This window comes from Rhinolophus hipposideros (assembly GCF_964194185.1).
Source record: "Rhinolophus hipposideros genome assembly, chromosome: 3".
In the NCBI taxonomy this organism is placed as follows: Eukaryota; Metazoa; Chordata; class Mammalia; order Chiroptera; family Rhinolophidae; genus Rhinolophus; species Rhinolophus hipposideros.
The window spans coordinates 44,480,262-44,768,619 of record NC_138049.1 but is presented as its reverse complement, the minus strand read 5'-3'; the positions used below and the strand labels follow the sequence as shown (position 1 = coordinate 44,768,619).

The 288,358-nt window shown below is 39.2% G+C and overlaps 4 protein-coding genes across 7 annotated transcripts; 2 read left to right on the top strand and 2 right to left on the bottom strand.

Annotated features, from left to right (window-relative positions):
• Positions 1–102,304: 102,304 nt before the first annotated feature.
• CCN6 (cellular communication network factor 6) lies at positions 102,305–121,786 on the top strand. The gene is made up of 6 exons (XM_081044885.1): positions 102,305–102,576; positions 108,225–108,519; positions 112,123–112,365; positions 115,465–115,658; positions 116,776–117,085; positions 120,014–121,786. Exons 1-5 carry the CDS (start codon positions 102,529–102,531, stop codon positions 117,055–117,057), a joined length of 1,062 nt encoding a protein of 353 aa, XP_080901011.1. The 5' UTR covers positions 102,305–102,528; the 3' UTR covers positions 117,058–117,085; positions 120,014–121,786.
• On the bottom strand, positions 119,616–137,290 carry TUBE1 (tubulin epsilon 1). The gene is made up of 12 exons (XM_081044884.1): positions 136,193–137,290; positions 136,019–136,092; positions 135,357–135,409; positions 132,770–132,827; positions 129,533–129,648; positions 127,914–128,035; positions 124,755–124,942; positions 124,366–124,541; positions 123,234–123,374; positions 121,541–121,681; positions 120,751–120,925; positions 119,616–120,401 (listed from the first exon to the last, which is right to left on the bottom strand). The coding sequence occupies exons 1-12, from the start codon at positions 136,488–136,490 to the stop codon at positions 120,243–120,245; spliced, it is 1,701 nt and encodes a 566-aa protein (XP_080901010.1). The 5' UTR covers positions 136,491–137,290; the 3' UTR covers positions 119,616–120,242.
• On the top strand, positions 136,405–150,284 carry FAM229B (family with sequence similarity 229 member B). The gene is made up of 4 exons (XM_081044886.1): positions 136,405–136,528; positions 146,756–146,854; positions 148,576–148,714; positions 150,068–150,284. The coding sequence occupies exons 3-4, from the start codon at positions 148,590–148,592 to the stop codon at positions 150,183–150,185; spliced, it is 243 nt and encodes an 80-aa protein (XP_080901012.1). The 5' UTR covers positions 136,405–136,528; positions 146,756–146,854; positions 148,576–148,589; the 3' UTR covers positions 150,186–150,284.
• Positions 150,285–152,714: 2,430 nt separating this feature from the next.
• LAMA4 (laminin subunit alpha 4) lies at positions 152,715–284,423 on the bottom strand. Of its 4 annotated transcripts, none has more exons than XM_081044882.1 (39): positions 284,369–284,423; positions 283,775–284,123; positions 248,753–248,854; positions 241,639–241,763; positions 235,719–235,799; positions 226,562–226,776; positions 223,717–223,791; positions 221,620–221,771; positions 219,660–219,770; positions 212,970–213,081; positions 210,094–210,261; positions 206,235–206,428; positions 201,554–201,670; positions 197,830–197,978; positions 194,125–194,266; positions 193,173–193,269; positions 191,017–191,133; positions 189,287–189,466; positions 186,513–186,652; positions 184,145–184,321; positions 183,342–183,487; positions 182,753–182,915; positions 181,742–181,875; positions 181,098–181,269; positions 178,524–178,655; positions 177,329–177,471; positions 175,647–175,785; positions 175,067–175,204; positions 173,267–173,400; positions 172,182–172,346; positions 171,236–171,389; positions 165,921–166,108; positions 164,453–164,642; positions 163,533–163,688; positions 162,147–162,306; positions 160,277–160,407; positions 158,780–158,873; positions 158,157–158,276; positions 152,715–154,100 (listed from the first exon to the last, which is right to left on the bottom strand). In XM_081044882.1, the coding sequence occupies exons 2-39, from the start codon at positions 283,967–283,969 to the stop codon at positions 153,955–153,957; spliced, it is 5,454 nt and encodes a 1,817-aa protein (XP_080901008.1). In that variant the 5' UTR covers positions 283,970–284,123; positions 284,369–284,423; the 3' UTR covers positions 152,715–153,954. The 4 variants fall into 4 exon arrangements, with proteins under 4 accessions (XP_080901008.1, XP_080901006.1, XP_080901007.1 ...); XM_081044880.1 differs by having other exon boundaries at positions 223,696–223,791; positions 284,298–284,421; XM_081044881.1 differs by having other exon boundaries at positions 284,298–284,421.
• Between the last annotated feature and the right edge of the window lie 3,935 nt (positions 284,424–288,358).

The following is a 288,358-nucleotide window of genomic DNA, read 5'->3' as shown; positions in this document are numbered from 1 at the left end:
TAATAAAAAAAAAAAAAGAGCTATTGGGTTCAGTGTGCTATGTGTGGGTTTCCCAATTGCTTGTTCAAATCTTATGTGTTTATTAAATTATTTGTTTGCTTGATCTATTGATTACTGAGAGAATTGTGTTAAAATCTACAATGACTGTAAATGTGTCCATTTTTCTATGTAATTCTGTCAATTTTTCTTTGTATACTTTAAGATAGTATTATTAGGTATACATTTAGAATTGTTATATTTCTAGGTGAACTTAACCTTTTTTACTATACAGTGCTTTTCTTCATATTTAATTATGCTTTTGCCTTAATGAATATTTTGGTGATGTGAACAGCACAGCTTTCTTTTGATTATAATTTGCCTGGCATACATTTTCATTCCTTTGCGTTCAACATTTTTGTATTCTTATATTTTAGAGGCATCTCTTCTTAGATTTTTAAAAATTGGGTCTGACTACTTTTGTCTTTTTATTGAAACATTTAATATAATTATTGATATACTTGGACTTATTAATCTTATATACTTTATAGTGTCTCATTTTTTTTCTATGTTCTTTTTCTCTTCTTTCTTGCCTTCTTTTAGATTGATTTTTTTTTTTCTCATCCATTCTCCCCCTATGAATTTGGAAGCTAAACACTGTATTTCTATTATTTTGGTACTTACCCTGGAAACTTTAACATATATATTTAACTAATCAAATTTGGTGGTCTGTAGTTTCAGTGTTTATTTCTAACTGCATGTTTCTTTTTTTTTTTATTCTGCCTAGGTTTTATTGGGGGTCTTGAATAAGTAGTGTATTTTATTAATTCTGAAAACCATCAGCTATTTTCTCTTTAAATATTACCTGTCCCACCATTGTCAATCAATCTCTTCTTCATTCTCCTTTTGATTAGATATATGTTAGACATCCTTACTGTATTTTCCATACTCAACCTTTTTTTTCTGTATTTTCCTTCTCTTTGTATCTCTGAGTTTCATTCTAGATAATTTCTTTTGCTTTCAGTTCTCTAATTCTCTCTTTAACTTTCTCTTTTCTGCTATTAATCCTATACATTGAATTTACAATATCAGTTATTATACTTTTATTTTGAGAAATTTTATTTATTTTTTAATTTTCTTGGTTATTTTAATAGCTTCTTGCTTCAGTTTCAGTTTAAGGATCATCGGACTACCTTGGTAATGTGAATTGGGGTTAAAAAATCTAGGTGAGAATCAGATTGTAACATGAATTCTCAGGGAGTAGTCCCTCATTTTAATCTGTGCGAAGTTTGAAACAGGTAATTTTCCTCTTAGTGTCCTGTATCAAGGGTGGGGGAATGAGTATATTTCTGGTTAAGCCTGACTGACACTGAAATTATTATCTATTTCCCAAAGACTTCCAGGCAACAAAAATTGAAGAAGAGGTTGATTGGTTTAACAGAAAAAGAGAGAGAGAGAGAGAGAGAGAGAGAGAGAGAGAGAGAGACAGAGAGAGAGAGGAGAGAAAAAAGGAACCTTCAAGACACTTTTTAAAAAAGAGCAATACACCAACTAGTTTAAGTGAATAACAGTGCATATATTTAAATGAAGTAAAGTAATGCAGGGCAAAACACCACAGAAAACAAAAATTGCAATGCAGAAATTTTAGATGGCCAAGAGTGATAATCAGGAAGTTTTTTTTTTTTTAAGGACAGCTGCCAGCATTTATTGCAGCAACCAAGTTTCTCTTAGAAAGAACAACGTGACAAGGCTAGTTTTAGATAAAGGGCTCAACAAATGAGAAATCATAAAGTAAATGATTCTGACCCCTCAAGCTTTTTATAATGTGACTGCTTCTATTAACAGAGACTATTTCTGTTTGATCAATTCTTCTTGGAATTGCAAACCTGAGCATGTCATGTGATTTGGGTGGGGCTAAACACTCATAGAGCACAGGGGCCATTATGTTGGCCTTCTGGAGACCTTCATAAAGAAACTTTCACTCAGCAGAGGCAGGGGTACCCAACCAAGCCCAGAGCTGCAGCACCCATGTGAGGGGCCCAGGTATGGTGGTGGGATCCAGGGATGTGCTAGCAAGCTCCTCACTAGCAAATCTTGCATGTGTATATGGTTATACCATGTTTCCCCCAAAATAAGACCTAGCCAACAAGCAGCTCTAATGCGTCTTTTAAAGTAAAAATTAATATAAGACCCAGTATTTATTATATTGTATTATATTATATTATATTATATTATATTATATTATATTACATTATATTATATTATAGTATATTATATTATGACTTGGTCTAATATTATAGTAAAATAAGATCGAGTCTTATATTAATTTTTGCTCCAAAAGATGCATTAGAGCTGATCATCTGGCTAGGTCTTATTTTCGGGGAAACACGGTAGCAGTCTTTGTTTTCTCAGCCCTGGAAGACCTGCCCACAGAGGTGATGTCTCCCATCAGTCCTTTCCTTTGTGAGCAAGGAATACGTGCCCTCCCACCATTTAACCCCGGAAGGGACATCGGAGATAATAATGAAAGATAGCTAACGCTTTTTCAGTGTACACCATGTCCCAAACACTGTTCTAAGTTCTCTGCTTGTGTTATCTCATCCGACCATCATAAAACTCTGAGATATCACCTCACATCTAAATGGTGAAACATATCCCAAAGTTAGGTTCATTTGAGGTCTCCTGAAAAAGGCCTAGAACCAAAACCCTAAGGTGTTTTCAGATTTTTTATTCCTTCCACGACAAATGAATGACACTCCACAGAGTAGATTATGCACTTGGAGAACTTTGGCCCATATGTGTGCATATCTATTTACATACATATATAAATGTATAACAATTGTAATAGATGAAAACCATAGGCAAAATACTTCTTAACATCTGTAAAAAAAAAATTTTTATAAAAGCAAATCCCCTTTCAAATTTACTTGGAAACTTGCTTAAACCCAACACAAATTACCTTTGTTTTTTCCTTTTTGTTTAGGCACCTGTGCCATCCACCAGAAGTTTAAGTTAGAGGGTTGCTGGATTTTATATTTTCCCCTCCCATTGACAGTTATTTAATTAGACACAAATAGCACTTCTTATATATTAGTTCTACCTTTATGAGCTTTATTAGCTCTCTATTGAATACTTTCATCCTCATAACAGTCCCATGAGAAGGCATCACCCTCATTTTATTGATGAGGAACTAAGCTGCAGGAAAGTTACTTGTAAGGTCTTGTAAAGTTACTTGTAAAGTAACTTGCTAAGGTCTCTCGACGTGAGGGACAGAACCAGGTACCCTGATTCCAGTGCTCAACGCTTGACCTCCTCACCATATCTCCTCTTCCATCTGTTCAGGCCAAGAAGTAAAAGCATGCAACCCTGCAAGTATCTTGGAATTCATGGATAAAATGAACCACGACGTCTTATAGGTTTGGATGGAGCAAACAACCCTGCTCACTCTTTACAGTGGTAAGTTCTAGTCCTCTTCTATTAATGTGCGTACCAATCCCAGTAAACACTCAGTATTGCTGAATGAACTGTGCTTTGTACTGGACAGTAGCAGACCATGAAAACAGCAGTTCCTTTACTCAGCCCTGTCTGCTTGTGGGCCAGACAGCTGGCATCTTACCTGTCTTCCCAGTAGTAATTACTACATAGCATCTTTAGAGGAGCTGGTGGAGGTCACTTTCAATAGTGATAGTGATAATCTCCCCTTCCCCTTTCATCTCCTTGATCTTCAATTATTATGTATTAAAATAACATTTACATTTAAAAGGGATATATGTCCCTCTGTGTCTACCTCTGATTACTGGCTGCTGCAGGCAGAGGCGGGCTGACTCCCCTGAGATGCTCAACAAGGTTAAGATTCCCAGAGCTTCAGTCCACAGGCATTTTGGTCATTTATCATAGACTCTTCCATGCACCAGTCAAGAGTGTTCCTATCCAGCAGGTTTAACACCAAATATGCCTCAGGTGGGGGAAAAGAATGCCTCTTCGTAGATGGTGGAAGGTAATCTCCCCTGATTCTTAATACAAGTCTAGTTCAGACCCATGACTCTTCTTTCTTCATACAGGTCTTCTGTGGAGTGTAAAGAAACTGATGTCAAAAGAGGCCAAAGGACTCGGTTAAGGACCACAAATTGGCAGCATAACCAGAAGTGTTGGATATCTATCTTCTTTCTGTTCACTGTTTAGATTCACTGACCACCCTCCTCCTCCCTACTCTCAGCCCAGGAAACTGACCCATCTAGATTGTATCAATAGACACCCTCCCTCCTTGGCATAACCAGTGGGCCATCTGGTAGCAGATCAGCGGAGATAGAGGGATAAGGTTAGGTTTTTATTTCCTTCTCTCTTCCTGTAAGTTTGCCTTGAAGTGGCTGTCCCTCCACTGAAGGCACTGCTCCTCTCAGGGTGGCCTGCAATATTCTCAGGTTCTTACCTCTCCCTATGAACTCTGCTTCCTCATTTTCTCATACTCAATGTGCAACTTTCACCCTCTCCCAAGAGATTCTTTGGACTACATGTATTTACACTATTTTTGTTCTCACTTCAGTATTTTCACGCACACTTCTAATTCCTCAAACATAACTTTCACTTCTATTTTTTAAGCCACATGCCTCACTTACAAATGTTCCCCTGGGTACCCTCTGACTGTAAACTCCCTAATTACAGACAAGACCTCTGCACTGTGGGGATTAGAACTGTGTCCATCTTGTTTGTGGTAACAGGCACAGCCTTGGTACCGAGTATGGATGGACATGAGTGAATCAGTCTTTGATTTTCTGCACCAACACCTAATGCAAAGTAGGACCACAAAATATGTCTATTAAATAATTGTTCTCTCAATGCCTTCAGCTCAATAAATGGAGAGATGTTCAGATACCACTGATGGCTGTACATTTTTGAGGTAATGACATTTCTGTAGCTTCCTCAACTCTACAAGAAGATGAGTAATATCCAATCTCATGTTTTCCACTTAGAAATGGTGAGAGAATTTAAATGGAGTGCTTGTTAAGAATAGAATGCCTTGAGGTTCTTGGAAGAGAAAGAATCTATTTTTCAGAAAAGACAGAATCTAGCAAGAATGCTACGTTGGAGAAGGGAAATGTTGCTTCATTAAACAGTATATATTACGTTAAAGTGACATAATGTAAAAGAAGGATTCAGTCTAGTATCTGACATACAGAAAGTACGTAGTAAATGCTTCCTATTGTCTTTAGTGATTATTTTGCAAAATTCTACTCTAACATTAAGTAATGAGTTCCAGAATTTCTTTGTTATTATATTGTTGAAATGGTGTTTTATGTGCCTATTTGTAGTGTTCTGTGTTCATTGTATCATTATGTTAATAAGCACATAAAAATAATTCATGTGGATAAGTAGGTACATGGATGGGTGTGGGGTTATCAGGAAGGGATTTGTTGTAGAAGATATGTAGCAAGGGGGTATAAAAGAAAACAGGTTGTGGAAGAGCCCATTCGGGAACTTGGCAAGTTGTTTGCATTCTGAGGTTTCCGAAATTACATTAAAATTTTTTTTTCTTTGTTCCAAAAGCAATATCTGTCTATGACAGAAGAATTAAAAAACTACAGATAAAGAAAATAAAAAGGGAAGTACTATACCTGAAATCCCATTATAGTGATTATCTGTTGATTTCACCTTTCCCCTGCTTCTTGCTCTGGGCACTGTGGCTCTCCCACAGCACTCAAAAACGGCTATAACTGCCAGGCATGATGCCCCATGGCCTCGTCTGGGCCAATCAGACTGTCTCTTCTAGAGATCTGGATCTGAGTGGGATGAAAACAGGAGAGAGAGAGAGAGAGAGAGAGAGAGAGAGAGAGAGAGAGAGAGAGAGAGAGAGAGACTGAGTTGATTTTTACTAATGGCATAGCTTAGCAGAGGCTGTCCTCTCTCATCTCTATTACCTGGATGCCAGATCCAGCAGGTTCCTGTCCTACCCGAAGCCTGGTTGTTAGCTTTTCCTTTCTTTCTCTGAGTTACTCCAGCTATTTCCAGTAAATTGTTTCCATCCCACCAAGTTTACCAGAGTTGGTTCCTATTGATTCCTAGCTGGGGTGTTCACCTAGAGACAATTACCATTACCACCTTGGTTTAAATCCTTCCATTCTTGCTTCCTATGGAGAAGGGTATCTGATTAGCAAAAGGTATTCACATCAGTGATACTAAATTTCATCTCATGTCAGCAAATAGAATTTCTATATCTTGATGGTTGCATGACATCCTATCACATATGCTGTATCATAATTTAAATTAAGTAATTTCCTGTAGGACACAGGTGTTCTCAACTTTTCGGTATACGAAATAACTAAAACCTTGCACACATTCATGGTTATTTCTTTAGGATAGATTCTCAGAGACATAATTGTTGAACTAAAGGGTAGAAGCATTTCAGAGTCTTTAGATTTTTTAAAAATGTCAAATTTAATCTTTCTGGAAGTCTATTTCCCATCCAGGTATGTTCCAATGACTAATATTATGAAGGCAATAACTGTGACTATTTTTATCATTGTATGCTCAGCATCTAGCACAAGACCTGACATACATTAAGCACTCATATTTGTGAATAATGAATCATAAACACCTACTGACTACTTACTATGTGCCAGAAACAGATACTCGTATTAATTAACCTCGGCAACTATTATTTACAGAGAAGTTAAATAACTCACCTAAAACCCTCCAGCTCTAAAACCAGTGTCAGAGCAGGATTTGAATGCTGCCTGACGGTCCAGCTCCAGAGTCTGTGCTCCTAACCATGAAGCTGTTCAATAACTGACTTGAATGACTGATCCTTTATGTATTTTATCGAAATGTCACTTCCTCAGGGATGGTTTCCCTGGTTCATCAACCAGGTGAGGCCTTTCTCTTTTATGCTACTTAACATATGTTTTGTAGGACTTACCTTACTTGCAATTATTTATTTAACATCTCCCTTCTGTACTGTAAGATCTATGAAAGAGAGAACTATGTATATCTTGTTCACAGCTGCATTTCTAGGACCTCGCACGAGGTCTGGTTATGCTCTCATAGTTATTGACTGGTTGATTGACAAGTGAAGGTGGGGAGTAAGAAAGGATACAGGTTACTTCTGGCTTCTACTTTGCAGAAATCTAAATAGCAGACTGGTGTGAGTTAGAGGCACTAATGGTTTAAGGGTGGTTAGCTTATTTTTCTGTCACAGGGTTCAAGTGGTGGGTACCAACCTTTTGAGAAGGGAGTGCTAGTTTTAATTTCTTTTTAAAAGAGGTAGAGAATGAAAGACAACAGGAGGAGCCCCAGCCCCAGGGATTACTCAGCGAAGTGAAACCCCCTCTTAATTGATTTAACAAGCAATTTGCCAAGCAATAAGACTTATTTGCCAGGCCAAAAGGCACAGAAAGCAATGAATATGTGATAGTTATTAACTTTTACACGCACAAACACATAGTGTATAAAGCACTTGTTTACTAGATTCAAGAATGAAACCACAGTTGTAATGGGAAGATTTAATAGACCTCTGAAAAGGTCTTTAACAGATTACTACAATAAGATACCACCTCAAATCCGTTAGGATGGCTACTATAAAAAAACCAAAAAACAAAATAAGTGATGTGAATGTGGAGCAACTGTAACCCTTGTGCCCTGTTTTGGGGAATATAAAATGGTACAGCTGCTGTGGAAAACAGTATGGTAGTTCCTCAAAAAATTAAACATAGAATTACCATATGATCCAGCAATTCCATTTCTGGGTATATATCCCAAAGAATTAAAAACAGGGACTCAAATAGAATTTGTACATCAATATTCAAATCAGCATTATTCCCATATCCAAGTGTTCATTGATGGATAGATGGATAAACAAAATGCGGTATTATTCCCTTGTAATACAATTCCATTATTATGGATGTACAATTAATATGTACATTAATTGTACATTGTAATTAATATGTAATTAAAATGTACATTAATAATACAATGTAATACAATGGAATTTGTATGTAATACAAATACAATGGAATATTATTCAGACTTAAAAAGGAAGGAAATTCTGACACAGGCCACATAATAATGAACCTTGAGGACATTATGCTAAATGAAATAAGCCAGTCACAAAAGGATAAATCTGTATGATTTCAACTATATGAGATACGCAAAGTAGTCAAACTCACAGAGACAGAAAGCAGAATGATGATTGACAGGAGCTTAGAGGAGGGGAGAATAGGGAATTATTGTTTAACGGGTACAAAGTTCAGTTTTTCAAGTTGAAGTGTTCTGTGGATGGATGGTGGTGATGTGAGCACAACAATGTGATAATGTACTTAATATCACTGAACTGTACACTTAAAAATGGTTAGATGGTAAGTTTTATGTGTATTTTACCACAATTAAAAATTTTTGAAAAGGTCTTTGGCAAATCCAGTTAGTTTTGTTAAAAAACGAATTTAGAGGATTTAAATAAAATAAGTTTGTTAACTAGCCACATTGAAAATTTTGTATAGAAAATGGTATACCCATACTTTTCCAATGTCCATGGAATACTTAATAAATCTGATCATATGGCAGACCACAAACTTCAATAAATTCCCCTAAATATTATTCAGGCTGCATTCCTTGACCACCACGTAAAATCACTAGGAGTTAATAATACAGAAGATGATTTTTTTTATCTCTCATGTTGGTAAAAACAAAACAAAAACAAAAGAGAATGCCCACCAGTATTGATGAAGGCATTTTCAATACCCCTCTGGTCATCTCTCAGGATCGGACCAAGCCCTGGGCAGGTGGAGTTGTTCTATGTGTGTCTTACCTAAGATAAGATGGTACATGGTTTTTCTTGCTGGGTGACAAGAGGTTGGTACTCAGTTACTGGGGAGGTGAGGATAATAAAGAATAAGTAGGCAGAGGGAAGGGTGGAAGGAATAAATCATTTCAGAAGAATTTGAAAGACAGGAAGGAACACAGTTTAAAAAGTGAGGGAATACCTTCTAGGCAGAAGGAATGGCTTATGTCAGGAATGGATTAGTGGTGAGAGCAGAGGTAAATGAAGTAGAGAAAGTCATTTCACAGGTGTTGGAGCTGTGATTCCATTTGCGCTCATCCTAATCACTATGTGTAGTATGACACATAAACTTTTAAAGTGAATGAAATATAATTTCATTTTGACTTTGTAATTTTACAGGGTTTGTATCACTTCTTCTGGAGTGGCTCTGTTTCATTTTAAGTAGAACAGTTTCAGGCATGATTTGCTTTGGTCCTGTTTCCTCCACTGTCTCCCAGTGTCTCTTTTGTTCTTCCCTCTCTCTCCAATTCTCCCAGTGAACTCTGCACAAAATGGGCACTTGGCAAATGCTGCCAACTGTACATTTTCCCCCCAAATAAGTCTAACAAGGCATATAATTCAGTGATGTCTTCTTACTATGAAAAGTATGAATGCTTCTATACAAAAGTGGGCCATTCATTGATCACCATCACCATAAGAAAAGCTACCAAATATTCCTGAGGGCTTTTCTCCAAGAGTCTTGTTGATCACCTCAAAGAGAACCATTACTTTTGGCAGGCGACTTCACTTTTGAAGTCTGCAAACTCAGAAGGACGATGCCTCCCAAATCCTGGTTTTCTTGGAGGTGGCAAAAAGGATGTGAAAATACCTTCATAAATCCAAAGAGTTTCTGCTTAGTTCTGGACTGCCGTCTACTGACTCTGCTGTGTTGGGGGGCCTGCTATAAACCCTATCCCTCGGAGGGACACATAGGGGAGCATACAAATCTCCAATTCTTCAGAGGAAAACCAGACAACTCTCAGAAATGTAAGTGTTAATTAAAACAAGTTATAGTTCTATTGTTTTGATAGTGTCAACACCAGAGATTTTTAACCCAGGTGGAAAATACAAGGACAAAATATGAACACATACACCAGGCTCATGCTCCTCTTAAGCTCTTTACCTAAATTTAGCTGACTTGTCTTCCAGCTGTGCTGCATGGGGTTCTCCTCTCTTCCCTCATTTCCCTCTTCAAGAAGGATTCCTCTTGTGATCTTTGTCCATCTCCCAACAGTCTTCCCCTCTCTCAGTGCAGCTGCTGATATCCAGGTGCTGGCCCCTCTTCTATATGAGCTTGTTCCCTCTTCACAGCTGATTGATGGGGGTAGACACCTGACCCAAACTGGCCAATCTGAATGTTTCTCCTGAGAACCTGCAGTGTGACAAGATAGATAGGACTAAAAGTTATGGAGCTGAGAACCAGTGTGGCAGGCAGAATTTCTAATCCACTTCTCTTAAACTGTAATATGATGAGATGATAAGACATCACTCCATGATTATTACGTTAAGTGGCAGAGCTGACCTTAAGCTAGATAGGGAGATTATCTGAGTGAGCCTCATCTAATCATCTGGTCTCTTAAAAGCAGCAGAAGCTGGAGAGATTTGAAGTGGGACAGAAGGGAATTTGACACCCCATTGCTGACTGGAAGCTGGAAGGGGTAACGCGTGAAGAAACCGCAGTAGTCCCCTCCAGCCAGGAAGTGGGGAACTCAGTCCTGTAATCACAAGGAAGTGGATTCATCCAACAACCTGAATTAGCTTAGAAATGGACTCTCTTTAGAGCTTCCAGATAGCTCAGCATAGCTGAGACTCTGATTTTGGCCTTGGGAGATCCTGAACAGAGAACCCAGCTGAGTCATGTCAGAGTTCTGACCTTAAGAGCTGTTAACTACAAAGTCCATGTTGCTTCCAGCCACTATACAGGCGATAATTTGCTATGGCAGCAATAGAAAACTAACGCACAGGGATATGGCAATGCATTTGGAGAGGGTGGTGACCTCCTGCAGCCCAGGACCTCATTCCTTCCTTCACTCACTTCACTTGATTCTATGAGCTATGCACGTATTTTCCAATAAAATTCCCTTTTTCTGCTTACGTCAGTAGATTTGGTTTTCTGTTGCTTGTAACCAAACAGGCTTAACATAAAGGGGTACAGATTTAGGCAGCCTGCTATGTGTACCACCGTGTAATGTGGCTCTGTGAAGACTTATGAGATATTAAATGAACGTTGGGAAGTCTCAGAACCTTAAGTGGATTGAAAAAAAATCTGCCATTTTTGTTGAGTATTTATAATTGCATCTTGAAGATATTATTTAGATGTGATAACAATATCGATTTTGGTCTACAGATAAGCCCACCCATATAAAGCCAAACTGCATTGTACATTGATAGAAATGCTTTGCAATAGGCCAGTTCATTTGGCTAGGGCACACACCGTGATGCTCCCTGGCAGCCTGAAGATTAGTTTACACTGGGTGAAAAGCTAGGTGAAGCCAAAGCGTGGCCTGCTGCTTTAGGCATGGTGGGGCCAGAGGCTCCTCGTGAGTTCTCTCCGCCCCCACCCAGCTCCAGCTGGCTGCATAGACCCCCGGCAGGACCATGCCAACCTGGCCTGTGACCAGGCACAATGAGGAAGCAGAATGACAGAGACATCCAGGTGCAGACAGCTGGCTTGGCAGAGACGAAGGGGCTGATTGACACAGAGGAAGAGGAGGGGCAGGCCATGGGCACCATCTACAGCCTGGGAATCTTCCTGTGCCTGGACTCCCAGTCTGTGGTAGAGCGGCACCTTCCATCCTTGAAGGTCAGTCAGAGGGGAGGAGGGAGTGGACAGTGGGTGGGGCTGGGAGTGAAACAGAAGTAAGGGAGAGAGAACAAGCAGAGGGAAGGTGCATCCCCTTAAAATTTACCCAAAGTGGAGGAAGTCCCTCGTGGCTTTACTTGCTTAGAGAGGAGAGCAAGAGTGAAGTCCACAAGCTTTCTTTTCAGCTGTTCCTGTAAATGCCACCAAGTATTATAATTATTTTTTTCCCTAAAATGTCCTGGGTGCATAAAGCATGACAGAGTTAGTTACAGACAATGAAATACAGTCCTTTCTGGGTGGGGTCAGTGGGAAAAGGAAAAGGATAAGGCCAAGGGCAGGGAGGAGGGAGTGATAAGCTGTGTGTAAGCAGGAACAAAGAGTAACTGGGTTTTGGACATTCTTCTGAAGGAGCAATTCTAGAAAGCAAAGTACACTTAGATTTTTGGAGGGGTTTGTTTTGGGCCCAGGGACAGAAAACCAGGGTTGCCTATACATGGTTGATCTGGTGCTCTGCTACTGGCCCTGTGCAGGCTCAGCCGGGGAGTCTGGGGACCACTAGCTGATGTCAAGCTGCCAACCAAGCCTCATGCGTAATTAGGTGGATTTGGATGGAAAACCCACAAACTGATCCTGATTGTCTGCTTTTCTACACTTGGGTTTTGATTTTTCTTTCCCCTCTAAACAGTTTCTTTAGGGCTTAGTGTATTCATTTTTAGTATTTCTTCACAATGGGAAAGAGGTAATAGATTGGCTGGGTTCCTAGCTGAAAGTCAATCTTGGTATTCCATTGATAGGAAAACCTCTTATCTCCCCTACTCTTTCCCCAAGAGAGCCAATAGATTAGGCATTTTGCCATTTTTCAGATCTTTCCTCAAGCTGAAAGTAACTAGATAACCATCATGTGAGATAAACGACACGCGGTCTCTGATGAACAGGCCAGGGGAATAAAACATTTGGGATTTTCTTTTTTCATTTTTGTTCATCTACTTAATAAATTTCAGCAATTTACTCCTGTAACATCAATTCTTTGGCTGTAAAATGGAGAGCCTAATTCCATTTCCCTCATATTTCCAGAGGAGATTTAATAAGTGTTTACAGACCATAGGATCTAGTTTATTACTACACCCCTCCCCCACTCCCACATCCACATATGCTTTTCAGACGATATTTGATGGACCCTAAATATACTCATTCGGGCTTTTAGCTGTAGTGCTTTGGTCTTTAAGGAAGACAAATTATTATTTATGGATGATTTGTGTAGTCTCTTGCTTTACGATGCCTTTGATCTTTCAGCAGCCCTTCATTCTGCTGATCACAGCCTTCCCTTAACCATTTAAAAGACTCAGTGGGTCTTCTGACACCTGGTTCAACTCAGATTTCTCAATGTGTTCTCAGATGGTGTCCCCGGGGACATGTTCCTCTGACCCACTGAGTCAGGCTTTCATCTGCCCCAGGGCTCTGCCAGGGAGCACACACGGTTTCTCTCGCCTACTCCAGCTCTTACTCATTTAATAGAGAACAATGACAGCATGCATTTAGGGAGAAGAGATCTCTCAGGATTTAAAGAATGGTGAATACAAAGTATTTTGGTATGCTGTATTACAGAAAGATTTTCAGTTGTAAGGGAAACTAGTTTTGAGATTGCTTTTCAGATGGGGAAGTAGAAAAGTTAGGAATAGATAGTCTCTGCTCTTTCTTGCTAAAGGAGGGGGCTAAGGCAGGGAAGTGTGAGAGCCTACATCCACTGCTCTACAAGGAAGGGGTCCCATCACTCCCTGCCTCCGTCCTCTGCCTGCAATATACGTCAGTCGGGGTGTGCTAACCCAGTACACGTGTGGGGAGCCCAGGAGAGTGGGGCATCGCAGCCCTCAGGGCAGCGAGGGGATAGTCACGCTAGCGCCTGTGCTGTGCCTGAGCCATTGCAGGCACTCAATACGTAGTTATTGAATTAATTTGATTTAAAGCCAGCAAAACTGTCCTGACTCTCGTTTACTGAGCCCAAGAGTCTTAATCTGTGTTACTTCATAAAGTGTTTGTGACGATAAATGTGAACGTGCCTGGACCATAAAATGAACCGCATATTTAAAGCGGTTCTCCCAAATATGGCTCTTGTTGGGAAGACAGTGAACATCATAATTAAAGGCAGTGTGTAAACCCCTCCTGAACTGCCTAATCACTTGGGTGTCTGTCGTGTGGGGCGGCCTGCGGGGTCACTGCTCCCGCTCCCCACATAAGAACGCAGGACGTGGTGAGGCCAAAAAGGAACACCCACGGAGCCATAGGTAGGGAAGTCATACCACTATGGTCTCACTGGAGGCTGGATTTACACGACGTGCGACCTGCTGTCCGCTTTGCTGCTAACCGACCGACTCTCCTCGACTCTCCTCGACTCTCCTCGACTCTCCTGGACTCTCCTCGACTCTCCTCGACTCTCCTCGACTCTCCTCGACTCTCCTCGACTCTCCTCGACTCTCCTCGACTCTCCTCGACTCTCCTCGACTCTCCTCGACTCTCCTCCTTCCCTCTCCTCGGCTCCCCTCCGTAGCCAAGGCACTTATATCAGTGGCCAATGGCTTAATGGCTACAGCTGGTGGCCAAACAGCCACAGCTGACGGCCATCCACTATCCGAGCCAGCACCTCTCCACATGAGGCCGAGAGCCTGGAAGCTGCTTTCTGGGGCTCTGTCCCCACAGTGTATATCTTGTGTCCACTTCATTACACATTCTTGAGATTGTCCTCACAACTGGTTTCCCTGTCAGAGGTGGTACCACAGCTAATGGGGCTGGGTGATTACCTGTTTCTAATGTTTTGCCCTTGTCACATTGTTTTTCTGCTCTAGACGTGTTTAGAGAGCTATAACATTATTTTTTAATTGAATTAAATCTGTCCTTATTTAGGACACTTTCTTGTGAACCTTAGTTCGTAAATGAATATACGCCATCTGATCAAAAGAGTGCCTGGCACATAGCAAATGCTATATAAGACTTAGCTTCTACTATTATTGGTTGTTAATCTGCTTAAATGTTGCCTCCTCAGAAAGGCCTTCTTTGATTACCTTATCTTAAAGGAGTATGGCCCATCACTCTCTGCTGTTTACCCTCTTTGTTTCTCTTAATAGCACTTATCATTACTGCATATACTTTGTTGCTTGTTATCTGACACCTCCATTGAGAATGTATGCTCCGTGAGTGCAGATTTTGGATCTGTTTCGGTCACCTGTATATTCCTAATGCCTAGTGGGCCCTCAAATATTTATTGTCTGGATAACCATGCAGCATTTTCTTTTCAGTTGATCAATGTTGTATCTGGACCAAATTGGAAAGGCTTGTAAGAGCCAATTGTGTGCATTTCTTCCCAGTGCTGTGTTTGGTGATGTCACTTTGGTAGCCTGAAATCAGCCATGATGGGAGTGTCTATACCATGGAAATTGGCAAACACTATAAATCAACACCCATTCCCACCTTTCCTCCAGTCAGTTTTTAAACATTTACTGATAAACTGCTGTTTCTAAAGAACAAAATCAGCTACAGTTCAGGCACAGAGTTCAAAGGTCCGGTGGGATCTATTTTCTATGCCCTAGAATTTTGATTGGCCCCATGACCACTTGACCAATAGAGCACAATAGAAGTGACCTGTACCAAATTCAAACTACCCTTTTAGAGGGCTGGCAACTTTTATTTCTTTCTTCTTGTATCTCACTCTGATGAGAAGAAATTCAAGAAGCTTCCGGGAGAAGCCCACTTAAAAGGGAGCTTCTCAGCTGAAGAGCCTGCATCAACCCACCAGGTCTGTGAGGGAAGCCATCATGGAAGCAGATCCTCCAGCCCCAGGCCAGCTCCCCAGCAGGTGCCTGTGGATGATGATCAGAGAGGAGTCATTCCCACCATGAGCTGCCCAAACTGCCAAATAGTGAGCAAATAAACCAGAGAGTGAGCAAGGAGGATGGTGGTGATGATTTGGGGAAAGGAGAAAGTGTGAAAAAGTTGTCTTAGAAAGTGAGAAAGTCAATTTCCTAGGGACATATTTTAGGACTGTATTATTAATTTGAATGAGCTGAATATCCACTTGAAACTTTTTATCATAAATTTAAATTAGACCAGTTTGCAAGATGGTGTGTTTTTCTCAGCTACATTTAGCAAGAAGTGAGGAGTTCAACTGGAATTGGAGCTTTGTCAGGCAATAAAATGAAGGGAGAAAGCAACAAAGGAGTTATGGATAGAGATGTAAATATAGATATAGATGTGTGTATGTGTATGTAAAATTGTGCACCATGGGATCAGAATGTGGTCAAGAGTAAGGGCCAAGGTAAAGATATGGAATTGGGCAGAAGTTCAGGCAGGGGGAGAGAGTGTGATGAGGATGGGAACAATGAATTGGAAGCCCTAATGGGGTCTAAGAGTTGTTGGAGGGAGGATACTGGAGTAAGTGAGCTGGAAGGACATGATGTGATAGTCAGAGAGTGGAGGCTTTAAACTGAGATGTCAGAGGTGGTACGATTACTGGTGGTACGATAATGGGTGGCTAAGGTGGGCTCGAAAAAGAGGTCTTGGAAGTGTGGAGATCAAGACACTGCAAAGCCAGAGTGATGGTAGATTGTTTCATAGATGTTGAAGTTTCCATTAATGATGACAGAAGTATCAGTAGAGGGAAGATGGCTGAGCCAGATGCTAAAAATCAGTAAATGAAGGGGAGTGACCTGGGAGTCAGTGGTGAGAGCACTGAAGAGGGGTCATGGGTGCTGTAGTCTAATGACCTGGACTTCAGAAAAAGCTGAGATTTTTAATAGAGGATATTGCAGACATGGTGTGGAGATAACAGGACCAGTTTGAGAGAGGGTGAGAGGAAAATCATTCTCCACTTGCAAGAGCTACATGGAAAGCTTGGTGATCATTTCTATTAGACCCAATGCTCTCCTTTTATAGCAAATCTTTTGTAACACCCTAGCTGGAATATAATGCGAAGGTAAAAGGAAAGTAACTTATAATAAAATAATTTCATTTTGACCTGGAAAAAATGTTTGGTCATGACTACACTAAAAGGCCAAATGAAGTTGTTCTATATTTGGACCCATTAAGGGAACACTGTGAATGCAGCAGTGACACAGGCAGACTGTCAGAGGTGTGTTGCCTTCCTGAATGTGAATTTCCAAAGTGTTGTACAACCCTTAGAAAATGCACAAAACAAAGTGTGATGTTACCCTCATTGATATGGAAGTTTTATTTCTGGAAAACTCAGTGTATTTTAAAACCATGAGAAATATACTTTGGGTTTAGATGTAAAATAGAGTTAAATTCTAATGTCAGATCATTATAAATAGTTTCCTAAATCGTGTGACTGTCTGACAGGATTCAGAACAATGTTTCATTGTGAGGGGCTGTTAGAATCATTGCGGCAAATCCCTGGCAGAAGCAGCACCCAATCATTTTGATGACTAATATTTCGAATTTCCAAAATGCTTTCTAATCACTGAGTTAGAGTGACAAGGTGAGGCTTAGAGAGAAAGTTGGAGATACAGGGGTTTTGTTGATGACACCTCATCATGAGTTCCAGAGAGCAGACTGCAAAGCTTTGAGGGATGGGAGGGTAGAAGGCTCATTGAGATTAGGGGATGTTCAAAGCTCTGGGGATAAGAGCCCAGGTAGCAAGAGGCTGGGCTCCCCATCTTGATGAACAGAAACAGCTCTGGAGCTGCTCCTGGTGGTCTCTCGAGGGAAGCTGGGAAATCAGGTCAAATTACAGCTTTCTTCTCTGATGGTCCTGAAGGCAGTTTGCTGAGGAGCCTGGGCACAGCCCCCTCAAGGAAGCGTTTTTTTTTTTCCATGTTTCCTTACATCCTTCATAGTTGTCAGCTTAATGACTGCACAGTGTTCTGTAGTGCTGGTATACATGAATTATTAAACCATTACCCTGATGTTGGAAATTTAGGTTGTTTTCAATTTTTTTTTTTTTGCTATTTATAATTCATTGCGGAGATTATTTTCAATATATTATCTTTTTGCTTCAGTTTCAGTACCTCTTGAAGCTAAACCTCTAGTAGCTCATGGGTCCAAACACCTTTATAATTTTTTTTATTATTTCCATTTGGTATCCAGAAGGAGTTTTTGAAAACCAATTTACAAAACCATCAGAATTTGTGAGTGTATTGATTTCACTGCAATCTCAAGAAAATTAAGTGTCATTTAAGCTTTTCCCTCTTACACTAGCCGATATACAATGTGATCTCAAGATTGCTTTTAATTTAGATTTTTTTGATTATCAGCAAAAAGCATTTCTCTATGTTTGTTTACTCTGTGTGAATTGTTCATGACCTTTGTGCATTTCCCTTGTAAGGTCTCAATGTTTTTGTTCTAAATTTGAATGAGCTCTTCAGAGAACAAATGCACACACACACACACACACACACACACACACACACACGCTGTCTGTCATTATTGATACAAAATTTTACCTTTTGTATTCTATCCCTGCCCTATTCCTGCCAGTATGTGTGTGTTTTGTTTTGTGTGTGTGTGTGTGTGTTTGATACTCTGCTTTTGATGAAAAGCTAGGCAGTATTCAATTTATTATTAATAAGTTGTGTTCCTAAGGCAGAGGTTCTCAACTTTGGCTACACACTGGAATCACCAGGAGAGCTTTAAAGTCTACAGATGCCTGGGTTTCACTTCGGATTTAATTGGCTTGGGCATTGGGGTTTTTAAAAACTCCCCAGGTAATTCTAATATGCTGCCAAGGTTGAGAGCCACAATACTGAAATTTGTAAATTGGTTGTTGGGTTAAAATGAAGTGGGAGGACGTGGTGGATGGATTCAGGGGTGAAAATGGGTCTGTAAGGGTTGTGGTAGAACAAGATGCTATTGAGAGTGGAAGGTGGGGGTGGGAGTCTAGGCTTCCCCTGGAGTAAATACATCAGGTGAATTTCTTGGTCCTAGTCAATGCCTGCTTTTTTCTGAGTTTATCCAGAACAAGGTTTCCTGTTTCTTCTGATTTCCTAACACTATCTCTTCTAACCAAGTCCTTTCCTCTAAGACCCACTGTGGAATTGAGCCTACCCAATCTTGTCAGACACCCTACTGTGAATTAGTCATGTGACTTTTAAAAAGAGAATTAGAGAGTAAATGGCTCTCTCTGAGGATTTTTCCATAGTCCTCTCCAATCCCTTTTATGTTTTTGACTTACATTTTGGAGACAGGAAGACAACATGTGTTCTGAATGTCCCAGTTCTCACTAGTTGTGGATAACAATGAGATTGCATTAACCTTGAAGCCCACCTTTGGCTGGTTTGTTGTTCCCACTGACTGATAAGGACCTCAGCCTCCCAGCTGAAGCTTCCTCTAGTTATTTTTAGAAATCCTCAGGATGTGTCTGTCTCCTATGTGCTTATAAACACTTAACATTCTTCTAGCCTTCTAACTGATATCAACCCTTGCAAACCCATTTGGGGATGGCACTGCCTCTGTCAGAAGAACCTCTGCTGTCTTGAGTACTACAATATCACGTAAGACCATCCATGTAGGTATCCATATTTCAGAACTAAGCCTGACTTAGGCTCTACTGGGCTCTTCATCACAGACTCCAATGTGTGAGCTCTGGGATGAAGCACAGAAAGGGCTTCTAGAGAGGGAATAGGACCAGGCTGGTATCTTGGTCAACAAAGCAAAGACTGGGGTGATGGGACCTCCTAGTTCCCATTATATTCCCCAAAACTGCACCCTGTGTTGGGATTGGAGTAGTGGCAATTTCAGAGAGTAACCAGAAGATGAAGGGGAGGGAAAGTGGTAAAGAAAAAGCTAATGTCCCATTGGCCATTTGTAAGGGTCTTAGACTGCCTTAGGAGACAAAGTTCCTTGAGGGCAGAGACTCTGCATTGTTCACGGGGTGTCTACAATGTCTAGTGCTGCAGAGTAGGGGCACAGTAAATAATTACTGAATGAATCCATTGAGTCAGAGGATTTCCTGAGTATTACTCCACTGCTTATATGTTGGATTTTCTTGCCAATTGAAATACCACTCAATTCTTCTTTCAGGTTTTTTTAAAGGATTGAATTTTGGTCCAAAGCTGTGTCAGGGAAAATAAAAGCACAGCTCAATTATCTAAACATCGAACTGATCATTTACTACTTGAATGAATCAGTAACATTCTGTTTGCTGCTCTGGGAAAGAGGGATAAAACTGGCCATTTTCACAATGTTGTGTAAAAAATAAGAAGTTTGGAAATAAAAACCAGAATTAACTGAAGCACACCTAATTTATTATCCTGAATTAACCAAATACTGTTTGCTCTTTCTCACCTTTTGACTTGACTTGGATGACAAACAGACAAATAGCCAATAAACATTAGATGTATTTGTGTATTGAATGTATATTGTTTAAATATTTTTGAACCACTTCTAGAGGATACTGTGGAATAAAGATTTTAAAATATCTCTGATAGTTTCTAACAACAGTAATATTATAAGAATCTGAATTTTTAAACAGCATTTTGTACATTTAACTAATGTACACTTACACATTTAAGAAGATTTTAATAACAAATGACATTTTTCCCTTGGCCATTATTGCTCCAAATATGTAACTACCCAGAATACTTTATTTTCTACTTATTCCAGGAAGTTTAGATTTTATTATAAAAAATAATTTTTTGTGTCTGGTCTTCTGGGATTTGCCAGAACACATACTTATTACTGAGATCATTGGGTGCATTTTAAATAAGTTTTGTAATTGATAGTAAAAAATTTTAGACATTTATGGATTAGAAAATTTTAACCAACTAACTTTTGTTATTTTTTTAAAATAGAATGATCATATGGTATCTGAGAAGTTGTTGCAGTTAGTGTGTAATTAGAGTTCTATTTCTTAAAGTGCATTGGGTTAGGTATTGGTGTACTCATATAAAAAGCAATTAGAAAATCTTGATAATATGTATATGAAAATATTTTTAAAGCATTAAAAATATAGTAAACAATTATCAGGCCAATCTCAGTGAAGGCAAAAAATCTGGTAGAAAAAATATTTTTGCTCTAAATCATTTGCCAAACTGCTGAACCCAGCAAACTTGGATTTGTTTTAATGGTCCAAGGGGCAGAGGAGACAGAAAATAAAGTCTAGGGCTTGAACAAAGTACGGGTCTAATGGGAGAACCCACTCCTAAAACTGAGGTTAGACCCTCAGTGTAAGAGCTAGACCCTCAGAGTAAAGGTCAACCAAAACATATCACTCTTACCTCACACCTCTAGGGGACTGTAAGGAAAGTGTCCTAGGTTCTGAGCAGAGACAATGTTGGGGGACTGGCCCTGATATATCTTAGCCACAAAAATCTGCCCTTGTGCATTTTTTTTTTTTAGCACAAATTTCTTATCATTTGGGGAGTTAAATTTCAAGCCTAAAGTTAGATTAAAGTGGTATGGGCCTGGCAGAGGCCTCAGACAACTGGATAGAAGCAACAACAAATTTTTTCTGGATGAAAGCATCTTCATAATAGGCCATAAAATATTCCACAAATAAGTTTCCATTAAAAATGAGCACCTCACAGTAAAAAATAACTAAGCACACAAGGAAATCGGCACCATGAAAGAAACCCAATAGGAAAACAGACAGTAGAAACAGATGCAGAAAGGCTTCAAATAATGGATTACTATTGAAGGATAAAACCATCATACTCACTATGTTTAAGGAAATAAGAAATAAACTTGAAAACATCTACATAAAATAAGAAATTTTAAAGAATAGACAAAAAATTTTGAAAAAGAAGCAAGTAGAACGTGTAGGAAAAACCTAATTGAAACTAAAGCTCATCATATGGGTTAAAAATAATAGATGAAGATAAAGAGAGAATTAGTAAATTGGAAGATGGGTCAGAAGATATGACCCAGATGATGTATTTTATTTTGTTGTTGTTGTTGGTGGTGGTGGTTTTAGTATTTATAGCATCAAATAATGTTCTAGGTTTTGTATGGAAAGGATAAATGATATCAATAGAGTTTTCTGCATTAGAAATTAAATGTGGTGCTTATGTGTATATCTTCATGAATATGTGTGATCCTGGTGAATTTGCAGTGTTAGATGAAAATTTTAACTTTATTTTAGATAAGATGAATTCAGTTTTAAACTTTTACCAGTTGTCTTCTTAGACACTACATGTCCAGATTTTACTCAGTCTGCAAGTCTTTCTCCTTAAAGTTTTCCAGTCACTATAACTTTCTTACATTTGCTGTATGTTGAATTATACCTACATATATTATGTACCTGTTTCTTACTAGACTGAGGTCTAGTAAAAGACTAGACCTCAGGGACTCAACACAGGGACTCTACAGGTACATTTTTTGGTCTAACAAGTGCTCCAAAACATATCTGTCACGAGAGAGAGAGAGAGAGAGAGAGAGAGAGAGAGAGAGAGAGAGAGAGAGAGAGAGAGAGAGAGAGAGGCAAGGAGAGAGGAAGTATGGAAACTTTCAAACTAAATATAGGGTGACTATAAATTAATTTCTTTGAAAAGGATGTTTCTGGATGAGGATAAAGAGAATATAAAATGAATTCAGGATTATAAACTTTGCAAAGACATGAAAGAAACATAGTTTAAATGAAGTTTGTAGATGCTGCAGGTTGGGAGGAAATGCAAACATCAAGAAGAGTCAATTAGATCTAAATTAAAAAGATGGATAGGAAAGAATAAAATCAGGGGGGTTAGTAGAAGAGGATAAAGGGAGTCAAATATATGGTGATGGAGGCAGAACTGACTCTGGGCGGTAAACACACAATGTGATATGCAGATGATGTATTACAGAATTGTACACTTGAAACCTATGTAGTTTTACTAACCATTGTCACCCCAATAAATTTTAATTAAAAAAATCACTTTTCACTTTGGAGAAACACAAAATTATGCATCTGTAGAAAATAATTTAGGAGATTCAATTATCTAAGTGTGGGTAAAACCTGCAGAGAAACGAAAGCCTGAAAAAAATGACATTAATAATGTTAATAATAACTACCACTTACCTGAGCACTTACTATATGTCAGGTCCTGAGCTAGTCACTTTGCATATATCACTCCCTGAATACTCACAACCACCCTATGTGTCAGGGATTAGAATCTTTTTTTTTTTTTTAATTGAGGAAACTAAAGCTCGGAGATTTAAGAAAATGTGCTCAAGTTTGTATAAAGTCAACCCAGTTCTGTGTGACTCCTAAGCCTGCCCTTTTCCCCTCACCACATACTTTCATCACATGAAACTATAGATAGTTACAAAATGGCGACACTTAAGAACAGTTTCCCAATAAAAGTTAATCCAATTTATAAAATTGATTTAAGATGTTTAGAAAAGAAAGTCCAACCCAATACAAAAACTAAAAATCTCACTCCCATGACCACTTCTGGAACTGCCTCTCAGGAGATGTAGATTCACACTTGACCAAGCAGATAACATATATTGTAGGAGGAAAGAGTACTGGCATTAGAAAGGCAAAAATGACATAGTAGGTTAAAACAACAACAACAACACCCTTTAATATGGAAAGAGTTATAATGAATAATGGCAGAAATGAATTATAACAAATTAAATTTAAAAAATCCGTAACTCCTGACTAAAAAGTTCATAAACAGTGGGGAGGACAAGTGCTTTACAGAAGAAAGCCAGCTAGTAAATGTGGAAGCAGTGATGGAAACAGTAAAGTACCACTATCCTTAATAGTATTAATGGATTCAGAAAAGAATCATCAATGGATAATAAAGTAATTGGGTGAAAGGCTGTTGGCAAACAGAATATTTACACAGTCTGAAAGCACCCCCCACAAATTTCTTATTAATTAATAAAAAGAAAAAGATACCTTTGCAATGGAGAAATCAAGTGGATACCACCTTAACCACATGTTCAAAATTATCACCAATAACAGAGCAAACAAGCATCATCTGTCCCTGATGTGATGTAATAAGAAGGATACAATGTTCCTTATGTATTAAATTGAACCATATGAAATTGCTGACGTTGGATTGTTTTGGTCTATCTACATAACAATGTCATATGAGTCAACCTAAAAGTATTTCTGTCATTTAACATGAATTTAATTATGAATAAGCAATCAGATAAATCCAGAATAGAGGACATTCTGCAAAACAACTGGCCTAGATTTTTAAAGCAATGTAAATATCGTGTTAGAATAAAACAACAAAGAAGCTGAGGGACTCTTCTAGATTAAAGGAGGCTAAAGAGACATGACAAACAAATATAACGATTGCTGTTTGTTAAATCCTGGACTGGAGGGGAAAACTCAGCTATAATGAATGTTATCGCAATAAATGGAGAAATTTGAACATAGACTATATATTAGATAATAGTATTCAATCAGTTGTGAAATTTTATGAGTATGATAATTGTACTGTGGTTATGAAAGAGGGTGTCTTTATTATTAGGAGCTATATGATGAAATATCAGGAGTAAAGGGTTATAATTTTTGAGGTTTGCAAGTTCCTCTCCAAAGGTTCACAGGTTCTGCAAAAAATGAGTGTATGTATGTGTATACATCACACACACACGGCACAAATATGGCAAAATATTAAGAACTGGCCACTAGAAGTGAGTGGCAAATGCATATTCATTGTACATTTCTTGAAACCGTTTGTATGTTTGAAATTTTTCAAAATAAAACATTGGCAGGGAGAAAAAAGAATTGTCATTAATTTCATTCCAGGCGTGAATGTTGGACTTTTGGGTACTTTCCTGAATTGAATCTTTTTACTCGATGACTAGCTGAGTACTGACTGGGATTATTTTTTTAAAAAAATACCTAGTTGAAATAGAGATTATCCCCTACCCACAGGAAAATGATGAGTTTTCACTTTGCTCCTAATGGAGCCATTGCAGGACGTGCTCAGCATTGGTGCATTTGTGGCCAGGCTCAATTAGCACAGCTGTCCATCGGCACCTGAGAGTCCATACATCCATCTTCATCTGTGTGTTAGCGGAAAGCTTCCTCAGGGATTTAGAGATTTTTTAAAAATATTGAGTTTTCCTTGGATCTTGGAGTTTTGGAAAGTTTAGATTCTGTAGAACAACTGCAACACTGGAGATGCAGGAAAAAAACTCATTATTAAAAATAGAAATCAATAATGGGATCTCCAATTTTTAAAATGTAAGAGTTGGGTTACGACAGGAGAGTTGAGGGCTGAGGGCAGGCACTGTGCTCCTCACTAGGCTTTGGCCACCCCCTGCCCAGTGTCCAGACCCAGAGGTAGGGAGGGAGGAGGGGTCAAAAGGCCTTCCTTCTTTCTCTCCTTAGAACTGCATCTTTTCCTGAGGACCATGTTGTTAGTTTCACTCTAGTTTTTCAATTTTCATGGGAGGTTTCCTGCCAGAATTAACTTTGTTTTGTCCCTGGCCTTCAGTCAGATTTTCAGTTCATTGCAAGTGCCTCTTCCCGTTTGTTCTCCAGCATTCACTCTTTTCCTTCTGCCTTGTCAGCTTTCCCTTTGTCCTTTTGGCTTTCCTGCTTGCTCTTTCTGCCAGCAAGTCTGTACTATTTCCCTCCATTCCTGATCTCATTTTCAATGTAATTACATTTCTTTGGGAGATGGATGAAGGGGAAAGTCATCCTTCATAACACACACACACCCAAGATGATGGTAAAGCAAGGGATTGTTAAGAGAAGGAAATGTCTGTTGGCTGGAGTTCTAATTTTTCTAAAAGATTTTAATGGCCCATTTTTAAAGCATCATATTAACCTTAATCTACTGGCTATAGTGTATAACAAATAGATTTGGGTCGAAAACCAGTTTTACTACTCTCAGTATAAACTTGGGCAAGTTACTTTATCTCTCTATTTATCTCTGTTTTTTTTTTTAATCTGAGAAATGGATATGATGATAGTGCTTTCCTCAAAGTGTTGCTATGAAGATTAAATGAGATAATCCATTTAAAGTACCGGGCAGAACAAACTTATAGATACACACAGCAAAATGGTGGTTACCAGAGAGGAGGGAAGTGAGGGGAGGGCGGAATGGGTAAAGAGGGTCAAATATATGGTGACAAGTGGAAACGTATGGTGAGCATGAAATAGAGTATAGAGAATACAGATATTGAACTATAACATTATACACTTGAAATTTATATAATGTTATTAATGTTATTTTGATAAAGAATAAATGAATTTAAATAATGAATAAATAAAAACAAAACACCTGACAGAGGGCCCCACAGAGTGCAGGCTATAAGAGCTTGCTATTATCATTAACTTTGCAGGCCTTTGCTGACCAGCCCAATCAGACACACGGTGATCTCTTCCTCCTTAGAACCCTGTGGCACAGCTCTTACACCATTTATTAGGCTGCCCTTTATTGGGCAGAGGCCTGCCTTCTTTCCCTCCCACCATTTTCTCTCTCTTCCTACTTTTATATTTTCTTTGTCTGCCCTTTCTTACCTTTCTTTTTCCCCTTTACACTCTCCCACAAAAACTTGAAAAATATATCCAATACAGAAAGTTAAAATTAATAGTTGAAGAGAAAAAAGGTGAAGGAAAAATGAGGAGACAGAAATATCATAAAGCCAGAGTTAAGAGGAAACACATAAAAGCATACTATAGTGAGGCATAATTGCTAGTTGGGGCTACCATTTTACTGAGCTTCCTAGCAGCCAAAGGAAAGATGGAGACAAATAATTAAGGGTAGTGAGGTCCATCGGATTAAGAAAATATATTAGGTTGGTGCAAAGGTAATTGTGGTTTTTGCATTTATTTTTAACCTTTTGAACCGTGATTACTTTTGCACCAACCTAATATAAAAATCGTGGTTCTTTTCCTGAGCACCTTTATGGATTCTCATAAAAGGAATGCTGAGTGATATACATAAATGGTGTCTAGCATAATAACATGTCTACTTTCATAATAGATATGATAAAAAAAAACTTCAGAAAACTGTTTTTTATGACGCCCCTTCAATATAGGCTGATGATATACAGCTGAATTTCAATCCAGTAAAAGAATTTTTGCAAGGAGCTAAAACAGTGTGCTCTGTGTATGTAATCCTCCAAGGTCTGGCATGCTGCAAGGATAAATTTTAGAATACATAGGGGAATAAATAGACTCATGTCCTTCAGGCAATCCTCTATAGATATTATTTCTGGCAACCAGGCTTTTGTAAAATACATGAAAGTAGAGTTCAGGGCAAGTCCCTGATTATGGATACCCTCTGTTGCTGATGAAGAACAAAGAGATGTGATTGGTTAATCAGTCAGGTAGAGAATAAGACCAAGGCCTTTTTGAGGAAGCAAACATACCTACCTGAACAGAACTATCATATTTCTGCAAGTGAAGGGCTGAGAGATTATCTAAAACACAGTCAAAACAGTCCTTAATTCTGACACTGGATAGTTCTTTATGGTAAATTATTAAATGACAAGAAAGTTGGATACCATTTTGGGACAAAGAACACAAACATATACAAGGAAAGAAAATACACCAAAATGTTGATAGAAGGAATCTCTGGGAAGTGAGATTTTGGGTGATATTTTTCTTTTCTACGTATTCTACAATGAACAAATGTGTTTTTGGTTATAAGGAAAAAAATAAAGCAATGAAAGATATTTTCAGAGAAAAGAAGCTACCCTGAGCTTCTTTGAGTAGGTAAGGGCAGCAACAAAGTTCCACAGCACTGGTTCGCAGCCCTAGCTGCATTTTAGAATCCTTTAGGGACCTTTTAAAAGATAATAATGCCTCGGCCATACCCCAGATCAATTAAATTAGGATCTCTGAGGGTAGTTATAATGTGCAGCTGGGTTGACAGTCACCACTCTACACTATAGAAATAACACCTGAAATAACTTAACACGGGACAATGCTTCAAGCAGGCATAGTCTTTATGGTGGCCTGTAGTGGCCCTCCATGATCTGGCCCTGCCTTTTCTCTCCAACATCAGTTAATTCATTATTAAGACTAATGAATAGTCTTATTCATTAAGGTCCCCAAAAAGTGCCTGGCACATAGTAGTTCTGAATTTAAAACAAAATAGAACTGCATGAATCCATGGCTAAAGTTTGCTGACTGTAGCCCCAGAAAAAAAATAAACATCTATGTTCAAACAACTCAGTTTTCTACGAATTATTTACCAATTGTATTGTCATCAATTGGTTTTGATGTCTCAATTGCCCCTTTGGCTATGATTGAGAATAGAAAGGGTGATAACTTTGATTTTTCAATAGTTGATCTTAATCATTATTTTTGTAATAGTTGGATATGAGGACCATTTATTTGTTAGGTCGATGTTTTAATACATGACAAAAATGTATGTTCCATGAGGACAATCTTTCTCACCATTGTATCTCCTTAACCTAGGAAAGTGCTTGGCTCATAGTAGACACCCCATAAATACTTATTGAGTGCATATTCAAAAAGTGAATAACAATAAAAGCATAATATTAATATAGAGGAATGTAATTCTATTTCTATTTCTCAGATGATGAGTGAGAGTATTTGGGGAGCAGGAGAGGTATGCACACACTCATGCAAAGTAGTATCAAATTAGACAATTGCTGAACAAAGAAATGACTGAAAAGTTATAAAATCATATGAGATGTGGTTTGGGACTGTACCTTTTGGCGTGTGAAAGGATGGAATGAAGCACAGCTGGTAGCATATTGGTCCCAAGACAGCCACCAGAGTGGTCTTTTAAAAATGGAAGTCAGATCATGTTTCTACTATATTTAAAACGCTCCAATGACCTTATCTCACATCATGTACAAAAATTCACTCAAAATAGATCCAAGACCTAAATGTAAGAGCTAAAACTATAAAACTCTTAGAAGAAAACATAGGGAGAAAGCTTCATGACCTTGGATTTGACAATGATATGTGAATATGACACCAAAAGTACAGAGAACAAGAGAAAAAGTAGATAAATTGGACTTCATCAAAATTAAAGCTTTTGTTTATAAAAGAACATTATCAAGAGAGTGAAAAGGCAACGTATAGAATGGGAGAAAATGTTAGCAAATCATATATCTGATGAGGTATTGATATCCAGAATATATAAAGAACTCTTATGACAAAAAACCAAACAACCAAATTAAAAAATAGGCAAAGGACTTCAATAGACATTTCTTTAAAGAAGATAGACAAATGGTAATAAGCACATGAAAAGATGTTCAACACTAATCATTAGGGAAATGCAAATCAAAACCACAATGAGATACCACTGTATACCCATTAGGATGGCTGTTGTCAAATATATATATATATATTTTGGGGGACTGTGAAGCTGGGGAAATCCCAGCTGAGCCAAGGACATCAGATTTCATTGTCCTCCCAGCGCTTCGACCCTCCCCTGAAGGCTCTCAATAAAATAGTTTGATTTGTCATCCCCCCTCGTCCCCCCAAAAAACCATCAGAAAATAGCAAGTGTTGGCAAAGATGGGGAGAAATTGGAACCCTTGTGCATTGCTGGTGGGAATATAAAATGGTACAGCCACTATGGAAAACGGTAGAGTGATTCCTTAAAATAGTAAACATAGAATTACCATATGATCTAGCAATTACATTTCTGGGTATAGATCCAGAATAATTGAAAACAGGAACTCAAAGAGATATTCGTACAGCTGTATTCATAGCAGCATTATTTGCAATAGCTAAAAGGTGGAAGCAATCCAGGTGCACATTGATAGATGACTGGATAAACAAAATGTGGTATATACAGGCAATGGAATGTTATTCAGCCTTAAAAAGGAAGGAAATTTGACACATGCTACAACATGGATGAACCTTAAGAACATTATGTTAAGTGAAATAAGCCAGTCAAAAAGGACAAATATTGTATGATTCTACTAATAGGAGGTACCGGAGGAGTCAAAATCATAAAGGCAGAAAGTAGAACAATGCTTGCCAGGGACTGGGTGGGGGAGGGGGTAAGAGGGAATGGGACATTACTGTCTAATGAGCACAGAGTTTAAATTTGTGATGATGATAAAGTACCAGAAGTGGATAATGGTAATGGTTGAACATCAATGTGAAGGTACTTCATGCCACTGAATTGTACACTTAAAAATGACACATTTTATGTACATTTTACCACAGTAAAAAAAATCTTTACAATTATGCTTGGAATAGGTACTATTGTTCTATTACTGTACCCATTTGACAGGTGAGGAATCTGAGGCTCAGTGTGGTTAGTTGACTTGCCCAAGGTTGCGGAACTAGTGAGTAGCAAACAACACAAAACAAAACCAACCCTTCACGAACTCCCCATTTCAGAATAAAGGCCTGAAATCCTTAGCATGTCTTTAAACGACCCTCGATAATCTGGCTCGTGCCTGCCCAATTCATACCTCTCTGATGTCTTCTCTTATATTTTCCCTATGGTTTGCTTTGCTCCAACACACATGTCACAGACACGCCTGTCACAGGACATTTGCACTTGCTATTCCCTCTGCCAGGAATGCTCTTCCTATTTTACCTTGGCTCCCTCCTCTAGGGCTTTCATGTTTTTGCTCAACTGTCACCTTCTCAGCAAGGCTTCCACAAGGACCCTGTTTAAATTTCAAACCCCTCCTCCACCATACACATGCCTGGCACTTTCCATTGCTTGTCCTGCTTCATTTTGCTCCATATCACTTTTCTCCATCTGATACAATTTATCTATGTATAGTTTACTTTTTACTGTCTGACTTAATCCATGAGAGTGTAATAACCATGAAGGCTGGGATTGTTGTTCTACTAGGTTCTCTGCTTTATTCCCAGCACCTTGAATAGTGCCTGGCATGTAATAGGTGCCAAATTAATATTAGTTGAAAAAATGAACAAATTAAAAGTGAAAATATTATATCCTTATACCCTGATGAGTTATGATATCTCACTCTGGTTACCTTTATCTTTTCAGTTTTCATTCACATGTATATCAACTCTAATCTCTGCTACTATCAGTATGAGAAGGCTTGTATGTTTTTGCCTCCCCAAAATGTGTACAAAACAGAAGTTGCGTATATGTGCGTGTTTATTGAGTATTTGTGAACATCAAACCTCGGATGCTAAAGTCCCTCACTGTGTCCCCATTGATATACCCCATCAAAAAGTTTCCCAAATAAACTCATTTTCTACTCTTGGGACAAATGAAAATGCACGTTGCCTATCAATGTGGTCCTACTCTTGTGGTCTCTCTTCAGATTTCAAAAGTGAAGTTAATTGAGTGAGAAATCTAATTACAAACAACTTTTCTGAATTCTTGCATCTTGAGTCTCAGAGGGAGACAGATCAAGGGAGACACAGCATCATTTTGTATAGGGCTCAGGCTCAGTTACTGCTTATCTAAGCAGGGTTTCCGGCAACAGTCCAGATTTTTCTTCATTTCAGAAATCCTCAGTGGGGCTATTGGGAAACCCTTGGCATTTGTTTCCCCACCAGTGATTGGGTCCAACACCAAGAAAAGGAAGGTACTTGGTTGGAAGGACCTGGGATCTGGAAGAGATTTTCTCCATCTGCCAGGTCATTTTCCGCACATGGCTGTGTGTGTGTGTGTTTTCCTACTTTAAAAGAACAATAACAACAACAACAACAACAAAGACCCACTTGCCCAACAAACTGTACAGCAGGTCATTTGTGCCAATGAAATGATATTATTTCAGGGCCACAGACTAAGAATACCAATATATACTAGGAATTAGCTCTAGGATGAATATATATTTTCTTCCCTTATTCTTTCCCAAAGTCACACACACACACACACACACACACACACACTTGCACACTTACAAAAAGTGGATTTTCCAAAATTTGCCACTTGCCTAAGAGGCAAAACACAAAGTTAGATGAGGAAAAGTGATTCAGCCCCATAGGTTTGGTATTTACTGCCAAAGAACAGATTTTCAGGAAGAAAAATCATATTTCCCAAAACCTCACCAAAGTATTAAAAGGAATCCCATCCCCACTGTCGGCCTCAGAATTTCCATGAGGCTGTGGTCTGTGAGGGGCAGTGGCTGGTGGTTGGGTGAGCCCCAGAATGCTTTGCTTCTTCTCGTAGGACATTTTCTGACAGTTACCGACTATTTTCATTTCCGTGTGATAGACAGAGTCCATATGGTCAAAACAACTTGACCCAAGCTTTATAAAGGCAATAGTATGATGCTTTTATCTGAAAGCATGCTCTGTTCAGGGTAATCTTAGAAGAACCAAGTTTAGTGGGCTGTGGTACAAATAACCACACTTACATGATATTTTAGAAGCAACACAGCTTTATCTGAAGTAAGGGGATAGTCTGGGCTCTAGGAAGTCCAGTCTTAACAAGGACTCTGAGATATGCATTTCTATGACTCTCTTTGGGTCTCATTTCTTACCTGTGGACTCAAATGTCAATATTTAGAACTGTCAAAAGGATTAGCATTTTTGAAATGCTACGTGCTGTTTTCTTCAGCCCCAGCAACAACTGTGCTCAGTGACTTTCTGCTGGACTTTGAAAAATGTTGGTATGATAATCGCAGGAAAGAACCTCTGCCGCTGGAAACCATATGTTACTGCACATCTGTGGAGCTTCACTCTGATTCCAAGTCCAAAAGCACTACCATGTAACTCAAGGGGACATTTAAAACTATTCCCACCTCTTCAGTGATCACATTTGAGGTGAGAAATATGAATATCTGAATGAATAAATACAATGCTTTGTGGAAGTCAGTCTTGCGTTTTCCATAGCGTAGACTTATAAAACAACTCTATTTTTTTTAGCACTAGACAGCCTATTGAGGGGGAAGGGCAAAGGGGGAGCGAGGGGGCAATGCAATTTTAGTTTTGAAGATGTTGCACTTTAAATTATGTTTACAGAGAGGTTTGTTCATGGGGCTATCACAGAACAATGTGGTTAGGTTATCCAAGGAAGAAAAACATTAACAGGGCCATCCTCTGCTCTCTCCTCTAAACCACTGTCTGTGTGTTCAGGGGAAGGAATCTCAGCTTATTTGCAAGTGGTTCTATCTTTCCACAGGATAGTCATTGTTTTGAAAATAGAAGAAAACCTCAACAGCTCCGAAGCATATAATTATGCTTTCTTATTACCCAACAGGAATGTTCTCTGGAGTGTTGTTGTGATGATACACTGGCGAGTGACTTTCAAGGAGGGACGGGTGGCTGAGGAGAAGAGTGGGAGGCTGGGAGCAGAGCTGGTTGCCGTCTCACTTTCTATTCTCCTTATCCTGCCTTTGTTGTCTAATAGCTCTCTCAGATCTGTGGCTTGCCTCAAATAAGCTAGGTGGATGTTTTTGGTTGTGGGTTCTCAGACTCCCTCCAGTTATCAGTGTAACAAGTGATTTCAGAGTATTAGGGCAGATTCCACCACTACTGAATCATATGCAGACTCAAGGCCAGATGATGACATCAGAAACATATGTGTGAGTCTCAAAGCAGAACTTGGCCTAGGAAACTGAGACCAGACCCCCCAGGGGGAGAATTAGCCTTTCATTGGCTTAGAAAGGCCCCCAAGAAGTGAGCTTCCTTATCTTTCACCTCCAGGCGGAAAGTCACTTGAAAATTCCCTTCACATGGTTGACTTGATGTGCTGTTCTCAAACATTTTTAGGAAAGCTCTTTTAGCAAGTTAGGACTTAAGTGCTTCACAAACAAGGCAAAGCTTGTGTGTGAGAGATAAACTCTGCATGCTGTAACTCATAATTACCATGATTTTATGAACCTGGAATTTCCTAACCAAGCTTTATTTTCTTTCAGAGTAGCATCTTGAGATATTTCTTCATTAATCATGTTTGTCCACCCAAATGCCCAACCACATTAAAAAATAAAGGCATATTACCAGATATGCATTTTATATAGACATATCTCTATGTTGGGATATGTTAATTCCCTCAAATGCTTTTTATCAAGCCATGGATGAACTCCAAATCATTTTATAAGTTCACATCCTATTTGAGCTTTATGTAGACCCTGTGGTTTCCATAGTAACAAAATCAGTTCACAGTATAAGAAACACGCGGAAGATTATAGAGAAAAAAAAAGGGAATCTGAATGGAACAAAAAGCAGGAGTTAAAGTCAGAATTCTTGGGATGCTGGAAAATTTTTATTACTGCTTTATTTATCTCAAAAAACAAGTACAAATCCTCTTGATGCTTCTAGGTGTAAATTGTGTCCGTGTTCACATAATCTATCAAGATCTGAGATCACCTTACTCCAAGCTATAGTCTTAGAGATGCCTACATTCCCCATTGAGGGAGTGTGTGTGTGTGTGTGTGTGTGTGTGTGTGTGTGTGGACACACAATGAAGATCTGTGGTATTTTTAAAATCTGGTTTCCATCTTAGATCAGGAACTGGAAGTAAGATAACTTTCCAAAGGACTTACCTCATCTTCTCTCTTACCCATAAAAAAGCACCAACACAAGTTGAAATCCTATTTGTATAAATAATATGGTTACTTAGCAATGCCTTCCATTCATTCACTTGCTCATTTGTTAGACATATTTATTGAGCATGTCTTATGACAGGGTCCTCGTACCAGATACAGAGCCACAAGCTGACAATTATCCTACCTGTAAGTGCTATGTGGGTAACGTATGAGGGCTTAGTGGGAATCTTCATGGTCTCCTCTGTTATCATAGCTCATTTTCCCAAACTCTCAGGTCTATGGGCAGCTCAGCTGGCAATTTGGGTCGCTTACCTCATGGGTTGCAGGTTCTTTTGTTAGAGGGTTGGGCTGCTGAGTCTTTCACTTATTAACTTTCATGGTTGAGGACACTTGTGTTCTTCACCCTATTTCTCCTACTATTCTGATTAGATGAATACAACATAATCCTAGCACTTTGGCTTCAAAGTGGTGAGAACTAGAACAGGATTAGCTGGGAATTTTAAGACAACATCTATGTTTGTGATGCATCATTAAGTAAATACCAGCTTTCCTGGGTGATAAATTTCTCCTTTTGGTTGTGTTAGAAACTGGAACCAAAGGGAAATCCTTTCCCCCAAATCTTCTCAGTGATAAGAGTTGGGACCATTAGTTCCAGGGCCAGAAGAAGAAATGTCTAGACATCTCCCCACAGACTGACAACCTGAATGAATTCTGATACCTTCCTGCAATTCTCACCTAACAACCTGTTTCTGAGTTCTTTCCAAGGAGATGGCTCTTCTTGTGAGGGTGAGCCAGTAATCCTGGTGGAGAGGCCTTAGCTGTGATGCTGCAGCCTGTGAAACAGGTATGCCCAATAATACATCAAAGGTATTAGAACTGATGTCTGGAAAGTATTTCTGGTAATTAAAATTTCTGCCGTCTTTCTCTTTGAGAAGAATTTTTGTCCCATGACAACATAATCGCCCTAATAAATGTGGTCTGAGTGCATGGTTGGAAGTGTACATGATGGTTAGGGACATAAAACTGCCTTTAGTTAGCCACCTCCTTCCCTTTTTCTAGAGCAATCTTCTATGCTCTTAAGTCTGCTACTTCTACCTCCTTCAGGTCCAGCTCTCTCAATAAATCCTTTTGTCTTGTATCTTCAATTTCTTTTCTCCGACTTCTTCTTTTTATATACAAATATGTGAAAATCCCCCCAAACATTAGAAAACAGAGTACACAAATAAAATCTTGCTGTCAGCCATTTTTCAGCCTCGTATAGTTGAGCTCTTATCTCATCATTCACCTGAAGTTCCTGCTGAGGTGACAGTCACCTCCCAACTGCCAGATTCCTATTTTCTGTCCTCCTACTTGTACTCTCTGCAGCATCTGAGGCTCTTGAACACCCACTCCTTTTTTATAAGTGCTCCTACTCTGGCTTCTACACTATTACTCCCTCTTAAATTTTCCCTATAGCTCTTATCTTCTACGAATTCTTTGCAATTTTCTTCACAGTTTCTCCTTCTCTGCCCACACTTAGAAGTCAACATTTCCCAGATAATGTCCTATCTTTGGTATTCATCTCTGCTATTTCACTCTGTATATTTCCCAGTATGAAATATTCTCCCATGAAATTGCCATTTCTGTGATAAAATGTTGGAAATTTCATGTGGTTCAATTCGTGGTAATCCCCATATCTCTATTTCCAACCCTGATCATTCTCTTAAGCTTGACTAACATTTCCAAAGACCAACCAGATATTGCCAACTGGGCCATGTGTAGTCACCTCAGAATTAATACATCTCAAGTGGAATCCTTTTATTCTTAACCTGAAGTATTCTTGATCTTGGTTCATGGTGTCACCACCTCCTCAGTTTCCTAGGTTAGAAAACTTGGAGTCATTCTTGACCTCTTCTTCTCTTTAACTTCCATAGCTAGTCAGTCACAAAGCCAGAGAATTCCACTTCAGAAATATTCCCACTGTACTCCTTTAAATCGGGCCATCCCCGCTGTTGACCTGGGCGATTACAGTGGTTCCATCTACGGAATCTCTGCTTCTACTGCACTGAATTCCAGTTCATCCTTTACACTGTCACCAGAAATGTCTTTCTAAAAAGCAAACCTGACCATGGGACTCCAAGACTCTTCATAGTCCAGTTCCAACCTACAGCTATTGCTCATTTCCTATCACTCTGACCTTTAAACTGTTCACCACAGTCATTCTGATGGAATGGATTGTTATTTTCTGAAATACCAGACTCTTTCACAATCTTGTGCTTTCTGCTATCTGAAGTTTTCTCCACATTCTCTAAGAAACTTTGAGAGTCACCTCAAGAGCCTCCTTTTATATCAAGCCTTACCCAACTCTCCCAGCCATGTTGTCCTCTCTTCCTATAGGCCTTGCCCATATTTCCTTTGTAGAACTTTATGGGTCATCTAGAAGTTTAATTTATCCATTTACATATTGGTATTCTCTAATAGATTACAAATTTAGTTCATGTCTCTCTTGTGACCCATACTAAGTGCTTAATAAACAATTACTGGGTAATTGAATAGTTACTGATTGAAATAGACTTGGGCCCAGGCCCAAATTCTAGGTGGAAAGAAATTAAGGAGTTCTTAGGTCTAGGGTTGTGTTTTGTATATAAACTGTATATTGTTGCCCTGGAAATTTATCCACTCTGATTCCCCTTATTGCAAAATGAAAAAAATAAATGTTCACTAAGCCTGTGGCATTTGATTAATAAAACACTAAATATGAGTTGGATCTCCAAAACAAAGTTGTAACTGAGAATATCCGCATTACTATGAAGTGATATGTTTCATTTTCAGTGGAATTGTACCATGTGAGCGGTGTACACTGTTATGGCAGTGTAAAAAAAAAAAGAATCTAATACTTCTATATTAGAAGTAATACTATTTCTTCTTTTGTTGAAGTGATGTCGGTAAGGCTCCTCCTGAGGTTTCAGAGGAAGTTATAGATTAAATAAGGTACAAAGAATTTAACCTTTCATTTAGTTTTCCTTGACAAATTAGAAAGACTTCCTCTTGGCACAGGGTCCCAGTCTAATCCGAATGACCAGAAAAAATGGGAGCACAAAGTTGCTCGATCACTAGTCCTTGGGGTGCCAGCCGCTAGCAATACTCACTGAAACCCCAGAGTAGAACAGAGGAGGAAGAGCAAACCATATTCAAGTCAGTATCTCAGAATCAGGATAGTATAAAGAACTGAACCTGTGGCCATCTTCTCTTAGACATGATGGGCTGCTGTTTACATGGTGGACACATCCCTATCTTGCTTAGCCCTTGCCTAACACACTGACTGCCATTCCCTGCCTCGTGCTTGAGGCAGTATCAAATTATTTGTATTTCCCTGCATATAGTGTACTCTTTCCTGCCTCTTGGCTTTTTTTCATTCTGTTTTCTCTGCGTAGAATGCCACTTGAGGTTCCCCTACTTTTTTGAAGGATAAATCCCTAATCTGGAGAAATTCAGCCATCACTTCGCAAACCTATTTCTGACCCATTCCTTTTCTTTCCCAGGGTAGGTTAGATGTTGTTCTGTAGTGCCACCATGTACAGTTGTGGAGGTTTTTCACTGCATAACATCACCCAGCTGAGGAAATAAATTCCTGAATTCCAGCCCAAGTTCTACTGCCTCGTATGTGCCTTTGGGGCTAGAATTGTTTCCTAATTCAGACACAGGCAGACTCATACTGCCCTGTGTATATCTCCATCACTGCCATGACCACAGTGTTCTATGAATATCAACCTCTTTATCCATTTCTCCTACTAGACCCTGGGGGGCAAGCTCCTGTACCTAGTACAGTGTTTTGCACTGAGTAACTGTTTGTTGAAAAAAATGTTGGATTTTAACAATTATTAAGAAGTAGACACTGTTTTAAGAATTTTAGATGTCTTCAGTCATTTATTTCTCATGACAATCCTGAGGAGGAAGTGTAATTTTAGCCAATTCACAGAAGCGTGAACTGAAGCACCCAATGATGAAGAAGCTTCCATAAGTGGCACAGCTGTCAAGGGAGGAGCTAGGAGTTGCTCTCAGGATGTCGGGCTTCATAGCCCACTCTCTTAGCCACTGCCCCGTACTGTCTCTCGATGAATGAAAACTTGTCGAGACTCCACTTCTTTGTGTTCTGCTTCCGTCAGGAAGAAGTATGTCCTTGTTTGCAACATCTGGTAACCCCACTCTCAATCAAGACACTTTCCTGGGCATCTGTGTGCGTCCTGTACATGGTATAATGTCCCATGCCCTGAGAGCTGCTTTCCATGGAGTCGGTTCCTGGCTTCCTTTTCTAGAGAGTGCCAGAATGATTCCTTATACAGAAGGTGAGCTGCAGGGCCAGGCCTTCTAGGAAAATGTGTGAGGGTCTGGGGTTTTGCAGATGGAGGCAAGGCATGTATTGTGTAAAGAAGAAAGGAAAGCAAGGGACTGATCACAAGCAAGGTGAGAGGAAGAAAAGGATGAAGACTGACAACATTCATTATGCCACTTAGAACAATTAAATATGAAAGGGTCATCTCAGAAAGGATTGAAGAGGGTTGGCTGGCGAGAGTTAGGAGAACAGCACTGGGGGTGTCTGTGTGAGTAAGGGATAGGGAAGAAAGGAAATCAACAGCCTCACCACATTAGTCGGGTTCCTTCCTCCAACATCTCTGATGCTGAGCATGAAGATGGATAGAGTGTGAGAACTTTCACTGGGTTCAGGGAGGGACACGGTTTGAAGTTCTCAGAGGAAGAACTGCCAGCAGGAAAGGGTGTGCTGGGGTGGAGATGTTTCCAGAAGGATGATACAGGATTGAAGTAATAATGTAAGAATTGGGGCTCTAGGGAGGCATGGACCAAGTGTGCTCTGAGAATAGCAAGAGGTATCTGAAAGGCTCAGGGAAAGTGATGGGGCTTCGTGGTTTCATGTTCGTGAGAAAAACTCCCAGATCAGGCCTAGATTCTTGACCATGTCTGAGGTCCTCAGATGCTTTCTGATGTGTGTTCAACCATTTCTCAATGCTGTTCTCCACCTCTTTGGGGTGGAGACATCCTTGTGAGCTGTGGAATGAGAATGAGACCTCAGGGGAGACATCCGTCTGGCTCTGGGCTGAAGTGAGCAGCTTCAAATAAGACATGCCCAGCAGTGGGTGTGAGGCCAGGCCAGTGGTGCAGGCAGTTGGTAGTCAGGAATTTGGACTGTCCCTCTCACACTGACTCAGCCTGTGGTCTGGGTCACAGCCTGTGGGTAACTCGGTTTCTTAAACGTTGACACAAGGATAATGATGCTCGCTACTTTGTGAGGGGGTATTAATTAAGAGTTTGCAAATTGCTTGGCAATGCAGGGATGAAAGGGGTTAAAAACAAAGTGCAATTGTGATGTGTGGTACTTTGTGTCACTTGCAGGAAACCGTGCCATCTGTGTTATGATTAGAATTGAACTAGACAGATAGAATTCATTTTAGAGCGTAGACACTGGGGAGAATGGGTCTCATTTTACAATGTGTATGAGAAGCTACATTAGTCCCCAAACCAAAGTCAAGAGGAAAATGTGGATTTGCATGTGGGACATGAGTTCATAGGCTGATGCTTTTCTCTGTAGTTTTGTAAACAGGGAAGAGAGCTGATTCTCAAGTGTCATGTATTTCAAGGTTTCTTCAGACCTTACTCTTTTACCATTCAACCCCCGCAGAGATCTTGGTGACAGAAAACATAGCCCAGGTGAGTGATACCCAGTGAAGGAAACCCGGCACTTTTCCCCTCTCCAGATCAGCCTTTCTTCAAAGACTGGAGAATGTGAACTTGAGTACTCTGGTTCTCAGAGGTGTGCCACTAGCACTACTTCCTCCTGGCCCCTGACCCCATTCCACTGCCTGGAGCACCTTAGGACAAGAAGCCACAATGACATGCTGTGACAGCTGTGATTACAGAGTGCTGTCCTCTCTCTTTGTTTTACCTGCACTGGCTGAGATCTTGAAGAAGCTTCTGAATTGGCCAAAATGATGTCATGTGTGAGGCTGATTTTCTGGAAATGAAAATCAAAGTCTCTTAGAAAAACTATAGAGAAACTCTAATGCCTTAGAGAGCACAGAGGAATGCTACAGACATCACGTCGCTGTATGCGGAGACGTAAGCCACATCACGTCGCTGTGTATGCAGAGACGTAAGCCATGGCATGCATGATAGATATGCTGGCCTCTGTGCCTTGATGTCTAAAGAGAATGGATTATTAAGAAAAAGAGTGTCAGAACAGTGAAGTCCTGAAAAGCTTTAGCTTCCTCCAGGTTTGTCAAGTTAGGGAATTCATGCCTCTATTCAAGAGCTGTATTGATTTACTGAGTACTTTCTCTGTACCATGCACTGTTCTGGGTGCTGGAAAACAGCAGTGCACAAACCAGACAAAAACTCCTATCCTCGCGGATGTCATTAGACATCATTCTGGTAGAGAGGTGTCCCAAGTGCAGGAAAATGCATACAGCAAGCATCACCATTTGGTGATTAATTCTGCTTCTGGCTGTCCTGCCTCTGTATGGGATTGGGACTTTGGTCCAATCCCAATCCCACTGCATCCTTCTCTATAAATTATCAAGGATAAAAATGTCTAAGATGAGGGAGATGGGGTTGTTGTTTTAAACTTAGAAGCAAGGGGTTGGAAATATTTAAAATATTTAACAACTGGTATAGCGCAGGAGCTGACCTTTCACAATGGATACCTGGTCCCTGCTAGGCCAGCATTAACCCTTTAGATTCTGGGTCATGCTAAGGTCCAGAGGTCTCAGAGGAGTGGCTGAGGGAGTTGAGATGGTGGGGGACTTCAGAATTGGGATTCTTGGGGCATTTGTTATTTATCAAGTGGTACAGAAGTATTTCAGTACCTAAACTTCAGGATGGCTGTACCAGATAGATGAAAAATCAATCCTACTCTAGAAAGGATCTAGAAAAAGGATATGCCCATGTAAGATCTTATTCAATACTCATTGCTAAAATATCCAATTGCAAACAGAGCACCTATTGTTAATTTAAAATTTAGAATCTGAATTAGAACTTACAGCTACTGAGTCTCCACAACCTTATGAAATGATTCTGAAAACAAGGTGGATTTATAGATTGTCATAAGTGATAGCTAGATAGAGCAGAGCTGTCAGGGCACCCAGCCCTTGTGAAAATAAACAATTGTTACGGAAAAGAATGCAACAACCCTGGGATATGCTTTGATGTGATGATGTTTTCTTCTGGCTCTTCCCTTGCTTGGTCATTACTTGGTTTACACAGAAGTTGGCCCAGGAGGAAGCCACACCCCTTTGGCAGGTAGACTAGAAATACTACTGGCAAAGAGCATATGCCAAGAAATCCTAGTTGTGGTTGCCAGGCTGCTAGCATATTACTACTGGTCCATCAGGTTCCTAACTTATCATCATGGCTGGCAACATTCCCTGGCTTTTATTGAAAGTCTAATTGGAGAGTATGTGATGCCCGAAGGGCTTTGCCGGTTGACAACCTTGAAAATGGTAGAATAAAGAGATTTAAACAAGTTAAGCTGCTCCCTATGCATTCTCTCCTCCCTCACAGGTAGAGTCTGGCAAAAAACATATCTTCTTTATGGGATGCACAACTCCAAAGATGGTTGGCTGGAGTGATTGCAGGCTGCCAGGGGGAGTTACCCATCCACTTAAAATAAAACATCACCTAATCTCATCAAATTTGCTAACAAATTGTTTGCTTGGTAAAAGACGGATGTAAATCCCTCACTCCCCTTTCTAAGGGAAATGCACACCTTTGGCCCCTGTTAGGTGCCCTGTTTTGTATCACATGACCCACGGTAACCATAGGGTCCCGGGGGTTAATTCACAGTTAATTCACAGTTAATTCACAGACTTACAATAATATTGTGACATGGCACACAGAGAGGTGAGCCAATCTGGTTTTGACCCTTGGGAATGTGACCAAGGAATTATTGAGAATCTGGGAGGGGGACAAGTGGGTGCTGTGGCTGACAATCATTGGGTGGAGTCAGAGTAGGGGTGCTTGGGGCATTTATAGCTGTGCAGGTCAGTTGATAGGGGAAGTTGTAGGGAATAAAACAGGTGACATTGTGGTGTAACTACTTCATTGCTTCACTCAGTCATTATTAATGAGCATCTACTATGCGTCAGGCATTCTTGTGGTATTAGGGATACAGCAGTGAATTAAAAACAGGCACAAATCCAAGCCCTCCTGGAGAGAACATTCTGGTGGGGGAGACATAAAATAACAAAGAAAAATAAGAAATATATGTTAGATAATGATACATGGGGTGGTTTCGAGATAATGCAAGAAAAAAGTGGAGAGGGAACAGATGAAATAAGACCGGTAAAATTTAGACCTCCAATTAATGACGGATAGAAGGGAGTTCACTGCACTATTTTTGAGTATGTTTAAAATTTTTCATAAAAAAATTATAATGCAGTTAAGTTGGATAGAAGTGTTGGGGTGGGGTGGAAAGGCCTCACTGAGAAGATAACATTTGAGCAAAGACCTAAAATAAATGATAAGCAGATATCTGGGGATGAGCATTGCAGGCAGAGAGAACAGCAAGTGTAATATCCCTGAGGCCAGAGTGCTCCTGGAGTGTCAAAGGACCACAAAGTGGGTATCATGGCAAAGCAGAGTGCCTGAGGGGGAGGCACTGGGTGAGGAGGGGAATCATAGAGCGTCTGTGGGTCATGGAAAAGATTTTGTCTTTTACTCTGACTGAGATAGGGAGGCCCTGGAGTATTCTGAAAAAAGGAGTGACATGACCTTGTAGTAGATCTTGGAGCCTTTGGAGTGAAGATCCACTAATTTCTACCCTGGGTCCACTGAATGTCCTTGAAGCCAGGACTACACCTTGGTGCTTTTAAGACCTAGCTCTATTATAGCTCCTGTTCTTGGATGTCCCTGGGATGTCATTCCTTTTTCATTCTCCACGTACTCTCACAATGTATCTCCTTTATTTGACCTAGCTTCAGTGAGACTCCATTCCTCAAACTGAAACAAACCAGAGGGACAGTCACTTTTTCTCATTATGTGGCTTCCACTCTTGGAGCCAGGTGGGTAGCAGGTGTGTAAGCAAGGTGTGTAGCAGGAGAACATTGACTGTTCTTTACCTCAGCTCAGGAAGTGAGGGGACAATACCACAGCTGAGGAGGTGAGGGGAGAATGCCACAGCTTAGGAGTTGAGAGAGAATGTCACAACTCAGGAAGTGAGGAGACAACATCACAAAGTCTATTCAAGGTTACACTTCTCTCTGATTTCCTAAGTTCTCAGGTGGTCTAAATTTCTATGGTATTTTTATCTGGAAACTTTAAAACAAAAAGTACACTTGAATCAAAAACAAATTTAGATATACTATTTATTTTAAAATCTCACATTATGTGAAATAATAAAATCCAAAGACATTCCCTGTGTACCTCATGAATCACTACCCAGAAGTTAAGATATACAACTGAGTAAAGGTGGCCATTAAGAAGAGCTTTCCATTATTATTCTCTGCTGCATTTGATGGTTAAATCAGGCACCATCTATAGGGTCTTATTTTACTCGGCATTTATCATGTCAATAAGGTTGAACAACTACTATCTAAAAATAGCACCTAGTGCTGAGTTGGTCAAGTCTCCAAGCTAGCCAGTCCCCAAAGCCAAATTCTCTCCTCACTCCCATCCAAATCCCCAAAAGCCAACACTTCCATTGCTTTCATGTGGGTCTTGCCCACAAATCACTCCACCAAAGTCAGAACTCACACATGTAAATGGCTGAAGGTGTCCATGTAACTTCCTCAAACGAGAATGTCACCAAACCAGTTTGGCAGAGAGCTCTCATGCTCTTACTGATGAATGAACAAGTCTGAGCTGGATAGCTTCCTCTAATAACATTATTTGCCTGTGGAATCCTTTTGTACTCAGGATGGATGAGCCAAATGCTACATTCTTTTTCCATTGTAAAAGTTTTACTAAGATAGGAAAATAGAAAAAAAGATTTGTAAAAATCCACTGGACTATTTTTACCTTGTAACGGGAAAAAATGTCCTAGCATTGAAGCTAATTAGCCCGTATGTGGTGTTTATATAAAGTGCTCTGTATTTCCCTCATATTTATAGTCTATAATCATTTAATGTCTATAAACTACCCCTCCCTCATGAAATTGGCTAACTTTATCAATCTTATTCTCTAGAAAATGGTGGGGCAGGTGGAAAAGGTGGTCAAATGCCTTCCTGTGGTTCATATGGTTACAAGGATGGAGTCAGAATTAGAATGCACACTGCTTAGCGTGGGTGTACCCAGAATAGCAGTGTTCTAAGGCTAGAGCCCACCCCAAACGACACAGCTAAACCCTCTTAGAGTGCCATTCCAGGCAAACTAGCATGCAGTTTGTGTCTGGATCAACATTAAGTCCTTTCTATTACCTGACAGGAACATGGGGAGAAGAGGACTCACACTTATCCTTGCGGAAATGACTACTTGTTTTTCTTTGACTCAGGCTGAACATCTACACTTAGAAAGGGAAAAATCACAGGACAGTCCTTGAAAGTGAGGGCTGCTTTGTGGCAAGAGCATTAGTTCTTCCAGGCATTGAGGGTATCGAGAAGGGCACTGGGAGAGGTTATTCTCCTGATTCTGCAGAAACCTCAGCTAAAGTAAGAATGACCTGGGGATTCTGGCTCAAACGTGACTTTGCCCTTATCTTTCTTTCCATCTGAAGAATAGTCTCAGTATATCACAATGAGTGGAGAAACAGTGAGAACTATCAGCCTATTCACAACTGCCAAAACATTTCCCAAGAAGCAAACTGGTTCTCCAAGCACGATCAGTAATGACTCCTTCTATAAATACCTGCTACTTTATTAATATGCCAAAAGCCAAATTAATTTGTTCTGGTTTTTCATCAAGGACACCCCAAGCTTGAACCTGGTGTTCTTTACTGGGGTGTTTCATCTCAAAGCAATGAATGGAGATCATTTTCTTCTGACTCCATATGGGAGTGTTATTATCATTTTACTTCCTGTATTAGCTGCTATAACAAGTAGGCCAAACACTTTTTCATGGTTAATATAATAGGAATTTATTTCTCCCTCAGTTCTTGCATGGCAGGTGGCTTTTCCCCATTTGATGATCCTGGGACCCAGGCTTCTCTTATCTTACCTGATGTCCCCTTTGCCTTACCATTATCTGCATCAAGCTGGCAGAAGGGTAAGAAGAATATGCAGAAGGTACACCCACTTCTTAAAAGCCCTGCCCTAGGACAGATGCCATTTCTGTTTTGTCCCCTTTGTGAGAATCAGCCACATGGCCTCACTTAGAGGCAAGGAAACCTGAAAACGGTGGTCCTTGGCTGGGCAGCCAATGTTCATTGATAATGTAATACTGTGAAAGGGGGAATCAAAATGTTGGTGAACATCTGAACCTCTCACCTTCTCTGCCCCATTTCCTTCAGTAATGAAATTAATCAATGTGGGTCATGATCTGTGATGCTTTTAAACTTGGTGCCACTGTAGAACATGCCCCAATTTCCTCCTGTACAAACTCTTCAAGCGTCTGTGAACACTGTGGAGGAGGGTCCAATATTGCACACCTACTGCATGGGAATCCAGCCCACCAGTAGCTTTCCAGAAAGCTGGAAGGAATTCTGTTTGCATGAGATCTGGATGAGCTTCAAGGAGAGAGAGTGTGTGGCTGAGCTGAGGGTGAAAATAAGGATCCTTCCTCTTGCGACAGTGAACTGGGTGAGGAAGAACCCCTGTGAGAGAAGATGGGCTGACCCTTCCTGGTCTGCAGATTCTGCACAGGAAGGGTGGGGCTTCTGTACGAGATTGGAGTAGCAGGAGACAATTAGGGAGAGCCCTCTTGGGTCTTACTACTATTGAGAATCAAACCTCCTACACAACTTATTGTTTGCACATGACTTCATTATTCTGTCTTCATCATATAACTTTGGTATTCTAGGAAACTCTTGCCAAAGTTGATAGAAGTTCCGGATTACTTATTGACCATTGTAGGAAATTCCAGAAAGACCTATCATTTCTTTTTTTTAATAAAAAAGCATTAAAATGACTGTTTATACCCTAAGACTCTTTGAACCTTTTGCCTCAAAATCCTTGCCTTGTTTTGTCCACCAATCCTAAATTATAATATCATGATCTTTCCTCTGTCCTGACTATGATTATGCCCCCACATTGAAACACCTGCCTTAAAAGCCAGACTTCAAAATCTCAGTCAATATATCTCCTTAGCCCTTTCTGCTTCCAGATGCTTTGAAGACGCCGAGGAGCAGTACTCTCCTCTACTGCAGTAAGCAATAAACTCGGCTTTGACTTATCAACAGGTTGTTTAGGCGATATTTTGCACAGCCAGTGTCATGCGGGGACCCTGCTCACTGCGCCATGTGTCATGCAGGGAGTCATGCCGGGTTTCTGGTCCCGCTCCACACATAAGAACCCAGAACATGGTGAGGTCAAAAAGGAACACCCCTGGAACTGTAAGTAGGGCAGTCATATCACTATAGTCTCACTGGCGGCTGGGTTGGAGACACAGGAAGCAGGAGCCACAAAATCCAGAATCCACAATCCACACTCCGCCACATTCCGCTGTGCTAACTGCAATCCGCTCTTGCTAGCTCAGCCACTATCTTCTTGCTAGCCCCCCATTCTTTGTTAGCGTAGCCACAACAGTTATATTAGTGGCCAATGGCTCACTGGTGACAGCTGACGGCCAACTAACCCACAGCTGATGGCCATCCAATCACAGTTGATGGCCATTTACTACCTGAGCCAGCACCTTTCCACGTGAGGGTGAGAGCCTGGAAACTGCTCTCTGGGGCTCTGTCCCCATAGCCAGCATTCCACAATATCTCCTGGTCTAGAGGATTTGTGCCAACTTCCAAAGGGAAGGGAAACTGTAATAAAATAAAAGGTGTGCTCAATGAAAAATGGTCCCATTGGCAGCTCCAAGCCTCTGAGTAGGCCCAATTGGCTCATACTTTTGTACTAAAGGTCATTTAACAATGATGGGAGAAAGACGCTACTGCTAGATTGTGACTGAGAGAAAGACTGTGATTCAGAGAAACACAACAAAGTAACTAGAGTTGTTGCAGGACAGCCGGGAGACAGAAGTCCCTGCGGTGGGGTGGGGAGCTTGAGAGTAGAGAGTAGCAGAAGGTAGGAGGAGAGTAAATGCTGCTCAAGAGCACGCTCAAGACACTTGATAGGCCCTTAAACAGGCAGCAATCATGATGTCATGGACAGGGCTCGTAGCCCACATCTTAGGTACTTTTCTCTACACTGTGCTCCCCGAGTCTGGGGATGCATGGTTATGCCTGGAAGATTGGCATCTGGGGGACTGTGGTCACAAGAGTAGAGGGGTATAGGGGTGTTGTGGGAGGGAGAGGGAAAGGTTGTTTAAAGCTTGGCGCACTTCAGAAGAAATCAGGTATCACAGGATGTCATAATGGGGCCCTGAAGCCAGAGGAAGTAGTATGACATTCAATGTGTGTATGTGTGGGAGGTTCATAGGAGAGAGGGGACCAAACAATCCCACTTGTACATTTATTTCCTAGGCCAAAAATGTTGCATCTTTGGACCTGCATATTGGCTAGAGTTTTTAATCTGTGTGCTAGAAATAATTGATTAGAACTGACGTATGCCCGTCTGAAAAGCGCATATTTTATTTTAAAGTTAGTTAAGAAAAGAAATATTAAGCATAAAACAGAAACTACAAAGTTCTGAGTTTTGTATATAAGGACAACCACTTTTTCTGTAAGTGAGGCAGGTTACCTGCTCGCAGAGTAGAGCCCCTTCACTCTGAAACCCCACTGCTGAGAGGCCTGTGTTGAAAACTGAGAAGTTGGATTTATGTCCCTAGAGAACCCTGGTGATATTGAGCCAAGCACTCGGCTAAACGTTTTGAGACCGGGTGAGAACTGTAAATTCTCCTTTCTCTTAGTTTCCCTGCTGTAAAACAGATCAAAAATAAAAACAAAGGTCAGGGAGTTATTTCACTTGGAGAAGATCCCAGGGAGGACCAAGTAATTCATCAAGTGGAGCAGAAGTGGTCAGTAAACAAAGGCTGGCCAGAGGAAATCCATCTAAAGAGACTGATCCTTGTTGATGGCTGACCTGAAAGACATTCTGGGATCCCTGCACCCTCTGAAAGTGACCCATCATCACCTGAATCATCAGCCTTATCACAGTAAATATTTATGTATTTAACAGATAAATGTAGAATCTAGAATGTTTGCATTAAAATAACATTTATTGAACTTACCTTTAATATAGAGAAGTATGAGGAGGTAAACAAATAAAAGGACAGGCTGTAATCTCACTTTTGGTAAACTAGATCAATAAATAAACGTTTCCATGGTCACAAAATGCAAATACACACAGAGCCATAATCTATGATTTATTTAATCAGTGCCTGATTAATGGACACGCTCTATTTGTTCCCTTCCCCCTCTCTTTTGAGTATTTCAAATTTTGTAGTTTATGAATATCCTTGTATCTTGGTGAACTTTCACTCAGATACCCATGGGTTAAATTCCTAGCACTAGCATGGCTGAGTTAAAGGTACATACATAAAAATCATGGTCATAGCTACCCTTTTCTGAACAATTACTTTGGGCAGAGAAAAGCTCTAAATATTAATTTAAATTCTCTAGTTTCAGACCCAAGGCCTTACTTCCAGGACAGTGAGCTTTCAAGCACACTAGCAAGTTTGTATGTTTGGGGCCACAGAAACCCTTTTCCCAAAGAAAAGCTTGTATAAAATGTAAAATCTCAGAGCTGTTCTGCTTGACTTGAGGGAGAAGGCCCAGAACTTGTTTCTCCTTTGTTTACTTCTCCCTCTCTCTTTCTCTCTCTCTCTCTCTCTTTCTCTCTCTCTCTCTCTCTCTCTTCCTCCTCCTCCTCCTCCACCTCCTCTACCTCCTTGTCCTCTGTACCTCTGGAAAGCATAGTTTGAAAATCACCAGTCTAGGGAGAGATCCAAGATGGTGGAATAGATAAAAACTGTGCCTGAGTTCTTCAGTGAACACATTAAAATTACAGCTAAATTATAGAAAAATCAACCTGGAGAACCATCTGAAGTCTAGCTGAACACAAATCCTATAACTGCAAATATAAAGAAGAAGTCATGTTGAGACTGGTAGGAGAGGCAGAGATGAGGAACAGTCCCCAAAACTCCATGTAGTAGTTGAGAATCTGGAGGAATATCTCGGCCACAGAGGTTCCCCCCAGAAGAGTGAGGGACCCTGGCCCCATACCAGGCTCCCCAGCCTGGAGTACTGGTGCCAGGATGAGGAGCCCTCACAACATCTGGCTGTGAAAAACAGTGGGCATTCCAACCAACCCGGTGGGCTGTGAAAAACAGTGGGCATTTCCCCCATTCCCTTGGGGAAACCAAGACATCCTCTCAAAGGGCCCATATATAGACTCACTTGCTCACAGGCTCTCACACTGCACTCCAATGAAGGGATGGTGACTCGGGGGTGGTGGTTTCAGAAGCATATGGGGGACAGACTGCGGTATGTGGTTTCAAGGTGTGGGCTGGAGGACAGTCACCATTTTCCCTGTGAGGGGGCCTTGTCCAGTGCAGCTGGCAGGCAGGCACCATCTTTCCTGTGTTGAGCTCTCCCCCACTTGGCCAAATCTGACTTGCTTGGTCCCCACCCCACCCAACTCCCCCAATGCTGGAGGCACTTTCTCAGCTAGTAGCCAGCCCCACCCACATTGCACTCTGTCTTGGAAAATGATCAGAGTCTGCAGACCCCAAGTGGGCTGGTGACTGGCCTCAGTGTGCTCTGAGACTTTTGCTGACTAACTCCAGGCTCAGCACTGGCACCAAACCAGAATTTACATTAATGTGATGGCCACAACTCTTCCCAATCTAGTGACTCCCTAAGACCCTGACTCAAAAAACTCATGTACTGCACGACGCTTTATCAGTGGCTGAATCTTAAGGGAGCCAGCAGGTGGCAGAAGGTCTGAGGTGTTCTGGCCTTTGGCGGAGCTACACCACACTTGGTACTGGTGGTAGCCATCCTCAGTTTGCTGTGTTTCCTCTCCTATATGCCTCCAACTTTAGCACAGGCAGTGAACAACTGCAAATAGCTTTGTAACTCCTACCAGGTAGCTCCTGGCTGGTCACAGTCAGTGGGTGACCTGTGCCTGCACTGGGCCCCTCTCAAGAGACACAGAACCAACATATTTGGAGGGTGGCTTCAGACCACAGAGCACTGTCCAATTAGTCCTACAAGTGGCATACACAAAGGGCAGTCTCAACAGGCACCAGAGCCCTCTAGGGTAAATCCCACTCAGTGGAGTAGTCCCCTACACAGCAGCGCATAAGCTGTGGATGTGGCCAAAACCCACAACCAATCAGCCTGAGGGTCAATCCCACCCAATTACATGCCAATAGCAATCAAGGCTAAACTATAACAGGAGGGCACACACAACCCACACAAAGGGCACTCCTGGAGCACCCAGAGCAGGTGACCAGGGAGACTATGCCAGGGCCCCACATTAGGCCACCCAGCCAAGACTGGGAGACATAGGAGATCTATATACCTAATGTATACCGTGTTTCTCCGAAAATAAGACCTAGCCAGACAATCAGCTCTAATGCATTTTTTGGAGTAAAAATTAATTGAAGACCTGGTATCATATCATATCATCATATCATATCATATCATATCATATCATATCATATCACATCATATTATATTATATTAAAGACCCAGTCTTATATTATAGTAAAATAAGGCTTGGTCTTATATTAATTTTTGCTCCAAAAGACGCATTAGAGCTGATTGTCCGGCTAGGTCTTATTTTGGGGAAAACATGGTAGAAACAAACACAGAGAGGCAGCAAAAATGTGGAAACAAAGAAATGCATCACAATGAAAGAACAGGAGAAAAATTACCCACCCACCCCAAAAAAAGAACTGAATGAAATGGCGGCAAGCCCTCTGTCAGAGACAGAGTTCAAAACAATGGTTATAAGGATGCTCAAAGAACTTAGTGAGAACTTCAGCAAAGAGCCAGCATAAAAAAGGATATAGAAACCTTAAAAAAGAACCAGTCAGAAATAAAGAATACAATAACTAAAATGAAAACTGCACTAGAAGGAATCATCAGCAGACTAGATGGAGCAAAGGATCAAGTCAGTGATTTGGAAGACAAGGTAGCAGAAAACACTCAATCAGAACAGCAGAAAGAAAAATGAATCCAAAAAATGAGGCTAGTTTAACAGACCTCTGGGAAAACATCAAGTGTAACAACATTCACATCCTAGGGGTACCAGAAGGAGAAGAGACAAAGCAAGAGATTGAGAACCTATTTGAAGAAATGATGACTGAACACTTTCTAACCTGGTGAAGGAAATAGACATACCAGTCCAGGAAGCACAGAGTCCCTAACAAGATGAACCCAAACAGGCCCACACCAAGACACATTATAATTAAAACAGCAAAGTTTAAAGACAAAGAGAGAATTCTAAAAGCAGCAAGAGAAAGGCAACTAAAAAATTAAAAGGGAGCCCCCATAAGATTGTCAGCTGATTTCTCAACAGAAACTTTGCAGGCCAAAAGGGATTGGCAGGAAATAGTCAACGTGATAAAAAACAAGGACCTACAACCAAGACTACTGTATACAGCAAGGCTATCATTTAAAATTGAAGATCAGATAAAGAGCTTCCCAGACAAGAAAAAGCTAAAGGAGTTAATCACCACCAAACCAGTATTTCAAAGAATGTTAGAGAGACTTTTTTAAGAAGGAAAAAAAAAATCAAAACTGTGAATAATAAAATGGCAATAGCTACATATCTATCAACAATTACTTTCAATGTAAATGAATTAAATGCTCCAATCAAAAGACATAGGAGGACTGAATGGATAAGAAAACAAAACCCTTACATATGATGCTTACAAGAAACTCACTTCAGATTGAAAGACACACAGAGACAGAAAGTAAAAGGATGGGAAAAGATACTTCATGAAAATGGAAATGACAAAAAAACAAAAACAAAAATCTAGGGTAGCAATACTTATACCAGACAAAATAGACTTTACAACAAAGCCTATAAGAAGAGACACTGAAGGACCCAATAATTCCACTTCAGGATATTTATCCAAAGAAACCCAAAATACTACTTTGAGAAGATGTGTGTATCCATATGTTCATTATAGCATTGTTTACAATGGCCAAGATGTGGAGGCAGCCTGGGTATCCCTTGATGGAAGAATGGATAAAGAGGAGGTGTTACATAGATACAATGGAATGTTGCTCTGCCATGGAAAGGAATGGGTTTTTGCATCTGTGGTGGCATGGATGGACCTGGAGGGTATAATGCTGAGTAGAGTGTAAGGCAGAGAAAGAGAGATGCAATGTGATTTCTCTTACATAAGGAATCTAAAGAACAAAATTAAGAAATAAAATAGAAACAAACCCGTAGATACAGAAAACATTTTGATGGTTGCCAGAAGCGGGGGGTTTGGGGTTGTCAGTGAAGAAAGGTGAAGGGATTAAGAAGTACAAATTGGTAGTTACAAAATAGTCATGGGGATGAAAAGTAAAGCATAGGGAATACAGGCAATGATATAGTAATAACTATGTATAGTACTAGTTGGGTACTAGACTGATCAGAGGGATCACTTTATAAATTATGTAAATGTCTAACTGTTATGCTGTACATCTGAAATGAATATAACATAATATTGAATGTCAACTATAATTGAAAAATAGGAGGAACAGGTGAAGGGGAATAAGAGTTCAAATTTCCAGGTATAAAACAAATAAGTCATGGGGATGTAATGTACAGCCTGAGGAATATAGCCAATAATATTGTGATGATAGCGTAGTATGGTGTCAGATGGTGGCGGGACTTATCATGGTGATCACTTCTGTAAGTATATAAATGTTGGATAACTATGGTGTACCCCTGAAACTAATATGATATTGTATGTTAGCTATATTTTTTTAATAAAAATCTTAAAAAAAAAAAGGAAAGGAAAAAAGAAAACCATCAGTCTACAACACAGCTGCTTTCTACGTGTGCTGTTAATCATCCTTGGTGTTCTGGGCAAACCCGAAAGCTCTGACTTCTTCCTCCAAATGGCTCAGTAGGGCCTCTGAGGCCACTTTTCATGCTGCAGGTTTGCTTGGCTTCAGCCTTGTGCCAAAGGGAGGCCTTGGTGACGGGCTTGTTAGTGCTTCTTGCTCATCAGACACGCTGTTACAGAAGATGTCTCTGGGACCCTGAGATTATAAAAGCCCACTATCATTGGAACTAGCAGAAAAGAGGAAAAGCAGAAGGAAGAAGAAATGATGAAAACATTTAAAAAATGTGAATCTGTCTTTTTCTGCCTGGGGTAGCGTTGGTGGAGAAATACAGCTGCTAAACGGACAAGTATGATAAACGTTCTTGGGCCGGATACACCTCGAGAAGATGGGTGAAAACATCAGGAGCAGTGCATCTAGAAAGGAAACCAAACAGGAAACGTGATGTGAATCATCGGAAGGCAGCCCATACAGAGAGGGGCCATGCAGCTGAGTCAGTGATGAAGTAAGTGCACATTGCATTGTTTAGGGGCGGTGGACAGGAGAAATCATATTAGCCGAATCTAAGAGAGAGACACAGAGCATCCGGGTTTATGTAAAACTGATATTAATGGGTTCTGCTGCTGGAGGCAGGACAGTTTAGGAAACGGGAAATAAACTTCAGCTTCAGGCACTATGAGTAGAGACCGCATTGATTCATCAGTGATGCCAGGTGTTCTCTTTCTGAGGTGCTGTAAAAATCTTAGGCAGGCCATGTAGCCTCAGCTCATTTTCTGTCCATTTATCCACCTATTTCTGTGTCATCTGCCACTGTGGGGGCTGGGAGGCAGTTAGCATTTTCATACTTGTTGGCTGGCACAGAGGAGCACAAGGATAAGTAGGGTTCCTTTCGGTAAGACCATCGTCTGAAGTGAGAGAGGTTGCCTGAACTCTTGGCCCTTTTGTAGGGATCCCAAGAGTCATCTCTCTAGGAGAGAGAGTCCCATAGCCTCACGTCTTTTACTCTAACTGGCCTCTCCCACATATGTAGGAGGTAAGAGGTAAAGGTGGGAGCTTGTCATTAAGAACTGTGACGCTGACTGAGAGCTGGTACAGTGGGAATACTGAGGGAAGCCTGTGCCTTCTTTTTGCCAAAGGGTAATTTTGGAGGCAAAACTGCCTGTTGCTCATACCAGCCCCCGCCTCAATCCTCAGAGTGACAACATTTGCAGGCCCATTGATACAAGTTTGTGATGCCAATCAGAGGACATCGAGGTAGTTTGGAAGATATCCAAGTCTTATCCCAGGAGGATATTAACAAAACGCTACAGGTTGAAAAGGAAGAGAGACGGCGTGGTAGAAAAAGTACTGGGCTTGGACCCTGGCGGTGTGGCTTCAAGGACCTCTTCTGCCACTGGCTCTTGGGTTTAACTTTTTGTCTCTTTACTGTTATATAAAAGGGATAGACTAGAAGATCTCTGAGGCCATTCCCACAATACTGGTGGCAGGACACTGTCTCCTAATCTCTCCCCTATACGCAGTCTCTCCCCTTTCCAAGCCACCTTATGTATTAATAATCTGACATTTACTGCGTATCTACTATAGCACTATTCAAAGTGCTTTACAGATGCAAACACACTCAGTTTTCACACAGTCCGATTCCTATTATGTTTATCTTATAAATGAAGGAACTGAGGCACCGAGAAATTATATAACTAGCTCAGGGTCACACAGCTAAGGAAGTGGCCAAACCAGGACAGAAACATCATACTGCCACAAAAGTGTAAGGTCATTCAGAAATGGGCAAAGGACTTGAATCGATATTTCCCCAAATAAGATATACATATGGCCAATAAGCACAAGGAAAGATGTTTAGTATCACTAATCACTAAGGAAATGCAAATCAAAACCACAATGAGGTACCACTTTACACCCATTAGAATGGCTATTGTAAAAAACAAAGAAACAGAAAATATCAAGTGTTGGTGAGGATGTGGAGAAACTGGAATCCTTGTGCTTTATGGTGGGAACGTAAAATGCGACCTGTAGAAAACAGTTTGGCAGTTCCTCAAAAACTTAAACACAGAATTACCATATCGATCTAGAATTCCACTCTTAGGTATAAATCCAAAAGAATTGAAAGCTGTGACTGAAAACTGATACTTGTGCATCAATATTCATAGCAACTTTATTTACAATAGTCAAAAGGTGGAAATAACCCAATTGTCCATTGACAGATGAATGGAAAAGCAAAATGTAGCATATACAGACAACGGAATATTATTCAGCCTTAAAAAGTTATGACACAAAAAAAGTTATGACACAAGCTGCAACATGGATGAACCTTAAAGACATTATGCTAAATGAAATAAGCCAGACAGAAAAGGAAAAATATTGTATGATTCCATTTATATGCAGTACCTAGAAGAGACAAATTCATAGAGACAGAAAGTAGATTAGAGGTTACTAGGGGCTGGAGGGAGGAAGACATGGGGAGTTATTGTTTAATGGGCACAGAGTGTCTGAGATGATGAAAAAGTTCTGGACATAGAGAGTGGTGACAGTTGCACAAAAATGTGAATATATTAATGCCATTTAATTCCACATGTAAAATGATTAAAATGGTAAATTTTATGTTGCGGGGACAGAGCCAGTAGAGCAGTTTCCAGGCTCTCGGCCTCACGTGGAAAGGTGCTGGCTCAGGTAGTAGATGGCCATTAGCTGTGACTAGTTGGCCATCAGCTGTAACCAGTTAGCCATTGGCCACTGATAAAACTGCCGTGGCTACGCTAGGGGGGTGGATTGGTTGGTTGGTGGGCAGAGCAGCGGACGACAGATTGTGGATTGTGTGGCCCCTGTTCCCTATGTCTCCAACCCAGCCGCCAGCAAGACTATGGTGGTATGACTTCCCTACCTATGGCCCCGTGGGTGTTCCTTTTTGGCCTCACCATAGCCTGTGTTCTTATGCGGGGAGCGGGACCAGAGACCCCACAGGACATATGTATATTAACACAGTTTTTTTAAAAAGCGTACAGCCAGACTGCTTCTCAATAGCACACGCACAATGTCGCTCCTGCTCTAGCATCATTTGTGGTTTTCCTCTTCCTCTTCTACTCAGCAATAGTGCCTCAGCCAGGGACAAGAACACCACTTTGGCCACAGGGTAGGTCACTCTCCTCACAAAAACTGTGCTCGTGACTACTTCTCTGGCCCTGCTATGCTGCGCCCCACGTGCTCCCAGCCTCTGCACGCTGCCCGCTGCCTGCGTGTGGAAGGGTCTAAACCTCACTCTTCAGCAAGAAACCTTTGCCATCTACAGCAATGCCTGGGCTCTCTCTTTTAGGAATTTCCCTAAGGCTCGATCTTAATGCTGAATTATACATTGTACCAGTGTCTGCATGTGTAATAACCCTGCCTGCAGCCCCAGCTAGATTTTGCTTTGGATCTAGAGTAAAGCACAGAAGTGGAAATGCACCAAACAATAAATAAATGTTCGTGCCTTGCCTTGAAATGGTAATACCGCTGATTTTTCTGTCAACTCTGGCCTCTGGATCGCCTTAGGGATTGGTCTGTGTTGAAAGAACTACAATTTCCAAAGTTAGGACTACAGAAAGAACAGATGGACATCATTAGGAGAATTAGGAAAGAAATAATAGGAGTCAGCCAGCCTGAGCTCTGGTTCATTAATAATGGCTTTGATTAGAATACTGCTCTTAGAGTAGCATCTCTAAAAATCTCAGCATCAGGAGAGGCTGTAATTGCTTACAGTGTTATCAGCTCTGTTGTATTGTCATTTTATTTCTTAGCTGTTTTATATTCTGGGCACAGAACTAGCTGGGAAGGGTACCAACCCTGGGGTGTCAGTGATAGTCGTGAGCTGCAAGTACGGTCTGTATTTAAATCTGGGCTTGTATTCAAGTATGTCTTGTTCTACGTTCCTCAAATCAACAGATGAGTCACCTGGAAAGAGGTGATATGTTGGATAGTAGGGGTTGGGGGGGAAGCATAGTAATAGGGGAAGTGTTTAAAGGTCACAAACTATGCAATATTAAAAACAAATTATAATTAATTTGAAGCACCTTTGATGATTTGCTTTACTCCTCCCTTTATACTTGTCTGTGTAATGGAGGGCAGTGTAGCTGCAGGTCAATGCATTCTGACCCTACTGGCCTGGGTGTGACCAGTTTCCTTACGCCAAACCCTTCAGGTTGCGCCCTCTAAGGTGAAGAGAGGAGGACCGGCCTTTCCTCTCTGGTCTCCGGAGGTGAAATCGGATTGTGATAAACAGCGACCTCTAGCGTGTGCTTCAGAATTTGCATTTGGCTAAGCGTACAGAAGAAAACAGTGGAGATAGGAAGTCTAATCAAATTTCCAACAAAGGAGAGATAGACATCTTCTCATTGTTTTCCCTGGTGGAGAAGCTCAGGATTGACGGCTGAAGATTTCATTTGCACTGCTCACCATCCTCAGTGCTAGAAATGCTATTAAAAACGTTGCTTTTATATTTTTCCCCAACATGTTTCCTACAGAAATAGCACTGGGATTTGTTTTTTTAAAGCCTTCTCGGTTGCCGTTAGGGCTTAAAGTATAGAGTTCACCCAGGACAGCATCAATTTCTCTAACTGCGGGGTGTGTGTGTGAACACTAGGGAGAGGGGAGCTCAGAGAGGGCGAACAGGCTGTGCTCCCAGAGCTGTGGGGAAGTTCAGAAGCTCTGGCTCACCCTTCCTCAGTGACAGCGACTTTCAGAGGGTGGCCAGCTTTTCATTTCTACTTGAGTCTGTTGGCTATTGAAGACTTCCTTCCCCTGACCTGGTATTTCCACGAGAGGTAATCAGCTGGAGAGAGTTCTCACCCTGTCTCCGTTCCGCTGGCCTTCTGCACTTCCCACTCTTCTGAAGCCAGGTTCTGAGTCTCCAGGGTGATGTTTAGGCAGAGCTTGCTCACAGGCTGATGCTGTTCATTCTCTCTGAAGAATGGGGCCAGCAGGTGACCTCCAAGCTCTGCCAGGTTCCAGGAGGAAATTCTTCAGTGAAAGGCTAAATCAGTTTCTGACCCATGACTGCTACTTTGTGATGGGAATAGGGATTTGGGGGTTGGGAAGAGGATATATTTTCCTGTAACTTCAACCCACTGAAGGCTAGACTCACAGTAACATTTGCTGCAATACCTGGATTTGCCCTCCTGCTTCTGCCTTCTAACAAAGCTTCAAAGTAGAAATGCTGGGTTTTTTTTTTTTTTGCTGTTGTTTTTTAAGCTATGAATACATCATTATGCTTGGGCTCTCCTGGCTTCCTCTTCCCTGCATTATTAGATCAAGGACCTAAGCAGGAGCCATCCTTAGAGTTGACAAACCAAAGCCATAGACTCACATCATGTGTAGCTATGTGTTCCCCGAACATCAACTTTATATGCCAGGAGTGAGAATTTACTGGTGGGGATAAGCACACAAATGTGGTGACAAGAAGGTGAAGGGAATGGCAGAAATGACATGACCGGAGAGAGCCAGGGAGGTCTGTGGCCTGTATTGGATTGATTCAGCAAGTTTTCCCAGATGGCATTACTGAACATGTGGCACAGCTTAGGAAGCGGTTTGGGACAAGGAGAGGGACAAGTTTCTAAGGCCAAAGGGGAGGGACACAATGAAGACGCTAAGCCAGGGAGAGCTGCCTGGTCTTTGCTACAAAGGCTTGACGCCTCTCTTTGATGATGCAGAAAGCTGTTAGAATCCCAGCCCAAGAAGGATAAGAAAAGTAAAATACAAATGATGGTTCAATCAAACAATACTTATAGGGGAAGAGAATTCTGGCTGAGGTGGTGAGGGTCAGTGAAGGAGGGTCACAGATTTAGAGGGAAGAAGTCAAGGAGGAAGGTGGTTCCCATGGGAAATGACCAGTGACTGTTGTCCATCTGTGACAGTACAAAAAGATGGACAGGTGGAAGAGGCTAAATATCAAGATAGGAAAGGGGGAGCAGGATTTGCTAATGAACTGGATGAAAAAATAAAGACAAAACATGAACCAAAGATTTCTCAGAAGTTCTTTGTGATAGAGTTGGTAAAACGGTGACATTGACAAACTGGCCACTCAGGAAGGACCAGCTTTTTCTGGAGGTAGATGGTAAACTAAGTAAGGATTGTGCCCTGGAAGCAGAGTCCCTGCTGCAGAAAGACTGGGCTCACTTCCGATTCTTGCTGTCTCCCTTCTACAGCTCCTCTGCCTCCGCCCGGCATGGTTTCTTTCCATGCGTTCGTCACGCACTCTCACCCAGCAGATACCAGCGGCTGTTTCAGGCCTTCTCTCTTTCATCAAATCTCCAAACTGCCTCTCCTTGTTCATCTCATGCTCTCACCACTTATATCCCTAAGCAGGTTAAGGCACCCAGGGGGAAGCTACCATGTTCTCCCTTGGCTGGATATTTCCAGACACTTTCCCAGATGTTTACATGACTTGCTCCCTGACTTTACCCAGCATTTTGCTCAACTATCACTTACATGGTGAGGCTTTTCCTAGCCATCCTGTCTAAGATAACACTCCTGGCTTCAACCATCCCCTTACCCCACTTTATCTGTTCTTTATAGCACCTCATTGCCACCTGATAAACACCTACCTGTGCTTTCTCTTCCTCCCCACAGGGCTGTAACTCTTCCGGGACTCTGTTACGTTTAACACTGAATTTCCAGCACATCCAATAGTTCCAGGCACATAGTAGATGTTCAATAAATATCCATTCAGTTAGATGTCTCTATTTCACATTGTTAACACCTCTTCCTTCTGGAAATGCTGTCCTTTTCACAGTGTTAGTTCTTGTCTCTTATTCTCCGATTATAGTTTCTTCGTTTTCTCAGGCTCAGGTTCTTAACCTGTACTTTTATGTTTCTCCACTTCATTCACCAGGGATTGTATGTCCTCTCAGAGCCTTGTCTCTCACATCTATGCTCTTGCTTTGACATCTCATCTGAGTTCCAGTCCCATATTTCCAGTTACCTGGTGGCCATTTCCATTTCCATGTCTTATTTTCACCAAAACCCCCAAATCAAATTCCACTGTCAGTCATTATCCTTACCAATGTCACTATTTTTCATCCACTCGGTTAAATTGGAAATCTTTCAAATTCTTTTTATTCCTCTCTTTTTAAAATACTTTCCAAATCTGCACCAAATCCTATAGTTTTTTCCTTCAGAATTCATTAATTAAAGAAATATGTATTGCATAATATCTGCAAAACACTGTGCTAACTTCTTTGGGGTTGGTGTTATAAAGATTCACATTCTACCCTTAAAGAGTTTTTAATCTAGGCTGAGAGATTAAACATGTTCTGGAATAATAATTTAGGTGGAAAATAATGAGTTCCAAATTAGGGTTATGAGAATGCAGAAGAGGAGAAAAATCACTTCCACTTGGATTACAGAAGACTTCAAGTAAGAAGGACATTTGAGGGGCCGGCCCGGTGGCTCAGGCGGTTAGAGCTCCATGCTCCTAACTCCGAAGGCTGCCTGTTTGATTCCCACATGGGCCAGTGGGCTCTCAACTACAAGGCTGCCAATTGGAAACCTTGACTCCTGCAAGGGATGGTGGGCAGCGCCCCCTGCAACTGAAATTGAAGACGGCACCTTGAGCTGAGCTGCCGCTGAGCTCCCTGATGGCTCAGTTGGTTGGAGCACGTCCTCTCAACCACAAGGTTGCCAATTCGACTCCCACAAGGGATGGTGGGCTGCACCCCCTGCAACTAGCAACGGCAACTGGACCTGGAGCTGAGCTGCGCCCTCCACAACTAAGACTGAAAGGACAACTTGAAGCTGAATGGCACCCTCCACAACTAAGATTGAAAGGACAACACCTTAACTTGGAAAAAAGTGCTGGAAGTACACACTGTTCCCCAATGAAGTCCTGTAAAAAAAAAAAAAAGAAAAAAGAAAAAAGAAGGACATTTGAGATGAGCCTTGAAAAATTAAGTAATATTTGGACATTCCAACTTGGGGGGATGCCTTTCAGATAGACGAAACAGCACGAATAGAACACCAGAAGCAAGACAACTATGAGCGAGGAGGGCAAAAGTGAGAGCTGAGTTGGGGTAGAACCCAAAGTGTTTAGGAGGAATACTGGGAAGGAAAGTGGAGAAGATAGGACGGGGACTTTTCATTTCATTTTGAAGGCATTGGAAAAAGATTTAGGACTGCTGAGCAGATAAATAATGCATCAGAGCTATATTTCAGGAATGTTAATCTAGTTATAGCATCAAAAATGGGTTGGAGATGAGAAATATAAGGCAGGGCAAACGTGGGCAGTAGAAATAGATGTGGAGATGCTGGCATAGGGAGATGGAAGATATATTGGTAGAATGAACAGAATTAGCATTCAATTGAACATGGAGAGCAAAGAGGGAACAATAGCAAAAAAGTATGCTGAGATGCTGAGGCCAAGTGTGTGATTCTCAAGTCAGAAACAGGGAAGAACAGAGGCTCAGGTGTGAGAAGGAAATGCCACACTGAGTTAAAGTTGCCAATGGGATTCAGGTGAAGCTTTCCAGTGGGTAGTATAACAGGTGAGCCTGAAACTCATGACAATGGTCAGACCTCGAAACAGACAGGCCATTACCAAGGTGAGAGTTAAGGTCAAGAGATGGACCACATTTGCCAAGACATTGTTAAAAAGAAAAGACAAGATGGCCAGAGATGGTTCCTTGTGAAATGACTACACTCACGGGACAGAAAGAAGAAGGCTCCCAAAAAGGAACATAAAGAGAGGAGGGAGGAGAGGAAAGTGTCAGAGGAGACAAGGATGGCAACATAGAAAGGAGTAGCTGACAGTGTCAAATGCTTCTAAGACATAGGAAATGGTGAAGGTTGAGAAGAAGCTGTTGGGTTTATGTGATCTCATGCCTTCCCTTCATTCTACTCTCTCGTGGAGGCCCTCACTTCATACCCCTAGGATCCTCCCCTTCTAACTTCTGCTCCCTGCCCCTATTGGCCACCAGTAGGACAATCTCTCTATGACACCACTTTCATAATATCTCTCTATTCTATATAGAGGCAGAGTGGTGTAGTGGGGAAAAAGTTAGCTCGAAGGGTCAGGAAGCCTAGTTCTCTGGCTCTGCCACTAACTAGCCATGAGTGCTTGGGTGAGGTACTCAAATTTAAGTCAACCTAAAAGTTCTGTTTCTAAATTTTAAGATCTCTTTCCACCACATCAACGTCTAAGCAATCCTCCCAGAGTTTATTTGGTTCTCTCCAAAACCTGTCTTAGTTTGCCCTTCCAACCTTACTTTCCAAGATCTCTGAAAATACTCTGCTCTAGTCCGTCTGGTCTCCTTCTGGCCCTGTGACAACACTGCACTGCCTCTGTGCCTTCGTCTACTTTGCTTGTCTTGCCTGGGTGCCTTCTGATCTCTCTCGTGCCTGTGAAAATCCTCAAATCACCCCCAGGCCAGCTCAACACTCAGTTTTTCCATGAAATGTTCCTTGACTCCTCCAGTTCTCACTGATCTTTCTTTCTACTGAGCTCCTGGGCATCTACATGGAACATCCAAATCTTATTTTTATTATTTGTAACAATCTGCTGTTGTTTCAGGCACAGTTAGTCTTGTTTCTCATGTAAACTCTTGAGAGGAAATGGATCACAAGTTCTGTGTCCTTTGTATTTCTCACAGTATATTGCTCAGCATGTCACTGAACACTTAGTGTGTTCTTTATGTGCATGTGTCAGTCAGGGTTCTTTCCAGAACTGTAATACACACACACACACACACACACACACACACACACAATTTATTTCAGGGATTGGCTAATGTGTTATTGGGACTCTGGAATTCCTAAATCTGTAGGGCAGGCAGGAGGCTGGAAACTCAGGCGGAAGGAAATTCATGCTCAGGTCTTGAGGCAGAATTTCTTCTTCGAGCAACCTTAGCTTTACTCTTAGGCCTTCAACTAATTGGATGAGGTCCACCCATCATTGAGGATCTTCTACTTAATGTCAACTATTGTAGATGTTTACTACATCTGCCAACTGCCTTCATAGAAACACCTAGATTAGTGTTCTATTAAACAACTAGGTACTATTGTCCACCCAAATTGACACAGACTATTTTATGTTATATTTTATGGCATCACACTTGCTAATAGAGTTATATTGAGGAATAATTTGTTGTACAGGATTCAACAAAGTAGAGTCTTCAGAATAAGAATGGAGAAGGGTTACTGAGAGACCTTGATAAGAAGCAGTGGGTCTGCAGGTTGTGCAGAGAGTGAAAGCCACGTGGCATTCTAGCTGGTTGGCAAGAAGTTTATGAATCAGCAGAAATGTGCAGATTCTGAGTATTTGAAGGTTAAAAGGAAAAAAGGAGATCACTGTTAGCAGGTACTGGAAATATCTCTATGCAAAAAAAGGAGTGAGGATGGGTTGGGGGAGAGATTTGGATTGAGAGAGAGAGAGAGAGAGAGAGAGAGAGAGAGAGAGAGAAAGGAGAAGGGGAAGAGAGAAAGGGAGGAAGGGAGGAAAGGGAAATATATATATGGAGAGAGAGAGCGAGAGAGAGAGAGAGAGACCCAGAGTTCTAAAATCCCATCATTGTTTGTTGTATATGGTTAAGTGAACCTGAGGTGAATTTAAGTGGCTTCAAAATTAGAAAGAATTTTGCTTTCTTCTCAGTCAATAGACAGAAACTAATGATAGACTCTGGAAATATGAGAATAAAGTCTATAGAAACCTAAGAAAGGCAAAGTAGATGCCTTTAGTGAGCAGAGAGTGTTCTTGACAGATTTTCAGATGACAAAAGGCAATTTTTATCAGGAAATTGGTTTATTTCAAATAAATTAGTGTAGATAAAACATTGAGGCAGTAGAAAACAAACAAATAGAAAAGCCAAACAAAACCACTTACAGCAGAAATCCAGATATTTGTTGCAAAACAATCAGTATTACTGCTTAGGCATTCTCGAAATAGATGAGCTTCACCATTCGCCTTCTGTGAATTCAAGCCAAAAGGAGTCATTATACAAACGATACGCCTGGAGAAGGGGCCTCTGCACCAGGATGAACTTGTAAAAAGAACATTTAAACCAAAGGCAATTTTGCCTATCTGTAATTTGCTCTATTCCCCTTGCTATCATTGCTGATATTTATGCTTAAGCAAATTTCTGACTCTCAGTCTGATTTCTCCTTTTTCTTGATGCAGCCATGAAGTCATAAAATCCCCTGTTTGGGACAATACGATTTGCTGCCATGGAAACAATTACGATATCATACATTTATCTTGCCCCCTGAGATCAAAGAGGAAATGCAGTAACACTAATAATTTGCAGTTCAGTAGTGTCATTCATCCATTTACTGACATCCAGTCAGTAAATGATATTTGCTGACTAGTAAATACCATTGATTTGCAGATGGGGATACTGAAGCAGCAACTCTCCTGCCTTGGTCTACACCTCTTGAATGTTAGACTGCGGCAAGGGTGTCCAGATATTTCTAATTTCCACCCAGAGCAGCAGCGAAGGAGCCAAACTCTTGGTCTCCAGGACTCTTTTTGGATGAGGATGGAGAGTCGGCTCCTCTCCCAGAGCCTGAACTTCACCAACTGTTCCTAATTATAAAAGTATTTGATGAAACCTAGTTTGATAAAATAAACAAACAAAAAACCCTTGGCAATTGTTAGGGTGGTGAAAGCATTTATATACATAGGAACAGAAAAGAGTTTCTGGAAAGTGCAGTAAAACTTAAGCACTCATATCCAGCTCCATCCCTGGCTTGACACCCTCTCCTCCAGTCCCACCTACCACTCATTGTCTTGGCTCCCAGCCACGAGTGAATTTACCTAGAAACTAATGATGCTTAAACTCCAGGGCCCCTTGCAATTCTCTGGGGGGAGCCCTAACAATGTATTCACTTGGACACGCTTTAAAAAAAAATCTACACTCTAATTTCCTCTTGTTTTGGGCAGTGTTGAAGTAATCTTTTGGGATCCTGGTAAGGGAAAGTGAGTTAGGGATACATTAGGATTAAGTGGTTCACAGTCACTTCTGTTTATAGTTAAATTATTGCAAGGCATTTATTTCTAAGAAGCAGTGGCTTCCAGGAATACTCTTATTGCCCACTTTCCTTGACCCCCATGCATGAGGAGAGGTAGGAATGTGTCTCAGGTACCCATTTTTAGAACTAGGCATTTTGGACCTCTTTTCTTCATGGAGAGATGTGCAAGATGCAATAATTTATTTTTTTATTTTGTAGGGGATGCCCTGGCATTCCTAAGATTACTGGATATCTAAAATTTTTACTGATGTGGTGGATTCCTGAATCTTCCATAGGTTTTATCTCCCACTCTCCAGAGTGCATGTGTCTTAGCTAGGCCTGCAATGTACTAGCTCAATGTACTAGCTCCTGCTCATTCAATCCAATTAGCATTATGCCTTTAGTATGATGGACCAGTGTGATATTCTGTGGGATATCTAACCACTCCAGTTTTTTTTTTAATGAGCTATATTATGACAGAAGGTGGGAGAATTAATATAGTCCTCAGACCAGTGTTATCTACTTCTGATCCTCTTTTTTGATAGTGATGGAAAATAATGCGTTTGTCAGATCAGTGGCTGCATTCCATGTACCCAAGGCCATGGGCATCTGCTCTAGCAAAGAGACCACATCTGGGACAGCAGCTGCATTTGGGCTGCTGTAGAGGGTCAGTCATCTACTGCCATGCTTTAGGAACTCCCTGGTTTTGCAGAGGCCAGACTGATGAATAAAATGGAAATAAGATAGGTTCACCAACCCGGAATCCTGTAGGGTTTTTTGTCATTCTCCCAGGAAGTGATATTGTTTTTGATTAACTATTTTGAACTGGATTTGGGAAGAATGCTCTTCTAGAAGTTTCCACTTGGCTTTCCCCACAGACCAAGGAATCAATGGGGTATGTGGGCATCCAGTTGTACATTCAGGGGCTGTGGAGATGACCATTGGATTTGTCCATGGATTCAGTGGGCCCGCTGTGAGCCAGACCTGGGCCAGGCGACCTCCATTTATTACCTGGAGCCCACACAGCCTCACTCTAACAGGAGGGTTACTTTGATGCTTTGAATCTCCAGTTATCAATGTGAAGTCAGACCTTGTGTTCAACAGACCTCAAAATGTTTGGGTATTCCCTTTTCCTCAGTGTACCCATGTACACACGTCTCTGGGGAAGGACGGGGGGAGTCATTACTGGGGATACTGGCCATGATGTTGCAAGGTCCTTCCTCTCAGAGACCCAAGCTCTGGTTGAATTATTAGGTTCCAGGGTCACAAAACTTGCTCATATCTGGAAACTGGGCAAGGGATCATGCCTTGTGATTGAGGTGACAATTCCACAGCCTCCGAATCATTCATACTTGATTTCTTTAGATTTCGGGTTGAGCGGCGTCCTTGCTGGGTACTCATTAATTTTGTTCTAGGGATGTTAACCTTCAATAGACAAGAGCAGGATGCTTCTATAGTCTCCAATCTTTTCTACAATGTACTAGTGTCTTTCCTGCGCTCGTTAATAGGATTATCTTTGGGACAAAGCTGGGTCATATTGATTCTAAGCATTTTCCTAGGGATCACTTAGAACTGGGCCTCCTGACTAAACTCTATGGAGACCCCAACACTCCTGTGCATTCTTATTCCCCTCCCTGCAAAGAAATCCTTTACTTCCTCCTTGTATCCCTGAGGACAATAGTGCTGACATGGGTCAGTGACATAATTTAGCTTTGGTACTAGGTGTGGAGCTTGTGGTGTGAAAGGTAAAATGTTCAAATTCTCTGCCTTCCACATAGTAGTTTGTTCAGTCTCCTCTTTTCTCTTTGGGCTACTTGTCTGCTGGTGCCATCTCCTGTCCTGCAAAGGCCAAGTGGAATCAGGTTGGGAGCCTTGGGGAGGATGTCAAACGCCAGAGTCTGGGCTTTAGGGAGAAATACTCTCCTTCCCTTTCCACCCTGTCTTTCCTGAGGCTGGTCTTCCCTGGGTTCTTCTCTCTACTGTAGGGCCAAGTTCAGTGTGTTGCCGGGAGAAAGGGCCTAGGAGGCTGGCTAGTCTGCCTTTGGCGTTGGCTGCTTAGGTGGCCTAATCTCAAGAATCTCAAGTGGTCAAACTCAGCTGTGGGGTTCCAAGGGAAACCCTATGCCTAATTGAAGAAGTCACACATTGGCTGCCTGGGGGTACCCACAACCCACATGATATTTTTAAGAAATAAAAATTAGTTGTCCACATTTAAAAATGGATGGTTTCATGTGAAATTCCAGATTTCTGCTTTCTCCTGAGAAAATAAAATGTTCTGTCACTGTTGGTCCCATATTATTATGGCACACATTGGCAGAAGTCAAGCAATGGCTCCTCCTTCAGATGGTGTCATCGGCTAAATTATGTGCCCACCCCACACACCAAAAAAAAAATTCATGTCTTAAAGTCCCAGACTCCAGTACCTCAGAATGTGACTATGTTTGGAGATAAGGTCGTTCAAGAGGTATTTAAGTTAAAATGAGTTTGTGAGGGTGGGCATTAATCCATTATGATTGGGCTTTTTTATGTTTTTTAAGAGGACATTGAAACACGGGCAGACACAGAAGAAAGACTACGTGAGGACACAGCAAAAAGACAGCCATCTACACAGCAAAGAGAGACGTGTCAGGAGAAACCACACGTGCCAACTACTTGATCATGTACTTCTAACCTCCAGAACTATGAGAAAATTAATTTCTATTGTTTAAGCCACCCAGTCTGTGGTACTTTTTTATGGCAGCCTGAGCAAATGGGCATGTTCTTCAGTCCACCATGGTTCCCACTGCTCCTCTTTTTGGCTCACTTTAGTCATTTTCATCACTTGTCTGATCCCTGGAGAAATTGTATGTCTCATAGGAAGAGAGAGAGTGCTTTTTCCTGGTTGAGGTGAAAGGACCTCCATCTTCTCCCCTCACAGTCGAACTGAGTGGCAGGTTGCAAAATTCTGAATCTTGGCCAAATATCTTTGTATTTCATCCCAAATAACTCTTTTAGATACCTAGGATTCATTTATATTCAGAGTGACCTTGGGTAGCATGGTCAAGCTTCATGCTTCCAGGACAGGGGGTTCTAGGACTTCAGACCAGGTCTGAGACAGGAACCTTAACTGGTATAGAGGAAGGTGAGGATGCCCTCAGGAGGCAGAGCATGGAATCAAGGGAGATCCAGAAGAAAGCACTGAAGCAAAATATGCAGTGAGGGCCAAGCAGAGACTGCACATGAAGCCTTAGTATGAAGAGGCAGAAAAGGGTGCTCCAAAGCTAGGTATGTGGCAACAGTATAGAGAATGGCGATATAGGACAGAACAGATACGCTCAAGGTAAAGGAGGAGGGCAGGGTCTGGAGACCTGGCCTGAACTGGAGAAAAGCCATTAGGTATTTTGTAGAGTGTCTATCGCTTTGTCCCTGGCCTGGGTGGGAGTTTTGAATGTCCAAAAGAGAGCCATACTGCTCTGCATTCTATAAAAGACCCTCTTCTTTGCTTCTTAGTTCAACTTACAAAGTTTCCAGGCCTATATCTTGGAGGCATAAACCAATTAAAGTGTACAAAGTTCACAGAAGAGACAGACATCCCCACTTACCCCAGCACCCTAAGCCCTCACCAATTCACATGCATGGGAATAACAGGGAACTTGCCCTGGTGGTAATTGCATACCCTACCCCCCACTCCCACCCCACAATCTAAATGCTTTTTCCTAGAATACAATACTTTATTTTGATACGTTCTACATGAAAAAAATAGAGAATTATTTCCTTCTTCTGAGGTTTCTGTGGGGGTAGTTTTGTTTTTGCTAGTGGAGGAAAGGCAGGGCTTTGGAGCAATGTGTTGACTAAAGGCCAGCCTTTGCCCAAGGTGGAGTAGACCATGCCAATGAGTGTCCTCATTGCCTATTTTATAGATTTATCAGTACTCCTGAAGTGATGTTGGCACCATGTCTTTGTTATTTCAACTGGCCTCTGTGTATGAAGAGAATAAATCATTGTTGTCCTCTCTGCAACATAACTTTATACACTTAAAGACTCTTGGCTCCCCTACATCTCTTTCTTTACAAACCAAACGTAGGCCATCATATTTGTACTTTCTCATAAAACTTATTTTTCAAAAATTTTATTTTTCTCATTTTCCTCTGAAAGTTCTTTGATTATTCCACATTGACTTTGAAATTTGGAACTTGAAGAAAAATATACTTAATATCCCCATTGGGTTCTTACTTACTGAAGGCCAAATCAAGAATAATAAACACATGGCCATTTGACCTTGGAGTAAAACCCTGCATCCCAGCCAATCACACCATGGGCTGTTGTTGCAGTGGAGACCTCTGTGGACTTCCAAACCATTTATTACTCATGCACAGCCAGACCAGCCGTCCCAATTCTCAGCTTGCTCCATATCTGTTCATATGGGAACCACTTTGTTTTTCTTTATTGAGTCTCATTTTATTGATCTGAGCTCCATCTCTGGTTTTGACAATATACATGTTTTATTATCTTCTCTCACACAATAAGCCATCATTTTCAGTGCTCTGATAGTACATCATAAATATATTGGCCTGACAAGAATCACGTTTTTTGAAAATTCACAAGATAGAATTCCAAACTACAGAAAAAATGTACCAGTTGTCTTGTAATCAACCCCCTGGACATGCTTATTTTATAAAATGAAGCACTTATTTCATTAAATAAAAATTAAAATGCATTCTAAAATTCCCCCCCCCAAAAAAATATCAAGTACATATTAAGTTGGCTAAAGAAAACATTTACGAATTTATTCATACTTTCAGTTACTATTGAAATTCTATTATGTGCAAGGATGTGAAGAATAAAATGGAAAAAAGACACACCAGCCCTGGTCTTAAGAAGCAGCTTCTTCTTTCAATTGGCCATAAATGGCAGTAGGGAATTGAGCCTATATTTTCTCCCCTTCTTGGACACAGTTCAAATTCAGAGCATTCAATAAAGGTTTATTCTGGAACTGAGCATAGTGGATTGAGTGCTTCCATGAGACAATCCCTCCTCCATTCTCTCCCCTATAGGCATACCATCACCATGTTTGCCATAATCTAATATATGGGGAGTTTTGTAACTGGGAGTAGGAAAACAAAAATAAGGGAGATGGAGGAAATAATACAACATCCATCCCCACCCCTGCAGCCCAAGGAGCTGGGGGGTGGGGAATGCATGTCAGGAGCTGATGGAACCATGCAGACTGTGGACAGAAGCTCAGGATACAAAGCATGACCCAGAGGTGGGAGGGAGGGCCACTGTCCTAGCCACCTCTGAAGTCAAGTTTTGCTCTTAAGACTGAACTCATTGCATCGGTTGAAGATAACACCCTTGACATGGGGCTTTATTTAGGTTCTCCTGGTAAGTGTAGCCATTGGGAGTAGGTGGCTAATTACTGCCAACTTTGCTCCCTTCCTGAGAATTCCCCATAATGTAGGAAACGGGTGTGTGATGACTCGCTTGCAGATTTAATGGGTAGTATTTGAGATAAAAATGGAAGATTCCTAGCTAGAGCGGGCTGATTCTCAGGAGGGTGTAACTTTAGCTAACACGGGCCCAGGCGTTTGGCCAGCCTGTAAATTTGGAGGTGAACCTGTGGAAAACTGATATAATGTAATGATGGTCTGTGTGTTTTATTTGGGGGTCGGGGTTGATAGCTAAGGTAATTCGAAGGTTACAGTCATATTGATCTTTAGAGCACTAACTACTCTTGTATCTAATTTAGCCATCTAATTTCAGCATTCTTTTCTCACACTGACTATACAAATCTCTTTATTTGGATGCTCTTTGAATCAGCTCTTGTCTTCCTTCTGGTTTCCTCATTAATAAGTTCATTAAAACATTGCCACATGCTCAGAAAAAACTTTCAGGACTTTGCTTTTGCATATATCTGATAGCGATGAGTGCTGTGGAGAGAAATGAAACCAGGAAGGGACACATGAGTGGTGATCGTTACAAAGTTTGTAACTTTAAATAGTGTGGGTAGAGAAGGTTTCATGGATAAGATGTCATTTAAGCAAAACCCCGTAGGAGGTGAGGGGTCCAGCCTGCAGGAACGCAGGGGAAGGAAAAGGCAAGTGAAGAGGTCCTGTGCCTGGCATTTTCAAAGAGGTGTAAGAAGGCCTGTAAGGTTGGCAGAGTGAGCAGAAAAGGGTAGAAGTAGATGAGATCAGACAGGTGATGGGTGGAATGGGTCATGGGGCAGATAGCAGAGGACCTTGTAGAGCATTGTAAGACTTCAGCTTTTACTGGGGTAGATAGAGAGGTTTCCCGCTGAGGAGTGACATGGTCTGACTTGTTATTTTTAAAGGTTCACTCCATGGTCTATAGAAGAGACTATAGGAGGGTATGGGTGGAAACGGAGGCCAATCAGGAGACACTCACAATAATCCAAATAAGGCTGATGGAGTCCAGGACCAATGGATGAAGATGAGTTTGAGTCTATATATTTTTTGGAGGTAAAGTCAAACGGATTAAGAGGATTGGCCATAGAGTGAGGAGTCAAAGATAGCCTGACTGAGGCTGTGTTTGGGGAGAGAAAGTAAATTCCTTGGCTCAAGTACCTGAAGTGTTAAGGGCAGCAAGGCTTCAGAAAGGCTGAGCTCAGGCACTCACACTACATGATTAGGAATCCATAGCTCTCCGTTTCCTGGCCTCAGTTTTCCTCTGTGTTCTCAGGCAGGCAGGCTCTCCTGAGCCCGAACAGTTCCAGGCTTACATCCCACCCACTGGAAACTTCAGTGAAAGGAGAGCCAAGTCCATCCACTGGGTCTCACTGTGATGACTTGGTTCATATTCTCAACCCTGCTCCCAACATTGGGGACAGTAAGACACAATACCCTTTGGCTCAGTGGAATGAGAGCGGAAAAGGGATCGTTTTCCGATAGATAATTACCAGAAAAAGGGTAATTGGACACCAGACCACCCCACCAGCAGGTGCTCTGTCTTAGATTTAAGTTCCCTTTCTGCTCTCTGGAGCTCTATCCTTAACGGACGACCATCTCATGTCGGGGCCTGAGTTACCACTGCTGCCCACTGCATTCCCAACTCACAGAAAGTGCCTTTTTGAAAGTGAAACAACGAGGTTGTTTCTTAAGGAATTTTTAAAAAGAATACTTCCTCTCCCACTCCCTGCTTGAATTTAATCTTTTGTATTTCCATCAGAAATAATTCCCAGTGTTCTTTCATCTGCAAATAAGCACTGGTGTTGTCTTTGTCTGCATGTATTATTTATTGTTCAATTCATGGCGTGTCTTTGTCAATCAGCCTGTGGGTGTATGTGCCTGAATTTAAATGAGGATTTATCGGTGTGGTCAAAGAAGTCCTTTAGGAAATCAACTCCCAGAAAGAGGCCAGGAAGGCAGCAGCTTGGCCTTATGCTGGGCTGGGAGCAGGGAGCCTGCTTTGGAGCAGTTGGATCTGTGGGGGGCATGGAGCCACTCTCAGCTCGAAGGTCACAAGGCAGGTGAATTTAGAAGCATTGAGGACAATTCACGGATCTAACACAGTCTCGAGGTAGTTCAGTGAAGAGTTTCTAGATTACATGATGGCAATGATACAGAGTAGATTGTTAGCTTGCGTCTCACAACTGATGAGAACCCACTGCCCATTCTCCTACTTTATAATTTATAATTTCCCTCCAAAGGGACAGCTGCAATAAATAAATAAATAAATAAATAAATAAATAAATAAATAAACAGGCTGAAATGCAATTCATTTATTCCCTTCAACTCTTAAGTGGTTATAGGTTTTCAGAGTTTATTGAAAGAAGTTATAGGTACATTTGCAAAAAAAAAAAAAAGAAAAAAATTAATTCTTCCCTGAATATAGCCAGCCACTGAGAATAACAGTTCTTCCCCTACTAAAGAGCTTCTGTCCCTATGGCAACAACAGGCATACTCAAGAATATAAGCCAGTTACAAACACATTGGAGACCTTTTGCTCCCTTTGTGGACCGTGGGTTTGGTTCCGTTCATCCTGGCTGGGAAATGTCTGTGGGATTGGCAGCTAAGACCCTTGGAGCTGAAGGCTAAATGTGGAGCAGCCCAGACTTTATCTCGACAACTCCCTGAGTGTAGCTGTCCTCTTTTGAGGCACTTTTAAAGAGATTTTGTTTAAAGACTAGATGTTTTTTAAAAGAATCATAATTTGGAATTTTTCCTTTAGAGTTATAAAAAAGAAATTTTTAGGCAAATCTCCACAAAGAGTTTTCTCTTTCTTTCCTCTCCTTCTTTTCTTCCCCAGGTATATTAAATGAGTGATGTAAATATGAGGCACAGCAGCTGCCAAGCTGGAGAGACAAGGCTCAAACATGAGTAAATACAACATGTGTCATATACGCTAAACGCTACTGCCCCATCGCATGGCACACACGGCGTTGTGGCCTAATAAACTAGAAGGAATGTCAAACAACAATAAATCCCTTTGTGAATCTCATTCAAGAAAACATCTCCACATCAAACAAGTCCTTCGAGTATTGTGTGTTGTGTATGTTATTGGTCAGGCTGTTCCTATAAACTACCAGAGCCTGGGCTGCATGTGAGTTATGACTCTGGGAATATTAACTCCCTTCCCTTCTCCCTTTTTTTTCCTTTTTAAATCCTGTCCCTCCCTTCTTTCATTAGCACTTTTTATAGACTATCTCTTTAGTCCATAATTTCATGGTGACTTATGTTTATGCCTGATGAGGAACATCCTCCCTTTAAATTCCACAACATTATAGAGATGTGGACCTTACCTTGCAGACTTCAGAACCATTCACTCCCAGTTGTGTGTGGAGTTTCTATTCTCCTAAAGGAAGTCCTCTTTAGGCACGGGAGTTGCTTACTATCCTCTTTCTTTTTGGGGACAGAATTTACATACAACTTTCTCTTTGCCTCACAAACACAACTTTTCTTTGATATAAGATGGGGCCCAGTTGGTGTTCCTTTTACAGCCCCCATCAGATGTGATAGGGCTTCCTGGTTGTGGTGACGAGTACAGACCCTGAAGCCAGACCACTAAGGTTCATGCGTAGTTCTGCCATTTGCATGCTGTGCTACTTTGGCAAATTATTTAATCTCTCTGTACCTTCAGTTGTTCCTCTTTCAGATGGAGACAAATTACTTACATCATAGGGTTGTTGTGAGTTAGTTGTACACCTGACACTAATATAATATAGTATGTCAATTATATTTTTTAATTAAAAAAATAAAACTATTCTAAAAAATTAAATGAGTTAACTTATGTAAGGCACTTAGAACAGTGCTTGGCACTGTGTAAACTACATATTAAGTGTAGCTATTATTACTCAGAAAGGGATAATTCTGTGGCTGACATCTTTTGCATGTTCACTAGAAGCAAAATATTGTATTAAAGGATTCACACGAGTTATCACATCTAATCTGCACAAAGCCCTATGGGAAACGTACTATTATTACCTTGGTCTTGTAGATGAGGCAACTTGGCACCTAATGTCACTCAGTTAACAAGTAACAGAAACAGGTTACTAACCTGGTTCTGTGTGGTACAGAAGCACATACACTTAATTGCGTGCTGGGCTGTGTGTATGGTTTGGTTTGGTGTGGGGAAGGGTTTGAGTAAGAAAAAGCAACCTTTTGAGATAGTAATTTTTGTCTTATTAGTACCTCATTTGAATTTGAGAATCTAATTCCCACTCGATAATTATTAGATCTGTGAAGATAATTTTAAACTAATAAGGATCTAATAGGATCCCCTTCATGAACGTCTTGGTTAGCACATCCCTCTCAGATTCTCAGTACATTTTATATGGCCTAGAAAAACTTGGCCGATTTCAGAGATGGATCCAAAGCTAGATAAGGGAAGAGGAGTTGGCAGTGGCCTGAATGGAACTCACCGTGATTCCCCGAAAATAAGACCTAGCCGGACCATTAGCATCTTTTGGAGCAAAAATTAATATAGGACTTGGTCTTATTTTACTATAATATAAGGCCAGGTATAATATAATATACAGCCCCAATATAATATTGGCTCTTATATTAATTTTTGCTGATGTTCCGGCTAGGTCTTATTTGCAGGGAAACAAGGTAAGAGCGCTTCTCCCTGAAAACACTAACCTCAATAAATAAATAACAAACCAATAAAACTATTACTATTAAAACAATAAATACATATATTTATTAACTTAATAAAATAAGTTTGGTTGTCACCATGGAGGAAGCTGACAACACTGAGTCCAGGACACAAATTCTGATGAGAGCAAGAAGGGGTAGGAATAAGGGCTTTCCGTGAAGAGAGGCCTGGGCAGCTAGGATTGCCTGAGGGTGGCAGACGCCTGAGGTTTTCTGAGAGCTCCTTAGTGAAGAAGGTGTCAATGTAAAGAGCTACGGAGGATAACTTTTTAAAAATATAGATTTTTAAGTTTTATTTTAGCCTGTGGAGGATAATGTTTATTTTACAACTTTGCCTAGATCTGGTTTTGGGTAGTCCATTAATGTTCTGGAAACCAACAGCTATTGTCCTCATGCCAAATCTCAGCCTCACATGCACCAGTTTTTCTTTGGAGGTATATAGTACTGGTGTTATGTTAAATTTCACCATGTTAAAATAACTGCTGTAATAAAAAGAAAAAATCCTGCTGGGTTCATACATGGACTGTGGGGAAATGGAAGCTGCCTTCCTCCTCCTCTTTAACACGCATATTCCAGTTGAGCTGATAACCAAAGCCCAGTCTCCTTCAATAAACTCAGTAGATTGCTCTGCCCAGACGTGAATATCTCTGCATTTACAAGGTTTCTTTTATATAAGGAGCAACCCCTAACCCCAACATCTTCTATGCCATTTGCGGCTTTGTCTCGATTCACAAAGGAAGTGTTTCATTTTCTTTTTCTGATGGAGACTTTTAAAGGATGTTGGCTATTGCCAAAGCACTTTCAGATGTAGGGCAATGAAGCAGGTTGCCTTTTGGGCACCAGGCATCTTCCTAAGGCCCTGGATCCATCTTTCTTGGCAAGCGGCAGGCATGTCACCTCCACAGAGGAGGCTCTAATTAGCATGCTTCTGCATTCACCTGTGACTCTTGTGAGACTGGCAAGCAGCTGTGGGACTTCACGAGGCCTCGTTTTTCCCAACTGTAAAGTGAGTCTCACAGAGAACTCTTGTGAAGATGAAATAATAACACAGGCAAAGCATCTGGTGCAGTGCTTGTCACAGAGTAAGCACTCAATAAATGACAGTGAGTGTTGTCCCTCCAGTCTTGCTGGAGCCTGGTCTTGGGTCCTCTTAAGTGTCATAGTTATGAAAAGATGAGTGTATCACCCCGGTGTCCTCTAGAAACTCATGAGAGGAACTTTATCATTTTCTTTAACTAACTCCTTGCAAGCTGGTGCTCATTTACTTAGGCCTCTTTTCGTGAGCATTAAAGTAATGCCTCACACTTTCTCAAACCTAGAATTAAAATCAAAGGCTGCAGTCATTGCCCTCAGTTATAGGAGTCATAAATAAACTTTTCTGAGAGACTTGGAAACTTGCCTAGTTCGAGGTTAATTAGCTCTGTATCTCCCGAGTGTGTGCATAACGGTACATTGCTCCCACCAACTTAGAAACCTTGTTATTTAAAGATCTTTTCAGTGCTTTCCCACATAGCAGCATATCTTAGGGTCTAGGCACCTCTGCCTGTGCTCGGGCTTGCGGGAGGGTGTGGTCCACCTGACCACAGTGATTATGGGTTTGAATTCCAGGGACAAGCCTTCTGTGGGGAGGTTTCCGAACGAAGTAAAAATGACTCCCAAGATAGACTCACAAGATAGGCTTGGGATGAAACAGTCAAAAGTCTTTGGCATCCAGCCTATCTGTATTGAGCCCTACTTTCCAGTTAGAGCAATGGCCATTCTCTCCGTTGTTCTGAAAGTTCAGGCAGGTAAAGGATTCTTTTCAGTAGTGTCTCCCCGGGCAAAGCATCCTGACAAGCTGGCAGTGCACGCATGCTGTCTTCTGGTCCTTCCTCCCATGCTCTCCCGAGACCTCTCCCATTAGACTTTTGTCCGCACCTCTGCATTCAAACTGCTCTTGTCAAGATTGTCAGTGACCTCCACATTGCTAACCCCAAAGCTTTAACGTCCCATTCTATTGGACCCCTCAGTGCATTTGACAAGTCAGTCACTCTCTGCTGTTTCAGAACCATTCTTTGCTTGTGTCTCAGAAGCCTCCCAGTTTCCCTCTGGCCTCTCCAGCTGCTCCTTCCCAGTGTCCTTCCTTCACTCATTTCTCGTGATATCCCAGACCTCTGAACACTAGAGGGCCCCAGGTCCAGTTTGGGGCATCTTCTTTTTCTACACGCACTCCCTGGGTGGTCCAGTCTCATGACAGTAAATACCACCGTATGCTGATGACACATAGATTTGTACTTCCAGTTTGTACCTCTTCCCTGAAACCCAGACTCACAGGGAATTGCTTATGTAACATCTCCACTCAGATATCTGTGGTAGGCTGAATAATAGCCCTTCAGAACATAGTCACGTCCTAGTCCCTGCCATGTGTATGTTAAAGGGCAAAGGGGCCTTTGCAGATGTGATGATGTTAAGGATCTTGAGATGGAGAGATGATCTGGGTTTATCTGGGTCGGCCCTAAATGCAAATCACATGGAAATTGACAAGAGGGAGGCCCAGGGAGATTTGACACACAGAAGAGGGGTAGGTAAAGTGACCACAGAGGCAGAGATTGAAGTGATGTAGCCACAAGCCAGCAACTCCCAGGAGCTGGAAGGCCCTGGAGGGGATGTGGCTCTTCCCACACTTTGATCACAGCTCAGTGAAACTGATTTTGGACTTTCGGCCTCTAGAATTGTGAGAAAATGCATTTTTGTTGTTTTAAGTACCAGGTATGTGGTAATTTGTTACGGCAGCCACAGAGAACGAATACCATATGTAATAGGCATCTAGAACCCTATATATCCAGAACCACACTCCTGAGATTCCTTGTAAACCTGCTTTTCTCATCGCCCGCCCTGTCTCAGAAAAATGAAAATTCTATTCTTCCAGTTGCTCAGGCCAGAAACTCTCGAATCATCTATAACTCCTCTCATTATTTCACGTTTGACATTCCACATAATGAATCCTGCTTGCTCTACCTTCAAGCTATATCCAGAATCACCATCACTGCCACTACCATCCAGCCCAAGCCACTGTCACCTTGTTTGAATGATTGCAAAACTTCCAGCATGTCTCCCTGTCCTATTCTCTCTTGCCCGACACAGTCTAGAGGAGACCACACAGGAGCCAGAGACCCTCCCTATGGTTCCCCACAGTATTGAAAGCAGAAACCCAAGTTCTTATTATGACTTCAAAGCCCTCTGGGATTTGGCCCCTGCTAGCTCTCTCACTACATCTCCGTCTCATACTCCTCACCCTCTCTCATTTCACTCTAGCCACATTTGCCTTCCTCCTGTTGTTTGAATACTCCTGCCTCATGGCCTTTGCACTTGCTGTTCTTTCTCCCTGGAATGCTCTTCTCCCAGACATCTGCTGGCTCTCTCCCTCACTTCTTTCAGGGCTTTCAAATGTCACCTTTCTTATGAGGACTCCCTGGTCATGCTATGTAAAATTGAGTTTCGAACGTAAATCCTCATGCCACACATCTCCCTGCTTTTACTTTCTCTTTAGCTTGTATAACTATCTGACAAAGTCTATATTTACTTATTTATTGTGCTGATTGTCTTTTTCCCTCACCAGAATATGAATTCCTTGAAGAGGTAGATTTTTTTTGTTTGTTTGTTTTATCCATTGCCTACAACAGCACCTAACACATTTTGTTGAATGACTGATTGAATGGATTTCCTGGTGGTCATTTTGGCCAGGAAGATATATTCACACTGCTTTCCCAAAACACCTATGCAACCCACACATATTTTTAATTAAGGTTCACTAATGACCCTTCAGCTTAGAGGATGTTTGTTAAGAAAGATACATTGTTTAAAGTGAAAAGAGAATGAAAGTTCCTGAATTTTTTTTTGCTTCAGCCACTCACACACTAACTGTTTCAATCTTTCATTCCTAGGTATTTTATTTCACTTATAAAGTTCTTCTCTTTTGTGTTAATTATGAGAAAGCTAGAAATGTTCAGCAGAAACTGATGAAAATTTAGGATGATTTTGCTCTTAATAGTTAAGTATTAGAAATAATAAAATAATATAAAAGTTTTCTCTGTGGGATCACTACTGGCCATATGAGATCCTTAGATCTGGGCCTTGCATGGGGTATCAAATCATCAAAAGTAGTTATGAAACACCCCAGCTCATCACTCTCTTGATGAACACTTGAGTCCTTTTATGTGTTCATGCTCTACACTGAAGCTAAATTATGAAATGTCCCAACATAGCAATGAGTTATAACTTAGAACTTACTATATCAGAATTTGTGACATCTATTCCCATCACTGCTGCATGGAATAGGAACGAATTTTGACTGTTGCCAGACCTCATTGGTCTTCTGTGCCAGGTACCGTTCTAAGCACTCTACAAATATTAACCAATTCAATTCTCATAACAATGCCATGAGATAGGAACTGTTACTAACATCATTTTACAAAAATGAAACTAAGGTACAAAGAGATTAATTTTCCAACGGCCACTGTATTAATTTCCCCAGGACTACCATAATAAAGTGCTGTAAACCGGGTAGCTTAGATAACAGAAATTTATTTTCTTACAGTTCTGGAGGCCAGAAGTCTGAATCAGGGTGTCAGCAGGGCCATATTCCCTTTGAAGGCACTATGGGAAGATCTGCTCCAGGCCTCTCTTGTAGCTTTTGGTGGTTCCTTGGCTTATGGCAGCATAACTCTGATCTTAATTCTCCCTGTGTGTCTGTCCAAATTTCCACTTTTTATAAGACATGTGGATTAGGGGCCTACTCTATCTAGTATGACCTCCTTTTAACTTAACTAATTACATCTGCCAACAGCCCTGTTTCTAAATCAGGTCACATTCTGAGGTACTGGGGAGTTAGGATTTGAACATGTGAATTTTGGAAGGACATAATAACAATCAGCAGAGCTAGGACTTGAACCCAGCTCTGTGCTGTTGACACAACAATGTGCTATGTCCTTTGCAAGGACGGAGTACTGTAAAAATGGCAGTAGTGCAAGGTGGGGGTGGAGTACTAAATACTTGACTATGGTAGTTGCAGTTATTGCCATTGCGTGGTGCTCAGGGTATTTATTTGCTGTCATTTTCATGAAACAACAACAACAAAAACCATAGAAGAACTGTGGCAAATGTTTCACAAGTTTTATAATAGATTTTCTGTACTGTGAACTGTTCCATTATGTTTCTCATAGTTTTAATGGCTTTGGTCTGAGATTTTGGGATGTTACATTGCGACATCATGGACTAAAGGATGAGGGTGGGTGGGCATGATTCCCTCTACCCTGGGACCAGCCTGAAAGCTAATGAATTATTTTGGCATTATTTAATCAGCAAATAATTATTGAGCCCTCCTGTTGTGCTTGGCAGTGTGCTGGGCACAGCAATAGCCTGTGACCGTGTCAGACGTAAGACTAACCTCTCAGAGCTCACCGTCTTGTAGTAGAGGAGGCCCTTCAATTGTGCTCTTGTATGTACAGCCTTTAATGCCTCCCCCCATACCAGACCTACATGGTAGTTGGTGTCAAAGACCAAGTGGAAAGACAAGGCACTGGACACTGAACAGGTGCCCACACAGCATAGGGGTCTTGTTTCTGCTCAAGGCAGGATCTATGTTTATCCCAGTCCCAAATACTGGAAACCGCTCTTTCCATCACACTTTTCCCTTTCAGTGTTTTACTAAAGGACACTTTGGCACAGAGCACTGGGGGGTCCAGAGAACACACCCAGTACAGCTCTCAAGGCAGAGAGAGGTTGTGAGAGAAGCCAGTCTCCAAGTGACAGAGGAAGACCCAGATGGCTGTCAGCGTGGTGCAGAGTGTACAGGAGGCAAGCAGCAGCAACTCAGCCTGACGAGAGGCCAAAACAGGTGCCAACAAAAAAAGGAGGGCCAGCCAAGACAGAGCAATGCTAGCAGACGAAAAACGTGAACACATCAGAACTCAAACCAGTTGGCAACAAATTGGCTTTCACTAGTTCCCAAATGATAAAAAGGTGGAATTGTGTCTCAAATCCCAATGCATACCATCACCTGAAGTTGTATGTTTAGAGATTTCTAAGTAAGTTGTATGGTAACATATACCTAGTTCTCACTCCTGTGTATTGGTCCCGACTTTTCCCAGAAAATGTTCTTAAAGTCCTTGATTAAAGAACCCTCCCAGGTGTCACTTTAGATCGTTGCTGGATGGAATTGGCCCTACCTAATTAATCAAATCTATTCAGTAGCCAGAGCGGGAAAATTCCGAAATCCACAATCCTTCCAGAACAGAGTTTAAACAAAGTGTATTTTAGTCTGAATCTGTTACACATTACACCCCCACGGACCACAGGGACAGTGTCTGGAATTTTACTTCCCACAGCATCAAGCATGGCAGCCATTCAATAAATGTATATGACTAAATATACTAAAAATATGTTGAATTAAACTACTGTGTTCTGACATTATCAGTCAACCCTGCAGTTTTTGACAGGGGTTTGCCGGTACCCTGTTCCATCTAGTTCCACAGGGCTACCAAGACCTCTGAATTGTGACTGTATAACCACATCCTGTTGTGTTTGGGTACTTGCAGCCATACACTTACAAAAGCAGTTGACTCTACTAAAGTTTAAAGTGATAAAAGATTATCTATGATAATGTTAGAAAATTGCTGCCAGAATAGTAGACCTCCTGCTGTTACAGTGGGTTAATCAGGGATGAGCAGAGATTACCCTTTCTGAATGTAGAAGAGGGAAGATTCCATAAGCAGCTTGTGTAGAGAGTCTCAGCATTGGAGTTACATGGGATCTCTCATCTTGTGAAACAAGATATTTGATACGCAGAATGAATATCCCCAGTTGAAGGACAGAGCTGTAGGTCAACAAATGGATTTTCATTCTTTCTGAAAAGGTCAGAGGTCCGACACCCTTCCAGCTGGAGCTTTTAGCATCATGTGTGTGGGTTGTGAGTTCCCAAGTGGTAGGGTGATTATTGTCCTCAAAAAGGCAAAACCAGGCTTCAGTCTGCTTTTGCTTCTCCCTCCTTCTTCTTCCTCATTACCTCCTCCATTGCACCCCGTCCTCAGAACTCACTTTAAGAAAGTCTGGCTTGTGAGGTCAATGACTTCTGAGATACCTACCTAGGTGCTAAAGTCAATGAAACGTGGACAGAATAATGGGTTTGGGGTTTGAACTCAATGCATATATCTAAAAGTCTCTACTAGTAACTCCTTTCTTTATATTGACCAAGTGAAATGCAATCTAACTGATGCAGCTAATTGTGGGACTCAGAGAAGCCACAGGCTTAAACCAGTGTTGTATAGTTTAGTCAAGTGGCATGAAGAAAGCATAGGGCCTCCATGGAAAGGCCCTGCTTCTTATTGCTTGAGTCTTACATTGTGGGAAAGGGAAGGACTGTTGAAGTGCCTTGCTGTTCTCAACTGCTCTGAGATTAAAGGCAGTTCAGACAAATTTAAGGGCATGAAATTTAAAGGAACTCTGGCAACAATCATTCTACCTATTGTGTGTGGCAGGCTCCACCCACCACATCCTTCTCAGACGACTCCCCCTGCTGGTACTCATCGCACACAACTTGCTTATTAAGACAAGGGCCTTGGCCCAAGATTTTCTCTTCTTATTACATTCAGAGTATTAAGTTTGGGCTAGTGTACAAAGGGGCAGTTGCCGTAGGACTGGTCTGAGGATCAGATAAATGTGCCATGGTTTGTGTCCAGATAGAAGGCAGGAGGAGTGACAGAACTCTGAGATGCTCACAATTCTATCCCAGAGGAATTCGGATGAGGTATCTGCTGAAGGCTGTCTGGAAGCATCTCCGTGGACTAACATACTCTTCCTCTGGAAGACTTTCCTGTTTAAGATTCAGAAACCATCTCATTTACTCCTCACTATATAGATCTCTACACATTCTATATCTTTGAAGCTGTCAAAATAAGCAAGATATACTAGAAAGGATTTGAGGGTTAGGAAGGCACAAGGACTCATGACATTTAGGACTTAGGAGTCGGTATTGACTGTCCTTTAGAGATGTGGCCTGCTCAGCAGGGATGCAGGAGGCGAGGTGGTGAATCTGCTTCCCAAGTCTTTCCGTTCTCTGAGGCTGCTGTACCTGGGGCCGTTCTTGGGCGGGAGGAGCAATGACTTCTTTTCACTTTCATGCCTCATTTCTCTGTTCCTCAGCAATTAGTGGGGTGTGTCCAGGATCTACTAAGCCCTGCTCTCTTCAGCTCTCCTTCGCTGTTTCCAAGTGATCACAGAGATTCAGGAAATCAAAAGTCACTGTCTTCAGGAAAAGGTTAGTCCTCTACCCACCCATAATCTTAGAACCATTTTACAAAGATGGGAATATTATACTTGTGTTTGGACACAATTTGACACCCAGGACACATTGATTTAGAGAAGAGGGTGTCCTGGGTCTGGGATAATATACTCATATAAGATCATTCATACATGCATGCACTCAACAGATTTGGACACGTATTGTGCCACCAGACTTTAATCGAAGCTTCGGACCCAACTTCCTCCCTCTTTAGACTTTTTGTGATATGGCCCCACCCTACCTATCTGGTCCTACTTCCCACTCAGATATATGCTCCTTTACTGTGTACACACAAGGGTATATCACAGTGTGCTGCAGCCAATCCGCATGCAGTGTGGGTGGTTGGCCAAGTCTGTGTCTTTAATATTTCCTGTTGGTCCTCATCACACCACACCTTACCTTGGTGAGCACCAAGTAGATCTCCAATGGACATCGAGCTCATTGATTCATCCATGAAGCCACAATATTTGAGTATCCACAAGTTCATCCATATGGAGTTTACTGAGCTGCCTGGGTGCAACAAAAAAGGGCAATTTTGAGAAATAAAGGAATCTAGGGCAGTTTCTGCTTTGAATTTGGGACTGAAGCTAATTTAAAAGGCTGCCAGAAATCTGGAACCACTTTGTTGGCTGGAAGCTTTTGGTGAAAGCACGAAGAAGAGTGTTTCCTTTTTCTTGAGGCCAGCTTATAACATCCTTGAAACAGTCCTTGGATCATAGGTGTCTGCTCTCTGTGCTCTAATGCCTTCATTGGTCCCCACATCTTTTCTGTTGAGCTGTCCTCACCCCAGGCTGAGGTCAACCTCATTACTTTTCTTCAAATCTTGCCCATCCTCTTACACCTATATTTAGACCAGCATCTTGAATCTTCTCCCTTCTTCTGAGTCCTGGACTTCATTACCATTCTTCTCCCCTTCTCTAGAAGTGACCTGAAATCTCACCAACATCAAAATTATCCTCCTCCCAAGTATTTATTAATTGACTCTCTGCGTGCTGTGCTGGGCTGGGCAAAGCACCAAGTAAGTTCATGGAGCAATGTCCATGCCCCTTGGGTGTGCTGTCCTTCCATAAACTCTCGCCATGGATGGGAATGTCAACGTTTGGTTAATTAATAAACACATCTTTCTTTTCCTTTTATTTTTTCTTGTACTTTATTATTATTATTATTATTATTATTATTATTATTAATAGTAGTAGTAGCAGTAGTAGTAGTAGTAGTATTTTCTCTGTAAAATGGCAATAAAATGATTTGCCTCACAGAGCTGTGTAGAGGAATAATTGAGGTAATTTACCCAAAAACGCTTTGACACCTGTAAAGTCTCCTGTGACCTAACAGCTCCATCTGTGTTGCCCACTCATATTTCCAAAGGGAGGGACCATACCTGACTGGCTGCTTGGGGGGCATCAGAGTGTGGTTATGCTCACAAGGGGCTCTTGTTGGAGGTTGTTTCCTTAGGTCAATTGTAAAGTGTACGAAAGACCACTCAGGAGATAACCAAACGTGGACCAAGCACCGACTATGTGAGAGCCTTGTATTAGGCTACGTGGGTTCTGACATTTTTGGTTTAACAAATATATGTCTGATGTAAATTTTAAAAACAGGAGAGAGAAAATTTTGTTTTGAAATGGGAGAATGAAAACAAAGTTCTTCCCCTATGTATTTCTGTAGCTGGACAAGCCTCAGTTTAAGGATTGGCTTTAACTCTGTTTTCATTTCCAGTGGGTATGCTTTGAGTTGGCACACACATTCAATGTGTGAATGGTGTGGGAGTAGAGAAAGTTGCACTGCTATTTCTCTTCTTAAAATTAACAGTGGAATCCTTATGAGAGCAGTGTAGGCTCTGGAATGTGCCACACACAGTTCTCCAACTGCATAATTAGGGAGTTCTCCATAATAAAAGAGTCCTCATTCTTGCCAAAATTGGCACCCCTCCTCCATGGCCTCCTCTGAGTGTCAGCTGACTGACAGTTGCTCTGCAGGTTTCTCCAAGTCCTAGAATTTCGCTGTCAATATGGTATCCACACCCTGGCTGTTAGGGCTTCGCAGGTGAGGTTTACAAACATGTCTACCTGCTCTTCAGTCCTTTACCTTTAGCTTCCTGGCTTTTCTGAATTCACCATGGATATCTTGCTAACCTGCAATGTGTGCACATACATTCTCAGGCGAAGTCAGTCTCCAGTGGCTTGCTGCTGCCTTCATAGGGAAGAGCCCCCTACACAAATGTGGTCATCATGGGAGCTTGTTAGAAATGCAGAATCTCAGGCCCCACACCAGTTTAACAAGATCCCCCAGGTGATTCGTGTGCACATTAAAGTTTGAGAAACACTGGGGTGGACATGTGAGAGCAGCTCAGAAGGCAGTCTAGATTTCTGTATTGAGTCTCAGCCAACCAACCGACCAACTTTCCAGCCAATAAATACCTACCTCTCTATGTAACATCTACCGTGTTTACCATGATAACCAGTCGACATGATTGGGAGAATCAGAGTAATAAAAAAGTGCCGTCCTTGGGTTTCCCAAGTAAAAACTTTCCGCATCGTGGTTGCAGGATTAAAGGCAATACCTTGGCCCAGAAAGGTAGTAAAGTGGGAGGCACCTGACAATTCTGTGTTGCCTGCAAATGCAGAGGTTGGAATCAGCTCGGGCTCCTGTCGTCACTGATAGTGATTATAATTAATACGGTGTCGGGTGGTCAGTGCTGACAGTAGAGGAAAAATATCTGATTTGGGGATTTGACAAAAAACAATTATGAGGGCAGGTGAGCGAATGAAGCTGGGCTTGTGTCCTGTTGTGGCTTAAAACAGCTTCCAGAAATCCATCAACTAGAAGTTTGCAATTATAAAATGGTTATAAAACCATTCCTCAGGGATACAGCAATTACATAATTAAAGTGTTCTTTTCCAGTTCTTAAAGCCGTGTTTGATCCTTCGTTTTCTTAATGTCCCAATGTCCACCACACCTCCAAGATTATTAATTCTTCTAGAAATGCTTTTCCAGTCACTTCTTCCCCCTTACTTCCTGTGTCATCCCTGTAGTACAACCTATTCCAGCTTCTGGTTTTAATGGTTATTAGATGACTTTCTTATTTCCAAAGTATTTCCCCAAACACATCTTGAAAATTTCTTTAGCTGTGCAGTTTCCTAAGACGATGTTTATCAGGCCATTTCCCTGTTCCATAACCATGATGATATTCTACCTAAACTTCTCTCCTTAGTCTTTAAAGCTTTTGTGACCTGACCTCATGTCATCTGGGCAAAATTACCATTTATGCCCCAAATATTAATCAAGATTTCTTCCCTAATGTCATGTCTCTGAATAGAGAAAAGCCACTTTATATTTAAATCTTTACGAAGTTTGATACCTTTTGTAAAGAACTTTGGTAATGTGAGTATTTTACAAAAATTGCTGCTTGGACAAAACATATTAGACTAAAGTCAGTCCTAGTTTGGGATGCTTATTGACTTTACCTATTAGAATTACAAAACAACACGTAAGAAAAGAAATTTACCATGGTTTAGTAATTACTTCTGGGAGTATGACCTCACTTCTAAGATTTTTAAAGTGATTTTGTTTTTGAGATTACTTAGAAAAATACAGTAAGAAGTAGCTTTGTGGAGATCATGAGTGTGTAACTAGAGGAAGAAGGTTAAAAAAACCCCCCAAAACTGACCTAATGTATCGGAAATGGTAAATCATAGTTTGGACAAAACATTTAGTAACAACTTTGCACATGGATTTAAGTCATGCCAGATGTCCAGCACCTTAGATGACTCTAAAAATGGTATGCTCCATAAAATTGTGATGTAGGACTCAAAATACAGCTGTGCTGATAATGCGTATGAAGATATACAAGAAGTGTTGCAAAAACTGAGTTATGAGGAATATGAATGGAGAAAAGCAGTTCTTGTATGTTGTGTAAGATATGATTCTAACAAGGCACATGCATTGGACACAGGGATGTGCTGCTCAGATCGTGTGTAAGGAAGGCCTCAGCGGCAGGCAGCTCCCCAGCGCAATGTCTCACTCTTGGGTCAGCCCCACCGGGTGACCCAGGGAGGTACAAGTACAAAGGCCTGACCACTTTGGCCTCACTTGGGATCACTCTGGGAGGCAACATGGGCTCCAGAGCTCACTGCAGGGTTGACAGGAGCTTTGTCAGGCCTGTATCACAATTGAACGTCTTCTGCCCAATCCTGCTTCCACCCCCTTCCTATCACAGGTGTTGATTTCTGATAAATATTTTGCACCCCAAACTTCCTGTCAGCACCTGCTTCTGGAGAACCCAGAAGCCAGTAAGGGTACTGCATTAATGAATATAACAAAAAGACATTGACCAGTTCATCTACATTCTTACACATTTATACATTCAGGTGGCTATGACAATTTAAAAAAATCATCTCATTGGGAAAATTAGATGTCGCCTTATGAGCAAGATTTTTTTCTTTGTATACACTCAGTATTCCCATCACTATTGTATCTGTGCTGGTCTTCTCACCGTCCCTTACATTTCATGCCCTCCCCCCTAGATTATATACCACCCCACTCTTTCCTGCTCTTAGCTTCTGCCTCATGCCGTTTCTTCTGCTTTCTTGCATATTTTCCTAAATCTTACTCATTCTTCAGGGTCCTCAAGGAAGGTACCACTTTCTCTATGAAGAGCTCCTTGCCTCAAGTAGTCCTCTCTTATTATTTCTTTCCTGTTAACATTAAAGTTTGTTTTATTTTAACAATACAACTCAGTTAAGCACAGCTCTTCTCTAATTGTTTCATGTAAATCAGATCCTACTTCCTAGTACCTGATACAGCACACAGCATGAGGTAATTACCCATAAAACACTAGTCAATTGAGTAAAATACATGCATGATAACATCAATATTGAAAATATTAGGAAACTTAACCAGAAAAGTTTAAAATTTAAATTATACCCTGCAGCAGTATGTTCCAAAGCCTGTTTCTTGGATTTGTTCTTTACAAAAAAAGTTTTTATAGTCAGATTTATTTGGAAAATATTGCCTGCAATATCTTCCTATTAGGGATGAACGCACTGGCCTATTAAATATTAAAAGGTCTGAGAAGTCCTGTAGTAAGTAAAGCTGCTTGACTTTATTTAGCCCATACTACTTTCAATAAAAACACATATATTTTCCTTTTAAAATGGCATCATTTAGCATCCCTGTGGAATTTGTGTTGTATAGAACAGACTCTGGGAGCCATGCCCTGGCAGACAGCAAGGTCTGTGTCAGCTCTGAGTGCACAGGCAGGCCTAGATGCCAGAGAGATGAACTCCCCATGGTGAATGGGCTGATGGCTGCTATTCCTAAATCTATGGTGGGGAAACATGGCTTCAAGGCAGGTGAAGGGAGCATAGCCAAGCATAGGCAGCCAGTGGAAGAAGCAGTGAGAAGCAGAGGTGACAGTTAATACCAAATACTCAGTGAGGGCTTGCTTTGGGCAGCCAGTCTTCACTCTGGCTGCACACTGGAATCACCTGGGGGAGTTTTAAACCATCCTGACACCTGGGTCTTACCCCTGAAGATGCTGATGTCCTTGGTCTGAGGTGGGTCCTAAGCACGGGGATGTTTAACGCTCCCCAAGTGATTCCAATGTCAGCCAAAGTTGAGAGCCACTGCTTCAGGGACATTTTTAAAAGGGAATGGGAATATTTAAGAGTGTCATCTTCTATACTCTAAGAGTAACTATACTCTAAAGGGTTACTGAATGTATCTGCTGTACCAGAAATTGCTCTGGGAAATTGTCAGTCGCTGCTACGTAAATGACTGTCTGGGTTGCTCATCTTGGAGCCAGAGCCTCCTATTCCCACTGGACTCTGAGGACCACCAGCTCTGATACCAACCCAGAGCTGGTAAGAAATGCAGAATTTCAGGCCCCACCCAGATCCTGAATCATGATTCCTGTGCAATTTGTATTTGTTTGAGAAGCTCTGAGCTAGATAAGAGTTGCCCTGTGAAAAGCAGCTCCACTCAACTTCAAACCTGTGATCCAGATGGTCTGTCTGTGTGGCTGCGTCTTAATTCATCTGAATGTCAAAGGGACCCCCTTCCTGGTCAGCAGTCACCCTGGCCTCCTACACCTCACTTTGCTGCCCTGGAGGATGACTGCCTATCTCTTGAAGGAACCTCCAGGGTTCCCAGATAGAAGTTTTCAAAAAACCAGTTAGTCAATATTTTAAGTTAGGCAATCCTGAATTGATGAAAATATATCGATCAGCTGTGTTCCCCTTGACATGTTCAAAGCAGAAAAAAAAAAAAAACACCAAACGAAACAAAACCAAAAACAAAAAAACCCAGAAATGTATTTTTATTTACATAAATGACAAACAATATCAGAACTGATTCTTTCACTTCTTTGTTTTGGATTAAATAAAGAATGGTGTGTGTGTGTGTGTGTGTGTGTGTGTGTGTAAGGGGTGGGGGATCAGAAATGTAGGCCCTAAGAGATAAGCCAAGTCATCCAAATAAATCTGAGCCAGGTATAGAATAGTCTGCTATTTTAGGTGTTTCTGGAGAGCTAAGGAGGATGAATGAAGAGAGTTAAATAAAACCCCTCAAATGCCAGAGGGGAACTCTTAATTGTAAAGGGTTGTATTAGCATATCTAAGTCCATCATACATGATTAGAACTGGCCCCATCAATGACTGTCTTACAGCTTGAGTCTAAATCTCCCTCTTGGTGTGCTTTGTACCTTAACAGAAGGATTTAATTGTAAAATTTCCTCACAATGAAAAACAAACCAACCAAAACAGCCTCATATTTTTGTAATGAGAAGATGTTCTGGATCATCAGCCCTGCTCTTTCCTTCTCCATTACCAAGCTCACGGAAGGTCTGTCATTGCTGTGTGAACACAAGTGGCTGACTCCTCACTCTGGTAGACTGCTTGTGCATTGGCTCATTAATTAGCTCTCTTATTCATTTTTTTTCCAGCACTTTTATCTACTGTTCTCTGGGAATAGTACTAGGCAGTGGGTGTACATGCTCTTGTCTAAAATTCAGATAAGAATCCATAGTGGATAAACTGTTGCACTAAAAGTTTCCAGGAAGAACTTTATGTTAGAAGGTGAAACTATAATATACTACTACTTCATCAACAGAGAATACTAATTCATTATAATACTAATGATAAGATGTTTTGGCATATCCATTTACAAGGTCTGACAATTAAGTTCACAAACTCATCCTAGAAAAAGTGCTATACACTTCAATATCACTACGGTCACCTTTGAAATACTCCCCTTGGGAAGCTATGCACAGACACCAGTGCCTAGTCCACCCTTCAAAGCAATTTTGGAACTCTTTTTCTGAAATGGCCATCAGAGCTGTCATCGTATTACCCTTGATGTCCTGAATATCATCAAAATGTCTTCCTTTCAATATTTCCTTTATCTTTGGGTAAAGAAAGAAGTCATTGGGGGCCAGATCACGTGAGTAGGGAGGGTTGTTCCAATACAGTTATTTGTTTACTGGCTAAAACCTCCCTCACAGACAGTGCCGTGTGAGCCGGTGCCGTCGTGATGCAGGAGCCATGAATTGTTGGCGAAAAGTTCAGGTCATTTTTGTCTAACTTTTTCACTAGGAAGTAGGAAGTACTAGGAAGTAGGAAGTACTAGGAAGTAGGAAGTACTAGGAAGTAGGAATTTAGTATCTGATTTACATGAAACAATTAGAGAAGAGCTGTGCTTAACTGAGTTGTATTGTTAAAATAAAACAAAATTTAATGTTAACAGTAAAAAAATAAAAAGAGAGGACTACTTGAGGCAAGGAGGTCTTCATAGAGAAAGTGGTACCTTCCTTGAGGACCCTGCAGCCTTTTCAGCACTTCCAAATAGTAAACTTGGTTAACTGTTTGTCCAGTTGGTACAAATTCATAATGAATAATCCCTCTGGTGTCAAAAAAATGTTACCAACATCGTTGCAACAAGTTCGTGAACTTAATTGTTAGACCTCAGTATAGAAGATGAAAAATTGACTTTTATATAAATTCAGTCATTCTGAAGACAACTTGTTTTCCTCTCTCCAGAATACACCGTCAGCCCCCCTATCTGATACTGGTAACTTTGGAAGCAATGCAGCATGTCTGGTACCTGCATGGTCCTTCTATATTCTTCCATTACAGGCTGTTATGGTATAATAATCAGGCCAGATGTGGCCAAGTGGCAGTCCAAACACCATAGGATTGTGTAAGAATTGATAGAAACGTGCTTTCCTTGGGGACTGGAGCAGTGATATTAGTTGATGGTGATGCGGTAAGAGTCCAGGGAGCAAGCTGTATTTATTTTTGGTCACTAAATTACTCAAAGGGATAAAAGAGAAAAGCAAGATTCTTGGTTACAAACCAAAGACCACCTCCTGGCTAGCTTATGCAGAGGAGGAACTCATTGACAACATATTAGGTAGCTCACAGAATCGACAGGGAAGTTGCAGAACTAGGCTTGGAAAATGGGAGGCTAGGCAGGGGGAGTCAGTGAGGGTGCCACTGGGACTGCCCCCCTCCAGACCCAGGCTTTGGGCATCAACACCATCATCACTATGACAACCACAAGCCATGTCGGTGGTGGTCTCCTTCCAAAGCTCCCATCAGGACCATTCAATTAGCCCAGCCCAGGTCACATATTGACACAGTAGCCAAGGGCTGGAGTGAAGTATCATTTGGCAACCTCCCGCTCCTGCAGTAGGAGGTGGGCTCTACTTCCCACCAAAAGGTATATTCTGGAAAGCTTATTCCCAAATAAGAAGAGGGTGTGGGTGCTGGACAGCCCAAAATATGGCAAATGTCCACTAAAGATAGTAACTTTAAGGTTGTGTCCATTTGAGTTCCCCTATTCCATGCCCTTTGCCTGTGGAAAGAGTCTGCTGAAGGTTAGGTACTCCTGGGCTTCTGTGTCGGAAAGAGGACAAACAAGTTAGACTTCCAAACAAGTGGTGAACATGTTAGAACTCTAGTGGAAACCAGAAACTCAACCAAAATTAGCTTAAGTAAAGCAAAAATATTATTTTAAGAATATGGGGTAGGAGTGTGCCTCATGAAGCCGAGGTGCTGATAATTGCTAAGACTTTGGCAATGACACAAATCCAGTTACCTGAATGCTGTTGAGATTCTGCCCCTACGATTAGTATAATTAATAGTAATATCTGTGGAGTACTTACTATGTCCTTGCATTGTTTTTTTTATAACAGGGATATGAAATCTGAACGAAAATAACTCCCCTTCTATAGGGGAGGAGGTCTGGAGAAATTAGGGCATATGGCCCATGTCACACAGGTAGTAAGTAAGAGAACAGGTGTAGACTTGGAGCCTGTACCCATGACTCTCGCCATACTATGTCCTCCTGCCTCTCTGAAGACCATGTCCTCTGTTCTTCAGGTCCACAGAGCCTGAGTCTCACGTCTGCCTTCCATCAGCCCAGAGAGGATCACATCTCCCTGTATTCCAAGTCCAGTCTCTCAAGGAAATAATTGTGATTGGCCATCTTCAGTTAAATGCCACGGGTAGGGTCACCCTGAGTGGTTCTATTATAACCAAGCAGATAGGATGAGTGAGAGCTAGAGCTTTAGGAGCAGGGCAACTGTTTTCAGAAAATAAGAGTTGCTGGAAGTCAAACAATCGTTAGCTATGAATTTCAACCTTACCTCCTGTGTGACTTTTCATTTTTACTTTCCTTTCCAGCAATTTAGAAATACATTTAATTTTCAAAAGCAATGACTAACTCATTCCATGTGTCAGGGAACATGTATTTCTCGGCTCTCTTTTACAGAACTGCTTTCTTCTTTTATTTCTTTTATCCTTAAAACTTTTTCAATTTTCCTATTTCATGCTGTGCTTAATTTTTTTGATAAGCCATCTTAGAGCCTTTAGGGACGGAGGTGAGGTATAAGTCATAGATTAAAAGAGAAAATGACTACAGAGTTGTGCTGTCCAACATGGTAGCCCTTAGCTACATATGACTTTTTAAATTCAAATTAATTCAAATTAAATAAAATTTAAAATTTATTTCTTAGTTTCACTAGCCATATTTTAAGCTCCCAATAGCAAGCACAATATAGCTCTATATTTTGGAACTTTTCCATCATTACAGATCATTCTACTGGACAGTGTTGCTGCAGAAGCTTCCAGCAATGGCATGGACTGTCTTCTGAACTAATGAGCTCCCTAAGGGAAGCGGCTTGCTGACCTGGAATGCCCTCAAACTCCCAGGAGCTATGAGTTCCAGTTTCCTTTCCCACCTCTATGCTTCCTGTTGATTACTTTCTGACTTGCTTCCATATTCGTTTTCTCAAAGCCCACATTTACATCACATAAACTTGAGTTATTATTATGTTTTTCTATAGTAGAAAAGATATACAACTGTCATAGAAATTTCTTGGGAAGGATATTTGTTGTTGATACTGAACATTTAATGCACTCATTTAATTAGAGGTGGGACTGAAGGAATGTACAAACTGGAAATGCTGGTTAACAAAATGAAATGTTTAGACATGGAAATGCTTCAAAGCCCAACAGCAGAGACTCCATGGTGGGGACGTTTCCCTCCCTTCTTTTTTTTTCATAACTGTCCAGAAAAGGCAGAATATTCTTGATCAAAGCTGCCTTGAATCTTTAACATTACCTTGTCCCCATTAGAACAAAACTTAGTTCCATGCAGTGCCGATCCCAAATTGTTTCTACCACCGTTTCTGAGGCATGTAGTGAGCCTGTCTGAAAGGCTCACTACGGCTGTTGCTGCTTATAGCGAATTCTCCTCTGGAGTGGGAGGGGGAAGAAGTGCATGGTTGGCGGCCACTAGGTGGTGAGGGAGAGATTCCTTCTATGACTGGTCAGCTCTTGTGAGAGTGGGAGCTGCTCACTGTTCCTTGGCTATGTGCTGGGGAGATGTAGGACCTCCCTAGAGATGACCCGACCCACAGAGATTGGACTCCAGATGCAGGACCTTCCAGCTCACCAATGATTCTCGTGACCAAGAGTTGTACAGAAACAGCAGAATCTCCAACCTGAAGGGACCATGGGATCTGAGACAATGTGACCTGTAGGCTACAGGAACTCGGAATCTTGACACAAACCAGGATGTAGCAGGTGCCCAATAATGGTTATGATTCAATTGCCCATGAGCTCAGTGGAAGGTGGACTTGGAGTCACATTTAACTCGATTTAAGGGATTCTAAAAATATATGATATAGCTTGTGCACCTAAGTTTCAAAACTAAAGTTCTTGTTTGCTGTAGTTGGATATACTAAGTTTGGACAGAAAATCTGAGGGCTTGGGAAGGGCAGTGTCCATGTGACTGGCACAGGACACAAATGACATGCCAGCAGCCAACAGCCAGGATGGAAGAGTGGCTTTCCACACACTGAAATTTTGACTTGAGACTCACTTTGGGGAGTCTTTTGTGGATGGATCTCATCAGCTGACAGCCCCATCGGATATGAGAGTATGAGTTCTGTTTTGTTCAGCCGGTCAAACTTAGGATGGCATGTGACTCAGCAACTGATTTCATTACATTGCCTGTGGATTTGGCTAAGTGGTAGATTAGTATATATATTTTTATTGGGCTTTTGAATAATGGTTATTATTTTTCTGAATTCAAGTAGAAGTTCTCTTAATTGATCTCCAGTTAACTGATCAGCCAGATTAACTAACTCCCCATTTACTTTGTGAAACATATTGACTATAATGGACTGAGTGTTTGTATTCCCTCAAAATCCGTATGTTGAAATCCTAACCCCCAGTGTATTAGGAAGCTCTCACCAGTGGGCCCTCACCAAAACCTTACTATGACACTTATCTCAGACTTTCAGTTTCCAGAACTGAGAAATTTCTGTTGCAGATAAGCCGCCCAGTCTATGGCATGCTTTTATGGCGGCCTGAGCTAGGACACTGATGCCCACGGTCCACTGAGGGCTGGTGGCCAGAGTGACAGGGGGCTACTGTTTAGTAGGCCCACGGTAGTTTGTTGGCTTCTTTCCTAACTGTTCATTTCATTGGATTGTATTCCAGTAATTTTACAATCTGACCAAATATTATTAAAACCAGTGGTACATGAGTACATAAAGAAAGAGAAATGTGTTAGCAATGAAAATTAGGCTTAATGCTTAGGAAAGACTCAGTAAAGGAAAATCGCTTTACAAAGTGTTGTTGAATTATATTTGATGGTTATCAAACAGTACAGCATCTAGAAGTATTCTTGAGTCAAAGTGGTTTGCATTGTCTCTAAAGTCTCATTTCATTAAAGAAATCCAATGAGACAACATGGAGGACGCATTTTATGTAATGTGTGGTTTGCAAAGAAAGGGGACAATACAGCACTCGAAGCAGCAAATCCATATTCAAAGAAAAGGTGTTGGCCAGATAAAAGGATTGGTGAGTGACAACACATTTTAAGTTGCCTGTTACAACAAAATGTTTGCTGAATATCTGTATCTTTTGTGTGATTCTTTTTGTGTCAATGGATTACCGCCCTCTACTGGCCAAGAGGGAGGGATTTCACCTCTGGATCACGTGGAGGCCCCACCCACGGTGTAGTTTCAGAGCACCTATTTATTTTCAGTTAGAATGTGCAGATTTCCGGTTCCAATGCTGGCTGGAAATGTAGCCGTGGGTAAGACAATGTAACTACACTGTTTTATATCCAAAAGATTTTCATCTATTTATATAAGAATGCATTATAATGGGGTGATGACCATCCTCACCCCACCCCCACACGATTTTATTGCCTTTTAATTATACGCGGTAATATTTTAAAATAGCTGTTGATTTAAAAGGCGGTGGCTTTCCAACGTACAGCTGCTGTTCTTGGGTGCCGCTATTCACAATGACAATGTGAAATAAAAATCAGGTCCGATCTTCCTATGAATGAAAGAAATACTGTGTGCGGCAGAGCTCTCCCCTCACACGTCAAGGGACTTTAGAGGACGGGAAGAGCATCTCGCAGGGACGTCCGGATACTGCGGAGACTTGGCGAGATGGCGGCGGGCCCCTCCCACCTCTGCGGCAGCGTCACAATCAATAATGCCAGGCTCTGCCGCAGAATTGCATCTTCTTTTTTCTCTGAGCGCTCACAGCCCGGTGTGGGGAGGCTGGTGCTTTAGACCATTGCACCATCTAGAGTCCGTCGGTATTTATTGCAGGTTCGATCTGGAATTGCAATCTAGGTACATTGTGCATAGGGCAACACTTAGCCCCCGAAAGTAGATCTAATGGTGAAAGGCAAAGAAAAAGTGAGTGAAAAGTTCATTAATTTGCCTGTAAAAGAAATTATTTTAAGGCTAGAAACAAGTGCTAATCATATAAAGTCAATAATGATTACCAAGCATCTGCCGGTCATTTTGTGGATACTAAGGCTGTACCTACAGTTCTCATCAGTCTCCATTTTCACGTGACTCAGTCCAGTGGGGAAAAATACGGATAAGCATATGCCCAGTTAAATTTGAGTTTCAGGTTAACAATGAATAATTTCTTAATAGAGGTATGTTGCATGTATACTAAAGTATTTAACGGGGCATCCTATCAGTATTATTACGGTTATTTTTATTAGCTAAATGTGGCAACCCTCCTTGGAAACAGAGGATTGCAGTGCAGGTTTTACAAGGCCCAGCAGTGGTGCACAAAGGGCTGGAGGAACTTTGCTGGGGTGCTATTAGGAAGGCTTCTCAAGGGAAAGTCACTTATGCATATGGTTCATAGGGTTTTCCTGGTTGAACAGCATCCACCACGGCAAAAGGCTGGGGGAATTCACAGCACAGCAGTTCTGTGCTGCTAGAGTGTAGGGATGAGGAGGGGAGAGGCCCAAAGGGAGGTCCCAGCATCATAGAGGGCCTTCTACCATGCTACCCAGGAGCCGGGTTTTATTCCATATGCAAAGGTGAGTGAAAGAAAAGGTTTTAAGTAGGAGAGTGGCAGGGTTAGATTTGTATTAAAGGAAGATAAATCTGGCAGCAGTGTGGACGATGGATGGGAGGGGTTAAGAAACCTGGAGATGAGGAGACCTGGAGGTGACTGTCCAAGGTCAGCGAGCTTCTAAATAGCAGAGCTTGGATGTGAACTGGGTTTTTCTGGCTCCAAGTCCAGCACGCTTGTCCCCCTGGCAAGGGGCCTGTCCATCTGAGTGGATTATGATTCACACATGCAATCATCTTTAAGATCAGAATGACACACCACATAATGCATGCTTTTCTGTCCCTGAAAGATGAGTTTCACCCACATTTGGAAATAGAGAAAATACCTCATCCTCCTCTTCTCTCCCTTCCTGTTTGCAGTGTCTGCATCTGAGTACCTCGGCCTCCTTTCCCATACAGGGCTCCCCCTGCAAACCAGACTAATGGGGCCAAGTGACAAACTGAATTAGATTCGAAGTATTTGGCCTTATTTTCCTTGGGCCTCAGCCTGGCTTTTTGATGCCCTGGGAATGAGGGCACCTGTTTCTTTCCAAGGAGACTCTGCTGCGCGGCCCATGCAGATGGCAGGGCTGGGCGTTTGCGGTTGTCAGGGGCTGCTCGTTCTTGGACCTGGCTCACTAAAGCTGTTTGGGAGGCCAAGCAGAGCCTGGCAACTCTTCCAGCCCTCCCTCTGCAGTGGGGGCATTGGCAGTGCCCTAGCACACACAGTGCAGCCCCTCAGAGAATGAGCAGGTTCAGTAAACTAGACTAGAAGAGAAGATACACCTATTCTCTTATGCCTGTATCATGAAAATCATGATAGGCTAGAGCTTTGTAAAAAAAAATTGGAGATGCATTTAACAGAGGATAAACAGTGGGAAGTGCAATAATTAGTCATAGAAAATGGGTACAAAAGGGTGCAGTGGATAAATGTATGCAAAATTATAGACATGCTTAGCTTTGGTAATTATAGGGTGATTTTAAAGGAGTCATTTAAAAGCATCAATGAGTTTTTATTGAACACCTGCCATCTGAACGTCCTTCAGAAGCGTTGGGACTGCAGTAGCCACCAGGCTGCAGGAATCCCTGAATTATCAGAGATCTAGTTGCAGGCCCTGCCAGGAGTGACAGAGAGCCAGGATTGATGGGACGTAGGTCCCCAGCATTAGTGTTGGTTCTGAGGCATGTGAATTTTCAGAGGAGAGAATGGCGATTTTGTGAGACTGATGGTATTTTGTAGCAAGATGAAAGTGACTCCACAAATACAGGAATGGAGTCAATATCCACTTCTTCTAATTAAAATGAAATTTTAAATTAATTAATTTTTAGTTAAGGTTAAAATGAAAATGAAACCTGGCTCTGAACCACTCTCCCCCTTCTCCATCTGGAGAGAAATGGATTCTAAGCTGTCATTGGTGCATTCCTGCCAATACCACCATCCCTACCACTGGAGGTTGAACAGCAATCCAGGAGGCGTCACTGGTGCCTAGAAAAGGGGCCAGGCCTCTGGTCTTCACTCCTTAATCTTTCTGCCCACACCCTGACGATTCATGTCTGTGCAGGCACTAAAGACTTTGCATGTGCTCAGAGTTCCTGGGGAACTTGCCACCTGGAACCCTGGCACTGGGTCCGTCTCCTTGTAGCAGCATGGCACACTGAGTCCCTCTGGGCTTTGCTGCTGCCATGGGGCCGCCTGAGTGGCCAGTGGTCACTGAGCCCACAGCTTCACTCACTTCCACATCTTTTCAGCTGCCTCAGATTCACTCTTCTCTCACCTGTGCCAGCATCTTCAGTAAGATGAAGCTTCTCTCAAAGCCCAGGTAAAGCATTCCAGCAGCTTCCATTTGCTGCTAGATGGGTGGATGGAGGGAAATGTGAAAGGCCTCACTAACTTCTTAAAATTGGAGAGGAGAGTAGGAGGAAGAAAAATGTTGAGAGAGCCACGCAAATTAGTATCACAATAAATCATCCCATGTAATTTATAGGCGATGCAGGGAGCTAGCAGAGCACAGGATTAAATTGCTTGGAATCCGGGTTCTACCTCTTGCTCTCCATGTGGCCTTGCCTCAGTCCCCTCATTAGGAAGACAGATGGTCATAATAGTACCTGTTTGGCAGTATTGCTGTGAGGATCCAAAGAGTCAAGACAGGCATAGCACTCAGTACAGTGACGAGGCACCTCGAGCACTCATGGTTAGCTGCTGTTATCACGATTGCTCTCTCTCACTGATGCAAATACCGGCCCTCCCCCATAGGGCACCCTCACTGCATTCCGACACCACCAGTGTCTGTCTCTGCTCATAGCTAGCAATAGCTCCATCTCCATAATCAGTAAGAGAGAGCAAGAAAGAAGAGGGAATGAGGGAAGGAAAACTCATCCTGGGGTAAGTGCCCTGACAGAAGGGATGGGTTCTGATCTCTGCCTGCCCCACACAGTCGATCCACCCAGAAAAAGAGAATATTCTAGCTGTGATAATGTTCCTGATAGAGTGATTTCAGGACTTATTTTATTTTATTTTTATTTATTTCAGTAATCTTATGGGAAGGGCAGTGGCATGTGCTCTGCAGACGGAGCTCGGCACCATCAGAGGTATGCATTTTGCCAGTAGAAAGAGCACTGGACCAGCAGTCTTCCCAGCTCTTCAGCTGGCTTGATCTCTCCACTCTCCAAGTGTCTCTGCCTCACAGGTGCCCTCTCTGCCCCCAGTCTACATTAGCTCCTACCTGTCATTCTCTCTTAGTTTCTTGTTCTTTATTATTAGCCTTTATTCAGTTTTTAATTGTGGATACTTGGTGTCTTTATTTGTTTAGCGTCTTCTCTTGCAGTGGATTATATAGCTCTGGAGGGCAGGGATTAAGTGTGTTTTATTAACCAAGTATGATCACTTAACTTTAATTTTTTAATCTGTTTAAATGGGGATGGTAATACTGCTTTGGCCTACCCCACTGAGCTGTGAAATTAAAAAAAAGATAACGCATGAGAAACTTCCTTGTAAGTCATAAAACACGATGCAAATATTAGTTATGCTCAGTGCCATGTCCATTTGAATGTACATCACAATCTGAAGACATGTGAAATGAGCTCCTAGACAGATTCGCATTCTGTTAAATGAGGTAGTAGAGGAAAGTGCTTAGGACAGGGAGTGCACACCCTGATAGCTCGTACTGTCTAAAGCCGAAGATGGCAGCCCCAACCTCTAAAAATACCATATTCACTAAGTCCATCCATAGTAGGAGTGGAAGAGGAGCACACCGTGGCTGGCTATGTCTAAACACGTGGGACAGTGAGTAACCCAGGGCCCATCTGTTCTGCACACTGGGCGAGGTTTTGCTAGTTGGTTCTCAACTAAGATGTTTCTTTCCTACTACGCGGCAAGGATGGCGAGTGTGACACCTTCACCGGCTGCATGGCAGGCAGATTGCAGAGGGAGAGGAGCCTTTTCCAGAAAAATGGCTGCTGTCTCCAGCATTTCACAGAGAGCGAATGGAGGAGCATGTGTCTCCTAAGCTCTAACACTTACCAGATGTGTGCAGCATCACATTCGGAACAGGAGAGCTGGGGCAGTTGGGATAGAGGGGACAAATACAGCGTCTTGGGCTAAGGCCCTGCGGCTTTTGAAAGACCAGCCAGGAAACAAGCACCACATTGGCCATGAGGATGGAACATTTCTTGTTTCCTGGCTGGTCTGTCAAAAGCCGCAGGGCCTTAGCCCAAGACGCTGTATTTGTCCCCTCTATCCCAACTGCCCCAGCTCTCCTGTTCCGAATGTGATGCTGCACACATCTGCACGAAGGCTGGAACCTAAAGATTGCACGGTGTTAAACTAGAAAGAGAAAACAAATTGTCAGATTGGACCAAAATAGACATGTTTTCCTTCACTAGGTCATTCTTGAGTTTTGTCCTATTTCTTAGGGAGGCAGAGAAGGAGTTGACACCAGAACTACATTGGGTATTATTCCTTGTTGTTTGGTGTGTATAGTTATGGTTTAATTGACTGCTTAGTCAGTGCATAGAATTTGGTTGCACGTTTTGTGGAGTCCCTGGCTCTCCAAGGACCCCAGATTCCCTGTTGTTGGCAGGGAGCCCAGTCTTTCTCCAGACCCTCAACACAGGCCTGAGTGCGCTTTATTCACTGTGTCTTTATACCGCAGTGACTGCCTTGAACAAAAACAGAGGTGAACCCTGTGTCCAAGAGAGGTAAGGTAACAGAAAAAGTTAGGCTAGGTAACAGGTCAAAGGGAATAAAAATAGGCCCTCGGAGGGGGGTGGGAAGGTGGACCAGACACTAGATCCACAAAAATACAAAGTCCCATCACAGATGCATGACAAGACACATGAACAAAGACCACGTTGAGAAAGTAGGATAAGCAGAGGTCACACAGAGAAGGACACAGGAGGAGATGGGGTTGCCACACATGTCAGAGATGTGAGAATTAGGAGACAGGGTACAAATCTGTAATAAGTTTTTTTTTTTAAATCTTAATTTGTTAAATGAATGATTGCCACCAGCATAATTGTTTTATCTTAGCCCCAAAAGATGGGAGTTAACTTTTACTTTTGCTTGTCATGGGACTGTGGCCACAGAAAGGAGCTTCTCCCAGGGCAGGGATTGTAGGCATGTCTGCCCCCACCCCCACCATGTTCCTGTTCCATCTGATTTTTCCCAGTCGTAATCTGCCTGGTGTGAGAAATGTACTAGAATACAGGTACGTACAGGGTACTGTGGTAGCGTCAGGGAGAGAATCCGAAGCAGGGGGAGTCAGAGAAGGCCTTTGGAAACCTGTGTTGAAGTGAAGGGAGAACCGGGACAGGCTGTGGGTGGGGTGCTGTGGGCAGAGACCAGGCCAGCACTCTGTACTTGAGAGCCAGGTGGAAAAATAAAGCAGCACAGGGAGGGCCTGGGCCAGGCAAACCCAGAACCCAGGCTGAAGGTAGGGAAGGTGGATTCCTCTAACCTCACCATTGAGCCCTAGGCCAAGCTCTGATCTTTCGGAAGAGGTAGAACAGTTACTCAAAGAGAAGTCACCACTTGATCTACCCTTCTTAGTCCCCGGAGGGAAGTGCTCACACCCTCATGACACACTCCACAGAACCGCAAAGGTAAACATGAGAAGAGCCCATGAAAGGAAACAGGGTATTAAAACAGATCTGTGAAAGCGAAAGCAGAGTCTGTGTGTAGAAGCATAAAGTCAGTAGCGTGGGACGTGGAAGTGTGTGGTGAGTTCTTCTGCTGAGGAGACAGAGGGGGGCTTTGTGTGGCGGCCGAGCACACTGGCCTCCTATCTCTGGTTGTGCCACACGGTGCTGGGAACATGCAGGCGCTCCTCCTCACGTCTCTTCTCCTCACTGCCCTGTCACAGGTACGTTTTCTCTCCTCACTCCTTCCCTTCCGGAGACCACAGCAGTTCTTATTTCTTCAGGTTGAAGGTAGGAAAAGAAGAAGATGGGGGAAGAGGAGGGTAAATTCCTTGTGGAACTACTTCATGAAAAATAGGGAGCCATTTTCCTCTGCAAATAACGTTCCGTTTCAGTTTATTAGCTTCAGGAAAGAAGTGGAAAACATTTCTGCCTCTCAGGGAATGGCACTGAATCTGACTTTCGATATGTTTGAACAGCTCCCAAACTTTAATAATACATACATATTTTCTTTATTGGAGTTATAACACACAGCGCGTACTTGGGAAGTGGCAGCCCGGCCTGGTGGGGTGGGATGAATGGTGCCTCCTTGTGTGGGCTTCAGGCTGGGACTCAACTTTGCAGAGTCGTATGCAAAATGTGCAAAGAGACACTGGGAAAAAATGTGACCACTTTCTTCAGTTAAGCCTGTTCTTGTTTGAAAGGAGCACTTCAGAACATTTATATTTGGAAAACATCTATGACTTTGTCTTTTTCTCAACTCATGTGTGTCTCAGTTTTCATGAAAGGTATCAGTCCATGGAAATTCTGAAATATTTCAAGCAACAAACAAACAAAAAAGGAAGTTTAATTTAATATGAGTAATTCATTGCCTTAGTATTTTTAAATAAGATTAAAACAGGGTGATTTATTTGTGGATTTATTTACATGGTGGAGGTTTATAGCTTGCACAGAGGACAGGGCTTTTGAAACCTTCTGGTGGTTTAGAAAACACAGAGGTGTCTGTGAGTTAACAGCCGATTGGGGTGGCAAGTAGTGGATGTATCTTAGAAAACAAAGGGTTGAAATTGTTATATAGATAGAGATTTATGATCTTAAAAACATCATAACAAGAATCTCAGTGGTATAGTTTATTCTCACTGTTGTGTGTATGTGTGTGTGTGTGGGGGCACATTTCCCCATCTCCCATTCTACTGTTTTTAACTGTGAGAAAAAGATGACCATTACTGTGGACTGAAGGCTACAACATATTCCTAAACAACAAATATTCCAACATAGAGAGATGTGTCAAAAAACAAAAACAAAAAACACAAACAGGTGTTACAGATAGAGCAACAAGAAAGTATTATTTTGCCATTATAAATTTTTGAAGGCTCTGATAATACCTACCATTTATTGAACGTCTGCTATGTGCCAAGCACTGTGCTAGCCACTTTAGTCATTAAAATAACCTTGTATGGTAGTTATTATTAACCCCATGTACAGAGCAGGACTGAGACTCAAAGATCAAATAAATGGTAGCAAAAAGTTATTTAAGGTCACAGAACTATACTAAAGCTCAGCTTTGTCGTCAAAACCCTCATTTTCTATTGTGTTATTCTGATGACTCCTTTGTTGGTTTGAAATTTTGATTTTGAAAACAATCAAAATACCTGAAGAAAAAATATATACAATTCTTTGTATTCACTAACATATTTGCTATTTCTAGGACTCTTCGGTTTTTCCTGTATTACTATCTATTGTACTTTCCTTTCAGACTGAAGATCTTCTTTTAGTATTTCTTGTGAGGCAGGTGTGCTAGCAACAATTTCTCTCGGTTTTCGTTTATCTGGAAATGTCTTTAATTTCACTTTCATTTTTGAAAGAGTTTTATTGGAGGTAGAATGACAGTTTTTTGTTTTGTTTTGTTTTTTGTTTTCTTTTCCTTTCAGCATTGTCTCTGGGTGTCTTGTTCTCCATCTCCTCCTTCTCCTTTTGAAGACAGTATTTTTAAAGAAGTTTCAAGTCACAGCATATTTGAGAGGAAGGTACAGAGATTTCCCATATGCCCCCAGCCCCACACACGCACAGCCTCCCCCATTATGAACATCCCCCACCAGAGTGGTGCATTTGTTACAATTAAGGCCTGCACATGGGCACGTCACCATCACCCAGAGTTCATAGTATATAGCAGGGTTCATTCTCAGTGTTGTACATTCTATGAGTTTGGACGAGCGTATAATGACATTTATCCACCGTTCGAGTTTATTATACAGAGTATTTTTACTGCCTTAAGCAGGCTGTGTGGTCTGCCTACTTACCTCTTCCCGCAATCTCTGGAAACCACTGATCTTTTTACTGTCTCCATAGTTTTGCCTTTTCCAGCATATTGGGAATCCTGCAATATGGGGAATATTTCCATATATTTGGAATCCTACAATATGTAGAATTTTCCGATTGGCCTCTTTCACTTAGTAATCTGCATTTTTTTCATGGCTTGATAGCTCAGGGTATTTTTTTTAGCACTGAATAAGATTCCATTGTCTGGATGTATTGCCGTTTATTTCTCCCACTGGAAGACATCTTGGTTTCCTGCTTTTGAGGAGAAGTCAGATCTCATTTTTATTGTTATTCTCTTGTACATAACCCTTTCCTTTTCTCAGGCTACCTTCAAGATTTTCTCTTTATCCTTGGTTTTCAACTGTGTTACCATGTGATCTCGGAGATAATATAGAAATGCTTCAAGGCTGGAAAGATAAAGAGGTATCCCAGGTGGACGGTTTTGGGAATGGGTGTTTCATTAGAGGCAGCAACATGAAGCATGGAGGAGAAAACCGACCTGATTCTAGTAAACGGCAAGGCATAGGAGAGCGCAGAGAGAGCGAAGGCTAGAGAGGAAGGCAGGAACCAGCGCAGGCAGGACTGTGGGTATCATGCTCAGAAGTTTGGAATGTATACTGTAGACAGTAGGTAACCACTGAGGGGCTGTAAGGAGACGAGTAGTAAAATCGGATTGTGTTTTTTAAAGCGCTCCCTCCAGCAACAACGTGGTAAATTCATTTGAGAAATCATTCTTGAGGGAGGCAGACCAGTTAGGAACTTACTGCATCGTACTTATTAGCAGTGGAAATGGGGCAAGAGTGGCTGGTTCTAGGGAGATGAGCACAATAAGCAGGATTAGTCATTGAATGGCTATGGGAGGTGAGGGAGAGGGAAGTGACCTGGATGACTTCTAGATTCCTGAGTCCAAACTTGGGAGAAGCTGTCTGGGGTGGGGGAGGGGATGGTGAGGTTTGGACATGAGCTTTTCTGCAGGATATGCTTGTGGACAGATGTCCAGTAGGCAACCAACGGTATGGGTCTAGAGCTCAGTGGAGACATCGTGGATGGAGATTTGGTTCTGAAGCTTGCGTAGGGTGGAAATTGAAGGCAAGGGGCTGCATAAGATTGCCAAGAGACAATGTGCAGAATGAGAAAAAGCAATACATTAAAGTCATGAAATTCCAATAAGCCTCAATCAAAGTCAAATTTAGGGTAGCAGGAGCCTGCAAAGGAGATTGAGGACGTATATAGAGAGGCAAAGGTAGAACTGGGAGGGCCTGGTATCATAAAAGCAAAGAACAAGGGCAAAGGAAATACAAAAGTGGAGAAGAGAGTAGAAATAATGAATGTCTACTTCTCAGTTCTGTACAGTTTCAGCAGTGGTTACAGGGACTCCTTGCCGGGTTCAGCGGCCTCTCGGCTAGCCCCATGTTCATGGAGTCTCTGTCTTCTCGTTACTCCATCTCTCTAAGGCATTTGACTCTTCCCTAATCCTCTCCTCTTGGATTAGGACATAACCATCTTTGAGGGGATGCTGATTGTGCTTATCACATGGGGCTAATAACTACTCCATACTGTTGTTGTGAAGGTTAAATGGTATGAACATATGAGGTACTTGGCACATAGGCAGGACCATGTTCTTTGATTCAATAAATATTTATTACAGAAAATGAGACCGACATTAGGTAAAGAGCTTGCCTCAAGAAGCTCACATTCTAGCTATGTGACTCAGAAAATAAACAAGTAAAATATATAGGTAATAAAGTAGGTGGTAAGATGGTCTATGGAGAAAGGGCTGGGGTAAGGTACTGTTTTATAAAGGGTGGTCAAGGAGCGCCTCACTGATGAGTTTGCACACAGACCTAAACAAAGGGAAAGAGTGAGTCGTGAAGATACCTGGGGAAAGGGCATACTTGGAATATTCGAAGAACGAGGAGGCCATTGTGGATGGAGTAAGCAAGCAAGGGGCTGAGTGGCGGTGGGCAAAGTAAGACAGGGAGTAGGGACCAGATGCCACCGGGCCTTCAGGGGTAGTTTGGATTTTACATTGACATGGGAAGCCACCCCTTATGAGCAAGGAGTGATATGAATTGAGGTATGATTGACATGTAAAAAGATGTACATATTTAATGTATACAATTTGATGATTTCGGGGGTAAGTATATACTCATAAATCATCACCACCATCAAGGCCATAAACATATCCATCACCTCCCAAAGTCTCCTCCTGTCCCTATTATCATTAGTTTTATTTGTGTGTGTGGTAAGAACATTTAACATAAGATCTACTCTCTTAGAAAACTTTAAGTATACATTATAGTATTGTTAGCTATAGTCACTATGCTGTTTAGTAAATCTCCAGAGCTTATTAATCTTGCAGAACTGAAACTTTGTAGCCTTTGACCATCACCTCCCCATTTCCCACCCCCAACACCCAGGTGCTAGCAACCACCATTCTACTCTGCTTGAGTCTATTTTAGATTGCACGTGTAAGTGTGAGACAATAGCTCATTGTGGTTTTGATTTGCATTTCTCTGATGATTAGTGATGTTGAGCTCCATTTCATATACCTGTTGGTCATTTACATGTCTTCTTTGTAGAAATATCTATTCAGGTCCTTTGCCTGAATAAAAAAAAAAAAAAACGTGTTTATTTATTTATTTTTTGCCGTTGAGTTGTATGAGTTCCTGATATATTTTGAATATTAACCCTTCGTTAGCTATATTGTTTGCAAAGATTTTCTCCCAGTATGTAGTTTGTCCTTTCATTTTGTTGATTATTTCCTTTGCTATGTAGACACTTTTTAGTTTAATGTAATCCCACTTATTTATTTACTTTTTAAAGAACCATTCTGCTGGGAGGGGCATATAGCGGACAAAGGGGAAGCAAGGAAAACCTTTAGGAGACCATTACAATCATCGAAATGAAAAATAATGGTGGCTGGCTCACTGTGGTAGCAGGAGGGTTATTGAGAAACAATTGGAGTACCCATTTTGAAGATACAACCAACAGGATTTACTGATAGGATTGGATGTAGAATGTGAGAGAAGAGTCAAGAATGACCTGAATTCAGAGTGTTTTGGAAGAATGAAATTGGTACCTGCTCAAATAGGGATGTGCATGGAAGAGTAGATTGGAGTGAGAAATTGGGAGTTTGTTTTTGGTCATGTTCAGTTTGCTATGCCTATCAAATATCTAAGTGGAGATCCGTTTGTAGGCAGTTTGAGTTTCAGTTCAGAAGAGAGGTCTGGGTGGGCGATATGAGATATAGTGAGGGAAGATATTTGAGAGGTCTTAACCACTGGGTCTCCAATGTTTAGAAATGAAGATAATGGGAAGAAACGGGCAAAGGAGACCGAGAAGGAGCAATCAGTGAGAAAGGAGGAGTGAGAAAGAGTGATGTGTTGGGAACTACATGAAGAAAAGTTTAAGTGTCAAATACTGATAGATATGATTATTATAACTCACTACACTGTATTCTACCAATTTGGGGGAAATTTTACATTTCTATAAAACCTCTGAAATTCGTTTGAGGAATCCTTTCTAACATCACCTTTATTATCAAATAAAGTTCTGCCGCAGGGCACAGGGTGCTGGGCCATTACACACCACACCGGAAGGAAGGCCTGGAGAAGTATCAGAAGTACATCATCGGAAGCAGTTTTGCCACTGGCCCTGTAAATGCCCTCAGAAACCCAGGTGCCCTCCTGGAGTGAGCTTGGTGAGGGATGGCTGTGGATGCTGCAAAATCTGTGCCAAGCAACCAGGGGACATCTGCAATGAAGCTGACCTCTGCGACCCACACAAAGGACTGTATTGTGACTACTCAGCAGACAGGCCTAGGTACGAGACTGGAGTGTGTGCATGTAAGTGTCTTCTTCTGGACCCGCTAGAAAAGGTTAAGTCTAGACAGGACTTTTTTCTGTACCTGTTAATTTGGAATAATCAGCTTAGTTATGCTAAATATGAGGTGAGTTTATCGTTCACGCACCGGTGGGACTGGCTTTGTCATATTAGACCATGTGAAATTAGCAGATGTTTACACATGTTCAGAAACGTGTTATTTTTGGAGCATTGAACTGATCTTGCAGTTGTTCTCAGGTAATTGCTTTTAACGACTGACAATAGGAAAAAAATTGTAAATTGTCTGACTTCTCAAAATTGTAGCCAAAATGACAGCTTTTGTTAATACGGTCAAAATCAATTTGAATTCAGCCTTTTGTGTAACTAAAAAAATAATCTTGCTTAAAATGTAAGGATGTATATCTAGTACTCGGACGCACTGCTTCAAGCTCAGCCGTCCCATCTAACCATCAAGTAACTGCACTTTTTACTGAAGCAGATTTGTGAAAAAGAAGGTAGGGGACCTGTCCCTTAGCTTTATGGGTCTTAGCGCTAGAGTCTGATTGAGACCATCTAAACCTTGAGACCATCTAAAGCCTTGACAATAATTCAGAATGCCGACCTACTTAGGATTAAAAAGTAAAATTCCTAAGGGAAGAGAAATACTCATTAATAGCTGGGCAGTTTAGTCTCTCTGTAGAAAAGTTCCGGTGGGAAAGACAAGTACTCCCAGAAGTTTGGTTGTGACCGTGAAATGAGAGCAAATTCTTGGAGTCAGTCTGCACGGATGGAGTCATTGAAGTTTGATAGACAGCCTGATGCCCCTGTCAGCATTATATTATACTGATTAAGAATATAGGCTCTGTGTTCAAATTCTGGGCTCTGTCTGCTGAGTGACCATGATCACGGTGTTTAACCTCTCTATGCCTCAGTTACATCATATGTACTTCCTATCTTACAGAGTTGCTAGTAGGATCAAATGAAAACCCAAAACCCCTAGAGCAATATCTGGTATGCAGTAGACTCTCAAAAATGTTATTATTCATGGAAACTCAACAAGGAAAAAACATGACCTCTCAGACTAGCATTCAGGAGACCCCTTTCTCCCAAACAGAGCTAGGCAAGTTATTTCATTAACCTACCAAATATGTAGTGACCAGCAGCTGGGGATACAACAGAGGGGAAAAAGATAAGGCCCTGCCCTCAGAGCCAAAGTTTATTGGGTCAGACAGACCTTTCCACAAGTAATTTCACATACTGTGATGAGTATTTTAACAGAACATCTCCATGAGGCTGGAGGTAGGGATGACCTATAACTGGGTCGCAAACTATGGCTCCGGGGCCAAATCATGCCCTGTAGCCTGAATTTATAAATGATGTTTTATTGGAACACAGCCATACCAATACAGTCATGTATAGTTTATGGCTGCTTTACAATTCCAGAATGTAGCTGTGGAGACTGAGACTGAATAGTCTATAAAGGCTAAGATATTTACTATATAGCCCTTTACAAAAAATTTGATCAATGCTACCAATAAATGGTTTTTCAACGTTTTGGTCTCAGGACTTTAGTCTAAGAAATTAGCAGGACCCAAAAGATGTGCTCTCATTTCATGCTCACAACCAAACTTCTGGGAGTACTTCGCCTTCCCACTTGGGCTTTTCTAAAGAGAGACTAAACTGCCCAGCTAATAATGAGTATTTCTCTTCCTTTAGAAAAAAGGATACAAAGAGCTTTTGTTTATGTGAGTAATCTCTCTCTATAGGTAGTTAATGGGCTAGACATTTAAAAATATTTGTTAATTCATTCAAAAATAACAATCCCATTGCAAATTAATAGGAATAATATATTATTTATGAAATAGATTTCATTTTCCAAAACAAAGAAAAATTTAGTGAGAAGAGTGGGATTGTTTTATGGTCTTGCAAGTCTAATGTCTACCTTAACAAAGGTAGCTACATTTTCACATCTGCTTCTGCTTTCAGTCTGTTGTTACGTTGTTTTGGTTGAAATATATGGAGGGAATTCAGCCTCACACAGATATATTGTTGGAAAAGGAAGGAACATTTTCACAGACTTTTCAGATAATAGTGAATATACTTTTTTGATGTTATATTAAAACTTGAAACGTGGTAGTTTCTTAAAAATTAGCTACATCATGGAATCTAAAACCATATCAATGAACCACATCAATGTCAAATTCTGTGACATTAAAATGCATTGGTCTATCCAAGACCCACTGGAATGAGTCTTTTACTCATGCATATTTTTGTACTACTATGCATTGGTTACTTGGAAAATATCAGTTTGGAAAAATGGGTTATGTAGTTCCAAATGTTGATAACATTTAATGATACAATTTTTAGAAAATCACATTAATTAATACGAATTTCATCAGGAAAGTCTACATATTGGGTAGCTGTAAGGATCTCAGAGGTGGATACAAGTTTTTCAAAATTCTAATTTTTGCTTGAAAGTTTGAACTCTGTCATGGGTAATAAATACCATCAGTTGTTTTCCTTGAAGTGACAGGCTCACTTTGTTGATTTTCAAACAAATGTCTGCCAAATACCCAAGTCTGAACAACCATGGTTTATCTGTCAGTAGTTTCTTCAGGTAAAATTCCCACTAAAAAACTGGTTAGTCTGGCCCACAACTCAAACAATTGCATAGGTGCTTTTCCTCATGGTAACTACTGTACTTTGTTTGGTACAACACCTACAGAGAAGCTCTATGTATACTTCCTATTTTGTCACAAAGAATATTAAAAAGACATGTATTTGATGGTGAAGATTTAATAAAATTAGTAATTTTTACTCTGTCGTCAAGGACATTCTTAAGTAAAACTAGTTTTCTTTCCTTTTTCTTTCTTTTTTTTTAGAAAGTACATTTATGTACAAATGCATGGCAGGGAAAAATACAGTGCTTAACCTGTACAGTTTGATTCACGATAATGTGACAACAGCAGTTTTAGCCACCATTACTTTCGCATATCAGTACAAATATCGACACAGTGAAAAAAGTTAGTCACTCCAAAAAAGAGTTTTGACCTTGCAGATTCTCTGAAAAGGCCTCTCATGGTCAAGGGATTTGTGGGCCAGACTTTGAGAACTGCTAATCCAGGTCAAGAATCCCCCTCAGAGCAAGTGAAAGTTTCCTCTAATTCTGTTTTTTTGTTTTTTAAACCAGTTACCATGCAGTACTGTAGTTAAACAAATTATAACTTTTTCAGCCATTCACATATCCTAACTTCTGAAGAATATATCCTAGCCTATTGTTGGACATCTGGGGAAACCTCAGTCTCAGCAGCCACCAACCCATCTCTCAGACTTACAATCATTATCTCACTGCTGTACTCATAGTGGGTTTCTATTAACTTTCCTCCACAACAGGCCCTTCCCTTGGGTCTTAATTCTGGAAGTGGCCATTGGGGCCCGAGAGCCTACAATATAATGAAAATGTCTCATTGTTCACCTTTTACAGATGTTTTGTGAGGACAGTTTCAGGTGAGGTCTAAGAACTGAGAACTTTATCAAGGAGATCGCTATTTCCTCTATGACTATTAGTGGAGGTCTAGATGATCAGTTATGGTTTCTTTGGTGATTTTGCTCTTTTCTCTTTTCAGACCTTGTAGCTGTGGGATGCGAATTCAACAGGGTACATTATCATAATGGCCAAGTGTTTCAGCCCCACCCCCTGTTTAGCTGCCTCTGTGTGAGTGGGGCCATTGGGTGCACACCTGTGTTCATACCAAAGCTGACTGACAGTCACTGCTCTGGGGCTAAAGGTGGAAAGAAGTCTGATCAATCAAACTGTGGCCTGGGACCGTTACAACAGCAGCTTTCAACAACCTACAAAACAATGCCAGGTGCTCCTAAGTAGAACTGCTTTTCATGTATGACTTGTGGCTTACTTCGTGTTCCTTTTATGTACTCTAGATACTCAGTAAGTACCTACTGATTGGTGGTCAGTGTGAGATTTAGTTTGAGTCTGCTGCCTTACTCAGTCTCTGCCTCAGTCTCCTGAAAAGGAAACTTTAACATGTTTTAGATTGTTTCCAGTAAAATATTTTAGGGTTTAAAAGCTCAACTGGGTCAGGAAAACTACTCTAAAATCTTTCTACCTCTGCTTATTTTCCCTCAACCTCTTCTCAGGAAAGTGGACCAAATGTTGTTCACAGGTACCCGGGAGAAACTTTTTTTTGTATTGTTATGTTATGGCCAACAGATGTGAACTAGCCAGTTCCAAACATTTTCAAAGGCGACTTTCCTATATGATAAAAGGACGTGATTTGAATTTATAAATGTTTTTCAAAAAATACAAAACTACTGATATACAATTTTCCTTTAATTACCAACCTCCCTCTCTCTCAACAAACACACACACAGGCAATCTAAAGTAGGTTACCCAGGTACGGAATATGCAATGATTCTTTATTTCTCTTCTTGAGCACTTGGCCATATAGAGTTGGTATATTCATAAACCTTGTATTCTGGTCTGCTCTAAGTTAGCATCTTATTTCAGTGCCAGGGTATTTTGGGGACAGGAGTTTCAAATGTCAGCAAATGACGCACAGACGAGGCAGGACTCAAAAGGGGCAAAACTGATGCCTGGCTATTGGTCACATCTGTGTTTTCATCCAGAAATCAAGAAGGCCTTTCTCTTGAAAGTTAGAGCTTAGTAAAAAAAAAAAGAAAAAAAAAGAAACTTAGAGCTTAGTGAATAAAAGGTCCATGGAAATGCAGGATATTTATAGAGACTAAAAACTCCCAGGTGTACTTACATTATGTGGATATTTAATAAAAGCAACTGTAATCAGAGAAATGAGTTTTAGATATTTGAAAACTAACTCTGTGAAAGGAACATCCTCAGGGATTCCAAGTAGGCCAGTTAATTTGAAAAAAATGTAACAGGTGCTAGTGAATTTGCGTTTACCATACATAGTTATTCAGCTAATGGCATGACACTGCCAATGGTAAAACTTCTGAGATTATAAGCCAAATTGTTCTTTTTTCAACATGGACAGGAACAGTTGGTTTTCTGCATTGGATCTGACTCAATGTAAGTTCTCATAACCCATGTGTGAACCTCCCTGGTGAGAGAGACTACCTTAGAGAAGCAGTTTGCCACAAGTGAAGCCCTTTGGATCAAGTTCCAATCGGTCTCATTTGTGGAGTCAGAGCAGTTTCAATGGGTGCTCTAGGAACCTGCTTGGAGGTGTCAGGTGCTCCTTCTTAGTGGTTAGTGCTTTGCTACAAATGAGAAAATCTCTCCAAGTGTTCTTTGGTAATTGAGAGTTAAGCCTAGGTATGTTTCAAAGGAAGTGTATGTTCAGTCTAATGTCTCTCCTTTGCTCAACTGTGAAACTGTATTTATGAGCCTAAACAGGAATTTGGCTTTCAAAATCAAGAACAATGACAAATATGTATTTAGTTAATTCCAGATGGTTTATGGTTGGAATCTAGCTTTTGCTTGGTCAGTATAAAGCATGCAATGACATAATGCACCCATGCTTTTCTCACTGCTCACCAACCACTAAACTTTTACTTTAAAAAATCTCTTCTAGTTTTCTTGCTTTTTAATGAACGTTAAGCAAATTCCTGAGCTGCAGCTCTTGGCTTAACTTTAAGTGGGGTTATTGGTAATATGATAATCTAACCTACCTTTATTTATTGCAGATGGGTGCCAGGCTTTTAATCTGCTTCCTGCATTGAGGTCTTTAAATTGTTGCCTACCTTCCAGGTATCTTCATGTTTCTGCTCCCTCTCCCTCAGTTCTATGTGCAATTGCAAAATCTTACTGTAATAACACTGAAAGCAGTATCAAAGTATCATTGTATTCAAAGATAGCACATACTTCAAAGTGACTGGTATTTCCTATCAAGAAGGCATTTTGGGGGGTCTTTTGAGTTTTAAATTGATATTTTGAAGTAATGTAGCCAGAATTTTGAAATGTTCAGCTGCAAACTCACATCACTACTTTATTCCCAAAGTATCCATTGTAGGATGCATATTAAACTAAAGGAAGTGCTTTGAGACAGTAAACCAATATGTAGTTTGCTTAAAATGAACCAAGGACCTGACTCATTCATGAGCAGAACGAGAAGCTCCCAATGAATTTACAAGGAGATGGAAGAATTATTATACCGCTTTGTATTTTCTTTATATTCTCATTATTCAGTCCCTTCTCCTGCCTTGTTTCTCCTAAGCAGCTGGTAGTGGAGGGGGTTCCATCTATCCACCCATTCACCCACCCATCCATTCTTTTGCCACATCTTTCTATAAGTGATTTGAAATGGCTACTAGCCCCTGGAGGGAATACCATGGGCCCGATACCACAGGGAATGTGATAAGCTGAATGAATCCAATAGATTACACATTACCATGATTTAGTATATGATTATTGAGATTAGTTCAGTGTAGGGAATTTTCTAAAAGACTAGGTTAAAACAGTTGAAGAAAAATTACTGGTCTCCTTGATAGTCTAATTCTCAAATATAACTTTTGTATTTTAGATTTTTAACATATCATGAGATTCAACATTAAGACCACATCATCCTGATTGACATCTTAAATTCCCTAACTCTACTAATGTCTATTTCAATGTCTGTTGGAAATACTATCAAGCATGAGGCAAGAAGCAGAGAAAAGACAGATATCCATCAGAACATAAAGCTTAAGTTTAGTACTCAGAGTATAGGCTAAGCAGAAAGAAGCAAATGGGTACATCTACTCAATTTTTCAAAGATTTTTATTCCTCCTAAGAAATTGGATTTATACACTTGATTGACAGGTAATTTGGGGAGAGGGAAAAAGAGAGAGAGAACGCTGAATTAAACCATAAGTTTATTTTATTCTGAGTTACATTATATATATATAAAAAAGTTCATAACAATAATGATAAAAATTATCTATCTACATGAGTACATATATATGTATACACATGTCCTTTCCCCCCTTTATTTTAGCTTATAGGAATCTCCCACTTATTTGGAAAAGAAAATGTCTTGTGCAAGCAACAAAGTGGACCCCTTGCTCCAGAACATGTGGGATGGGAATATCTAATAGGGTAACCAATGAAAATAGCAACTGTCAAATGAGAAAAGAGAAAAGACTGTGTTATATGCAGCCTTGTGACAATAATCTGTCAAAGACAGTAAAGGTAAAATTTAATTAGATTTAGCTTCATTGTAATTCAGTATTATGAGACTCCTGAAAAGTGTGTGTGTATGTGTGTTTTGGAGGGATGGACAGTGGTTCTTATAGAATCACCTCATTAGAACTCTTAAAATCAAACACTCTCAGAGGAAAGCAGATATTACTCTAACGATATTTTGTGGGGAAAACTTGACTAAGCAGAGAGGTAATGTTAATCTGTTGATTCCAGATACTTTTATCAGCTTAATAGTGTTTTAGATACTCTATCAACTTACTAGTGTGGGTCTTGATCAGCCTGAATTTTTGTGGTACCTCACCATGTATGTTCTTTTTTGAGAGTAGATCCTTTTCAGATTCTAACTTCTTTTTTTCTGTATTAATTTTATGTAGTAGAATCAAAGAATCAATGGATAACAGATTCTTGTTTTAACATATTTATGAGAACAGACATTATGGACATCAGAGAAGTTCTGATCTTAGTTTTGTATCATCAACTTGGGGAACCACATCACTTCTAAAATGCTTGTGCTTAGATAGTAAACTTGCCAAATAAAGGATAATGATAAACTATTCTAAGATTGTTTGGTGTAACTAGAGTTGGTCCTGTTTCTAGAACTACAGAAGATGACTGTTTCAAGAGTAATTTTTAGGAATGCTACAAAACCCTCCTCATCCTTAAATTATTCCTTATCATATTAGAAGTTAGTAACTTAATTTTAAAGGGATTAAGATATTTATGCATATATCCATCCACTCAGAACTGTCTGAGCTGTATAAGGGAATTTGCTAATTCATAGGTAAAAAAACGTTTAATAAGACATGGACCTTGATATTAAAAACAGAAATTTTCATTTATTGTGGAACTAAGTAAAGCATAGATAGCAAAAATTATTGGAGAGCGGCCTCTATAACATGAAGCAAGAACAGGGAGGACAGACAGGCTGCTAGTGAGGGGATTTTAAAGGTAGAAAAGAGTGCTGGCATTTACTAAATAGCAACTATTAATATCCTGGAAATAATTTATATCTGTGTGTTTGTGTTGTAAAATGTATTTAGTATCACTTTTCTATTATTGTAATCAAACTGAAAGAATAATTTTTTAATGTTATGTACCTTTTCAGATCCCCAAAGGAAAAACGTGCCAACCTACTTTCCAACTCATCAAATCTGAAAAATTTGTCTTTTCTGGATGTTCAAGCACTCATAATTATAAACCCACTTTCTGTGGAATTTGCTTGGATAAGAGATGCTGTGTTCCTAATAAGTCTAAAATGATTACCATTCAATTTGATTGCCCAAATGAAGGGTCATTTAAATGGAAGATGCTGTGGATCACATCTTGTGTATGTCAGAGAAACTGCAGAGATCCAGGAGATATATTTTCTGAGCTCAAGATCCTATAAAACCGAGCACCCGGAGGGAAAAGTTAAGGTTAGTCAATCACGTCATTAAAAAGTTAGAATGGTTTTAAAAGGGTGGCAAATCCACCTTATTGGTTTAAAACAATATGAATGCCTAGCTCTTCTCAGATTACTGTATTTAAAACATTAGGAGCTTTAAAAAAGGTTCTACTACAAATATATGTAAAATTTGAAAACCTTAAAATTGAACTCTTAAAATATCTTATGATTATGTAATACACAGATACTTTGTTCTACCTATGTTTTCCATATATAATGGAAAACTACACAATTTATAAGCATACTTTTTAAAGTACAAAACATTTATTAACAGATCTAAATTTATCACTTATCTTTCCTGTAACAAGAAACCAAAGACCCAATCAATAATTAATATTTCAGTATTTTGTTAGTTTGGAATATCTAGATATGTAATAATTTTTAATTATTTAATACAACCTAGCAAAACTCCACATTTTCAAGTTACCAAAGAATGTGGGAAACCATGTCTAAACATATATATATATATATATATATATATATGTATGTATATATATGTATGTATATACATGTATATATATATACGTATATACACGTATATACATATACGTATATATATATACCATTATCATTACTGAAAAGCTTTGTAACAACCTTTTCATTACACCTATTCATTCTTTTTTTAAAAAGTTAGTTTCAGGTGCACAAAACAATGTAATAGACATTTACACCCCTCACAAAGTGATGATCCCCTTCCCCAATCTACTACCCCTCTGACATCGTATATAGCTGTTACAATTTCATTGACTCTATTCCCTATGCTGTACTCCACATCCTGTGACCATATATATATATAAATTATGGTTATATATATAATTATATAATATATATTATTTTATAATATATAATATATATAATTAATATAATATATATTATTATATATTATATAATTATATATAAAATTAGTTATATAATTACATTTAATTATATAACTAATTTTATATATAATTATATAAAATTATAGTTATATATATAAAATTATAGTTGAAATTCAGTTATTCAGTTTCAGGTGTACAGTGCACTGGTCAGGCATCTACACAGTTAATCAAGTGGTCTCCCTAATCAGACAAGTGTCCATCAGATACCCTACAAAATCTTTACATTATTGATTATATTCCCCAAACTGTCTTTTGTATCCCCGTGGCAATCTTGTGGTTACTGACTGTGCTTTCTAATCCCCTCATCTTCTCCTTTTGAATCTGTCTATTGCCTTAGGCAGTATGGACATTTTAACTACATTAATTCTTACTATCCATGAGCGTGGTATGTATTTCCATTTATTTGTATCTTAGAAAATCTTTTATTCTCTAAAATCTGGAATACTTTGTTGAAGATGTGTAAAAAGCATATTAAAATTTTAAAACTTTATCTGTACTTCGACAGTGGCCTAGGTTCCATTCAGATGATAATCACTATAGGGTGAGCAAGATTCTAGATTAATTCTTAAATAGGAATAGGTTAAACTATAAATAATGGGGGTGTCAAAAAATGTATACACATTTTAAGAGATGTTATCTATGTATTACTTTTCGAAGTTGAATTGGATTACGGTAGCGATGTGTAGTATGACGTTTGCTCAAAAGATGGTGTCAATCAAATGATTGTTAGTGTCACCATGCGACTGGCAGGACAGTTAAAGAAAATGGTGACAGCACGGTGGTTTGAGGAGCGCCAGACCATTTTGAAGTGGTATTTGAAATTTGAAAACGCTGTGGAAGTACAATGACAAAGGAGGCGTGAGTACGCAACAGAACCTGCAACACACCTAACAATAGCAGGCCTTCGTGATAAGTCTGAGACGCAGGGTACTGTGTGTGACGTGCGCGAGGGAAGATCTGGGAGGCCTTGCACAGCAACAAGTCCTGTTGTGGTGCTGGAAGAGTTTACACGCTCGCCATGGAAGTCTACCAAACAATGTGCACGTGAGACAGGAGTTAGCAGAACAAGCATACAACACATTCCTGAAACAGCAAATTGGAAAGTTTTCATCCCAAGATGTGTATACATTTTTTTGACACCCTCTGTATATAATTTCCATTGTCCTATCCTCAATATCAGTTCATTAAGGTTTCTTTGGGAAGTAGAAAATGGAATTTTATTGGGCACTGTTGATAACTGTAATCTAAAAGTTTTTATACCAAATACTGTAAAAAACTAAATTTCTAAGATAAAGAAAGACCAAGAGCAGTATCCTTACTGTGAAAAGGAAAGAAACTTAAAAAATGTAACACAAAAGAAAACACAGAACAAATTATTTTGGCTTGAAAATAATTTGTTCCTAAAACTTACTTCCTGAATTGATAAATCATCCTATGGATTTGAAATATAAATTGTGATTAAAGATAAATAAATGCTAAAGATTAAAACTGGAGATAATAGTAACTGGAACAATTTTAGGAGACTAGTACAGCCGTTTACTGCAAAGTTTAGAAGATATCAAGCTTCATAACATCCTCTTGTATAAATGGTGACAAGCAAACCAATAACAAGTAGTATTGTTTAAAAATATGGACATTTATTATTATAAAATCAACTGATTTGATAACAAAGCATCATACTTAAAAATAATTTAATATAAATGCATGTTAAAATAAATGTAAATTGATTCTATTGAGTACAAACAAGTGGTTATCCAAAGAATCAAAACCTCCATAAGAGCTGTGACAAAACCTATCCCTGAAGTTAGTGTGTATTACACAGAAATATTTACATTATGTTCTTCAACTCCCTCTATTTATTTTTAAAGAATCCGATGAATTTAAACAGTATAAAAACAAACTATAAATAAATAAAAAATCTGTACAAGATTTTATTTAAGACATGATTATCTTGTATAAATGCCTCAATATAAGATTATAAATAAAGTAAATACTAAAGAACTCTGTTCTTTCAATTTCAGAAAAGGGGGATTTTCTGAAGACAAATTTTTGAAGTTAAGGTCCTATGACTTTATTAATTTGACACAACAAATTGTGATGAAATGGAACCACTCTTTCAGACAAAAATACTTCCTAATATGAAAAACACAAACTGGGCTTTCTCAATCACAAAAATTATGAAACACAAAGGTAAGATGACAAAAAAATGTGAAATTAAGATAAAGTAAAAGCAGTTTTGGGGTTTCTTTTTTACACAGCTATGCTTAATCTAGGTGAATCTTCCACAGGCATGCTTTTTGTGGCGTCTAGCTGGTTATATTCCTGTATAAGTGCTGATAAAGATGACACAGCTTCTGTGAAACAGCTTTCCTCCATCCCTTCAATTTGTAGATAGTGATGAAGATGAGCCTATAAATAAAAAAGGATAATGTTGACTATTTTCTGGAAATTTATTCCATATAACTATCCTATAATGTAAACATTCCTTATTAAAGTGATAGTTCACTCAGATTTACAAGAGAAATGAGAACTCAAAACCTATAAACTCCTGAGATTTCTCTTTTAGATAGTCTGAATAAGCCTCTCCTCTTATTGATTATAAGCCTTATAATCTTACTGATTATAAGCCTCTCCTCTTATAATCAGTACCATGAATAGCAGACAGGTTCATCCTGATTTGTAATAGTGTTATTCTTGAAAATACATTTTAAATAGCCAAAATAAACACATACAGTTACAAAAGTGTACTGATAATTACCTTTTTCTTATAGAGCCTCATGAATCTCTCTCTCAGTTCCACAAAGGTAGGCTTCACGCATGTGTTATTTGCTAAAGCTAATAATGAATGAGAATGACCCACAGGAGGTACTGAACACAGGCTGGTCTTCCAACCTTCTTGATTCCAGGAGACAAACTGCAGAGAAGGTTTTAATCTGAGATACAAGAACTCAGGGTAAGAAGTGAGGTACTAAAAATGTCTGCCATATTATGGCAGCTGACATTAGTTAAACTAGGACATTACTGATGGTACCCTTCTAATTGCTTAGTTTAGAATGTATGCTGTTAGCAGTACAGTCTGACTGAACTAAGGGACATTTAGTAGGAGGACATCAGATTGGCTGTGACGGTGATTAAAAAAAGCTATAAACACATTCCTTAACTTTAGAAAGCTGGGGATGAAAAGAAATGAAGGTATTATAATTTTCCTTATTTGTAATTTAACAGAACAGTGTTCCTAAAAAATAAACTGTCAATAAATAGTAAAACGTAAACTTTTTGGTGGTGGTAATAAAAATAATAGTTAAATTTGCTGAACACTCTCAGGAAGTAAAACATCTCATACATCACTCCGTACTTTGTAAGTGACAATTTTGTACTATTATCATTCTTATTATACATTTGAGGAAAATAAGGCTCAGAGATGCTAAGTAGCTTGCACAAGGTCACACTTTAATTAAGTGGCAATACTAGAATTCTCAGAAGCCATCTGAACTACTATGCTAGTCGCAAGCAGTACACACATTTATTGAAAAAATGTAAAATCAAACCTTTCAATATTTCTGCGAAGATCTGAAATCTGGACATTTCCTCTAACCATGAGGGCACAGGCAAGGTAGAGATTATGTTTGGGATCAGCCCGAATTAGCTGGTGATGTTTACTAAAGGCATCTGAAAACATCTGATCCAACCTAGAGCAATGAGAGTCACTGTTTATACAAAATATTACATCTTTCTTTTGTGTATAACTATAAAATGAAAAGATAATCATCTATATGTAAATAAACTTCACACACAAATATATTCTAAATCTCAGCTATCATTTTCTCAGAGCAATCTTTTATGAAATATGAGAAGGAAACCATACAGTATCTGTTTTTTGGAATAAAGAGCTTCTGCAGTATACTGGTGATTTCAAGTAGCTATAAAATGTTGACTATATCATTAGTGAGCTCTATGTAGTACTGATTTCTGAAACTTGAATTAGGAAACTTGTGTCATTACTTATTTCAGTATGCTTATCTACTTCCTAGTATCAGAACTATCAAAACTAATTAAAAGCCTACAACATTAAGATACATCATCTGTAAAACACATCATCAATTAGTTAAAATTAAGAGGAAACTAGCAAAGGACAATCTTAGGCTCTTCTATAAAAGATAAAACTCTATAGTAGTGATCCTGAAAAGGGAGACTTCTACCGTGTTTCCCTGAAAATAAGACCTAGCCGGACAATCATCTCTAATGTGTCTTTTGGAGCAAAAATTAATATAACACCTGGTCTTATTTTATTATAATATAAGACCTGGGTCTTATATTAATTATTCCACACACTGGGCCAGTTGCTTAACTTTTTAAGGTCATTAGCATCCCATGCTGAAAAAGCATACTACCTATTAGTTGGCATTAACTGGTTATTTGCTAGTGGCTCAAATAAAAATCACTGTGACATTCCTGCAATATGGAATTTTTATCTTGCCAAAACTTAAACTATGGAAAAAACCTTTAATTTTGTTTTTACTTTATCATTTACATACTTTCCTCTTACAGAGTTTGGCAGGACTTTTTCCCTCAGTCAACTGTGAATGCCAGTGTGACTGTTTCAAGCTTATCATCTCTGTGTATGCTTAAAAGTATCTTCCAACTACATTTTTTGTTAAGTAAACTGATGTTAAGTTTTATGCTTAGAAATGACACACAGTTATAAAACAAGGTGTTCTGAAAATGATCTATTACAGCTACTATACAGAGTAACACCTGAAAGCCTTCTATGGTGCTGGGCTGTGATTAGAGCTTTAAAAGATATTCTTAACATACCCAATAAGCATATTGGGTATGAGAGTCGGAGGTAGGCACTACGACTCTCATTTGCACAGACGAAAAAACTAAAGTAGTGGCAAATGTGCTACGAGTGAGACAATTAGGATTCAGACTTAAGTATGTCAGACTTCAAAGCCCTTAAATCTTATATATTTACTTGACATTAAGTTTAAAAATTTAGTTATTACTTAGTTTTTACTAGATTTAATTTCAAACAGTTTAATACTGACATTTTAAAATAATGACTTTTAAATAAAGATTCATATAATAAAAAAATGGCTGTCATCAACTGTATTTTATTATATAGTTTTCACAAAGAAAATGATATGAAGAAATAATTGGTTATTTTAAACTTTTCTCTTAAAATTAAAATAAAAATAATTCAAGTTCTAAAGTAACTGAAGTAACGTTTCTACATCTTACCTTCGAGGAGGAATGTTAACATCTGCCAGTGTATATAGAGGTGTTAGGCTTGACACGAGATAATGCAATTGAGGAAAAGGAACTAAATTCATGCTGATTTCATTAAGGTCCATATTAAGGGATCCTTCAAACCTCGCAGAGCTGAAAAATTAAAGTATGAGAAAGAAATTAATTTTAAAATTATACACTTTGAATGTAGCTTGATTTATTCAGCAGGCATTTTCTTAAATCCTTTCATACTCTGTTCTTCAGTAGACTATATGCTTTTCCCCAGTATAGGTGAAATGTAGTATCATGAACATGTTGTATAAAGAAAAAATATAACACGACATCTACAACAATTGTTATTTCTGGAATATCTGAAGTGTAACTAACACACCATTACAGTTTGCTCATTACATAAATAGAGGGTACCAAAAATGTATACACATTTTAAGAAATTAAAAAACTGTATTAAATTGTAGTAATATATACTGATAACAAAAGATGAATATAAGTCATATTTGACTTCTGCAATTACAAGAGGTCCTCAAAGTGGTGACCATCAGCATAAGTTTAATACAGTTTTTTCCTTTCTTAAATTGCATATACATTTTTTGGTACGCTCTGTATAAAAAAAAAATCTTAAAACACACTTTAGCTTGAGTTAAATACATATAGGTCACAATTATTTAATTATTCTGTAAACTTCACTAAATTCCTCAAGGGTCTACTGAATATGCTCTATAATTTGGAATATAATGATACCAAAGCAATTAAAGTCAAGGAAATATTTTGGACCAGCAAATGAGAGGTACAGATTAAGTTGGTTTAATGGATTAAGATATCCTACAGTAAAAAAAATGTTTACTTTTGTCTAACCAAATGTTTCTCAAGTGTATCTACCACAAAACCTTTTATTATTTAATACCATGGAAATATTCCATGGAATATTTCTGGGGAAATATTCTGCTGCTTTGGAGTCACAGAAATTAAAATTCTGGTCTATGACTCCAAGATTTGAAAACACTAGACAAAATAAAAATCAAAGAAGCTCCTACAACTTAACTGAAAAAAATGCTACTACAAACATCATCAAAAGCACAGTGAAGTTTTTAAATTGTCTTCAGGTATACAGCATCAATAGGATTACCTTGTTAGGTTAAGCAGCAAATTTGCCACAATGTTGTTCATTGCATCAAAGGGCTTCTCCTGCCGCTTTTTAGAAGCCCCAGCACTTGAAGTAACCAGACTCTTTGGCTTTATAGTTGTCCCCAATTTTCCAGAATTCACCATGAGGTCAATTTTGCTAATGATGTCAAATAAAGACTTTTAAGGGAAAAACATTGGGAGAGAAGCTATTAAGAAGAGTGGACATAGATGACATTCTATCAGGAAGGAGAGAAGAGAAAGAAACAATTTAAACATGTTTTTTCCTCTTAGATGGGAAGGTTGAAAAGAATATTTCATATAAACACATAAGCATAACACAGGAATGAATTTATATGCAATACGTCCATAAATTACAATGTCATTTCTTACTTGGTTGTCAATGGGCAACACACAGTCTGCATGCTCATTAAGTTCCTTCATTGCCAAGATGCTATTATAAGGCGAAGTTATGACATCATCCTCACCAGAAGGATAAACGGAAGTCACGAGTCTGTATACTTCTGGGAATTCATCCTCAAGCACTTTTAAAAGAAATGTGCCAAGTCCAGATCCTGTTCCTGAGGATTAAAGTTCAAAAAGAAAAGAGCACAAATGGTTCTGAATTGTGAAGAACTTGGAATTTTATGGTTTTTGTAGAAATATTTATTAAAAACTTTTAATTTTCAATTTATTCCTGTGATTATATACGGTGTTTCCCTGAAAATAAGACCTAACCGGAAAATAAGCCCTAGCATGATTTTTCAGGATGACATCCCCTGAACATACGCCCTAATGCGTCTTTTGGAGCAAATATTAACATAAGAACTGGTCTTATTTTTGGGGAAACATGATATTAACTAATCTAATTTCATAGAAGGAAATGGGTACTGAGGCTTAAAGTCCTGAGTTCAATCTCTGGCTCTTACTGTGAAGTTGGGAAGGCTTTCTCTATTTCACCCTTTTTCAAATTTAAGTTATATTTATCTGATGCCAAAAGAACTGATTGAAGCGTAAAATACTAAGAGTCTTCAGTCTACACTTGGTGTTAGGCAACTTAACAAAACCAAACTATCTTAACCTCTTTGGTGCAGCAATATGCAGCCTTAATGCTGAAGGACACTATTGTGACACAAGTAACTTAAACATTGAGCTAAAACTGCTTACGCATGACTATCTTGAATATACAAAATTTTCAGTTAGAAAGCTTTTCAACTATTTAAAAGCAGAAACTCTAGGAATCCCATTCAGGTAACTTTCTGGCACACATAGTTACATTTATGTAAGTTCAAAAATTTGTGAGAACTGTAAAGACATAAAACTGGAATCCTCTAACCTGGTGTTTTTCAAACTATGGGTTGTGAACCATCAGTGGGCTATGAAACTAATTTATTAGGTTAGGACCGATATTTTCTTTTCTTAAATGAAACAGTAGAAATATCAACGTGTCACATGTGGTGTGTGTAAGTAATGTTTTCTGAATCTTTTGTTTCAGTTTGTGTGTGTGTATGTTTGGGCTGTGATGTGAAATGTTATTTCTTGCTGTTCTGATTTAAAAAAAAGTTTTAAAGCCAATGTGCTAACCCATGTAGATACATACTAAAAAGGTATGATGTTAAAAATACTAGATGAAAGCGAGGAAGATTTTTTTTCCCGGTTAATCTTTAATAGGAAGGACTTTCTAAGCATTATACAAAACCAGAACCATTACAGAAAAGATCATTTTGATTACATTAAAAATAAACAAAGCTTAAATATATATAAAACTCATACACAAAATAAAAAGGCAAACTTAGAAAAAAATCTTCTATATTTATGACGACTAAATTTCTTTACAATGAAGAGGTCTCACAAATCAACCAAAGAAATATGAATTAATACAATAGAAAAATGGGCAAAGGATATAAATATCTAACTCAAAATAAATCAAATGGGAAAGAGATTTGATGTTCAACCTTCTAATAAATGTAATTTAAGACAATATAATTTTGAACATATTAGATTTATGTCTCATAATACTCAGTGTTGGTGACAGTGTGGGGACGTAAACTTATAAATTGCTGCTAGTAATACGGATTGGTGCAATAAAGTAGGCAGGTTTTCAGTAATCAGAGAAAATTTAAAATCTACATATTCTTTGGTCCCACTTTCCTTTCTAGGAATATTGCCTACAGCAATAGTGGCACAAATGAAGAGAGATGTATGTACTAGATGTTCACTGGGGATTGTTTATAGTAACTAAATGCCATAAACAACTTAACATCCATCAATGAGGGCTGACTTTAAAAATTATTACCTATTCACACAATTGAATTCTCTGAGACAGAGGTAATATTGAAAGACACTCAGGAAAGATAAAAGTAAAAAAATTCAGAATAATATGTATTGCATGATTTCATTTACATAAAAACACACACAAGCACATGAATACACACGCACTTTTAATAGGTGTAGATATATCTGTAAGTATGACACTGGCAAACTTGATTACTTGTACGGAGACTCTAAGGATTAGATGTGGGAAAGGAAACCTTCATTTTTAACCTTCACTATTATTTATTTTTGTAATTTTCAATGAATTATGAATAAAGTGTAATTTTCTGAGATTTTGAGAAATAGAGGGATTTTAAAAAGGCACCATAATGAACTATAAATTAAACTTTTTTTTTAAAACTTCAACTTGCAGGTTAATTATACTGGTAGAAAGAAAATTTGTTTCTTAATTTAATGATTATGGTGGTCTTCTAAAGGCATGGTTATGTAACAATTATGACTTTAATTTTAAAATGCTATTACACTGAATAATAGATATATATATGAAAAATCAATTGTACATAACCTGGTGAAAACAAAATCTTAATCTCAGTTTGGAGAAAAAAATGTGGCGGATTTTTACAATTGGCTAATCCTATTATGAAATTAGTAGATTATGACCTGTTTCTATTTCATGGAACAGGCTGGGGAAACAGAGCGATGTAAATCATTTATTCTAGGTCAAGGTGATTAATTACCACGTAAAGAATGATTTAAAGGAGTTGACTAAAAGAATTTCTTTTACTTATTTCTCTGATTGGACACAGGAAAGGTATGAGGGTAGTTTGAGAAAGGGTTTTGATATTCTTTTACAGGCATACCTACAAACAAGCCAGAATTCCTACTTAGCTCTAGTTAGGATATGGGACTGCACAAGCTAACACTAAGGACAGAGTCAGCATTTCCCAAAAGCTCATATATATTGAAATGTAGCTGGAAAGTTTGTAAAAGAAACTAAAGGTAGAAGAAGTAAATTTTTCACATTCTATTGACTCTTAAAAGGATTTAATTAAAAAAAGTGGTAATAGTGACATACTTTGACATTTAAGTAAAAAGCTGTTATGTACTTATATTCATAAACACACACACTGCTCGCTTCGGCAGCACATATAATAAACACACACACTCTTCTTAATAGTTCTATCTTAAGCATAGGACTGAAAACTAGACTTATGTTTGCAAAATGGATTCCCAGTTGCACTTTCACATTGTTATGGGTAAACGAGTAAATAACTTTACCTCCTCCCATGGAATGTATTATAAAAAAACACTGCAAACAATCGCAGTGCTCTGCTGACTTTCTGAGTTTCTCTAAAATCTGTTCTTGGTAAAGACTGCCAAAAACTCTGTGACCCACAGCCCTGGAAAAAAGAATAGAGATTTAAAAAATTATTTGCATGAATTATTTCAAGATTTTACTTCTGATCTAAATGAATATAGAAAAACTTGCAAAAGTATTTTTACTGTATTAAGTCAATTCTATTCCTGTTTCATATCAATAAATCGTATTACGGTATCTCAAATAAATGGAAAATTGAACAAATATATGGAGGGTGCCAAAAAAATGTATACACATTTTAAAAAGGGAAAAAACTATTAAAATTGTAATAATATATACTGATAATAAAAGATGAATACCATATTTTCATGCGTATACATTTTTTTGGCACCCCTGGTATATACATATATCTATAATCCTCAAATACCCTAATAAGGTAGCTCATTTTCAATGGATATACAGCTATGTTTTTTAAAATTTATCTTAATTTTGTCTTAAGGTACAATTACAACAAAACGAGATTTTAGTTACATATTTTTTTTCTCATCTCTATTTAAAGTAAACTCTGACTGCAGTGAATTTTATATATTAAAAAGCAGAACGTGGTCAACTACAAAGACCTAAAAATTTAAATTAACCTATTTTGGTTTAAAATATGCGTAAAACATTGGTCACGTCATGTTATTACTAGATGAAATGGCATATAGTAGAAAACTCAGTCATGAGCCTCTGCAAGCCTTTTTGGCTGCCTAAATTTGCAAGTATCACTATGATTAATTAAAAAACTAAACATCATTTTCCTACAACATGCAATCAAGTATAACTCAAAAGTTACAGAATAAGTTATACAACAAAGAGAAAAGCCAGTTGGGTGGTCAGGTGGATTCACTTATTTAGTGACTGGTTCTCCCTAAATGACTCTCAGAACGCAAGATTCAAATTCATGCTTTCGTAAAATTATACATCACTATGCATTATGAAACTGAGAGACTGATTGCAAATAGTTAACATAATATTAGATTTGCAAATACCAAGGAGCTACTTAATTTTTAAAAAACAGTCTCAATGTAAATTTTTAAATGATAACTGTTGGAGCTTTTTTCCCATTAAGGAGAAGAGACCATTATAATTTAAGGCCAAACACAGCCTGAGCTTGAATGCTAGGGCTTTTGAATGCTGGTCTGGCTTGTATCTCTGTATCAGTTCTATTAAATCTCACCAACTGGACAACATGATAAAGTCAAATCATAATACAGGTAAGAGAACAGTTTGTAAAAATACTTAAAACTTTTATCACTAGTATTATGCAAGAATGAATTTACAATAAAGAATTAAGTCAATTTTTCATGATTCATCATTTTCTTGGAAAAAAAAAAAAAGAAAGAACTAGGATACAGGCGTCTTCCAAGCACTGTGAAACACCATCATTTATCAAGGAAAAGATGATGGGCTAAAAGGCCTAAAGTTAGGTATGGCACATTCTATTTTGCTTTCATGTCAGCAGGACCTATTAGAATGAAGGAAAGATGGCTCATTTTTTGCAGATGACATTCCATTTTTACATTCAGCATATTCTCACCAATTATTCCCTGAGCCAGAAATATCAGTGATGAGCTGCTTGCTATCAAATACATCTCTCAAAGGTCCCTGCAGAATTTCATTTACTACCCCTTCCTCCATGTCAATTAAAACAGCCTGAAAAAGAGAAATAAAACTTAATTAGCTATTTTTCTTTAGTCATTCTGTAAACAAAAATAACTTAAGAGCTAAAAGTTGCATTGTTCTTTTCATAATTTAAACTTAATCAAAATTTTATTTGAATCTTTACGTATCTTCTGGAATAAGATTTAAAAAAATAATTCCACTCTGCTTAAAAGGTGGAATCCAATTAAAAGATGGATTCTAAATGCTTACCCTACTCCAAATTACCAAGTGGGTAAAAAAAGGAGCTGAATAATCCCTTCAACTGATATTTCTAACAATTCTTTTATTTTACAGTGCCTATGTGACCAACTGTAAATTTCTTGAGAAGGTCTCAGAAATCTAGAAGATAAACTTAACCAGAAAAAATTCTCAATAAATGTAGGGTATGTTAATGCATTTGCTCACTAGGAGGAGCCACGTTGCTCCTTGTGAATCAGAGCCCCAAACTGTCCAATTCAAGTCAGTAAACTTACTATTATGTGCAAAGCCGAGGCACTAGGTAGGTGTCAATGATGACAATAGGGTCCTTCTTCCAAGTAACTCACAATCTAATTCAGTGCCACAAACTTGACTGACATAGGAGATAACCTCTATTACTAAGAACATCAGAAAATGAAACATAAAACTATGGAAAGAAAAACAGAGAAGACTGGAGAGAAATATAGCAAAATGTAAGCAGGGATAACTTGGCAGTAGAGTTATATACCCCGTGCACCCAGTTATGTGCTTTACTTCCCATATTTTCTATAATGAGGAAGAAGAGTAAAAACATGAAATAAATAGTAAATAAATAAAGCAAAGCTGAAAAAAGTATTCTGAAATAACTTTAGGATACCCCATAAAGCGATTAACTCTGTGATTCAGTGTCACAGAGAAAGTGCTTCGTTTATGGGCTTTTTTAGTTCTTGCGATCATGTAATGTTACTAAGCACTTACCAAATATGTCACTGTTCTATGTGCTCATATGTCTCACCCCATTTAATCCTTACAACCCTGTGTATATGTATTATAATTATACCTATTTTACAGATTGTAGAAACTGAGGCCTAGGAAAATTAAATAACTTGGCTATGATCAGCAAGCTAGTAAGTGATAGAGCAGAGATTCAAAACTGGCTAGCCTGGCTACAGAATATTGACTCTGAACCACTCAACTATATGCTTTATTATCTCATCAAAGGGAGACCATCAATTTTGATATTTATAAAGTAACTGACTCCAGCAGAGTTATCATTTATGTCCACCTAAATGTGAATTCAATTATTTTTGTAGTTAATTATGCTACTGGAAGCTGGCAATTAAAATAGTATTATTATACACTATATTATAAATATTATATCTTCATTATATAATAGTATATAGCACAGTATTGGTATATTATAGCAGTATATTAGAAAGACCATAAAATCATGTCTTACAAATGTGCTCCTTTATATACAGCAGTAAATACATACACTTTACACAGACAAGACTGATTATTCACTGATAATTTAAGGGATTTTGAAAGATATTTACAATACTCATTTTTACCATATACTGGCCTTGTTCCAAAATAGATTTATCGAGATGATTTACCAAATACTAAATATATATATGTATGTGTATATATATATATATATATTTTTTTTTTTTTTTTGTCTGAAGGAAAACCATTTAGTTACTGCCTCCTAAATGTAAATTAAACATGTGTAAGCCACGCCCCCCGTGCCCTGCCAGCCTGACTCGGCACTGCATGCACAACACAGACGGACATTCGAGCGCCTCCTGACGTCCGTCTTGACAGCGGCATCACTATCAGTCACTCAGCATTAAAACCCTGACAGTATATAACTCCTCCGATCTTTTCTTAGTAACACCAGGCCTTTGATTTGTTTTTCCCTTGGAAATTAATTCAAATTAGGAGAAATTATTCTGGGTTCCTCACTTAGCCATCCAAGGTCTGGAGTCACAGCTAGGATTCGATGTTTCTAAGATTTGATGTTTATTATTTTCTTCCAGAGCCATCTGGTGATAGCTTTCTGGCTTTTCAGCTTTCCCTAAATGATCACATAGGATTTACAAAATTCCTATGTAAACTTCAGATACTGGACACGGTGGAGGGACCCAGCCATCAAGTTACCTGGTGAAGCCGAGACTATTCAGAGATCACAGCCACATAATACCGAGGCTCCTAAGGAGTAATGGAAGAGTACCTTCTAGGACAAGTCAAAGGCCCTAGAAATACACTGATGTATTCTTTTCCAGTAGTGTTTCCTCCACTTCCCACCTTGCTTACTGATGTGGTGGTCGGAAACAGCTCAAATTGGGAGTGGTCTAGGAAATGTCAACATTCCTTTCTCTGAATAAGATTTGGGTTGGGATGTTAGCACCCTCTATGGCATGGAGTATACCAAATGTTAATTATTCCAACAGCTTACAAGCACATGGTCTCTGCCCTAAATTTTGTTTTCTAAGAACATCAGAGATCACAGAAACGAGATGGTTCCCAGGTGCCACAACACTATTGCTCTCCCCTCTTGCCTCCACTACTCCCGGTCTGGTCATCATCGTCTCAATTACTTCCATAGCATCTAAACTACCTTTCTGTTTTGTTATAAAGATTACTGATCAACAATTGGAAAAAGCAGCTTGTTGTAGACAATCACAGAAGTGTTGTTGGAATGGTATTAAGACTAAATATAGGCTACTGACTTGAAACATTTTTGTTCAGGTCTCATGTGGTTATGGTATTTATTCACCACAATGTGGTTAAATCTATGCTTTGTATTGGGAGCAAATAAAGCTTCCATTATCTTCAAATGAAACATTAACTTGTATTTCAGTTTTAGAGTTAAGAAAGATCCTTTTGTTAGCACTTATCTAGATGTATATTTCCCCCGAAACATTTAGAAAAAAATGCTAAATAAGTTTTATTTTAAGCACAAAATATTCCCCCTAAAGTTTCAGGTAAAAACAAAAGTCTGCTTAATCATATTTGTATTAAATACCTTTTTTTCAGTAAATACCTTTTTTTTTAATTTGAGAAGTTAAATTAAAATGGTATTCTCATGATATAGAAGTATAGTTATTTTAAAAACACATGCAATATAAGAATCCAAGTGTATATATCTTACTCTTGCTTTTAAAGAACAAATTTTCCCCTTGGAAATACTGCCACCATCACCAACCACTCTGAAAGATAAAAAAATAAGAAAAGGTCATAAGACAGCCCATGACTAATAATGCTGTCAGGTAATAAAGTCATTTACATAATAAAGCTACTTATAGGCCAGGTGGACAGACATAAATGGTAACAGAGGGGCTGCCATTTCAAATCTTCTCCCTTGCCTACCGCCCAAATAGGAGGTAGTGATTAGGCTAAAAAAAAGTAAGGTACTACTTTCCCCAGTTTTCTTTGTAGTTAGCACTGGCCATGTAATCCAGTTCTGGCTAATGAGACGAAGAGAGAGCTTGGGAAGCTTTTCTGATAAAAAGGACCAGATGCAGTTGGTGCCAATTCTTCCGTTTTCCTTCCTTAAACATGAATATGGATGTTATTTGTGGAGTGAAGCCTGCCATTTTATAGTTAGGAAGCAATACACATGAAGACAAAACACCAACACACTAAGAATGATGAAACAACATACAGTATCTTGGTCTTTAAGGCACTTTACCAAACCTAGAACATCCAATTTCCTGATTTATTTGTATGTGAGATAATTGAATACCTTTATTGCTTAAGCCACCATTAATAAGGTTTCCTATTGTAGCCAAATACATAGCAACTAATGTAGTAGTTATACACCACTGAGTATCTAAAGCTTTTCCTAGAATTTCACGTTGAACATAGTTACTAAAGTAAATAATCTATCACCAGAAACAGTGTACGAGTCAATATAATTTGCAAGAAGACAGAATATATGAAGGGAAGCTGAATTGAGCACAGGTAATGCTGTAGGTCAGGGGTTGGTAAATTAGTTCTCAGCCAAATCTGACCAGCTACTTGTTCTCCTAAATAGTTGTATTGGAACACAGGCACACCCATTTGTTTATGTACTATTTATATCTGCTTTCATACTACAATGGCAAAGTTGAGCAGTAGATGTGACACAGACCTCATGGTCTGCAAAGCTAAATATTTACCATCTGGTCCTTTACAGGACAGGTTTGCCAATTCCTGGTACAGGTAAATTCCTATCATGCTGTTACAAAGGCATGATAATTTTCTCAAACAGATACAGAAGTGTACACACAAATGTGAGCTATGGTTGTGTTTTCGAAAAATATTTTTTGTATTAACTTGTAGAATAGATACTGCATGTGTTGATAGTACATGGAATGAAGAGCAAGATGCCAAGCCTTTTCTCCCCAAACTTGATACTGAGGAAATAAGAACGCTCTCAGATGAAATTATAAAACAAAGAGAGTAGATGAGAGTAGTTATGTGAAATCACCTTTAGAGAGAATAGTTCCCCGGCTGAGTCTCAACTATGTAATATTCAATGAAAGGATTGGCCATCAAGAATAGAGGGGATGGGAGTCAGAAGGGAAGCACCTAAAAGGAAGTATTACAAAAGCAAATTTGAGTCTCTTAATAGTATGTAGGGGAGAAGTTTTTTTTCTAATTCACAAACAAGAGGAAATTTCGTCTATATAATGCATATTTCCACATAATAAAGATAATGACACCAGTTATTAAGGTAATACACTAAACTTCCCTTGGTCTGATTCCATGATCTTCACGCAACCTTCTATTACTTCGCTTTTCAAGTAGATTTCCTATAGAAGAGAATGTGCTTTTGAAGGAAAATGAGTGTCTTGTCTTCTCATAGTTCCTATTGTCAATTACTAATTGACTGCCTGCTTTTCAACTACTAATTGACTTTCTGCTTTTTAACCTCCCATTCTCTTTGAGTTTGGTTTTTCTGCCTGTATTGGTCCCATTCTCAAGGTGTGAACATGGATTCTGAGTTTACAAGACTGAGGGTCACACTCTGGAATTCACCAAGAAGTGAGGACTAATTTGCCTTCCCCGGGAGGTAACTGCCTCAAATACCCAACCAACTAATTCAAACTGGAACTGGAATTTTTATTGAATGAGATTAAAACTGGATATTAAGTATGTATTTTTCAGTTCAAGCCCACCATAGTTTAGCTTTAAGTATTTTGAAACTGCACGAACTAAATGATTTAACATTACAAGTTTATCAACAAACCCTGAATGTCAAATTACTCTTTCAGATAAAAAAATATATAATCACATACACCCTTTATTAAAAAAACAAAAGTAATCTGACAACTGCTTTCCTCCTTTTTAGCTCATTCTATTTATAGAGCAAATATTCCTGACCACAAATAACATCAGAGAAATGTAAATAATATATTTTTCTTTCAACAGTTAGTTATTACTGAATGCATTAACAAGATACCCTCGGAGAAATCGTCAGCATTCCTTTAGAAACTTTATTTCAAGGTCAAGTTAATAAAAATAAGGCACACTGTTCCTTATTATGGTCCTATACGAAAACCTATTGTCTTGCTCTGCAGAATGATATGAGAATAATGACAATAAATATGCTTTCAATGAGAAAAACGAAAAAGCCAGACTTCTTTTCTTTCCAGTTATCAACGGCTCTTATTATCTTCTGAAGGAGTCTCTCCCAATCTGTTGACGTGAAAAGTAATCATTACGCTCTGTGATAGACTTTAATCCCATCTTACCTGGTATCCACATTTCTAAAGAAGCTGCTTATCGCTTCATCATAAATTCCTTCCTAAAAGTGGAAAAAAAATATAGCATTTAATTAAGTTTTGCCTCTTTCCTAAATAATCCCACAAAACTACAATGGCTGGTACGCGGCTATGATAAGAAAAGGCAAATCATCATCAATGCTTAGGCCGAGTCTTCCAATGCAGAGAAGAGTAAATGCCACGAGCTCTATGGATTAAGTCCAGTGACGGACCCTTGGCAGTCCCGGGTCCCCACAGACCGTACAACAGGTGACTCAAGCGGGAGCTTTCTCGGGGTTCTTGGTGATCATTGTAAAAGCTGACCGGTTAAATTAAGGAAGAGAAAACCACACGTCACCTGTTGTACAAAGTACTTTCACACACACTACCTCCTGGATCATCACAAGAACCCTGATAAAGGTGAGACCCTGCTAAGTAGGGGGAGCTTCAGACCAAGGTCTCTGGCCAGTGTTGTTGGTAGTCTACTGTGTGTCTAACACCAACACACGCGTAAAAACCAGTCTGTTCTGTACCGAGCAGACCCCGTACAACGCACACCAGTCAAACAACAGTTCAATCGAGTCATTCCCGCGTGTCTGGGGGCAGGGCCCCGGGGGCGGGGGAGGCGGGCTCCCGGGAGGCGGGGCGGGCACCTGATTGACGGCGGCGTGCTCCCTCAGCGCCAAGTCCCAAAAGCAGCAGCCTATCTGGTTTCCGCACTGGCCGACTGCGACCGGGGAGAGGAAGGAAGCAGAGCGGGCATTAGTGGCAAGCAAGGCGGCTCGGCTCCGCGCCAGCGGGGTCCCCACCCTCTACACGCAGCTCACCCTGCACGACCACCGACTGGGTCATGCTGCGGGGAGGCCAGCCGAGGGCACGCGGAAGCCCGCGCCGGCCGTCGCGTCCCCCGGGCACTCCCACGGCGCTCTCCGCCGGGGCGGAACTGCCGTAAGTCACGCTGCTGCCGTAAGTCACGCTGCTGCCGCAAGGCGCTGACGTCGCTCTGCGCCTCCCTCGGCTCAAGCGAAGCTTTTCCGTCAGAAAGCCGTGCACGTGCACCGGCGTCTCCTCGTTACCATAGCGACCGGGCGCCGGGACCGCAGGCCCTCGCTGCTTTGTCAACATCTTTTAGCATCGGCAGCTCCGAAGGCCGGCGTAACGTGGTGGGTAACGAAGCGTTGGAGGGGGATTTTAAAACATGAGTCTTTGAGACTGTTAATGGAGCCCCAGAAGTGTAGCCTTCGTTCCCAATCTCAGCACCGTGGTGGGCGGGGCGAATTCCGTTTATTCAGATTCCCCGGGACGCTGCGCTGGTATCTAGCCAACAAGCCCTTTGTTCTCCTAGAAAACGGAGAGTGCCGAGGAGCACAAAGAACCCTCAGACCGATGAGCGGGGTAGGGTACAAGCGAAACGAGGTGGTTATACACTTTGACAAAAAGGGCACTTCAGAGACCCAGCCAGTGTTTGTCGAAGCTGTATGCCGCCCACATCAACTTCCAGGCCCACTGGAGGATTCAAGAAAATGAAGGCATAAATCCCCAGCTCCAAGAAACTTACAATCTAATTGAAGATACACACGAAATACTCAACTCATTGTGGCTTAATAGATTGTGTAGTGCTGACTGTAAGTGCAGTAGGATTCAGTGGAGGAGGATGTAAATGAGTAAAAAGAAGTCTAAAGAAAAAAGATGAAATTAAACCTTTGATTCATGGAGTCTTTCGATGGGAGAAAGGAGGAAAAGATTGAAAAATCAGGCATTCCTGAAAATTACCGTCTCCATAAAATTGTCAAACATTGAAAAATACTGTACACTCTTATTGATCAATGTAAACCAGATTTCGATTACGATCTCAAGCGCTTCTTTAATGAAATTGATCTTTTCCACAAAAATTCTGAGGAGCTACAAAATCTTAGGAAGCCTTCTCTATTAAAAAAAGTTAAATTATATGTGCAATTAATGTGTGGTAATACGAACTGTAATTTTTAATTGGTTGCAACACCTTTGTGGGGACAGAGCCAGGAGAGCAGTTTCCAGGCTCTCAGCCTCACGTGGAAAGGTGCTGGCTCGGTTATTAGATGGCCATCAGCTATAGTCAGCTGTAATCTGCTGTGACTGGGTGGCCATCAGCTTTTACTGGTAGCCGTTAGCCACTAATATAACTGCTGTAGCTAAACAGGGGTTTGGTTGGTTGACAGAGAAGCATGGGTGGCGGTTAGCAAGGGGGGTTGGTTGGCAGAGAAGCAGATGGCAGATCATGTGGATCCTGCTCCCTGTGTCTCCAACTCAGCTGCCAGCGAGAATATAGTGGTACAAACCCTCTGTCTATGGCTCCATTGGTGTTCCTTTTTGGCCTCCTTTTTAACCATATCCTGCGTTCTTGTGCAGGGAGCGGGACCAGGGTCTCTGCATTACATACTCTTAACTGCTTATTAGTGAGCATGGAGTCAGTGGTGGGGGTGTAGTCAGGCACCTCCAACACTTCACTTCAGGGCCTGATGTTGAAGGCCCAAAGACTGGGGAGCTTCCAAAATTTGCAAAGCTTGGTCCAGTTTGTGATGTTTGTAGGTCTGCGTTGGTGAGCTATGGTTCTAGCTCCTCTGGTATCCTGACCTCTGCAGAGTCAAACCCCTCATGCAGTGGTTTAATTCCAGCCTTTATTCCCCAGAGGTCATACAAGGGAACAAAGTCAAATTAAGGAAGTCCTAATAAGTCTCATTTATAACTTCATTCCGGAGAGAATAAGACTGAGAGACAGTCTGCTTAAGAGTCAAGGTAGAACCTTTCATGCGACTACTTCAGGACTGAAGTAGAAGCAGAAAACTTTTGAGAGTTTATAATTTCCAGGAGACCATTTTGAAGTCATGAATTTGAACATATCCTGGAGTCGAAAATACTCCTAATTCGATGGACTGAGATCTCTTTTAAAATATTTAACAAACTCTCAGAAAAACAAGCAGAACCCAGGCAATCCTGGAAAGCTACGCACAGCTCTAGTGGAATCTCTCTAAAACACCTCCTCTGATATAAACATAACAAAAAAGAAAATATGACTTACCTTTCGCACTCTAGCTGTGAGTGGAAGAACAGGTTTCAGATAAGTAGAAAGAAGTCAAGGAGAATTTACACAGTAGCAGAGTATGGTAGACTGAATTATTGTTCTAATTCTTCACTTTCTCCGTCTGCACATGACTGTGCAGAACTTTCTGCTATCTATAGTCGAGTATGTAGAGTATACATCTTTGCCCCACGGACTCTGGGCCTCATCTATGTGGCTTTTTCTGGCCAATGGAATGATGTCAGGTGTGAAACTAGCAGAGGTTTTAGATGTGCTTTCATGCCTTGCCTCTTGGAGTTTGCTATTTTTCCTAAGGAAAACTGATTCAGGTGGCTGCTGTTTCTAAAATGATGAAGACATGTGAATCATATCTGAATCTGACTCTCAATTAAAATGTGGTGTCCAGTTGATTTTAGTCAAACCGAGGTGAGACAAGTGAAGGTCAGCTGAATAGCAGGCTATCCATACTCTTACGAACAAGAAAAATATTTTTGGTTAAAGCCATGAGATTTTGGGGGTACAGTAGTATTGTAGGAATAGCTGACTGACACACCAAACAAAGAGATTTGGCAGAATTTTCATGTTAAATATGAGAAAGAGAAAATAAAAACATTGAGAATTTTACAGACTACTATTGTAAAAGGAAGGAGGAAAGAAGGAAGCAAAGGGGAAGGAAAATAGCATGCAAAAGATGATAAAATACAGGAACTGGATGAAATCTAACCTAAAAGGGAAAAAGAAAATTTATCATATATTCTTTGTGCTTTAGAGGAACTTAATTATGAAAATATGAATTCGATAATACAGGGACTCAAAGAAAAGATGCTAACATAATGTACTGAGAAGTAAGCTCTATGAGGGCTGAGTCTTGTCTGTTTTGTTCACTATTATAGCCTTAGTACCTAGAATCTTGCCTGGTATACTATAGGTAGTCAATAAATATTTGATGAGTAAATGAACCAAAATAGAGATAAAAGAGCAAAGGGGATTAACAAAAGACCAAAACGCCTTAAAGGACTAATGAATAATTAGAAGGATGAAGAAGCAGACTATAGAGAGCTGAAATTCGAATTACTGATGTAGAGGAAAGGTGTAAGAAAATCAAAGAGAATGCTGAAGTAAAGGACAAGGCATTAAGCCTCTTAGAAGATAGTATATATGAAAGAGACAAATATAGTTCAACGTAAGATTAATAAGTGCCCCTAAAATAGAGAACACAGCAAATGGAAGAATAAATTTCCTTACTGTTAGAAAAAATAATAAACAAAGAAAAAATCTATAGGTTAAAACACTATATTGTAATCCATGGAAAAATTCTGTAGAACAGTCAACACTGAGGTATGTATTCTGGTTAAGTTACGTAATTTTCAGAATAAACAAAGAATTCTTTAGGTGCCCAGGCAAATAAACAAAAAGGAGGGGGGCATGCAGAAAAAAACAGGCTCTTTTAGACTCATCATCTGTAGCACATTCAGTTCTGGAAGATACTGAAAAAATATTACAAAGTTCTGAGGGAGAATAAAATGTTTCCCCGGAAAATTATACTCTTACAGCTTTTCAAGTTGTCATTAAAATATAATTTGAATTTGTGCATACTCTATCCATTTTTATTGCTGCTTGCACCCTGCATTTCTGAGCCCATCTCTTTTACGTATCACTTGACAAACACAGCCAACAGCAGCCAACATGTTATGAACATTCTGTCTTCCAGCCTCTTCACCTAGCATTCAAGTTCATTAGGTAAATCTTCTGCCTTCTAGGCTATTACAGAGTTTTTCCAAAGATTTTTCTAACAGGTTTGCCACTGGATAGCATAGATAAGTATCCTTTCATCTCCCAAGAACAATTTCCTTGTCATTTGCTGCTTGACCACTTGCTAGTGACTTATATTTTAGGTTTATGTTTTGGCAGTACCTAAGCACGGACCTAAGTCTGTATATGTCAGGATAAATTTTGTTATGCTGTGGTAACAACAATCTCCAAATCTCAGTGGTGTAAAACAAATGTTTATTTTTTGCACATGATACATGTCCATTCGGGGGTGTCTGGCTATGCTTTCTGTGATCCTCACTTGGGCACCTAAGTTGCTGAGCTACCATTGTATGGTACTTTCCTGGGTTTTGTGGCAGAAAGGAAACTCAGGAGGGTCTTGCACTGCCTTTAATGGCTGCTGTTAACTCACTGGCCCAAACTAGTCACATGGACTCCAAATACTCATAAGAGGGCCAAGCATTGTAATTTCTGGAAGACACAAAGCCAGAAATATTTGATGAACATTTGTAATTACATCACAAGCCTTCTCGGACATGATCAGAACACAGCATTTGTGGTCATCAGCCTCTAAGATGCCACCCAATGACCTCTGCCTCCTATTTTTGTGTAATACCCTCCCCTTGAGACTGGGCTGGACCCAATGACCTCTTCAAAATGAATAGAGACCAAACACAGTCCAGGGGCCACCCTGAGTTTAGGATTCTGGGGGACCAAGGCAGCTAAAATTTGCAGGATAGAGTGCCAGAGAGGAGTGTGTATAGAGAAAGTTCTGGAGACATTCAGCAGATTCGTCAGGAGCCTTAAACTGAGCACTGATCATTAAAATCATGTGTCCAAACTACCCAAGACTGAGCAATGACTCCAAAAAAGCGGGCAGAACAATTCCTGGGGTTCACACAGGACTGGGACTACTTCACATTCTTCTAATCTTAAGTGGAGGAACCTTGTACTATATGTGGCATTTGGATCGAATACACAGAAGAGGATTGCCTCAGTGATGGAGACAGATTTGCCATGGATGAAAGCCGGTTCTGATCTAGCCTAAGAAAGCACATAATCAACTCTCCAAATGACCAAGCTATTTCCAAATAACTGTCACAGAAATAAACTTGAAAGTACTTAGAAAACTAAAAATAAAATCCAACATTCAGCAATGTGAAATTTATAATGTCTGGCATCAAATCAAAAATTGCAAGATATGCAGAAATATAGAAAAATACACACCATAATGAGATGAAAAATCAGTCAGTGAAAACAAACCAAGAAATGGCACAAATGAAAGAATTAGTAGACGAGGACATTAAAACAACTTATAAATATACTCTTCGTATTTACAGAGTCAGAAGGAAGCATAAACAGATTAAGGAGAGACAAATATAAAAGACGCAAATTAGACCTCTAGAGATAAAAAAACCACAATGCCTGTGATGAAAAATACACAGGATGGAATTAAAAGTGGATTAGACATTGCAAAAGAAAAGAGTAGTTAAAGACATAGCAATAAGAAACTACCCAAAATAAAACAGAACAACAACAAACAATAAAAATGCGGTTCAGTGAGCTGTGGCACAACATCAAGCACCTTTATATACATTTAATTGGAGTTCTAGAAGGAGGAAACAAGAAATAACTTGAAAAAATAATGGCTGGAAAGTGTCCAGGTGTGATAAAGGATGAGCCCACAGATCCAAGAAGCTCGATGAACATGTAGACACAGGAAACAGGAAGAAAATTACGCCAAGCACATTCTAATCAAATTGCTTAATATCCGTGATAAAGAGAAACTACTAAAATTACCCAGAGAAAGAAGGACACACTACATATAGGCGAACATAGATGAGAATAACCGCAGACTTTCTTGTTAGAAACAATGCAAGCCAGAAAACAGTGGAGCAAAATCTTTAAAATACTTAACATGAAACAAAACTGTTGCCTTAGGATTCTATACCCAACAAAAATATTCAAAAATTAAGAGGAAGTAAAAGCATACAAAAACTGAATGAATTAATCACCAGGAGACCACCAGTGTTAATGAAAACCTTCAGATAAAAGTAAAATGATGTTGGATGGAAATCTGGACCTACTCAAGGGAATGAAGAGAACTGAAAATGATAAATATGTGGATAAATATAAACGACTTCTGATGCTTTTAAAAATGCCTTTAAAAGATAATTGCTTAAAAAAAGACAATGATGTATTGTGGGGTTTGAAATATCTGTCGAAGTAAAATACATAACAAAATAATACAGGGTGGGAGAGGGGAAATGGAATATATCTTGTAAGGTTCTTTAAGTACATGTGAAGTGGCATAATGTTATTAAAAGGAGACTGAAAAGTTAAAAGTCTGTACTATTGTATCGATAAGTATTATCGATTGCTGTGCACAGACTTATTTTCAAGGCCCGATACGCAAGACACACCACCACAAGCCGGGATGAAGGGGTTAAAGAGTTTTATAACAGAGTGAAAGTAAGCAAGACAAGACAGAGATTAGGGGAATATGTTATCATACCACTAACAAGTAAGGAGGTAATTCATCATACCACCAGGGCCCGGTCAATTAGAGTCGTAGAAACAGCAACGGCCTTTCATCAGCAGGGCAAAATCCCAATCGAGTCAAGTTATCAGCACGCGTAAAACATCATGCGCAGAAACAGCACCGGCCCTTCATCAGCACGGGCGAAACACCTTGCAGCAGCCCAGGCGGCCGGGGAACAACAACTACTGCTGCTGCTTCGCCTCCGCCTCCACTTTCTGGGGATTTGAGGACTTCACTAACAACAGCGGCAAGGAGCCAATAAGCATACGTGTTAACAACACAAGGAACTGGTCTCGGATCTGGCTAGGAGCCGGGGCCAGTCCTTGGTACGAGATTAGATGTATCGGAGCTTGGCCCACCTGTACCAAGGCGAAGGCCAGGCTCCACATCCTGTAAATATTTTCTTGGTCCTTGAGAGGGTAGCCAGTCCTTCCAAGGCCAAGCACGTACCCCAGCCACTGTGAGAGTTTACATCCCCAAATGTTCCCAGGCAGACCTTCATATATTCTATTCCTTACAACTAGAAACCTTAAAGAAATCAAAACCAAACCACACCAAAGCAAAGCAAAACACACAAAGGTTGTATAGCAACAAACCAATAATGGAGATAAAATAAATTCGTAAAATATACTCACTTGCTTCAAAAGAACAAAATAACAAGAAAAAAGGAACAAAGAACCAATGGCACAAATGGAATACAAATGGCAAGAGGGCAGATTTAAATTCAATCATATCACATTAAATGTAAATAAAAACATTCGATTAAAAGTCGAAGATCATCAGAATAGATAAAAACAGCAAAACTCAACTATAACTGTTTATAAAAAAGCCAATTTTACTATAAAGACCTAATAGGTTAAAAGTAAAACGATTGGAAAAGATACATTATACTAACACTAATAAATAGAAAGTAGCTATATAAGTTTCAGATAAAGCAGATTTCAGAGCAGATAATGTTATTAGGGATAAAGAAGGGCATTTTATAATGGTAAAGGTGTCAATTCATCAAGAGAACATAACACTAAGTATTTATGCACCTAATAACAGTACTTCAAGACATATGAGGCAAACACTGGCAGAATGGAAAGGAAAAACCAAGAAATGCATAATTATAGATGGAAATTTCAACATCCTTATTTCAATAATTGACAAACAAGTATACAGAAAATCAGTAAGAATGCAGAGACTTGAACAACTTTGTGAACCAACTAATTGCATGTATAGAACACTTCACCCAATAATATCAGAATACACATTCTTTTCAAGTATGCACAGAACATTTACCAAGATAGAGCATTTTCTGGCCATAAGCAAGTCTCAATAAGTTTAAAATAAGGCCATGCAAAGTGTGTTCTCTGACAATGGATTCTAAGAAACCAGTAACAGAGAGATAGCTAGAATATTCCTAAATATTTGAAAACAAAATAACATGGTTCTAAATAATCCATGGGTCAAAGGAGGAAGCAAAAGGGAAAATTTTAACGGAAGGAAATGACAACAAAATTTCAAAATTTGTGGAATGAAGCTAAAGTATTGCTTTGATGAAAATTTATAGAATTAAATGCTTATGTTAAGAAGATAGGTCTCAAATCAATGCCTTAAGCTTCCATTTTAAGAAACTAGAGAAAGAAAAACAAATTAAGCCCAAAGTAAACAGAAAAAAGGAAATACTAAAGATTGGAGTGGAAATCAAATAAATAGAAAATTAATAGAGAAAATCAATGAAATCTAAGTTTGTTTCCCAAGAGATTAAAATTCTTTTGTGGGCTCCCTTGCTCATAAGATAAAATCTAAAATCTTTAATTTGGGTTTATGTTCTGGCATGGTTTAGCTTCTATCTACCATATATGTTTGACCCGATTTCTTGCTTTATTTTCTCTGCTGTGGTTATGCTGGCTTTTCAGATCTTCTGTTGTCCTGTCTACTGGCAGGTGACTTCTGCGCATGATGTTTCCTCTTTTTGCCCCTCCTCCTCCAACTGTCTCAATGTCTTTGCTTCCCACCCATTTCTATCTTTTAATAGTTAATGCCGGTTCATCCTTTGGATTTCAGTTTGATATCCTAGACTAACCTGTAAACTCCACTAGGACAGACTGTGTGTTTGCTCAATATTTTATCTTCAACATTTAACACACTCCTGCGTCATGGTGGATTCTCAGCAATTATTTGTTGTCTGAGTGAATTCTAATAATGGATCTGTTTTCTTAGGACATGACCAGTTGAAACATCACTCCTTTTCTGCATCTCATGAATCAATACCCTGAGGATGGAAAGATTATTTTCTTGAGCTTGTGAGAATTAAAAGGGAGTATTTAGAAATTTCACCATCTTCTTCCCTCTCTGCCCTCCCACCCCCATTTATACTTCACTTGTTCATCCATTTCTCTGGGAAGATCTGCTGGAGAGTCAAGTTCATTTTGTTGTCTGATATATTACTCTAGTTCTGAAAAGTTTCCTCTTTAAGGCTGCTGTTTGGTTTGTTTCATTGTAGTACCCAAATCAAAAAAAGAAACGTGGCCCAACTTGTGCCAAATAAACTAGTAAAATAATGGTTAATCGGAGAAATTCAAGAATATGTATTTTGTAATTTAAAGACATATTAATCACTAAAAAGTGAAATCATGTCTCAACATTCTAATTTCAAGAATTAGGCAAAAAGGTAAGGGCACTTACCCTGATTTAATTTTTGTATCTGGGACATTGGTTTTATTACATGTGAGATTTTTTTTTATGCCTCAAAACAACTCTATGATGTAGTAATTAGTATCATTTTACAAACAGACTTTTAGCGATTTGCTGAAAGCCTCAGAATTCTGATGTCAAAAACCCATCATTTACCCACTGCTGCCTCCACTAAAAAAATTAAACTAGTATTAAAAAATTTTGCCATCCTAAGGATTAAATGTTTAGGTCCTAATGACACACTAGTTAACAATGGCCAGCAATTATTTCAATTTGTCTGACTATGACACAATCAGTTAAGTGGTTTCTTTAAGCTAAAATTGTGATCAGCTATTCACAGATAGCACCCTAGTAAGAAAAAGAAGGCAGAGATAACATTTTTGTCTAACTTCAACTTAATTATGTAAAATGCTAATTTCCTATAACATAAATCATGAAAACAGAACAGTGGGAGCTTAACATAAAATGTAGTTGTTAAAAAAGATTTTCATTAAATGTAAAAGATGCCTACTAGCATTTAATAGTTCAGTCATCAGCTATGAAAAGTGAAAACATAAATGGTTAGCTGAAGAGTAAAGTTCTGGCTTAAGGGTTAAACTTAAGTATTACATTCAGTGAGATAAGCTGTTGTTACAGAACTTGGAGAGGGAGGGAAGTCCAGAAGATAAATTTCAGCTTGTTGCTGGAGCTATGAATTGCAACATTTTATTCTTTAGCAGATAGAAAATTATGTGAAAGAATCTCTGATGTCATAATTTCTGGGCATCATTGGGATATTTGATCCTCATTCCTTTGGCAGAGATAGGAACAGAGGAGAACCTCAGGGTCCCGGGAACAGAGTAGAGAGAACAGTGCAACATGTATTCTTCCTTTCTCAATAGTCGTTACTCCTGTTATTTGGGAATTTCAAGGCTCTTGAGGAAACAGGAAAGAAGAAGTGGTCTAGGCATTAGAGAGAGGTGTAAAGAATCCTACACAGGAAGAGCTATAGAGAAATTTGTAAAGGTGTAGTTTGAGGCCATTGGTGTGAAATAAAGATATAGGTAGATTGGACTTGTAATTTGGGTTATTAGTTAAGGGCAAGTCTGGAAGAAACATAGTGAGGAAAATGCGATATAAACTGAGAAGAATCTCATACAATTTTGTGCAGATTGATTAGACTGTAGGTTTAGAATATGTATAGATATATTCATTCACAGATTGTAGCAGTGTATGTTGTTGGAAAATAAACAAGACAGTGACAAGAAGAATAAACCCCTCAAGCTTTAGAGACCTAATTTTCAGCTAAGTTTCAACTTGTTGCTGGGCTATGGATTCTGACATTTTGTTTTTTAGCAGATAGGAAATTGTGTGAAAGAATCTTCTGATGTCATAATTTCTTGGTGTCACCGAACATTTGATCATCATTCCTTTGGCAATCCCAGTCTTCTATGGAAGGTCAGTAGAAACAATTGATTTGTTTACCCCTACAGGAATCAGGCTATTTTGATAAGTCTATGTATTCTTGATCAAGTTCGCTAAAACTTAAATATCTACATAAGGTGGTTTTACTAAATCATAGATTTTACTATGGTTTTACTAACTTGTCATTGAGCATAACAAGTTTTTCCTTGATAATTGACACAACCTACAAAAACCATTATATAATATTCACATTTCTAAACTTTAATACTTTAGTTTTATTCTTACCACAATAAACATTTACTTATTAGGCATAGTATACTGAACTAGACATAAGAAACAGATGTATGACACTTGTCATTTTTCATGTCCTTTGTTGAAGATGTAATCTATACAAGCTAGAGTAGTTAATGGCCCACTGTGTGCCAGGCACTGTTGTAGGCATTCAGGGGTCAGTCAGTGGTGACAAAGACAGATATGGAATGGGGTGGGGTCACAGTGTTAAACAAAAACATTTACAAAAAATTAGGGCCCTGGTTCTGAACTGGAGGCAATCCCCCCTCACCCCCTTTTTCCCCCAGGGGACCTTTGGCAATGACTGGAGACATTTTTGACTGTCACAACTTTTGGGGCGGGGTGCTGTTGGCCTGCAATGGTGGAGGCCCTGCATGCTGCAACACACCCTGTCACGCACAGGACAGTCTCCTCCCTCCCCAACGAAAAATTATCTGGTCCCAAAGTCATTAGTGTCATGGTTGAGAAATCCTGAATTAGAGTGAGAATAACTGTTACAAAGAAGAAATAAAGAGTGCTATGAAAACTTCTATAATGGGGGGGTGATTATGCAAGGCTCCTCGGAGCAAGTGAAATGTACTGTAAATTCAGACTTAATGAATGAGTTGGCGCTAACAAGTAAAGGGCGGCAGCAGTGGGGTGGGGAAGAGCTCCAACAGAGGCAACAGTAGGCAGCAATTAGTTTATGTAGCCCTGTGTGTATGTGTGTGTTTGTGTGCCTATGTGTATCATCTGTATCTCATACATGTATCACATTAGATATGTATAAATGCTCAGTAGTGTCTGCTGAGTAATAATAGTTAGCATTTGTTGAGCACTAAATAGGTGTTAGATACAGCACTTTATATGTATTATTTAAGAGACCATTATTCCCAATTTATCCTTGAGAAACATACTTGGTTAAGTATCTTGCCTAAGATCACATAGTCAATCCAACACTCCCTAGACACTTTTCTTAACTAATGCACTGTGAAAGTAGAGAGGCCGGGGGGAATAAATGGTAACCAGGAATAGAAGGGTTAGATGAAATGTCATGGAGGGTATGCAACTCAGCTGTACTTCAAAGGAAGAGAAGGGCTTAGATAGGTAGGGAGGCAGTGGGAGGTGGGTGTAGGGGCTCAAGCTTGTTTAAAGGCAACAACTGTTTAAAGGCAAACTGAATTTGTTTTATTCCACATATCAGAAATGGACTTCTGTTATGTTAACCATAGGGCACAGTTTTACTTTTATCATCCAGAGGCTATTTTCTACTTGCTGCAAAGCATAAGACTACATTGTTTCTACTGTGCTGGGCATAAGGCTACATTGTTTCATACAGTATTTATACACTTTTATAGATATTTAAAAAATACCATTTTTAGAATGTTTGTATATACCTGCAACAAAATAGTAACATTAAAAGTTCCAAACAGCTATTCAAAGACAACTCACTCCCTCTCCATGATCATAACTTTCTAACCTAGGTTTTCAGTGAATTATGCCTTTTCGGTTTGGGACCCAGCCATGGAGGTTTCCAGTGGAAGGAGGCGATTCTTCAATCGGCCTGGAACCGGGGCTGACCTCCAGTGCTGCCTGCAATGGGAAGGAGACGTCACCAGCCAGGTAAAGTCTCCTTATCCTGACAACTAAGGAAATGTGTAATGGCTGCCATTGATACAAGCTTCAGCTGATGTTCAATATTAGTAAGAAAAAAGCCCAGGAACATTGCTGTTATTAAATTAGTATTAACAAATATTGCTGTTATTAAATTAGCATGGACAGATCCCAGGTTTTCTTAGCATAGAGTCCGCATTTTATACCTCTGTAAGTCTTAACGATAAACCAATTCTTTCTTTTTTTTCTCCCTTCCTTCCTTCCTTCTTTCCCTTCTTCCCTCCCTCCCTCCTTCCTTCCTTTTTTGGGGGGATACATTTTTAGTTAGTTTTTTTGGTTGTTGTTGTTGATACTTTTCAAGATTAGAATAACAATCAATTAAAAAGCCAGCCTTTAGTGCTATCATATGCTTGGCACTGTGCTGGGCATAAGGCTACAAACATGGAAAAGACTCAGACCTCAGGTTTAGTGGTACTATGGCTTTGATTTGATCTTTGGCAGAAAGAGAGCGATGTAGAGTATGAAGATTCTATAAAACAAAATAGGGGGGGCCAGTTAGCTCATCTGGTTAGAGCGCGGTGCTCTTAACAACAAGCTTGCTGGTTCGATCCCCACTTGGGTTACTGTGAGCTGCGCCCTCCACAACTAGATTGAAACAACTACTTGACTTGGAGCTGATGGGGCCTGGAAAAGACTTTAATAATAATGATATTTTTTTTTGATTGAAGAAAACTATTTTAAATATCAGTTATTCAAGGATGGAACAGGGTACTTTGGGAAATACTGAGTACTTGTCTTTAGAAATGTTTGAGGCTGGGTGATTATTTGGTGGGAATGTTAGAAAGGAAATTCAAGCACTAGATGTATTTTTGGACTAATGTCATTTAAGGGCTTTTTAAACCTGAGATTCTATCAACATTTGAACAGTATGTGGAATAGTATGTTCAGTTTTATATTTTTCCACAAATATTCTAGTTTTTAAATCAACTCAACTGAAGTGATTTTGTAGTGATTTTAAGATGCACATAAGTGAATTGCCATAGTATTATCACTTACGTTTACAACTGTGCACCCCCTCCCTTGCCATTCAGTAATCACTGCACACCTTTCAGAATGAACATCTGGAAGGTTATTTTTGTATTATGAATTTCCTGTCATTAAATGTATAGCAACAAATCATAGTTTCTTTGCACCGTAAGTCTAAAATGTCTGCCTCATCAGTGCCACTGTGCTATATTTATCTTGTGATTTTTTTAAAGATTCCAAAATGATTTAAAACAGTTGAATGTGCACTCACACTTCATTGCTCTGAAAAGTTTCCTTTTTAGTCTCTAACGACATGTCCTTTGCTGTTTTATTCAGGCAACTCCGAAGATGCCCTGGAAGTCATTGCCTGACAATAACTGCTGTTCCCATCACGGTCTATGCAACAATGCGAAAGCCACCTGCACAAAGCAGCAGGGAAATGCATCCTAAATAGCATCGTTAAGGCTTTCATAGAGGTTTGACTAGGTCAAGGGTAGTGGGGCAGTATCATCGCATGATCTGGTAAACAAATAAAAGTGGTGGCACCTTTGGATGATGACAACAGTTGAAATGTTTACTTTTAGTAGGAAAAGATTGAATTGTAGTGCATAAAACATGTAGTAATAAGCCATCAGTTATTTTTGATAGATAAGACAGAATAATATTTCACAATTAGATAGTACCTTAGAGATTATCTTGCTCACCATGGACCAGGAATATCAATAATTCGAGATGCTTCATCCACCTTGATTATCAATCAAGAAGGGTCCATTCTAAATGCTTAATGTGTTGTAGACCAGTGTCCTTTGTTGGAGGAGGGAGGGAGAGGGAGGAAGATAGAAAAATATTTAAAGAAATAATGGCCATATTCTTTTCCATATTTGATGCTTAGCCAACACCATGAAAGAAGAAACATGAAAAGAAAACAAAAAATTAAATTGTCTGAAATTAAACTAAATAACTAATTTTCTGAAAACCAGGGATAGAGACAATCCTAAAACCTGACAGAGAAAAATGACACATTCAGAAGAACACAAATAAGAATAAGAGCACAGTTTTCATCAGAAAACATGCAAGCCAGAGGCCAGTAGAACGATATCTTTAAAGTATCTTTTAAAAATCATGAAGAAAAGACTTTTCAGCTAAAAAAAATGTTGAGAGAATTCATCACCAGCAGCTCTATACTATAAGCAAGAAAAGAGGAAAAAGGAACAATAATAATAGATTTAAGCTAAATCATATTTATATTTGCATTAATTACAAAAGGTCTAAACATTTCAATTAAAAGGCAGAGATTGTCAAGAGATAATTTAGCAGAGATAGCTAGAGAGAAGATGTCTATATGAACCTAACTTTAAATACTAAGAGACAGATAAAAGTATAAAAGGATCAAAATAGATATACATGTAAAAATTGTACACATGGAAAAGTTACAAAGAATAGACCATATGTAGGGAACAAAACAAGTCTCAATAAATTGAAAAGCAGGCAAAGTGTGTCAAGTATGTTCCACAACAGAATTAAATTAGAAATCAATAACAGAAAAATATCTGGAGACTCCAAATATCAGGATATCAAATCATGCACTTCCAAATAACCCATGAATAAAATAAGAAATCACAGAAGAAATTAGAAAATATTTTGAACTGAGTGAAAATGAAAACAACACACCAAACGTATGAGGTGCGGTTTTGTCGTGCTTAGAGAGAAGAAATCATTACATTTTTTTCACTAGAAAAGAAGAAGCAACTCAAGTCAATGATGTAAGCTTTCACCTTAAGAAAGCAGGAATGAGGAACAAACGAAACCCAAAATAAGCAGAAAGAAAGAAATAATGAAGATAAGACCAGAAATCAATGAAATAAAAGACACATAGTAGAGAAAAATCAAGGAAACCAAACACGGGTTCTTCAAAAAGATCAATAAAATTGATAAATCTGTAGACAGAATTATCAGGAAAAGAAAGACACAAATTACTGATGTTAGGAATGAGAGTAGGGACATTATCAGGGACATTACTATAGGCCAGAAAGACATTAAAAAAGTAAACGAGGTTTTTTTGGTTTTGTTTTTGTTTTTTTATTACCAGTATGGATTTTTTAGTCTTCTAAAGCCTCTGCCTTGAATAAATGCCTTCCCACATTCCTTATATTCCTAGAGATGAGCTCAGGGCAACCCTGTGGTATCAGGCTTTTATAATCTTCCTCCAGGTTGACATCAGCTCATTAATCAGCTGTGTAGACACGATCATTTGAAAACATATTCTGCTGAGGTGGCTGGTTAGCTCACTGCTTGTAAATTCACTATGGTCTTGGCTGGTGAGGGACGCAGTGCTGAGCAGCCACGGTCACTTCAGAAATTCCTCAAGGGACTCAATGGTTGCTTCTGGCAGGCAGCGTCATGCTACATTCCTCTTATGTGTGCCTCTCTGTCCCATGCTTTGGTAGTAGAGCCTATCAGGCTTTCATCTCTCAATTTCATCTAGCCTCTGCTTGCCCCCAGCAGTGTCCTCTGGGAATGCTGTCCCCTGGTATTGTGAAGTTTATAAACTGAGGACTTTATTTGTGGTAGCCGACCTTTTTCCCTACTTTTCAGGACTTGAAGGGTTACCAAAGACTTGAGGGAGGACTTCTTGTCTCACTAAAGCACTGAGCCATTTTTATCCTCACCTCCCCATACCCTCAGGCAAATCAGAGATCCTTGGGGCTTAGGGAACCCAAGTGGAGAAGGGTCTGCAGCTTGGCTGGTTTAGTTTACATTGTGTTATGGCTGAGAATGAGAGGATAAAGCAGCCCTCCAGGATGCCTCAGGAAACAGTTTTGGAAAAGAAAATGGTAGGCTGTTTCAGAGCCATTTGTTCCTGCTTTGGACTGATGGAGGGACTATTGTGAGGGTTCAATGTATTTTAAGCACTGGTTCAATTTGTACTAGTTAAGGCCCTAGACATCTGGATTCAGAGTTTTTAGCCCAGAAGTCATAAACGGCTCTTAGAAGGTTTTATTTGGTCAGTTCAGTATTTTTCTGTTGCTTTAATTTAATTAGTTACCAACGGAAAAATCAGGCCATTTTGACACCCCCCCCCCCCCCGCCCCCACCAACCCTCCAGTATTTCACATTTCCAGCTTCTTTTGGAAATTTTGGCCCTTCAAGATTTGTGTTCTTTCATGGTGATGAAAAGGCTGAGTTGAGCACCTGCTGTGCTTCTAGGGCCAGTGATCTCTTGATTTTCTCAGACGCCACCAGCTTTGCTCCATTATGCTATTTCTCTGGCTCTATAGGCATTTGGGTCTGTGATTCCACCTTTTGAGAGTTGGAGGGAAGGCAGACAGTCCTCTGGAGGCAGAAAGCAGGGGGATAATCATGCCGCCCCTCCTTCGAATCCTGGCTCTTCCATCTGCTGAGTGACAGTAGACAACTTACCTTGCCTTTCTAAGTTTTAGATTTCTCATCTGCAAATGCTACCTCATAGGATTAATGTGATGATCAAATAAAATGAACTCAAGCTTATCATGGAGGCTGGTACTTCGTAAGTCCTCTATGAATTTGATATTAACTATTTTCAACATTATTATTAATGTACCTGAGAGAAGGGCAGCAAGCCTCCCCTTATGCCCAATTTTATTTTTATTTTGAAAAAATTAGAAAAAAAGTTGAATTCCTTTTTTCTATCTAGAAAATATTAAATTATACTTTAATTTTTCTAATCATTTGTTAGAAATTGATAACTGCTATAAACCTAAAATATTCTTGTTATACTGATAGACCAAACAGAAGTGCTAAAAACAAATCTGTCACCTAATTTTAGATTGTATGTAAATTAGTAAATCTTTTCAGGATAAAGAAAAGTATACCCAAGATATTTTGGTGCAGATTGAAATTTATCTTCCATGAAATAAAGACGAGTCTGAGAATCTCGCCACCCCTTAAAAACGTGTGCCAGTGCTTATTTAGAATCCCTTCTATTTTATTAGAAACAGTAACTTCACCAGCAGGAAGTAATACAAGTAGGTTTAACACTTCTTTCATTGTTGTCCATTGCAGACATTTTGGATCTAAGATAAGAATGCAAATGAGAAATAATAAACATCCAGTCCCTGATGATTCGTTTACGTCCTGCTCAACTAGCTGAAAGCTTCCACTGGAAGGGTTAGTTCCTCCTGGCTGCCTTTGTTTCTTTCAGTGCTCTAAAGAACTTTGTACTTGGGCAGCTTTGCTCTGCCGTGTCAGGCTGCTGGACAGGAATTGATGCTCACGGCGCCGCTGACCAGGGCTGCTTTACTGAAGCTCACTGGGCGTCCATCAATCACAAAGTGACGGATGCAGCCTGTGAAGGGTCTGCCCAGGGCCAAGCGTGGTGTCAGTAGAGACTCTGAAAAAAGAAAGAAATCAAAGATGGCAATTGAGGCATGCCAAGCCCAGATATTACTTCATGGTAAAATTATACGTACACAATAATTGCTCACATCATCAAGAGGATTTACACGTCAAAAATGAGTAATTTACTCATTTTGTCAGGAACATAATCTGCATTTGAGGTACCATGTTTCCCCAAAAATAAGACCTAGCTGGACCATCAGCTCTAATGAGTCTTCTGGAGCAAAAATTAATGTAAGACCCGGTCTTATTTTAATATAATGTAGGACCGGCTCTCATATAATATAATATAAGACCGGTCTAGATGCATTAGAGCTGATGGTCCGGCTAAGTTTTATTTTTGGGGAAACAGGGTAATATAAACATATGGTAATTTTAAAGTTTTGCCACGTTTTCCAAGATTTAATTTGTAAGACTACCTTAGCTGTCTTCCAAGGCTAAAATTTGCCACTTACCTGTAAAGTCAGCAATGAATTTTCCAGATCTACCTGTGCTTTTTGGAGTTAATTTCACCTGGGCCTCACTTATTTGATGTGTTTTGCTGAGAAGGGGGGAATAAATTTTAGCTTCCACACTATTGTTGGATTTGGATAATGTCTCTGTTTAATTCGTATCATTATTGTTCACCTTTAAGCCTCTACATTTTTGCCAAGCTCATAAAGTATAATGAGAAAATAATGAATTCAAATAAACCAAATTTTAATTTTTTTGAGCTCAGGGTTTAAGAACTATAAATGGGATAATGATAACTAGCCTGATCTGTGTGTGGGCGAAGGTGCCCTGAGGAATGCCAGGAGAATTTTCTTCCCTTATCTTAATTAGAGATCTAGAAGAAGCCTTATGTTTATTAATTGCACAGACACAGTTAAATGTGTTGGGATGATAGAAGCAATATAATTTAAAGCAATTTAGAGAGCTTAGAAATATCATGAAATTAAAATCCATTTAGTCAAAGCTTATTATTATGTACAAATAGCTATGTGAACAGTAGCAGATAAAAGATGGGCAAACACTTAGACATCAGTAACTCAGGAAGGAACATAAAACAGCACAACAAATTAAACATCATCAAAAACAAACTAATAAATTTTCTAAGCAATGTAGATGAAGAATAGGCAGAAGCTTTGTACTGAAAATAAATCATGGAAAGAGGATTTCATATTTAGAATGATAATTATAAAGTTTTAGTTTTGGAAGGGGCCTGAAAGATCAATTCTCTTTGTCTCTAGGTTAGTATGACTATATATATATATATTATTCAAGCCTGCTCAGCGTACTTCATTAGAATAAAAATGAATGAACAGGAAAGAATATAAGGATGGAAAAATGTATTTCTCCTGCCCATTTGGGAGACTGGTTTATGAACATGGATTTTGATTCTGCCCAATCTTACCACCTTTTAATTCATAGAGGACATCATCTAGAGGAAATAATTCATACAGAAATTATGGTCTGCATAATTCACCCCACAATTTGTTGTAGGTAATGACAATAAAGTACCCCAGAACCCTAAGGTAATTGATTAATAAAATCAACTCATGATTTTAATAGTGGACATTCCACAGGTTGAAAGCTTGACTATATACAGAGTAAGACAGGATTTTCAGTAGTGGAATGAATGTTCGGCTCTCTCTGCGCGTGGACTATATTAACTTAAAAAAATTCTTTTATTTCTAATTTTGATTTTTAAATTGTCCAGTAAAGTTGACTTGTTTTGGTGTGTAGTTTATTGAATTTTAATGCATTAGCTTTTTATGGATAGAAATAATGTCACCAGGATTCCAGGTGGTATAAGAGAACTGGTTGGGATTCCAAGAGAATTCAGTGCATATAGGGGTTTTGTCTGTGTCTAACTTCCTTTAGTTATCCTTTTTCATGCCCCAGTTTCTGATGTGATTTTGGTGGACTTAATCTTGAACAGCTCACAATGATGTAATTAATGACATTCAGCTTAAATTAGAATTGCTTTTGTTCTAGGTTTGCTGGTGTGCTCCCTAGATAGAATTAAAAGCTGCACGGGTACATTGGGTTGGTGGTTAGGTCCCCCGGCCTGCTAGTTCCCGAAGGCTGGCCCATTCGCTAAAATTTGCTATTCATTATATGTCTCAGGCAGGCTGAATTTGGCTTCAGGTACATCTTGCCCACCCAGTCTGTGGAGCTTAGCAGCTCTTGGAGTGAGAGATGATGGCAGTGTGTAATGCTAGGATCAGACTCTAACAACAAACAAAAATCAAAGAGGCAAATATTTGTTTGCATGACTGAGTAAGCACTTTGAACGCAAAGAACAAATGCTATAACTTCCATGAGGGAGGGCCATCCATGCTTTTTTTGTCCATCTCCTGTAGCCTAGCACAGTACTTAACAGACACTCTAAATAAATGTTTGTTGTGTGTTGAATGAAGTCATGTTCCCTGGCAGCAAGGAGTGTACTATTTATGTAGTTTCAACAACGTTCTGTGATAAGTGCTACAACAGTGGTATGCATAGCACGTTCTAGGGAGAGAAGGTGTATGTGTGTGTATAACTAGAAGTCTGAGCTGAGTCGTAAAGGTCAATAAAGCGGTTAAGAGAAGTGGGAAAAGTTGTTCCTTGAAAAGGTACTAGGGAAGGAAAGGAGGAACATTTCCCAGAAATTAAGGCCCTGTGCACTTGTGCAAAGGCCTGGGGTGAATAGAGCATCATTGGACATTCAGGTATCTGCAACTCAGAACGTACGGGGAGACCCAGGGGCAGGGGCAGGCCAGGGGCAAGGACCTTGCATGTTATGCTGAATTTGATCGTACAGGCCTTGGGAATTATGGACTATTTTAAACTATGTTGTGATTTCTAGGAAGAAAACAATGTGCAAAAATGTAAGAAATGATGTGACACATCTTCTGCACAGTACCTGCATGAGGTGCAGTGGTGGCGCTTGCCAGAATCCCTTTCAGAACAGAAGCCAGGAGCAGGAGGAGAGGACTCAGGAATGGAGATGGGAATGGACAGGGGAAGTAAAGGAGAGGAAGGGCTGCTTTCGCGTGGGGGGCGGGTCTCAAATATGTCTTTCATCGGGGATTTACTGTCATTGTCAATACTGGTGTTTGGAAATTTCATATTTTACAAAGCAGAGAAGAGTTTAGTTACTACTATATTGGGAGTACTCAAAGTCAGATGCATAATTTTATCTGTGTTTTCTCATTCCTTTAAAACATTATTTGCCATTACATGGGTCAGTCTTAAAATAATCTAGTTAGGAGGCAAGGACAAATCTTGTTGTTTTTCCTTGAAATCCCAACCAAATTTGGATGTAAAAGCTTGGTTATATCCATCTCTCCGGCTATAAACATTCAGTTGTTCCAAGTTAGTGAAATGTGTGAAAACAAACACATTTATCATAAAGTGATGGTCCCTGTTTCTGAGGTTTAAAACAATCGTGTGTATGGAGGTGGGTCCTCCTCTCACCGTCCTGGATTACACACCATTCTTGGCAGAAGACAGCAGCAATGTTACTGATGATGTTTACAGACTTGCAGCTGGGAACCTCTTTTAGGGAATGTCACTACGTAGGAACAACAGAAGTTATGCCTTGTAGCCATTGTCACAATTCAGACTAATCCTGGACAGGGAGAACTGTGTATTTTCTTCTTTTCCACCAAGGAAGGGGAGCAATTATCAGCAAACTTTTAGTTCTCCAAGGCTCTCAGACCTTAGAGCAGTATTAGCAAATGAGTTTTCTTTGCGTGAGAGATAAAATAGTGTGTGTGTGGGTCTCACTGTGTGTATGTGAGGAGGCTACCTAAAGGGAAGAGAGAGAACAATAAGCGAGCATGGCAGAGGGAGAGTGATGTCGACTGGTTAGACGGCTGGGGCCTAGTTCTTAGTGTTACTCTATGGTGATCCTTTGAGGAGTCACAGTTGTCATATACTCTTTCCTGTGAAAGGACAGTGTATATAAGATCCTTAGAGTTATTAGGTGAATTGTGAAAAGACGTGGCTCTAGTCTTAATACTATAATAACGATGGAAAGTTACTGCATTGTGTTTTTAAACTGTCCTTTTTAAACAGCTCTTACCTGGAACACCTCCGACAAACACAGGCTCCCTGTGATCAACTGGTTTTGGATTCAGGGGTCCAACCACATGATTCACTTCGGAGTCTACATCCAACTGTACCACATTTGAATCTCTAATAACTAAAATACAGGGAAAAGACTTGTCATCAATGACACTGGAGTGGTTACTTTTCCCATGAAAGGGACTAACTTATCACAGCAATAGCTGTTATTTATTCCAGAATAAACCCCACACTTTCTTCTGTATCACGGAAAACATTGATGTCTAACCAAGTAATCCCTGGGCCATTTTCCTTTGAAAGGGAGAATAGTTAAGATACTCTTTTCATATAAAATTTAAGAGTATTTAAGGTACTGCCACTATTTTGCTCTGTACCATATGCATTATTTAAATAACTCCCCAAGACTATTTTGGCAGCATTCATATTTTCAAATACATGTATGTGGATTCAGTACATATTTTAGTACAGTAGCATTTGATTCTCTTCTTGGCTACTTGCAGACTCTCATCCATGACCTATTCCAACATGTGACTTATAGCCTAAGTTCTGCTAAGCCATCATCCCACAGGTGGGTGTGTACTTCCTTTATAAAAGAAACCCAGGCCACACAGCTCTTCTCACCTGTAATTCTGTGCCATCTACCATCACAGAGACTCTGCTTGGGTGTTACTGAGGTGGAAAAGTCTCGAAGGCCATTGTTGACTTTCACTATGACCTGCAAAAGACCGGGCACATTATATAATTTCATTTCATTTCTCTCCATTGTGAGAAAGCTAAATTTCTTAAATAATTCACTACAGGGAAGCAATACTTGAACAAACACCCACACATGATCAGCTTTGCAATTTGAACACAAGGGGTCACTCTTCAGTTGGCTACAGAAATAGTGTAACATGAATGCTCCTAGGAGAAAGAACAAAATAATGACACAGGCGAGTGGAGGGAGAGGAACAGTAAGATAACAGAGTGAATTCCTTTAATGTTTAAAGATGTGTTATAAAAGCAGTTAAGGTGTTGGTGAAGAGCATGGACTTTGGAGCCAAACGCCCTGGGTTCATATGCCAGCAGTCCCACTTCCTCTGTGCTTATTTGTCAAACAAGGGTGATAATAATAATACCTACCTCACAGAGCTATTAGGAGGATTAAATGAGTCAATCTATATAAAACATGTAGAATGGTACCTTACCTTATATAGTAAGCACCATATGAGGATTTGTTTAATTATTTTATGCTTTAATAGAATGTACCAGAATTCAAATAAAAATCAGTTATATGATGTTAGGGACAACAATGATAATATGCTGCTCTTTCCTTAACATTTATTGGAATGCTCTCATGAATTTTTTTATGTACTTTTAATTATTATGTAGATAAAATTTTGTATCTTAAACCAAACATAGTATTACAAACATTTTCCCACACTGCTACATAGTCTTTATATATGTATATTTTTTAAGTTTGCTTTTATAAAAATTAGTTTCAGATATACAAAATAACATGAATGTTCTTTAGTAATATTATTTTAGGATGGAAGTGGTGTTTATGACATTTTTTATTTCTACCAGTTGAAAAAATTTTGTTTGACACACACACACACCTGGTATACATATACAGAGGGTGCCAAAACAATGTATACACATTTAAATGAAGTAAAAAACTGTATTAAATGTAATAATATATACGGATAACAAAAGATGAATACAAATCACATGTATACATTTTTTTGGCACTCCTGGAATTACAGATAAGAAGATAGATATCTTTGTGTTTGTTGGTTTTGATAGTTGGATATATTTGCTGCCTCCATTTGTTGTAAAGTTCCAATTCTTTTGCTAAAACCCTTTAGTTATGTTGTTATTTTTGATTATATTATTTATTTATTTTAGTTATGCTACATTTTTGTGGCTCTTTGATCTAATTAAATCAATTCCCAACACAAGACTTTGAACCCAAATATTTTCTACGTTTAAATTTCATTTTATAGCTTCCCTGCCCCCCCCCCCCCCGCCCTCCCCAGTTAGGAAAAACTGATGAAATAATTCTCAACATCAATCTGCTTCAGATCTGGAATCCAAGGTCAGAGGAGACAGACTGCGAAAACAATTTTAACACGTTACCTGCCCATTTTTCATGTGAACGTTTAGGTACTCCCCATTGACACTGTGGCCGTGAACAAGGGTCCCAGAACTGCTTCTGGGTCGGACTTCCAAGGCAATCTCAAATTTCAGTCCGATATTGAACGACTCATCTGTGGAGACAAATCCTATCAGCTCTGAAGAACAGCAACCTAAATTTTGTAACTATGGTGTTATTTCGTAATTATATATTTGTGTATCTGTTTTTGAAAGTTTGATGCATTCTTCAACAGATTAGTATAATAGAAAGTGGTATTTTTCCATGTCAAACCCACTGTGAAAAGCTCCATGGGGGACTGAAGTAACGAGCACATCACTCTTGTGGGGCATGGGGTGGGCCCAGCATGCTGAAAATACGCAATGGCTGTGGGAGCTCAGGGGGAGAGGAATTGATTTTAATTCCTCCTAGCAGGAGGAATGGTTCCGAGCAGGACCATTTAATATTTCCAAAGTGAGAAGGAGGAAAGGGCACATGTACAGAGGTCAGAATGTTTGGAAAGCACTGTGGAGGCCAGTACGGCTGGATCGTCCCCTGCCATGGTGGTTGGGAAAGGGCTCTAGTGCGCAAGTAAGGAAGCCACACTTTATTTTGAATTTATTCAACAATGGAGCTGACTTGATCAGATCTGTTTATAAAATAATTCTTAAACAAACACACAAAGATAACTGATGCCAGTGCTGCACAGCATTTCAGAGGAGGAAGTTAGAGCAGCAAAAACAGTTAGGAGCTACTAGTGCAGTGATGTATGAAGATGAATTCTTGTTAAGAATAGTTATATTTACTCCAAGAGACTAATTGCAAATGGGCCATCTTAATAATGTTCACTTGATGTGTCTTCCTATAAATCATTTTTTAATTTCTCCTGCTATTAGTTAATGTTTATGGAGAACATAAATTGGGCACGTTGCTATGCGTTTTAAGCTGTCTATGTCCTTGTGTCCTTATCACTGAAATTCAATAAAGGGCTGAGAAACGTGAGTGTAAACGTATTAGTACAGAAAAAGGAAAAGAAAGGCAAGTAAAAACATGAGCTAGACAAAGAAAAGAAATATTACCTGTGGTTATTCTGTGGGACGTGGTGGTGGTTTAAGAAGACATACTTGGCTGCATTGGAATGTCTTTATTCAGGAGATGTACAAAGTACCCAAGTACCTTGAGAGCAGGGAACATGTGGAGTATTTTGTACCTTTCTCACATCTTTCGAGCACCTATCATGGTGTTTTCCTCACACCTGATGGTTCCTCTGCAGAGTGCTTATTGGAATGGATTGGATCATGATTGTGTGTCATCTGTTCGGATTTTGTTTTTAGAATTATTATGTTCTATTACCTAGTATAGGGACTCCCACACCAGAGGCATACAATAAAAACTTGTTGAATGAGCAAGAGCATAATAGTCAAGGAGAATAAAAATCCAGAAATAAAATTTCTGAAGGTTAGTGTTATCTGCTGGTGTTGCAGGGCAAGGGGAGGAAGTGGAACTTCCTTTAGTAGGGACAATGGATCATGCTATGAAGGAGCAGAGAAAGACCCAGAGAGCAAGGTGGCCAAGAGCCAACATGGATCAGAAGCAGCCAACATGGAGCAGCAGAGGCATTTCTAAAGGAGCCAAGATGGTCTTACATCCAGAGGTTTGGCAGTTGTGGAGAAGCTCTGGTCAGGGAAAGCAAACAGGGATGGGCACGCATGTCTGGTTTGGAGGAGTAGGAAGGGAGAAAGGTGGTCCTTGTTGAAAGAGGCTATTTTCCAGGGCCGAGTGAGCAAGTTTTAACTCTGGGCCCAATATCCCTGTTAACCACCTCTAGGAAAGAAGTATTTTGTGATTCATATTTTCAACATAAATCATTGTTACCTAGGACCACGTATCCTCCTTCTGTTGAAAAGTATGTTCCTGTTTCCATTGGACCTTCAAAACAAGGAGTCACGCTAAATGTCTGAGAAGCAGAGGTGATGGAGGCTCCATTGAGCTGGAGATTGCTGAGACAGCCACTGAAACTGTAGACTGAGTTTATCTGAGAGAAGAAGACATTTCTTAGTGTCCATTTACTCAACACTCACAGATACACACCAAAGGGAAACAAAATGAAGGGACTTGAGTCTTGAGAGAAACCAAGTAATTCCTTATTTACCTGAGCTATCTGAAAGAGCAATCGTTATACAGGTAGTTGCTTTTTAATTATTTGAAGCTAGAATTTTACATTTGATAATGTCAGCCTGCAGTAATTAAACTGAACATTTTCACGTATACCAGGGCAAAATAAACGGCAGCTGCGGTTTTCAGACTGAATATTAGAAGTATCCTAGTTTGTTTGCCTTCAAGACTGACAGTCCCCCCAAATCACCTAATGCCAATGAGGGGTAGCAAATTTCTTTACTATCAAATCTACAATGGTCAAACAGCAGAAAGCTTGCATGTCTGGCTTCATTTGCTATTCTTGTGGTTGAACAATTGTTATACCACAGGAGGTAAAACTTGGGCCACTTCATATAGCTGATTTGACACTGCTTTGGAAATCATTTATGAAGAGTTTGTGATGGAATTGGGTCTACTTACTAAAATCTAATTAAAGATAACTCCTTCCCCTTTTTTGCTTATCCACATATATATTAATGGATCTTAGAAATGTATTGACTCTTTGCATTAAAGTCAAATCTATATATTAAGAATAATTTAGTCCTTTAATGCATTCCCTTTATTGCTAAATATTTTTTAAAGGTACAATATTTTCAACTTTTAAATGACAAACATAGCATGTTTCTTACTATACCCTCCTTTCTCCCCAGGGGTAACCACATTTCCTTGCACATGTACAGATTTTGTCTATGTATGCAAGAAACAAAAACGAGATTATAATTTATAATGGTCTGAAAGTTTTTTTCACTCAATAATATGTAATGGAATGACTTGCTTTTTTTTCCTTGGTATTTTTTTTATACTAAGAGAATGGACACTTGCTGAACAAATAAGCATTTCCTTGAGACTTAACTATTCATGACAATTTATACCTCAGAAACTTTTCCCATCATTACCTCTACCTTCAAATCAAAAGATTACTCCTGACCTTGTAATGCCACAGGGCAGGCAGACGTCCTGCAGAACAGTACTTACTTTCATATCCCATCTCCAGCCAAACTACAGTTTCACTCTTGTCAGTTTCCTAATTATAAAATGAGGACTAAATTAAATAATCTTCCAGCTCTAAAAGTCAATGGCTCTACCTGGTCACGCCAGGCTCACCTGGACATTTTTCACAGCCCTTCCAGGAGCCACTCCTCCCAAATAAATAGGACCCTTGATTTTCCAGGCAGCTCCAGTAGGAAGAAGACTTTCTTCTAGGACTCGAAGACCATCAATTATCAGTCGGCCGCTGCTCTTTTCCCGAATAAATACCACCTGGATGGAGAGAAGACCAATAGCACATGTTAAGTACTTCCCAAGATCAGGGGAAAGACTGTGCTGCCTCTCTTCTCAACTTTACTATTGCCATACTGTGGGAAATCTGCAGATCTTAGCAAAAAAACAGTCTTTTCTTCTTTCTCTGAAGGTCGGGAGTTTATCTCTTCCTTTAAGGCTTAATTTAAAGTTACAGGCTGAATTTCTGAATACAGCTTATATTTGGCAGAATTCCATATAAAGCTCTTCCCAGTTGGCCAACCCACATGCTGTCTCCTAAATTTATTTTAAGGCAGCTTATATTGCTTACTCTTCCATTACATACACACTGATTTGCTTCAACATTTAGGTAATTCTTCCTGTTGTATCCTGTTTTCCTAACAGATAATACGCTTCACTTTGTATCTTTCACAGTTTAACTAAAAACACACTCAGCAATTGTTACTGAAAACTTAGAACATTATAGGCAGTAGGAAAAAGAAAGGGTCAAGTGAGAAATCTTTAGAAACCAAACTTCAATTTATGTTGGTCATTGATTCTTTGGTTAAATAAATTGCACTTAAAAAAAAAAGTTTATCTGTCAAAAAAAATTACACTCAGCCTAAAATAGTGTGCATCAAGATTTTTATAAGAAATTGATAAAAGTTTTCAAAATTGAACTCAGCATATAGGAAGAGAATTTTAAAATAGATGTTTCTAGAGACACCAATGGTGGGGCATTAGTGGATATTTGTAGCTAATAATATTCTCTGCCTTCAACTTACATCATGCCACAATCCATCATTATATTTCTCTTGGCTTCTAATCTTCAATTTCCTGTGGCCAACATTAAACATGAAAACCAAGCGGCCGTGGGCTAAGAAAAGAGTCATGAAGTCATTCTCTTCTTGATCTGAGACATAGAAAATCATTCCATGGGAGGAACGAGTTTTCAGACGAATGGAAAACTGAGACCTGAAAAATGAAAATGAAAAGCTTACCATCTGTAAAATTAGACTGAAGGTGACCTCTGACTTCCCCAAAGCAATACAAGGTAAGGAAGAATAAATAAGTAGCCATTCTATCTAATCGCAAGCAGCATTACTTCTAATGATCTATTAGTATTATTAATGAATGTTGGGTAAGCACTGCTAGTTCAAAAATGTAAGTCCTTCTCCAATTCCTTATACAACAGGGATACATCCCACATTTAAGCAAGTGTTTCAGTTAGAAATCACATCATGTCTTGCTTTGAAAATGTGGTTGAAATTAGTTTAGTAAAAATCTATCTGTTAAGGAAGCTTATTCGTGTGGAGAGAATACTAGTGAGTAATTAATATGCCTATGGAAATTTGCACAGAAACAATGTGATTTGTCTAAAATACAAATTCAGTTTTTTCCCAGTAAAAATAAATCAATGAATATCGCATGTTAAAAACAGCCACCAATATGTGTGGAAATTAAAACTTTCTAGAAATTTAGCTCTAGGCCATAGATAAGATACATTTATTAAGTTAACTTCTGGTTTGATTAACTTTAAATTACTCCTGAAAAGTACAAAATACTGATTTTGGCTACTAGGCAAATAGCAAATTAGAAGGCATTAGGGTTTCCTATTGAATGCATTGCTTGTATAAGTGCTTGAAAGAGTTTTATAAGACCTATATAAGAATATTTGAATGCTAACATTTTAAAAGAAATCTTCAATAATACTAAATAATCTGAAGATTTGTGAAATACTGTGAAGAGATAAGCGGCTTTAGATATAGCTTGAGGACCAGTAGAAATACAACTGCATTTGCATTTTCAGTGTCTTTCCTTATTAACTTTCCAGCAGTTCAGAAATATTCCCATTTATAATTTCAAAGCAATTTGGGGAAGGGAGGTAATATCAAGGTTAGATGAGTCATTTGAAATTGGCTCACGCGGGAATTGAACCGGCAACCTTGTTGTTGAGAGCTCGTTCTCTAACCAACTGAGCAATCTGGACACCCAATTGTATTTTCTTTTTGATAAAACACAGCAAACTCTTAGGAGAATGCTGTTTTATGCACCTTATTTTGGGGAAGAATGTCGCAGAAAATGTAATTTATTGGAAAGTATGAATCATGTAGTCTTCAGTATTAATTTTGATGATGAAAGAATGTGATTAAGGTGGCACAGAGTGGAAAGATCATAGGAAAAGATGATATATGGCAAATAAGAATGAAGCCCAGCCATTGTATTAAGTTTCTGGAAGGATAGTGTGTTTACTTTTCACCAAAATCTCCTTTTAAGTGTTCAAACTCTTGACGGCTATTGGCTGTTCCTCCATACTGATAGGCGTGCTCTATTGCTCTAGGGCTGTTGGAAAGGTGGCAATGAGAGTCTCTTGGAGCATTCCTCTCTAGAAATTTCAGGCCAGCAGGATCCCAGGAAGGTGCATCTTTACTTTTCTCTCCCTATAAGAATAGGAAACAAATAATATCAAGGGATAAAAGTGACATACTAGTAACAAAAATTCATTAGTTATTTCCTTATCAATAGTAAGGAACTTAGATGATTTGTTAGAGGATAGGGTTTTGTTTTCTAGGTGATGAGGAGCCACACAAGTTTTGAAACCAGAGAGTGGTCTGATCTGACCCACTTAGGAAGAAAGCTTGCAACAAAGGAAGGGCAGGTAGGAGAGGAAACGTTTGGTAGTAGGGAGAACTGGAGAAAAACAGCAAGATCCAGGATGAAAAACAGGGCTAGAAAGGGAAAAAATTCTGGCTCAGGATTACTGAATGAACACACACCTTTAGTTTTCACCCCTCCCTAATTCCCACTGAAACAGCAGAAGAACTATATACATACAAATAAATCCATAGCAGTCCTGGAAAGCTAGGAGGGTTTCTACTAGCAGAACAAAGCAATGTGGACTTTCCAGAAGATATGATAGGGATTGGGATAGATTTTGGCCAAATCTCATATGGCCAAAAGACAAGACCCTTCCCCCCCAAAAAAAATAATTAGTTCCAAGCAAATTCCAGAATTACTCTCAAAATCCAAGTGTGGTGGGGAGAGGGCAAGTTAATTAAAGGGCAGATCAGGTGTGCCACTATTCTGCTCTCAGGGTAACACCTCTTACATTAGGGTTCTGGCAATGGAGACCCCACAGTGGGGTGAATGTGAGGTGGTGCTCAAGAGACTCATCCATCCTGAAGAAAAGCCCACCTGTTCTCACCATCTCCTCATCCCTTCCTCACACAGTTGGCAGGACTTGGAAGCTGAGTCACTGCTGCCGAAGCAAAGACTCTCTCTTGGATAGAGGAAATATACTCAGTTACTAATGTTTTTGGGCCTAGGCCCTCACATATCAATAACGGCCATGGCTTCAACCATGAGTGGGCAGAATGGGCTGGAGTGGGTGGAGCTTTAGGTAGACTCTTCCTCTAACATATCTTAGGAAATTTCCCCATTCTCCATGCTTTATTTCAACCTTAGTGGAGTAACATGCCTTATAATGGGAGATATGTTCACCTTTGTCTCATTGAAGGACACAGGAAATGCTTTGCATGGGGCCTGAAGGGTGGTGGTGGTGATTGATGGGGGCTTGGGGGCTTTCTCCAAATCTGGCTATTACTCATTCTTTCCATTACTACGGAGAGGATCTCACTCTTTCAGTCAGTGTGTCCAGTTAGCTATGGGAAGAGAGCAACGGGGCCTCAGCAAAGCATGGGGTTACTGATCCATGACTGTCTCAAAGTCTTTTTCTGCTTCAATGTGGGAATACGTGGACTAGGATCTGTCTCTTGTCTGCTGCAAAAATTAATAAACTCTGATGTCTTTATATATGGTAACCAAATACTCTAAATCTCTTATGGATATATGCTCTGAATGATTAATAATAATAATAATATATAAATTAATCAATTACTTCACTACCATAGAACACAGAGTTTCAGTTTACTTTCCTAAAATGGTACGTGTGTGGGGATTCTCACTGAACCCCATTAGACTTCGGTTTTACCAGGGTAATTTTTTTCTCTGAGAGTCTATTAGTTGCAATCCAAGTGGTGGTACCAATTGTAATTTAGCAAGATTCTTTTGTTTCAGATAACAGCCAAACTAGTTAAGCTACTTAAGAGAAAGAGGGCAATGTGTTATAAGGATATAGCAGTATCTTAAGAACATAATCCAAGAGAAGATAATATAGTGGGATCCTACCAGGGGCAAGAATCAGGACTGAGAATGCTAGGAAGAATCAAGGCACTCCTTTTCTGGATGTTTCTGGTATCTCAGCTTTGTTTTCCTCAAAGTTTCTCTCTTCATCCTTCTTTCTCTACAGGATGGCTTTTTGCCTTTTTCTCTTTCTATAAACAGCTTTCTTTCTCTGTACATGATTAACATACAGCTCTTAGGTTTATGTGTTTTCTGTTCAATGACTAATCTCTCTGGGTTCCATGTTTCCAAGGAAGAGAATCTCATGGCCCAGCTTAGTTGACACAACCTAGCCTGGTCCAATCATCTATATCTGGATAGATGAGGTCAAATACCTAAAATATTGGGTCTGTCCAGTGGGTAGGAAATCACATCTCAGAAAAAAGGGAGTGGTTGGCCAGATACCCCAGAATGATGTCTATTACAATATATAAAATATTCATTATCACATTTATCACTAAATGAGAAACTACTTCCCCAATTAAATTTGTAAACAAAAATTATGAAAAAAATTTAGGCTGGAACATTAGTGGGTAACACAGGTATTTTTATATACTCATGAGGGAATATAAATCAGTTTTACCTTTTGTAAAGTAATTTGTTTTGACCCAGTAATTCTACCTCTAGGAATATATCCTAAATATTTATTCACCAATATGATCAAAGATTAATATACTATGATCTTCATCCATAAAAGGAGAAAAATAGAAATAACTGAAAGTCTGTTAATGGTTAAATGAATAAATGCATAAATAGAAATATTAGGAAGTATTGTAAAAACAAATAATTATAAGCCCAAATTGCTATGATTTAGTCCTGATAAAAACTTAAACCAGAGGTCACACATTTTTCCTGGCAGCTATTTAAGAAGCTATTGACACAAGGGTAAACATAAGGGAAGCTTAGCAAACACTGACATTTTAATTACTAAAAAATTATGCAGAATCTATAGTGATTCTGTATCTTATTAGAAAGTTGAGTTTCTAAAACTTTTTACCAGCAAGGCTAAGAGGTTTCCTATAATATTGAAAAGTTTATGTCAATAGTTTCAAGGGCTGTTGATTATAAACTTGAGACTATGAACATTTGTTTAGGAAACTACATTTGATAGACAGCTTCATACAGAAAACTGCATTCATTTAAAGGGGTTAATTGTGTTTGCTTTAGAAAGTTGATCTTCCTCAGTAGCCTATGATATTAATCTGTTGTCTATGACCAGTGCTCAAATCCCAGCTAAAAAATCTTAGGATAAAACTTTTAGCATCAACATATGAAGGTGACAGTAAGATTCCATCAGAATTTCACAGTCTCTTCTGAAAAATCCTTCATAAAAAATCAATGAAATTATCTCTCTGGCCTGAATCACTTAAAAAAAAAAAAAGCCTTCCATGTGAAATTTGGGAAGGGATCCTGAAAAATCTAAGATCCAACCTTAGATTTGGTTATACATGAACAACATTATGTTATTAACATTGATAAAGAGATCATGTATGAACCAAGGGAAAGTTTCACGGGGATTCTAAAAAGTCATCCACGTAAGCTGAACTATATGGGGAAGTGCTTAAGATATAACGGTCAGTGAAGAAACCATCAGAAGCAAGAAGCTGGTGGGGATGCTTCTCTCTGCTGAAGGTTCAGAAGCCAGCCTTGGAAAGAAATCGTGCTTCCCCTGAAAAGATGTTCAACTTCACTAATATTCAAGTTCATGCCAATGAAAACCACAGTGAGATGCCACATTGGTCCCTTAAATGGGCTAAGTTATAAAAATTTGACCATATCTATGTTAGCAATTGTGAGGAACAGTAGGTCCTTTCAAACGCTATTTGGGAGGGTGTAAGCTAGCCTTGCCTCAGGATTGCAGAGGCTCATTCCCTTCATACGAGCAATTTCACTTTTAGGAATGGATCCTTCAGAACCACTCACAAGGCTTTCTAGAGCTATAACAGTTGATATTTCCTGAATGTTTACTGTCCTGTGGGCATTGCATGCATGAACTCATTTAACCCTTACAACATTCCTATGAAGCAGATAGCCAATGTTTCATTGAACACCTATTATGTGCATTGTTCTAGGCTCTTAGGATACATCAGAGAACAAAACAGAGGAGGTTGCATTCTATCGGAGGAGATAGACAATAAATAGTGAACATAATAAAGCATATAATAAATTAAAAAGTGATAAGTGCTACGGAAAGGAGAACAACTAGAGAAAAGCAAAAGAGATCAGTAGTACTGTAGAAGACAGGAGGCAAGGTGTGGTGCAAAATGAGGGGTTTAGACAGGTCTCATTTAGCAAATGGGAGGTGGGCAATCCTAGGAGGAGGAGGAGTTGTCTGTGCAGATATTTGTGGGGAGAGTTGTCCAGGCAGAAGGGAAGCTGACATAAACACCTTAGGGCCCGAGCGTACATAGCCCATCCTAGGAACAGCCAGGAGATCAGTGTGGGGAGAAGAGCGAGTAAGGGAAAGGAGTCTGGACGATAGAGGGCTTCTTACGACATTGTAGGGACTTGGGCTTTTATTCTGAGTGCAGAGGGGGTCACTCTGAGCAGAGGAGTGACATGATATGACATATTTATATAAGGATCTGGCTGTTGAGTTGAAAAGAGACTGTTGGGGAACCAGGTAGAAGCAGGGAGGCTTGGTGGGAGGCTATTGTAGTAATTCAGATGGGAGATAACAGTGGCGGGGAACAGAGTGCGGACATTGGCACCTGAGCACATTGTGGAAATTGGACCAGGAAGGGATGGGAGGTATGCGGGGAAGGCTAGACAGAAAGAATGAGAAAGAATAGCATCAGAGAATGTAATTTAAGAACTCAGGATTTTGATGATGGAGCAGTTCTAGCTGATGCCACAGATCAAGTGTACATCATGTGAGTGGTTGAAGTGAAGGTCAAGCAAAGAGGGGAAAACAAGGGTAAGAGCAGGAACTTTAATCGTTTCCATGATTATGACAAAAGCCTGAGGTGGTTACACAAAAGCAAATGGTACTAGAGAATAATAGTACTGAATAATCTGATATGACATGTACAAATTGTTAAGGATGGAACAATTTTAACTGTTGTATTGAAAAGTAGTTGGAAGTATTATGTAAGTAAAATCTGATTCAAACTGTTTTTCGTTTTTTAATTTTTATAACAGTTTATTTGAGCCAAACTGAGTACGTACGCTGGGGAGCCGGATCTCAAATGCTCCTCAAACTGTTTCTTTAGGAAAAAGAATTGATGCAACAAAGCTGGTAAACTGGAATATCTGATCCTACAAGAATCCCATCCTTCATGTGTACACAGCTGCAAACTAGAGTAAATTCTACAAAGCAGCAGTGTCTAGAGCTGTGTGCGTGGAATACAGAGCAATTAGGAGGTTGGCACAGCATTACATTTTACCTTTTTATTCTGACTTGTTTTAAGCTTTGAGGAATTTTTTCGTTTTTTGTGAAGGAGATACAATGGCGAAGACTCAATGGGACACTCATAAAGAGAGGTGTGGACCTTTTCAGAATACCGCTGAAAGTCTTCCACCTCCACGTCTCTATCCAACCTGTTTGTAACAAAGGGGGGAGAAAAGCTTCAAAACTATTGTTCGGAATTACATGATGAAAACTATGGAAGTCAAAGAACTCTGGCAATTAAAATTGTGTGTGTGTGTGTGTGTGTGTGTGTGTGTGATGGGTCTTTACCATCAAGCACTGTTTTAATCAGAATCCTTTACGTGATTGTTTAATGGATTCATCAGTAACTTGGTGCCTGGTACCGGCACATTCTGACGTGAACATCTTTCTCTGGCCACACTCTGGATGCTTGGGACTGTATTGCTTAATCTGTATTGTTTCTCCTTTGCTAGTTCCCGTACTCAGGGAGTCGTCATTGTCATCAAGGACTTCAATTCATGGCTTTGTTTAAAGGCACACATTAAATTAAGAACATGTTCTTAAACCTCTAACAAGGATTTGCTTACGTTGCTCTGTACTAGATCATTAATAAGAAGTACAGAAATAACTGCATCTAATATTTATAGCTTGCTGCATGCCAGGTGCTTTATGTACGTTATCTCATGTAATCCTCACAACAAGCCTACCTGGCAGGCACTAGTATTATCTGCACTTTGCAGGTGAAGAAATAAAGGCTTACTTCGCTAAGGTCATACAGAAATTAAAGGACAAAAAACTTACACATGAACCCAAGTATGTCAGTTGCTTAAGCACATGAAAGTTTTTAATTACTATACTTAATGCTTAAATGTCATAGTTCTCAGTTTTAATAATGTATTTTCATTATTGACTTGATGTTCTTTATCATTCATGCAGATTTATAAAAAATAAAAATATTATACCTGGTAAAGTAGGCATTACTTATACAGCCAGTGAAATTAGCATACTGGGGACTGATGGGTGATCCACCAAAGTAAAACTTCTTTTCGTCTGCTTGTGTCTGTCCCGATTTCCCTTTGGTAGGGTTTTTACTCCCAAGCCTGCTTTTATCTACGATCAGTTCATATCTGCAAAGGAAAAAGCTTCTTTACACACCACACAGCTAACATTTTACCTTGAGTTCCATTCTAGGTTGCAGGTTTTCTCATGGAATTGAAATGGGACATCTGGTTAATGAAAAGATGATGAGTTGCCAGACTCTTTATAAGGCCTAGGATAAAATGGTTGAATATTTCTATATATAGCAAAGACCCTCCAAATCATGACTGGAATTTAAACCCATAAAAGCAAGAAGTTAAGGTGACTGGTCATCAGCATTTTTTTTTTGTGCGTGTGTGTAAAAAACAACATATATCTCATGATGATCATTTTATCACATCTGAGGGAGACGATTTTCATTGTAAGGTACATTGAATGGTTTTGATCCTGATTGGAAATAGAGTCTAGAAAAGGCCTATTAATGTTTTTGTTTTGTTTTTTAATGTGAGGGCTCCACAGGGGTGGACATAGAAATAGCAACAGTCTACAAGAAAGGTTCATTTTGTATCCCAGAAAGCTTTCTTATTATGGAAAAGAAATTCAGTATTACATATGTTAAAGACAGCTCTTTTAATGTGGCCGTAAATGCAACATTCTCAATTGCTTAATTTAAAAATCTAAATAAACCAATATTTGCTGAGCTCCTTCTATGTGCCAAACACTGTGCTCTACTGAGTGAGTACTATGTGTAGGCACTTCCCTCAAGGAGATTATAGCCTATGGTTCTACTGGGGGCGGGACTTCATATTCCGATTAAGTAATTTTGTAGTGACTGATTTTGCATGTCTTGAAAATTAATAGCAATTTTTTAAAAAGGCAAGTAATTCCTTCTACCATTTTTTTAAACACTAGAAAATAAGATAGCCTATCATTCATAGTGGTCATTGGACAGAACCACGCTCTACAAACAAAGCCACCTGATGGAAAGAATATATATGAGGAGTTGTACCTTGTGGGTGAGACAGAGGTGACGATGAAGTGGGACAGCCCGTCATTGTACTGTTTATCTGCCGACTGCACCTTGATTCCCTTTACATTCATAATCACAGTGCCATTATCCAATGAAATGGAGAACACGTCTGACTGAAATGCAAGCACACATTTGTAAGTAGTAAGTCCAGGTATCCTAAAGATGGACACCTTTTCAACATTTACTTAATGATATTGCTGAAAGGAACACCCGTGCTCAGGAAGTTTGCTTGTAAAAAGAATTCCTATGAATAACAGCAAAAACAAAATACTTGATTGCTTCTATTGGTGTTGTCTATATAATTGGACACATATCATTGGGAAAGGAATCTCCTCTATTTAGAACTGAATATTTCAGGTGATTGTGTCATGTTGAGAGTTGTCCCAGTATCAGTTACGTTCTCTTCCATCATGTCTTATTTTTAATCCCTTTTGAAAGGAATATGTGAATCTCTTTGGGGATGTGGCTAGATGACTAGGCAAAAGTTGATCTGCTAGTTTGGTATTTCAAATGTTTCCCTTTTCACTTATAAAGGCAGAAGAGAAACAACAACAAAAAAAGCAGAAGGTAACATCTCTTTTTCTGAATTTGCTTATTGTTTGTCTCAAAACATTGGCAAAATGATAATCTTGCTTTTCTTCTCTTATATGGGCACCAAACTCTATAATTCATCTAGCATGTAACTACTCTTTGTGGATCAAAAGTGTTATTTAATTAATCATGGTAATTTGAGGCAGGTTAGGTGACAGAGGTCCTACAAAGTGCTTTGGGTAAATTCTCACAGATGCTACTGATTTAAATTAAATTCAATGTAAATGTGACAGGTAATAAGTATGAAAAGTGAAAGCTGCTTCAATAAATTATATTATGACCTGGTCCATCAGTGTATATCTATATTGGTGATGATTTTTTCCGAGATAAGTCACTTGAACTTTAGGGTCACCAAACCTCTATAGATATTATTTTAATCTTGAAATAATATATCTTTATAAGTTGAGCTCAAGTGTTCAGCAAATGGAAGAACAGTGAAGTATGTTCTTTTTACTATTTTATAAATAAAATCATACAAATGTTTGTTCTTAATAGGCACACTGCGGTTCTTAACATATTTTGTGCCATGGACCTCTTTGGCAGTTTGGTGATACATATGGACTCCTTCATAAAATAATGTTTTAATATACATAAAACAAAATGTGTAGGAACACAAAGGAAACCAATTACATTGAAATATAGCTTCAAATATTAAAACAATAAATCTGTGATATAGTAGTATATGTACTTCTTTATTAAGGCATTATATAATATAGTAGTAGATCTAATAACTACTGTAATTTAGAAATAGCAATGAGCAAAAATTATATTTTGAAATATATGTGACAACTGTAATGTGACATGAAAAATACTTGGCGATTTTTGTTAATGACAAAGTTACAGGTACTGTGAATATTATTAAGATTTGTTGCTGACATTCACAATTGAAGAAACTTGAATATTATAGAAAATAAAGATGTCATTTTTTCCCCACCCAAGTCAACAGACCTTCTTCATGAATTCTTTCATGAATCCCTGATGGGTGGGTCTGTGAGTCCCAGGTTAAGAACCCCTGATGTACAATATATATAATATTTTATAAAGTGTCTGGAATGAGACATTCTGTGCGTGTACATGTAAGTCAAAATTAATCTGAATCAAAAATCACTTTTTATGTGCTTGAAAGGATTTTTAATACACAAAACAATTACCACAAAGAAGTTTCCTCAGGGAAAAACAAATACTTACCCCTGAAGCATAATAAAATAGTAACCCATTTGGTTGAAATGTTTGGAAATTAAAACCTCCTTCAAAGCCATCAAAGAAAGATATTTTATGAGTTGACGCAATGAAACTCTGTCCATTGAAATATGCTCTGCGAGATATCTGTGTGCCAAAAAAAGTGAATTTAGTGTTTTTGATGATTATCAAATGCTTAAATGTGAATTTCTCACATACAAAGGCCTTGTCTGCTAGTTTCTATATTAATAGTCTTTTTAAACTTCTGGTTTACACTAAAATTCAGGCATGTTAGCCTTCCTTCTGTGTGCCTCTAACAGTTGGGGTTTTAGCTTCTCCACTTCCTCTACCCTGAGTGAGTAATAATACTTACACAGCCTCTCTGGGCCTTGGAAGCCCCAGCTGTGGACAACTAGGCAACTGGACAAGTCACTTTCTAGCTTAATGATTCTTCTTTCTGCTGGTGGCAGAAAGGAGCCCAAAGTATATCTAGGATTACAGAGAAGCTAAAAAGAACTTTTTTCAGCTTTTGCGAATGGTAAATTTTGTGTCTATTTATTAAAAAAGCTTTTGATTGACTGCTACTTACTAGAGAGTCTTCTGGGCATCCATAACCAATTCCCAGGGTTTCTGTCTGCTCTAACAAATTGAAATCTTTCTTTTGGAACTGGAAACCCTTCATGCATCCTCTGAAGTTGATATCTAGGGGAAGGTGTGCTCTTAGGGTCCTGGAAAAGAAAATTAGTCTTCACTGATACAGCCATGATGATGATGTTACCCTGTATACGTAAGCTATGAAATTTAATTTTCATATTTATAATCAATTATAAGTGATATATTTAAAGGTCAAAAGTGGTCAACTCTTGGCAGTTTCACATGGTTTAAGCTATAAAATTAAACTGAGAAATATTACATTTTTTCTTATGTCACAACTGGTAAGTTAGGATTTGAACCAGGTCATCAGTCTTCCATTAATCTACTTGGGTCATAAACTTATCTTTTTGGCTTTATTTGCAACACACTATCATCAACTAAGGCTAGAGTGAATGTAGGGCCTTTGGATCAATAGGAAGGTGAGAAATCCTTTATCTTTAAGATCAGGGATGGCATTTTGCTCAGTACTGTAATCCTGGTACTTATTATCATGCCCGGAATATAGGAGGTGCCCAAGAACATGTTATTGGATATTGAACAAATACGAAGTTAGTTTTGATCAAATTACAATGGTTTCAATGTATTTTAGGTGACTACTAGCCAAACGAAGTGGTAACAGTTCCCTATATTCTGCTCTGAGAAGATCACACCCCAAGGGCCATGCTGATTGACAGACCGGGGTGCCTACAATGGCAACCACAGTGCTTAAGTGTCCAATGTGGCAGAGTTGAAGGAACTGAAGAGGCTATTTAGTTTGGAAGGGAAGCCTGGGGAACCTTTTAAACATATGAAGCATTGTAACATGGAAGGGCAGGAGGTGGCATTAGTTGTAATTCAATGTAAGGAAAAGCTTTCTAAAAATTGAAGTAATTAAAAATTGACATATATTCTTTTGCCTTTAGAGGTAATCATAGATACATCACTAAATTTATTGGAGTTGTGAGGGCTAATGGAAAAGGGGAGTCTATAAATGGATGAGAGGTTGAACTCTATCAGCAATTCTCAACCTTGGTTGCACAGTAGAATTGCCTGATTGGGGAGGTTTTTTTCTTTTTTTAAAAAAATATTATGTTATGGCCTTATCCCAGAGCATTGATAATTTCTGGAGAGTGGTCATGGGCAATCGTGCTTATAAAAGCTCTCCGGGTTATTCTAATGAGAGCTAAGGTTGAGAAACACTGGACTGGAATATCCTAGATTTGTCTCTAGTCTTAAAGGTCTCTGATGCTATGAACTGATTGTAATAAGAGACAGCCAAATTTTTGAATATATTAGAATAATGTTTTGCTATACACAATTCACAACCCCTTGGATGAGCTTAAAAATTTCACCTAGATGCTAATTAAAAACTCAGACTAAGTTTAAATTAAGACTAAAACAAAAGTAAAGGGACATAATTAAAGAAACTTGTAGATCACATCTAGTAGATGCTAATTTAAGGGGGACTGGCTGCAGAGGGCCCAAAGGTAAATGAATGTGTGTGTGTGTGCCTATGTGCACGGGGAGAAGTAGCAAGTGGGGGTGTTTAAACCTTTTACTACTAGGCCTCTCCTGGGTGCTGAATACTCAGCCCAGTACATTGTTAGGAACAAACAACCACTTAACAAATCAACTTACCTGGATTGTAAGATTTCTGGGGGCGCCCCTCCAATGTATATGTCCGTAAAAGGTATTTTCATCTTTTCATTGTCCATACTTTTGACATGCCGTCTGTCAACTACCAAAATCATTTTCTTATCATTGTGGTAAATGATTGAGATCTGGGAGAAATCATAGGAAGTCAGTCGTGATCACGGCTTAACAATCAACTTCATTTACTTATATTACTGTGGTTAAAACAGCTGGACGTCCATGTTCTTGTGCTTGTACACAAAATGGGGACTACACTTTTCCTTTCTTCCTCATAGACATGAAAACTTACTTATATGAGCAGAAGTTCACATTTCCTGGAGGATTTCCATTTGGAAAAGAGGCTAGCCTACGAAAAATTTTGTCATGAGTCCAATCGCTTTCTTTGGCGCCTTTGAGGGAATTCGGGAAAGAACAATAAACAGGTACCTTCTGGAGATGAGACGGCAGGTGTTAGCTTTTGGTGACATAGCGAGAAGCTTTAAGCTGTGAAAATGCTAGTCAGAGAAATATTTAAAATAATATTTTATTGTACACCATCCTTATGGAGGCTATGGATTGTTAACTGAAATGAGAAATATAGCCTCTTACTCTGCATTTCAGTTCGACTTATGCATTTTATTAAATGCACATTTAAAGTAGTTAGTTGTTAATGAAAGTAGGTAAAGTATATTATCGATCTACTTCACAACTGTTTCAAGACTAAAGAGCCTTCTTTGTGGGTTCTCTTTATAAGGAATCCCTGTTAGTATTTTCTAAGTTCTGGATAGAGTTTGAAAAGAAATTATTTACTTGTATCTACTCTTTTTACATTTTGAGGGGCTCAAAACATAAGTGAACAAATGGCCATGCACCTACACGATAGCATTTTCAACAAATGTATAGAAGGATCTAGAAGAGTGCCTTTGTAATCAAGATATTGAGCAAAACAGGAGACTTTTGGTCAATGAAGCAATGAAAATGAATATTTCGGGTGAGTCTTTTTTAGAAAGGTCAGTATGACAAAAACACCCATTCTCTTAAAGCAAATGTTATCCTGGAGTTAAGAAGATGAGGGCCCATCAGTCAGTCTTTAGATGTGAGGTTTCAGTCTAAGTTCCCACCTGTCTGGTTTGAACTTCTGATTAGATCAATAGCTCTAAGTACAAACAAAACAAAATAAACAAACTGCAGTGATTTGTACCTCATGGTATTTTGCATCATTAATTTGAGCTTTCTTCAACGTGTCTTCAAGGTGAACGGGGCCATTGCTAAATCCAAAGTCATAGAACACATGTAAGTAACCATTGCGCATTTCTAGGCTGAAAAACATACTCTGCGGAGAGAAAGAAGTTATAAGATGTGAGCATTTGCTATTATGAAAGTGCAGATTTAGCTGAATTTGAGAAATAACATTGTGTTCTTTATTATTGAAATTGAAGACTAAGGAAGTCTCATGAAACTCCTTTTTTACTACTGAAAGTATGTTTTAAAATTATTTATTTGTTCAGTTACAGTTGACATTCAATATTATTTTATATTAGTTTCAGGTCTACAGCATAATGGTTAGACATTTTATAAAAATGTATGCAGTGATCCCCCCCCGAATAGTCTAGTACCCACTTGGCACTATACATAGTTGTTGCAACATTACTGATTGTATTCCCTATGCTGTACATTTCATCCCCATGACTATTTTGTAACTGCCAGTTTGTGTTTCTTCATCCCTTCACCTTTTTCACCCTGCTCCACAAACCCCCTTCCCTCTGGCAACCATCAGTTTGTTCTCTGTATCTGAGTCTGTTTCTGTTTTGTTTGTTCGTTTATTTTTTTCTTTAGATTCCATATATAAGTGAGATTATATGGTAGTTTTCTTTCTCTGTCTGACTTATTTCACTAAGTATAATGCCCTCTAGGTTCATCCATGTTGTCACAAATGGTAAGATTTAATTCTTTTTTATGGCTGAGTAATATTCTGTTATATATTATGAAATAAAAATCACAACTACATCTGCAGTTATGTCTCATATTAAGACACTCAGGTGTTAATATTTACACACTATTTAAAACAACTATCTTCTATTGTTTTTGTGTACTTAAGGAAATTTTATTAATTAAAATCTTGAAAACAGTATTATAGGCCATATGTATTTAACTGCCTTTTCTTTAGGAAACATTTGAAAGTAGCCAATAGATCTGACTGCATTTCATTTTAAGAGGAAAATTGGTAATATTGAAAACTAATTCCAAGATATGCTAAAAAGAACCTTAAAAAATTATCAGTAAATATGGATATAAGAAAAAGAAGGCCATTTCTGTATTATTTTGAAACACTGGATTTATGTAAATAAATATGAAATTATTATGTACCTGGACCACATGATGTTTGAGAACCAGAGTAATTGTGTAACACTCAAGGAATTTACTGGTCAGCCTTGCTTGTTTCAGAAGATAGTTCATAGATACAAGGATTCAATGGATTTGAAAAATAAGGTATGATAGCAAAGTCCATATTTTAGAGAAAGTGATCTGAGTGGAGTTTGTGTACTCTTGAGAATGTGGAAAACAATCCATTGGGGGATAGAAAGAAAATATTTCAACTTTTATTTGTATTCATTTAAAACCTCTAAAATAGAGAAACTAATTTTTTATATTTAACACATGAATTGACCTGACCTCAGGCCTTCATTTTGTCCTTTGGATGCATTTCCACAGGACTTATACAGTATGCAGGACTTCAAGAGTGGAATTCCATGCTTGAAGGCGGAACCCCCTCACTTATTTCTTTGCATTTAGTCCACTGAAATTTATTTCAGTTTATGTGTCACATGGATTTATAGGTGAGATGACAAGTAATAGAATATTTACACTGATTTTCTATTGAGATGCAGTGATGTGACAATACTTTGAGACACATAGATGTTCGCAGATTATGTCCTCAAATTATTAAAATTAAAGAGCTACGCAGTTTTCTTCACAAAATGAATTATTCTAAATTTGTTGACCTTTATTTGTCAACAAATGTCTTTCAGTAGTATGAAATGTACTAATTATTTTTAAAAAACATACTTGACCTGTCATTTCAAGGTAGGCAGTATTTTAACAATGGATGAGAAAGTGAATTTTTTTTGAAGAAAGTTGCACACTTTCTTGGAGAGATGGTTTTTAAAAATATGTTCAAAAATTTTTCTATTGTTAAATGAACTTGTTGATGAACACAATGTAAGTGTACTACCGATAAAGACTCTCATATCTGCACTATTAAAACATTTCTGGAAAGCAATTTCTAATTGTCTTTTATTCCTAGTTTTGAACATTATATCCATTTATGGTATATCATTAATAAAGGAATGTATATATATGTAGTATATATGTATACACACATATATATAATAAACATACAATTTTTTTTAACTGATTAGGGCATATGATTTTTTACTAGTTAGGGCATATAATTTAAAAAGTCATTGTAAAATTTTGTTAGACACACTGCTTAGCTAGCTCTTGGCACTGATTTTTCTCAAAATTTCCTCAGCTTACTCAAGAGGAGGTATTTAATATACATCAAAAACTGTTGTGCAGGGAAATGCATTTCAGGGCTGCTTTTACTTATTGCTGACATCATTTCCCTGAAGAAAAAAAATACCCAGTTTGGCTTCCGAAAGCAAAACTTCAATTTGATGGCATGACACTCTCAACTTGGGAAGGGCCCTAGAAACATGCACGATAGAAAGTAAAGCAAATGAAGGAGAAGATGCAGGTCTTTATTTGTACTCACTCCATTGACCATCAGCAGCACCAGCCCATTGTCAGCTTGTGTTCGAACTTCTATGTCCAGACGAGTCACCTGACCCAATTTCCCTCTCTTGGTGATATCTCTCACCACGGCATAACTGGAGCCATCGAAGTAATAGCTGGCAGCCCGACTCTGAGTGAAGGCCAGTTTATCTCTGAAATAAAAATACAAGGATCATATGAACATTATACTTTGCGTTGTGCTTTTTAAGTGAGGCCCTTTTAACCCATTTGCATGGCATCTTCCTTAGACCTTACAGCATTTACATGAAGTCCTGATGTCTGCATGGGAGACATAAATAAGTATTTGTAGGTAAGTTAAAGCAATCGTTTTCAATGGATTTCTTCTCTCCCCTATGTGCTAAGACAAGGGAAGCCTCTAGTGAAACCCCAGTCTCTTGAATCCTAAATCAAAGCTGCAAACAAGTTGTTTAACACTTTTTGTCATTGTATGTGCTCATCTGTGGTAGAAAAGAACTGAAAAGGTTTTTGCAGGCATGATTATCATGCAGCTTCAAAATTGGTTTCCCCTGAAGAAAGATTGAGAACCTGAATATTGACCCACTTGTCTCACCTGCTGCTCTTGCATGGCTATCAAAGTCTTTAGTACTCTTCACACTTCCTTACCTGGCACAGGGCACTGATTTGGAGGGATCCATATTATAGATGTGCTTAAAGTTGTACAAGCTGATTACATCATTATTCAAAGTGGCCAATTCCAGGCAGCCAACAAAGCCAGGCAGGTTGAGGCTGGCAGGAGGCTGTGCAACAGACAAAGCAAAATCAACTGTCCATGATCGCATTTCTCCAGGGTGAAACAGAACAGGCCATGAAACACATAGCACGCTCATGGCACCTACTCTTTGGTATAATGTTTTTCTAGACCTAACTTTGTGGCTATTCTATGCTAAATCATTTAGATAAACCATGGCTTTTCAGTTGTGTATATCTTAATAGAGAGGGTGGGATTTATTGAGCATATACTATGTGGCAGTCACACACTGGACAGTGAACTGATAACCAAAACCAATCTTCACATCAGCTCTGTGAGGTAGGCATTCCTCTTCTTATATAAATAGAGGGGAAGAAATTCTTAGAGAGGTTTAATAATGTGCCTGTAACTAGAAAGTAACAGTCCTGGAGTTGAAATTCTAGATAGACTCTCTATCCTCTTGAGCCTTCCTTTAACTGCCTTTCATCGGGTCTCATACTCTACCCTAGATCCCACCCACTCCCTCATCTCAGGTATTTTATTTCACGTCTGTATTGAGACAACTGAGTTTTTGAAACTGTCTTCTGTGAACCTGAAGACTAGATACACACCCACGAGGTACAGACACTCCTGCAGTAGGTGGGGGTAATATTAATTACATAGGCACGTATCAGATTGAAATAAATTGATAGTCAAGTATTAGTTATAGCTTGAAAGCATTTGACACTATGAAAATATGTGTAGCAGAGACCAGATTTATATACGAGATTTATAGATTCTGGTTCAGAATTCTACCACCTACTGAGCTAAGCTCTTTCTTAAAATATTAAAGTTTCTATCCCACTTCCAAATCATCATAGTTATTATGGATTTTCAAAAACAATCATGGTAGACTTGCAATAAGTCAAAACAGCTGGATGACTTACCTTGAAGTTGGAAGGCACACCACCAACATAAAACACAGTGTCCTCGGGCTCCAGATCCAACAATGAGTCATCTCCCGCAAATTCCCCCTTTTTAATAAATTTTTCCTCTGCGGTGCTGCTGAGACTTGGGACTGTTAAAAACACCTTTCCGTGTTTTCCTACCCTGTTGAGATAAAATTTTTATTCTTTATTTGCCAGATAATTTATAGAAAATATTTCTTTTTAAATGTCAAATGTTAATGCTCCCCTGTCACAGAATAAATGATGTGATTTTGTCATATTCATGAGCATTTATAGACTGTCAACAACCAATAAGGAGGGGAGAAAAAAATTAATTCATGGATTGGCCACATAAAAAGATCTAATAATCAGATTGCTATTTGGAAATGATGGCTATTTTTTCTAATCTTTTGTTTTCCACTAAGGTATTTGAGAAGGAATAGAGGAATAATGGAAGAAAGAGGAAGAAGAATAGAGGAAAGAAAATGCTACTTACAACACACACAGGAAGATTGTGAGAGTGTGTGAGTACATTCAATGGATTTATCATAAAATGTGCACATCAGCCCAGGTGACGGATTCACGTTACCTTTCAATCTTGACAATGCTGAAGTAAGCAGGCCAGGAACTCACAGGCTTGGAGTCCAGGGGAATCTCCACATCCTTCGTTCCCAAATTATAAACGTACACCAGGTTATCATTTTTGATTGCAAGACCCATGTACTCTTTTTTAGCCTGAAATGTCAAGAAGTCACTTAAATAAAATCCAAATGCATGAATATCATCTTTTATTTTCATTTCTTTAAAGGACAATCAGCAAACTCAATGCTTGGCTATATGCAAGGCATATCTGGCCTGAATTGTTACCAAAGTTCCTCTTAGACTGGGCAGTGCTTCTTTCTTTCCAGCCTCCCTGTGGCTGCATCAGTCTGCTGCCACCCTGGGCTTGTCCAAGTGCATCTGGACAAGCAGGCAAGCAAGGGCAGGCTTGCGAACATTTGAGAGTTGCCCGGAGTATGCTAACCTTGTTTAGTTAAGCCAGGGATATAATGCAGCATGCCGACACTCACCGCTATGCATTTTCAAATAGGGCTCAGCATCAAACGTAATAGGCCTCTGTACGCTGAAGGGCTTGAAATGCTACATTCAGACTCCTCAAAGTTAGCAGCGTGAGGTTGACATGAAGCAAGCCCAGAAATATCTCACACAGAGAAGGAATTACTTGTCTGTGAATCACTAGTTTAGTCTTGGCACTAAAATGATCTATATACCTTTTGAATTACCAGAATGGGAATTTTGTTGTTGGTGTAGATAGCTTTGTTCTAAGGCAAGAGAAAAGCACCTATCATTCCGTTCAATAGTATTCCTTCTTTTAAAACCTCATGCTCTTACATTTTTGCTTCCGAGGTACAGGATAAACTGATCTGCAGTCTCAGCTGGTTCGGGCTGCTTCACAGAAGGAGGTTTTATGTACAGGCTCAGGGATGTGAAGGTCTTTAAGTCATCCACGCCGGTTCTGGGGTGTACTTCGACTGCCGACTGTCCATCAAACATCATGGAGACTTGGATCTGGAGTTACAAAATTCCTCGATTAACAGTACTCTGTAGAAATGCTCATAGTGCTTTCTCATGGTTCTCAATGGGCTTCCCTCATTCCTGATGGGGTTTCTGAGCTCTATTCTCTTCTATGCTTTTGTTTGCTTATGGCCTCACCTTGGTGGAGAGAGGATTTAAGGCAGATTGTAATATAATAGTTTAAATTTAAATTGATGTGAAAGAAAGCAAAAAACAAAAGGGTGACAAATAGGTCAAAGAGTAAGAATAAATATAGATTCCACAATGGACTACATACTTGGTTGGGGCGAACTAAACATCTTGAAGGGATACTTGTCAGTTACAGAATGCACAAGACCTATACAATTAACAACAATGAATTGATCAGGAGAAAAAAACTAATCTTGAATTAGTTTTTCATGGCTAAGAATTTCTCCCCAGGGTCTTCCAAAGAGGAGCATGGGGTGATGCTGTAAGTAACACCCTCGACCACATCTGGCAGTTGGGAGGGGTCTGGACCCAGCCTTGTAGTCTTAGACAGGATGTTGAAACCTGGCTCTGCCACTTCCTGCTATATAATCATGAGCAAGTTACTGGACCTGCAGTTTCCTCATCTGTAAAGTGAGGACAATAAATTGGTTGTGAGAATGAAATAAGATGATAACTATAAATTGCATTCCAGTGCCTGGCTCTTACATTCTATAATTGTAAGTATGAGTTCATTAAGATGTTTCTTGTAATGATTCTCAGAAAAGCACCACAACAAAGCACAATTCAGTAAATGCATTTCTAAGAGGCCCAATATGATGTGCTAAATAGGTGTGATTTGGGGCGATTTTCAGAGTATTCAGCAGTGGATGGATAGTGTATATCCAAGCCATCTATGCAAACATTTTTTGAATGATAAAATGTATTTACATCAATTAATTAATATTGATTTGGTTAACTAATGGTAAGTGAGCTCAGGATTATATTTCAGGTGCCTAGAGTGCAGTTGTCCTATGTTGCCAGTTGAATAAGCATCATTGCATCTTAATAAATAATCAAACAGTGTGTGGGATTAATGTGAAAACTGAGAAGGATATATATATATCTGCACAGAAATACATTGGGGAGCCCAGTGAGCTCCAAAGGCATTGCCAAGACTCTCTTTAGAAAATGGTTTTAGGAGATTGAAGCCTCAACATTCTACTCCATCTGAATAAAATTACCAGAAAGCACTTACAGAAACCTAGCTTTCGAAATGCCATTTGTTGACAATAAAACTTTTCTGAAATATTCTCTAAGAATATAAAAAAGGTAGTTTGTGGTATGGGATCAATTATCATATATCATTTAAAAGGTGGGCATATTTACCAATCATTATCTCTTTCATCACAAAATAATTGATTTCCAACTCTTCTTTCTGTCAATAATTAGGGCCAACAGTCTGTTCAGGCCAATTCTCAGTTGAGAAATTAAGCCATATAACTTAGTTGTAAAAAAAATGCTGCTGGTCTATAAATCAATAAAAAAACAAATTTAAACGAAGGCCAAGAACAAGCCCTGTTTTGCCTCATAGAAAATGTTAAGTGTGGTGTCAGGATACGTTCCTACCAACCCTGGCACTAGCCGTGGTGTTGCTGCATTGCTTCTGTATCAGTCTCAGAACAGGGTGTTTCGTGAGGTTACTCAGTTTAGCTGGGATGTGATTCCTCAGTTAAGCCTGTGGAGGAGTCAGTAAAAGCTTCATATCATCTATGCTGTCTGTACTGGAGAATTCTTGAAGAGGTAGATGGACAAGATTATTCCATATAGAAATTGGACTAAAACAGCTGCTAAAATAATGAATAATAATAATAAATTGAGTCTTTTATTGTGGTTGACTTGACTTGATTTCTTGTGCTCTATGAGTTTTGTTGACTGAGTTAACTTGTGGTCCTTAAACTTGGTTACACAGTGGAATCACTGGGGAGATTTAAGAAAATACAGGTGCTGAGCCCTTCCACTAGAGAATCTGATATGTTGCTTTCAGCTTGGGACAAGGAAAGGGTTTGGTTTCCAGATCTCCTCATGTGATTCTGATGAATAAATGGAGCTGAGAACTTCTGAGCTGGATGATACAGTAGGATGGTTCCCGGCTCTGGAAGCTGCTCTAAGAGTTGGAGCTCAGCTTCATATTCTCATTATCACTGAGTGACTGATGATGACACCTTCCACAGGTTACCTTGCTGGCGACACTTCTGGTTTGAGCAATGAGCTCTCGGATCCTCTGGATGCTGGCGGAAACGTTGCTAGCAGGCCGCTTCTGCTCGACCGTACGAAGCTGATCCAGGAGCTGAGGGACAACCTCTGTCAGATTTCTTACTGTAGTTAATAAAAATTAATCACTTGAGTAAATATCTCAATATTAAATATATTTCAGAAATCAGGTGAAGAGACAACAAACACATGGTCACTTCTGATAGAACTATAAGAAATTATTTTTAATCCTGCAAAATTAATAGTGAATCCCAAAACATGGTCAATTCCTATTCTGTGGCATTTACAGTGAATATTGATCTATACATTGTACGCAAAGCAAGCTGACTTAGAACGTACATGTCCAAAGGGCAGGATCCACAACGAATACACAGATGCTCCATTCATCACACAGGACAGGTTCTGTTTGCATTTCTCATACAACTTATACAAAAAATAAAACAAAAAACAAAAAAACAAAAATGCTGGGCCAAAGGAGGTAAAAGAGTTGTCTTCCAGGACGCTCATTCACGTGTCACACTGCTGCTGTAATGGACCCAGCAGAGGCATAACTGATGGAGGAAATGAGGTAGCACCCAAAGAGTAGCAGTTGTCCCAAGGCCGGAGTGGGCAGCCATGGGCTATGGTCTCAGACAAAGGTGATGGCCAAGCAGATCATACTGACTTTTTAGGTAATTTTTTTTGGTTACATAATGTACAATACTTGATGAGAAGAACCCCAAACACAGAGAATAGCATAACTTTTTCCAAAGTCTCACGGATGAGAGCAGTGGTGCTCAGTGTGTGTTCCCCAGACCAATGGCATCAGCTTCACCAGGGAACTTGTTAGAAATGCAAATTCTTTGGCCCCATCCCAAACCTAATGCATGAGGAACTCTGGGAGTGGGGCCCAGATGATTCTGATGCACTTTAGTGTTTGAGAACCAGTGGACTAGAGAATGAATATCTTTGGGGTATGGTCCTCCCTAAGGGCAGGGCTGTGGTCATTGAGCATCAGCAGCTGAACAAGAGCCAGCCTCTTCCTAGAACCAAATTAAACTGCGATTAAGGAGAATATGTCAGTGAGGACCAAGGAAAAACCGCTTTTCTGTACTTAGGAAACAAAGTGCTTCTCCAGCACAAAGAATCAAATTTAGTAAAATAATAGCAAGTATCATTTTATTGTACTGATTAATACAGAGGTAAGTATTTGTTGTTCAGATCACAGACCACACTAGCTATTTTAGAATAGTCTTTAAAAACAAGAGGTAATAAAATACAACGGGTGCCCAAGAAAACGTATACACATGACTTGTATTCATTTTTTGTTATCAGTATATATTGAATATTACAATTTTAATACAGTTTTTTCCTTTCTGAAATGTGTATATATTTTTGGTACCCTTTGTATATTTGAAGCACTACATTAACATTTTGATTATGGAAATGTGTATAAGACAGGGTTCCCTGACCTCAATTCTCTCAGAGAAAGGGAACTACCTTATATGAGTCTCTATAAAGTTTCTTATATCATGGTATGCTCTTTCATTTACTTTGTTTTGAACCGCAAAATGCTATTGCTATTTAATGCAAACACAGTAGCCTGAAACAACTTCAATTAATGCTAGTTCTGAAGACTTACTGAAATAATTGATAGGACTGAAAAAGGAGAGAAAAAAGATGGACAGATTTTGTAAATATTCCTGAGGCAGTATCTTCATAAATGTAAATGTTGGATGTCATAGAAGCAAATCTTTTAAACACTAAGTTTTAAAAACAATTAAGTGAGTGGTTACATGGAAGAACTCATGAATATACCCTTAAAATGAATATAAAACAGCTGTCTTCCTGTTATTGGAATGAATATTTATGACCTGTGATAAACTTTCTAGTGACAGATAAATCATATCTGGATTAATAAAGTTGTTTCTTAATTCAGATGGAAGTGAAGGTGATGTGGTCTGCAAAAACGTGGTGGACTTGTACACCTGAAACTAATATAATATTGTATGTCAACTGTAATTGAAAAATAAAATTAAAGTTAAAAATTAAAAAGAAAACAAAACCATGTGTGAGAACAGAAAGTTCTAGTCATGACAAAAATGTTGATATTTAAGAGGTATGAAGAGACAATAAATATATGAGACTGGAAAAAAGAAAATTTCTCAAGTAATATGTAATTTAATATCTATGTATAACCAAATAAATTAGGTAGACATCAAAATATTTCATTTTCATTGCTATAAATTTGTATCCAAGTTGGCCAACAAACTGCTCTTAGTGAGGAACTTCAGTTATGTTTGGCCATATTCAGTACTTGTTGGTAGTAACCTGCTTTTTGGGGGTAAGGATAAAGCAGTACTGTTTAGTAAAAGCAATGCTGTTCAGCAAATGTTTTTTTCCTTAAAGCAAACCAGTATTTTGTTAAGATTATTTACTTTAACATGTGATTGATCTTCTTCCCCAAAGGATCGGTCTTACATTGATAAAAACAAGTGCTACCATCATTTCACATAGAAAAACTATGACTCTTAACCAATCTATCTAGTGTTTATGTGAAATATACATATTTCATATGCACACACACACAGATATATGGGTAGATGAACTGAGCAAAAGTTTTTCTCCTTTTCAAAACTAACTTCTACATTATTGCAATATGAAACACAAATGAAGAAAAGTCCTTTTTAACAAAACATGTGTAGAGTCTAATGGCCAATTCCTCAACTGGATAAAAATGGAGAAATTTCTAAGTGATACCTGCATCTCTGGCTGAGTCCACTGCAGTGTTGTAAGCAGAAGAGTCAAAATTTTGAAGATTGTGTGACCAGTTGGTTAGGTTGTTAGCCATTGGGGCTGTGGCCTGCTGGACTTCCATCGTCGTCTTGTCGGCTGCTGCGGTGATGAGCTTGGACTGACCCAGGCGCTGGTGAGTGTCACCTTCACACAGAGCACAAGGACATTCACTTTGCAGAAAAGCAGGACATTTGTTGGAAACATTAACAACCATTTAATCACTGAGTGAAACAGACCTCACATTTTGGGCTTTTACGCCAATTAAGATCTTTAAATATATGTTAATTATGATGTAAATTAGATGCACAGGAAAATTGTAAGCAGTATTAAGTGAGCTTGAAAAACTCTGAAGTCTCATTAAAATCATGTAGCTCACTTAAAACATTTTCAAATTAGACATAAATTTAAAAAAAAAGCAATTACTATTTCTTCAGGTTAGCAACCTGGTGAGAAAGCCACAGAAAATCCATGAGATTTTAACTCATAAAATATTTATGTCTGAAATTCATTGCAAGTATTACTTTTAAAGAAAGGTATTTTTGAATAACAAAAGCAACTTTAAAAAGAGCACATATAGTAAAATGCTATTTTTATTAAAATGTTATGTATTCAAACTACAAATAAGGTTACAACGAAATGTTTCGTTACTTGAGTAATGCGATTATAAAATGTTTCTCTTCTCTTGTTCTTTCTTCCTATCTGTTTTTTGTAATTTTTCTACAATGGTCATGTATTACTCCTGCAATAAAAATGAAAATCATTCAGGTGAGCTTGTAGCTTTAATTTTTTCAAAGAGGAGAAACATTTAATTCAACCTCAGGCTCCGAACTCTGATGTTTGTAGTGGTGAATCCTGCGTCGGCTTCTTTTTGCAGTGTACCTTTTGGAGCAAGTTCCCTAACCTTGACAAGCCTCAGGATTCACATCAGCCTGAAGGTAATGGTGCTCCTTGCCCACATCAGATAATATCTGCAAAACACAGCCCGGTACCTAGCTCTGGTGGTGCCGAGAGCAGGGACTCTCAATGGATGATACCCTCCGGCCAGCACTGTAGCCGGATTTGCTCCGTGTAGTAAAACACCCACATCCAGTGGTCGTGTTTTAACTTTCACTGTGCCGGCGAGAAGGCACATCTGCTTCCACTCACATCTTTCTAAATACCATTATAGTCCCAGATTAGGCAAGATGAGTATTTTGTTTCTCTGTTTGGCTCTTTGGTCTCCTTGCTTGCACTACAAGAATGACTGGGCAAGTAACAGAGGGCAGCAGTTTACAGCTGGGGCCAGAGAAACCCAATAACCAAATTAGGGCATATTTATTAATGCAGAGGAATGTTCACAAGAAAGTAGGTTACCAAATAGTACGTATAAGCAATATGATCCTATCAACACATACAACACACAACACACACACACACACACACACACACACACACACACACACACACAAAGATTGGAGGAAAATGCTATCCCTAGTGGTCACCCTAGGTGGTGTGATTACAGCTTTTATAAATATTTTTCAGGATTTTGTGGTGTGTGTGTTTGTATGTGCGGAACATAGTTTCTTTTGCCATCAGAAAACAGTATTTATTTATAAAAAAATTGATAGGCAAGAATCACCTACTCCTGCCTCAAAAGTTTATCTTAATACCAGTGAACAACCAGATGAGGCTTAAGTTCTGTCGGTGATCCTTACCTCTCTCTGTGGCTTGCAGTTGCTTAATGGCATCATTCAATCTGTTTTTAAGGGCACTCTTCCTTGCTAGGGCTCCACCCACACGCCTGCTGGTGTCAGCCACGGCCTCCTCGTTGCCTGTGGAGAAGCAGCCAAAAAAAAGTACCAGTGAGGCTTCAATTTTTGAATATTATGACACAAAGTATTTTTTTAGTTCTTTCTTTTGGGTCCTGTGACTGAGAAAAAACACACAACACTGGCTAACATACTGAGAAAAAATATAGTTAACTATATTTGGAGCTCTTGATAAAAATAGGAGAAAGAAAATCTATTTTGGGCTGGATGTTTATAAGAAGAAATGTTTCATAAAAATTGTGTCCTAAAAAAAAAAAAATGAATTGAAGATTCCTTTAAATAGCAGCTTCCTGAGTTTATCATAGATTGCTAACTATTTGATATAGACGATGAAGGAGAGCAAAGCTGGGAAATAAGGGTGATTGATCACTGAAAGTCATTTAAAAATGAATTAACAGTAATTTGAAATTATAATCTAACTCAGTAGGTGAATATGGTTCAATTTGAAAATCTAAATTTATGTCATATCGCAAACGTGTATTGTTTCAAGGGAGGCAAGTTCTGAGCCACACAATCCTAACTCCCCTTTGGTATCCCTTTCACAATAAATACATGAAAGAATTTAACCAAACAAGATCATGAAATAGGTGACAAATCTACAAAACATTCCAAGTGACCGATGCAGAGAGATTATCTGCATATAAAGTATGAAACTTTGAAGAGGTTATCATTCCCAAAATAGAAAAAATAAAGTCTTTCATGAGGTTCCATAACTCTATAAGGACAGGAGTGAGAAAATACTTTGCAAATTATCAAGAATAAAATATTTAAGTCCCCGAATCATGAAGATCTACATATCTGGTCTTCAGACACATGAAACAAAAACAATACATAGATATGACAATATTTATTTTAAAATATTTTACTATTAATCTAATTCTTCACTGCTATAACTCTAATTCTTTTCTAAAGAGTATGTTCAAAAGTGGGCTTACAAATTAATTAGAATTAAGAAACTTATTAGCATTTTTTATTGCCTTTGTTTATCCAGAAAGCATAAAATAATAATTGCTTTATGGTAATTAGCTAAATATTCTGCATATGAAAAACAAGTGCATTTGTTTTCTATATATTTCTTTGTAAACAAACCAAATATGGTTAGACTGGAGATTAATTGCTTTGATAAAATTACGTGAAGTTTTCAGTTTTAGACTTGGCCTTTGTTTTTAGGTGGCAGTTAGAACTTAGCTGGATAATGAATTTCCAATCTCCTTCGTCAATGCTTGAATATCTTTGGGAATGAATTCATTACCTCAGAGATGAATAATGTTTAGAAAAATTCTGAGTAAATTTGATTATTTTTAAGAATAACTGACAAGATTCAAAACTGACTAAAATAATTTTATTTTTATTTTTCCCTCCCTTTCTCACTCTTAGAGGTATTGCTCTAGCAGATGCAAACACCAGCCTTTGAAAATGCTTCTTTCCCTATGGTCATTAGGCTTGTCCTAAATACAGTAAACTTGAAGAACCCAAACCATAAGAAAGTGCAAATAACCAGATGGCTTTGTGGTAGGTACCCTATCCTCCTGACTTTCCCTTCATGTGTCATCATGGGTAAAATTTTGAATAGCCTTCTAACCTGTCCAAGAAACGGTAGATTATGTGCAATACAGTTTTAGTGTTAAGTATATTTTATGGGATTATCTCTTTGAAAATTGGTATTTACAGTAAGTTTCTGTTAATTAAGAGTTATTCTTGAAAACAATTGAATTGACTCAGAATTTCACTAAACATTCTTCATCTCTGAGGTAATGAACTCATTTCCAAGGGTATTTGAACTTTAAGATTATCCAGCATATATATGTTTTACTACATTGAGGTTTTGTTTTTTTAAAAAAAAAACAACCACAATTTATTTTAAAATATCTACTCTTTGCTGTTTTACACCTTGACTCTGAGCAGGAACTATTAATGTATTATTTAGTTGAAATATCCTTTATTCTTAAAATTTTGAAATCTCTGTCTACATGCAGAAATACCGTATAAAGGAGGGAAGCAGCAATAAACCAGAAGGAAGATGGGAAAGTGAAAATACTTACTAGAATCTGCCTTTGTTTGCAGTTCTCTTGCTTGATTGAGGAGGTTCTCGCTTTCATCTTTATGGTAAATAATTTGAGTATCAATTCCACTCACAGCCTACAAAGGAATTGGGTGAAGAGAGTAAGAATGACAGCACAAGAAATTTTCAGGCTTTTAGAAATTAAATGACACAGTTTATCTGCTAAACACCAAGCAAAATTAATACCGCTTCATTTTCATAGCTCAAAAACAAGGTCAAAGGTGGACACAAGAAAATTAACGTCCTTGGCATTTTCAAGATAAATGTTTTTTGAGGAAAATTCAGTGAATTAAGAATAATGCCTGGCCAAAGCCCCACCAAAGTGCTTGTTATTTAGAAACCATCAATAAGCAATTTTTGAGTTGAAAAAAATCAAAAGGTGCAAGGGATGAAGAAGTACAAATTGCCAGTTAAAAAATAGTTACGGGGATGGGAAGTATAGCATAGGGAAGATAGTTAATAATATTGTCTGATAATAACTACGGATGGTGTCAGGTGGGTACTAGACCCTTGGGGGTGGTCACGTCGTAAGGTATATAAATGTCTAATCACTGTGTTGTACACCTGAAACTAATATAATATTGTATGTCAATTGTAATTGGAAAATAAGTTTAAAAAAGAAAAATCTGAATGCATGCATAAAGCATATTCTCTATCGCCAGGAACACATCTTAGATATGTTTTATTCAGGAACTGTAGCTTTAAAAAGCTGTCCAAGGAACTGGCATTTGCTGTCTGGAGTAGGGCCCATCTTGAAGAATTTGCATTACTAAAACATTCATAACATAAATAAATGGTCTTTTCTTAGTTCTCCTGCTCTTCTTGCCATTTATATTACATTGGAAGCTCAAGAGATGACATGAGAAGACAGAAAAACCATGTGCTGGGAAAAGGCAACATACAAATGAACTCTAAAATAAGGGGATACTCACATCGTATATTCGGTCGGTGATGTTCAAAGCCAATTCTGCTGTTTCATTGGCTTCACTCACATAATTGGCAATATTTTCATAGACATTTGAAGCGTCCAAAGCCTTCTGTACCAGCCCATTCGTATCTGAACTGTGCAAATTCCTGTTAATAAACAAAGTTGTCATTATTTTTCCTTTTTCCTTTTTTGGGAAATATGACTATATTTAGGGCTTGATATGAATACTTGCAGGAACACAGGTATTTCTTTCCTGTTATTCAAAGACACCTGGCTTGCCAAGGTTTTCCTAAGCTGCCTTTCCTAGGGACACATCTCCTGTGCATTCCTCTGCCTGCTCCCAAAACCACCCTAGTTTGGCTCCATGGCAGCTGCCTGTGTGGCAGTAGCCACAGGAAAAGGAAATGATGACTTAAAACCAGTCTTCTTCACCTCTTCAAGCGAGATTTTATGTGGCTGTGGTCAGGCAGAGGAATGATCCCCATCTATTACTTATCCAGATCAGCATTGTTACTCCCTGGATGGACAGCGTTCCAGAGAGCAATTTCCCAGCTCTCGGGCTCACGTGGAAAGATGCTCGGGTAGTAGATGGACACCCTCTGTGGCTGGGTGGCCATCAGCTGTAACCAGTTAGCCATTAGCCACTGATATAACTGCTGTGGCTACGCTAGGAGGTTGGTTGTTTGGCAGAGAAGCTGACGGCAGGTTGCGGATCATGTGGCTCCTGCTCCCTGTGTCTCCAGCCCAGCCGCCAGCGAGAATATAGTGGTATGACTCCTCTATCTATGGCCCCGTGGGTGTTTCTTTGTGGCCTCACCATGTCCTGTGTTCTTATGTGGGGAGTGGAAGCTGAGACCCTGCACTTCCTTTCCATAAAAGGAACCAAGGCTATCACAGAGGGTGCATAACTTCAGCGTGGTGTTAGGTATTAGCGGGTTTCACTCTTTTTATTCAATCTTATTTTTTTCTTTTCTTCACCGTATATAACAGATCATACTTTTCCTAAGAAGGGGAATAACATACACGGAGCTCTATGTGCAGATACTGGGTTAGCTGTGTTTCATATATTATATCTTTAATTCTTACCCCACCCATGCCCAAGACATTGCTACTCTCTTTTCATAGAAGTAAGCAAATCTCTGAGAGAGGGTCCGTGGCTTGCCCAGGGCACACATTGTTAAGATTTGTCTCACTCCTGAAACCCAGCTGCCTCCCTTAAGCTCACAGGCCCACTCATGTCTACCCTCACCACTGCCCTATACACCATGTTCTCTGCCTTTGCACCTTTCTGGCCTCTGTAAGGTTCACCTAACATTTACTGAGTGCCCATCATGCACTGGGCACTCACATAGGTGCTGACAATGATATGTGCCACAGATGATTGATGTGAGGTACAACAGGGATAAAATATGTGAAATGTTCGGTACCATGCCTGGCATTCATTAAACAGCAGGGTTTATTATTATACTTGAGCTATTTCCTGAATTGGAATTTCAAACTATTCAATAATTCATTTTATTGACAAGTACTTCTTCCTCTATAATATAAAGTCCATCACCCCCCCCGCCCCCTTCTGCAGCTTATCCTAAACTCTTTGTCTCAGTTTTGTTCAGTTTTAAATCCATCAGTTCGACCTTCCTTTCCAGTTCCAAACATTGATGACTAGCATCACTTTATTCATCAATAACTTCTAGAAGATTCTCTGTGGCCTAGTATATGACATTGCAGATCCCACGCTGGCTCATCTCTTCAAATTGCCCTGCTCTATCAAGCTCAGTCAATTGTTTCTCAGCCTCCTCCGTCCAGTTTCAGTCCCTGATGCCCTCTCAGGCTCAGAGTGACTTCCTCTGTATTTCCTTGGCTATTTCCTTCTCTTTTGTCCAAGTCCACCATCATTCTGGCTCCTCAGCAGCAGGGCTGATTTATCTATTAGGTATAGTAAGGGTCCACAAAAATGTTTTTATTTTAATTTTTTAAAAATCAGAATAAAAAATGAGCCTAGTAACAATGATTATATTAGTCTTTATGTCAATGCAGTCATGACATATAATTTTTAAATTTTTTATGGAGGAAGGGGCCCACTGAGGCAAAAGTGCTTTGGGCATGCAGCCCTGTTCCACAGAGGTAATTCTGATCCAAATAACTTGCTACTTGATCCTTGCCACAACCCCTTGTTCTTAGAAATGGCTCAGAAAGCCAACCCTGTGGATGTTTTAAAAGAAAGGGATAAGAGGAATGATATGTTATAAATATTTATCAACATTTTAAAATTTTGCTGGCTAGAGTGGTAAGAAGGTGTACCAAAGAGCTTGAAACAAAGTCTTTGTTACTTTGTTCTATTACGAGGCACAAAATAGCTTCCACATCAATCTACAAAATAAAAATGTGCTTGAAATGGAAGCTTGTTTATCTCATTTTGAGGCACAGCATGCAAGTCACTGGGAACGCAGGCAGATGTCAAAGAATATTCATACTTTGAAGGAAATACATCTATAAATGTGGATCCTTTCTGCAAATAATTAGTCAGAAATATCCCAAACACCAAAGGGACTTTAGGGTGATGGATGTTTCTGATCATGTTTCGTGTAAAGCACGTGGTGACTCAGAATCATGCCAGGACACTGCTTGCTGCAGAGTGGCATTTAGAGAAGATATATGTTGGAATCCGAATCAGTGGGATGCAGTTATTATAATGACAACAGAATGATGAAGAGAGCCAGAAGATGGACCTCAAAAATAATCTACCAATACAGCATAATATCCACAGCAGTATTTTACCCAAGTTCCATTGTACTGGCTTGATAAGAGCATATTTCTTGGGAGTATGACGCTAAACTGCGTATAACACTATCTCACACCAAGACCTTATGTGACATCTATTTTTGTCCCTCTCTCCATCCCCCCCTTCTCAGGAAATTTGAAAATTTTGACAATCAGGAATAAAAAGGTGACTTAAGTTTTGAGCAGAACTTAGGATTGGTTCTTATTTTGTTCTTGACCTTTACTGATCCTTGATTCAAATTGCCAGATTTGTAGTCTTTCTCTATAATTATCTCATTTATCTATTATTTAAGGGTCATGAATTCAATCCCAATTTTTCAGTACATTTCAATTAACAGTAATTCAGTACCCAAGAGGTGTGTGACTCTTCTAACTGCTACGAGGAAATTGTCCATTGATTTTTCTCTTAACAGGTGTTAAAATAAATTAGTTCCTGCTGGGCACTGTGGAGTGTCCAGAGTATTTATCAGAAATCAGTTGTATTGTCAACTTCCAACCAGCTTTATTTAAGACAGTTGGGTGTGGAAAACTAATGCTGTCTATGAAATAAATAGGCAGTGGTGGTAGTCTTAGCCCTTGTAAAGGGATCGGATTTACTTCATAATATTTTGTGCAGCAGTTATGCTCCTAAGAAAAATGCATTAGGTCATCCTAATAATAATTGTGGAACAGACCCTGCCCATCCCCCCAAATACAGGTCTGCAATCTGACAGATTTTTTTTAAAATAAAAAAACTGTCTTCCCAAAGCAATTGCAATAAACAATGGTTGGCTCTCAGACGGACCATCAACAAACAAAGAAACAAGCAAACCCAAACCTCAAACCAACCTATTAACACTATATCCCAGTAACTCTGGCATGCAGAATTGAATAAAAATAAGTTATTCAACCTACTTAGAGATTTGCATTTCTAAAATCAGGATATTACCTGCTTAGTTCATCAGCCTCTTGTTGAAGGTTCTGTGCGTGGTCAACCGCTTCTTGGACTAAATCATGATTGAGTTTACTTAGGTTGGACAGCTTTCCCTGTAGTTCATTTCTGGCTCCATCTATTTCAGCATAAATTCCTGATGCGTTCTGAAGAAAATGTTTTAAAAATTCAATTGAATTTAGAAGAACTTAAAACATTTTTCCCAACGAGTATCCAAAGATAATCTGTATTCTTCCTTATTGTGAAGTTCAGTAAATTTCAGGCCTGGTCCACATGAGTCTACAATAGTATAAGTAGATATTTATCTATTTCTTTTGCATCTTCAACTCCTTCTTCTCTACCGATTGCTTCCCTAGCACTCAGATGTGCTCTGCCATCTCTGATCTGAAAACAAAACAAAGCACGGCTGAACAAAGCTAGCGTGTGTGATGTTGCTCTCTCCCGATCTCCTAGTTCTCTGGCCAGGAAGGAGACCTTAAAAGCTTGTGTTTCTCAGGGTTTGACTCAGCCCCTTCCTCCCTGAGCGATCTAACTCCCCTCTCTAAACCCAGACTTTGAGTCTTCTAATCCATTCTCTGCCATCCTGCAGGAATGGTAATCTTCCTGTTAAGCAAATCGGATCATGTTATTTCCTTTCTCAAACTCAGCTATTGCTTTGTAGGAACAAATCCAATTCCTTAGGATGTCTTCATCAACTGACCCTCCTCTCTCACCGATGTCATTATTTCCCACCACTCATCACCCCACTACATCCCATAGTCCACACTTGACTAACTGATTATTGTTTTAATGCTCCATAATTTTTCTGGCCCATGTCCTTGCACATATTATTTTTCCTGGAGAATACCTTCCTTTTCTGTCTAATCCATCTAGAAAAGTTCTACTCATCCTTCCAAATTCAGTTCAGATATTACTTCCTTTATAAAGCCATCTTTAACAGCTCCAGGGTGAGTTCAGTATGGCCATATAAGTATATATATATATATATATATATATATATATATATATATATATATATATACATATAAAATCCACGTATCTCATTACTATAATCCTTATACTTGAATATTACACTCACCAGATCACACAATCCTGGAAGGCAGAAACTATGTTTACTTTTATATTCCCAGAATGTAGCACAGTTCCTGGCACAATAGGGTTTATTTTTATGGAGACTGTATTAGAACTCCAGCCATTTGGTTGGTCGTCTGGGAAACAATACTTTGAAAAAATTGTTTTTAATTGTATAAGCAGAAAGAATACCATGGACTTTTCACCTTTACTTGTTAAATCATTTAATAAATATTTACTGTGTGATTACTATGTGCCAGGTACTCTTTTAGGAGATAGAATACATAGCTTTGAACAGTCTCTGAAGGAATTTACCATCTGGTGGGAAGACATAAAAAAATAAACAACTGGTTATATAAGTGAGCAAGCTAATTTCAGGGAATAAAAAGTATTTTGAATAAAATACAACAGGTGAGATAGGTTAGAGGCTGATTAAAGGTAAGAGGACCACTTAGATTGAATGGTCACAAAGACACTAGCCATTTGAAGATTTGGTGTTAGTAGGTGCAAAGGTCCTGAGGCAGGAAAAACTATGATGTGTTTGAAAAATAGAGAGGTGTTGGAGTGTAACAGTCTGGATTATAGTGAGTTGGGAGAGAGTAGTGTATGAGATCAAAGGGGTGGGCCAGAGCCAGGTCACTTAGTGTCATGGGCCATGGTAAAATGAGCTTGTTTCTTACTTTAAGTATCACTGGAGGTTTTATATGGGAGAAATAATGTGACCTGATTATGTTTTTAAAGGATTATTCTTCTACTCCTTAGAGGATGAGTCATGAGGGGCAAGAGTGGAGGCAAATGGATCAGTAGGAGGTCCTTGTGGCAGGTCACAATGGAGATGAGGTGATTTAGACTAAGGAGCAGCAACAGAAAAGAGAGCAGTGGTGAGAAATCAGGATTCAGTCTGGAGATAGGGCCAACAGTTCTTGCTGAAATGGGAGTGAGGAGAAAGGAGCAATCAAGAATGAATTCAGAATTTTGATCTGAGCCATTGGGTTATGTCACGTACTGAGGTGGGGGAGACTAGGGAAGGAGTAGGTTTTGTTCAGAATATGTTAAATTTGATATGCATATCACACTTTGAAGTGGTAGATGAAATTGTAATTTTGCTACAAACCATGTTGAGTTCTTACTTGAAAACATCCAGGAAGCATTTGGGTGTAAGAATTTGGGACTCAGTGGGGGTATCAGAGTCAGAGGTATAGATTGTGAAAGCATCCATATAATTGTTCTTTAACGTCATGGGATTCAGTGGAACTAACTAGGGAGAGAAGAGAAATAGAAAAGAGGGCTCAACACTGAGTACTGAGCCTTTCAGTATCCAGAGCAGTGATTAATCTGGCCCAGTGCCAAGTATGGCCCGACACCTGTTTTCATATAACTCCTGGCTAGAAATACTTTTCACATTTTTAAAGAGTTGTAAAAACATAACAACAAATAAATACTCCCTCTGCCCTTCCCCCCCCCAAAAAAAATAAAGAAAAGAAAAGAAAGGAAAGAAGGTAGAAGTCTGGATACAGATACAGGTGGGTTGGCAGATTTGGGGAGGAAATATAAGGGAGTTCTCTTTGTTCCTAATTTTTCAGTGAAGCATGAAGCAAATTTACCAGACTGATAGAAGGGGAGGTAGGTTTCCCACCAGTCATGTTGGCTGCACTGGTGTGGCCATGAGTCTGGGGGTACTTGGGTTTACTGGGAATATGGGGTTAGAATTCTATAGCAGAAGCCTAAGTGAGTATGGAAGTTAGGGGAGTTTGCAAAGAATAATTATTGATCATTTTAGCTGCTTAAGAAGGGAAGGTAAGATATGAGAGGAGTAGAATAAATAAAATGGAAGAGATCTCCATGTGGCCAGAGAATTGTTGGAGAGGGCATTCTAAAGTAAGTGAGAGATAAGAGATGATACTCAGGGAAGGAGGTGCTTGAAAATGGGATTTGAGCGGAGGTACCATTATCGATGACAAAACCCGGGTATGGCTGTAAGAGGGATAACAGAGGTGGATGAGAGGAAAACTTGTTGGACAGGAGTTCAGTGAGTTGGAGGTCTGAGAGCTGGTGGGCTCATCCATCTGGATTTTGATGCCACCAAGGATAGTAATGGGAGTAGAAATGGAGAGGATGAGGAGCTTGGTGTTGAAATAGGCAATGAATGACATGGTGACTTTAAAATGATATCTGTTAGAAGGCAATAAAAGTGAACTAAAAGTAATTTGATGATGGTTGGTTCATTGTATTTGATTGGAATATTTGTACTTTTAGTGATTTTGACTGCCAGCTTTATTAAACACACAACTTATGAGTAAAGAGTGAGTAAGATGGAACTAGAGCTAGCTGCACTTTCAACAGAACTTTCTGCATTATCTGTTCTGTCCAGTGTAGCAGTCACTGGCCATATATGGCACTATTAAACACTTGAACTATGGCTAATGTGACTGAGGCATTAAAATTTTAATTTTATTTCATTTTAAGTCATTTAAATTTAAGTAGCCGTATATGGCTAGTGGCCACTGTACAACGAAAGCACCTGATCTTAGTTTTACAAGGCCAGCTAACTGGATAGATCTGAATTGGATTCGATTATTCGTCTGTGATGCTGAGTCGCTTTTCTAAACTGCTATCAATACAAACATGAACAAGTCACGTGCACCCTTACCTTTATGATATCATCAAGTTCTGCAAGGGTCAGACGAGGCATTGTCAAAGAGTCCGAAGACAACCTCAGGGAGGTGTTCACGACGTCCACGTGTTCCCTTACTTTGTCGTGTTGTTTCTGCAGGAAGGAAGAACAAGAAAGAGAGGAAGAGAAGGTGGCTTTAGAGAAAGCATCAGGAAGGGTGGTCAATGTCAACTCGCCATTTTTGCACTAAGACAGGTCTGGGTTCCCATCCCAGCCCCCCCACCTAACTGTGGTGCGATTTTGGGGAATTCTACCAACGGGATGCCCGGTTTTCTCATTTACGATATGGAGATAACAAAAGTAAGCACCTTGGGAGCTTCAAAGCACTTGGTTATGAGTATTACTTCTAATGTCATCATCTCAAAGAGTTAACAATTTAGAGAGTGCCTTAGACTCTTTTCTCTGTAAGTGTAAAGTGGGACTATAGATACAAGATTGTATATAGGTTCTATAATTTCAATAATAGAAAAATGAATTGATTCAAAAAAGCATTTATCATGTGCTAACTTTGGGCACAAATAACTCATTTGGACAGAAATAAAGCATATATAAAACCTTCTTAATGCCCTTTTCAAAGTTTAAAATGGCCCTATTATCAAAGTACAAAATTGTGATGTTGCTTCCTCCCACTCAGAGCTCATGTTAGAAGCTCAGATTTTTTGAGGAGGGAAATTGCCCAAGTTACTAATATATTTTCAGATGAATGCCTTAATCCCCACCTTTGCTTTTGTGTTCTAGAGGCAGGGATATTGTGATTCTGAAGAAATATTATGGAGCTTCAAAGAAGTTCATAGTTTGAAAATAGCACAGAATAAAACATTAATAAGAGTAAAGAGTAAAAGATTCATTTTAAAATCTGAGTAAAAATGAGTTGAAGTTATTGTAGAAACAGTAATTTAAATTGGAAATGAAATATATAAGTTATGGTATAATCTAAGATATCATAAAGATAATTATAGAAGCCTAGATATAGAAGGACATACATTAAGACTTTCTAAATTTATCTTAATGTCTTTCTTACTTCCTGCAGTCTTTCCCAACTTAGCGGAAAGGAAGATGGAACGCATCTTCTCCAAACACATTGCTACAGGGGAGATAAAGGTCTAGGAACAGAAAAGAATCCTATTTGAACATCTTATTCAAGAACATTAAAAAATTCAATTTCCCCTTCATATCCATGAAGCTTCACATACTGTGACTACCTGGAGATAATTATTCTTATCGACACAAGGGAAAGTAGTTATACAGCTCTGCACAAAAGCAATATTTTAAAGTATACAAGGAAGGGAGGTGAAAAAAGGTTGGCATTATTTAGTTCTAAGATACTACCCCATGGGGAAGCTCGTGAATCTGAGTCTGCTTAAGAGAACACTGCTAACACCCTAAGGTTATAGTAAACTTCAAAGACTTGTTCTAAAAGTACTGCATGATAAATTCATTTGCAGTAATTGGAAAATGATATGCTTCAAATTAAAGGGTTCCTCTCACTTATCACATATAGACATTAGACAGAATGAATAAAATTAGCTTTGAAACAAAGATATTCCTACAGAAAGATAGTTAGCTTGAACGAAAGAACGTTCTGGAAACTAATAATTATAAACATGACATAACACTATTCTGCACACTTCAGTATCCATTTAACATATGCCAAAAAAAAAGTTTCCTGATCCTTGAAAAAAAATGCTAGGAACAGTCCTGGGAAAGGATAGCTTTGATTTATGAGAATCTCTAAACAGTGCTTTTAAAGCAATGGAAATCAAAACCACACTGAGAATGGCTATCATCAACAAGACAAGTAACAAAAAGTGTTGGAGAGGCTGTGGAGAAAAAGGAACCCTCGTACACTGCTGGTGGGAATATAAATTGGTACTGTCACTATGGAAAACAGTATGGAGGTTCCTTAAAAAATCAAGAATAGAGTTACCATATGACTCAGCAATCCCTTTTTTGGGTATCTACCTGGAAAACTTGAAAACATTTATTTGTAAAGATATATATACCCATATGTTCATTGCAGCATTATTCGTGCTGCAAGACAGAAAAAAACCAAAGTGTCCTTTGATAGGTGATTGGATAAAGAAGATGTGGTACATACATACAATGGAATAGTATTCACCCACAAGAAAAGATGAAATACTGCCACTTGTGATGACATGGATGGATCTTGAGATTATCATGCTAAGGGAAATAAGTCAGACAGAAAGTTGAGAATCATGATTTCACCGATATGTGGGACATAAAACTGAAAGCAACAAATGAACAAACAAGACAAACAAATAAAAACCCATAGACACAGACAACAGTGCAGTGGTTACCAGAGGGAAAGGAAGGAAGGTAGAAAACTGTAGAGGGTCAAATATATGGTGATGAAAGGAGATTGACTTTGGGTGGTGAGCACACAATGCAATGCAATATACAGATAATGTATTATAGAATTGTACACTTGAAAGCTATATAATTTTATTAACCAATGACACCCAATAAATTTAATAAAATTTAAAAATAGTATTTAACCTACTTTTGAAATACAGATCTTATATTCATCTGATAAAGATTTTTATCATTCTGTTACCCATTGGGGTTGGGAGTAGGATAGTAAAACAAATACTAAGTAATTATTAGTTGTGTGGCTACTGTTGGCACACATCAAAATGATTAAATTATGTGGTTATTTTTGGTTTTGTATAAAGATTGGAATTTTGGTGTTATTCTTTTCTAGAGTATGCTGTAGGTCTCACAGTAAACTGTGAAATTAAAACACCTAAATTGAGTCGGGGAGACAGATCCATTAACATAGGGTTACAGTACAGAAAGAGATGAGCACAAGGCACATTATGGGATGGCTGGAGAGGAGAAACTGCTAACCTGGAAGTGGGGTGGGCCTCCTGGAAGAGGTGGTACCTAGGACTATCCTGAAGGAGAAAAGGAGATGTCTGCTTTCAGGTAGATGGGATTACTGGTAGTGAGATATAGCCTGAACTGAATGTGTGAAACAGGGAAACAGCAAAAGGTGAGCCTGAGGAGGCTGGCAGGGACCCACAGAGAGGGTCCCACAAGCCATATGAAATAGCATTGACTACCATGTACGACAAGTATCTTTCAAATGTTTGTAACCATGACCTACAGTGAAAATTTATTTTATGTTGCAACCCAGTACACACATATAACTAAAGCAGAAATGTGATGAAAACATCCCTTACTATAGATGAATTTTAATATTTTCTATTCTATTTCATTTCCTTTTTGCTTTTTTTTTTTTAAATGCTGGTTACAACCCTCAAAACTTATTTTACAATTCTCTAAATGGTTGACAAGCTGTGGTGCCAAAGGCTCTGCTGGAGGTTATAAAGGGGAAATGAAGGCTTTTAATAAGAGCAAAAGGTAGCTGGCAGTGATTTAGGTGGGACACTCTGGCAGGGTGGAGTGGATGGGTTGGATGGGAGCAAGAACAGAGGAGAAAAAGGAGGAGGCTATTTTGGTTGAGAAATGAGGGCCCAAACTGGAGGTTATAGAGAAATAGAAAAGAGGAAAGAGAACTAAAAATATTCTGATGGTAAAATTGGCAGGATCCTGTGGTTGAACAGATGTAGAGGTGGGAAAGAGGAAAACAGCAAGGATAAGCACGAGTTCCAGTAACTCTCTTGAAATCTGTTTGAAGGAATTATTATTTTGTGTTACACTGATAATTTTGTTGTGTAAGACAATCATGCATTTTTTTAAACAAAGAATGTTATCCTGATCATTATTCTTCTAAAAAATATTGGCTAAAGGAGTGCTCCTATTAGAAAATTGTGGTGATAAATGTAATTCACTTTTATTTAGGATATTTTACAATGACTTACTGAGATGTAGCAATGATTGAAAATCAGGGCAATTTAAGTTGGTTCTGCCAACAATAAAAATAAACATAAGTGAATTAATGAATTCGCTCATAGTTGATTCCTATTTTTTTTTTTTGCTGTAATATTTATAGGTATGTCCAAAAGATGCATGTATCTACCCACCAGATGAACCCTCTCGATGGGGGTGGTTGTGAGTACATGCATTGCTCTAAGCAGACATGTGAGTACCAGCAGTTCTTGGGCCTCTATGTGTGGGCACTCACCAATCCTGGCCCATAAGAATGACCGCCTTTGCAAACTATGGCCATATCTGGGATTTTCCTCACCTCTTTGCATTTGCATGCCCTTGGCTTGAATGAGACTCCCTATTTCTGCAGCTGCTGATCAGCCAAGCTGTGAGATTTGCTTCTTATGCCTTTCCAAAAATTACACATATCCTTTCAGGAACAGAGTTCTGGGCTGTTTTGATATTCTAGTGCTCTCAGTATAAAAAAATGTTAGGTGTAGAAGAATAGTTCAATATTTTCTCACTTGCAAGAGTAACACATCCATCCATGCAGACAAAAGCACCAAGAACACTTGCATTCTTATCAGTGCAAAAACCAAACAATTCTAATGGTTTTCTAATCCTGATTTTAGGTGCACACATTTCCATTAGCAAATTACAGTGGCAAAAAAATGTACAAATGTTTTAAAAATGTGGATATTAAATATGCCAATATTTAAAAATTGGATACCCACTGTCCCTTCTTGGTATAAGTTCGTGTTGTATGTGGCTGGAACGCATTTCCAGTTAAGAGTGTCCACTGTACCTCGTGGTCCCGCTGCCTGGCTGCCGTGGCTCTGTTCATGTCTTCCGCATCCCTGACATGGTCAAGGGCCTGGTCAAGTGATTCCTGGAGGTCTGACAACTTAGCATTGTAGTCGTCCAGCTGTTCCAGGACAACAGGAAACAGGGAGCGAGTATCATTGTACAGCTGCTGCCAACTCTCAGCCTGGTTCAACACTGGGAAGAAAAGTACACAGAAACTCAGTCTGGGCGTCTCCTGTCTCCTCCCATTCCATCTAGCATTTAGCCGGGATGCAAGCTTGTCAGACAATGCCTTCTTTAGCAGCAGAGATGGAAGCTATTGTTCACATGCTTTATATTTGGAGTAAAAAAAAAATAAAAATAGTATTTTGGAGGTGTCAGAGCCCCTAGATGGTAGTCAGCCAAAAGAAGAGATTGATTAGCTTTCTTATCGAGATTATGTTTGATGTGGAAACCATGTCATTATACTATATTGATTATTACCCAGATTATGACTCATTTTACCATATAAAGGGGATTTGGACATACGATAGTTTTGCTATTAAAAATAGTTGAAATTATCTTGTCTGTTACTGACAAATGATGTTCACAATCATTCATTTTCTGTGTTCTCTCCAGGCAACTGTTTTTCAGTTAGTTCCTTTAGGTCAAATTTAAATCACTATGTTGGGTGGAAAGCAGATTAAATGGCAATGATATATTCTTAAACATTTTATCTCTCTTAGTTCTCTGATCAAAGTTACATGCATTAGCTATGTGCTTTAATTCTATTTTTCCTCCAGGGAATATCAGTCTTGTTCAGGTTTTGTATTTTCTTTCATCACTATGAGCGGAAGATACAAGTTCAGGGCTGAGTGAAGAACGTGGTTGCAGATGCATTCACTAGGCAGAAAGCTGCTAAGTGGGAGATGTGATTGGTCCCATTTCTCCAAGGCAGTCTTGTTAAATTCCTAAATAGGCAGGGAACATGGAAGCATCTCTCTGTGACATTAGAGCTCCAGCCTTCCTGACTGCCAACCTCATCCTGACTCAGAGATGGGGCCCGAGATTCTTCTTTGGTTCTTACTCTCTCTACAGCTTTATATGTTTGCTACTGTAATATGACTTTACATCAAGAATATTCCTCTTCTAGAGTGTTCACATTAATTGTTAGCAGAAGTTGATAGTGATAATTGTAGGAAAATGATCTTGTACAGGTCTTCCTTACCCTTTTCATGCTACGGGCCCCTTTGCAATCTAGTGAAACCTTCAGACCCCTTATTATAATGTGTTTTAAATGCATAGCCTAAAATGCACAGAATTAAAATGGAGATCAATATATTAAAAAATAAATTGTTACTATAATAACATATGTGCTTCTTTATTAATGTATTAAATAACAAGACTTAAAGGTGGGACTAATAACTACTATAATTTTGAATTATTGATGAACTTAATGTTTTGAGATAACAGCAACAACTAAAATATGATATGCAAACCTGTGGCTTCTTTTGTTCACTGTGTAGATTAAAATGGACACAAATGCTTTGCAACTCTTCCCATCAAGAGTGGAGTCTATTCAAAGAAGCTAAAAACATACAATGGAGGAAAGACAGCCTCTTCAATAAATGGTGCTGGGAGAATTGGATAGCCACGTGCAAAAGAATGAAACTGGACTGCTATCTGTCACCATGTATCAAAATTAATTCAAAATGGATCAAAGACTTAAGCATAAGACCTGACACAATAAACTGCATAGAAGAAAACATAGGTACTAAACTTATGGACCTTGGGTTCAAAGAGCATTTTATGAATTTGACTCTAAAGGCAATGGAAGTAAAAGCTAAAATAAAAAAATGGGACTATATGAAACTTAAAAGTTTCTGCACAGCAAAATAAACCATCGACAAAATAAAGAGGCAACCAACTGAATGGGAGAAGATTTTTGCAAACAGTTCCTCCGATAAGGGTCTAATATCCAAAATATACAAGGAACTCATGAAACTCAACAACAAAAAACCAAACAACCCAATTGAAAAATGGGCAGAGGACCTGAAGAGACATTTCTCCAAAGAGGACTTACAAATGTCAAATAGACATATGAAAAAATGCTCAACATCACTAATCATCAGAGAAATGCAAATAAAAACCACAATGAGATATCACCTCACCCCAGTGAGAATGGCTATCATCAACAAGACAAATAGCAACAAGTGTTGGAGAGGCTGTGGAGAAAAAGGAACCCTCATACACTGTTGGTGGGAATGCAGACTGGTGCAGCCGCTATGGAAGGCAGTGTGGAGGTTCCTCAAAAAATTACAAATAGAATTACCATATGACCCAGCAATCCCTCTCCTGGGTATCTACCCAAAGAATTTGAAATCATTTATACATAAAGACACGTGTGCTCCAATGTTCATTGCAGCTTTGTTTATGGTGGCCAAGACATGGAAACAACCAAAATGTCCTTCGATATATGAATGGATAAAGAAGTTGTGGTATAGATACACAATGGAATACTATTCGGCGGTAAGGAAAGATGATATAGGAACATTTGTGACAATATGGATGGATCTTGAGAGTATAATGCTAAGCGAAATAAGTCAGACAGAAAAAGCAGAGAACCCTAGGATTTCACTGATATGTGGTATATAAAGCAAAAACAACAAAAGAGCAAGACAAACAAATGAGAAACAAAAACTCATAGACACAGACAATAGTTTAGTGGTTACCAGAGGGTGAGGGGGGTGGGGGGAGGGAGATGAGGGTAAGGGGGATCAAATATATGATGATGGAAGGAGAACTGACTGGGTGGTGAACACAATGGGATTTATAGATGATGTAATACAGAATTGTACACCTGAAATTATGTAATTTCATTAACAATTGTCACCCCAATAAATAAATTAAAAAAAGAGATTTTATATGGTTTCATAATCAAAACAACTTGTAATCTTTTTATATGTTTTAATTAATCAATATTAAATCTTGGATTTGATCCATTAAAAAAAAAAAAAGAGTGGAGTCTATTTCCTCACGCCTTGAATCTGGCTAGTCTTGACCAATACAATGGATATGACATTGTTGAATTCCAAGACTAGGCCTAAAGAGAACTGACACTTTCCATTCTTGCACTCTTAGAGGCAGCCACCATGTGAACAAGCCTGGGTTAGTTTCCTTGAGGGTAAGCCGTGGAGGGAGAAGCCCAGTCATCTTAGCTAAGACCTTAGATACGTGAGTGAGCTCAACCATGTGAACAGAGATGAGCTGTCCAGGTTGAGTCCAGCCCAGATTACCAACTCATAAAATCATGATAAAAAACCCCCATGTTATTGTTTTAAATGAATATGTTTGAATAGATTGTCAGACAGTAGTAGATAACTGATCCAGAGACCAACTCAGAGGTTTGCTAACACTATTTTATTTGATGTCTACATGCATCATTAAAGGAAATGTTAATTCCTATTGAGGTTATAAGTCATTCATGGACCTCAGAACATCAGTGTTGCTGGGCTTGTAGCTTTACTGACTTCTCCATATAATTTCCCTTACTGTAGTTCTGGGAACTGCTTCCCATTATCCTTCTGTCCCCATTTTATATGTTTTCACCAATAGCTAAGTCCCTATTTCTTCTCCTCAGGAATAAAAGTCAGATTCCTTGTGGAATCTCAGCTATCTCAAAAGCTTAAGGATGGATCTAAAAATCTTGGTCATATAGTCAAGTTGTGCTAAATGATTCCCTGAGGCTACAGGTAAGTTCTAAATATCTCTCAATATTGGGAATTGGTTGCCTTGACCAAATGTCTGATGACTCAGTGTCCTCTCCTGGACCCACAAAGAAAGCAGACATGTGCTGGGCTCTAGGAGTTGAATACACCTACGTTCATGGGCTTCATCTGCCTCCTCATCCACAAGCTCCCGTTGAGTGAAGAATGGTTGACGGCTTCTAATCTCCTCAAGCATCTTCTGGGCCAACACCAACTTCTCAGAGATTTCCTCAGGGCTAAGTTCCTGTTCCTCCCCATAATACAGCATCTTTTTGTTGATCTCTGAAAGGAAGGAAATGATGAGAGAAGGTAGCAAGGAGAGATGACTGGGCATTTTACAGTGATGCCACTGAAAACACAGGTGAGTGAAGGCAAAGAGCAGGGCTGGTCCTAAAATAGAAAGAAGAGACTCATTGGAAGAGAGCATAATGATGCAAATACTGCAAATACATGCTGCAAATACTGATGTCGGCATCCGAATTCATCATCTACTCCAGGAGGAAGTAAAACCGAGGAAATCACTCTTCTTTGCTTCCCATTTGGTGTCTTCAGAATGGGAATGGGATTTAATACTGACCTGATTTTAGCTGTGTCTGGTTTCCATAGTGATTCAAAAACAAAATATTTAAGACAACAAATCTGGGGTCTTTGATCAATCTTTTATATACATAACTGGAAAAAATGTTCTGAGGTATCTCCTGTTATATGTAGGAAGCATTGGAGATATTAATTGTGCTTTAGCCAAGGATTTACCAAAGCTCTAAACCAAAATGAGAATATTCATATCTGTAGTTGTTCAAGTCAGTCTTTCAGATTGTATTACAGACTAAATATGAAGGTGTGTAAGTTTTTTCTCATTAATATAATATATACTGGTTTTTTTTGCAGTTGCTATTTGCCTTCTGTAATATGACAGCTTGTCGAGATTGTGCCATTATGACTCTGGGTCATTTTCACCCAATGTTCATAAGTAGGATGGAGACTGTTAGAATTGTGGGGACTGCTGAGCTCAAAGGGATTAGATGAGTTTTCTAAATACTAGCAAAGCTGAGTAGTTCTCCGACTCTCTCTTTCTATTACCTATGGTCAGATAAAAGTTATGTAATTGCCACCATGGCCTAGGTAGCTCCGGAAAGAAGCATTTTATCTTCCTGGCATAAATGAAATTGTGTGTCTATGGTTTACTATGATCTATGCAATTGGCCAGACAAGATGGGTAAACAAACAATGGTGTCATATAAATCATACCAAATAAGGGCTTGTATTTTATTTGGCTAACAGCTTGAAGGTCACCCATAGTTATTTTAGAGATGGTTGGGAATAAGTGATGACACACTATTGGTGTTGTGCAGGATTCCTGAATTGTGAAAGAAAGGAGATAAAGGAGGGAAGAGGTTTTTAATGCTATAAATAAATTATAGGGACACCAAGATATGCTAAAAAACCTGCAAACTTATGAAGAGATTAAACATTCACTTTTCAAGTAAAGTCTAAAATACTAACTCCTGAAATAAACTAAACATATATATTTTTTTCTTTAGAACTAGCACTTGCATAGTTGAATTCTTTGACATTTTGATGCAAATATTACATTTACAATTTTGATCTGTTTTATTTTAACCATGCCTAGATTAGAAGAAGGAAATGCAGACAAAAACATGTGCCTTTGGTGTTTTAAGATTGTTCATCCATTATTATAAGGTAAAAACTAATGTAAATTATTGTTTCCCATTTGCACTTCTTTTGTAATTTTTCTTCATCTTTTTAAAAATTTAAATCAAAAAAGAGGGTTTAGAATCTTTCCTAATGAAACACTTTAGAAAATTTGAGTTGCAACAGCAAAGGTGAATTATTTTCTCTGAATGGCTTACTAGGATGCTGGCTTTATTTGCTGCCTAGAGGGTCATTTATTTCTTAATTAGATGAGCTCAGCAATTTCACTTTTTGAAAAAAATCAATAGTAACCCTAAAATGTTATAGAAAAATAATATTTTATTGGTAGATGCAAAAGCAAGCAGTAATGAAGATGAGAGTGGGAAGTGTTTCCAATGCATGCCATTTGTTTTTATTGTATATTATAGGCACCAAAGGAAATACAGCAATTGATTAATCTTGGCTTGGTATATCCCTTTTCTTGGAATATGCTCCCAATACCTCAATATAAAGATATGAATCTCCCAATGTGAGTCCCTTTATTGCCACTGTGCCCTGAGATGCACTTGGTGTTGTCACCCACCTCTTTATATATAGGATAATAAAAACTATGGAAAGACACACATACTGTATCTTAGCAGACTGCAACCCAAGGAATTCCTCTTTATCTTAGAACAAACAAAATGACTTGCTTTCTGTTGGTAAATGAAAGCTGATTTTCAATGCGTTATTAAGTCTTTAAAATGCAGTCTGCACTTACCAGAGGTTAGAGCACTAACAAGTAAACCTTCAAAGGGGAAGGTAAAATCTACCACAATATTTTAGGACAAAGAAATCTCATATTTGCCACTTCCCTGCTTTTCTTTTGAATCGGGGACCAGAGCAAGTTGCCTGCCTGGTTTTTGGGAAAGAGCATCGTAGGAACAACTCAGGACAATTTGAATTAGTGGACGGTGCACTGCCACTCTAAAAGCAATATTTTCACTGCAAATAATTGAGAAAAATGTGACTCCTAATCAACTGTTACATTTTAGAGACATGCATGCAATTTCCTTTACTGGAAATATACTTTGGTATTCCATTTCCGTGAAAGGCCTGGAAAGGGAGTGATTCTGTACATTTATTCTTGAAAAGCAACTGATCGTAAGTAGGGATGAGTGCTCAGAAATTTCAGATAAACAAACTTGAAATTCAGACCTCATGAGGTCAAACCTATAACACTCTAATAACTGTTTCTGGCACATTGTAAGCACTAACAGTAGCTATTATTTTGTATTGATGTTAATAACAGGAATGATTCCTTTCCGTTAAGCTGAATCAGAACAGAATATATTTACCTTGGATTGTATCCCTCATATTGTGGGCTTGCTCTACGAGCTGAGTTGCGTGGTTAATGGTATCCATGCTTTCCTTCTGAGCCAGATGGCTCTTTCTTAAAGCTTGACTTTCCTATAAATAATCCATATAAACACCAGATTAAATTTACGAGAAGGGAATGTTGTACGTGTGTATGTAGGCATAATGTATTCCATAAACATAAATTTCCCTGGCATGGGAAAGTTCTGTAACATATAAAGCGGTCCCAGAAACCATGCATGAAGGCTGATGTGATGACCAGCTTTCGAATTACAGAAAGCTATGATGCCATTTCTATGCCATCAATCACAGTTCATTCCAGACCAACTGCCTTTCACAGGTAATTTACACTTTGAATTTTTACTGTATCTCAAGATGCCAGACTAGGAAGTTACCCATGTCTGCAGATCAGTTTGACATTGTGCTAACTAAAGAGCTTAAAGGTTCACAGGGAAATTTGTCAAGAAAGTAGGCAGATCTTGAAATGCTCCATGCATCCGGTGGCTCCTGGGTGGTCCAACCACTGCTGAAACTGAATTACCACAGAGATTGAAAGGATTATGCTCACTGGGCTAAATGCTGTTTGCAGGGTTGCACTCCAAATTCTCATCAACACTATTGGCACTTGTGTACAAATAACTGCTGAGGCGGATTTGGCTTAGAGTGCATGGAGCTCTTCTTTGAGAAGTTGACTCCATTCTTTCAACTTGGGAGCTTCTGTTTCAGAGATCTCACAGAGTAGTTGTCAAAATGAAATCCCAAGCTAAATGTGACTTCTGAAGTAAGGATGTGTGTGGGTGCATGTGTACGTGTGCAATTCTGTGTGTAAGGACAGAAGCAGATCTAAGAAATGTCTCAAGCCAGGACATTGGCCTATACACACGGCATGCGGAATGTGTACTTCCTTTTGGAATTAGAAAGATTGACTCAGGGGTTATATTTAAGAGGAGAACTTCTTCAGTCTGGCATTTGGTAGATGCCCACTTGCCTCACCTGGTGCTGTTTTTGCTCGGCTCTGTCACACAGTGCTGCAGTACCTGAGTGGACTGCAGGGTGATCTGTCATGAGGAGTGCTGGTACACCCATTGCACAGTTTTCTTGGGACAGAGAAGTGCCTGGCTCTTTCAAACTTTTCTCTTTTCATTCAGTGTTCTAGCTGGAGAATTATACCATGATTTTACCTGGAATGTTTTTATACTTCCCAGGCAAACCTAAGCAAGTGGTCTTTCATCAAGGAAGACAAATGATATCATAGCAAACACAAGCCCTAGGGGCTCTTCATCAGGCAATTCCGAAGACCCCTCCATACAAAGCTCCCTGTGCTGCAATCAGTCCTTTTCCTAAACACTGGGCTCTCTGAAAGGGGGTTGCATTCTGAGTCATTGTGTTCCTTCATCCAATTCTTGTATTCCTCTTGGTTTATTCTAATGTTTTCCAGAGAAACAAAATTTGTGGTCATATTAAAATTAGATGATGCACAAAATCAGCTGAATCTTATTCTTGATGTCACCCCTCCCCACTTTTAAAAAATATGGACACAATCATTTAAAACACTAAAAAATTTTAACAAGTTGATTTTCGATCTAGTAAACTGATCTATATATGTCCTTTGATTTTAAATGATAGCTTTGCTGAGTAATCTTGGTTGTAGGTCCTTGGTTTTCATCACTTTGAATATTTCCTGCCAATTCCTTCAGGCCTGCAATGTTTCTGTTGAGAAATCAGCTGATAGTCTTATCGGAGCTCTCTTGTAGGTAACTAACTGCTTTCTCTTGCTGCTTTTAAGGTTCTCTCTTTATCTTTAACTCTTGGCATTTTAATTATGATGTGTCTTGGTGTGGGCCTCTTTGGGTTCATCTTGTTTAGGACTCTCTGTGTTTCCTGGGCTTATACTGGGGTGCCAAAAAATGTATACAAGTGGACACTTCGGTCAACGTTGCTCAAACAGTAGTTCTCTGTAATCAGAAGTGTCTGGATTCTGATGGTAACCACGTTGAGCACTTCTTGTAATTGCAGAAGTCCAATATGACTTGTATTCATCTTTTTTTTATAGGTATATATCATTACAATTTTAATACAGTTTTCCTTTCTTAAAACATATGTCCTTTTTTCTTTTTTTTTCGACACCCTCTGTTTATCTATTTCCTTTGCCAGGTTAGGGAAGCTTTTAGTCAATATTTTTTCAAATAGGTTATCAATTCCTTGCTCTCCCTCTTCTCCTTCTGGTACTCCTATGATGCAAATGTTGGTATGCTTGATGTTGTCCCAGAGATCCCTTAAACTCTCCTCATTTTTTTGGATATTTTTTTCTTTTTTGCTGTTCTGATTGGGTGTTTTTGCATCTTATCTTCTAAATCGCTAATTCAGTCCTCTGCTTCATCTAATCTACTGTTGATTCCTTCTAATGTATTCTTCATTTCAGTTATTGTAGTTTTTATTTTTGCCTGGTTATTTTTTATGTTTTCTATCTCTTTGTTGAAGTTCTCCCTGAGATCACTGGGCATCTTTACAACCAGTGTTTAGAACTCTGGGTCTGGTAGATTGCTTATCTCCATTTTGTTTAGTTCTTTTTCTGGAGCTTTATTCTTTTCTTTTATTTGGGACATGTTTCTTTGTCTCCCCATTTTGGCTGCCTCCTTGTGTTTGTTTCCATCTAGGGCTGCTGTATTTCCTGGCCTTAGTAGAGTGGCCTTATGTAGTAGGTGTCCTGTGGTACCTAGTGGGGTAGTCTCCTTGGTCACCAGAGCTGGGTGCTCCAGGTGTGTCCATTGTGTGGGTTGTGTGTGCCCTCCTGTTGTTGAAACTTGATTGCTGTTTGCATATCAATGGGAGGGATTGACCCTTAGGCTGACTTTTTATGAGGACTGGGTCTGACTACAGTGGAAAAACTATTATGCAGGTGTTAGGTAGAAGTTAGAAAATGTAGGAGAAGGAGGAGGGCTGGGAGGGGGTCAATAGTGCCTATAGAGAAAGCTCACAAATAGCTTTGATTAACTGCCTCCAGCCACGCATCTGTTTTTACAACAACAGATGACAAGAGGTGGTCTGGAGCAAGATAAGGATCCGAGTCAACAGACCTCTACCCATCTTAGGAGATCATGCCCTCCTGTGGAAGAGCATGCACCACCTTTTCCCACCAAATCAATATGTAACTTACCCCACCCAGCAAACTATAAATCCTTGGGAGAAGGGACCGAAGTCTCCTTTTTTTCTCTCACCCTCTTGCCCTCTTGCTCCCTCTTTCTGTCCCTCTCACCTTTCCCCCTCTCCCTCTCCCTCACTCCTTCTTCCTCTCCCCTCACCCCCTCTCCTGCGCTCTCACCTATTCTCCCCCCCCCCCACACACACACACTCCACCTGGCCTATGCCTCTCTCTCCCATTTTGGCTAGGCTGGTTTTCATCTCTGAGAACATATCACTAATAAAACCTGCTTGCATATTAATCAGCTTGTTGACCTTTTATTCTTCACTGTGTTGGCAAGACGAACAGAGACTCCTGTAACTTAGGGACTGACATTACAGAGCAGGGTTCACTTTAGCAGGACTCTGGTGCCTGCCCAGACTGCCCTTTGGGTGTGTCATCCTTGGAAGTGGCTGGGTGATGCTCCAGCCCAGTCCAAAGCTGGCCACTGGGCTTGCCAGCACTGGGGCCTCCTGGGAGACCTACTGCAGATCAAGTTCAGTAGCAGTCTGTGCCCTGCCACTTGGCATGAGCCACAAAGCAATTCAGAGATGCCCACTGCTCACACTGTACTTGGAGTTACCTTGAAAGGCCAAGCTATGAACCAAGGCCGGCTGTCTCTAGTGCCAGGATTAGGGCTACTCAGCCAGCAATATAGGACACATGGAAGCCAGATGCTTCTTATTTGGGTTTTGTGAACCCTTGAGAGATTTTAGGAAAGTCCACAGCATGAACCAAAGCAGGCTATTTATATGGAAAGCCACTGGAAGGGGCTTGGGTGTGCCCCAAAGTTGGGTGGAGCATGGTCTCAGGGAATCACTAGGGTGGGACAGACGAAAAGTGATAGCCATATTGATAGAGACTCAAATATGGCATTTGTGTGCAGCTGCACATAATGAAGGGGAGGGCTCAATCAAGAAACATGGCTTCCTCTAGTTTCTCTGTCTGGGAGAAAGCTGCCCCTCCAGCCTTAATCCTGAAGATAGACAACTCAGTTCCTCCCCATATGTCCCTGGCACCTTTCAAGCTGCTTCCCCAGCACTGGAGCTCAGAGTGAGTGAGTCCATCAGCAAGGAAGTTCATGCACGGTCTCTTAAAGAGGAGCACCCGAAAGTGCAGCCTCTCTCCAGCTCACTCAGCCACAACCTCTGCTGGTTTTCACAGCCAGAGTAATGGGACTTCTCTCCCCAGTACTGAAATCCTGGGCTGGGGAGGGACTGGGACCCCTTGCTTCTAAGTGGGCACCTCCACAGCTGAGATATCCCTCTTGATCTTTGATGGTCAAAATCAGGTGTGGGACCAGCTTGTTCCTCCTGGTCTTGAGGTGGTTTATTCTGTATGTTCGTATTTGTACGGCTTTGGTTCAGCTAGACTTCAGGTGAGATTCTCAGTAATGGTTGTTCTGTGGTTCAACTGAACCACAACTGTACAGTTACAACTGTAACTGATGTGGTCCCGAGAGAAGGTAAACACAGGTTTACCTATTGTGCCACTTTGACCGGAAATCTCGAGGCTCCCGTGATTTTGATGTGTGGAGATGACCTACTTTCCTTCCAATCCTAAAGATCTTTTTGGATGCATTGATATGCAGGAAGCTTTTGCCGTGGCTGAAGGAGTAGGGAGGAAATAGAGGAGATGGGGGAGATGGAAATATGGAGGGGATGGTGTAGCACTTTCCTGAGTTATCCTTTGGAGACTGTGCTGTGTGACTTGGGGTTCCTCGGAGTATCGTCAAGATCCAGATTGCAAGGGGCAGCTCTGAGAATTGGAGAAGACCACTATTTCCACTTTTGCTTGTAGCCTAGCACCATACTGCTTTTAGCATGGTGACTTTGTGAACATAGTCTTTGGCACTTTCAGTACAGGCGTGATCAGTAGTGGCAAAAGTGAGGCCCCTTTGAACAGTGGTTATTTGTGAACAGAAATGCACGAGCGTGCTTTAGGGATTCCCAGAAGTAGGGGGTGGAAAAGGGCTGTAGGCTTTCCGAAAAGGGTACTAGAGAACTTGGAAATAGAGGTTGGGACAAAACCAATAACTTCAGGATAATGTAAATTGTAAGATTGGGGTCACATGAGATTCATGTGATACGTAATTTGCATACAGAGGTATTTTCAAGTTCAAGGGGCATCATTACTGTGATTTTTATCACTGTGGGGACCTACAGTAAAACCCTTCATTCTATTTAAGGCCAAACATTAATTCTTTCTTGATAGAAGGATTTCTAAGACAAAGATTGTTTAGAATCCTTCTAAGAATCAATCATGGACTAAGGGCTTGAAGGATGCTTGAGAAATCCTTAAGACCAACTCTGGGCATTTGTTTTGAAAAGTTTCAGCAGGTTCTTGCAACATCAGAACTGTTGTAGTGAATAACTTTATTTTTGGTAAGACTCAATGGAATCAGCTGGGTGAACATTCCAGGAGCTTTATCATGAACCTTCTGCTTTGGTGGTGTGTTCTTGTTGTCCAGGAGCCTTTTCTACTGATGTTATTTTCAAGCTTGCATTATGTCTTCTTTATGAAAGCCTGCTTAACTTATATCAAAAGTGGGAAAACAGTACAACAAAATGATCAGTAACTCTGAGCTATGGGAGAAACTAATTACGGTGAAAATATTTTCTCAACAATTGAGACACTTTTGGCAAGTTCCAACTACGACACCGAAGTGAAATAATGAGTTTCTCCCAAAGATTTCTTTCTTGGTATCTCCTTTGCACCTTAAGGAATCTTATTGTTCGTCATACGTTTGTGGTTGGATTAATATGCACCATTACATGGGAATGAAAGACACAATTTTCAAATGCATTTCGAAGTAGCTGAATCTTTCAAGGGTCCAACTAGAGTAATTCATAGTTTTAGAAGCTTCATTTCTTAAAAGTTTAAGAGCTCCAAGATCAAAAGAGATTATCAGAGTTATTTTAAACTTTATTTTTGTAGAAAATAGGAATTGTTTTTGAAAAGAACTTCAAAAGTTCATAATGTTAGTAGTCTGTCTGGAATTTTATTTTAGTATATGGGATAAGGTGAGGGTCAAAAGTGATTTTTTACCCATGCTACATTGCAGAATTGTTTTCTCAGCACAAGTCCTCTTCTTTCCTTTTATTATTTAATGCATCATTTATATAATATTTAAGTTTTATATTCTATATAATAAAGCTTATATATGGATGCTCTGTAGCTCTTAGCCATAAAATGCTAAAGCAAACAACTTACTGACTATCTTAATTGTAACCCATATCAACCATGTTAACCAGCAGTAAATACAATGAAAGTTTCCCATAAACAGTTTTTCAAGGAAACCAAACAGCAAGAAACAATAGAGACTGAACATATTAATTTTTCTCCACAGATCTTCCCTTGAGTTATTTTAAGGTACTTGGGTTACTGCATTTCTTCTGGACTGTGTTAAGCCTCAGTTGTTTGTGACTAGCTAGGCTTACACCTGATAAATCCTTTCTCTGAAGGCAGTCCCAGAAACTGAATTACATACCCTTTCAGCTAATTCGTCCACATCCGACAGAAGGCTTTTCATTGTGTTCTCAGCATTGTTGATTTGTATCTTTCTTAGGACATACTGGTTTTCTCTTTCTGACAATTTTGTCTGTGGAAAAAAATGTGTTGAAAATAATCAGTAGATGTATACAGGTTTATAAAAATATACATAACACTCTTCTAGTGTAAGATGACTCATAGTAAAATGTGAGCCACTGTTCCCAAAATAGTGGGGTCCACATGCTGCTGCAAGCTGTTATAAAGGTTGGGGTCTGCAAGAGGGTTCCACCAGCCATAGGAGCTGAAATTCTGCGAGCTCTGCTCGTCAGGCAGAGACCCTGGTCTGTGTAAGCTGGCTCAGGGGAAAGGGCACCTTTTCCTAATTTGCACAAAGGCACAATATAGACTGATGTCTGAGCTTTAAAATGTCAGTTTTGGAAGGCCTTGAAGAAATGATCAACCCACCCAGATCAATGTAAATGGAGTTTAGAAATTTATTTTCCTTTCTTTTTTTTGGTATAAGGAGAGCAATTCTTTTTATTTCAGACCATTGGCCCCTTTCTTTGCCATTTATGAGGAGTTTGGTCCAAAGGAGGCTTTACTTGGATTACTTTGGAGAAAGCTGTTCAATCTTGGCTCTGGCTTCCTGTCAGCTACAGTTATACCTATCTTAAAGTTGTGCTGTTGGGGAAAGAAGATTCAAGTGGTACTGAGAGGTCTGAGTCTGGGTAATTCCTCTGAGAATTAATGACTTCACGTGTCCAAACAGATGCTTTTGAACAAGAATGATTTCTAAGTTTGGAGTAGAATGCTCATTAAGATTTCATCCAGTTCTCTAATTTTGTGATTTTTGTTTTGTTTTGCACTTTGCATATTTGGCCAATATATGTGGATGTCATTTGTACCTTCGAAAAGTAGAGTATGAGCACTTACATACATACATACATACATACATACATACATACATACATACTATTCTATCTGTTCAACATGTTCTACATTCTACATCACTGAATTCTTTCAACTACTGATGACATGGTACAATAATTATCCTCAATTTCAGATGAGGAAAATGAAGAATAAAGAGGTTAAAATAACTTACTCAAGGTCACATAGTGTCAGAACTGGGATTTGAATGCAAAAAATCTGGATTCAAAGTTTGTCCTCTTAACTATTATGCTAAATTGATTAACAAAGTAAATAAAGTGTGCTGGTATTAATTCGATTGTCCTTTCAGATAATTATTATTGTTTCTAAAAATATCTGTTGGTTGTGATAGAAACCCATAATTTAGAGGGAAGAAAAAAACACCTCTTAAAACTTAGATATATAAGCACTGTTATAGTCTTCTAGTTTTGACTGTTGCTTGCCGTTAACTTGTTTATTAGAGATTAACCACTAGACTTATGAGGAGAAACAGAGCATGTGAGTATAGTGTATGCTTGAGTGTGTGTGAGTGTGGGAATATGAGAAAAAATATGACAGTGAGTAGGAAAGGTAAGGGCAGGAGAGGGGAGGAAGAGTGAGAGCGAGAGCCAGAGCGAGGGCCAGAGCGAGAGCCAGAGCGAGAGAGAGAGAGAGAGAGAGAAGTTTGTAGAGAGACTACTCAAAACATTGCAAATTGAGGCTAAGTTAATGGTAAGTTTGTGGTAATTACTTGAATAACCAATGTACAGCTTTGACAAGGAAATGAATGTTAAGCTTCTCTCAATAGTTTTGTACATAGATGCTAGATTTTCAGTAATTTTGTTTTCCATATTAACCTCTTTTATGTGAGTAGATGGCAGCTCTTGGTTTAGGCTGAAGCTCATGGTTACAATCAACTTTTCATAATTTCCTAGGTATAACAATCTGTAATATTGATATGGGACTCAGACACCAAAAGGGGTAAGAGTTACTTGAAGCGACCCTGGGAAACCAGAATGAAAACATGCAGAGGGCATAACATTCCTGCATACTTTGAGGAAGTAGATGGTAGAGTTGATTTCATTCACGTGCCTATGAGCAGCGGCACCAGACGACACGCTCAACAGACCCGATTTGCTTTCCTCAATGGAGAGCGCAGCTAACCGAAGGTCATCAGTCAGATCCCAGATGCACTTATCACAGCCTGGAGGAAAAATGGGCATGTCATTTCTTTAAAATCAAAAGTTGGCCGGGAAGCATGCTGCCTTGTTAGGTTGGTGCAAAAGTAATTGCGGTTTTTCCATTATTTTTTAACCCTTTAAACCGCAAATACTTTTGCACCAACCTAATAGATCATTATTTGTACTTCTTTAGTTATACTATTTTCAGTTTTGTTTCTTGGGTCACAGAACTAGTCTTTACTCTCAAAGTGGCGTATCACTTAAGATGAGCCAAACTGTACATCAGGCACTATCCCTGCTTAAAACATAACAAAAAGCAAAGTAATGCATGCAACAGGGAAGGGAGGTTAATGTGAATACTAAGCCCTGGATTGAGAAAGAACGGAGTGCAAAAAGGCAAGCTGTCTGTGATGGGTGGGTAAGGAGAAGTCTTGTCCACTTTCCTTTAGAGGTGGACAGCCCTTGGGTATGACTCTTCATGTTATGCTTTGGGCTTTTGCTTGGTCCCTGCTGGTGAAGATGGCTATTTGCTAGGTACCTCTACTTTCCTATTAGCTTTTGTCATCTTGACTCAGGTTCTAGCACCATGCCTTTGTCCCAACCCAGGGGTGGCTCAGTGTCTCCCCACGGTCTGACCTCCTGCCTGGATGAACACTTCAGCAGAGGGAGGTATGTAGGACATCACTGTGAATATTGCTTCCTGATACCTGATGAACCTGGACACATGGTGAGGTTGTGGTTTCTCATTATTCCCTGAGTTTCACGTTTGAGTTCCTCTGACACTCAGGGACTCAGTGTCCCCCTGGGGCACACTCACAAAACAACCTTTGAAACTACCCTGTTCTAAACCTCTTTCCCTCATACTGTGCTCTCTTCTAGAGGACTGATAAATGGAGATTAAAGTGTTAATGGTTGTTAATATGTTAATTTGTTACTTGAAGGTTAACATGATCTTACTCATATGCTCTCTCAAAGGAATGACTTCCCAGCCTGCACATCACCTGCTGGGTAGATACACAGGGCCAGGAAGGTGTCTTGATGTCCTTAAAGTGACCTTGCTTAGGGGACTACCTATGTTATCAATGTGTAAACTTTGCCCTGCTTGTGCCTGACATGTTGTGCCATCTTTTAAAATGTGATTCATTGGTAATATTAACCTCTTGTGCCCAGAAGGACTGAGAGGCTAAGATACTTTTGTTTGGGAGAGGGGATACCTAATGTTAAAATAGTCTTTAAACCACTCTATTTGATGGTAAATATTACTTACTTTCTTGAGAGAAGGCTTTCTAAGGCAAAGCTTTCCTTAAATCCTTCTAAGAATCAGTCATGAACTATTCTAGACTAAGGGCTTGGAGGATGCTTGAAAAGACATTAACACTAGCTCTGGGCATTTGTTTTGAAATGTTTCAGCATGTCCTTGCACCATCAAGATTGCTCTTGATTTGATTGACAAGAGTGACAGAGAAATTCTGGAAATAAACATGGCAGCTCTTTTTCATAAGGCCTAAATATTTTATGTCTGGTGCAACTTCAGATTTGGAGTGACTTGGGAAAAGCTGCTTAAATCTCTTGGTATCTCAGTTTTCCCAATGTTTCTGTATCATATTATGTGAGGATCTGAAGAGAAAAAGGAGCTAAGATGAACACAGTCACTGGAAATTGTGTTTCTGAATTTACCTTTATCTATGAGGTAAGATGCTAAACTTCAAGACTTGATAAAATAAGTTTTCTAAAATAAATGTGTTTAAATGTAAATCACTCATTTGCCAATTGGAATGAAGTAGAACCCTGAATATCTTCTGTTCATTTGGTTGAGGCACAGACAGGGTTAAAGCCAAGGGTGGAACTCAGCAGTTTCTAGAGAGAGGGTATTGCATAACTCTTAATCCTACACCTGCAGCACATTAGAGAGAGTGGAGTTAGTCAATCATGTACTGTTATTTTTACTTATGGTTGGGCAGTCCATGCCTGTGGGGGGTTCAAAACCTTCTTCCAAGCATTCTCCGGTTACACTATCACATGGGCCTCCCCCACAATTGCACACTGTGGGAAACAAAAACAAGAGATTAGGGATTCATTTCTTAATGCTTTAAATATGGCAATGTTCTCATGGTTTCTAGAAATATTAGCTATCAGTATATAATTCCTCAGTGGAGATTGCTTATACTCTTCCTTAAGACTGTGTGGAATCTATAATATAGAGATTATACCCCTCACCCAATTAAGCCCTAGCTCAGTGAGATTTTCAAAGGTGACCCTAGGGAAAAAGTAAATTTAAAACTTCTAGGACTGCTCTCCCAATTGTTTGGGATTCTGACATGACTGCACAACTGCTTCAGTCCAGAAAGAGCCCATGGAGCCCATTATACAACTAGAATCTGAAAGCCTTTCATTGTGGATTGATTCTCTGGTTTAATCCAACTCTAGGGACGACCATTGCCAGGTGTGAGGGAGGAGCAGCCCAGCGAAGAGAGAGTGAGGAGGCCCAAGAGCAAATCTTGGCTTCCACCGTGTTTGACCCTTGGCAAGGCTGATTCTAAACCTCCAAATGATAGCTATCAATGGGATGGCTAGAAATAATGTCGTGGAAAGAATTAGGAACATATTTACATGAATTGAGAAGACCTGAAAGCCTGTTATTCATCTACTGATGGTTTTCAAGAAAGCCTTTTGAAAATAAAAACAAAAACAAAACACCTATCTCATCAGATGGTTTATTTTCCATTGAGTTTTGGAGTGGAAATTTGTAATTAGAAAGGACTTCCTAAGCTACCTAGGATAGCAATAAGCTGGAATAGAATTGTGAAAATTTCCCCACCTCTTAACAGTCTTTACAGAAAAATCATAAAAAATTAGCTTCAAGGGGAGCATGTATTTATTACATTTCAGTGGTTTAATGTTCCACAAAATGTAAGATCCTGCTTAATTCAGCAAGATCCTGCTTTATTGCTTCTAACAGGTTCTTTTCTAAGAATGATGTGCATCTATGTAATTTAGAATAAGTTTAGTAAATATTTTGAGAATCAAACCTTTGATTTTTGCCAGCACGCTTTCTTTTCCTTTTTTTAAAAATTGTTATTAGTTTCAGGTGTACTAACTAGCTAGACATTTATACCCATCACAAAGTGATAACCCCCCTCATCCAATCTACTACCCCTCTGACATCACACACAGCTGTTACATTTCCACTGTCTCTATTCCTTATGCTGTACTCCACTTCTTGTGACCATATATATATATATATATATATACACACACACACACTTATATAAAATTATAGTTGACATTCATTATTATTCAGCTTCAGCTTCAGGTGTACAGTGCAGTGATTAGGTATCTACACCATCCCTGAGGTGGTCTCCCTAATAAGACAAGTGTCCATAGGATAGCCTACAAAGTCTTTGCAACATTATTGATTATATTCCCCAAACTGTCTTTCATATCCCCATGGCAATCTTGTAGTTACCGATTGACCAGCACTCTTTCTGATGCCTGCTTTCTTTCTTTAATCTGAGTGGACACGGAGCTCCTCTCTTCCTTCTGTCATTTTCAGTATTATGCCTCTCTGCACTTTGTTTTCTTGTAGACATTTGTCATGCAGGGAGTCACACGGGGCGGCCTGCAGGTTCTCTGCTCCCGCTCCCCACATAAGAACGCAGGACATGGTGAGGCCAAAAAGGAACACCCATGGAGCCATAGATAGGGGAGTCACACCACTATATTCTCCCTGGTGGCTGGGTTGGAGACACAGGAAGCAGGAGCCACACTATCTACAATCCACCATCCGCTTTTCTGCAATCTGCAACCTGCACTCCGCCATGCTAACTGCAGTCCGCACTTGCCAGCTACCATCTTCTTGCTAGCCCCCAGTTTTTACTAGTGTAGCCACGGCAGTTATATTAGTGGCCAATGGCTCACTGGTTACAGCTGATGGCCAACTAGCCACAGCTGATGGCCATCCAATCACAGTTGATGGCCATTTACTACCTGAGCCAGCACCTTTCTATGTGAGGCCGAGAGCCTGGAAACTGCTTTCTGGGGCTCTGTCCCCACAACATGTTTACTTTATTGTGACTTCTGTGGATCATACGTGTTTCCTTCTCAATCTTAAATTTCTCACTTCTGACAATCTTTTGGAGAATCTGTTTCAGTGAGGGGATTTATACTAGGAAATCCCCCTCAAAGTCACAAAAGAGCAAGAAATATTGAGTCTCAGCCTTCCTTTATTTTTAGAGGAAAGCAATTTTACTTCTGAAGAGCTTTACTCTATGTGGCAAATGTTTTAGAGAAATTATGAAGAAAATTTTTACATTTTGGTCTAACTGAAGTCTAACCAGGAAGATTTATTATACTTTCCCTGAGATACTATGACAATTGGGGTAAACTGAGGGATGATTCAACTCTACCCTTGGCTTGCTCACCTATTTCACTGAAATGTCTGTTTCACCAAACATAACTGAAAAATGGGAGTTAGCTTCCAGAATAAGAAAACAAATGTGAACCGTGCACGTTTTCATTCAGCTGGCCAACAATAGGCAATCCATGGGAGTCTGATTTACTTCTTTGATCAAAATTGGAAGGGTATGAGATGATAAGACAAAAGTTCATTGTGTCAGTGTCTCATGGTTCATTCTACCCAAGAGCTAAGTTACATTAGTAGCCTTGATGATGATATCTACCCCTGGTGAGTTTGGAGTGTACATTGCCCTGAAATAGTGACAAAGAAGCATTTGTGATGTTTCCCCAAGATAAATCACCTAAATTCAGTATACATGTTGGCCTGGTAGCTGTCTTAGGATTTACAGTACTGTACCTGCACAGTTCTTGGCTATCCTGGCATCCCCGTAGTAGCCAGGGGCACAGCGTTCACACCTGAATCCAGTGGTGTTGCGTAAGCAATTCCTACACTGCCCAGTGACCTCATCACAATCTTCAAAAATCAGGTTGGGATCTGAATTTCCACTGCAGTCACATTTCTTACAGGTGTTTCCAATCAGCAAGGGGTTTCCATAGTAACCAGGAGCACATCTGAAGGGTAATCACATGTGAAAAATTTAGCAGCCATAGGTTTTCTTCCTTTTTATCTTCTTTCCCACCTAGGAAAAAATGTAGTGAATATTTGTGGGTTGCTCTCCTAGAATCCATTCACAGCTTCCACCTTCCTAATAGGACTAGACTTGTTTTCTAAGGAGCCACCCCTATCCATTGTATTACAGCCCATTTAGTTTGGCAAGACCTTCAGATGCAGGAGTATCTGGATATGACTAGTGTGGGGGCATTTTTGGTCATCCCAACAACTGGACTACACGGCTGGTATATGATGGATGGTGCTAGATATGTTAAATACACTGCAATGAGATGCACAACTAAGGCACAGTTAAGAATTGTCCTGGAAAAATGTTAGTAAAACTTTTGTTGAGAAACACTGGTATAAAGCATCATCTGCCTTGAATTGTTCTAAGAACTTAAACCTGAGCCAATCGGTGCCTGGCTCATCCTGGCCAAAATGGATTGTCTCTGGAGTGATTCAATCAGAGTGCAGGTCAGGGTTGTTTTGTGAGGGTTATGGGAAGACATGTTCTCCATCTGCAGGTGAATGAAGTGGCAGGTAGTACTCTTAGCTCCAGCAGCCATCTTGTGACTGAGGGAAGGCAGCATGGAGACAAAGCAAAGGGCTGAGTTGAGAATACCGTGGATAAACAGAGTTGGAGCCCAGATGGCCATTCTTCTGGATGTTTTAGATATGTGAGTCTCCAGGGGCCAGGCACCTAACTGCATTTGTTGTGAGGGTAGAGCTGGTGCCTATGGTCTTGCTGGCAGGGCCCTTAATGAGAGAGCCTAGCCCAGTTGGAGAGTGGAATCTGAAATCTATCCAGCCTTTTTTTCCCTTGCCAAGATGTGCACTCTGGGTGGGGTTGTCTCTGCTCAGAGGAAGAAATGCCTTTCTCTATTTTTCCCAAAGGTGCCTCGTGGGCCAGCAGAGGCCCTGCTGTGAGTGGTGGGACTGCAGGCTCCATCTAACGGGGCAGCTTCTACTCAGCTCCTGTCAGCTATTGCCAGATTGTAGCCTTGAGGGAATGAAGGACCTGTGTTGCCAGACCTTCCTATTTTAAAGAAATAAGTTGAAATTTGCATTTTATGTGAAATCTCAATTTTTAAAGGCTGGCTCAAACTTTGTAAGAATACTATATGAGCCAAACCACACGTTTGCTGGCTGGCTATGGCCTCCTTTCTGCTGTGGATCCTAAACTAGAGCTGAAGACTGGCTTACTGGCAGGAGAGATGCTTTGGGAGTGTCTGGAAAGAATGTGCAATCACACCATCATGGGACTGAAGGGCAGGCATAGGAGTTAATTTTGACAAGAGAAAAAGGAAGAACTAGGGAAGGTTTTTGAGTGCGATAAAAGGCGTGGTGAAGGAAGCCAGCATTAGCTTCAGAGTACAGGATGGTTTGCAGTCTGGAACAGGGAGATCAGGGTGGAGTGTAGATGGCCTGGGCGAAGGCACTGGCCTTGGAAATGGAAAGGAAGGGAGGAATTTCCAAGGAAATCAACAAGACCTGGCCAGAGTAATGAAACACTATATTTTAAAAAAGCTTCCATTTAGAATAATAAAATAATGATTCAGAACATTTGAAAAATAGAGAAATGAAAAATAAAAAAAATCACACCTATAATCCTACAACCCTAACAAAAATCATTGTTCAACATTTTGCATACGACCTTCCAGCCTTCATTCCTATGTCTCAGTTTTTTGCTGTAGTTGTAATGATGGTGTATGTTCAGTCTTTACACACCTTGACTTGCTAGGTACATCATAGCTTCACTTAGGGGAGTTTGTTTAGTTACCACAACCCTGGGAGGTAGGCCACATAGGTCTGGCATTCTGAGGTTGAGAGGCCACTTTGGTTTTCCAGGCTCACATAGCTAGGAAGTCACAGCACAAGACCCAGACCTTCTGACCCTCATGTTTTTTCCTTCACTCCGCCCTGGACCACACTGCTGCTGCTATAAATGAATGAGTGAATTCATCCAACAGAGGGACAATTCATGTCTCTTTTATGTAAGGCACAGAAAAACAGGAAGAGGAAAAACGCATAGCCCATGCACTGAAAGAACAGGAAAGGAATTAAGCATAATTATGCATAATATGAATTCTAGGAATCAAGGTTTATGATAAAGATAAGGATGAATGTAAGTGCCACAAAACCTACAAAGAGACACCCCCAAGAGGAAGTGTTCAATGAATTTTTTATTCATACTCATTTCTTTGCACCTCTGATTTATTGGCTCCTAAGACAGCATAAATCATTCCTCTATGAAACATGTGGATGGATTGGATTTCTAACCTTTGCTGCAGTTCACCAAACAGAGAATATTAGACTCCAAGGCTCATTGAAATGGGAATCAGACCTGCCACCACAATGTGTAGCTGGGAATCTTGAGGTCCAGTAATGAAGGGACTTGCCCAAGCTTGCAGAAGCCAGATGCCAGTTACTTTATTTTCTCTGTCTATTTCCATTGTATTTGATTGTCCCACTGTATTAGATTGTCCCCTGGCCTTCCACAAGAGAAAAACCAAATTCTCTATTCTGAAGTCGGAATTTCAATCACAGTGGAAACCTACTTTGAGTTTCAAGAACATTTTTTGGTAGTAGGTTCAGAGGTAACTCTGAAGTCATCGTCCAAACATTAACCCTACAGATTTTATAGAATGAGTATGCAAAGATTTCTTACTCATAGTCCCCTATAACCCCCTACTTTTATAAATAAGGAAACGAGAGAGTGAAGAAGCTAAACTATTTGCTCATTATTACAGGGCTCAAACCAATTATGGAACTCCAACTTTAATGTACCTTCTGCTCCACAAGTCTGACATTAATAGATTAATCAATTAGTGATTATAATAGTTGAATAATCAAATGCTATGAATGAACTTAATTTCTGCCCTCAAAGAAGAAATAAGAAAGGATATAAAAGGACAACCAGTTGGATTTAGGGTCAGCATTGTGGCTACCCAGTAACTTTATCCTATTTTTTTTTTTCCATAATCTCATTTCTAGCTTCATTAGTGACTTGATTCATGCAGGGGAAATAGACTTAATAAATTTACAGTGTAAATGAAAGAACTGTGGCATATGAACTTTGTCATTTCATTTAGTGATCATATTATCTGGGCAAAATTGAAAAAAGAATGTTTTGTGGAAATAAATCAGACTAAATTTTTACTAACTATTGTTTTTGGAAATTTTGGAGCTTTTTTTGCTCTCCTATCTCTTTCTCCTCTGCTTCTTCTCCCAGGGCCACACAGCTGTCAGTGAATGCCTTTATCAAAGATGCCAAAACTTCCAGGTGGCACAGAAACCTTTTTCTGTAGCTGCCATTGGGAATAAATTAAATGATGAAAAAAAATGTACCTGTTGCATAGTAGGTATCATATAAATGCTCTCTACTTCTCTATGAAAGATGAAGAAATAAGGCTAGGAAAATGTAAGTGACCCATCAGGTTCACAGGGCAAGAATCCAGAAGTGGGACAAGGCAGAGTATAGAAAGTCATAAGAAAAATTCTATACAGGTAACAGGGCTGATAGCTTACATTTGAAAAATTTGAAAAATTTGGTGCCTGCAGAAGGAATCAGACTAAATCCCTGAATCATAATAAGCCTCGATAAATGTTAGCTTTCTCTTCCGCCTCCTTCTCTATATTTTTCTATCACCAAGGCCATCATCAAAATCATTATTACTGCCATCATCATTATCTCTGATGTACTGTGTTCTGCCTTTCCTGTTAGGGTTGTAAGGTCCCCTTGGATTTGCTTTAATTTACCCCATTCTTCTCCCCGGATCCTTAAGTAACAAGATCCACGTGATAAGTCCTCATACAGTCTTAGCATGTCTCCCACTCCACTGCAAAATTGAATAGATGAAGGTATATTATCAAGTTGTCATGGGAGACAATGTAGAATACTGAGGCACTGAGATCATATATAATCATTAACTGAAAATACTGGCTTGAACATTGAGGGTCCTGGGTTTGGTTTCAGGTTTACCACTAAACAATTGTATGACCTCAAATTAAGCCCCCTCATGTCTCAGAGTCTCAGGCTCCTCATCTTTAAAATGTACTACTTAGGAGCAGAGGAAAGGTCACATTGAGATGAAAATTGCAAAACTCCTGTCTATAAGGTTGTGCATTTTATAGTCATTTAAATCAGACCATAATTTCTATTTGCAACCTCTATTTAGCCAGAGAACAGTGACTTAACTCACTCAGTTCTGGGTCACCCTTTTCCATTTTCCTGGCATGAGTTGGGAATTGAGGAGTCAACTGGGGGAAGAAATGACTGACTTGTCACTACATGGTGTCTTTTAAAAGGAACATTAAAAGCACTGTTGTTGTTTTAGTAAAAGAAAAACAAAGTATTACTAAAATGAATTCAACTGAGTGTCTACCATGTGCCAGATACTGTGATGCAGGAGAGTGGATAGAGAAATGAGTAAGATGTTACTCCCGCTGAAAAACAGTTTAATGGTACAGATTTTAAAAAATTGTGTGATTTGGGGCAAGAGTCTTCACCTTTTTGTATCTCACTTTCTTCCTCTGTAAATAAGGATGAAAATAGATCTCACAGGATTTTATTTTTAGACTTAAATGTATCATTACACATAAAGTGCTTCCAACAGTGCCTGATAGTAAGCACTCAACAAATGTTAGTTATTATTTTTACTATTATCATCATATTACAAGGTGGTAAGTTCTATCGTTGATCTACTGGATTTTGGGAGCAGCACGTCCAACATGTGGAGTTTAAATTGTGAGGTGGGAAAAGGACTTTGGGAAGAGACAGGCAGGGGCCAGAGCAGGTTAAGAAACATTGACCTGTCTGTGAAGACAAGTGTGTTTGAGCTGTTTTACATGGTACAGTAAGAGGCTTATGTTTTATGCTTTAGACCAGTGTTTCTCAAACTTGTGTGTAGTATGGATCCCTGTGAAATGAAAAACATTTTCATAGAATACCTCTTCTAGTGTTCATTTGAGTTATTTTTAAAGATTTCGAACATAAAACTAGGTAGAAACTCCTTATGTCTGTGGCTTTTATACATCTGGAAAACAAAGATAAACTTCCCAAATAAAACACAAACAAAACTATAAAACTAATCAAATTCAAATCAACAGTATTAATTCAAGACATTGGTTGATGTCTTGTTGCTACCAAATAGCCACTTGTGATAGGGTGTCATAGAGGACTGCCAGAGTTCTGCATGCATGTCCTGCCGTGTGCTATCTGATGATTCCGTTTGCCTTGATATCATGCCATCCAGCCCCTAGTTGTCTGTAATGTGCCACCGATACACCATCGGCTGTTATTTTCTCCTCAGCTCTATGGCAGATCTCTCTTTATTACAAAGTGGTACTACAGAGAGTCCATAATGTATTCAATTATCTTTTTTCTCAAGATTATCAATGAAATTAGACAGAAAATTAATATTCACTGAGAACCCATCAACCTACATGAATATTTCCAAGGATACCATGGAAGTTTGAGAAACTATGAGGCAGTTTGAGAGGCAGTTTGAGAAACTATGTTTAATATTATGGGTGTGGTACTGAAGCACAGCAGTAATTCACAAGGCAGTGAGAGGACTGGCAATAGAATTCAACACAGTCAAAACACGGGTCTCTGGGCCTAAGCCCTAGAGGTTCTTTTACAATGGGGCAAGGAGGGGGTTTGAGGAGGGCTCAGAGACCCAAAGGATTTCAGGACATACTCATACACAGTCAGATTTAAAAATCACCTCTTGATTAAATAATCTCTAAGTACAGAAACACCCAGAGTGTTCTTGGTTTGGACTAATTTTTATTTTTGTTTGACATAGATACCCAAATCAACTGCCTATTTTGAAAAGATCTTGTGGAGAAGTCAAAGTTCACAAATACACTGAAAACATAGATTAGATGAAATTTAACTGGGACAACTTCACATCTTGGCTGTTAAAGTGAAAACAGAAACCCGATCTCACTCAGTTCCAGGGTCAAACACAAATCAAAAGCAGCTGAGACCACCTCCTTTTAGATGAGCCAGTCCCTCCTTCTACTACACTCTTGAAGAGCCTTTGCTTGACTTTCCATTTAGCATTCCCTTTTTCCTGCTTTGCAATGGATGGTTTTCAGTTTGTCTCCTCCCCGAGCCTTGACTTTCATGGAGAACAATCGATCACGTCTGAGATGTTTCTGTATCCCTACCCGCTCCACCAATCTGCTGTGTGGTCAATTCCACTTTGAAGAAGAATCTCCTGGAATGGTCAGGTCAATTTTAGATGTAAAAGACCTGAGTTACATTCTCTTTAGAAGTGTAAGGTGTGAGGGAGGGTGGACAGAGGAGGGGAGGGGAAGAGGAAGTTGCTGGAAGTGATTCTGCCCCAAAACAGATGACAGACCTTTGAAAGGATGCTAGCTTCCAGCACCTTTGTAAATCCAGCCTCCTGTTCAAGGGAATCTAGTAACAGATTAACAATTTTTCTCCTGCATATCACAGATTCATCGAATTCATTAACTGTCAACGTTTAAACTAGAAGACCCTTAGGAAGACATTTGGGAAAGCTGTATGGGGACAGGGAAAGAGTCCAGGTTTTTAAGCTAAACTGAAAATCGCAGTTCCCTCACACAGCAGTGTTGTGACTTTAGACAAGTCCCATTGCTTCCCCTAGCCTCAGCTTCCTCATCTGAAAAATGACAAAATACAACCTCCTCTCAGGGTGGTTATGAAGCTGAGAGATGAGGAATGTAAAGCAAGGAGGACATAGGAAACAATAAAGGGCACTATTTACTTCAAAGCCGTAATTTCTAGCCAAGGAAACTAGATTCAGGGAAATGAGCCTTTTGTCCCAGGCACACATGCCAGAGGTGGAAACTGGACAAGGACCACAATGACTCATACTGTCACCAGTTAATTTTTATTGAGCATTTATTAAGTGCCAGGTGCCATAGTCAAAGCTTGACAGTATCACCTCACAACATTCCTATGAGGTTGGTATTTTAATTTTCTCCATTCTGGAGATGTGGAAATTGGCACTTAGAGGTTAAATAATTTGCCCAGAAGGATCACAAAGGGCTAGAGCTGAGAAACAAACTCAGCCAGGCCCATGCTAAATCTCGTCAACACTCTATTTCCTTTTCCCATACTAGTGCTTTCACCGCCCCTCTGTCAATGCAGGTCCAGCATAAGCACCAGATCTGACCCAGCCTTACTGGGTAATGGCAGGTCCCAGGAGCCTCTGATGTGGGCTGCGGGATTTAATATCTACAATCCCACATCTCAGGTGGCCATGCTGTCCTGTGCTAGGGTCCCCCTACTGTTGCTGACAAGAACCCCTGGCTGCATCCCTGTGTGATCCTGCAGGACGCAGCCCTTGGGGCCAAGATTACTTCACTTCTGGGAGGTCTTGCATTTGGCCAGCAGGGCTCTACCTGATGCCATCGATTCCCCTTGCAGGAGCCATTGAATATCCATCAGCTACTTAATCCTTATCAGACTAAACTGAGTTTCATCTCAGACAAGGATAAAGCTCCATCCCTGGCTGAGTAACCATCCTCTCAGACCCCCACGGAGCCAGAAAACGAGTAAATCAGGTGCCTCATATTCCTGGTCCTAATGTAAGGAAATAGAAAATGAGTGTGTTATAAACATCAATCAACCGAAACTGATCATCTCTAGCAGTCTGTCCTAAAGGATGAAATTCCTATGGGTCCTCAGCTGTCACTTTCTCTCTTCTCTTACAGCAAAAAAAAAAAAAAAAAAAAAAAAAGGAAAAACACTAGAACTCTTTAGCAAAAGAATTATCCACACTTTGCACATTTAATAGTCATAATAGTGATGCCCTCAATATAGAAATTTTCTCTGTACCACAGGCACTGTGGCTTTTTTGAGTCCCAGAACTACTCTTTGCGAGATAAAGGGTGTCTCCTCTGGGAGTGAGAGGGCTTGTAATTTCAGGTTTACATTTTGAGCCCCGTGAGCCATACTCAGGGCACTCGGGAGTGTGCTATTGTGAAGTGAGCACATGGCAGATGTTGGATTAGAAGTTTGGCCCATCCCTCTGGGCCCCTCCCCTTCTGTCTTTGTGGTACCACATATCATTCTGCTGCCTACGCACAATGTTGAGGTCAACATTAATGCTATTTGTGTTAAAAATAAGAAGACTTCTCTGTGAGATCTTTTTTTAGTGAAAGCTATTTTGTCACGGAGAACTGTGAGCAGCTGACAGGTGGGGAGAAAGGGAAATGTCTTGCCAAGAAATCATTGAGCGGGAAGCCTGCCATTCTTAGTCACTAAGGACTTTCTTGTTTGAGCAGAGACCAGTGCAACTTAAAGAAAAGTGTTAGGTATCAATATCAAACAGGGGTTTAGAATATCCAAACTCTTCATAGCATTTGTTTACTTTTCAGAGGAGGAGATGGTGTAAAGAATGAGTTAAATAACAGATTCATGCTTTTTTTCAATGTCTTTCAATGTACTGCTCTGATAGAGGATTGTTTGTTCTATTTTATTCAAGTGTATTTCAATGTATTTTCAATGTAGTGCTCTGGTAGAGGATTGGGTTCACTTATTTGCCAGGAAAGCTTCACTCTGTCTATTAATTATACTACTGGTTCTCAATGATGGAGAGAGAGAGAGTGGAGTGTTACCAAAACCATCCAGAGAATCTTTTCAAAATACACATATTCATTTCTTCTTTCCCTGCCCACTTTTTCTGAGATGTGGCCCTGGCCTGGACCCCTAGGGAGCATATTGTTATATCTGTATGTGGCACATGGGATTTGGGAAAGATCCCCCACCAGGTTCTGAAATTTGATCCCCCACACCTCCTCTCAAGCCCCACTGAATGGGAGTATGGCAGAGCTGATGAGTGTAAGAAACAGAAAAACTTCCTTTGATCCCCAGAGAAAATAGCAAATTTTATTAGCCTACCTTTCACAGTTAGGTCCAGCATAGTTTTCTTTACAAATACACCGAACAGCTCCATTTTTCCTGTAGCAGGATTCTGCAAAACTAGAATTTTAAGAGAATATTAGAAGCCAAGTCCATATATCACTGAAGAGACCTCAACGTTTGATTAGATCACCTCTACCTTGGTCCCCCTCAAGTTCAAATGGGTGAGGTCATTTGCTTTATTTAAATTAAATCCTCTTCCTTTTGGTAAAGTTTAGACCAGCAGTCTCAGGCATAAAATGTCACACTCCATTTGGGAAACCATTTCCCACGTCTACCTTACTTATTTTTCAACAGAGGCATTTCATTATTTTTGCTTGAAGCAGTGGAAATTTCCAGACATCAGATATATATTTAATGCATATTCCAAAGTCAGAAATAATCAAATTTTACCTGAAATTTTAGATTTATATAATTTTCTCTTATTTGTACCTCTTTCTTGTATATATTTGTACGTTTCCCCTTTTGTTCTGCACTAGATCTTTTCTACTGTTCATGAACAAATTCTAAACTACATTGTCTCAACAGAACCTTAATTTCTTTCATGTGTACCTTAAAGATTGGGAATAAAGGGTGCAGGGACAGACTCAGCTGATCAAAGTCACAAAGCAAATACTCAAGCAAGAAAGAGGAGCCATAGTAAAATGATTTAGACCATGGAATCTCCCTTTCTTTCTTCTTCTTCTTCTTCTTCTTTTTTTTGTAGATAATAAAAATTAGGAGACAGAACAGAAAAGTAATAAAAATATTGATTCAGCAGAATAAATAACCATCTTAATTATTAAGGCAGGGGGAGTGGAATATTACTCTCCACATGTTTGGAACATTCTACATTGACACATGCATCCAGCCAGAGGAGGTGGGTGTGAAAATTTTTGAAGACTTCTAAATTAGTTTTGGTTTAGGTACTGTATAATCAATGGAGTGTGACCTGCTGTTCTCACATTCCTGCATGCATCAGCATATTTACCCTAATGGTCTTCAGAGGAAAGCAAATGGATGTGTTCACTTTGTTTGAAGACATTTATAAAATCAGTCAGGAAACAATATGTGTTTCTTGGTGAAAGGCAATACCCACAATTTATTTTTTCTAGCGGTTTGATTAAAAACATTCCAACGAAATAACATTTCTTTGGCTTTTCCTCTTTAGTTTTGCTTGTTCTTAGTCCTTAGCCTACTTAAAGAAACACTGTCAGTTTAAGAGTCCAAAACATGCACAAACTCTCATGCATGTTTCTTTGAAGATGTTTCACGCAACAGTCTGCCCACGGCTTGAAGTACTGAAACATCTGCGGGTGTCTGGAGTCATCTGCCTTGAGCTAATGTCCTGCTGTTTCAAACAGATGACATTTTCTTTAATGAGAGCGATTACCATAGCTACTAGTAGATGTAGAGGATGTCTGGCCAGCACCAAAATAAATAAATGAATTCTGTGAAAACGGTCCCTGGGAATAGCTGCGTGACCATCGGTCTTTGTGGGGGAAGACTCAGAGGTGGTACCAGCCACTGAGGGTTCCTTTTTTGTTTTTCATCAGTATTGTTTATATTTTTCTTAGGGTAAAGTCTGTTTTTGGCTAGGGAAATGAAAATACTGGGTTTTGCTCAGCCCAGACTAACAGCTACATATGGCGCCCTCTCTAAGTGGAAGGAAACCTTTTGCTCTTGGGAAACCTTCAGGGAAATTAAACGAAAATAGACAGCACTGTTTGTTTGCTAAACTCTTTCAGACATTATTTCCTTGCTGTCTGATGTGGCTGTGGTAACTGGAAATCCAAATCTTGGGTCTGTAGGTTCAAATATCAGATCTTTGAAAGTGTAATTCAGACTCCATACTTGGTGCCCTTCTGAGTTCAAATAAAAGTCCTGGCAGTTTAATTTTTATAGAAAGCAGCAATATAAATTTTTAAAAAGCTGAAGGAGGCAATGATATATTTGATTTTTGGTGAGATATTTGATTAGTGTTTGAGATCACTTAACTAAGTCAATAATCAGGCCAGATCAAAGGCTAGAACTTTATAAGATCCAGGTAAATTTGTCCTGTTCTATGACTACATACTATCTCGCCCACAACGCCCCCCAAACTTTTTATAGTCAGTTTTTTTCCCCCAATGAACTCTGACATTTGCCACTATAGAGAAAGCAGATCTCTAACACCTTCCCCAGTTCCTCCACACTCCCACATAATGTTCTTATAGGTGGTGTATTTTTGCTTTTGTGTTAATTTTCAGGTTTTTCAACCTCACATCTGTACTAATGAGACTTCAGTTTTTCATGTCTGTGAATATGTATGTAACGGCGGAGCACATTCCCTTAGACCTTTGCATTCTGTTTTGAACCTGGATCCACTCACACACAGAGAGAAAAAACATGGGTGGAAATGGTGATCCTTGATGCCTATGGCAAATGTTTCCTCTTTCAAGGCAGGAAGCTTATTACCCAATTAGCATGTTTCTGCTTCAATTATTTAAGTTAGCCTTCAGAATACCTTCTTGATCAACTGAAATGCTGGATAATCTAGCTCAAAAGGAAAAGGTCATTTGCTTTAGGAGCTTCGTAACAGTGCTGTCTTTTGAACTATCTTAATGAAGGCAGAATTTTTGGACTGTTCTATTCATTGCTGTGACCAGTGACTGGTACATGACTGGCACATAAGTGCTCCATAGAATTTCTGATTGCACATAGACAAGACTTCTGAGTCCATAGAAAGGAGGTTCCAAAAGTCTCTTATCTTAAGACATAAATGTCAGATAATTTAGATAAGCAAGTCTTGTCCTAAGAATGGGGCAAAAAGTGCAAAAGTCGGAAAACACAATTAGAAGGAAGCATTTGGGACCGCCTTTCCAATTCATTTGTTAGTTTTGAAAGAAACTGGAGCTCAAAGCTTATAAACCTGTTTTGAAAAGGTGATGCTATATAACATCTTTGTTTATAGGGACAAATGAGTGAAACCTGTTATTATGAAGTTGGAGGTAAATATATTTAACAAAATAACTATACCATGTTAGAGAACAACATGCTAACCATCTCATCAGGTGTGATTAAGACTAATATTTGAGAGCAGAATATTAATGAACAATGAAGAATACACCTAGATGAGGTAAAAGGAACTCATAAATTAGAACACACTTGAGTGGAAATAACAGAACATTTGATGTTTGAGTTTTCTACTTTCACTCTCAGTACCATCCATTTTGCACACCTTATTAATCCCATCAGACATGAAAAATCACAAAGCAAGGGCTGCGGCAGTTTAATGATTTTAAAGAAAGATGGGGCTATAAAACACCTGACTTCTTCACTGACTGTTGGACCCGATAGAGAATGTGAATAAATCACAAACTATTAGGTGAAATGTTAGGTGATATTTGTGTTCAATTAAGGAAAAAAATAGGGAGACATTTGGTGGTCATATTTTCTTTTTATAAGAAAGTGTGTGTGTGTGTGTGGGGGATATGCAGGTCTTTTTAAAGTTATTTTATATACATTGCTTCATTTAATCTTTATAATAGCTATCAACTAAATACTACATCCAAAAACTTAGAATAGTACCTGATATAGAGTAAGCAGAATATAAGTGTTAGAAAAAAATATAAAGTATGTGTTACTAAAGCTAACGTCTACCATACACCTTTCCATGTGTAAGGTGCCAATCCAAATGCTCCACACACACTATCTTAATCTAACTCTATGAGGCAGAGCCTTACACCAACTTTGATTTACTAAGTAAAAAAACAGAGAGCAGGTAAAGGAATCAGTGAATGGAGCCAAGATCTGAATCTAGTCTTGATCCTAAATCCCATGGAAAGTGAGACCATTTTGGAAATCACACAGTTATTATGTGCCAAAGTGCTTTCATTATTCTTTAATTATACTTGTGGTATAATTAAAATATATATATATATATATATATATACACACACACACACACACACACACAGTGCCAAATATATATCTATATATACACATTGTAAGAAAGGAAAAAACTATTAAAATTGTAATTCTCAATATATACTGATAACAAAAGATCAATACAAATCACATTTGACTTCTGCAATTACAAGAGGTGCTACACTGGGGGTGCCAAAAAAATGTATATATGTGGACACTTTGGTCAACGTTGCTCAAGCAATAGTTCGCCCTAATCAGAAGTCCAGAAGTCTGGACACTGATGGTAACCACTTTGAGCATCTCTCATAATTGCAGAAGTCAAGCGTGTCTCGCATTCATCTTTTGTTATTGGTATATATTGAGTATTACAATTTTAATACAGTTTTTCCCTTTTTTGGCACTATATTTGTATGTATATATTTGTTTTTTGTCCCTTACCCTGGCACAGAGCTCCTCAGATGTTTGTAATTTCCAGAGTGACAGTACTGTTTTTTGTTATTCATGAGTCACTTTCTTTCTTTCTTTTTTTTTTTTTATTGGGGTGACAATTGTTAATGAAGTTACATAGATTTCAGGTGTACAATTCTGTATTACATCATCTATAAATCCCATTGTGTGTTCACCACCCAGAGTCAGTTCTCCTTCCATCACCATATGAGTCACTTTCAATCAAACCTGAGTTTATGCTAATTAAATGACTCTTGATGGGCCCCTAAGAAGCTTCTGGATGGAGGCTGGTCTGCCAGAAGAACCAACCACATGATCAGAGTGTTGGAATTTTCAGTCCATCCCCTCCCATGGGTGCTGAAGATTGAGTTCAATCACCAGTGATTTAATCAATCATGACTATGTAATGAAACTTTGATAAAGCTCTTGAACAACAAGGTTGGGACACTTCTGGGTTGGTGAACACACTGGTTTTTTGAGAGGGTGGTTCACGTGAAGAGTGAGTACATAGAAGCTATCTCTATTCCCTCTCATCTTCCCATCCATACCCCGCCCTATGCACCTTCTCCATTTGGCTGTTCCTGAGTTGTATCTTTTACAATAAAACTAATGGTAGGTACAGGGTTCTTCTGATTTGAGTGAGTCATTCTAGAGAATTACTGAACCTGAGTTGGTTTGAGGGAACCCCTGAATTTGTAGTTATCCAGGAAGAAATGTGAAAAGCTTGGGGACCCCATTTGTGGCTGGCTACTGAAGTAGGACTGAGCCCTTAACATATGGGGTCTGCATTAACTCTAGGTAGCTAGTGTCAGAATTGAATTGATTATAGGACACACGGTTGGTATCAGAGAATTTGGAAAACTGATTGATATCTGGAAAACCAAACACCACTACACCACTTTAATTCTACATTCTGTCATTTTCAAACCAATAAAATAGCTAATCATGACTTGATTACTGGATTTGTACATATTAGGTACCTGAAAAGAATTCCATTATTTCCATTAAGATATATTTCAATTCTCTTTAATTTTTAACTCAGGTCAAAACATAGCCACAACTAAAAATTATTTTTTTTTTGGAAGTCTTCTAGAGTTGATTAGCCTAAAACATGCATTCTATTTATCTGTGTTCTAATTCTAATTGAAAAGCCTAGCTGGCTGCCACATATACGGGGAATGTCTACTCTGTGAGAGTCAGAAGAAACACTACTACTGAAAATACTGGATTATAAAGAACTGTTGACATTACCAGTTGTGTTCTCTAGGTCAAAGGATAGCCAAGAAAAGAGGAGACTAGCCTTGCTTAAACAACTTGGGAGACTTCAGTGCAGTCTTGTGATGTACCCTAATACTTTGGGAACAGAGTCATCGCCTGCACTGCAAGTGCTTCAGCTTCTCTAAAAGTGTACTTAGGCTAGAGACCTTTCTTATGTCTTTTCCAGTTTTATCTCAACATGAGGTTCTCAGTTTTGACTATGGAAAAAACTTAGAACTCTAGATAGGGCCAAAAAATAGAAGGGCCCTATAAACAATAGAAAAGACCATCTTCCTTTAGCACTTACTTGGCCACGTGGGGCAGGGGACAGGGGCATGGCTGGCAGAACCGGGGTGGTCCCCTGATGGAATCTCCGATATAACCATCTAGACATTTCTCACAGTGCTCTCCTGTTGTGTTCCGGTGGCAGTGCTGTAAGAAAAAAGATAGGAAAATTGACAAGAACACAAGAGATATTTTATAGACAGTGAATCTGGGAACCAAGCAATACTTTGGGCAAAGAGAATGTCAGGCTTGACAGAATAGATGTGTGCATGGATACTGGTCAGCAAATAAAATCCACGCTGGCCCCAGTCAATGCTAGAAAGTGTATACAGTGGTCCATAACTTCATCCTGGACTTCTGTGTGTGCACTAGCAGTATGGGTCTCTCTTTAGAGTTTGTGTGCAAAGAGGATTATTCATCAGTTACTTGTTTCAATTCGGAATGATAATCAGAATGATCAAACTCTGGATGTTGTAAACATCAACTTACTGAATTAGAATAAATATAAAATGAAAAAATAAAATGCCCCTGGTGCTTACCCATGACAATGGGAACAATTTAAGAATTTATGGGCTCGGAAGAACAAAATGTGTCCATTTGTTGGACATAAATGAGCGCAAGGTAGATAAAGCATATTCTGACAATGAGCTGACATCTTGTACAATGACACACAAGAAATAGTAAGCTGATTTATTTGTATTTCTCCATTTGTTGTGAGGATAATTGGGTGGGGGGGGAAGCACAAAAAAGGCTGATTCTTCTGCCTAGAATGCCTGTTCATCATTCAAGATCTTTACCAGTTCTCAAAAAAAAAATCCTAGCAATTCCTCCAGGATGCTCCCCTCCTTCCACTGCCCATGTTGTACTGTTATCATCTGCTCCCAGCCTGTGCCTTTCACCACTGTACTGCCATCAACTTGAATGGAGTAGGTACTCATAGCTCTTTGTGCATTGGATGGATTAATGCCTGACTAGTACTCCGGAAGAGGCAGGCATGCCAGTCCACTAATAGTGTTTCTCCAACTGGACTGGGCTGGATTGCACAAGGCAACACTATCAGCACGGTGGTATTTTCAACTTGACTTTCATCAGAGTATAAACTTGAATAGAGTTTTCGGTGAAAAATTATGCTATTGGAATTAGAATGCCACGGAAGAGGCATTTCCCTTAGTAAGGGAATTACGCACAAAATGCATAAAAGCTTCAAGAGAACACCTTTTCTTCCAAACAGTGCTCTGTGGAGGAAGACTGGGGAAGGCAACATAGAGCAGTAATAGGCTGAACTTGAAGATCTTTTTTCTTGATGTTTTGCATTGATGTTCAATAGAAGGGTGAGGCCCTGCTCTAAAACATTTTACATGCATTAATTTACTTAATTCTCACAATAATTCTAAGATAAGTTACTACTTTCCCCCATTTTACATATGAAGAGATGGAAGCACAGAGAGGTTAAATAAATTGCCTAAGGCCATGCAGATGATCAGCGCAAAAGTGATATTCAGACTCAGGCAATCTGGCTCCAGGGGCTAGTCTGTTCCTTCTCACAGTCTACTGCTTCTACTGTGCTTTAGAGAAAAGGCTCCTTTCCCCAGAGTCATAAAATTACTGTATTAGAATGTGTCAGGCTATTTTATGAACAATTTGAGCTTCAAAAGAAGTATAACACACTAGTTAAAAGGGAGGAATCCTATCCTCATTGAGCATTCTTTTGGCATTTGATCAGCCATTATTGATCCCTGATTAGAATTATGTTTGAATGGAATTTAGTTCAGACTGCCTGACAGATCAATGAGGAACTCTGCAAAATAAAGTATGATGTGCAGACAATAGGATATTAACATAGTTCTCTCACGGTTCTTAATATTGGGTCTTGTGCTAAGTAAGCTGTCAATAAATATTTGTTGGGGAAAAAAATGAAAGAAAAAGTGCAAAAGGGTGTATTAGTCAATTAGTGTCTGGAGCAAATAGAGGAAATTAATGTGGACTCAAAGCCGGCTACAAACTGGTGGCAATCTCTTATCCCAAGGAAAACCAATGAGCCTTGCCCAACTACCAGGAATCTAAGCCATAAGCAATCTGGCGGGGCTACTCGTAGACTGGTGTCAAATTTGTCTGAGTCCTTGTTGGACAGACGAAGCCCATCTGTGCAGGCCCTTCTTCGTGCCTGAAGTGCCTATTAAGCTGCAAAAATGAGCTGATTCCCAATTCTGTCCCCTTATGGCTCAACAGATGCTTTGGATTCCTTGTCAGGGCTCTGTATCTGCCATGGCAGCCACAGGGAGCAATTACCCTCAAGGGCAAAGCCACCAAATCTCTCTGACCTCTACGTGTTCAGAGTACAAACACTGACTTTTCACATCTGCCCCCTTTTAAGAGGTTTGTTACGAAATTCCCTAAAAGGCATGATGTGCATTTTGGGAGACAGGCAGAGAAGTGCTGGAGGCAGGGATTAGCTCTTCCATTTTCTAGCTGGTGAACTTTGAACAAGTCACTTGACCTTTCTGAGCCTCTATTCCCTATAAAATGAGGATCTGGACTAGATGGCCGGCAAGTTTTTTTCTAGCTCTGCAAATCTTATACTTTGAGATTGCAAGTATCCTTTTATCTTCAGTGTTTTGCCATTTAAAAACCAGGAAACAAAAATGACAATAATTAATAAATATGTTGGAGGGGAAGAGTTTATTTTTAGATACAAGTGACCTCACTTAAAAAATGAAAAAAAACACAAAACATTCTGAATCTTTGGCCAGTGGTTAAGAAAGCTACATCTACACAATCTATTGCAGATAAGTTTTAGGAATAACATTTGGGCACCAGCTATGTGTCTTTCACATGAAAAATGGTGTCTCTTACTGACTTGGCCACAGCAGCAGCATAATGTAGGAAGAAGGCCTGAAAGGATCGGTTCGCCTTCACGTGGTTTGTCACAAGCTTTATGCAAGACTATGGTCCATTTAGATGCATGGTTCTCAAAGAATGTCCAGGGAGGTGAAAACTACATGCATAATAAAGTAAGATTTTATTTTTCTCTTGCACTCTCATTTTCTCATGTGTGGAAGGTGGACTTAGCCTGAGGCTATGACACAAGACGTCACCACAGATGGATACAGAGGCAGATATGCGATCCAGCTGCCTTCCAGTAAGCCAGGCATTAAATGTATTTTCAATTTGTAAACTATGTTTATGTTTTATGTAAACACATTATAAATGTTAACATGCAATGGATTTATTCCTGTTATTTTCAAGTAAGTTAACAGGAAAATATTATTTAAAAATTTTAAGTTTTAAATTTCAAATGCAAAAAATATGGATAGATATAGCCACACAAATAAAAGCTCTGGCAGCGTGAATAATGCTTATGCTGCCAGAATGTCAAGGGTTCATGAGACCAAAACGTTTGAGAACTGCTGCTCTATCTTGATCAGTGCTTCTCAAACTTCATGGTGTACACAAATTCCCTGGGCATCCTGTGAAAATGCAGATTCTGATTTAGGATGGCTGGGTTATGGCCTGTGTGTCTGCATTTCTAGCAAACTTCCAAGTATCATCAGTGCAAGGATCTGGAGAGAAACACCTCACACAGGTAACATTGTTTGCTAGTTACTCAGCATTGGACCTGAGCCTGAGTCTCTAGCATAACAGAATGTACATTTTATTGAAGTAAAGACAGATCCAAATGTCTCATAAATTTTAAAATTAAAGACTTTTGCATTTAAATTAGTTTATTGTTTTATTAACTAATTTATTCATTCACTTAACAATCCTGGATTAAGCTGATATGACAGAGAATAAGTAACAGGTGTGACTGTTTCTGGACTGAAGAGGTGGTTCCTACCTTTCAGTAGCTCACAGATTTGTGAAGGAAACAGAGAGATAAACAAAGAATAATCTAGTGTGCTGGTGCTCTGACTGAGGCAGGCATAAAGTGCATTCCTGCTGTGGACAGAGAGGAGAGAGAGGTTCTAACTCTTCCTGAAAAAGCTGGAGAAGCTTAATGGAGGAGGTGACATTTGAACTAGGCCTTGAAGGATGAGCAAGAACTCCTAGGCAGAGAACAGGGGAACATACATTCAGACACAGAGTGGGCGAGTACAGGGTGAGTTTAAGTGGCAGTGAGAAGCTCAGTGGGGCTGGAGTAGAAACTCCTGAATGATTTTAGAAAGGCAGATGCCTTGATTGGGTTGTTTTTGAAAGATGTCTTTACTGCTAGCAAGGAAGACACATTAGGGAAAGGAGAGCCGGGAGCAGGCATTCCTACCACCAGCCATCTGTCTGCTTCTACTTGCCTCATGGCTCCTTCTGGAGCTTTCCTTGACAGTCTGCCATGTCCACTACAGTTGCCTGGCCTTTGGGGTCTTTCCTAGTAGACTCAGCTGAGAACCCTGTCCCATGTATTCCCGTTCTGGTAAGATGTAAGGTGGCCTTTTGGAAAGACACCCAATACATGTTGGATTTCATTACTTAAGTCACTTTTCACTTAACCACTTTTCTGCATTTGAAAAGGTAGCATTCCTCTTGTGAAGAAATCTCTAAGCTTTTTTGATATATCTAAAATAGTAACAGAACTTTGACTACTCTACATTTTATTGTCAAATGGCTTAGCTCCTTAAAATCAGTCTGTAAAATATAAGGTCAAATTGAATTTGGACATCAGAATGGAGGAAGAATTAGAAACAATTGGGGGAGGGCAAGGCAGAGGCATTATAAGCCTTTCAAATACAATCAAAGTAAAAGAAGATGAAGTAAAAGAAGGCCTTTTAATTTTTGGTTTCATATGGAAGATGGGAGACATGAGTTAGGCCAGGCGAACTGTAACACTGATTAAAACCCTGCTGCCCACAGTGAGCTGCAGGAGACTTTATGTGGCACGGCTGCTTCCTCTCTGGTTCCCTGAGAACTGAGAATGAGCTGGGGCTACAGCAGGGGCTGAGAAACTGGCCCAGCTCGACCAGATGGCTGGAATAGGGATGCGAATGGAAACAGAAAATCAGAAGTTTGATTCCAGTGTGACACCATAGACAATATATTTGCCACTTAAACAGCCACATAGTCTTTCTATATTCAAGCTTCTTTGGCTCCCTCACCTGCATTTAAACACAAATTATATACATATTTTTTGTCTTTCTAAATTAAATTTATAAGAGTATATATATTTAGCTCTGGGGGATAAGATTGTGGGTGATTTTCATTTGAACTTCATGTATAGTATATGTTTTGCTGTTGTTTTGTGTTTTTTACACTGAGCATATATTACTTTAATCAAGGGGAAAAAATATTTCCCTCTAGGTAGGGTGGGGTGTGGGAACCACCATTAGGATGAACAGGATGGCTATTTCTCCCCTCTCTCTCTCTTCTTTCCCCCTCTCTCTCTCTCTTGCTCTCTCTCAATGTTCATTCTTGGAACAAAGTAACTGCAGGAAGAATGGCAACTTCCCTGAGTATGCATGTAAATGTTTACACCCTAGCCAACCCCCAAATTTTATTAGAAACTCACATGCCCTAGTAACTGTGAAGGAATCACACAGTGACTGTCCCCTGCAGAAGCTCACATCTAGTCAGAGAAAGAAAACATGACCGCTCCTATTCTGACCAGGTCATTGTTAGCAAGCATGTCTTTGTCATAGCTCTCCATAGCACTCGCAGGAGAGACTTAGTTCCCTTAGTTTATTTCAGTCTTCCATCATACTGACTACTAGACTTAGAGCAGCTGGTCTGCTTGCAGTCTCTATCGACTTATATTTCAATAAACCAGATAACAACGAGCCTTTACTTGGTCAGACTATCAGAGCTGTATGTTATTAGTTCAAATGCATCTATGGGATTTTCTTTTCAAATGTCACCGGGATTAAAATAACAGGAAACCGGAGATGGAAGCATTAGAAAGGGGTAGATTTTGGCAGCTGCATGTGCCTACACTGCTACAGAGGACATCCTGAATGTAATGGTTATTTAAGAAGATGGGGGAAGGGGAAAACAGAAACGCCAGGATTAAACAAAAACTACAAAGAGAGCAACCTTTAGTGTTTGCCACTTAATTCTCTCTGAACCTAGAAAAATAGGATGGCTAGATTTAAAATAAAGGAAAACCTTCTAATTTGTGTGTTAATGTAAATCACGTATAAAGTAACACCTTTATGTACACACCTTGGAGATCACTTACAATAAAAATTTTCCTCTTGATAAGAGCAATTATACTAATTTTGAGGTAAATAGTTGTATTTAATTAAGTATTCTTGTATTTTATGCAAAAATATTCTTGCAGTTTTGGAAAGCCCCTTTTGCTTCACAGGAACTTGAAGAGCCCAGTTTTCCCACTATGTAGTACATAGCTCATGAAGGAAAACATGATCTTAGGGCATAAGTCTTTAAAAATGCCCCCTATGACTTCTTCTGAAGCCACTTCCAGTAAATATTTCAATTCCCATTTTCACTAAGTTGTCAGTCCATTTAGTGAAAATGGGAAATATGTAACAGGTAGTTGTTTCCTAGGAGGCTTCTAAATCTCCTTCATAAGTCTCTATCATGTATTATTGAAAACAGTTTATTGGAGAATTCATTTCAGTTACTGGGAAAAAACAAAGTCTTCTGGGGGCTAGAACACAGAAATATAAAGACTACAAGGCCAAAGCTTTCATTTTTATTAGCAATTTGGTTCAAACTTACATTTTATTAATATTATTATTATTATTTTTTTACAAATTTTGATCTATAGACCTGACTACCTTAAGCTGTAAGATAGGCTATGAAACAACTGCTTTAGTCTCCTGGTTTATGTGGAGCAAAGCCAAGCATATGGCAAACTATACTATTACCAAGGCATTTGGATGGATGATTTCCTCCTCTGTGTACTATTTGCAATCTCTCATTGGCCCACAGCAGGTCTCCAGCTGCCCAGGGTAGTGAAGCAGTTACCACCACAAGCACATGCGTGTTCAGACACATGCGTTGGTGGCCACTTACGGTCATAAGCGGTTTATACGAGGTGTTTTACAGGGAGAGGTGAAGGGTGAGAAAAAAGATCTTGATTAGCAGTTAGCTTCAAGGTAGCTCAAATGTCCAGGAAGAATACTGTATTCCCACCCAAGATGCAAAGGGCCAATGAAATATGTGAGAAGTGATCAGTGCCCTTGACATACCACACAGAATCCAGAGCCGTCCATGCACTCGTTGGAATTCCCATTACAGTCACAGGGCAGACATTCTCCTGACTGTGCAAGAAAGAAGCCAGCACCACATTTCTGAAACAGATACAACAAAAGCATTTTCATTATTGAAAAGATCAATTTTGGTCAACATTTTCTGAGAGGAATAAGAGGAGATGATTATTAAACTATCTAAATATTTCTTTATAAAATGTACTACAATACTTATACTGCCATTCAGTGAGAGGTTATACATATCCAATGATATTTTTACATATGTTTTTCCCCTCCTCTTTCACTTTTTGGGAAAATAGGAATACCTTTAACACTCACTGTCCCATCACTGTAAGGAAGAATAAGAATTTTAGATAGAAGTAAAAGAGAAGACATTTTCTAATGTTTTCCTCCAAAACAAAACAAAACAGAAAACAAAATCATGACTGTAAGGGTGAGGAATTCCATCATGCTCCCTATAAATAAAAACTTATGGTTTCAGAAATTGTTGGCTATGGTATAACAACTTAGAGCTTTGTCTTTCATACATGTGGGCTCTTCAAACATTCTGTTGTTTCAGATCCTAAAATTTTAAAGGGCAAGTCTTGTGTGGGTGCTGTTCCTACATTTCATTTATCCTCCTAACTCTGTGAGGAGCACATTATTTCCTTCATTCTAGTGATGAGATAATTAGACCTGGAGGTCCTGAGTGGGTGTGGTAATGTTAAACCATCTTGCAGTGCACAGTCAACCTGCGCAATGATGAATTGCCCTCCCCAAATGTCACTAGTGTTCCAACTGAGAAACTGTGAGATTATTCCTGGTTTATGCAATTGGTTTATAGATATGTATTTTATATTTCTTCAGAATGTCTCAACGATGTAAGGCAGAAATGGCCTTATAGCCCTGGAAGCCCACTCCCTGCCCACCAGACAGAGTTACATCTAAAGAATTCCAGACAGATAAGAATCTGGGTTGTTTCCACAAACTTACAGAGTAGGAGATTTCAAATCAGCTCCCACCCCTCCAAACTGACCCATTGTAGTTTGTATTGTTTTGGCTACCAGGAAATTTTTCATTGTATCTGGCTGAAGTCCCTCTGACTGGTATGCAAACCCATTTCCCCTTGCTTTTTAATTAGTAAAGAAAAAAATCACTAGGCACCACTCACAGTATAAAAACAACCACGAGTTTAGATCCTAAAATTAAAATATAATATATACTATTTGTATAAAGTTTAATAGAATATAATGGCATCTGCCCATGAAGAAAAGGGAAAGTCCTTCCATTTTACTAAGTGAGAGACAGTAAGGCTGAGAGAGAACCAATTTATAATGGAGAGTTAGTGGTTGATAGTAAGCCTTTTTCCCAGCTTCTACTTGGCAACAAACAAAAGTGAAAGGTTTTAAAATTGCAGCAGGAAACATTTAATTTAGACCATTTAATTTCATGTTTTTGACTTTTGTTTCAAAATATAAAAAATGCCTGTTTTTATTGTGACATTGCGATGCAGTATATATATGTCTTTTTTCTGAATTAAACATACATCTCAGAACAAAGATCCATGAAACGATAATTAACCTTACTATGTTCTATGCATCCTAAACTTCTTCATTTTATTCTATTATATTTAAAACTATATGCTGGTCATAAGACAGAAAATTGATTTGATGATGCACGAATGTGTTTCTGCAGTTTGACATTAGGAGGGTTTTAATTATAAGAGGAATAGATAAGAATAGTGAGGGGCTTAGTATTAGTTATCTCAGTAGCCTCCAACAGAATTATTTCTAAGTTCTCTAACCGATATTAGACATATTACAGACACCTGGGGAGCTTCTGATTCAGTAATTCTGATAGTAAAGTGAAGGAGTCTGTATTTTTTAACAACAAATATTATATTTTTAAAAATTTATTTATTTTAATTAATTAATCCCCCCAGCTTTATTGAGATATAATTGACATATAACATTGAGTAAGTTTAAGTTGAACAACATGTTGATTTGATACACGTATATATTGCAAAATGATTGCCACCATAGCATTAGCTAAAATCTCCAGCATGTCATATGATTATCATTTCCTTTTTGTGTCAAGAACATTTAAGATTTACTCTCTTAGCAACTTTCAAGTATATAACACAGTATTATTACCTATCATCATAGTGCTGTACATTAGATACCCAGAACTTGTTAATCTTATAAGTGGAGTTTATACCCTTTGACCAACCTCTCCTCATTTCCTGCACTCCCAGACTCTGTAACCATCATTCTGGTCTCTGTTTCTATGAGTTCCAGCGAGTGGAGCAGAGATTAGAGGTGTATTTGCTGGAGAAAAGCACACTGGTGGTAGCAGGGAGTCTGGTAGTGGTGCCTGGAAACAGTACATGAGACAATCTACTTGTATCATCACCCACAGTAAGGACTTCCCTCTGGCCCAAGGAATCAGGTTTCAGTAAAAGTGTTTTAAATTGATATCACTTCAAGTCTTTTAAGCGTTTCTGCAGCTTTCTTCTGAAGAAGCCAAAGAAAATTAAGAGTTGCCCTGAATAAATGTATCATTTTGAATGTGACAGTGGCTAATCCCTTAGGCCCCTGAGGTCCCGGTTAAATCAAGAGACTCATTTGTTTTAAAAACAAAAATAAAATGATCACAACATAGAAAAACACACAAACAAAAAACAAACAAAAATTGGTAAATTTTGTGTTTTAGAAAAGCTTTAAATTTATAGAAAATTACAAAGGATCTGTATTTTTAAAAGTCCCCCAAAGATTCCAGTGTGTGACGAGGTTTGGTAGGACTTCTGTGCATTATTCACAGTGGCTCATCACTGTTCATTGCTCAGTGAAGGCTTGAGATTTGAATGGTTTGGATCAGGACAGGAAATCTGAGGCATATGTACTGATGGAAACCAGTGGCTTAATCCACCCACTGCTCTCTGTCAGTGCTGGGTCTGCTCTCCAATCTTTCTCAACACAGTGCAGGCAGCCACTGCCTAGACTGGACAGTGTGCAAGATGAAATCTTTATTTTATGCCAAGTTTAGGAGGAGACTTCACTCTGAGAATCTGTCATTATCTACTTATCCACATCCCAGCCTAAGGTTCTGACCTTGTGTGAAGGATGACTTGGCTCCAGTCTCTTATACTGTGGGAGATGGGAAGAAGAAGGGAGGCACAGATAAAGTTGTGTGGAACAGTCATTTGGCCCCCTGCCGAGAGGGTGATGTTGGGGTGTAGAAACCTGGCCAACTCTTTTCCTGCTGGGTTTTGTACACCTGAAAGGATTATATTTCCTAATTCATCTATCCAAAAGGGAGGCATCATTTTAAAATTCACATAAGGTACCACATAGGCTAATGGAAGCCCCCTGGGCATGGGGACTTTCTGATGCCATTTCTAGAGTCCATTAACTTGAATACCTTGGAACTGTGGGAAAGAAGAAATGTTCCTCAACCTATCTAGGTTCTTTCAGCTGGCATAATAATCAAATCTGCATGAGACAGATTAACAAGAGAAAACAACTAAATTTTGTTGCATATGTATGTGTGGGAACCTCACATACATGAGAAGTCAGAGACCCTGCATATATGAGCAGTTCAAAGACAGAAAGGGAATATGAGGTGTATACGACATCCTGAGCTAAGGGTGAGGTAATGTACCTGGGACTTCAGACGGAAGGTCATTCACAGGAAGATAAGAAGAGCAGATGGTCAGTATTTAGAAGTTTGCCATGCCCTATAAATAGGTCATAAAAGGTTATTTTTGGTGATAACTCTTATTATGGGCAAGGTCCTTAATTTAAATTCTTTAAGGGAGAGGTAAAATTTTGTTGTGAGCTTGCAGTGTCTTGATTGCCTTCAGCTCAAAAGAATTTACATGCTAAGAATTTACATGTCACATTTTGAGGAGGCCTGTTCTGTGCTGTAGAACTTTAGAAGATTCCTTGCAATAGTAAATCGTTAAATGGTTCAAGAAAGTTTTAGTATCCTCAAGGAAGAGCTGTTTAAGGTTGTTTCTTTTTGTGTAGAAACATTTCATCATTTTTTCCCCCAGGAAGTTCTGTTAATTTTTACTGTATCACTTCTTGAAATTCTATAGGAGCTGGAGAAATTAACTTTTGTTGTATTATTAAAAGATAAATATTTTCAAGAATGGTCTTTGTTTTTAGTTTTGCTGCTGGTTAACAATTTCTTCCCTAAGTAATCCTAAGACCTGTGCTTTGTAGAAGCCTGCAAAAGTTGAATAGTTTTCCCACAAATAAAATAGGTTCTGTCTGCTTTCTATTGGGATAGTCTCCGGAATTTACTAAACAAAGATAGTTCATGTGTATATTTATGTATGTGAGCAAAAGTAGTCTTACAATCAATTTTTAGATGCCACACTGAATTCTCTTGCCCACACAAGAAGACTGACCCACAGAAGACAACTGTATAAACACGTGAGTGACTGATTTTAGAGAGCACTCAGGGGATTTCTACCTCTTGGGATAGTCTTATAGTCTTTAAAAAGATTGATGAAGATAATAATGACAATAATGATTATGACGATAATTATAATTTAGTTACCATTATTGAGGACCTATGTACCAGGTTTTGTGATAAAAGTGCTTTATCCATGTTACGATATTTCCTCTTCATAAGAACTCTGTGAATTAGGTATGACTATCGGCATTTTAGAATTGGACAAACTGAGGTTCAGAGAAGATTAGAAATGTATCCAATATCCCATAGCTTTGTAAGAGGTTCAGACTGATCCAAGTCTTGTTCTTTTTCTACTGTAACGTGCTGCACTTCATAGATAGATAGATAGATAGATAGATAGATAGATAGATAGATAGATAGATAAAGTTTAATTAATTTAACATAAATATGTATCACTTTTACGTCACTGCATTGGTCATATTGTAGAGTTCTCTCATTTTACCCTACAATAGCCCTATGAAGGCTATTATGTTAACTTCATTTCACAGATGAGTCTGTGGCTTACAGGAATTTGTTACCCAGACCAACTAGCACAGATAAGAAATGGTGGACCCAGCAGTTAGATACTTTGACTCCCAGATTTGAGTTCTTAACCATCTGGTGTACCATTAATGCATATTAACCAAACTTTTTTTTTGTTAGGCATTTAGGTTATTCCAGATTTTTGTTCTCAACAAACAATCCAAAACAGGTTGAAATGGATTTAAAAAAAAGTAAAATCTCTTCTTTAAACTCTAGGAAAAATCTTTAAAAATAGATACATGCTTAAAAACATATAAAATCATTAATATATGGAAATCATTGAATAGGGATATATACTTTTTTAACTGTTTCAGCCAAATTATCTTTTTGACTAATTAATTTTTCCCTGTTAAATCATTTGTAGACCTTTTACAGCTCTCCATTATGAAGCCACTCTATTATTACAGCTTGCCTCCTGCTCTAACATTAAGATTAGATTAATCAATAACGTTTACTTTTGCTTTTAAAGAGTGAAAATTGCCATTTGCTTACTTTGTTATGATTAGTGTGCTGTCTGGCTTGGATTAAAAATCAATCTATATGTAACTTGATTAATTTTACATTTATGGAAATCAGAATTAGTAATTTAGTATGGTATACCCATGCGCCACTTATATTTAAAGAAACTGGGAATGACAAAAGATGTTGATATCATTGTAGAAGGCATTATTTCCAGAGGTCCATCATGCAATCATAATATTAATGATTTTATAAGATATAATTATAATGAAGTAAGATTGTTTTTTAACAAAGAGGATAACGTTCATACAGCTGATTGATCATTTTTGTCCTCACTTGAAGAGGTCCCCTTGAGAACACTAGACTTAAATCAATTTAAATGAGTACTGTCATTATACAGAACATTTAAAAAAATTCTTAACGTTCTTAAATTGTGTTGTTCTGAAGTATAGTCCAGTATGCTTCCTTTAGCGCAGGCTCATAACACCAGCATGGGTCAGGGAGCTGTGTCCTACACAACTAGACTGAGAAACAATGGCTTGAACTGGAGTGGGAGTGGGGGGGGAGGTGGAAAAAGGGGGGAATTCCATTACAAAGAGCACACACTACAGCCTATTCTAATAGGATTTGACGTATAATTAGAATAGATATTTGCATTGTGTGTCTTCAACAGGAGAATCCACAAACATTTTACAAATATTGGCTCATCTTGCTTTCTGACTTAACTTCTAGAATTTTTATTCATTAACTTTTGCTTTAATTTACTGAGGCTGAATGGGAGAGCATTTAAAAAAAAAAAAACACAAACAAAAAAACTCTCTGAGTTCATTCACTCGTGTCCAGAGTCATTGCAATGTTCCAAATCAGTATTCTTTAAATTTAACTGCCCACATTCAATTATGTTCCATTTTCCAGCTTAGATTTTTGTGTGTATGTGATGAATCCATTTCTCTTTTGTTTCCAGGCAACAATGACTTTAGCTCTAGTTTCAGTGAATTCCATTTTTTGTTTTAGTGAGTGAATCAGCTTAAAATTTAGTCACCTTAATATTGAACATTGTGCTCACTGGGGAGCTAAAACTTTGTGCCTTTACTCAGAGTCTATGAGTTTTGCACAATGCTGACTTCCATCTGCTTAAAACTTAGGAAGCCTCAAGAATCAGATCGTATTCAGGAACTTCCAATGGGACCAATAGTTTAATTTAGTCTATTCAAATATATCAATTTAGTCTTTGCTGGGGAGGAGTTACTTCTGAGAATATAGGAATTTATTACCTAGGTAGGCATCTCACAAGCCATTATTTCTATGTCTATAAAAATAAAAGATAAAGTGTCTGGGATGCAGAGCAGTCCTGAATTAAGCTATTGGTAACTTTTGGCTCTATATTTTTTCATGTAGGGCTTAACAAGCACGATTGTTCATATACAAAGCTGTACTCAAAGTGCCAAAATAACATATGCAATGTGTTCTAGTTAGCAAGAAGTTGGCATCTTGATTGATTTTACTTGAATATGGAGCGAATTACCCATGTATCCTCCCTTGGGTCTCTGTAAGCTCTTGTTTGCGCAATTGAAATTCCCCACATTTTAATAAGCAAAGTTAATTTTTAGATTTTGACAGTGATTTCACCATAGCTTGATTAGGAAAGTGGTTTCAACATTCCTCAGAGGTTTATCCAGTTCAAAGGCATTTCTTCTTGGGATTGACATCGTAAGCTAGAGCATTAGCTAAACACAAACTCTGGTGCTGGTTTCTCCCAGTTGGCTCTTGGAGTTCCCTTTGTGCTTATTTCTTAGGGTCCAAGTCTGCCATCCCTTGGCTAGCTTACAAAACACTCCAGCTATCAATTTAATCATCAGAAGAAATAGAGACAACAAACCAGGGCCCAAGGCATTCTGAGGAGGACAAAGCTGTCTTGAGCATAGTTTTGCCAGCTCCCTCAGTTTTGTAGAGTGAAGCAATATTTATCATGGCATTTCCCTTGTATTTATGTGAACATTCCTCAGCACTCTTTATGGACCTTGTGCATATTATCTTGGGGTTGGTAACCAGTGCCCCACTCAAAAATTTCAAATAACTGTTCCCAAACCCTGCACTTGATCAAATGCTTATATGTTTGGTATGTAGATACCAACAGACTCGGGCTGTGATAAAGTACTTACCACACTTGCTAATAAATAACTCCCATTAGTTATGTAACTAAAAGGCTCAAAAAAGAGTCCTAAAGCTATAAAGACTTTCCCTCTGAAGTGTTGGATTTGAGGATGATACGTTCATAAAAACTGATAAAAAATTTTACAGTTTTCTCCTTGAAAAGTTACTTAAAACACATTGCTTATTTATAGTAGTGATCACCACTTATATAAAACATAATGGCGCTTTAGTGGTGCCCTTTTTCCTGAAAAAAACCTCCTGCTAACTTCTGGCTTTCTGCTCTGGGTCCTCCTTGCATGGCCTCCTGTAACTGGCTTGTTCTTTTCACTCCTCACGTTCCAAGCTATGATTGCACAACATAGCCTCTGCCAGATTTTTTTATATCTGAAAACTGACTCAGTTTTATTTAATTTACTAGTACAAATGCCATGGACACATTTCCAAGAAAGGAAGAGATGTGGACCAAAAAGGCTGACTATGATGACTTCAGAGCTACAGGCATTTAGGGGATTTTGATATGACTTCTTAACCACTTGGAGCAGGAATCAATGTAGTGAGATGACAGGAGATCTCAGTCATCTCCATCTGGGTTTTCATGAATAATAACAGCTAATATTTATTGGCAGACACCAGGCACTGAGTTAAGTGCTTTTTGTAGACATTACAATTTGATCATTACCGTGTAATGGCCCACAGTGTTCCAAATGTCTGCCTAAATTACCTTTCCTTTTTACAAGAAGTTGGGAGGTATGATTGTCTATACCCTGTCAATGGCTTCTCTTGAGTGTGTCCACGGAAGGCAGCGGTGCTTCCGTGGGTGGGTTCCCTGGTTAGGGTGTTCCATCAATTTCCATTAGTAGATGTACCTGCTTCTGTCTAGTGCAACACACGTGCACTTCAGCCCTACCCTCACACTGGATCACTCAAGATGCAAAGCAGAAAGTGAGTGGCAGGACATGTCTTTCTTTCCTTATGCTCTCCTTCAGAGATTTTTGCATCACTGAAGAAATACTATTGTGCATTAATTAGTAGGAAAGGAGAAATGCAACCCAAACCTCTACTGCACCCACTTATTTATTCTCAGGAGATAATCTTGCTTCCTTTTTCAACGAGAAAATAGAGGCCATTGGTTGGAAAATTTTATACTATCTCTCCTTTTTTCCCTCAAAAATTCACCTTTCTCTTTGTTCATCCCGATGTCCTCTGTGCAACTCAGAGAAAATAGTGCACCTCATTAGGAAAGGCTAGAGCTCTATCTGTGCTCTGGGACCCAACACCTGTGGCCTGCAGACCCTGTTCCATCACCTGGCATACCATGCACCCACGGAAGAGGTAGAGTACAATTAGGTGCTGGATGAGCCTTGACTTCGTCCCCAGGGCTCAGATCTAAGAACGCCTTCACTCAGCTCTGCTTGCCCTTCATTTTCCTCCTCTCTTGCCCAGCCAATCTTCTTGAGCGAGCACTCAATGACACAGGCTCTGCTTCCTTCATACCATTCTATGCCTCTCTTTATCATCTGGCTTCTGCCTCCATTGTGCCACTGAAACTGCCCTGACAGACTGTTGGGTGATGTCTTTGTGGCTTGGCTTTTCCAATATTATTTGTTCTCATTTTGTACTTAACGTTGTTGAAATTCCCTCCATGAAATTCTCTCTTCTCTTGGTTTCCAGGACAAATCTCACTTAGGGTTTTTTCTCTTGCCTATTTTGGGGTAGCAGGAGGAAGGGAGGGGCGTTTCTCTTCCTCATTTATCCCTACGTTGTTGGTGTTCTCCGAGATAGCCTCCTTATCCCTTTTTTTTTCCTATCTACATTTTGGTACATACTTTGTGATGTCAACCTCTCTCAGTTTTATCCTCCATGTATACTCTGCTGACTCCCAGATCTCTCTGCATATCCCTGATCTCATTCTTTTATGCCACACTGTTATTTCCAATGCCTGGTAGTTAGACAAGTCCATCTCTAGTTCTATCAGCACAAGGAATTGAATGTGTCCCTCACTGACCTTATTATATTGTCTACCCAATCTATTTTTCTCCTCCTGTTATATCTCAGTATTACAAAGAACATCAGAGGGAAAAGTAACAGACTAATGCATTTAAATTATATTAATGTATTTTGCATTAATGTAGTTTTGGTAAATGCTTCCAAAAGAGTGCACCCTGCAAGGATAGAAAATGGTTTGTACATTGAATGACAAAATTTAAGTACTCAAGTTCTGTGTCTTCCTTTTCATAATCATGGTGTTATCATTGTTTATTTCAAATCTATGGTTTAGATGCAAGTACATGAAGTACCACAGAGGATAGAATTTTGAGTTCTAAATGACCTTACCCAATTCTAAACTGTTATAAATTTACTTTCTAAACTAATACCTCTATCTGTGTTGGGGGGACAGATAGAGGTATGTAGGACTGGAGTTTGTTGTGTAGGCCTGGAAGTTTGCTGAATTAATTTCTGTGTAGAATGCAATGTTAATTAAAGGTTAAGTAATCAGAATGTGCTAATTTGAAGCTGACATATTTGTTATATTATTAAAACTCAACAGTAACCATACAACTGCTTAGAACTTAGACAATGAAATATTTTTCAGGGAGGAGAATATTGTCACTGACATTGTTTAGAATTGCTGGCACATGGTGATAATAAAAAGCAGACTGAGGGTTAATAAGTTATTATTGTTTGTAAATTCTCCACACACACTGCGTTCCTCATTGTCTCCACCTGGGTTAGCCTGTTCCCATCTTCTGCCACCCTTTCTACACCGGTACCTTGTGGAGTTTACACTCTACCTCTGAAATATTTATCAAGATAATTCTTCCTCCTTGTTCCTAATACCAGTTTAGTGCAGGATCATGATGTTTTGCTTCTGGATATTTATAATTACCTTCACTCTACTCTCTTGGTCACCAGACTTTCTCCCTTCCAGTCCAAGCTTCATTACCAAAATAAAAAAAAAAAATCAAAAAACAAAAACCAGAACTTATCACACTACTTTTCTGCTTCAGACCTCCTATTGCCTCTTCATTCATTGCCTATAAAAGTAAATAAACTTCCTTTGCATGACATACATGGCTCCTCTTTTATAATCTAACCCCAACCTATCTTTTTAGGGTCAGCCTCTGCTCCCTCTCCTCTAATTAAACCGTGTATTCTCTCCCCACCCCCTCACCCACACATGTCATTCTCTTGACCATCTCGACTCTGTACACATTGTCACAGAGGCTTGGGCTGTCTTTCCTCCAATACCTATGAGTCCTTTCCTTAGTCTTAGACTCAGTTGGGCATCCTCTGTGCTCACATGGCACTTGGCACATACCTCATTAGAGCACATGAAACACACCGTTATAATTTTTAATTTATTCTCCTGCCTCTCTGAAATCACTGTGAACAACTTGAAAACAGGGATAGTGTCTTATTCATCTTTGTATTCTTATCACCTCTCAGAATGATTAGCAAATAGCAAGTAGATACTAAAAATATATCAGTTGAAAAAATGGATTTGACTCTGTAAAAAGTGAGCCAAGTGAGGGCAAATCATGTAAACACTTTGCAGAGCAATTTGGCAAATCACACAAGTGAAGCTCTCCTGTCATAAGTGAATCTTTTAAATATAATGAGGAAAAATCAAGCTGCAGAATAGAAACAATATGATATTTATATTACATTAAAAAACATGCAAAATAATACTACCGTGTTTCCCTGAAAATAAGACCTACGGGAACCATCAGCTCTAATACATCTTTTGGAGCAAAAATTAATATAAGACCCGGTATTATATTATATTATATTATATTATATTATATTATATTATATTATATTACATTATATCCCAGTCTTATATTAAAATAAGACCAGATCTTATATTAATTTTTGCTCCAAAAGATGCATTAGAGCTGATGGTCCGGCTAGGTCTTATTTTCAGGGAAACAAGGTGTTTAATACATTGTGTAGAGATACACACATATAAAGAGAAGTACAAAGAAATGAATGGGAGTCTAAGAAATCAGGCTGTTTAAGGGTAAAGGAAGGGAATGAGATTGAAGAAGGGTATTTGGGTTTCAATTATATGGGCAATATTTTATTTCTTAAGCTACATGGAAGGGATAAAACGCGTATGAAAGAATAAGAAAGAAATAAAGTAAGAAAAGGGTAAACAAAAGATCCCACTTAGGTTGTCTGGATATTGGATTTCCATGTCTTGACCTTGTGAGGTCTCCAAAACACCATCTCTAGGAAATGACTAATATGGTATTGACAATAGATTCAGACGCTTTACAAATTTTTCCTAACATCTTTGTTATTCACTTTATACACCATTATCATTATACACAGTTTAAAAAATAAGCATCAGAACATTCCTTACTTAATTTGTTCTTTCTTTGTTTTTCATCTTACAGCTAGCAGCGACCTCGTCCTGTGAGGAAACCTTTCACGTGTCTGTATCTGTCTCAGGTAAAGCATGTGTCAGGCTACCTGTGCAACCTGGAGTACTGTTAGGGTGCTTATGTATTCTAGTTGGGACTTAATAACTTAAGGCAGAGATAAAAGATTCTCGAAATAGTGCATAATACTCCCATTTTCCAATGCCTGAGAAACTAAAATGTTAAAATCCAAGTAAGAGGGTTTACAGGTTAATTTTCTGTTCTAAAAAGGAAGTTGGGGGTACAAAGCCAGGCAACCCTGTCTCCTCAGGGACCAAGACAGCTAATAATGCCAGCCCGAACCATCTCTGGTTAGAATGAAGGAACATGGCTGGGGAACCAACAGGTTTAGGTTAAAAGTTGCCCTCTCAAAAAAAATAAATAAATAAATAAAAATAAAAAAGTTGCCCTCTCCAGCCTGTCTGCAGCTGAAAGGGGAAACTAAGAATGATTCAGAAACCAAATGAAGCTAAATTGTTGAATTTAAGATTTTGTCCTTCTAGTTTGCTAAATATTTTTTGTATAATCTCTTCTCCATTATTCCCTTACATGAAAATAAAATAATTTGTGAATTGAAACAGCTGGTTGCAACAGACGCTTTTGGAAAAGGTTCTCCCACCAGAGAGGAAGTGGAAAAAGCCATGCATTTCGAAAGAGGGTTTGTCATTGTCATAGTGAATCAGTCAGTCAGGGGCCCAGCAGGAAACAGAATTCACATGAGAGGGCTCAAATGAAGAGAATGAAGATAGAGAATGGATGGACGGTTTGCAGAAGCTTGGGCAGGTTGGGCAGCAAGGAATGGAGAAGCAAAGGAAACAAGGGCCTATCACCCCTGGAGCCCAAGGAGCAAAGAAAGCTTGTTACACTAACCCAGGGAGAGGCCAGTCCCATGGAGGCAAGGCCCCCATGGATACTTAAGTGTTGGGCTGATTACAGTTTTTTCCCAAGAGGCAGTGCTGAGGCAGAGCGGGAACAGGACAGAACTGCCCCACCTCTCTCTTCTCCTCCTTTCTGGCTTAGCAAGGGAGGCTGAGTGCTGCAGTCTGCAGGGGTTGTCTTCTGGAAGCAGAGCAAGGAAGGTAGGCAGGCAGGCAGAGCTAGAATCTAGGGGGGACGGACAGGAGTAGGTGCAGAGTAACCAGCACACCTTCATTACTGGGATGTGGCAGGAGGACGTACTCAAGTTTAACAGTAGGAAATAATTGACCTGCCAGCTCTTTATCTAAGGACTATTGAAATGGTCCATTCGATGTGTGAAAGGACATCTGATTGACTTTCTCAGACAGTGCTAGGCTAAAGCCTCTTTTAAATAATCAAGTTACATTTGCCAAATCTTTAAAAGCTCATTACAAAATTGTAAATTTACCAATCAGGATGGTTTTAAACCCTGAGATGGAAGCAAAGTCCGCTTATGTTAGAAAATTATTAAAGGTGATACCAGACATGACTGTGGCTAAGTGGATTGAGTTAGACTGAGGCCAAAAGTTTAGGATTATTTACATCCTGCTTCTTTTTACATCCACCTTCCTTGTGGCCCCACTTCGCGTTGTCTTGGTTGGTGAAGAGCAGTGCATCTCCTTTGTGGGTTTTGTCTCCTTAGAGAGCCCTGTTCTTTAGCCTTCCCCAGGCATATGCCTCTGAAAACAGACAAAATCCTAACCACACCTATTATCTCCTCCAACATCCTGAACTCAACTTTACATTTCACATAAATTTAATTGACTCTTGGGAGATAACCATTCTTTGTTGAAGGGAAAAGATCTTTTTAGTTATAATTATTCAAAACATTAATTTGGTGGTGACAACAGAATTTTAAGTGGTTCCCTTAGGGGCCATAGTCAGGACAAAGTATGGATACAAATGTCTCTTACATGACATATTTTTGGAATAGTTAGTAAGGGACTGAAAGGGGCTAACAAGTTTAACTCTATCCATCTGAGAGTTGAAATTACAGGATCTGAAGATGGATTGAACTTCATACACTTGGACTTTTTTATCACAATTTAGAATAATTTGAGAAAGTGACATATTTCCCCTGTTCAGTTGACAGAGCATATTTTCAGGGAATCCAAATAGACAAAGGCTTGTATTCAAAGGTGGGACCCCTTTCAAGCAATCAATTTTGATAGCGTTCTCAATATAATATGGTAAATTAATTGTAAAATCAAGAAAATTAAGAGCATTTCATAGGCAGGGGCAAAATTGCTTTTAAATGTTTTCTCCTTCTTTTCTTATTCTTCTAATAGTTTACAAATCCTCTTCCTCACCCCCTTTAGGTAATTATTCTTTAAAATTTGCATGCAAAATTCTCAGACTATGATGAAAATCTCCTCTTTGGCATTTTAAGAAATGCACATTTGTACCCATGTCCAAGCCCCTATTTGTCAACTGTGCAGGCACTCAAATATTTGTTGAGTGAATGGATCAATTTCTCCTCCAAATATGTGCGCGTTTCAGATACCCCCAGCTTGTAGACCTCACTGATTTAACTCTCATGTTCATTGATTGGGTGCACTACAATGTATTCCTTCCAGCAGCCACAATTCCTGAGAGTTACATCCTTTGGAGACATATGGAGCAGTGGAAAGCATGAGATAATCTGGATTCTAGTTCCAGCTCTGCCACTGGATAACCTTGCTCAAGTTATTTTAACTCTAGGTCTCAGTTTCTCTATCTAAAAAAAACAAACAAATAAATAAACAAATAAATAGCAGTGATGACTATATTATCCTAGACTGGTTGTGGGGATCAACCAATATTGTGCATTTAAAGTCCAATAGAAGGGCTCTATTGCCTGGGAGGGTTCAGTAGGTACTAGTTCCTTCCCTTCCTTTTGGAAGGTTATGTGCCGGGATTATCTGTTTTAACTGGTAGCTCTTCAGTGAGCTGTAACTCTCTTTCTTTATGGCACACAGCTTAGCAATGACACTGAGGTTACTGGTTCACTGTCTTTCTTCCTCAAACGACTTAACTCCACAAGAACAGAAACTGGATTTATCTGACTTGTCATTGTATCCTCAGTGCCTTACACAGCAGGTACTTAATGAATATGTATTGAATGTATTTTGTCATTACAGAATCACAGGATTCCATAGCTAGCAAGAATCTTAGTGGTTCCCTTGTCAAACCCCTCATTTTAAATTTGGGAAAACTGAGACCTAGCGAACTAAGGGACTTAACAAAAGTCCCTTACATGGAGCCGGTTAATGCCATGCTTAGTGCTCCTTCCACTAGACCACATGTTTTGATGATGATGAAGAAGAAAATCATGCAGATAATTGTAAGGGTTGGGCTGTAGCTCACCTTTCCCAGCACATTTGGGATAAAAATCAACTCTGCTTGTGGATATCAGATTTATCAAGAATCTCATTAAAGTTATTCTGTTTAGAACCATCTTCCTTCATTCACAGATGAGTGCCATCATCATCAAGAGTCTTAATACCACTCTCCAGCCATGGGAGTAAGGGGAGAGAGAAGTGGGGGTGGTAAAGGCGGGGAGGAAACACTTTTAAGCTATGCTCAGTTTTGATCTGTGTGCGTGGCTCAGTTGAGAAAGAAAATATTGTCTTCGGCCCTCCCTTCATAATTACTTGATTTGGCATATGGCAATTATTCTTAAGTTAAATATAATCATTTATAGCTGATGTTTCATTTTAACCAGTTTCTATGTAGTGCAGATAGAAATGCACTGCAAAGCAAATAATGTAGATCACTCATTAGAGAAGGCAACCCTTGTTAAAAGCTGGTCGTATGACATCCAACTGTGTTCCTGACACCTCCCTTATTCCACTGAGAGCTCTGACAATGGGTCTTGGGAAAGGATGCCCCTTTGTATAATATACAACAGCATGTGCGCAGGTGTTTCCCCTTATGAATCAGAAGCAGATGTCCGGTTAGGCAGAATGTATTACAGCTTGACATATGTCTGGTCCCACCTAACAGGAAAACTATGACCCATAAATTGTACTAATAAAATACCATCACTACAATTTTGACTGAGCCATGAAACGAATACTTTCACCCTTCATCACTGAGAGAGGCTGGATCCCACAAATGGGCTCAAAACAGGATTGTGTGTTGACCTTCCATGCAGCCATTGATGTATTTTATGAGACAAATTTTACGAGACAAATGACAATGAGACGCTCTACTTCAACTGTTCTTATTTGTAAAACATGAGCAGCAGAATTCATTAAGTAAATACTTAACATCTTTACTATGTGTTCAGCACCTAAAAGGCTCAGAAGAATGACTCTTTAGGCCAAGACCAAAGTATTTCATACTGATAGTCTGTTCAGGGACTCTAATGGCAAGGCCATTTTCAAATAGTTCATACACAGATATATCCAACACCAACTGCTTACAGAAAGCAAAGCAAATGAGTTACCATCCTCAACATTTAGCTCCTTAATTTGGGGAACTAACTAAAAGAAAAAACAACAACTTTCCCAACAAGTGGTCAATCTATACTAACAAAAAACTACAATATTATGAGTGGTTCATAAGACACTTCTATTCTTTTAAGAACATGAATGGTATTCAAAATTGGCACAGAATTTTCATCATTTTCAATTTATTTGGTATGATTTCCTGTGATTTCTCTCCCTAACTTCCCTCCCCTAAGATTTCATTTTGTGATTCTGGTAAAATACTATGTAATTAAAATTTTTAATTTATTTAGTTTTACATTTATAAATGGCATAATTGGCACATTTCTTTTTAGTCAAATTATGGAGGATAAGTTCAGCATCACTTTATAATCTAATACTATCTGTTTGTAGCTTTTAAACCTTGCCCCCAAATAACTGTTGTAATCCAGATAGTTATTCTGTTATAAAGTGCTCATAAAAGTGAAGGTAAAGTACACAAACTGAAGTGAAAAGAAAATGACTGCAAATGAGATGACAATGCCTGAGTACTACAAATCTAGTCTGTGCAACTGCCATTTTAATGAAAACAAAATAATACACATTTATGAAAGGAAATGGATAGGGGAAGGCTGAGAATGTTTGATTTAAAGTAATACTGTTATCTGTCATTTGAGGGGGGAAAATCGTGCTGATGTTAAAACAATACTCTAGTTACAGATGTTTCCAGACCCCTTCCCTGATCCAAGGAAACAAAATACCATTCAGCAACAAGCCCAGATTTAGAGATGGGGCTTGTTCCAATATAAACATTTCTTAGCTAGACCTTCTCCATGAAAGTGCATAGTCAATTTTTCCATATACAGTGGGAAAGACAAAGCTTTTAGCTTAAAAGGCATTCTCATCCACAGTGCAGAGCTCCTGGAATGAATAGCTTAGGAACACTATGGTTCACTATTGACGTCGCTCCAAATGCAGATTTGTTCATCAGAATTTTAAGGAAGAATTATGTCCGAATGTACACATGCTACAAATAGAATACTCAGAGCTCTTTTGGCTTTCAGTGTCTGTAATGGTCACATATTCATTCTGTTTCTCTCTGTTTCACATGCCATTGTTTACCCCGGGGCCCCGATTAGTGTGTCACAAAGCAGGCATTCAACAAATAACTGAGGGATGCATAAATTATCTTTTTGAGCACCTATTATACTGAAGGCACTTGGCCAGGCAATCTGGGGAATCAGAAGATGAATTATGAACACTGCTGGCCTCCAAGAGTTTAGTGGGGACATTTAAGGTGTATCTGTAGCTTACCATACAGTATGTGGTAGAAAGTGCTAAGAATCATAACATAATAAGAGAGGCACAGAGAAATAAGAGAGGCACAGAGTAAAAAAGGATGGATTACTTTTAACATGGGTGAGTCAAGAATGGCTTTTTGGAGGAGGTGGCATTTGTGCAGGGTTTTCTGGAGGGAGGAAAGCTGAAGCTGAAAGACTGGAAAGCATAGGGCATTTCTTTAATCACTCATAAGGTAGAGCAGTTCAAACTTACATTCCTTGTATTGTTTAATTGCTCAGAGCAGGCATTCTGCACTCCTGATCGTCTACTTTAATAAAGGCACTAGATGGACCTACGTACTTTTTTCCTACTTGCTGGGACCCTCTTTGGAAGGATTAGTTTAATATCAGCAACTAAACTTGTGTGACATTTTCAGCAACCTTCTGGCTTGCAGTATACTCACAAGAAAATACCACTCTCTCTGCACACTTTATAGATAATATTGGAAACATGCCCTAATCCCTGAAATAAGTCTTAGATATGCCTAGAAACCTCGTTAATTCATTGTGTTTACCAGGATTCATGAGTGACTCCCATGTGGCTTAAGTCAGGAATTTTGGAATCGACAATAATTTCCAAGTTATAATTTGTTTATAGGGAGAATGTCATTCAAATATAAAAAGACAATATTTTAATTTTATTTTCTTTTATTCTGTTATGTAATGCATTTTACCCAAAGTGAAATCAGCAAAAGAATGGTGGTGGAAATCTTGGTTTTGTGGCTCTCTGAGAAACTATGGATTAATTTAACTGATTTAAATTAATTTAATTGATTTAAATTAATTTAATTAATTTAAAGTAAGAAACTGGTGCACTTGGTTTTCAACACTCTATTTTCAATAGCCCAGTCATTGAGCAGCTGAAATGGGGGAGGACCCAAAAAACAAAAAAACTGTCCTCATTTAAAGCTTCAACTATTTCATTCCCCCCTCCCCTTTTAAAATGAAATTATAAATTTTTTAGATGATTTGAACTAAGCTCAAAGGAAATCCATGCTGACTCATGACTTTGAGGAGAAAACACATTTTCTTGATGAACATGACCTTGTTAGCAGATTGAAAAAGAAGAGATTGTAATCAAAGGAAATCAAAACAGTTTAGGTAATCTGAGATGAAGATATACGATGTCTTAAAACTATAAAAAGGATCCAACACTTGTTAGGTTTCAAAATAACCAAGTGGAAGAGCAGACAAAAAAAGTTGTTCTACAGAAAAAACACAAAATGCTTATTTCCACTGAACATTTTGATATATTGAAGGTCTAAAACCACATCCATAGGAAAAATGTGCTTCATCTGCCAAAATAATCACAAATACTCTGAAACGTGAAAGAGCCCAGCCCTTTAATAAAACCCAGAGACTTTAAGCACGATACAAAGAGTATTATCCTTCCCTCATAGAGATTATTACTCTGATTTTACAAAGCTATTTATATCACCTTACATACCGTACTACTCTCACCACAGTGTGGATCCTTCTCACGTCAGGGATAAGAGGAGAGAACAAAGGATGATGGTGCCTGCCATTTTGAAAATGAATCACTGAGTGGGCAGCAGGTTAGAGATCCCTGCCTTGCAAAGATCTTCCTATTTTGCTGATCATATGGGAGCTACCCTACTCCCTGAAATCCTTCTTATTTCTTATTCTCTATTAGACTCAGGGCACATCTAAGCAGATGTTATTCATGGAACAGTTTCTGGATTTTACCAACTGTAGTTTTGCTGAGCATTGGCAGATTTTCTTTGAGAAAGAGGTATTATATATATCCTGCTGTTGGAAAAGTTGGGTGACTTGGCTTTGAAATCAGCAGTGAAAAAGCTCCACAAATAAAATGGAGATACTGAAAAATAATTGTTATAAGGCTGGTTGGGAAGGTTTCAGTGGGGTAAGACTGCCAGAGTAGACCACTTTGGTGCTATCACCTATTTCATTTTCTTCATTAACTTCTCATGTTGCAATTGCTTTGCTACATGATAGAAACGTTTCTTGAAGTCAGGTGGAAACCTGAAAGATGACTGTATGTAGGGTGAATTAGCAGACATGATGTGGTAGGGGAATTTTTAAAATTAGTTCAATTGTTTTAAAACAAAAGTGCCATTGTTCATTTTTGAAACAGATCTTTTTTCTTCCTTCCTTTGAAGATCCAGGGTGTGTTGTTTATTTTTATATGACCACCAGAAAACTCTAGCCAGAAATTCTAAGGTCTTATTGTACTTGAAAGCTTTCTTTCTAAGTATAGGTGCTGAGAGCATAGTTTTAGGGTCAATAGCCATATGGAGCCAAAACAAAAATCCTTGAAATGAAAGGAAAGGTGTGAATGATGTGGTGTTTAAGTTAAATTCAAAATTGGGATAGATATAGTGACCAAAAGGCCAAGAGAACTTCTAATATTTTAGTAGTTACATTACACAGGACTCGGGAACAGATGGTGACGTAAGACATAACAAGAAGGCAAACGTAGATATATATGTTCTTGTCTGACCCAGCATATTTAATGTCCCAACCCAGGGATCACCAGGTGTTCCTCATCCCTATTATGTGTTCAGGTGACGGCATCCATGCTATGATGCAGTAAGGCAAGAGTATTGTTCCAAGAGCCAGGAAACTCGGTTCTGGTTCCAGTTCTAAAAAACATTCTTTGGGACCTTGAGGAAGTGACTGAATTTCCGGATCTGGTTTCTTCCTTTTTCAAAAACATTAGCGGCACAATGATTTCTAGACTCTTCTCATACTAACATTCTAGAATTCTATAAACCTTCCTGCTATCTCAATAAGTTTACATGGTATGAGACATTGGGCAAATTATTTAACATCTCCATGTTTTAATAAATTATATTAATAACCACCTGGTTTGTAAAATAGTTGTGAGGAATAAAGGTGGGCATAGGTAGGCTTACACCTTGTAAACCATGGAAGCTTTGTAAGTATTAACATTATTTTTCAACTGAGTTAGTAGTTGTTGGAAATTTCAATATTTGGCAGCTGTGAATGAACATTTGTCCAATATCAATAGCTTTTTAAAAGCTGAATGCTTCAAGCTATGGGTTGAGAGATAAAAGAAGCTTTCCTAATCCATCAAAAGATCAGTTGTCCCATGGTGTTTTGCATATATGTCATAAAACCAAATAAAACAAGCTTCAATCTGCCTTCATGACACTGTGAAATGCTTAAGGTGTCACTTTTTTTTATTCAAATGAACAAGTAAAGATAAAATACCGTTTTTAATATTCATTTTTCCCCTTTTAATAGATATAACATTCATACTGGAAGCGTTTTTGGCGTTTGGCGATAAAGGACCACAGATAGGTGTAATACTATGTTGAAGGAAGGGAGAGAAAGACTAGGAACTATCTTTTTAGCTCAGGATGCAGGCAAGAAATGTGGTCCTAAAACCTAAATGTGGTTTAGGTTTTAGGATAAGATAATGTTTATGGTGATGAAGTAATTGATTAAGAAAAAAGAAGAACCGAGCAAACACTTGAGCTCTTCCATGAGGACTAAAAGATACCAATTGTCTGGTCTACTCACTATTATCCTATCCTCCTTCCAAAATTCCTTTGTTGTTTTGCTCAGCACTTCCAGCTCATAACTGAGACAAAAGTGGAATTTCCGAATTTCCTAGGAAAGGGCCAAAAATATCGTCAGACAGGGAACAGGAAGCACAGACATATCTCTCAGGAGAGCACCAATTGTTTAGAGATTGCTATCTCATGTTTGGAGCTGCTGCCAGAGCTGTCAGTACCATGCATCTACTGGCCCTCAGGCAGGTGTGTGTACTCCTGGGAAAATGCCTCGGAGGCACTGATTTGAACAAGATGTTGAGTAATGTTTTGGAGCCCTGTTATGACTTAGAATATCAACTTGGGATCTCCCAGGAGAATAGTTCTCAAACATTGTACAGCAGAGAATTCTTCCCCCCCCCCCAGTGACATCTCATGAGAAATTCATCTATAAAACAAATAAAAAAGAGATGCTCTGATTGAAGGAAGCAGAGCCCCAACTTCCTGCTGCTCAGCCTCCCTCACCCAAGTTCTACTCAAGGCATTTCCATGAAGCCTCAGCTTGAAAGCTACTGACTTAGTAGGTCTCCTGTTGAAAGGTCTCTGAAGAGATTCCCCCCCCGCATGATGTAATACATTTCTACAAACACCAGCAGCACCTTTGACTTCCCATCATCCTTGTTGTCCAAACATATGGCAAGTCATTTTGATAGAATCTGTGAAATGACTCCAGTTTCTGTTCTCTCCTTTCCAGACCATGGCCACCATCCAAATCCAGGCCTCTCTGTCTCTCCTGTACAATTTAAGCTGAGAAAACTGGATGAGTAAAGACAAAAGACAGGATTTCTCCTAGATAGGACTGGATAACAGGGAGCCATTGAAGATTTTAGAACAGAAAAGAAACTCAATGAGAATTGTGTTTCATCAGCATTAATCTGAAAACAGGCGACTGGATGGACGGGGCAGTAGGCAGCAGAGAGCCGGAATCAGAATAACCTATGTTGTGCATTGGTAATTGTCCTCAATCTTAAACAGTCAACTCAGATGCCACATCTCCCATGAAGTCAAATGTGAACTTCCCATCAGGAGTGAACGTTCCTTGTAAATGCTCTAAAAGTTTTTATAACATATCAATTTAATTGTTTTACACTATTAGTGTACTTGTTTTACCTCTTTGACTGTGTTTTATTCATATTTGTAGAATACATGGCACTTGCTTTAAAAAAGGTAGTAAAATAGGAGAACTTTTAAAATAAGAGACTATATTAATACTGATCAGTCAAGTGTTTTGGGGACCTATTTTCCATATTTCAAAATATCTAATTAAAATTAATTGTGACATGCTCATAAAAAAGTGTACAACAAAAATGGAATGCTAAATTTTTGTGTTTGTTTTTGCTATGCCTAAAGTTAACACGGAGTGATAACACTGATTATATTATTTTACCAAAAACTCTCTTTTCCAGTTATAAATTACGTTGCCTCATTCAAAACTGAGTAATTGCTTGACACATTTTCCTTGGTAGGTGTTATGGACTCATTTATGCTCCCCCTACCCAATTCATAAGTTGAAGCTTTAATGCCCAGTGACTGTATTTGGAGACAAGGCCTATATGGAGGTAACGAACGCTAAGTGACGTCATAAGGGTAACACTTATTCTCATAGAACTGGTGTCTTTATAAAAGAAACACCAGAGAGCTCTCTCCCTCTCTACATGTGCACAGAAGAAAGACCATGTGACAACTCAGAGAGAAGATGGCTGTCTATAAGCCAGGAGGAGCGCACTTACCAGAAACCAACACTGAGAGCACCTTGATCTTTGACTTTTAGCCTCCAGAACTTAGAAAATAAATTTCTGTTGTGTTAGCCTCCTAGAAATTGTAATACAACAAATTTCTGTTGTGGCATTTTGTTATGGCTGGCCAAGCAAACTAACATAGTAGGCAAAATACTGGAAAACATGAGGCTTGAAGAATAAGAGAAATATTAGAGATCATTGGGCATGAAAACTTGGGGGACCACTGCTGTAATACATTAACCCGTCCGCAATTCACAATGGGCTTTAGAAGTGACTACAGCTACCACAGCCAATCTCCAGCCAGGAGGGCAGAGACTATCTGGATCTGATCCACATGGAATTGTCCGTGGCTTGTGTGGTGCCTCTTGGCACTTGGCCCTTAATCATTATGCACCCATTGAATAAATCATTTATTACCAATGCACGACGTAGGTACCTTGACATGTTTGCTTGGAGATTTCTAAGAAAGGAGTTAAGAGCCTATGTCTCTTTTAGGTCTGATAAACCCTTAACTTCCTTTATTTTTATATTGTCACTTATAGAAAAATTTTTAAAAAACTGTGTCTAAATCTTCACTAAGTTTTCCTATGACTGACATACTTTGTCTAATCATTACCCCTGAGATCCTGCTTTTACTACATTCAAGTTTTTTCCTTATCCTTTTATCAAGTTCTTTTAAGTAGTAGATCCCTAGAGCAAACTCAGGATTCCACTGACATGACTAATGCTTCGCACTAAATTAAATGTTCTTTACAGATTCTACTACTAAGACTACTCTGGTGTTCCTGGATCATGCTAAAGACCCTTGTTAGCTGAGCTGTTCTAAGGCACTCTGACATTGAAAACCATAGATGACAGGGAGTCATTATAAGACAAAGATTAAGAACTGGGAGCCAGATTTTCTGAACCATGACCTTGGGTAAGTTATGCAACGTCTATATGACTCAGTTTCCTCGTCTATAAAATGGTGCTAACAGAAGTGCCTTCCTCATCGTGTTATGAGGAATAATTGAAAAAACAATATACATACAGTTCTTAGGACAATTCCTAGGATATAGCAAGTGCTGGTTGAGGGCTTAGGAATTAAAGCTAAAAGGATCTTGAAAATCAGTCCAGTTAGCTATCCTGAGTGGGCTCAAGGGCAGCTGTCCTTTAAGGCTGTTATAAAATGGCAAGGGGCCCCCTCAGGGCTTAGGCTGCATCAAGGACGCCTAGTGTCAGGAGGAGCCACACACCCTGACTTCAGAGCATGCGCCTAGGGGTCTTAATCCATCTAGAAACGTAACAGTTTGAGGACAAGCCTGTGCAATCTTCATTGTGGGGAACTAGCTCCTCCATATGTCTTAACATTATCTTTCTAGTCTAGGACACAGACCTCACTCCTCACTCCCTGAAGATACATAATCCTGAATTAGAAAGACTGCCTTGTTAGCAAGAGAAACATTACGCAATCCTGCTCTTTCCTGAACAGTCTGAGCAGCACCTATTTTCAAGCAGATTCCACATAATAAATTCTTCCCCTGCCTCCCCTCCCCTCAAGGACACAGAGTCTACTTCTAAGCTATGGGTGCTGGGAAGTAGGTGGAAGTAGGAAAGATTCCCTATCATTTCATGTTTTCCTTAAAAAACCCTTCCTGAGCATGTACAATGAGCAGGCCAGGAAGTGACATCACCTTCTTGGCTCCTTCAGATGCCTGGAAGCCCCAGTTTGCCTTGAAGCTTTTCATTTTTTAATTTTTCACTCTAAAGTGTAACTTTTCAGGCCAGGGATGAGTACCTAGGTAGGCCTGTGAGACTCCTCACTCGCCTCCCATAGCCATGATTTTGTTTTATATTTTAGGTCTCCCTGTAATTACAGTATATCAAACAAGCTTCCCTTTTCTGGAATCTCATTTTCCCTTAAGTTCATTAAAATTCAAGCCCAGTTGCATTTTAGAGGCTAGTGTTTCTCATACTTTAATGTACATATGAACAACCTGGGGATCTGGTGAATGCAGATTCTGACTCGGACATGGAACCTGAAAGTCTGCATCTCTAACACATGCCCTGTGGTGCTGATGCTGCCATGCTTGGGACACACATGGAGTCACCACGATTTAGACCTTCTTCCAGGTAGCTAGTAACAATCAGAGTGTTCACACACCAGGGGAGGTTCCTTCACACCCTGACAATTCTGGCTTCCAAAAGGTCCTTGAAAATATTTGCTTCCAAATGTTGCGTTCTGCCCAATCTAGAACAGATGATCAAATTAGGCTTCTACTTCACCTTCTCATGAAGACTCTCTTGACAACTGTATTGTGTATACTATAATGCAGTGATTTTAGTTGATGTTTATAATGAATCAATAATCTGTGACTGGCTTTCCCTTCCTTCTGCACTGAGTGAAAATGCATTCTTCTATCTGGACCCTCTAACACATGCCACTTAGCTCTTATGAGACACATGGACATGAGCCTCCGGTCAATAGCTCTCCATGTCCTTCACCTCTTCCATTGTCATCCTTCCTGTTTCTCTGGGTGGAACTTCATGTTTAGGGACATTCTGAGGGGTCTTGATAAGGCAAGTGGCAGCGCCCAAACTCCTGGTGTGGGAGACCACTGACATTCACTGGGCACACGTAGGTGTCTGCAGTTCATGCTGTCTGGGAAGCCTCCATGGTGTGTCACCTTGGAAAGGCTCATGTTTATGGCTGGGTCAGTGCTGTGACCTGCAAACCACCTCCAGCCCTGCACCTGGAGTTGTGAGCAAGCAGGAAAAAGGACTCCATTAAAGTGTCATCACCCCACTCCCTCCACCAGATCAGGACCCTGTGTTTTCCTCAGGCCCTGGACTCCTACATCATTGGGTTCTGACTGGGACAGCAGCTGTGACTCTGAATGATTCTGTTCCTTAAGCCAGCATCTCTTTAATTAGTATAAATTTTGATTTATTTATTAGACAATTATAGAACTTTTACTAGAAGTAGCCTTGCTTTTTTGTTTTTTGTTTTTGTCGTTTGTTTGTTCTTTTTAGTCTATAGCATTTGAGGACCTGGGAGGTAAAGGGACTCGCCAAGTTCCTTTAACCAATCGGTAAAGGTGGTCTACTTGCCAGTGGCACAGCCAAGAACCAGAATAGTTAGTTCCAGACTCATAGTCCAGTGCTTGCCCCTCTTCATTCAACTCTATGAGACTCTCCTACTGAGAAACCAACTTAAGGATAAATAGAAACAGTAAAGAGTAAAGTCAATAATAGCACATTAGAGGGATACAATTTTCTCTTAAAAAAACTATATATATATATATATATATATATACACATATGTATACATATATATGTGTGTATATATATATATATAAATAGATATATATACACACACATATACTCGTGTGTGTGTTCTAAAGCTCAGGATGATTAAGTCCATTGAAACAATTTGAAAGAACATAAGGCTGGAAGTCAGAACACTCTGCTCCTGGCATTGCTTGCTAATAAGTTTTGTGTCCCTGAGTGAAGGACATCAAACCCCTCCTGAGACTCTGTTTCCTCACCTACAAAATCAGAAGGTTGAATCTCTAAAACCCCTTTCTAGATCCAACATTCTACAATCCCTTTGATTTTACAGTTCACACTTGAAGTTATCATAGAGTTATACATCCAACAATAACCATCTGTTGGCTCTGCATTCACACAGTTCCCCTTTATGCTGAATTCTGTGCTTCAGCAGAGGCTTCAGGGCTTGTCTCTTATGAATGGAATTTCAGGGTGTCTACTGGCATTGATAATGACAGACAACAATTCCAAGGGAACAAAGCAGAATGAGGCAATTATTCACACATTGCAAAGAAACACTGGCCCATCTCCAGGCATTCAGACTCTGTTCAACCTCCAAACAACAGGCATTTAACACCACACCTGTGACCTGGAGATTGACAAAATCACCGATGACGGAAACACTGTGCTGCTCCCAGGACTCATGTCATATCAGCAGGAAGGGAGGTTCCACTTAGGACTCTCTTAGCTTGTCAAATTATGTCACTGGTGGTCAAGGGGAAACATACACATGGTGGCTTTGAAGCTTGAAAGGCTCAGTGGAATAACTCTGCTATGCAAGAAGAGGGCAGTCACAATTTTCAGCTCGAGACCCTGAATATGTGCTCTGGCTCTTACCGTGATTCTAGATGGTTCTATAGCTCTAGCATCCCATGGTACGAGGCTTGCTAGATATTTCTCTTGCCTTCTGTCGCTGTCTGTTTTCTGCAGTCCTTTGGGCTGATATTTGGCTTCACAGAGCTGCTTAGTTCAATATGCCACACAGTTCGTTTTGTAAATTGACAAACAGTATTGCATGTAACAGTCACGACTGAGGTGAGTCTTAGTGAAAACATTTTTAATCTCCCTGATTTCCTTTAAAGTAATCATGCCACTCTATCTCGTGGAGGGTATAATTTTAAAATAAATATTAATACACAAAATCGGCCCTATGCTCAAGGGTCCTTTTAGCTATGGTATACAACATGGTTTACTGGTTTAGTATGCAAGAGACTTGTGCTAATGCAGCTGTTAATGTCATGGGGTTTCTCCAGCTCATCAGTTCTCATGCAATCATAAATGTGGATACTTCACTCCATTACGGGAAACACACTCTAACTTCCACCAAATTATAACACACCAACTAAGAATGTCTTGGAAGTGAAAAGAGGATCATATTATTCAAAGTACATCTGACCACCCCTTCTTTTTTTTTTTTTAAACAGGATTTGTTTCTTTATGTATTTTTTTTTCTTTATGCAGGATTTGGGCTTGTATATGGACATTTTCCCACTACCATTCAGCCTTGGAATGCTGTTTTACCCAAGTTTCTCATGATAAAAAGACTCAGATTCAGAGTCGAACTGCTGGCAGCTGAATTTCATTAAGACTTTGATGGGAAACTTAAGTTGGAATTACAAACATCTGTGGTTAAACTTCCCTTTAGTAAACCATTTCCCAGAATTTAACTTTACCACACTAGGAGCAAAAAAGAGAAACAGTTGAAAAAAAAAAAAAAAAGAATGCTGCTCTTTGGCAAATGCTGGAGTAGATATTTAAATATTCTTCTATGTGGAAGAACTAGCAGATGTACTTGTTTTAGAACAAAAAAAATGAATAATTCTATGGAAATGGTAAGTTTTGGAACTCAAAGCGAAGCGTGTACCGGCAATCTGATTTTAATGATTTCTAATTGATCAAATGTCTTCAAATTACGTCTCACCATCATTATACTTACATGGTTACTGTGAGCATGGAAAAACCCTACAGGAGAGGAGTGTTTTGGGCATTATATACATCAAGAAACTGACAAGTCAGATTTGAAAATTTAATTGTGAGAAAAAAAAGGTTATAGTTTTTGTCATGTCAAAGATGCTGTTTTTTGTTTGTTTGTTTGTTTAGCTTTTTTGGGATTTAGAAAAACTCATTTCTCTTAAATGCTCAGGTCATCCTATTGCTGGGGAAAGGTTATGTTTAGGGATACAATGATTACATACCATTAGGGATATGATGATTATAAAAAATAAACTACAGTCTCCTTCTTCTCCAATATTGGATAATCAGCAAATTTATAAGCACATTTGGAAGTAATTGAATTTATAAAACAAGTAAAAATTTGGATAAAATAGACTGATATTACAAATCGTAACTATCGTGTTTCCCCAAAAATAAGACCGGGTCTTATGTTAACTTTAGCTCCAAAAGATGCATTAGGGTTTATGTTCAGGGGATGGCATCCTGAAAAATCATGCTGGGACTTATTTTCCAGTTAGGTCTTATGTTCGGGCACAACAGTAGCAGATAGACAAAAACAGTGGAAGAAAAAGGGAGAGGAGGGAGGGACAGAAGAGAAAAAACTGAGGGCTCATTTTGAGATAGGCAGCTTATATATACATTATTTTCACTTAAGTTGCACAACAATCTTGCAAGGCAAATTCATTTCTGTTCATGTTACAGTTAAACAAATGGAGCCTCTGCAAGATGAACAAATTTGCCCAAAGTCAAACAGCTAGAAAGCAGTAGAGCTGGATTCATGGCACATCTGTCTGGCTAGATGCCCACATCGTGCCTTTGAAGAAAGGCGAATTTCAAATGTTGTAAAGCAGAGACTGCAAATAAATAGCTCTTGGGCTAAATCGGGCCATCAGATATACTTACCACAGGGTATTTTAAAAATTTGAGTCAGCAATTTCACTTAAGAATCCAGATTCTGTCTTCTCATGAAAAAAAAGAAGACCTGGCAACATGGAGAGGTAGCTGTCCTTCTGGAAGATGCAGCCCTTCCTCTCCTGTTGTTTTGGCCCCATCACTCACAGGATGCGTTCCTTTCACTGCCCAGTTATTTTTTGCTTGGCCTTTATAAGAATCTGAGTTTTCACACTTTCTCTGTGCCATGTGATCAACAATTCTACTTCTAGGTATACACCCCAAATAACTAAAAGCAGGGACTCCAACAGCTATGTGTACACCGATGTTCAGAGCAGCGTGATTTATAGTAGCCAAAAGATGGAAATAACGCAAATGTCCATTGACAGATGACTGGATAAACAAAATGTGATGTATACAGACAAATATTATTCATCCTTAAAAAGAAATGAAATTTGGACACATACTAAAACATGAATCTTAAAGACAGTATGCTAAGTGAAATAAGGCACAAAAAGACAAACATTGTAGATTCCATCTATATGAGGTATCTAGAGTAGTCAAATTCATAGAAACAGAAAGTAGACTGGTGGTTGCCAGAACCTGGGAGAATGTGGTAATGGGAAGTTATTATTTAATGGGTATTGAGTTTTGGATTGGGAAGATGAAAAAGAGTGGGAGATAGACGGTGGTGATGGCTGCATAACAATGAATATACCTAATGCCACTTAAAAATGGTTAAAATGGTAAATTTTATGTTTTACCACAATTAAAAAAAATCCTTTTGGTTAAGTCAGAGAACTCTGGAATTACAGCAAATGGTATTCTTTATTTTCCAGCAATTTTTTAATATATTCTGTAAGACACTCCATGTATTTGCTATCAGTGGTTCTGTTTTGAATTCTCTATTTATTAGTTTAAATCAGGAGCTTCTGATGTGGACCATAGCATCATGTAGAGGAAACACACTAGAACATGGTTACAAAAGGGAACTAGGATACAAGAAAACACTATTGTTAAAATAAATAAATAAATAAAAATAAAGAATTCTATCAGGGAGACCCAGTGATAGGCTGGAAAAAGAGAATGGAATTTGAAGACTTTGGGCAAGGTGATTACCACCTCCATCAATTTGCTCATATGTAAAATGGGTATAATATTCACTATTGAGTATTAAATAAGATGATACATGTCGGTTCATGAGAGATAGTGAAAGTCAGTAAATGTTAATAATTTTCTCTTCTATTTGCGTAGTAGTTTAAAAAGCAATTAATAGATTGGGCAGGAAGGGAAGCTATCTCAATTCTTTGGTAATCCTAAGATTTTATGCAATTCATCTAGCAAGCGTTGCATGGCATTTTATATATCTTCATTTTACTGAATTTCCAAAACTGACAAAAATTATGCCTATCGCTGGTTACATTTATCTAACTACCTTTTTCTAGATATTCCTGCACAGTCGAATTCCTTTCACAGACTCCTTCATGGCTATGCCACTTACCAGGTAGTGTGCTGGGTCAAATGCTTTGTGCCTCAGTTTCCAGGTTTGCAAAATGAAAAAATAACTATATCCTATTGAGTTGTCATGAGGGGTTAAAGGAAATTACTCATGGAAAGTGCTTAGATCAGTGTCTGGCCTGTGGTAAATACTCAATGAGTGTTAAGCTTTAAGTCCTGCTATTATTATTACGACTACCACTACTATATTCCGGTCCTTCTAAAATAATGTTTCCAGGAAACTTCTTTGATGTTTGGTGAGTAGGTGAGTGTGCCCTACTGATCTGGCTCAAGAGTAATATTTTTTCCACATTATCCCTATGGCACTTAGTTTATAACTACTCTTAGAGAACATCGATTCATTCTGATTTATGTATACATTTTTCTTTCTTAGACTGCGTAGATGCCTTGAGGGTAGGGATGTGACTCTGCCTACTTTCTGTCCCTCCTGGCACCTACTTTATTGCTTTCTATGTGGTAAGGCTCCAAACCCGCTCATTGGATGAATATTAAGTGAATGAAATAATGATTGCATGCATGGGTTCAGATGCCCTAATTACTCTGTTGAACAGTGGTATAGAATGATGACCCAGGCCAATGACTGGAGGTCTTAGTGTGATTCTACAGGGCTTTTTTTACAAAGTCAGGGGCCAAGATCAGGAAAGGAAATCAGATAGTGGAAGAGATACATAAACTGTCTTTCAATAAACATGCTGCAGTCCTTTAAGTGGCCGGGAGCATAACTACGTGCTGGAGCATGGAATCGCATGTCAAAAGTAAAAAGAATCTACAGGAAACATCCCTCAGAGCTAGTCTAGCTCATAGTGCTTTTTCTAAGCAAGTGCGAGTGTCCAGTGGGGGTGGGATGGGGTGGGAGGTGGGTACATTGGCTCATTTGGCTGGTGGGGCACTGATTTTCTCGGACGCAAGCCAACAACAATAATACTAGCAACACCCAGTCAGGTTACCAGGAGATAAATTCCAGGGAATTTTTCTCAGGGAAGTTTGGTCAATATTGTCAATTATGTCCTTTATTTTCTCAATTACCCACCAGAGGCAGTGACAGCACTGTGGCTCTCCACCTCCCCCTGTTCTTGACCTTGTTTAACTCCTGCTTCTTTTTGATGGGCCAGAATGTAACTCCTCCCAAGGACACTCTGATACCTTCTCCTTGGGGACTGTTCCCACCTGCATCGCCGCATCCCCTCCAGTTCTTTTATGCATACATACGGTCAAGAAGACTTTTATCTACTTTTACTTGCTATAGTGATCATGACAAAATAAAGACTTTCTTTAAATATGAAGTATCATAAGACTGAATATACTTTTTGAAAGGGCCCAGTCTCCCCTTTACCCACCCCCACCAACGGAGAATCACTGCTCTCACCACAAACTCAGCAAGAACGGACTCATTACATTGCTCGGACTCATTACATTGCTCGTATAAAAGCAGAAGGTGGGAACATCCTCCCAGTAAATACAGAGTTACCCATGGGTGCTCCTCCTTTCAAAGTCTTTGTATCCTGACAGGACCTGGGGCGTGTTTTAGAAGGAAAGGAGGGGCCTTCCTTCTCGGTCAGCCAGTGCTCTCCAAGCTTTTATTCGGTGCGTATTTCATATATTTGTTCCCTTAACTCACACTGTGCCCCAGAGTGTGCTGGAGTCCATGTCACAGACTAAGGATCCAGGGATGCAGAGAACACAAGCCCTGCTATTGAGGAGCCTGTGAGCCTTAGAAAAGCCTTCAGCCAAGCGCCTCCCACTGCTGCATGCTTGCCTTAATACTTCCCTTCCTTCCCTTTGAAGGAGAATTGAAGAATAACCATTCATATAAATCCAATGCAAATAAAGTGAATGTATTTTTAGAATAGCCTCCCACCCACATCTCCAGCCTCCCATGAATAACGTATTATATGTATCTGTGTTTTCTTTCTCTCTATACAGCTATAAATACAATCCCCTGAACCAATTCACTAGAGTGGTTGTACCATGTTGTTAAATCTCCAGAATGTATTTGGTTTAAGGCCTCTTTACTGGTTATAAAGAGCATGGGAAACCCAAAGGTGGGGACACTGGGACCGCTGTGGAACTGAAGGCTAACTGGAGACATTATGTGAAACTATGCAGTGGGAACATAATTATCCCAATCCTACCCTTTTCTACATCATATACTTTGACCCTGCTGGAATGACTAATAGCTTTTTTCTGTTTCTCTAAACCAAAGGCCTCAATTTGCATTCTGAACCTATGAGACTCTGACAGTATTGTTAATTTAACTCACTATAGGACATTCTTTCTAGCTGGTAGGATATAGACAAACAAAGATATAGCAATAGTAAGTAAAAAAAATAGCACCATGAAAATGAAGTTCTGAGAAATATCCCTAAATGAGGAAATTTATTTCGATCTAATCATCCATGTATTTTACAATAACAACAAGTTAGGATGTATAAAGCATTTATACTGTGTCAGGCATTGTGTTAAACACTCTATGTTTTATCTAATTTCATCACAATAACTGACCGAAATATGAAGTCATCATGAATAACTTCTCTAAGCCTCAGTTTATCTGCAACCTGTGCACCTGTAATTTGCCCAAGGTAAAGGGCAGGAAAGTTGAAATGTGAACTTGGGATTGTCAGTTTTCAAAGCCTGCAAGGAAACAGCTCACTGTGCTGTCTTCCTATTATTTCACTGAATATATGGGTATATAAGAAATTTCTCTGGGTCTTCACAATACATTTAAAACTTCTTGAAACTAATTATTTTCTTACATTTTGTGGGGTAACAGTTACAGTAAATTGTGTGTGCCTGTTTCTTTTGAATTAGCAGATAAAAATACAGGGTGCACAGATAAATTTGAATTTCAGATAAGCAATGAATACTTTTTTAGTTTAAATATGTCTCATGCAATATTTGAGACACAATCAAAACTTTGTTATTTCTCTGAAATTCTAATGTCATTGAGCATCTTGTATTTTTTCTGGCAACACTACCCTAAGTCAAGCACTTCATTCAGGGGATTTCCATACTCAGAACAACAGGTGGACATTATGGTTCTCGGTGTAGAGTCTCTCCTGGGCCCCAGGTCTGAGTGCAAAGGTGACCAGAAGCCTTGTCCCTTTTCTCATGGAGGTTACATTTTGCACCACAGTGGGAAGTTGGTATGCTCTGGCCCTACCCATCCTCCCCCCTTTTTGGTGTGTAGGGAGGCTCACTCCTAGAAAGGGTCACCTTCATGCACTTTATTTTATCAGGAATATTTAATAACTATAGTTACACTAATAATTAGTAGAATTAATAGCAATAATCCAGACTTCCGTGCTATTAGAAATGGAGTCAATCCACATAACTGCTTTGGTTCTATAGTTGCTATAACCACAGCTATAAGAGGGGTGTGTGTGTGTGTGTGTGTGTGTGTGTGTGTGTGTGTGTGTGTGTGTGTGTTGTTAGGTTAATTGCTCCTTCCTTTCCCATGAACTTAGGTGACTTCATTTTCCTCCTACTTAGCATCTCCCACGGCCAGGACACGCTCTTGTCTGTCTCGCCTCAGGAGCTCTTAAATCACATACTTTGGATTCATCCTCTTTTACCCAGTTTCTACTCTTTTTTTATGCTTGCAACATAAAAGCTACTGTAAGGTATTCAAACAGCAGCTTTTATAATAAATGTCATCAGTATATCCCAATCATTTTTACTTCTGGAATGGGGCTTGATTTTTATTGTATTATAATTCTTGTTTCTGGACTATAATGGCTCCTGTCTGTCTATTTAAGGTATCTGTTCTGCAGTTTCCTAAGAGCTTCTTTAGTGGCCCATCTTGCTTCCCCACCCCTTCACCCTCCCCTGTTAGAGAGGTCCTCCTATTTAATTTGTGACAAAAGGACTGGTCCTTCAGTATTGTTTCCACTGTCCTACCATCACAGAGGAACAGGAAACCAGTGACAGGGCACAAGCATTAAGTGCTATGGCTTGACAAAAATGACTCTACTGAGACGTACGAGTGGCAGAAAGTCAGAGACGTGCCACTGGAGACCCAGGTGACAGTCTAGCAAACTGACTCAGAGCCCGGAGGACACAGGCACTCTTGCCAGTTTGAACAGTAACATGTTCCAAAGCCTCAACTCTCAACTCACACAGCATTCACATCCAACTTACAAAGTAAAACTCTTCATTTCAAGTTTCTGAACTGACCTGATCCAGGTGAAACTCAAGGTGGATGGGAGGAGGGAAAGAAGAGGGGAGAGAAAGGGACACGAGTGTGACACACACAGCCCGTGGGGTCCAGGTGCCCCAGCAGGGTGACAATGGCAGGGACACGGTACCTCTGCAGTAGGTGGCTGCCTTCTGGGAGCCACACGGGGCTCGCTGGTCTCAGGCGAGTCTTGTCTGCCAACCGCTGAGCTTCCTTCAATGTCAAAAGGAAAAGTGTCGTTGTCCCCGGACGCCACACGGGAGCAGGCAGCGTTCCAGAGGAGCCACAGAGGCAGGACCGAGCACCAGGCAGAGCTCAAAGCCATCTCTCCGCTGACATCCAGCAGGGCTCTTCCAGGGGCTGGCGACTGTTTTTCCTCCTCCGGGCCCCCTGCCGTGGGGCGGCGGTGCCTGGCTTACTTTACGTTCTCTGCGTCTGCAGTATCCAGATGTAAGAACTCAAGGCAGCCCAAGGAGCAACTTAGTAAAAAAAGGGAGAGTGAAAGAATAAGTGAGAATCTCTCTCTCTCTCTCTCTCTCTGTCCTCTCTCCTCTCTCTCTCTCCCTCTCCCTCCCTCCTCTCAGTTTGCCTCTTCCTCCCTCCCTCCCCCACTCCTCTCTCTCCTCCCCAGAGGCTCTGGCTGAAGAACATACAGATGCGTGGAGCTTAAAGCTGAGCATCAAAAGGCAGACTGAATTGGGCGAGCCCCACCAACACCAGTCACCTCCTGTCCCTGGCACTCGGGACTGAGGGCTGTGCTGTCCTGGCTTCCTTCCCACACTGGTTCATACCACTCCCTTTTTACCTTCCAGTTCCAGGCCCTCCCACTCAAAGCTGGCCTTTCAGACACCAAGGTCAGGCTTTCCCTTGAGGCCGCCCCTCCCCCCCTCAGTTTGGAGCCCCTCCAAGGAACCCAGATGAATATTCAGCTTTTGTGATTGCTTCCTCACATCTCTTATTTATTTAGCCAAGGTGCCGGATGTCTTATCTATATAGATCTTTTACGTGGCCCCTGCTAGTTTGCAGGAAAGTGGGTGGAAAAGGGATTCCGGGGGCAGGAGCCAGAGGTAGATGATCTCAGATGGCAGAGGGGACGGAGAAACCCACTTTCTTGAGCAAGGTTTCTTACTTTTTAGAAATGAATTGCTGCACACGTTGTGCTAATATCTTCTCTTGAGACAGACTGGCTACCCGTCTTCCTCCTGCAATCCTCAACCACAGGGTTTGGGAGAATATCTTTCACTGCAGTGCTGGAAAAATTACTTCATTACTCAAATGCATGAACTTTTATTTACAAAGAACATCTTGTTTTCCTCCTAAAGAAGTGCTTTGTAAGGGGCGTGGAACAAGGCTTGCAGTGTATGAGCCTGTCAAATATACTGCCCACAGCCCGGACCCCTTCCTCTTGGCCTGTAATCTCATGCCTACTACATCTGTCTGAGTCCTGTAACCTTCCCAAGACTTTGGGGAGAAATTGGGGTACAATTATGCCAGGGTACCCTGCGGATGGATGGGTCAGTGGCCACTACAGCTGATGTGTACCTTTGCTTACATTGGCTTTGTAATGGAGTTTTAAACATTCCCACAAGACCAAAACATGGCTTAAAAAAGATTCAATGAAACAACCGGTAAAATAGCCCCCAAGTGAGTGTCTAGGTGTTTGAAATCCCCCATAATTATGCAATAAAACATTCTCATCAAACCTAATCGTTAGCTCTAGCTAAGGATAAATGAAACAACCTTTTGTTTTGTACCAATCATATGTCAGATACTTTGCATGTGTTATTTGTAATTCTATACAGAATTCCTACAAAATAAGACCATTCCTTTTTACAGAAGAAGAAAGGGAAGTTCCGAGAGTCTAGGATGTTAGTCCAACGTCAGACAGCTGGGAGAAAGCTGAGTTGAGGTTTGAACACGGGCTTCACGGATTCCCAAACTATCTTTCACATTTATACTACTTGAAGCTCATGAAACAAAGGCCGTGAATTCAGAGGGAGGAGAGATGGCTCTCCCATTTTTTAGTACCTTCTATGTGACCCCTCATTTAATTTCATGTTCACTGTAACCCCATGATATAGGTATTGTTATACACGTTTGGTAAGTGGTAAAAGTATTACTAGCCCCAGGTACATTTAATGCTAAGGTCACTAGTTTTAAATGATAAAATGGAATGATACAAAAGTGTAAAAGCTGGAAGAAGCAAAAAGCTTTCATATATCCTAAATGTTTGTAATGTTTTCGTTATAAGATATAAAAATAATATTACAATGGACTAATAAGCTTAATTATGATCATTTTATTTCACATGGTTATTTCACTAAATTAAGTTAAAGAACTTAAAAATATATGTTTGGTTTGTCTGTGTCAAGCTAAGAAATGTCGAAACCTATAAAGAATTTTCATGAGTTTCTTTGAGCCATATTGACAATTGCTTGGAAGCCAAATATCAATGGACTGAGAAAATGCTGCGGAGAATGGCAGTTTTGCTGCTTATTTTATACATTAGAATCAAAGAAGGAGGCATAAAAAGGATTACATGAAATCCACTGGTAGTAGATTAAGGGGGTTGGAGAAAGCAAAGTGGGAAAATCTCCGGGACTGGATAAAAAATAGATCAGAGAGATAAATACTTCTTTTACATTGGTGGGTACAGGATAGTTAATAATTAACATTTACTGCAAGTAGAGATGGTTTTTGAGGAATAAGAAAACAATGAGGGTGCTGTGGTCTAACCTCTCGTGTGATAGGTGTCCTCTGAGGGGTTCTGGGAAAAAAGAGATTACTCTGGCATTTCAAAGGTATGTTATCTTAGATGCAAAAAGACAATAGATGGACACAGTTAAGGTTATGATTGACCTTTGTCAAGGAAACTACAGGCCTAGGATGTGATTACCCGCCATGACCGTTTTTAGTTAGGAATTTTTGTGTTCAGACCATCTTACGAGGTTACTTTTAGTCTCTGAGTTTGTAAGGCCCAGCCTGAACGCAGCCTGAACTGGTGGCCTGAACTTGTCAAGGTTAGTATATCACTCCTTTTAATCCTGAATTGGTTCTTTGAGAAACTTATGTTGGGAGACAAGATGGCCGGACTCTGAAAAGGGAAAACGATGCTCAGTTATCCTGTCCCACTCTCCCTTTCAAAGAACTTTAAGTGATAATAATTGATAACAATAATAATCAATGTATACATTATATTCTGACTTCAGATACAGACCTCTTCAGTACACAAAAACTGTTCACGCTGTTCACATTTGTTTTCTGAAAGATTAGGTCTTGTTCTTTGTTAACTGTCAATTAATCACACTTTTTTATTTGACCCAGGGCCTCCTCTCCCTGCTCACCAGGTGGTGTTCAGTTTCTATGAGAGGCATGGGCAGTGTGGGTAGGAATGTATTTGTCCAACACCTATGGACTTTTTAATTTTGATTAAATATACGCTTCCAACTGTTGCTCCTCATCTTCTTTCTGTAGGTTCTACAGAAATTCTGAGACCTTGACAAATACCTTAGTCTCTCTGAATGTCAGTTTCTTCATCTGTAAAATGGGAATAATGAGACCTCGTTCACTGAGTTATTATGAATAGTAAATGAAATAATATAAATAAAGCTTTAATACATGTTGACACATAGTCGTCACTCAATATATGCTATTTATATCGTATTTTAATGTCTTAAAAAAGAATAGAATGGCTATTTTTAAACAGGAAAAATAGCCATGTTTACTTATTCTGTGACTTGGGTAACCTTCCATTTGCTGAGAATACCTATTCTTATTTCTGGCCGATATGTGGGTCTTCTCTGTGTTAACTATGAATGAGGCAGTCAGGGATCATAGAGTAATAAGGCAGACAGGAGAGGAAAGAGCATGGCTGACTATTTATTTTACAGCAAAGGGCCACTCGCAGACCATCAAAGGCCTGAATGTGGCAGGATTTTATTCTTGCTAAAACTACAACTGGGGACTATCTCCAGTGTGGCTGCTTTCTTATCACGACCCTCCCTCTCTCTCTCTGTCCTGAGATTGGGACGCGGCAGTCACCAAGCACTTTCATGTGCATTAACTCCTTTGGGACTCCCACGTACCCCAGGATTGCAGGAGTCTGCTCCATCACCCCAATGCACAGCAGAGAGCACCGACGTTCAGAGAAGCTACGAGGTTACATGGCCAGGACACAGCCAGTTCATACAGCACGAGGGCCCCAAATCTTTCAACTCCCAGAACAAAGCCTTCCCTACTCGACCAAGCTATTTTTAGTTTTGGAAGCAGCGGATCTGGTGGTTTGGAGGCTTTATCAAAAGAAGGCTCAAGAGTTCCCTTCTGTGTCCCCCGGGGCAGTTATCAGCAGGTAAATATCAGGGCTGCCCATTTCTTCAGCACTTGGCTGTGAGGCCTGTCCACAGCATCCAGGGATCTAGGGGGGGTGTTATTAATGCATCCCGTGTGTCTTTCTGGAAATAGAAAGTCACGTCAGAGGCTATTTTGGATGTTTAGGTGCTAATCTTGGACATAATTAGATAGGATTGTTGAGGGGACTGTGTACTAGTGACAACAATTTTGTGATGAGATTGGTCAGAGAAGCAAGCAGGAGCTGTCCCCTGCCACGAGGTCTCTGACTGATCATCAAGTGGCAGGAAGGCAAGGTGGAAGACAGCGGCTCCTTTTCTGCTCACACTCCTCTCCTCTCAGGCTGAGCTTCTCTGTGAACGACTCT

What these genes read in the sequence shown, in the direction of transcription:
- CCN6 (XM_081044885.1), top strand. Translation starts at nt 102,529, where the DNA reads ATGCAGGCGCTCCTCCTCACGTCTCTTCTCCTCACTGCCCTGTCACAG. An exon ending in TCCTCACTGCCCTGTCACAG is followed by an intron (nt 102,577 to 108,224) that starts GTACGTTTTCTC and finishes TATCAAATAAAG; the next exon opens with TTCTGCCGCAGGGCACAGGG. An exon ending in CGAGACTGGAGTGTGTGCAT is followed by an intron (nt 108,520 to 112,122) that starts GTAAGTGTCTTC and finishes TTCTCTTTTCAG; the next exon opens with ACCTTGTAGCTGTGGGATGC.
- TUBE1 (XM_081044884.1), bottom strand. Translation starts at nt 136,490, where the DNA reads ATGTTGACAAAGCAGCGAGGGCCTGCGGTCCCGGCGCCCGGTCGCTAT. An exon ending in GTTAACATTCCTCCTCGAAG is followed by an intron (nt 121,682 to 123,233) that starts GTAAGATGTAGA and finishes TCATTGCTCTAG; the next exon opens with GTTGGATCAGATGTTTTCAG. An exon ending in TGAGGCTCTATAAGAAAAAG is followed by an intron (nt 120,402 to 120,750) that starts GTAATTATCAGT and finishes TTTTATTTATAG; the next exon opens with GCTCATCTTCATCACTATCT.
- FAM229B (XM_081044886.1), top strand. Translation starts at nt 148,590, where the DNA reads ATGCCTTTTCGGTTTGGGACCCAGCCATGGAGGTTTCCAGTGGAAGGA. An exon ending in AAGGAGACGTCACCAGCCAG is followed by an intron (nt 148,715 to 150,067) that starts GTAAAGTCTCCT and finishes TGTTTTATTCAG; the next exon opens with GCAACTCCGAAGATGCCCTG.
- LAMA4 (XM_081044880.1), bottom strand. Translation starts at nt 283,969, where the DNA reads ATGGCTTTGAGCTCTGCCTGGTGCTCGGTCCTGCCTCTGTGGCTCCTC. An exon ending in AGTAATGCCTACTTTACCAG is followed by an intron (nt 171,390 to 172,181) that starts GTATAATATTTT and finishes TGTTACAAACAG; the next exon opens with GTTGGATAGAGACGTGGAGG. An exon ending in AAAGGAGATTTTGGTGAAAA is followed by an intron (nt 164,643 to 165,920) that starts GTAAACACACTA and finishes TTCATTTTTCAG; the next exon opens with GTCTCAGTTTTCCATTCGTC.